The 288358-nt window shown below is 37.9% G+C and overlaps 2 protein-coding genes and 1 long non-coding RNA gene across 3 annotated transcripts; 1 reads left to right on the top strand and 2 right to left on the bottom strand.

Moving 5' to 3' along the window:
* Positions 1-1847: 1847 nt before the first annotated feature.
* On the bottom strand, positions 1848-9642 carry CFAP90 (cilia and flagella associated protein 90). Its single transcript, XM_079301185.1, has 3 exons — positions 9456-9642; positions 5734-5850; positions 1848-2170 (listed from the first exon to the last, which is right to left on the bottom strand). The coding sequence occupies exons 1-3, from the start codon at positions 9621-9623 to the stop codon at positions 2024-2026; spliced, it is 432 nt and encodes a 143-aa protein (XP_079157311.1). The 5' UTR covers positions 9624-9642; the 3' UTR covers positions 1848-2023.
* Positions 9643-15418: 5776 nt separating this feature from the next.
* ADCY2 (adenylate cyclase 2) lies at positions 15419-212898 on the bottom strand. Its single transcript, XM_079301150.1, has 25 exons — positions 212447-212898; positions 193072-193269; positions 149800-149961; positions 115971-116120; positions 84052-84200; positions 82793-82904; positions 81642-81769; positions 76881-77039; positions 76364-76496; positions 75858-76034; positions 74570-74613; positions 72192-72272; positions 68022-68091; positions 65627-65724; positions 59896-59980; positions 49575-49712; positions 41440-41559; positions 37557-37741; positions 35974-36058; positions 30251-30409; positions 25835-25981; positions 24643-24750; positions 22522-22636; positions 18354-18478; positions 15419-17841 (listed from the first exon to the last, which is right to left on the bottom strand). Exons 1-25 carry the CDS (start codon positions 212672-212674, stop codon positions 17689-17691), a joined length of 3309 nt encoding a protein of 1102 aa, XP_079157276.1. The 5' UTR covers positions 212675-212898; the 3' UTR covers positions 15419-17688.
* LOC306799742 lies at positions 18487-21737 on the top strand. Its single transcript, XR_013773674.1, has 3 exons — positions 18487-19019; positions 19123-19209; positions 21517-21737. It is a non-coding gene; the product is annotated as an uncharacterized lncRNA (long non-coding RNA).
* Positions 212899-288358: the final 75460 nt, after the last annotated feature.

Genomic DNA, 288358 nt, shown 5'->3' on the forward strand with positions numbered 1-288358 from the left:
ACACTGACAGGTGAGGGAACACCAAAAGGTAATGGGATGCTTTCCAACAGTGTGGCAGTAAGCTCAGAACATCAATAATTTAAGAATTTTTTATTCTAGCAAGCGAGAAATTGAAGGAGAGCAGCTGAAATGGCTTTGCAAACAATTATGAGGAACTTATCACTAATACAGAAGAAATTGTCAGGGTTTTTTCTTTACACTGAGCACTGAAGGAAAAAGTGAATTATTAAGAACCAAATGAGAAAAAATTCAAGTGGGAGGAACATACCTGTGAAAGACCTTCAAAAGTGAGTAGGGATGAGAAGGGTATGACATAAGCAAAGAAATGTGATAGGAAAACTCCAACTGGTTTTGACATTTGACTTTCTCTGTGGTGGAAACGATGCATATTTCTCATACAGGCCAGAAGGTGGTGGTAATCTCAAACAAATTTGATTTCCAATAGTTTTTCAAACACAGATGGTTTATAAATATAGTAAGGCTACTTAAAAAAGGCAATTTGTACTGACTGTCCCAAAGTAAAAATAGCCTGCTAAGAATATGGCTGTATTCCATCTCTTTACTGGTACAACTTTGATACTGACTTTTTGGAAAAGAATTGTATTAGAAAACATTTCCTTCTCCCTTTGTTCTTACATTCCTTTCATTTAATGCTGCTGAATTTGTTTAGTGAAGTGTTTATTTTTGAAAAGGAATGTTGCCATTAATGTCCTTTTGTCTATAGCCAATTTTAGTGTAGAACTTCAGGTCATGAATAATGAAAGTAACAAACACCTCTCAGAATGGGCTGCTTTATGTGCTCTGCTTCTCACATCATGCCAAACAAGTGCTATTGATTGCCTAATTTACTACTTTTTCAGGTCCCAGATTGACGTTTTTTGTTACTTTTTTTTTTTTTTTTTTTTTCACTAGGTGTCTCACTGTATTTAAAAATGACGCAGATTTCCTGTGTCTAAATACCTGACAAAACCAGTGTCAGTCACAGCTGTGGACTTCCAGTTCTTTTTCTGGTATGATCACTCTAGCTGTTCCTTTCTGAATGTACTGCCACAGCTGTAAACAACAACAGGATCAACAGCTCTTGAGAACCAAACTGATGCACACTCTGCCAGAGAAACTCCTCTTGAAATTGCCTTAAAATTTTAGTACTGGATTCTGTGAAAGTACGAGGCATTAGATGTTTAATCAGATTTAGACATTTGTGCTAAACATGTTTTTTAAATGACTACTGCTCAAACCCTTGTGTTTTTTCACCCTTTCTACCAAATGATTTAGTGCTTATTCTGCTAGTATTACTCAGGTTTTTTTCCCATTATTTTAAGATTGGATACAGAACCAATGATGATTTTTCTTGTTAAATCTGTCAGACACCATTCCTATAGTGGAAGTCAATGAAATGAATGTCTGAATTCAGCTAAACCCAGATTTTGTCTCTTCAAATGCTAAGTGCTCAGAAGTTCCTTTTAACTCTAGTTCCACTTGAAGTCTACTGAAACTGCTAAGCGCATAAGCCCATACACTTTTGAAAATTCTGAGCTGAATATCCATTTCAGCTGTTGTGCACATAAAACAATGTCTCACGATTCTCTAGCAACTCTGTAAGGATTGAAAAATCTGTGACCACTGATACCTTGAGGTGCAAGTTTCCTTAAATGTCAGGTCTGTGAATGGTTATGTAGAAGCACTGCCTAAAATTGCAGACACAGCTTTTGATCCAACAGGTCTCATTCTCAGTGTTGCTTCCTAAAATGTTCTAAAAAGCCCTTGTTGTTGCTGCTCTTCATGTGATTTTTATGAGAATGTAAGGAGAACATACGCATTTTAATTAGCACAAAAAAAAGTGCAGCTGCTATTTCACCCTATTTTTAATCCAGATCATTCTCATTAACTAAACTGTAGAAGAAAAGGCAAAAGCACCATATTGCTTTTCAAAGTGGGTTGTTTTTCTTGTCCCAGATAAATGTTGTTGGCAATGACAGATACAAGAGATTTCCCATGGATCCAGGCCTGGAGAAGGCTTTTTTCAATGAGCAGGGCGGCTGCCTTCCCCGTAGATTGCTGCATGCAGGCTACAAACCTTTACATGCTCCCTGGTTGCTGGGTCCAAGGGCTTGTGTGCACGCTTCCCATACTCTGCAGATGTCCGCACAGGAACAGCTCTTGCCATTTCCTGGGCAAACACAACAGTTGCCTTAGAAGAAAGTCACAGGGTGAACAGAAAACACAGTATTCTATTGCTAAATGTGCTGTGATCAGGGTAAAATAACTGACAGAACTGTACAGCATCTGTTATATAGATGTGTATTTGTTTAGTGTCCTTAATCTTCAATCCCCACCCTAGTTTTTTATGTTATTTTTATCTTAATAAACCATGAATATGTCACTAAATGACAAGATGATAAGATATGGAGCTGGGCTGTGGACTGATAATTTTTTACACAAATACAAGCACACGTGATTACCCTGAGATTACTGGTAAGCTAAATGCCAGAAAAGCACAGATTTGATTTTTTTTTTCTTTTTTTTGGTGCACTGAGTCGCATGATTCATTTGAAAAAGAGGAGATTTGTGCCCTCTTACAGGAACACCTACCCTGCTTGCACAATTCAGTGAAAGCACAGCATGAAAAAAATCAAAGCCTAAAGAAAGACCCTGAGCAGCCACTAGTCCATGCAGGCTTTCCCTGAAGAAAATAAAGGATATACGACTTTATTTCTGCACAATGAAAGGTTTTACTAAAAATACTTGTAGCTGTAAAATTACAGATATAACTGTTTTGCAATGATGGAAAGTGGACTTGATGAAAAATAACCTGACTGAGAAAAGATTTTAAGCTTGTTCTTAGTAAGCTGCACTTTGGGTGGCTGTGCAATCACTATCTGCAATCTGCAGTTCCTTCCTGTGTTCCAGCAACAGGGAGCTACGGAGTCAAAAGGGAGAGACAGGATTTGTTTGTTTTTCTTTCCCTAGCCAAAGGTCTCAGATTTATCAGGCTGCATGCATGTTTCCACACTAACACAGTAAGCCTTGGTCTGCAATGTGTTTTTCTAGTCTTATAATATAAATACTATCTAAAAGGAGTATCAAAATGCAGATGCCACACCACAGTTTAAGTGTAAGCAAATTACTTCTTTGCTACAACAAACACAAGTCTGAGTAAATCAGCACTCATGTCCTGCAAGGATGCAGGTGGGAGCACATATTGAAAGGATCTCACAGCAGAGCAGTCAGCTAAAAGATTTCCAGCCCCAAGGACAGAACCTGAGGTTCTTGGAAAGATGCTGTAAACTCTTTTTAAAAACTCACTCACTCACTCACTCACTCACTCACTCACTCACTCACTCACTCAAATAGAAAAGCTAATTTCAAAGCAATTTATCCCCCAGTTCTTCTGCCTACCTTACTCCATCTTATTTTAAAAGCTATTCATTATACACCAACTTTTAACCTCAGCAGAATGAAAACCAAGTCAAGAAGACTGGCAGGCAAAATTAATACCACTTTCTCCCCTGCCCTAGTTGTGGATAAATGTTGAAAAATGAGAAACTAAAACATCTTTGTACCGTCAAGAACGACTTTTCTAGAAATTCAGGGTTTACAGTGCTAATGACAGGCAGCAGTATGTAATTCCTATAGTTTGTGTTCCTTTTAAATAAATAAGTTTCAGTTTTCAGCATCCTTGGTAGCACAATGCTGACTGTGCACACTGGTATTTCATCTCTGTGGGTTTGGCATTCAGTGGGTTTCAGATTTTCCAACAGTTGGCTGGGAAGCATCCTGCTACCCACCCTCGCAGCGTGTAATTCTAGCACTTGGAATCAGCAATGGCAGCCCTTGCACGGACTCCACTGCAGTTACTCAGCTGCATGTACTTAAACTGAATACTGTCACTGTACTCTTGAATTCTCTGAGTGCACCCAGGCTATCTGCAGGAAATGAGAGGCTTACTTGCAGTGGTTTGCTTTTTTCCACTTCAAGTGGCATACTGTGGTGGGTTCAGTCTATCTGCTTTCAGTGTTGTACTAGAAAGATGTGAATTGTGGTATTTTACTTATTATATTTTATAATTTAGTTATTATTATATAAAGCCTGAGAGGCCCACTGTGATAATTAAAGGGAGATTGAGTATGTGACCTGCACTGGTTACATCCAGTGTTGGATGTCATCACGTGCAGGAGGATCACATTGTTATTAAACAGCTGTTTAAGGGTTTGATGTGTCTCCATGCTAATTAAAGGGCTGGATTAAGGGACACCTGTTTGCACAGTCCCTTGTATGCACTGCCCAGCAGAGCTGGTATGAAATCTGGCACATATAAATTTGCTCTAGGAAGGAAGAAAACCAAGAAGAAAGGGAGTTTTTTTGATACGAAACTCAGTAAAAAGCCATAACTTTATATTGATGAACTTTCTACACAGATTTCCCTCTTCGAGGATGGGCTTGGTACTAGGGTAGGGAGGTTGTCTTTGTTTGGTTTAAATAAAAATTTTAATGTCTAATTGGAGTAGCCATTTACATACATACACAGATTTGCAATTGAGTTATTAGGCATGAGCAGGTGATGCTAATGGACACTCCTGGGACTCCTTTGGGAGCATCTAATACTTCCTGCACTGTCTGATAGAGCTGAAGGGCATGATGGCTACACACTTCCATTGAAATGTCTGGCATATGTAACTGCTATGAGACAATTCCCAAACAGTGAGCTTTGTGAGAAAAAAAAAAAACATTTTTAGTGCATGGAAATTAGAGCAATTTGAACTCTTGTGTCACTCTTCCTTCCTCCTTCACTATAATATATAACCAAAGTGGACAGCCATCCCTTGCCTACTCATCACTTTTACATTCTATGAACCCACTGGGATTTTGAGGTCATTAGTACACAGAGATTACATTTTATTTGGTTTTTGACAGCCTCTGCCTCTATGTGCAGTTTAGTGTGTGTATGTATAAATATTATATACACAGACACTTGTATATATGCATATGTATATATGTATATACGTGTATTATTTTGATGCTGCATGCAAAAATATATACATATATATTTATGCATATGTATTATAGTATTTCTGTTTGCAAGGGAGTATTTACCTATGGGTGTGCACATCAAACCCAGATTCTGCTGGCCTCAAATACTTGCCTATCCTTTCTCAAGCATACCCATGTGCTCTAAATAACCACACTTTTGCACTAGCTCCCTATGAATTTCCTTCTTGGAGGGCAATCTGGTGCAGGTTTTCCTGAGGAACTCACCAGCTTCAGAGACTAGGGCTTTCAAACAAATGCTGGCATAGAGAAGGCGGGTGTCAGAGGACAGCAGTGAAGTCATGGCCTCTGAATCCAGTCCTCTCAGGGAGAAAAGTTTTTAAGCATCACAGAAATAAATGCAGAACCACCTGAAGTACAACTCTTGAGGGGCACAGATGGTTCAGAGTATACCTTGTACCCTGCAAGACAAGATTTGCCTCTTCCCCGTTGCTTTAACTTGCATATGTCTTGTCACCTGGAAATCTTCAGGATAGGAAAGAGCAAGAGGTAATTAGGGTGTCTCCATGGGATAATGCTTTCTCCTAAACCTGCAGGCTGAGCATAATGATGTTCTCCTTCCAATTCTTTTCTTACCATATGGGCTACATCATAAAGGGTAAAACAATGCCTACAGTCTCCAGTCATGTCAAAAAGTACAAAACACCTTAAAAAAAGATAATTATGAATTTATCCAAGGGTTACCTCCTCATGAATTTTAAGGCCACGACCCTTTGCGTGTTTTCTGTCACACCGCTGAAGATATTGGTCATAACCTTCTGGTGTATTAAAAACAGCATCATAGGTGAAAGAATCTCCTGTCTTGAGAAAAGGAAGAAAAAATGGCTAATTCACAGAATTGCTCTACTTTACAGATTACAGAATACATGTAGTAAAATCAATACCTAAATAGTGCATATACTGTATTAGATTATGACAACTGTAATATTACTGACCTCATTGGGAAGTTTGGGCCAGTCCTTTTGAATAGTTTGCAAAATTACCTAATGACATGTGGTATCCTTTATTAAGTTTGTTCAGCTCTGAAATTTCCCTGGTGGCAATTTACTTCATTTTCCCCCACTGTAATCTGTTGTAATTTTTGGAAATTTATCTCATCTATTTTAATTTTCTGCACTTAATACTCTCCTTCCTAAACTTGTGTATTTGTCAAATGATCTAGCACAATTATTTAAAAGCAAAACAGGAACTTTCAAAAAGACAAAGGTACCCTGCACTGTAAACATAATTTAATTTCTGACTAGAACAGAATTGAGAAACATGCCACAGTAGTAATCCTGTGATCCAGTGGTATGCATGACACATATATGTCAGGCATGAAAATAAAGCACACCCCAAGCTATAATATTATTGTTCAACTGTTGACATAGTTTGTATCCAAATAAGCAACATAAAAGATCTGCTCTTCTAACAAAGGCGTTTGTCAAATCCAGTCAAGAAGTTCTCATGAATGGAATCAAATCAATTTCAAAACTAAAAGAAACTTTTCAAAGAAAAAAACCAAAACCAAAATCCCCTACTGAAATATGCTGCCAGTTGTTATTAAACTTCATTAAAAGGTCCATATTCTGATAAACATGTCAATTGTCATTGGCTTCGTGCATGGCAGACTAAAAGAATGGTGCATTTTGTTGAGATGTTTTTCTCCTCTAATTTTACAGTGTGTCCAATTTAACCATTGAAAATCTCATGTACTTTGAGTTTTTCAAATTACAGTGGTATTCTCCAAATATAGTCAAGTCATGGCAGGTCAAAAAGCTTATAATGGTTCCATTAAAAGGAAACCATAGTTAAGAGCACTAGAGAGACATTGCTGTAATTCCAGGCTTTATTTGTAAAGGTATCTCCAATACTTGGTTCTGCCAAGAGGAGAGATTATTTTGTATTTAATCTATCTAACCCTTCACCTCTCAGAAACCAATGAGCTTTAGAGGGTTTCAGGCACGTTCAAGAGCACCCTGCACATGATTTTCATCTCCATGATTATTTCTGTGCTTCCTTGCTTCTTTTTTCCTCTCCAAGATACCAGTTTCATTCAGCGGCCATTTAATTTGTACTCACCACCAGAAATGTTATTTGCTCTTTGGTGTTATTCATGTGGCATTATCTGTCCCTTGTTTCAGAGTAAGAGTGTCATTTCTTGCTCATGTCAGAGCAGATAAATCATCCTTTCCGGAACTTGCGGAGAGTCAGCCAGCCTGTTACATCAAAAACTAGCTCTGTCCCAGATTCCTGTTTAAGATTTTCTGCCAGATTTGTACTGCTCAATACACTGATGACTTTCTGCTGCTGTTTCTCTTTGTTGTAAATGATAACTTGGTTAGCTTGGGTGGTGGTGGTGGCGAGCTGCTTCTTAAGCCCATTGGAACAAGTGAGTCATACAGAGCTGATGATAAAGGTGCACTCAGGGTAGGCATCCTCTGTGTACTGCTAAAGCTAAATGCTTTGCAAGCATTCATCAGTATTCCCTACACACATAAAATAGGTAATAGCTTTCTCCACATCTCAGAAGAGGAAACACCAGGCACACTGGCTACAGTAACTTATGTAAAGCAATCCAGGAAGAAACTGTCAACCAAGGGATTAAAAGGCAGAAATTTCTGGCTTCTGGCCATGTGATGAGCCCATCTTCTTCCTGCTTCTCTCTGCTTCAGTCCTGATACATGATTGGTTTTAGGTACTTAAGGTGCAAAAAGGAATGAGATTCCTTTTGCTCTAAAAATAAAAATATTCAAATTATCTAATTTCTAAATTGTTTAGAAGAATGGTTTCAATCTGCTTCCTCCCCTGTGGCCAAGACCTGGGCTGTGAAGAAACCTATTAAACAGCTATTATCACTTTTTGTTTCCATGCCATTGGAGCAGCATTTTTCACAAACTAGGCCTCTGTGAGTGTGAAAGCAGACTGTATTTTAAGGAAAAGCTCTACCATATGGCTGCCAATTGTGTGCAGACTGGTGAGATCCACCAGCCCGAAGAGCACCATGCCAGCCCTTTGACATGCCCTTGCCTTACTCTTGTTGTGAAACACGGCACCAACTGTGACCTTTGGGTCAGACCACCTTGCCAAGGTAATCAAGACAAAAGAGTCTGATATTAAAAATCTATTAGTCTTTTAGCAGGGCTACGTGGTCAATGCAGAAAATTTGCTGCTCCTTTAATGTCCAGCACAGTGCTCTGGTCTGTACCCTGCCCACATCCCAGAGACACAGGACCTGCAAACTCTCATAAACCACCAGTCAGTGCCACCCAGTGCTTGGCACATTCAGCAGCTTGTCACTTGGGTGAGGAGAGGATTCATGGGTTGTATTTATTGTTATGAATTGTCACAGAATTGGTATGTCACACTGACATAACAGGCATTTCAAAACTTTCTTATACTATTTTTTTTGAGAAAAAAGACAGTTAACTTCAATGTCTCATATGACAGTTCATAAAAAAGTTCACCACCCAGGAACTATAGCTGAGTGAAGCAGAAGGTGTAAGATTGTTTTCATTTCTGATTTTAAATAAGAGGACAGAATGAGATGGTGACATAACACAGCAGAGTGAGGAGTGAGGCTCCCTGCCAGCCCACTTGAGTCACTACATGTTGAGTGGCAGTGTAACACCTCCAGAAGCATTCAGTTACAGAGGCATATACTGATGTTATTGTTTTGAGTAGCTCTATTGATTTTATTAAAGCTGACCATGTGGAAAATTTATGCAATGCACATGGAAAATCTTTTCTCTCAAATGAAAATGGAGAAGTTTCTTATTAAAGGGTTCCCAAAAGTGTGTGTTACAACATAATCCACTGGTGCTGCATCAAACCCTAGTGACAGATGATGCCTTTCCTAGTGTTCCTCCTAAAAATGCCTCACATTTCACTGATACCAAGCAGCCTGTTAATCCTCCACCCTTGGCAAACAATGTCTGTGCCCTCTCTTGTTATCCACTGAAAGGCCACACCCTCATTTGCCATCCACAAGTAGCAAATACACTTTGCAAAGGGCTCTGTTATTTTGCCATTAGATAGCCTAGTGATAGAGATTTAGGTGCCACGTTTCTGTATCAGAAAATGATCCTTCGCTGTGAGTGTGGTGAGGCCTAGAACAGGCTGCCCCGAGAAGCTGTGGGTACCCCATCCCCGGCAGTGTTCCAGCCCAGGCTGGATGGCGCTGGGATCAACCTGCTCCAGTGGAAGGTATCCCTGCCCGTGGCAGGGGCTGGAACGGAAGATCTTAAAGGCCCCTTCCAACCCAAACAATTCTATGATGCTGTGACGATTTTTAGCACCTGCCTGACCAGTTCCCTCATAATGAAGCTGCGCCTTTGCACCGGGTCCGAGCAGAGGTTCTGCAGTGCGCACATACCCACGGGGCAAGCCTGTCCCTTCGCCCTGCGCCGCTCCCCTCCCTCCCTCACCTTGGGGGTCCGGCTGAAATAGCTGAGCTCCGGCGGCCCTTCCCGTCTGGGCGGGACGAAGCTGAAGGCGGAGAAGGAGGCGAGGGCAGGCCGCCTCCTGCCCGGCGGGTTGTCGAGCGCCTGCTGTGCCAAGTGCGTCCCGGTTCCGCCCGGGCCGGGGCCGGCCATGCTGCCCCGCCGTTACCGGCGCTCGGCTCCTCCGCGCACCGCGCCCCCGGCCTGGGCGGCCGCAGGAACCGGCCCGGGCGCGGGGCGTTCCGCAGCGCTCTGACGGGCCAGAGGGAGAGCTCGGGGCACCCGAGAGCGCAGTTGTGGTCTCAGTCTTGTGCCGCGGCTCCAGCTCCCTGGTCCTTTGTGCCCTTGGCAGTTTCCAAGGGGAAGAAGGTTAGAGCAAAGCCTAGCCGAAGCGGACTGACTTTCTGACTTTTTTTTTTTGCTGTGGCAGCTCCACTAGGACCCAAATCCCTCTCTAAGTACGTAAATTGAATAAAACCACACCATAGCGTGGAATTTTCACCAGGATAAGGACAGTAATTTCTCTCTTTGGACAGTAGCTCATGTCCCCGGGGCACAGGCTTTCGCACGCTTCTTGAACTCTGTCAGGCTGGTGCTGTGACCATTTTCCTGTTCAGCCTGTTCCAGTGCCCTAACCCTCTCTGGGTGACAAACCTTATTTTAATATCCAACCTAAGCCTCCCCTGACTCAGCTTCAGGCCCTTCCCTCGGGTCCTGTCACTGTCACCACGGAGCAGAGAGCAGTGCCTGCCCCTCCTCTCCTCTCACAGGGAGTTGGGATGGCAATGGGATCTCCCCTCAGTCTCATCCAAGCTGAGCAGACCGAGTGATCTCAGCTGCTCCTCTCACAGCTTCCCCTCCAGGTCCTTCACCATCTTTGTTGACATCCTCTGGATGCTCTCTAACACCTTAAAATCCTTCTGAAATTATGGCCCCAGCACTCGAGATGAGGCTGCCCCAGCTCAGAGCAGAGCAGGACAATCCCCTCCCTTGCCTGGCTGTGATGCTGTGCCTGATGCCCCCAGGACAGGGCTGGCTCTCCTGGCTGCCAGGACACTGCTGGGTCATGGTCAACTTGCCATGGACCAGCACCCCCATGTCCTTTTCCATGGCACTGCTTCCCAGCATCTCATTCCCCAGGTTGTACATACATCCAGGGTTGACACATCTCAGGTGCAGAATCCAGCATAGGATGCTCAGCCATTTCAGGCAATGCAGTTGGAAAATTCTCTCACATACTTATTTGTGTTGGGAACACAGAAAATACGTGTCTCCTGGTTGTAAATCTCAGAGTAACTGTAAAACAGCTCTGCTCTAGTAGCACCTGGCTCCTAGTTTAGACATTCACCCCATGGTTATCCTCATTTAGTACATGTATCTAACTATGCCCATACTGCTTCTTACTGTGGTCCTTGGGGGTCTGTGAGTGGCTTGCTTTAGTTTACCTTTGTTTAGTGGAACAACAGCTGTAGAGCTGCTGTCCTGTAGGCACAGCATTACTATTATTATTGCTACCAGAATCTTTTGGTAACACTTTCACAATAGCACTCTCCCAGGCATCTTGAATTTTACCAAACATCCAACATTTATTTTAAATCCACCAACTTTCAGAGTACTAGAAATCTTCAACTGATTGTTTCAGGCATCATGGAGCCAGGCAATAATTCAGGTCTACAAAAGTGTCATCCTTGTTATGTAGCTGCCACTCTCCCTTCAGAAATCCACTGAATAACACAGACTTCTGCTTCTTTGTGAGCATAGCATGGAGGCTTTACAATCTGAAGACTGGTGTGGGTGTTTTTTTTAATCATTTGTGACAATTTCCATCTGCTTATCTAATAATGTCCCTCTGCCAATTAAGATCCTCTTCTTTCTGTAACATGGTCCAAATTAGTACAATGTAAGTGAGCAGTGGAATTGAAAATCCAACAGCTGCCTCACACCAGCTTCCTAAGCAGAGACCTGCTTGCCACTGTGCAAGTGCTTTTCTGTACTTTAGTCCAAGCACAGAGAGATAGCAAACCCATTTATAAAAAGCAGCTCAGCTGAAACTGCAGCTATAAATAGAGCCACAAGAAACTGTTCACCAGAGATACCAACTAAGCTAGGCAAGAGCTCTGAAGTCTGATCTGAAAGATTTCTCCCCAGTTTTCTTTCTGCTGTTCCAATGTAGCTCATTTTTATTAACATTAAATTGATGGAATTAAATTAAATCACAGTATCTGGATGCAATACAGATTGTCACAAATCCTGCTGAGTGCTTGTTACAGATTTGCCATACCACCACCTCCCCATTTGAAACAATTAAAAACTATGTTTTTCGCTTTATTTTTCCTTCCCATTATAGGTATAAATCCTTTTAGAATTATTTGAAACTTACAAAGGCTTTTCTTCCTGGTCATCTTTTGCAGATTCCCTAGAAGCAGGATATAAATGCCCAGGGGGGTTTGTCCCAGTTGCAACCGGACTTTATTAATATGCTACTGTTAAATGTATATATTCGTGTTATAAAATAGCATGGAAAGTCAGACTGTTTACTTTGTAACTTCAGCATGAACATGTACATGTAAACAGTGGAGCAATTTTAGTCTATATGGTGAAAACTATGCATTCAAATACAGCTGAGCTAAGAGACCAAAGTGTTAAAAGCTGCTTTGAATTTGGTGCCTTAAGGATGAGAAGTTCAATTGCCTTCCCTGTTGGAGAGTAGTAATAGCCCCTCAGGTTCCACTGCCAAGGTGTCTGAGTTTAGAACACGTTGGTAGTACTTTTATAGGCATAGCATGTCTTAAAGGCAGGGTCACTGTTCTTAAATGTCAGACTGGTTTGCAGAATAACTCTGAAAAGATTTCCTAAAAGGAATATGAAGCAACAAATAATGGAGGCAGGGAGAGGGGACACTAAGAAGAGACAATGATAATGGGAAGGCAGACAGGATGGACACAAGAGGACAGGTGACATATAACTAGACAGGGAATTTATACATAGAAACAACAGTAGCTGTTTTCTTACTATAACCTTATGTCATTTAAAGATAAGATGACAGCCTGCTGTCAAATTAAGGCTTGGCAAGCCCTCTCCTGTCCTAGCTCTTTGACCTCAACATATATCAGTTTTCCATGTGGTCCTGAAGGAGAGACAGTCTTTGCCAAAAATGTTCCAATGTTCCATTTGATGGCCCTTGAAAGAGGCTGAAACAAAAATGACTCAAAACTTGTCCCCTTTCTACTGCTGTAGCTTTGGGTCCAGCCAGTTGTTTCACAGAAGTGCGTGTTTCTTCTAGACCCTGAATACTTGACTGAATGCCCAGCTCAAATGGGAAGGCTCTTTGGAAGCATTGCATCCCTCCCACAGGAGACAGTTCTCCAAGAACTTTTCTCATGTGAATCCTTGTCACAGTCTGCAATCCCTCAGGAATGGTTCATCAAATTGTGGGTCCCTTTCACGGGTTGCAGTCCTTTTGGAACAGGCTGCACCACTGTGGGTTCCCCATGAGGTCACAAGTCAGCAAACCTGCTACAGCACTAGCTCCTCTCTCCATGGGCCCACAGGAGCCTCCTCCAGCACGTTTCCCAGGGGTCACAGCCTCTTGGGGATCCACCTGGTCCAGTGTGGGGTTGTCTGTGGGCAGCAGGTGGATCTCTGCTCCCCCATGGACCTCCAAGGCTGCACCACAGGCTGCAGGGGAATCTCTGCTCTGCCTGGAACATCTCCTCCTTGTCTTTTCTCACTGCCCTGGTATTTCAGAGATGTTTCCTCTCTTCAGCTGCTGTTTCTGCCGCATTTTTCTCTCTTCTTAAATATGTTATTCCAGAGCTGTTGTTGATAGGCTCAATTTGGCCAGTGGTGGGTTGATCTTGGTGCTATCTGGCATCAGCTCTGTTGGATGTGGGGGAAGTTTCTGGCAGCTTCTCAAAGAGACCACCCCTGTAGCCCTGTCTCCCTCTCCTTGCTACCAAAACCTTGCCACACAACCCAATGATATCTGCTCCAATTCAGATCAATATTCTGTTCAATAACTCTCCTGGTAAGTAAAGTAATATACATTTTTATACATGAGGTGACATAACTTTCATAAAAATTGCTATTTGTAATGCTTTTTTGGAATCAAACATGAAAAATTTTAGTTCAGGAATGTCAACCTTTCAAAATACTTCACATGCATTTTTTTTTGTCAAAACTAAGATGTTTATGAAGAGCATCTCAATGGCTACAAATAGATTTGAAAAATACTGCATAAAAAAAATTTCAAACAATTCTTGACAGAATCTTTGTTTCAAACAGGGCATCCTATAACATAAAAGGGTTGATATCTTCATAGTTACAAACATTAATAAAATGCCCTTGTCTTGCATTTTGACATATCAAAAATTATATTGACCTGAATAATTCCTGCCTCCAAATTTCAAAATGCTTAAAATTAATATGTAGCAAACTTTAGGGTGAACTAGTTATAGTTGATTTATGTACCACTTTTGACAAATCCACACAAATCAGAATTACTTCAAAGAACAAAAAATTATCTCCTAGTTACATATTTTATTTAAGGCTCATACCTCTCATTCTACATTTTCTCCTCAGAATCACTCTGCTTATTTAGACAAAAAATGGAGAATAAACCAAAAAATCCCTAGACTTAAAACTGTTTGGGGTTCACCTGTAAAAAGTCTTGAAGGGTACTACCTACACCTAGAATTTGCACTCTGAAAATTAAAAATTAGTGTATGTTCATACACAATCACAACAAGAAAGAAAATTATGTATTAAAGTACAAGATAATAATACCTTTTAATAGTAAATCTTCTGCTATATAAACCATCTTGACAACATAGCTTATTATTTATCCCAATATGAGGTTCTAAAAACAAAACAGGAAAGATTTGCAACAGCTCTTTCCTCACATCATTTTAGAAACAAGCAGACTGAACTACCTGTGTCTCTGTGGAAAAAGGGAGGATTTGTAGATATTTTACAAAATGGAGGAAGCATATATGAATATAAGAAAATGAAAAATGTTTTTCACATAGTATAAATAAGACACTAATGTCTCTCTTTAGAAACAGCAGCTAAATAACATGAATTTACAGGTAATCCAAACGATTTCCATAGTTTATAAAAACATCTGCAAGTCTTATCTTTCTTCCTGTCCTTTAGTAGCCCTCCATAAATTAGAGCAAAGCACTGACTTTGAGAAAGAATTCCAGCAGGCTTACCAGGTGTTCCCATTTGATTCCCTTTTTCCCAGACCACAGTGAATCACACTTACATTGATCTTTTGGCTGCTGCCTCACAGTGTGAAATGCATTTGCATTGTACTTTTGGAAGTCCCACTCTGTGGTTCACTAACAAGCTGTGAACGATGTCACCAACATGAAAGTTGTAGAACTTGATGACTCTTACTGTGATGTGGAATATATGGAATGTCATCACTATCATAAAGTTTTTCAGGTTAGGGGCTGATACTTCTTGAGTAGTGTTATATTCAGTAACTGAGGCTGAAATTGCTGAAGGAGGAAATAAAGTTCTTTTCATAAGTGAATCGAGACAGAGAGAAAAATAAGCCAGTATAAACAGTAGATGAAAAATGGATTGGAAGACAAGATGTATTTATTAAATACAAATAGCTTCTCAGCAGTAGAAAGTAATAGTCAGCAACTGAAGGCTAGAGGAGGTGGTATGCACCTTTCTTTGTCTGGGCAAAGATATGTGTATCTTTTGTCCACTTTCTTGTTCTTTAGCAGAATTTGGCTGCAAGAATCTAAATGCAATTACAAAATGAGAGAAGAACTCCAGTGAAATATGACTGCTTTGAACATGGGCATTTTCAACATGCTCTTGGAGGGCACATAAACACCTTTCTTTATATTTCATTGGACTAGTCAGCTCCCCACCATTCATATGTTTTAACATTTCATAGCTTACAGAAAGAATATAATTTAACTTTTATAAAAAAATCACAGAAACAAGGCTGTGGAGTTAGATACAAGGTTTGTTAATGATGTGCAAGAATACAAATGAAAGCACAGGTTATACTTGAAAGCTGCACATACATATGACAAAATAATATAATCAACTTTACATAAGGGTTTTCATCTGCAGTAAGAAATTATTGCATTGACCTGTGGTAATACCACAGTGATTCTAAAGGCCCAGAGTACATTCAAAGTCTAAGGAGATCAATAACTTATTTCAGGGTTCCGAGGACAAATTTATAGTAAGTGGTGAAGAGGGATTTAAGAGAAGTCTTAAGTGAAATAACTAACTGACAGCTAGCCAATGACTGGGACATTGGTTTTGGAGCCATGGGAGCTACTTGGAAAGTCTATAATTCCACTGGAAAACATTTATCTTAACTTATCAATTAAAAGGAAGAAATCATAAAGACACCAAAAATATTTTTCATGAGATTTTATTAGACTGAGCACCTGTCTTGAAAATTATGGTTTAAAAGTCTCCAGGACTGGATGAAAAATTGTGTTATGTTAAAGTGAAAGTGAAATAACTTGCATTTTGCTTTTAGACTTACTTAAGGGGATTGAAATTCAGATTGTCTGTTTTACAGCAAATTAGGCACTTTGAAATCTACTGTCATTGCAATTCACTGGTGGGCAGATGGCTGCTGTGAGTAAACTGTGCCACATTCAGTGAGACTGGACTGATGCCATGTATTTGTGACCCACCATTTTAAGAACTTCAGAAAGGATACCAGTGGTATACAAATGTATATGTATGTTTCATGAATGAGCAGTCTGAATACTTTCTACATTTCAATAACATGTCAGAGGTAACAGTGTATAAGTTGACGTCCATATTCATATGGTATCACTTAGAAAAAAATCTTTTAATTGTATGCTATTTTGTAAATAGTATTATTTTCTTGTTAGGATGCTATGACTAAAAGAATTGATTACAACACAAAACTTAATTGTCACTATCTGTGCTTCAGAGGAGCATAGATAGTAAAGTTACCTACTTTTACTTTCACCTGGCTCATCTATGAAACTCTGTAAGTGTAATACTTTTTAATTCAAACGGATTTAAATTAATCTCAAATATCTACAAAATAACATTTTACTCATACTCATGTCCTAGTGAGTATAAATGAGATTATTACTTTAAACATCCCACAAAATCCAGCATTGTAAAGTGAGAGGCATGCCAGGGCAAAAGAAGTTGTCAAAGTTTGAAACAGAATTTTTTCTTCTCTTGTGCAGCTTCTCCTTGTTACTGTTAAAGCACTGTGGGCCAGTTGCTAAGTAGCAGCACTGCTACTGTTTTCAGTATACCCCACTTTGCTTGTGTTTATGGATTTGAGGTCAGTTCTGTATCACCTAGGTAGTAAGTGACTGCAAAGTGCCTAGGATGCCACCCATGACTGAAGACAGTAGAGGTGATTTAGTTTCTGAAAGGCAATAGCAAGTCTAGCAGATATTACTGACCAAGCCTGTTGAGACAGCTGGCCATAGCCTGCCTCAGCATCTAAATACTGCATAAAAAGCAGTGGCAGCAGCAGAAAACACGCAGCTTTAGAGTGACAGAAGCCAAGGAAGGAGGCAAAACTAAGAGACAGCAACAGTAAGGCAAAGTACATATAAACTTTTAATGAATTAACCTTACAAAAGACAATAGCTTCAAAACATTTTGACACGTTTGTACAAAACTATTCCAGCATTGTTAGTTCTCTCTTCAGAAAGAATGCCAGCAAGCCACCCAACGTGTCCCTGGCTATGAGATGTAACTGGTGATCACATCCAAATCATGTGTGGACAGAGTAAACTTATTTACAATACTGTATACTTTAATACCAGATTAGTGGATGCTATTGGGGAGCGACTGTATTTTCCAGAAAACACCATGCATCAGAAAATAGTATGCACCCCTAGCTTTATTGCCTTTTTTCCCCACATTTGTCACTAACACTTCTCTTCAGTCCTTTCAGGATGCGTTACCTCCTTTTGATTCCTATTCCTTCTTTTCTTGTCTTTGAATAGCAGTGCAAGTAGCAGTACAATCTTCCAGTCCTATAGCGTACATCACAACTGTCCTTGAACATAGAAATATCAAGGTGCAAAATGATGGCTGATGGGACTATTCTGCAGCCATATTAAAATAAGTGCCACATACCAGAAAATAGCACGCATGTTAAGGGCCAAAATGTAGTTAAAAAGTGCGTGATACTTTCCTGAAAATATGGTATTGATGACACATACAAGTATCTTCAAGATGCCACATTCCCTTGTGAAAGGGATCTTGTCATTTCTGTATGTACAAAGTATGTCTTCAATTCTCCTTTTCCTTTTACATTTATTATTCCTCTGCAGGTGCTCATGTACCCCAATGTTTGCAGGACATTGTTCGTCTCCTCTGTAACCTGCAACAATACAGTGTTGATAAAAAAAGCAGAGCAGAATCATCTTCCAGAGTGTGAAGATAACATAATGTTGTGTTCATTTATAAGAGGTTTGCTGTAAGGCTCATAAGGCCTTTAAGGATCTTGGGTGAGGTTTGAACACCTAAGCTCTCAAGCAGTCTGTTGCTGGATGCCCATTCTAAACACTTACATCAAGTATTAGATTTGGTGTAATCACATCTGTACCCAGGGTTGCCAGCAGAGAGCTTGTGGATAGATAAATGGAACTAGGGATAATACTCTTCCTCACATAGCACTTCCCTCAACTTCAGGAGCTTATTTTCACTTGAGTGAATGAGACCCAAGCTTCCCCATCTTTCTGTAACTACTAAGGCTGTGTAAACGAAGCGATGGTAAGGTGATGGTTAGCATCACCTTTCAGAGCTGCTGTTGCCAGTTTCTGGCAGTGAGCCAAACTTTAGGCCATTCTGCCATTTTAGGTGAAAGCCCCCTAGCACAAAATCAAGGCTTACCTGTATTTTATCTAAGACACCAGTGCTGTCCATCCTGCTGGCCACATTTACTGTATTGCCCCATATATCATATTGTGGTTTTTGAGCTCCAATTACTCCAGCTATTACAGGTCCATGGTTTATTCCTGGAAAGCATTAGAACTTAAAGTCAGCAATGAAGAGAAAGGCAACAAAGCTGGTGAAGGCCCTGGAGCACAAGTCCTATGAGGGACCTCTGAGGTAGCTGGGGCTGTTTAGCCTTGAGAAAATGAGGCTCAGGGGAAACCTTATCGTTCCCTACAGGTATCTGAAAGGAGGCTCTAGTCAGGTGGGGGTTGGTCTCTTCTCCCAAGCTAGCAGTGACAGGATAAGATGACAGTCTCAAGCTGTGCCAAGGGAGATTTAGGTGATCATTAAGAGGAATTGCTTCACATTCAGGTGTAGCTAGACATTGGAATGGGCTGCCCAGGGAGGTGGTGGAGTTACTGTCTCTGTAAGAAAAGACCGAACATGGCATTTGGTGCCATGGTCTAGTTGACATGGGGATGTTCAGTCATAGGTCAGACTTGATGATCTGACAGGTCTTTTCCAACTTAACTGATTCTGTGAAGATCCACCAAACAAGGACACACAGTGCATCTGGGATATGGTATGTCAATGAACACAGCATTTGGCCCTTGATGAATAGTGAGTATGGCAGCAAACAGTCATTCACCATTGTTTTATCAACCATTTATGACAGGAGAGTAGTTAGTATAAAAATGCCAAAAGTTAGTTCATCTAATTTTAGTTTTAGAGCTCCCTCCCATCTTGCTATTTTCCACCACTGGCATCCCAATAACCTGCTGCTGCCTTCATATAGCATGAGAACCACACTGTGAGTGACCAGTAGTTTCTGAGAAAACAGATACACAAGAATTTATTTTAATTTCTACTTGTAGTGAAAAGGGCCTTTCCTCTGCAATAGTTGATGGCTCAATCAAGTTACTGTTTTAGTATTCTTTGCTTTTTAAATGTAGAACAAACTAAAGTGAATGAGCTAAAAGGGTTTGTTCTGAAGTCTGGATTGACCATAGAATGGTCCTAAAAATCTGCAGTATAAATATATGTATTCAAATAATTTGATTAAGCATGGAGTAGAACAATAAGGTAGAACAACACAGTCCCTCATTAGACTTGGGCATTTTTTATCTTGCAGTCAGTTTGTAGCCAATGTTATGTCTGTAAAGGGAATGAGTTGTACTCTGCTGGTAGGGAAAGAATCCAGGAGGTAAAATCCAAAGTACTGTTGTTAACCAGCATCAAATGTACTATAATTTTAACTGTACATACCAAAGGACAGGAAAGGCAAGTTAGACCCAGTGAGAAATAAACCCTGAACAAGTGAGTTATTTGGATTTATAAAATTATCTCAATGGATCATAACTGATTTCTGTTAAATTCTCAACAGAAACCATCATTAGGGATATATCCACGCAGTAAAATGAAAGTGTGATTGTGGCATGGAGAGGGATCTCAGAGCTGGCTCATTTGTTATGTAACATGGCAGCGCAGGCTAGCAACCACACTGTCAGCCCACTTGGAAATCCTGGAAAACGTGACTGTAGAAGTTAAATTGGGGAAATATGCAAACACCACATGATAACAAATGGAACCTGATACATATATTTGTCAAAGTGTTTGGAGTTCAATGACAAAGCCTTGCAATACTTTGCATTAACAACTAAGTCACGGATGGGTTTTTCTACTTCATGACATACAACTTGTAGGAAACACTAGGGAACTAAGACTGGAATCCACAAAAGCCATCTGCTGGGTAGCCCAGTCTGAAAGCAAGTAATACTGAAGAGGTGTGTGCAGCCATAGTCCAGGAACTGGGACAGTGCAATAGGACTTCCCTACAAAATACAACAGGCAAGAAGGGACTTGTATTTTTCACCTCCTTCCTGAACCACTACTGCTGATGGTTTGAGAAATACCTTGGGGGCTCAGAAGTCACCTTCAGATCCCTCCTCCTTTGAGGGAACTTCTACCAGTGCATCTTAGGAATGTGTTCTTCCCCACAAGCATTGTGGGATATGCTGCTCTATGTCATTCCTGTTGGCATGAGTCTTTTTTGCACGACACACATGAATGTTTGTTGGGGCAAGGCTGGAAGAATAGTACTCTCACTGCAGGTGAATGCTCTTACAGAGGGTTATATCATAATTCCACTTTCTCCCATATTCAAAGCAATATTTAATCATGCCGTGAAATGCAACACTGTCCAGCAGGGATGACAGAGAATATCTCATTCTGAAGTATCCTACAGTCTGAGCTCATGGCCTAGCCACACCCTAAACCAGGAACCAAATTAAGTCACCTACAACACGGACAAATGTTCCAATTATGAAGTTATATGAAAAACAACACTCCAGCCTCTCTTCTGAAAGAAAGCAATACCTCTGCAAAACCTGCTGGAAAAGCACATCTGAGCTTGTCTCATAAATCAAGCACCTCAACTTGCAAAAGGGGAGGCATGCCTAAAATGTCATTTAGATGCTCCCCTCCCTTGCCTGACAAGATCAGAGCAGTATGTACCTCCTAAATCACACTAGCATTTCAGGCACTCACAGAAGATTATGAGCTGAGACCTCTAATGGGTTGCAAAAATTTCAGATTTCTATGCTGGCCAAGGGGGGCTTTTACAAAAGGCAGTTTGGGTACAAGTCCTTACAGAGAGGACTAAGTCAGAAGTAGTTGTTAAAATGTTTCTGTAGCTATAATTAATATGGATATCAGAGACTTTCATTGTCAGGTGTTGGGAAGTGGAGAAGAGGTGATGTGAAAATGAAGATCTCAGTCGTGCCTATGTTGGATTATGGTGGCCTGTGTTTCTTTTTAGAGTTAAAACATTTTTTCATTCCATAAAGCAAAGGAGCCGGAGTTCTCTGTAATCTTTAGCAAGATTAGTAAAAATCCAAAGTGAGTGTTTTGTTTTACTTCATGGTCCTCACTTGAAAGGACTCAGTATTGCTTTAAGCAGTTTGCAGATGTAGCCCCACACCCTGCAGCTCTCTGTCTTCACTGAAGCTGCTGATGTAAATGTGTTTGCAAGTACGTGCAATGTCAGCTATGGCAAGAACCATCAAGTTCTCTAACACTGAGAAGGAAGCATACTTCTGATTTGCTTTGTCATTTTTAGCTCTAGCAAGGAATACAAAATGTACTGGCACAGGAGAGCCCTAAGAAGCTCGTTTCAAGTCGGAGACAGCAAGTTCTGCCAGTGGGTGGCACTGTGAAATAGACTTGAGAGGAGCAGCCGAAAGAAAAAGCAAACGGTACAACAACAAAAAGACAAGACAGGGGAATAACTGTTGGAAATCAAATACTTCTGACACATTTACAGAATTTATGGGTTTTCAATATTTGTTTACTGTTTCCATTTCACACTTTCCACATTACATATTGCATTGTGAAACTGCTGTGTACTGCTATCAGGAAATAAGCATTTTGGAACATATGGTTCTTGACCAGCTCTGAATTCATTTATTTCATCATTCTTTCTACTGCTTACTGCAGCTGTCTATTTCTTTTTAAAAGTAACAGGATGCACAAGAAGAAGAATCAGGCACTGAAATATAAGCAATACCTCTTTCCAAGATAAATAATTAGTCATCTTTGCTCTTATCTGAATAACAAATACAAATACTCTCCCTTGTCTAACACTGCAAAGGAAAGAGTGCATTTTTGTGTGCTTGCTTGAATTTAGTACATGTAAAATATCTCAAACTCCAGCCTCACTGGCCCCTTGTAGCTCTTGTCCTCTGAAAAGCCATTTATATAGTTTTGCAAAGCTCAGTCTAGAGTTTTCTTGTGTATTCTTTTGGTATTTGTGAACTTCAAAAAATGTATGGCTTATAACCTTTGTGGTAATTTTTACAGTTACCATAAAGACATTCAAAGCCACATGAATACATTTCTGTCAACTATTTTTTAAATAGAGATCCTGCCCTTTTCCAAGTCAAGCCTTGAAATTTTCTAGGGGTTGATGGGCAATAGCACGTAGGCTGCTTTTAAGCAGGGTAAAGATGGTGCTATTTCCTATCAGGGCCCTTTTGGTCAGTTCTAGTACTATTTCAGTCAGCTGGTTTGCACTGAATTGTCCCCCTTGTCCATGATATTCTCCTAAGAATCCTGTGATACTCACCTACTCGTAACTTGAAGTCATTGAATGAATGCTTGTTTATGACATCCAGTTTTGCCACCAAGGCAAATGCAAACTCCACCATGGTTCCTATGTGCATATACTGTCGTTCAGGTTCCTGGTTTCAAAAGACAAACAAGCAGTGAAAAATCATTCTTGTGAGTCTTGGCTGATGTGAAAATACAAAATATGCTGAACGCTTGAAGACACTTAAGTGCTTAGGGATGTCCTAGGGTCAGCAGGCAGATGCAGAGAAGTAATGCAGAAGGTGATATCCTGTCCAGCATCAGTTAGATCAAACAATGGCCAAGACACAGGATGCATTTCACTTGTGTACAACCAGGCAGTGGTAGATCCAAACCATGCCTAATCTAAAATTTTGATTGTCAAGTGACTGATTAGCTGCTATCTAATCCCGCAGGCACTCAATATCTATGTGCACCTAGAATTTGTTAATTCATTTTCTCTGTGTGTGCTACTATTGTATTCCCTTTCATTATAAATAATGCTTGTGGTCAGCCTCACAGAGATTCTTTCCTCTCACTGTTGCACAGCTCAGCACCCTTATAAAATGCTTAAGATCCAGTGAAATTCACAATTTTAAGTATTCGTCCACTGGTCTCATCTTGCAGATAAGCAAGTACCTCTGAGAACATTTAACAGACCTGAAAATGACTAAAACACAAGGGGAAGAGGGCAACCCCACTCTGCCCTTTTATTTACAAAGCCTATACCACTTACCAAGGCTATAGACTTAATCTCTCCTCATACTTAACAAAGTAACCTGATTTTAAGAGCTGTTTTTGAGTCCTTTCAGGCTGAGGAGAAAATTAATTTTGGTGTCCCATAGCCCAAGATAGGATCCTGACAAGTGAATGATTTCATAAGACATGGACTCATCAATCTCTATGAGAAATTACTGAATCTTCCCTATTTCTTGAGATAAAGGGATAGAAGAGATGGACAGCTGACAACTTCAGAGATGATTCATGGAGTGCGTGCATCAGCCTGGTGTGGGACAGTAGTGGTGCTTGCCGGAGCAGCTGTTTAGATAAATGAAGCCTGTTTCCTTTGGAGTTCACTCCTAGCTAAAACAGATGGTTTCCTGTTCAGCTGATATATTCAGACCCCTTCCTCAGGCATTTAGTCTTCCTTGGATGCTTGTTTTAAGCTGGGGGTGGTTCCCAGCAGTATGTCTAGCAGTCAGTCACTGCCACACTAGGTACTGCAGGATCTGTGCATCTTTGGGAATTTGGAATGAAGGCTGCTGAGTCCTGGTGGATTTCTTTTGAGAATGTGAATTAAATCACCAACAGAATGCTAAACTGTGGATCTCCTGATTGTGGAAATAACTCAAATGATAAATTTCTTCCATTTGTGATTGAGAGCTCTCTATGTCTTCACATCTTCAGGCTGCCGTTCTGCATTTTCTTCGTCCCCTTCACCTCCCTGTATTAAATGTCAAAGCTAATTTAAAATAATTATTTGTCCTCAGGATCCTTAGGGTATACAGTTCATGTGGTAATTGCTTGTGTTTAGAAGGAACATGAGTTTGGCAAGAGCACATTAATCCTTAGCAGACTGTTGATTCTTAATTGCTGTCTCTCTGTCGCTAACCTGTAGTACTCTAAAGATCATGGCAAAAGCAAGGTTTTTGAATAAGCTATGAATTGCTTCTCTGAACTGGATTTCCACTGACTGCAGTTTCTATTCCTACCATATTAAGTAAACTAGAAGCAAAGGAACATATTCTCAATACTGAGTCTAAAGGTTCTATAAGTGTATAGCTAGTTAGTAAGGCAAATCATCCCTCCCATTAATTCTTGCAATCTGTGGTGTGCTCTGTAAATCCAGTCCTGATACAGCACATAGGAATAAAATGCTGTACTGTGTTTAGAGTAGAAGGCCTGTTTTAGCAAACACAGAGGTGGCATTTTCAAACTGCAACATGAAGAAAAATTCACAGAGACTACTAAAGTATATACTTGTCCAGTACAATACAATCTATGCTAATAAGAAAAAACTAGGCCACATTATTATACATAACCTGCAGCTTAATGAAAAAAAAAAAAATTAGCCTTTATTTGAATATGCTTTTTATCAAGCAGAAACATTTTCCTGTACCTGACACTGTTCTTGGTTGGGTGTAGCACTCAGTCCTGTAGCTGCCATGTAAGTGCTTCCAATGGTTTTTATTTTTTCAACTCCACTGAATTTTGGCTTTGATAATAACTGTAAAACAAGGACATTCATTATTCAGATCAGCAGCCCTGTTACTCAAACATCAATCAGAAAATCAAGTCTTAGAACAGTTTCTGTATGGACCTTAAATGGCTTCATAAATATATACTGGATGAAGGACTTAAGGGTGGACAAAACAGTGGTTAAAGAACTCCAATGAAAGAGAATTTGTCATCTAAAGTACCTTTTTACTATGAAAGGGATGAAATTTATAGTAGTGAGAATAAATTCCATTTTATTTTACATACAGCTTTTAAAAGTCAGTAGACTTTGCACTCATGTGATATTGGAATTGGATCACCAATGATCCATCACTGGATCATGCCAGCCAACAGTTAAGCTTTAGGCAGCTTTCTGAAAGTAAGCATCTTTTCCATGCCAGTGGAATAGTCCATTTCCATGGGACTAAAATCCAAGGATTTTACTTCATATATCCCAGTTTGTTTTGAACATTGGACACCCAGTGCTCTCCAAATGGGTTTGTTGCTAAAATACCCTTTATAGCTGCAGGTCCACAAATCCAGACTATGCTCTCTGAGTCATGACACGATTTTAATACCTTTTACTAGTATCTTCATCACTAATAACTTCCTTATAGAGAAATACTGTTCCCAGTGAGGCTATTATAGATGTCCTTTCCCAATCCCTCTGTAGTCATGCTCTCTACTTGCTTCTGACTTCAGAGAATGGAACATTAAAACTTTTACAATCCTTTGATTTGCTTGTGTATCAAATGATCAGTGCAGATCAGGTATAACACAAAGTTATACCTGACTTTAGACATTCGTATTTAGAATCTGTGGGTAATATTAATACTTTGCATCTAATGTAACTGCCTGAAGAGCTGCAGTTGAAGGGCAAAAAAAAAATACACATAGGATTCTCATTATAGCAAATCAAAAGTGATTGACTATGATGTCAGATGATTTATCCCACATAAATCTCCTTCTCCTTTAATAATCCCTGTAAGTATTTTCTGGCAGCTCTTCCACTCTCCCCTTCAAGTATGTTTTCTGACTGTTGCATATAAGTCAGTAAGATTGAAACCATGCCAATCACTGCTGTAGGTACATACATCATCGAAGTCCGCAATGATCTCATTTAGCAGCCTGAGACATTCCAACCCTTCCTTATTTACATCAGATTCTGTGTAAAATTCCTTGAAATCCGGAACAGAGGCAAACATGACACAGACACAGTCATATGACTGGTGATACAGATCCTGTCCAAAAGAAAACAGAATTAAAAAAAAATTGATTATACCCAGCTGTAAATAAGTTTCCTTCTTAACATGCCGTGTCCAGGAGCCAAAAAGAGAGGTGCTGCAATAGTTGGAATGCCTTAGTATGGATGTTGGATTTTATTTGCATTTAGTTGCACTCAATAATTTAAAACAATGCATAAACCTATTCATAAAAGAGACTTAGCATTTAAAGCTGAAAATGTTGCAATGTTTTTTTTTTTTTCTCCTGATCATTAACTCAGTGAAAAGAAATGCTCACTATTTTTTTTAGATAGGGCCCATCTGACACTTCTTTTGAAGATAATTTAATCTGGCTTGCATGTCTGAAAATATATTTTGCAAAACAATATCTAATTTATTATTAGATGTTTGTTATTGTACTAACTAAAGAACTGAACCAAAATCACAAACTCAATGTACTACAAATGCACAATATGACCCTGATTGATAGTTCCTAACCTAAAATGACAGTATGCCTAAGAGGACAAAATAATTATCATTTCTTTTGCAAGACAAGGAGCTGGGGCAAAAAGGAAGAAGTCACCTGAACTGAAAATTACTTGTGGCACAGTCTGCACTGCCTTCTGTGACACTGAAATGAGAGCATCTCTACTCCACAGAAAGATTCTGGTGCTAAAATGGACCACCTCCCACTACCCCTTTCAGTTTCCTCTCCATTGCCCTTGAACGTTAGACTATTCTTCTTTCAGGACAAATTCACATCCCCCAAAAAAGACAGAAAGAAAGTTTATTAAACTAACATTTTAAAAAGAAATAGTATCTATACACAAAAGTAGACACAGCAATAAAAAAGGCTGTTATCTACTTTAATGTAAAACTACCTTCAAGCAATTATTTGAGTAAAAAGGGATTTCAATACTCACATGGAAAGGATTTATTCTGTGAGTTCAAGAAGCATAAGATATCATTTCCCTTCTTACTTAGCAAAGCTTGGGTTTTACAATTTGACAGTCAATGTGTCCTTTTGGAAGAACGTGGTGTGCCTGTACACAGATGTGCACAGACATAGTGGATCTTTACTGCTGATATATAACTAAAAAATAAGAGAACTGTGGGAAAACTGCTGACTGCTTCATCCCATCACAGGTGTGAGGGAAGTTTCTGGGCAAACATGAAAATGATGATAGACAGGGAGGAACACGAGCAGCTGGAGGAGATAAATTATTTATTACTACATTTTTGTGCCTCCTGTATTTTCTAAGGATTCTATACTCATAGCATGGCAGAAGCTCCGCCACCACTGTGTGCTGTATGGATGGAATATATTGTTGTGATTCACAGCTCAAGTTGTTATTTTCTTATAGCGCCATGATTAAATTCAGATTTCTGACTGGAGACTCTGCTGTGGGAAACCCAAGGGTCAGCCAGTAAGGAAATCTGACTGTGAGTGTGTGGTATGTGGGGTACCTGTTGGCTCACTGGAGATGCCCACTGTGAAGGGCATTTGGTCCCAGCTCTGATGGTGTAGATGTGACTGCCAGAGTGGCGCCAGCATGGTCAGATGGGAGTATTTCCTTAACCAGGTACAGAGACCACATTCTGTGGTTAACTCAGCTTTACTTCTATTTCCTCAGATCACCTTCCCTGTAACTTCATTTCAATTATAGCAACTCATTGCCCTCCTTCCTGTCTAACATTGGGGCAATATCCATCCCCACTAATGCTCAATAACATAGCACCATCATGGAAACAACAACAAGTAGTACTATTTAAAACCAGATGAGTAGTAATTGTGACTATCACAATAAATTTCGGAGAATTTTAAGGAGCCCTCCCCATCTAGTTTATTTTGATCATAATAGTAATGGATGTTACAATCGAGTGCTTTAATTTTCCTGAGAGTTCTCTTGGAACCGTACTCTCCAAAATGTGTAGTTGGAAAATTAAATGCAATACTATTCTAGGAAGGAACAGCTTTTCTTATTTTAACAAAAATAAAATCATCCTGTCTTTTGCATTCAGTCTTGTTTTTTTTCCTCTTTAATAACATCTGAAATTCTCGAAGTAGGTTCCTTTTACTATCCCCTCATCTCCAGTGCCTGAAGATCTTCCTAGGATAGAGAAGGCAAACCAGTCCAATTCTATCCCTTGGAAGGGTATGGTGGTCAGCTTCTCTGGGGCAGAATTTTTGCTCTCAGTAAGGTTCTAGCTCCATCCTGTAGCTAATAAAGCAAATTCCTCTTGCTCAGTGATGGGCTTGCCAGTTAGCTTGCAGCACAAAAGCTCCTAAGCACTTTTTACAAATAGAGAATCTAAAGGATAAAAGCATTAAGGAGAAAACAGCAAAAGCCAGGTGCAGATATATTTAATCCTGGCCCTGTTTCCTGCTTCATTTTAGATTTGACCCTGTCTTTCAATTGGAAAAATAATCTGTCTTGTATCCAGAATGCAGACTACAAGCAGAAATCCAGCTCCAGAGGTTCTGGTAAAGCAAGCAAACCTTTATTATTTGCACTGAAGGAACTTTGCTTTTGATGTATCAGCATTAGTCAATGTATATCCTGTTATAAAAAGACCTTTGTTGGTCATTTGAAACTACAGTCCCACTGCTCCCAGTTAGCATTCATGCACTCACTTTTTCCCTTTTCATTTCTTCTGCCTGCTTTTTAGCAGCACATTTTGTTTTCCCTTTTCTCCATATAGCTGCATGCGTAAAATACTAAGGGGAAGTCATATTTTGAAACAGAATATTTATCCATTTTCTTAATCTCAGAATCTGTTTCAAACAGAAAAGAACACATGTAAAACTACACTAACTTGAATGTTTCCAGCTAAGGAAAATGTGGACAACTTTCAATATTGTATCTGTTGCCATAGGTATCTGCACAGATAACATATAACTTCTTTAGGCGTCTCTACATACACAACCTTGCTGACATTGAAACAAATCTAAAGACTTAACAGATACTTATATTCCTGAATACTTTCAAAGATTTGAAAGGACCTTCCTTTGAAAACTGTTGAAAGGAACAAGACAAGGAACAATTTGAGTTTGTTGGGTTTTTTTTTTTTTTTTTGGTTTTTTTTTTGTTTTTGTTTTTTTTTTTAATGGATGTCATTAAAATCACATCAAATCATTTTTACTTCACCTGACATGATGAATCAAGGAGCTCAGCACATTACAATTTCTGTGCTTCATTAAATGAAATAAACTCATTCCAACCAATCTTGAAGGGTGACAAGACAAATCCAGTAGCCAATATAAAGGTAAGCAGATGGTGTTGCTCTGCTGGGGAGCTGAGGTGGAGTAGCACATAATCAAGAAAGCAATCTCCTGATGGTTTGCTGTGTTTAATGCCTTAACTGAGAACTGGAGCTGAGTCAACTTGGTTTTCAGCCAAAATCTTCACTGCATTCAATGGAACCCCACAGCAATTTTTGTTTGATGTTAGCTACCAAATGAGTATTTGCAGGGAATACTTAAGTATTGAAATGCAGTCTAGATTTGGACTGCTTAATGCAAACTACAGTGAAAGGGAAGACGTTGTCTTTTTCGGCTCAGGAGATCAAAAATGAATCCCTAAATCTGCCCTCTGCCCTCTTTTGTCAGTTTTGAAACAATTATTCAAACTCTTACATTTAAGATCTTTATAGCTGTTACTCTCTCTAAATGATTTTTTAAATCTATATATATTTTAATTAATTTTTGCTTTATTATTACTGTAAAGGAACATTAGGAGCAGATCCAATTTCCAGCAAAGATGGATCTTTTGGGTGACTTTGCTGGTGCTTGGATTAGGTCCATTAAGGAGTGAGTAAACAGGTAATTCAGTGTTCAGAACATCTTTCCAGAATTAACACAGCCCCTGTTTCAGGGAAAAGGCTGATTTTCACTCCAATAAACAAGCTCTCCAGTGAACAGAAGAAAATTCAGAACCCAGTTGCAACTCCACTCTGATCATGGAGGAAAAAGTATCTGAATGCAGATGATTTAAAATTAAAACTCATGTTGATTCAACCATTCTGTTCCTCCTCCTCCTCACCTATTTTTACCATCCTTCAATAGGCAAAGTACTTTGCCACTTATGAAAATTTCACCTTTTTATTTCAGGGTATTATGGTGCATTCAGTACAGTAAAGCAAACCTTACAGGAAGGAAAGGGGAAATGAAAAGGACTGTCAATTTATATTTTCACTATAAGGACCTACTGTTCATAACAGCATTAAGTGATATTTCAAGAGTGCACTGCATTCTTACAGAGTAGAGGATATACAGAGACAGCTGACCTCATTCTTCAGGTTTCTTGCCAAGAAGTGTTCAGCTACGTGGGCTGGAAGCACATTCTCCAGAAGCACCCGATTTAGATTCTCCATGGTTTCAATCTCCTCCCGCTCTTTTTTGAACTTGTTCTTCCACAGGAAGTCTAACCTACAGTAATATTCATTCTGTTACAAGAGGACACAGAAGTAAAGAAACAATAGGCATCTTGTCCTGCTGGAGTACAGGTTTAAGAGACAAAATAAGCACAGTACACACCCCCTACAAAGCTATTACTTGGCTACTCAAATATAATTCCAGGTCCCACATAAGTCACACCCCAAGCATACAGTTTGTGATATACATTTTATCAAATCCAACAAAAAGGCCCAGGAGAAAATAAGTTGCAAGGTGCCTTGAACAATGGAAGGTTTATTAATCTACTCTCAGACTTGAGTAGAAATTAATTCCATAAATCAAACACTGTACTGGAAAAAATTATAATTTTGCAATTTGATATTATTTTGTAAGTGCAGAATTTCACCTGAAATAATGGGCATTTCAGGAAGACACTAACTTTGACTAACTTGAATTTATGCCATGCAACCAGCCTGGCAAGAAGAAAACAGCCTATTGATATATAAGCAGTATATAAAATCATGATCAGATTATCAAAAAACAGTCAGTTGGGCCAACTCAGTTGAGTTTTGGTTTTGTTAGTTGCTTTTTTTTTTTGGTTGGTTGGTTGCTTGTATATTCCTATCTGTAATACTTTATCCTGTTTTTCTTTTTGTCCCAGAGTTTTTATAGTAGCATTCTACTATTAAACAACAATACCTGGAACTATATGAAAATATGTAACATCCTTGGAGTATCAGTATGTTTTGAAATCCAATTTCACTAGAAAGGTAGTGAAAAATTAATAAAACTGCACTTTTGTGGAGCTCACTGCACTTCCTTTCAATATTGTGAATGTATTGTCATAAATCCTGTGGCATTATTTCCACAGTAAAGACTCCACTGGCCTGTCTCATTTAACCTGATAAAAATCAAGAGCTATTTCAACATAGTCCTAATGGTATAACGTTGTCAGGCAATCTCAGTGAAGACTATGTTATTAACCAGGAGAATATTATTATGATGGCAATCTTATTATAGAAAAATTTAAAAGTGCTAGCTATTATTAGCAGTCAGTAAGCAATGACATAAAAAATGAGTAGTCCTTCTGACTGGACACTGGCTGTCACAGCTCAAAATGATTCATAGGTAGTTTACTGAGATCACAGCCAAAGATAAGAGTAGAAAGTTGAAATTAGATGGTAGTAAAATGATTTGGCAAGCTTTTAAAAGGCAATGAAAGACAAAACTGATGAAGCAAAAACTGTATCTGCCAAATACTTGCAGGATGAAAAAACAGTAAGAGGAAAATTCCTCCACTTAAATGCACAGAGAGAAATATACTCAGGCTTCCTTTGAATTGGTTGATAAGGAGCAGGTACTATTTAAATATTTAATTACAAAACTGAGAGGGAACATCTATTAAATCATTGTTAATATACTCTCTTTATGCTGATACCTGTACTACTAAGGACAGAATGCAGACCTCAAATGCACTGCAAAGGTAACATTCTGGCTATTCTGACTCAAAGGTGACATTCTTCTGAAAGTAAAAGGGGTCTCAACATCTTAGAATGGATCATGCTGCATCCCAGAAATCTGGACTTTGAATATCAAATAAACAAACAAGCTAAACATTTTAAATTAATATATGTAACTAAATTATATTTGCAAACTATAAGCAGAATAAGAGTGGGCAGAGACTTAAATACTTGTACAGACAATCATAAAGGTCCAGAGTACCTGAGAAGAGATTTCTGCAGGAATTCAGAAATAGGATTGTATTGTTACCCTGTCATTGTGCCTGTATGAAATGGCAGTTATCAGTCCTATAAAGCTTGAAGGTCATGAAAAGGGATTTTTTCAGAACTGTCCACATGACACAAAATATGTGCAGCCACTTTTTTAGAGTGTCTTTTATATATATATGTTAGATATTTATACATCCAAGAACTTAGATTAGTATAAATATAAATGCACATAGATTGTAAATTCAAATGCCACCAACTGTATTCATGCAGAAAAAAATCCAATAAAACCTTGGGATGTCAAAATTCTTGGCATAAATTGACAAAAATAACATGGATGCCTGCTGAAATTAGATATCCATACATTGTACCAACTTTGTATTGAAAAGAAAAGGTGGTAGCTAAGTAAAGTTTTCAAAAATATGTTTCTTCTTTAAAAATTAGTATCAAACAGATAATTTATTTACTATCTTGTTATTTACTGAATTAAATTTAGGCTGCTCCAAAAAAGGGCAAAGAGAACTCGGAGATCAGGAAAGAAAAACTGGAATGTATTCTACAATTTGCTTTGAAATTAGAAAAGTCAGCATATCATATTTCGAAAAGAGAAAAGCACTGCTTATTAACTTACTTTGAGAAACTTTTGGTGGATATCCTGACTAGTCAAAACAGACAGCATTAGAGAACTGACAAGTGATATGGATATAAGGCAAGTCTTTGGAAAAGAAGGAGGAACAATAGAGAAAGGTACTTTGTAAAAAAACAGTGAATGCTAAGGAAAAGAGCTATTTAGACATACTGGCTAAAGCTGATACAATTGGAAGAATTGACATACTTTCTGTAAACATGCCTCCATCTACTACAAAGAAGTAAGTGATCATGTGACTAGCAGTGAAATTTGAAATAAATTTTCATTGAATTCTCTCAGAAGAAGCTCTTGAAGAGACTACTTTGTTTAAAAAGAGAATAGTTCCCTCACAAAATAAAATCTCACTAAAAACCAGAACAGAGACAACAAATAAACAGTTTTTACAGCTCAGAGAAGCTGCCACAAACACCTCAGCAGTAAAACCACCAATGAAATTGTGTGGATAACTATGATATAATCAATCATGGAAAAAATATACAGCCAGCCTACAGAGTAAGGGGACACATAACATTTTAGGTACTCTTGAAAAAGGAATTCACAGGCTATGTCAATACTGGATTCAAACCAGATCATAAGAGAGATTTAGTGCTCAACAGTGTTTAGATGTGAGCACACTCCTTACACAGCCCATTTGGATTCTCCTGGGAAGGGTGGAAGTCGCCATTCTCCACACATTGTCTGCCCGTCACCAGCCCATTATCAAGTGACTCTCGGGACCTGTTTGCAGGGTGCATGAGTCACTTCACACTCAGTGTCAGGAAATGGTTGTCGCCTATGCTGGCAGGGCCAGCAAAAAAAAAAAACAGTTTTTTTTCTCCACCTCACTTTTGTCTGTTCACTCCCATTCTTCTGGCACAATCATTGCTGGGCCACACCATAAATTTTGAAAATAGATCTGGCTCAAAACCAACCATGTCTGCAGGGTTAATTATTAATCCTGACCATTTCCCTATTTTGATCCACTATACATCTTCACAGTGAGCTGTGCCAGTACAAATGAGGAAACAAAAGGATAAGAATAAGCAGCTGAGGGAAGGTCTGCTTTTTCCAGCAGTGATGCTATCTGTGCAGCTAGAAGAATTAAGTAAGCCATTTCATAAACCATGAAATGATAGTAATACTAACTCTCCCTCTCCTCATCCCCACTGAACCAGAGGCACTTATCCCTTGACTCTGCTTTTGATTCAGGAGCATCATCTCTATGACTGGTGATGTGCATGTTCACAGAGCTAGGCTTGCAGGAAAGCATCTACTTTTTGTTGGATGAACTTTTTGTTTACTCGTTCTGGGGACAGAGGAGCACCAATGGCGGCTGAAGAGGAGTGGAAAGACCATCCTTTTCATCAGTGGCTATTATCTTTAGCATTTTTAAAATAATCAGATATCAAAAGAAGAAAAATATGGATTAGCTGCAAAAATTGCAATAACTAACAGAGAAGTTACTTGTATTTTACCCTCTGTGGAAGAAGGGCAAGGAAGAACTTCACTTTATTGACACTGCCAAGACTCAATAGCACCCTGCAGGTACCACTCAATGAAAGTAGAAAAGAGGAAGTTTAAAAACAGAAAGACAGACACCGTTGCATGAATTTTTATCAAACTGTGAAATTCATTATCGGTGCTGGGAACACCAGGAAGATAAAATGGGTTAAAAAGGCATCAGACAGTGAAACAGAAAGGAGAACAGCCAGTAGCTATTAAACACAGCCACAGAAATACCAAGTTGCAGAAGGTGGGAAGTATATGTTCCTGGAAAGGTCACTCTATGCAGGTTGATTTCCTCTCCTTTTTCCAAGCATTTGCTACCATCAATATTACCAACCCTAACTTAAAATGGCAGGTCTTATGCCAGGTATTATTACAATTAGTTCACAATATTTTCCAGTAATATTTAGACTTTGTTTGAGAGCGTTTGAAAATGCAAAGTATTTTCTCCTTCTTTATGGGAGAATAAGTTACAAAAATCAAATACAAATGACTGAAAAGTTACAAGTAAGTGCTATCATGACAAGGATCTTGGACCTACAGCTTTGAAAAAGACTTTTTTCCATTATACGATCATTTCTTAGTTGGTATGACAGAGAACGCCTCTAGTTGTGTGCAAAACAAACTTTATTTTTGATGTGACTGAACCCACAAAGAAATATTCCCTTTCCCAGTGAATATTATATTCCTTGTCTCCTTTATTCAGGGTATTGCACCCTCTGCCTCTACCTGAAACTTGGGTTGACAGGAACTAAAAACTCTACACTGATGTGATGAAGAAGTCATTCCTCTATCTGAGGGAAAGTAGCTGTGCTCTAGACCCACTCTGTCACCACCATTAAATGAACAAACTCTAATGTGCTGCTGGTGAGAAGGCAGATGAAGAGTGTTATCTCTAAATCAAGAAGGATGTTCCACTACAATAAATACTGCAGAAACTGCCAGACAATAATTTTTTTGTGTAGTAACCTGTAGGGACTGCATGGCAATTTAAATGACAGTCATTGCCTTTTGAGGAATTGTAATGTAAATGAATGATTTAAGGACAGTGTGGAATGAAGTCCTTCCCAGGGCTGCAGTCTGTGAAAGCTCAGGCTGTTCATGAGATCTCACATGGATTGCCTCTTCCATTTCAGAGACCTGTCTTGTGCACTGCATTGTTCTGGCACAATGGGCTGGAATTGCAGCTTTTAGCAATGAATCCTGTACAGGCCTGAGGATTTAGAGAAAGAACTACCCTTGCATCTTCCCTCAGCTCAGTAAAGGGTAAGACCATCGAGATCACATTTGTTCTGGAAAAGCACAACTGGGTAATAAGAAGAGTAGCTTCCTGTTGGGTCACAGTTTTAGTGCAACCATGGCCTCAGCATGTGGTACACTTCTGTGTGCATGCTATATTGTTTCTGTGTCTGCACCAAATTGTAATAACTGTGAAGAAAATAGCTTGCAATTAAGCAGCCAGGGAGACAGCAGATGGATGCAGACAGATGGGAGCAAACCGGGAAGCTACGAGCCAGTATTGGTCAGGATGACAAGCAACAGCCACAGTGCACTGGCAGCATCATGCCAGTGATAGTTACTGGTGAGTTTTAAGGGCCCATTGGGAGGCAAGAAATAGTTCTATAGATGCTCCTGACTGTCCTTTGCAAGGGGACAGAATAGGACAAAGGTGTTTCTTTGAGAAGGTGACAGGCTGCATCTGGCAGCTGGCATTGTGTCCTCTGGTGCAGGTGCAGAGAAGTGTGAGTCTTACCTGTCTACCCAAAACCAGTAACGTGATGAAGAATATGAACAAGGAAATTGAGCCCATTGTCTTCAGGTCCTTCAGTATTCCTGGCCTATAAAATAAACACATAAGTAAAGCAAGCTGCTCATAATATTGAGCGGGCTGCTCAATATTATTTCAAGCACAAAAATAAGACCACCATTTATATATACTACTTTATAGTATGTAAACTGAGAACATTTAAATATCATATGGTATATTACTTGATGAAATACTAGTATATATATTATGTAGCTTTAATTACCTCTACTACATTCTTTGTAAATGTGCCTACATTTTGAATTCCAACAATAAGATGAGGATTTAGGAAAAATAATATCTTTTTTTACTTGTAAGTGGAGAGCATTTGTGGCTTATTCTATACAAGTATGATAAAAATAGATTTTTAATGCAATAACACTATTTACATTGTGGAGAGCTCGACCATCTCCAATGAATATGAAGAAACAGAAACTAAAGCACCTAACTCCCAAGATACCTTTTCACCTGAGGAAGCACAACTAGATCTTGTATAGAGTTTATTAAAAACCCTGCTTTGGCAAAAGTCACTAAAGGTAATGGGAAACAGTTCACACCAGAAGTCTCCTACTCATACCACTGAAATGAGAAACTTGGTGAGAGAATTAGGAAGGAATACACCAACAGACACAGAGCTTGGCTGACAAAATCAAAGCTGCCAGAAGCACAAGCTCAGTCTACTGTCCCCTGATTCTCCATAGCATCCCACACATATTCTTTCTACTAATAAAATGGAAACAAAATTTGGGTTTGTTAATTTAATCTTTAGATTTAAGTGCAAAGAAAACCTACTTTTTTTTCTTCCTCAATTTTTCATCTGAGATCCTTTTCTATGATTGTTACAGCACAGGAATAATTATATCGGAACTACACTCTGAATATCCAAATTTCCTGGCATGGCATATGCCCTATACTTGACCTACACAGAAGAGAATCACCTCCTTGTTTTGAAAATGAGGTAGAAATTACATCTCTTCAAAAATTATTTTACACAGCAATAATAGGAACTGGATTCATAATTTTGGTCTTATATATTATCACCAGCAGTCTCACTAAAAACGTAAGGTACAAATACACAAGCACAGCAACATAAAATGAAAAATATCCAAACTGTTGGTCTACTAATTTTTTCAATCATTAAGACTTCTTTGTAAACATTTCAGACTATGTACTAGTTCTGGGGAAGCTGATTTCCTTCAGCTTGTAGCAAATATGCCCTAAAAGCCTCAGTGATGTGCAGCCTGAGGCCTTAACAAACTTGATGATGACTTCTTTGTAACGTCCTTTATGCCAAAAATGCTAATTAAACCATACACTATTTCCCATAGTATGTGATTTAAATGCTTTGTCAAGACTTATTTTATTCTAAAATAAATAAATGCTCTGAGGTGTGATTAAATCAAATATTAACTACAGCATGATAGTGATTTTACATTGTGACTCAGATTACACAGCCAAGCATGTATGTTCCATGATGTAAGAACCACCATGGATAGTATTTAACTTCAGAAAGACTGGAGTTAGCCACCTACCTTCTAAGAGGTGCCATTGCATACATAAATTTGCTGTAGTCATCCAGCATGGGCCCATGAGTGTGCAGAAGGATAACATTGTAGCCCACCAATGCAATCAACATTATTACCATTTTCAACTCATAATTTATCCTCAGGAAAACAGAACAGGAAATGAGCCCTAATATGCAGCTGTATATAAAATACTGGCAAAGAGAAATCAAATGGAAAATATTTAGAATCTGGCTCGTGAGTAGGAAATCATGCATAATAAAATGCTCAGGCTACTTTAAAAAACAAATTATTGACTGACCACTGAAGTGTGCAATCTACCACAGTCTGGGACACTATGGTTTATAGACAGTCAATAAAAAAAAAATTATGCTCCCTAATTTTTACCCTTTGACACTTTTGATTTATTAATTTACATTTGTGGGATACCACTGCTGGTGTTAAAATCTATTGTAGGAGTCTGCTGCCAGCAGACTGACATAAGATTTACTCCTGTTCCACTGTAAAATTTTAATTCATGATTGAGTCCCAGGATTACCCTCTATGTCTTGCTAGCATTTGGGTCAAGGTAAAATGTCTAAGGGCCTGAAAACAATAATTTCATTGTCTATATTTGCAGCTAAAAACTGATGCAGTACACAATTATGAATCTCATAGATACGCAGTTTTATAAATTCTAGAAATACAGCTAGGATAGGCAAAATACAAAATATTAGCAGGGCCTATGTATAATATAAATATAAAAATCCTTTTCTCAAATTCTGTGGAGTAATAACCATGTAAGAATACATTCAATTGCTAAAAAAAAAAGCCTTTTATTTCCTATGTCATATATATCAACAAAAATAAGTGTAGTTGAAGTTAAATTTCTGGAAAAATGTTTTTTCCTGATACTTTCTGTAAATTGATTACAACATCAAAATTAATGCTAAAACAGGAATCGTCCCTAGAATCATTATCTTAGTCTTCAGTATGCAAGCCTCTTGCCAAAAATGCTTCCTGAAAATTACAGTCCTGCACCTTGCAAGGAAGTTTCTTTTCTGAAACTACAAAGCATTCTATTTCTAGTCATGCTATTTTCAGACTACTGTTGACTTGTTGATGGCAGCACTTTTGACAGAACCTGAATCACTGTATACTAATTTTGGAGGATCAGTAAGAAGGATAATTTTCACAGCACCCATCAGACAGAATTTCTCTGCCATCTCAATCTTTGCTGCTACTGTAATTTACTCAAAGATCTGGTTGAAATAAAAAACTAGATAGAACTATTGTTCAGAATCACCAAAAAATAAAACCTCTCTGATAGCTGCATTTCAGAGGAGGTCACACTCCAAATTCAGTGTTACATGAAAATAGCAGCATCTTTTTTTGAGTCAGTAAGGCATTCTACTGTTGAAATCAATTTTCCAAAAAGAAACAAGCAGAGACAGTCTTGAATCCCCAATTGGACACTGTTTGACAAAGACCCAGAAATTTTCAAGTGGAGCAGTCTCTGACAGTGTTCCATAGGAATACATAGAATAGATTGAAAATTTCAGACAAATGTGGAGAAGAGTGGCACAGCCACACATTTAAGAATGCTGACCTAGCATTGCAGTGCAGTGTTTTAGTAAGCAACAAGCAAAGACCTGGACAGTCTGGTGACCCAGGGGGCAGTGCAGTTGAGCAGGTGCACTCCCCTGGGCTGTTTAGAGCATCCCCTGGCCAGGATAACCTCAGCCAGCTCAGCCAGCTCCATCAACCCAGGAGCCTGCAGGCAGCTCCCACTTGGTACCAGTGTGAAGCCACCTCTGCAGCCTTGGCTTTATCCACCGGTGCAACAGTGAGTTCTCATGGATGTCCCTTTTGCTGACAGCTGAAGCAGTGAACAACAATGTTTCCTCTTAAGAAAATCCTCTAACAGCTCAAAAAAAGGAAAATGCTGGGCAACCTCTCCACAGACAGAATCTGCACCTCATGCTGTATGAATCAAGATTCTCAGCATCTGGAGGGGTGTAACTCCATCTGTTCTTTTTCTTTCTTGTGCTAGCTAATAAAGGTATTTTAACCAATACCTTACAGAGTCTGGGTGTCTTTCTTATTGGGATAATAGGTATGATGTCTTGCACCAGGGTAGTACACACTTAGCATCCAGCCCAGTGCATTTGATCTCTTCTCTTAAAATTTAAGACCTACAGTTCTGTGGCTATAAAGATCTTTACTGAAGAAGGAATTCTACTCCCATATGTCTATAGAGAAAAACTTGAGGACAAAGTAAATTTGTAAAAAAAATTCCTAGTCAAATAAAATACATTCCAAAACCACATCTTTTAGATGTCAGTATTATAACTTTTATTTATTTAACATGTGGAGGTGGCAACAATGACACCAGATTGTATTTTTTCCCAGGAGCAAATCATCAACTTCTATTACATGGAAACTACAGAAGCATCATAGCAAAACAAAACTAAACTAAACACAAAAATGTCACTATAATTCACTGAGGAATCTTTGCTAAGTCTTTTTTAAAAGTAAGCTATACTAATCAAAAAAGTTATTTTGAGGGATTGAGAAGAAGGCAAATCAATTGCTTTGCTTCTAAATGAACTTAATTCAATTGGGGCTAAAGTAATTCTCGAAGCTCTTAGGTACTCTTTATAGATGACATAGTCAATAGATGTCAGGTTTACTATCATAAATCACATAAAGTTTGTTGGCATGAATAAAGCTTAAAACTAACACACAGATTCAAAATAACAATTTTTTAATTAAGGAAACAAACATTTTTCAGTCTAAATATTCAATATCTTATAGACTGAAGACAGAAATTTTAATCCTAGATTAAAGAAAAAAACAATAAAAGTGGTAACTCAAAAGGAATTTATAGCTTTTTGAACCTTTTTTTTTTTTTTCAGTATTTGGGGATGAAAACCATGCATATTTGAGAGAGGTTTTAAAGTTTTAAAAATCTTTAGCTAACTTTTTCATTTATTAATGTCAGAAGTGAAATTTTAACACAATTTTTTATGCCTATCTATCAAATACAAAATTTTGTAGATAAAAGAATTTGTTTTAATACTTTAAAAGCTATAAATCCTGAAATCAGGACACACCATTTTGGTAATGGTCTCATTATTTCATCATAGAGATGAAATAACTCCCTTCTCCTCTTACTGCCACCAGCTTATTCATCCAGACCCAAACTGACCTATTTTGACACAATATATGGCTTGTTATTTTCAACTGCAGGTTTTTTGTAATCCTTTTTAAGGATCATTGCTCTCCAGGACACAGTTCCCACTTTTTTGCAGCATTGTCCTTCCCACTCCTCCTGCATGTGCCATTGTGCTTTTGTTCACATTATGACATCTTCTTCAGATCAGTTCAGATCTCTTAAGCAGTTTATTTAGTGCTACATGAGAGTTCTATTTCCACCCCCCTCACACCACCTCTTACCAAACATACAATGACAGAAGTGTGATGATTTCACACTTGATGAAAATGGTGAATATTTTCAGGCCAGTCACTTGAAAATATTCTCACCATGGGACACCTGCCTTCAGACTAAGCTGGCTTCCACTGCCCAGTCTGCTTTGCAGATGCTGTGTGTTATCTTGATATCTTGTAATGTGTCAGCAAGGCTGAGTTAAGCTTCCTTGTTATTATGCTGTTTCCTGTTTTTTTAATCTGACATTCATTAAAACCTCTATTTTCAGAAGTACTAATCTCATTTAACTTCCCAGTTACTTCAAATGCAGTTGCAGTTGACAAAAAAAAACAAAACAAAACAAAACAACAAGCTTTTACTGTAGTCTCAAAAATAGGTGGGTGTTTAACTTCAAGCAGATTTGATAACAGTCAATTCAGTGTAATTGTTGTAAACAAACAAAGAAATGTGAAATGAACTTACCGGTAGGAAAAAGCAGTTATTTTGTATACACCACCGTGTCTGATTACTTGAATTAGGAAAACTTGCATTTGATGAATTAATAACTGAGGGAAAAGCTATCACAGCATTATCCAGGAAAAACTAGAAAAAAAAAATCAACATATAATCCATTACCATGACAGCTGTTTAAGGTCAAAATAGAGAATAGAAGTGGAGAAGCAGGGAAAGCCTTGCATATAACCATTTAACTTTGGTATTCCACTATTTTTTGTATTTAATTTGAAATAGGAAGATGACATACCATGATTACTTGTTCCTGCATTATAAAACAAAAATAACTTTGCTAGCCTTCATCAGACACTTTGAATAAAAGACAAAAGACTCTTTGTTATATTACTTTTGTATATCAGAAGTTCACACATCCAAGAGACAATGAAGAAATAAACTCATTATGAATAATTCCTGGATTTACCACAAGTGAATGTCCTATTTAAACACAGGAAGAATTAAAGAAAGAATAAGAAGTCTTTACTGAACTTGGTTTACACAGATGCAATAACATAATAATGCTAACATTAATACTGGGACTAATGTAATTGAAACTGAAAAATGGATCCAGTTATCTCTTGGGTCATCAAACTCAGCCAGTAATCACACAGGAAACCATCATCATACAGACCCTCTGATGCAGTGATCCAGTGCTTTCTTAACAAATTAGATTTTGGTGACTACATTTATTCCAGTAGTTTGAATCTCAACATTTAAGCTGTTTCTACATTTAACCACTATTCATGGCCAGCTCTCTTGTTTTCCTTCTTGTCATAATCTTGTCCTTTAGCTTTCACTTAGCTTCTTCCTCTCCCTAGTATTTAAAGTCCTAATATTTAGTGTCATCTCAGGCTTCATTGTGCTCATCCATCTATGTTTTTTCTTGTTCCTTCCCTGAAAACAAGCTCTTCATTCCCCTAATTAGTCTAGTAGTCATCCTCTGTACATATTTCTTTCAATTCAACCTTCTGGGTGACCAAAACTGCCAACACACTTCCCAGATTTTATCAGTGAGTCATGCAATAGCACTAGTACTAATTCTGCAGAAAACATCCTAGAATCACAGAATTTTTAGGGTTGGAAGGGCCCTCTTGAGACCATCCAGTCCAACCCACCTGCAATGACACAATCACCTACACCAGGTTACACAGGAACGTGTCCAGGTGGGTTTTGAATGGCTCTAGACAGGAAGTGATCACAACCTCCCTGGGAAGCCTTTTCTACCCTCAGTGTAAAGAAGGTTCTTCCTCATGTTGAGGTAGAACTTGTGTTTTAGTTTATGGCCATTGCTCCTCATCCTGTTGCTGGACACCACTGAAAAGAGCCTGGCACCATCCTCTTGATACCTGCCTTTGAGGTATTTATATATATATTGAATAAGTTGAATATAAAAAATGAATTTTTATATCTAGAATGATGCTCCTTTGCTCACAGCTACAAAACCTTAATAGCTCACTGTACCTCATGTCTGAACTGGGGTTCAGAGAGATCTTGATGTTACAGGAGCTTAACACATTCTGCACATGGACATCACCATGGACAGCTATTAACATGCTCAGCAAATGTGAGGTAGCTTTCCTTCATTGGGACTCACCTAGGTAAATGCATTTTATACTTACTATGAGTTAAAAGCAGTCACATGCATAGTTATTGTGATTCAGCTGAGTTGACATTAAACCCACATAATTATTTAAAATCCTGAACTCATTGCCTATCCATCTGATGAGATTCCAACATGTATCAGAATTTCTTGTCACTGATCTGTCAGACCAACTACAACCTTGAGCTTTTTACTGCTAAATTTCATCCTAGTTCTTTTACTCCACATCTGACTTCTTCCTTTCTAAAATCCCAAGCCGGTGAGGTAACTCACAGACACTGTCACCTTAATTTATTAAGGAATTTGACAGCCCCTTTTATACATTGAATATGAAAATCCACTGTAGTTGACCAGAATAGAGCTCCACAGATCACCTCCCTCTCACACACTGTTCTCTGCAGGTAGTCACTGGGTAATCCAGCCCTAAATTCTTTCTCCATTTCTGTCTTTAACTACTGTTACAGAAAAAACCTGAACTGCTTCACTTAGAGCAACTAAATTATTGATTTATAGATCTGGTCAGTCATAGTTCTGCACAGTCAGCTCTTGGAAACTTGGACAGACAGCCCTGTGAGTTGTGTGCAGGGGTCCCTGCTTGTCCCAGCCCTGCTGTTCCCTGCCTATTCCCAGCTCTCAGCATCCAGGCAGGCTGCTCTTGCTGGCTAAGGCAGAGGTGTGATTCCAGAGAGGTGACTTATGACAGTGTCAAAATAGTGTTTTGACAGTCATCTCTTTCCACTTGTAGCTCTCTGTCTCCTGTTACAGGTTTCCACATGGCCCAGGGAGTCTCCCTCACTGGAGATGTTCAAGAACCATCTGGACACAATCCTGTGCCATGTGCTCTAGGATGGCCCTGCTTGAGCAGGGAGGCTGGACCAGATGACCACTGTGGTCCCTTCCAATCTGACCCATTCTGTGATTCTGTTTCTTTTATACTTCCTTTCACACTATTTCCTTCTTTACTTAAGGATTTTCTGAAGTCACTTGGTTACTTTTTAAGACAGCTGATGCTCACCTGCCTCTTTTAACAATTTTGGGCAAAAGCCCTTCTGACAGTTTTGAGGACTTACTCCCCCTCCCTGCCTCCAGTTATTTAGTAGCTTTTGTTAACAAGAGCATTTGCTAAGGGAACCCACATCCCACTAACAATGCATATACTTTTTCTGCAAACATGAAATATTTAGTTTCAGAATCCCACTTTATGCATGTCCCCAGAGCAAAGATTATATAACATGAAGAACTCAAACACAATTATATTATAGAAACACATATGGCATGCATATTTATATATGTTAATTTCTGTTAAAGCATTTTAATTTGGGTTTTGAACTTTGCACAAAGCATTTCTGACCTATCAATGTTACCTATATACACAGAACATTATGAAATATGGCATATCTATGCATATATTAATACATTAGAAAAGTGGAAAAAAGGATATGGAAGTGTTGTCACCTGCCATGAGCCAAACAACACTTATTTCTGAATGATGTGTTTGCACTTGTCTTTCTTGTCTTTCATCAGTTATCTACATCTGCTATCATGCTTTGAAGATACATATTGTTCTTCAACATAGTATTTTTTGTAACAGTAAGTTCAGTCCTACTAAGCAGTCACACCTACTCAAATGACTCAAATGAAAGCAGTATTTTTATGAATACCAATGTTTGCCAGGGAACGTCTGAGCATGCTACCATTACATTCTTATTTTAACTTGATATATTCTAACACTTTTTTCTTTTCTTGTGTTCACATGATCTGCAATCCTCACTTGTGAGTTTTCTGCCTCACATAATGAAAATACCTGCTTTCTGTGGGAGCCAGGTGGTGACAGACCCTCCCCCCAAAACTTGTGATAGGTAAATTGGTGCATCTCTTTTGTTATCTGAAAACAACAACATAACACACTAGTTTAGATCTCATTAAAAAAGAAGCCATCTTTCTCACTCAGGTATGGAAGAACTTGGATGCACATCACAGCTTCCTTTGAAAAATGGCAGTTGGTCTGGCAGTTGAGTCAGGACTTTCATTCCCAGATCCTCACAAGAATGCCCCAAGAATAGTGTGAAGAATCACAAATTCCAGCATCATTCCCTCTCTTCCCAAGCTCCAAAGGAGAGGTTTAAGAACAGCCTGGAATGCTGAGTTCATATGAAGACTATTTTGCATTTTTTATCAAATAAAGATGATGCTGAGATATTGGTAAATTGTAAAAAGATAATAAAAATCCAGAGAGTACTGAAGTGCATTTAGCAGAAATTTTAGAGCATTTTGCCTCGGGGTTTGTACAAGGCTTCTTAACATCACAGTGCTCATGCATCTGTGTTATTTGGCACATCTCTTGTTAATGGTCAAATGGACCAATTTAAAGTTGCTCAGTAATTTCTTTTTTTATGAAAGTTTATATTCCAAGTGAAAATGCATAACTATATTTGTGCCACCATGTATTCAATTCCCAGCCCCCTGCAGAGGGAATATGTAGTGGCAAGTCACTGCCTTGTTCAAAGCTCTCACCAACAGGAAAGATGAGGAGCCTGCTGGCCTTTTACAGACTCAGACAGCATGATTTTTGTATTTGACAGACATGGAGAGATGCTCACTTATAAAGGCAGTGACAGCAGGACTCTCTCTCTTCCCACACCCTTGAAAGAAACCAGAACTGCTGTAAACATGATTTCAGAGCAGTGTCTCACCTGCTGGTGCATCTCTGCTAATCTAACCTAGATTGATACTCATTTTTTAAAGTTCCTTAAATCCTGGAATAGGTTTGTGACTGGGCCCTGCAAGCACCACTTAAATGACATTACTTCAGCTGTGCTTTCTCCTTCCAACCCCCTGGGCAGGTCAACCTCCAGAAAGTGTCTGTTACTCTTCTTGAAAGACATGCACCCTCCAAAACAGGGTCTTTGATGTGCACTGTGGGGTGTGTAATTAGAGTGCATCTGCCAAACAGCTTGACAATTAAAAAAACAAGTTTTGTCTTCAGCACCAGAGTCAGCTACACTGAAAGGAAGGTATATTAAAGCAAGCAACTTTCCACTATGAGAATGAAAATGTGTTTGATTAATTATTTGACATTATTTGAACACAGGATGTAATTCCTGACTTAGAGGGTGCCAATACTTGCATCATTTAAGGCACTTGGACTCACAGACATACATTACCCAATGGAGAAAAAATACTCAAACCTCTCTCAGCCTTCTACTTCCTAAACATGTGTTCTTTAAGAGTCCAGTTGCTAAAAATCACTGGATGAAAAGGCAAGTAATATCTAGAGAAGGGCCACAAAGATTATCAGAGGGCAGGAGCACCTTTCCTATGAAGATAGGCTGGGAGAGTTGGGGCTCTTCAGCCTGGAGAAGTCTCCAGGGAGCTTAGAGCACCTTCCAGTACCTGAAGGGCCAAAGAAAGACTGGGAGAAACTTTTAACAGGATCTGTTGTGATAGGACAAGGGGTATTGGCTTTAAATTAAAACAGGGTAGATTCAGACTAGATACAAAGAAACATATGATGAAGGTGGTAAGGTACTAGAACAGGTTTTCCAGGGAAGTGGGGGATGTCCTGTTCCTGGAGACACTCAAAGTCAGGTTAGACAGCGCTCTGAGCAATCTGATTCAGCTGAAGATGTCCCTGCCTGTGGCAAGTGGAGTGGGGAGTGTGACACTGACTACTACATGACTTTTTGAAGTTCTTTTCAACCTAAACTATTCTATGATTCTATGATCTGGAATCTTAAAGCTGGCAGAGTAATTAAGAGTTAGTGGGACAATACAACCCTGAGATCTTGTTGCTTGTGCCAAGAACCACTCATGCATTTGAAGCAGAAGTCACTGAAACCAAGAGCTGTTTCAGGACTCTTTTATCATGCCCTGTTCCTTGAGATCAAATTAATCCCAGAGGATGGTGAAGCACAGTCATTTGATGTACTGCATGCAGTCATTAATTCAGTTTTCAAGTGTTAACTATTCACAATCATGCAGTCCTACTGTCTCTCTGGGCTGCCTGGAATGCTCCATGCAGGATACTTTCTCCTGATCAGTTTAAAGCCGGTCATTTTGACAAAAACAGCTCAGCCACTGATAGATGTCCTGCTGTCTATATAGCACCAGATCTAATGTTTACCTTCTCCCTTCAGCTCAGAACTATTTGTTACTTATGTGACATTAGCTGATTTTTAACCTCCTTTTGCTGATCTGGACTACATATGTCTCAAACCTGAACAAGAGATTTAGATGTCTGCTGAAACAGCTAATTTCAAATAAAATTGCTCCCCCACTCTTCTCCAGTCTCCCTTGACTGAGTTTTATTTCACATCTTGGTCTTAATGATGATTTACTGGTGTGGCATGGTTAGACACTTTTTATCTCTGTTAAATCTTACTGGCTACATTTTGCCTTTTCTACTGAAATGTCTCATGGAAGTAAATGCAGTTAACGGACTCTGCTATTAAGTACATGTTGCTTGGAGATATAATAATGAGACTTCAGAGTCTCTCCCATTTGTTAATGCAAATTTCATAATCACATTTAAAGTAATTTTTGCTAGTCAAACTATTAAGGTTTAGTTTCAAGGTGGGAATTGTACTTACAATTATCATCTCATGAATATCATAGAACATGATTATTTGCAACATTGCTGATAAGACACTAAGACTTTAAAATACAGGCTATTGGGTTTTACTATAACATTCAGTCCACATAAAGTTGGACAGGAGCCAATAAAATTAAAACCTTTTTCAAAAAATTATGCGCTGAACAACTCCTTTTATTTACTAGAATGTCTTTCACTACTTGAGGGCCACATTTGAATTGGGTGTACACACAGTTGCTGACCATATCTCCCCTTACATTTTTAAACTTAATAAATAACCATATTAATGAAGTCTTAGTCAAATTATACTTTCAACCTAAGTAGGTTCTTTTCTTCTGATATATTTACAGAGCTGTAAATAGAGAAAATCTAGCCTGATCTTCATATTGCAAGTTACTAAATCTCTGAGCTTTATGCTGCTGTATAACTTTTGCATGGCTAAAGGTTATAATTCAAAAGGCGTAAAGTCTTCAGCTAATGGAGAATCAACATCTTTTCAGAATAAATGTTTCCATTGCTAACTGCTTTCACTGATGAAAAGTCAGTTTATATTCTCATTTTCAGCCACTGCTTCTTTGGGTTTCTCCTCTCCCAGCCTTACACACTAAATTCACTTAGGTGAATTTTAGATTTTGGAAATGGAATTGGTTTTGTGTTTCTCTCCTCTCCTTCAAAACAATCAGGAAAAAGAAAGAACAAAAAACCAACATTAATAAGACTAGGAAAATTTAACACTAAAAATGGAGAGAACACTCTACCAGAAATTTTAAATTTAAAAGCCCACATTACATCATTTGGACAAGTTTAATACTTAGTGTAACAAATGATTGACTAAGAGTCCCCTGAAATGTGGGAAAGCAAAATAGAACAGTGTAGGTATTATCCATCTCTAAGTCCTTTATGAATCTTAAATAACAGCAATCAGCAGCTCAAGGAAGCATTGGAGTTGCAATTTCAAAAGCACTGAAATGTGAATCTCACTCACTTGAAGCATGAATAATATCTGTGCATTGATGTCGTGATGAAAGCATTGCCTAAATAAATGTTAAAGCTCCCACTATTCAGATACAGAACTGAACTGGAACACTTTCACAGGTTTACAAAAATCCACCTTAGCCAACAGGACAAAACTAAGGAAGACTTTTGATCCCACATACTGCTTATCCCATTAGACAACAGACCCTTCAATCTAAGTGATACATTAAAATTCATGCTTTAGCCAAACTAATGATAGATTTACTCTGTAATTACTGTAGTTGCAAAAGAATAATAAAATTACATAGATTTTGCCTGTAAGAAGAGAAAATCCAGGGTTGGAATCACTTAAGTAGACATAAGCCCTTGTGAATATGTGGGTCAGTACTTTTGAAGTTTTGACATAACTTTGAATTGTTTTCTTATTTAAAAACGACAAGCATGTGAAATCAATAATATATACATTATGATCATATTGGACTCAGCAGAGCAGCGTCACAAAAATGAATAAAGCTTAGATTGTTTCCCACAAAGTCTTCCACAAATCCCATGAGGAGATACTTCACTCTTTCAGCAATGCTGTTTTTCTAAGCAATGCATAGATGACTAAGGGACTTGTGTAATTCAAACCTGGGGTTTAATTGTTTGCTGTTAATTATAAATAATACTTTTCTTTAAAAATTTAGCCAGGGTCTGAGCTCTTGTTGAGCATCCTGTTTGCAGAGGTCTTGATTACACAGCATGTTTTCTTTCATTCTGCATTACATTTCTGTCTCTGGCAAATATTATCACATATGTTCCTGGCACAGCCACAGGCCATAAATTTACATCTAAACAAATCCTGAATAACAACAATAACAAATCTTAAGTGGCCAAAAAAAAAAAAAAAAAAAAAAAAAAAAAAACAAAACCACCAGGAAAAATTATCCCTTTTTCCCTTACCATGTTGAATACAGCCATGGTTAATATTATAGCAGTGGTTGTCAATGTAAGAGTGATCCTTGGCCATGGACGGTTTGCAATTATTCCAGATGATTTCAGGATCCACAACAACGAAGCTGATGCTTTCTTGCTACATTGCTAAGTGCAAGCAGTTTGGAAAAGAGGAAAAAAAAAAGATCTTTAGTATATTAATTAGAATTAAGATATCTAAAGACTGAGAGCAGCATTAATCTTACAACATTGTACAGAACTATTTAGCTATTATAGTCTCATGAGAATTAAAGATAATGATTAAACACGAAAATAAAGAAAAATTTATTTAAAATATCTGCCATAATAACACTTCCATTAAATAATTATAATTTGCAAGTACCTTGCTAAACATTTAATACATATTACTAATAATAGCAAAATACAGAGTTGACAGCAGTGTCATTACCTTTAACATCAGGAAAACCCTTGGAAATTATCTGACCTGCCTTGACTGAATTGAATGGGTCATGCTTAGTAGCCTCTGGAAACTTCAAAATGTAAATAATGACTCTGCAAAGTCTTTGACATAGAATAAAGGCTAGATGTATCTCTGGCAGCCCACAAAAGAGGAGAGTTTCCAGGCTTTTCTTTCATTTTTTGGAGTCTTGTTTGATAATTAATTTTAAATGGAAAATAACTCAACAAAGCAAATCAACCTTCCCTAAAACTTTCTAGAAGGCAAATAAGCATTTCATAGAAAACTGGACATAAAATTTGACAGAAAAAGTATTAAGTGAATAGAAAAATTTTCTACTATTGTAGCAAAAGTTAACAATAAAAAACTCTGACTCATTTAATCTGCTTCTAAGAAGACACTACAAAGTCTCCATTCATACATGCATAGTGCCTCGGGGCACAAGAGGCTCACAGAGAATAAACAAAGATTTGTGACACATCCAATAAACATTAATTTTCCCAAAACTTTAGCAATGAGAAGATAAGGTTGCCTAGAAGCATTTTGTGCCCTTTCTAAATGTCAAATTCAGTTTTATGAAATCCCTGTAAAAAAGGCAAAGAAAATTTAAGGAACATGACAATCCCACAAAAAATAATTGATTTTTTTCAACATGTTTTCTCTATTTACTTAATATTATCTGAGATGGCTTTGCATATTGTTTACACCCCTGCCCCAGCCATCAGCTGAGATACAAGCTCAGAAAGTCTCAAAAATGAGAACTCAAGCATGAAAAACTACCAAACATAGGACTTAATTTACAGCACTGATGTATTTCTTCAAGTTCAATAGCTATGGCACATCATGCTAAATTACACCACTACCCTACACATGGGATGCATTTTGCATGAAGGTCTTTATCATACTGCACTTAAGTATTTTGCTCCTAATTAGACATTATTTGGACAAATCCACTGTGTATGCAGAGCTTTTTTTACATATTGTTTCCTTTTATGACAGGGAGTTTTGCATACTGAATTGGACAGACTCTGAATTCAATTCCAGAAAGGTCAGAAAAATCACTGGAATCTTACGGACAGACCAAGAAAAGGAAAGAAACAGACAGCTTTTATATACACATTTTACTCCTCTCCCTTATTAAAAATCCACCCAAAAACATAAACTCAAAGGACCTGCATTTTTGAACAAAAAATTCCTGCTCAAAAGCCTTTTTGAACTCCCCAGCCTTGTTCTTCAGCCCTACATACACAGCAAATTTCAAGGCAATTTGAATCCACACATAGATTTTACGAAAGTTTTGTCATCCGTCCCACTTCAATATAGTAAGAAGCACAGAGCATTGATTGCTGCTGCTGCTACAGAAGAGAAATACTTGGATGGATGCAGGGAATGGATCTGTGTGAAAATGAATCATTCAGTTATCTGTCTAGTCTGCCTAAACCCCAGTGAGTCAGGGAGCATGGATTTATGGCAAATTAAAACAGTCATAAAATCGTGCCCTAATTACTCTTTACCTTTATTATGGCTCACCTGGAGCTTTACTACAACTTAACCTACATTGTTCTGTGATTTTCTTGGAAATTTAAAAGCAGCTGAATAAGTTTGAGTTGCATTAGACACAAAAAACTGGACAGGTTCACTGAAAAAGTACTAGGAATATAAAATAGCTAAAAAGTTATATATATATTTATATATATATATATATAAAGCTGTACACTGTGTTCTTTCTGGTACAGGGAGGTATACTGTTCAAGGAAAGTCTTTAGGATTAGAAATTCCAAGAAAATAAGCTAATATGGAAATAAATTATCCAGTCTAAACAAGATATATTTTATTATGAATTCTACAGGGTTTATGTTAACTGATGAGAGACAAAGCAAACATGAAGACCTGTTGATGATCAAAAGGGCAATGACAGCTGATGAGTAACTTCATCAACAGAAGCCACTAAATTTGCTGCTTCTAAGACCACTGAAACTTGCTGCAGTCATGATTTCTGATGCAAAATCTACCAAGAAACCTCAATGAAAAAAATCTTCCTTTCCAGGATGCCCTGCAGACAAAGGCTGATCCCTGCCAGAAGGGTAGCAGGCTGACACAGGACAGTTAATTTTGCAAGTGGAGAGAAAGAAACTTGGAATTGTGTAAAACACTACGGTGTATCTTAAGGGTGTATTTGGAAAATATAGGAAATATTACACAGCATTGAGGGGACAGGACACAGGAGATCCACAAGTGAAAGTGTTAGTGATGACATGACATGTATATTCCATCAGCCCTGCTCCTCCAGAAAGGAACTAGACCATCAGTGTTGATCATGTTTTCATGACTGCTGCCTATTGTTATGTGGTGCTGTAAGAGAGCTGTTCTGTCCATGGTTCCATGCCATTGGTCCTCATGCCCATTTTCCTACTGGGAATACAAGCCCAACTTCACTGCAGGTTGCACTTCAATGGGACTACAATGGGAGTGGGACAGGAGGATCCCCTCCCTGGCCCCTTTAAATTCCATCAGATTTTGCTCCAGTGGGTCAGGAAGGAGCAATTCCCAGCTCCTGAACTCACTGGACCCAACAAGCTTTAGCAGCCCTCACTTTCAGTTTCAAAACATCAAAAACCATGGCTCAGTAAAAAATGCAAAACAATGTTGCAAAAAAGATGCCTTCGTGTTTAGCAGTGTTACACGATGTAAATTAAGTTTTCTCTATTCATATGAGTAATTTGTGTTATCTTAATTCTCAGGATAAGATTAACTTTCACACAGAAAAATCCCTGCTGAATCCCAATATCTAAATACAAGAACATTGGCACCAAATGATGGTGACTTTTCAAACTTTTCTACTTTAACATCAATGCTTCCAATTGTTAAATCAGAACTTTCTTCACATTTGAAAGTAATCATTGGAAAAAAATACAGTATAGAATTGCTGAGACTACTTAGCAATGTCCATCTGAGAACAGCATGTATTGCTGAGAACTCCCTTTGGTTTAAAGTACCTGGAAAGCAGGTACAGACTTATATAACTTCTGTACTAAAATTCCTTGCAATAATTCCAATTTTTCTTTGCTTTTTGAACAATATCGCCTGACCTTGCTAATATATTTTAACAAAGAAAACCTTATTGAACTGATTTGCGACATTTCTTTAAAAAAAATATTTTCCTGCTACCATTAAGGGGTGGCGGGGGAAAGAGACACTTTATCACTTAGAAAATGTCTGGAGAACAACATAAACTTCAGGAAACAATATAACATCCAGCCAATGTGATTAATCAATAAAGAGATTCTATTATTTCCATGGTTCTTGCTAAAATTACAAGACACTGCTGGCTCTAACCAGAAGAACCACGTGAGTGATGCTAAGAGTGCAACTTTTAAAATTAAATTCTAGACACTTGTCAAGCAGAAGCATAATAGTGATGCATTTCTTACCAGGCTGTTCAATCACAATTCTGAGTTCTGGAGGGGAAAGACCCCTGTTCATTTGGTACCTCTGCCCTGCCACCTTATTTGTTAAGCCAGTGAGGGTCTTGAATGGAAAACTTGTGACAAAACCCTTAAAATCTTTAAGCCATTGAGTAGACATTCCTTGGAAAACATGAAAGAATACTGCTGAAAAATAATTCTCTGTGCGAATAACAGATTTGCTGAACTTCATTTCACTTTTGAGCAGTCCAGATCTAGTCCATATGTACTATAACTGCAGCAGTTTAGTACAGCTGAAAATTTGGGGAATCCCTGGAAACAGAACTGGAGGGGTTGGGGTTAACATTAAAACCACTCTTAAAAGCAGATTTATGCAGGTTTATTTCACTGATTCCATCATCCATTTCTGTTGTAAATGTTACGTCTCCTTCTCTATTTTCTGAATAAAATGGAGAATGAGATTAAAGAAAGAATCAGTTCTTGAAAGCTTGCAAGTTGGATAAGACATCAGATCTCAGTAGCATTAGAGAGTATCAGTGTTTATTCTAAGTGGAGCTTACAGACTATGGTTCAGTGTTTATCATTTACTGACTAGAAATAATAGGTATTTGTAGTATGAGAGGTGACTAATGTATTACCTTTTCATCTGAACATGTTAAATCTGATATGACAGCACAGCATGATAATGAGTAATAACTTATTTTGAATATTCAGGACATTAAAATGTATCCTGTGTTGTCTTTCCACACACAAAAACCTACTTCAGCATTTAATAAGATGAATGCTGACTTTCTGAGTGAGATCAAGGAACTGGTGTGAGAACTAATTGTGACAGCTATGTTGGAGATGAAAGACAGTGTTTCAAGAGCTGTCACACTTCTCTTTCACATGCTAGTTGAGGTTGGAACATCTTTACTGAAAACTTCTTATTTACAGAAAGCCAGTGAATCACATTTTCTATAGTTCTATTGTTCTTTTCATTTTGCATTCAAATACAACTTGATATTTTACCAATACTGATGCTTCAAAGAATGCAATCAAGAGAAACAAAATTCAGATTTTTTTACATGCTTATTTTCACTCAGAGTTGAAGAAGACACCAAAGGTAAAACCCAAAGAGCTTGCTGACAGCAATTACACTGATCTAAGCTTGGAGAAGGGGGATTTTGCTATACACACACAAGCTTTTACTTTACATACTTATGCTCCTAATGTTGACAAAAAGGACCAAAATACTTCTAAAATGAGTACTGTAACATCAAGCTTTTGAATTCCATGGTGGGACCTGTAAATCTAAGCCAGGAATTTTGTATCATACAAAATATATCCAGGTGAAAAGTGTACTCAATTTCTACTTCATGCAACTGGCTGGACAAAATCTAGAATCCCAAAAAAAGAAATAACAGCAAAAACTAAAGTCAGTTTACATTTTTAATGTCACCATACTTTGCAGTAATTATTCTTTACAAGAGGTCATGCTAAAATGGCTATGTGGTTCACTTCAGCTGTGTCATTCAAAGGAAAGAACATGTCAGTGACCTGCACAAATTCACCTTTGGGCAGTCGGAGTCCAGTCTGGTGCTTCCTGTGCTGCTTTCCTCACTCAAGAAAACAGACAATCACTGTGTTGTTATGTGCTGTTTTAACTGAAGATGTTCTCAGTCCCTCCCATCAAGGTTTTTCTTTTTCTCAGAAAATATTTAAAGAGTCACTAGTTTTGAGAAGAATCAAACCTGAATGACATTTTAAGGACAATGCTCAGGGCACTGAGCTAGAGGAAGGATTTTTGAATGCTATGTTCTACATTGGCCAAATCTAGATCTCCAAGTGAGATTCTACCATCCAAAAACTTCCTCACACAACAAGAGCTCTGATCTCTGCCATATTCTGGTACTAGCACATCATGGGTATCAGCTCTCAGGTAATTAATGTACAGACCATTGAAAACAATCTGGATGCTCTCTCATTTTTAATAACTGCAGGAAAAATTGTTTGCACACTAGGAAGCACACTTGGGCATCTCTTTATTTGAAATTAACTTACAATTTCATCACTGAGCAAAGAGACTAAAGGACAGCATTGCTAGATTTAAAAAGATGTTAGAAGAGAATTTTTGGCAAAGCAGACGTAAAGAACAACTTTTCACCAAGTAAGGAAATTCTTCATATGGCGTCAATCATGCAACTAATGTCATAAACATGTAACTCAAGAAGCTCAGTAACAAGAAGGACTTTTGTAACAACAATTCCTGAAGTCTGAATGTGGTACTTAACTAAGTGGTGATGGATTTGCTGTTGTAGTGCCTCTACTAGAGATTCATCAGAATGACTTTTAGGATTGATGAGCCTCTTTCATGGACCCAGTTGTAGGTGCCAAAGTGCCTCTTTAGGTTCTCCTTGCCTAAACATCCATGTTTTAATTTTCATTTCCAGGCAAAGCCTTGCTATTGAAGAAACTAAAGGGCCTACATCTTTCATCTGTATCTGTATTAAATGACACTTATATCAAAGACAAATTTCCAGATTGAAAATAATTTCCAAGTAGTGTTGATGCTGATATTTCTTTCCTTACAAAGCTTTCAAATATCTTATGGATACACAGTCATTCTGACTGTACCTAAATACCAACGCCAATTGCTTTAGAGTAAAATGCAAACCCCTGCAAAAAAGGCAGAGATTGTGTATCACTCTTTACACAGTGTTGTGGTGCAAATAACGTGCTCTCTTCTAGCAGGGACAGTGTCATGTACTGGCTACCTTTTGTCAGAGACTTCTCAACTGTGAAGCCAGTTATTTCTGTTTGTTTTGTTGGCATTGTGTTCTGCTAATTCCATGATTCAACTGGGTATTTAAGAGAGACTATAAACACATTCAGAGGAGATGACATTTTTATTTCTATCTTCTCTGTTAGCTTAAGTAGTCAAAGAGATTTGCAAGGTATAAACAAAAAAACCCCCATTTCATATTAAAGGAAAGATACTGGCACAAAGAGTATATCACATCAGTTAAGTGCATGTATCTCCCAGGTAATGCAAATAGATTTTTGAGACTTTTGAGTACTTACATCAATGCATAAAGAACATCTTATTGAGATTAATACTTCTTTGGCCAGCCACCTCAGCTACCTCAGCTACTCCAAAGATCTTTTCTTTACATGCTTACTGTGGTTTTTCCCTACTGAATGCATTACATTTTCCAGTGTATTATCTAGGTACCAGGTGTCTGCTTCCTTGCATTCACAGCAGGAGGTAAAACACATCTAACTCTTACCAGAGTTGAGGCATTTCACATGCATTCTATGAACTCAATTGTACTTCAAGAAGATAAAGAGAAGAGACACAGAAAATACATGAGCTGAAGGACAATTACTGTGCTCTATTCCTGTATCTGGGAAAGAAATTACTCAAGGAAAATTCAAAGACAATATTCAAAATTAATTAAAAATAAGAGCTTATATTTAAAATATGAAAATATAAAACAAAAAGGATCTTTATGACCAAAAATACTCGTAATCTTTAAGACTATGTGTATCTCTGAACACTGTGACTATCCAAAAAACAGAAAACATATAAAAAAAAATTAATAGGGACAAAAAAGTAATTAGAACATAGAAGATACCAATTCCTTTCAAGTTTCAGGACATATGACATTTTAGGGTTGAGCAAGGTTTAATGTCTATGGGCAAATGACTGTTTCTGTGAGAAGTGTCAGCTCTCCCTGCCCTTGGCCTGTTTGCCACAGAGCAGCAGGGATGCCACAAAGACAGGATCTGGAAGTCTGTAACCTCCTTGTTTGTGCTACCACGGTGCTGCATCGTTTGATGGAAAAATTCCTGTTCTTCTCTAATGGCTGAATTATCATTTCACCCCAGACTGAGCTGGGCCACACTGCAGTGCTGCTGAACAGCAGAATCAATTAATAAACCCAGAGTGAAACAGTGAGCATAAATCTCTTCTTACAATATTGCAATTAAATTCCATAAGAGCTAGTAATTTTAGCATTACAGTCTGGATTGGGGTTTTTTGTTTTGCCAGTGAAATCATACAGAGTAATTTGTTCAATGTTGGTTTTTGTGGGACTTCCTCTGTGGTGGCTACAGCCATTTGTAATAGGTGAAGGAGCAGCAGATAGAAATCTCTATGTACCAACTACTCTCCACCCCTATTTGTACTGCCTGATGGGAGGTAGAGGTCTCTGGAACAGAGGAGTGAAGATAAATTTGGGATAGGGAGGGGTAATGGTGTGGTTTTAATGTTTGTTTTTAAATTAAATACATAAAGTAAAGAAAATAAATCAATTATCCCCAAGTTCAGGCTGCATTTTCTATGAAAGTAATAGGTCAGTGATCACCCTGCCTTATCTCAAGCCATGAGCTTCTCATCCTGTTTTCCTACCCCGTCCTTCTGAGTGAGGCAGGGTGAGTGAGCAGCAGGGTGAGTGGCTGGCCTGTAGCCAACTCACCACATTTCATCTGTCAGGGTCAGACAGGCACAAAAAAATTCTTGGGTTTTTTCGTGCATTTTAGAAGAGAGATATTTGGGCATTTTCAAGTCTGTAATTGTGTGCAAGCACATGTAAACACAAGCAAATCCACATTTACTATGACTTCTATAAGGGAAGCCTAAATATACCTTTCTAGAAAAAGAGGTGTGAAAAAACCCCAAACAAACCCAAACCAATTCAGCCTTAGGATGACAAAGCCTGATTTCTGTTAACAGTGTCACTGTTGTGTGAAAACTCAGATACCAATTTTAGTTTTTTTGAGATATTTTTTTTCTAAAAAGAAAACATTTACAGTGATGGGTCAGATAGTGCAATAAATATGCTAACAAAATATAACATAGGGTGTCACTGTGGTTAAAGCTGCAAAACAGTACTTGGATTTTGACACAAAGGAAGAAATCTTAGGGAGAGAACAAGGGAAAGGAAAACCTACTGCTTCTTGTGTTAGCTGCTTCTCACCTGTCACCTTAAGAACTACATCCATGCACATGAAGGAAAGACAACACTGCATCAGCTGTGGTCATAACTTACTGAAATCTTTTTAGCAGCATAGTTTCTGTATTAGAGCAGCTGAACTCACAAAGACATGGACATAAATAACTTCTTCAAGTCTGTTAGGTTAGAACATGACAATTGGCAAGTCATCAAAAATGCGGTGATAGGTCTCCATTTCTATTAGCAGTATTTACAATACTTGTGTGACATGAGCAAAAAAGGCAAAGAAAAAAGGTTTTAGATAATATTCAGGTGGCAGAACTCTACAACTCTGACTTGGGATATTGCTTAGCCATCCCTTTAAATGCAGAAAAATGTATTTGCATTCCTCCTAAGTAACCCTATAAATAAAAGCCCCAGAAGAATGTATGTGCCACCACTTCTTGATACAATTTCATTAGCACCTCTTTTTCCTACAGGAAAAGGCTGGCTTTTCTTTGAAGGATTTTTTTTTTAAGCTTGCTTATTCAAGAGTAGTACTCTGAATCAACTTACTGTCAGCAACAAGCAGCAATCAAGTATACCTTACATGAGAACTGATTTTTGCTGTTAAGTAATAGCAATACCTCTAAGACCTCACTCTAATGATTAAAAATATTTGGCAATATCATTGCATTATATTTCAGATTAATTCCTGAGCAGTGGCAGCATCCCTAACTTATTGGAAAGCCAACTGAAATGTATATTAATTATATTTTCTTAAAAACATTTACAAGCCTCACAAGAGAAGAGAAAGAAATTATAAAAACCTACTTCCCCTGTTTTTTTCTTTAACTACCTTGTCATACTGCATACTGAAGTAATTGTCTTTCCCATGTGCTTTTTTTATAAAATGCTTTTCAGTTTTCTTTATTGAGCTTATGCAAAGACAGAGAAGAAGTAGTGGGGATGCCACATTCAGATTGCATTCACTTACTTACAAACCCTGAAACATCTTATCCTTGTTATAGATGGAGTTGTATGTTGGATCTATTTGAGAACTGAAAGGGGGACATGCCAAAAGGTTTGCCCAAATATTTAAGTAAATTCCCAAATTGTTATGGTGAAATATTCTTTAAACTCAGAAAATGGTCTTATACAATACTTAAACAAATGCACAGTCCTGCAAATTAAAGCACTTACAAGATGAGCCACCTCCTGTAAGCACAATAGCAAAAAAAAGGCAACCTATCAAACAATAATAAAAAACTTTCAGATGATCCAGCTTCATATGAGAAACAATATAATTGTCATTACAGACAACCACTGCATTGGCATTTTCTGCTTTTCAGATAAATCAGGGCATTTTACAGAAAACCAACCAGGACAAAACAACATCCACACAAGCCTGAGCATGCAGATCCTTTTTTCTTTAACTGGTACTCTGCAAAGCCAGAGTGACTTGGCAAAATCAGAATATGCTATTTCAAAGAAACCACCAACTAATGGATGAATTTCCCTTGAATACGTACCAAAAGCTGTCCAGCAAAACAGATAAACAAAATGAAGGAAAGCAAGAGAAATGCAGCCCCAAATGAAATTCCAAGAATAGATGTTCTAGAAGAAAATGAAAACAGGTATTAATTTCTTTGTTGAACATTTGTAACATGACATTTCTTTGTCTATAATATTGATGATATGAAAAATTACTATGTGCAAGTGTCAACTTCCAAACATCAATACCATGGAAAACCAATTCCAACCTGCTGAGTGACAGGCATTCCCCTACCATTTTGTCAATATAAGAATGCTTGAATTAAATTACCTCTGACTTGCAAAGTTATTACCATGAGAAGCTAATAATTTCCACACATATAAAGACAGAGTACATCAACAAAAGCAATGCTTTGTTTTGTTTTAACTTTAGGAAGCTTGTATTAAAGAAGATCCTTATTGCTTCACTTTTTGTTATTGATTTTATAATAATATAAGAGCCTAACAGACACACAGAATAAACTTGCTGATGGTGTGCATTCAGGCCTAAAAGGCAGAAAACTGCACAGGTCAGTGATGTCCATTTTCAGTGTCTCGCAGCAGAAGCTGTGATACCTGTGATGTTGATCACCCTTACTCAGTGTTATTATTCATCCTTTTCTTGTGTGTTAGAAATAGGAAGGTCTGGCCAAAGCAGCATCCCTGGTATTCAGTAAACAGGGATTCAGTAACAATCAGTGCATTCCTTCATTTATTCCTTCATTCATTCGTTCTGCAAACATGGAAATCTCTTTAGAGGAATACCACAGTAGAGCACAATTGCTCCATCAGGCAACATGTGAGAGCTTCTCAGCACATCTGCCTAGGGAAAGATGCAGTGGAACCTAATTATGTTTAATGAATGTCAAGAGAAGTCCAGAAGCTCTGGATCATCTGAGTTCTTTAAGCATGGGAGCTAGATGCAGTCATAAAGTCCCTCCCTGAGTACCTGCTTTCAGGTTTAACCCCAGATTTGACCCTTTTACAGAATCAAAAATATTTCTCAACTCCTTTGAGCCTCATCAAACTCTTATTTTATCACACATTATATGCCAGACATATTAAGAAACATTTTGATCTGTTTTAACAGTAGTGTTATATAAAATATTTTCAAGAAAGAACAAAAAAGCATTAACATCACCAACCACTCTGATGCCATTAAAAGCATTTTGGAGAGTAATTGATGAGCTTCCCTGCCAATCATTCAGAGAACTTGTTATACAGTATGTATGAATCATCAGATTTTTGGCTGATGCACACAGCTGATAAAAAACAAACAAATGGCAATTCACAGCATATATTATAATGAAATCATATTTATTTAAAAAGTCATTTGAAGATCATTATTGTTTATGAATACATGTTCTCCAAGACTTTCTCATTGTGACTGAGACAGTAAGCTGTACATCACAGTATTAAAACTAGTCCCTACTCTTATGAAATTGAAAATTCATAAGCAAAAGAAGAGATGAAAAAAAAGGAAAAAAACAACTAGGAAACTAAAACCAAATCCAGTTAATAAAGAAACAGGTTTATTTTTTATTTTTATGCATGAACACTTCCAATCATACATGTCCTTTATTAACATTCAAGGAACCTTTCCTACATTTCAAAATATAACTGTTCTTTCTCTGACATGAAAAACACCAAAAAGGGGCCTCCACACAAGAATAGCCTCATCAGTAAAATTTGAAGTGCATCCTTTTAGAAGAAGAAATGAAGATGTTAGGAGAGAATCTGGAGAGCAAGGGAAATAAAATTAACACGGCCTAAAGAGAGCTTATGCAAAGAGTACTTAATCTCCTGGGCAACAGGCAAGAACAAAAGGTCTTTGAAGCTGTTTCACATAATCAATGATGTTATTGAGGGAGCCCAAGAATTACACAGCAAGGTGAACAGGACAAAGATAAAAAGATTGAGGGTAACAAAAAGTGGTATCTTAAAATCCAGATTTGAGCAGTGAAAATGGAAGAAAAAATCTGTAGTATTTTTGCTCCCCATACCCCATTCTTTTCTGGGAACAGCAGGACATCTGTTTCACTTAAACTAAGACAAAATAGTTTCATGCTGCTCCTAGAAGGAAAGAAGTGGGCTGAAAATTTTATGAGGGAAGCAAAATGTTAAAAATTAAGTTCCACCATAAACAAGTCTCATTTGAGGCAATGACCATAGGAAAGCCATAATATGATTTAATTTTGGACACTGAAACATTACAAAACCAGTACAGGTCTTTACAGTAAACTAACCTTTCTTTTGTTGTGTAGAGTTATCAAATGCATTGCATTGACAGATTTGGGCAAAATATTTAGTCAGAGGAGCACCTGAAATTCCACAAGCCAGGTAAGTTTTTACCTGCCTCTTATATGCTTCAAGGAATGACCTTATTCTGCTCCCTGCTACAGTCCCCCACCACAAACCCAAAATGCACAACTCTTGACCATAACCTACAGAGGGACAGTTTAAAAGTGAGGAAAAAACATGAAAACTTCTCAAGCTTCAGGTAGTTCCCTATCTAAATAATTTATGATCTTAGCTAAACTTGCATTTTTCTGGTTTCATTAGGAAATATGTGCTTTGAACAATTCATTTATATCAGTGGTGCAAGATTGGAAAAAAAATTATATTTATGTGTATCTCATTGGTAACTATTTAACTGAAAAAAAATTTATTGATGAAGATAAAGATACTTAAAAATGCAGAAAATAATGTAGGTTTTTTCTACAATTTTGTAACTTCTAGGAAAATATGTGACTTTTGGTACATGTCCTTCAATGCAAAGAATTTCCTTAGCTTTTAGATAATTGTTATCTGCGTTCTGAATGATAGGTCTGCAAATTCTCTTGAGTTGATAAAATTACAATGAAGCCAGTGAAACTGACAATTATACAAGCCAATACCGAATTCAGACTTTTTTGGTATCTAATACCAGCTATTGATTTCTTTAAGGAATTGATACTTTCACTAAGCCATCAAAAGATTCAATAGCTATGGAGACTGTATGGCAGTTTCAATGTTAAACCAGTTCAATTTTGTAACTCCACTTGAATTTTTGGTGTTTTAATACAGCAGAAAAATAGGCAGTAATGATGGTTTCCTTTCACTTATACCATTTTATATCTTACATGCCTGCTTTTGGACAAACTTTTAAGTACTACCTTTCCTATGAAGAAATTCAGTTGTACCTGATCAAAAATATTATGTGAAGGCCTCCTTACCATGACTGTTAGTTTGGCATGACTCAGGACAAAAGGACAGAGTTCCTTGAACACAACAGCTTCAGAGAGTGAAGACTTGGAAGAATCTTAACCATAGCCTAAATGCAATCCCTTACTTGAATGCTACAAGAAGTATCTCCTGTTCCATAGAAATACACTTTCATCAATTCACCAGTCTACATTTCAAAAAAATAACACTAACAATTCCATGGTAGCACCAATTCTGTTTGCTTAAGTAAAGAGTGTAGGTTTGCTGTGAATTATTATACTTCTCTCACTTGGTAAACTAAGAATTCTAGAGAGCCACTGCAGGCCTGTTCCAAGGAAATGTAATGATAAAGATTTGCTTCCATTTTAATGCCAATGAAGACCTACTCCTCATCATACATTTCACCCCAAGATATTGTTTTCTTGATTAAATTTATAATTACCACTTTATGTAAAGCTTATTATTAAAACATCAATACCACTTTACTGACCCCAAGAAAATTAAAACATTAATAAATTATTTCAGCCTTGAAAAAAATGTCTTGTGATCTTGAAGATATTGCTTAGTACTTGCAACTTGCTGTACGTTATCCATCAACAAATATCTCCAAATATCTCCTGCTTTTAAGTAGCAGGCTATGTGCCTGCACAGAAATCAATGATATTACACTACTGCAAAACCAAATTAATGGAATAGTGAATCAATAAAACCCAGTGACAGATTTAGTTCATCTCCCTGTCTTCATTAGGCCACCATTTAAAAATCCTAGAGAACTTTTGGAAGAAAATAAAAAAGGTAGCTAGAATTTTAGTAGGAAATAGCATTTGCAGCATCAGAGTATATTCGATTTAAGCTGCATTTGTGATGACTACATACACTGGTGATTTTTTCAGCTTTTGTTGTTGTTGTTGTTGTTTTAACTTGCAATGCTCACAGTTTTCCAGAAAATATGCAGGTGCCTGTATAATACTTTGCCTTTCTGTCTTTCATTTTTGTGTCTGTTAAAATAATCCACAGACCACCTGAAGCTGAATACCATTCATGTTGGTAATACTTGATTTTACACTTTTGCTTTTACAATTTAATATGCAGCCCTACAAAAGGATCATAAGACACTTAACATTTCAGTAATGAAAATGACAAAGCAATTATGACAAATGACAAAGTCTTTAGCTCTGATGTTGGAAATACCAGAAATACCAAGTTGGAGAACATTTTCCTTAGCTGAGTATAGCTCCCTAGAGTTCATTGATATTCTGATATATTTCAATGAACTAAACAATTGGTTTAAGCAACACAGAAGGGATAGAGCAAAATGAATACCTGACTATATGGAAGATAGATGATAAATCTAGATTAATTTTCATGACTGAAATTAAAACCAAAAAACAGACTCAAAAATCATTCTGCTTGCTGGGAGTAGTTAGATCCATCTTTGGCTTGTGATATGTGGCAAAACATGAATTTCCCTAAATTAATTCCTTTAGTTATCAAAATACTGTGTAAGCTTGTAAAAAAGAATTTGCCATGTGTCGTAATTTCGTCTTTTTAATAATGCCTAAAGTCACACTCAACCATGTACAGGATACTTCTGAATTCTTGGAAAAGTGTCCCTTGGTTTGTGCCTCCATTTTAGAAATTTGCTGGGAAACTGCTGCTGTAACATCTGAAGAGAAGTCCCTGAAACTTAACATGTTATAAATCTGCAGTATGGAAAGTCAATTTATAAAGTCCTACAGTTCCTTCTGGTTTTGAATTAAAATATGAGTAAATACTACAGAACAAGATCAATCACTCAACTGTGAGACCAATTACTCAACTTTGATTATAAACAATAATCCTGAGAATTACAGGAGAAAGGACTACGAGTTAAGAATTACTCTATGACAGGGAATATGAAGTGCTTGCTTTAGAAACAACAAATATCAACTTTCCACTGTCTAAATAATCAACTGTAAAATTTAATTTTATGAAGTCTAATAAACCATCCTATATTGGAATTGTCTTCCAGTTTTCAGCTTTTCTAGAATAAGCACAAATATAAATAATATCATAATATATAAATTTTGATAAAAAGATTTATTCCAGAAATGGATTTTAATATTCTAAAATTATTTTTTTAAATATAAACTTTATTATTATTAATGCCGTTTTCGTGCTTAGTAAACCAGTATTTTCATAGTGATACATTAAATACATTTCTTTATCTGCAATCCATTTTATCTCACTCCAATGTCTAACTTTCACACTTGTTTTTAAATGCAAAGAGAAAAACTAAAAGGAATAAAGAATTTTTACTAATGCTTGGCATAACACTATTGACAGTGCTTAAAATTAGAAACAAGCCTAACTTTGAAAATGGGCTGAAATCCCCAGTCTTTTCTGTTCAATTTAATTTCCATGAATTAACATCTGCAAACTAATAATTCCAAATATTTTTACTTATATATATATTTTTTTTTTTTTTTTAACTTACACTAATGAGCAAATATACATAGGAATGAGTACACATTAAATATCACTTACTTTGGCAATACCAGAATCTGTACAACAAAAATGCAGAAGAATATGAGACAGGCACAAGTCACATAATACTTGAATGCAGGCAGAGTAGTTGCTCGATACTAGAAGGAAGTAAAAGCAAATGTTAAAAACACGGTTGCCAAAGCAGATGAAATAGCACTCAGCTGAATTTTCAGCTTAAAGATGCACATATGTATAGACAGCTTTTAGCAACAGCAAATTTCCTGTTCTTCAGTGACTTCACATCCACTCACAGAGGGTTAGGGATTATCACAGTAATAATACTTCTGCTTACTGAAGAACAGCCATGTCAAATGGTTTTGCCTTGTTCCTCCACTGAACAGACTATCCCAAACTAAAAGTTTAATTAACAAAAAATTCCCCTCCTAAAAGAAATGAAACCCCACCAAAAAGAAAAAGTAAAAGCATGTGTTAAAATAGTTTTAGGAATGGCCAAGCATTCTTCACAAATTCAAAAATTCTTTGTGATTAACTCCTCAAAGTGTTTTTCAATTATTGATAAATACTGAATGAGCTGAAACAGTTATAAAAAATGCAATATTAATTTAGACAGAAAACTTCTGAGCACAAAAAGTAGCAAAGTGTAAGCTATGCTACAGAGCATAGCTACCAACCACATTGATATTTACTGAACTTATATTATTACTCCAATTAAAATATTTTATGTCTTTGTTAAAAGGCCTCATATGTCCACTGTTACTACTAAACACTTGATATTCTTAGGAGAGAGTCAATTTGATCTGTTTTGTCATGAGAAAAATCTATTTATCTCTAATTAGTCTGTCTAGAGACACAAGAATTAAGCAATGAAATATTTATCAGAGTTGCTCTGTTATTTGAGATAGATATATCAAGGTTGAAACCAATTAAGTACTCAAAGGGAAATTATCTAAGTAGCTATTACAGTTACTTACCCTACCCTAGCCTTTTCTTTCAAAAGGATAAAAGTTCAATATTTATTTACTATTAAAAAAAACCCCAAAGATTATTTTCACACAGTGTTGGAGATGCAAACTTCAGAAATGGGAAGTGCATGAGCTGTGCCTTCCAACTACTTCCAACTACACAGCTGTGTCTCTGTGCTTAATGCCAGCTTCTGCCTATGAAACCAGTGCACCAAACTTTACATGAATACATAGAAATATTCAGCAGCACAACAGCTTTTTTTCACTTTTGAATTGTATAACAAATTAAAAGCAATTCTTATCACTTATCAAACTGAATTACAAGGCATAAATATGTCTTTGCTTGATAGCTACCTTTGCAGAAATTTCTGCTCTTTCACCTGTCAAATATGTTTGTAGTGGTCCTGTTCAACATTTTGAACCTTGAGCTGCTATTAAAATTTCACAGAATTCCAATCTACTTTTAAATTCGTTTCAGTGTTTCACACTTCTCCAGGCATTTTCTAATGAAGGCAGGCAGCTCACTCCTTAGGTTAAACAATTATTTTACTTTATTACCTTTCTGTACCTTCAGTCCCATACGGCCAGAGAAGCTTCTGCTCAAATCAAAAACAGACTTCTTATTAAGTTCTTTAAAGCCAAGACTGGACTGGTGAGTCATTAAAAGGTGGCAAAAAAAAGATATTAAAAAGCTGGATCCAAAAGTAACAATTAGCTCTTTGCTGTTCCACAGCATTGTACGTCAGGATATTAAGACTTCTACTGGCATTGACTCAGACAAATAACTTAGCTCCCAGATTTTCTCCCAAGTCAATGTCCAAAGTACAAGTATGACGTTTTTCTCAAGTTCTCTTTCAGAATTCATAGGTTAGTAACACTCACATTAAAATCTCATATGCTGCCAGGCACAGCTTTGATCCAGTCAGTGAACCCCAAAAATGAGCATGAGACCACACCAGGTCTTGCTGCTTCTCTCTTAGGTAGCCTTCAAAACATGCTCAAGGAGCCTTGAAACCTTTTCCACCCTAATGCATTGACAAGCAACACATGCCTTTTTCAGCTGGCCAGAACAACTATTCTGCTGATCTCTGGAAGAATCTGAAAATCATTTTAGATGCTTTAAACTGAAAGGAATCTAGAAAAATAACTACATATGTATACAGCCACCACATGGGACACAGAGGATACTTGCTGGACAGTATGAGCACAGCATGGTAATAATTCCTCTAGCCCCTTCTCATCAAATTCACCCATTTATACAGCCAGTTGTGGTCCAACCTACCTCTTACTTCCCCAAAGGACAGCATAGCTGCTCAGCCATCAGCTGCCCTATGCTCATGAGAAAGCAGAAAGAGGCAACTCCCCAGTCTTCCTGCTGAAGCTGTGTCAGTGTGTAGAAATACACTCAAGGTCCACAGGGCCATACAACAGTGAAAAGGCCTGACTTATTGAACTTGTTGAAAATAACTTACTTCTTTTTCCAGAGTCTTATTATAGAAAAGAAGTGATATCCTTTGAATGTCTTCAGATTTAAGCCACTGCCTAGAAGAGAGAAGGAACATTATCACTGGCATAGGAAGAAAGTAGAACTGTCCTTTTTTATTACTGAAATTCAGCAAAATAAGAAAATAAGATTGGAATTAAGCAAGTTCACATGTATTGCAGCATGCATGGTGAATTTCACTGAGTGAAAAGAAGGAAAAGTGGAGACTGAAATTCCTCTCTCCTTTTTGGCTTCTATTGCTAAAGTAAATATGAAAAAAAAGCTCAGACAAACAATTGTTTTCATGGTGATGATGCCTAAGGAGAATCAATGGAGAGATTTATATGATGGAATTCTAACAGTGATATTCCACTCATGTCCAAAATACTGGAGTGTATCCAGTGGACAGAAGAGGACCTGAGACAAAACAAGCCTTGACAAGGTACCTTTAGGAAAGGCACTGTTACAATATGCAGGAGTGGTGGGTAGGTAAGTTACATTGCACAAACTCCTATAGCAAACAAAAATGCAACAAACATTATTAAAATAGGTGAAGGGATTTTGTCTTTGAACCATTTTAGTATCTTGACCATGGACCTGTACTACAGAGGTAGATTTTTATCTTTTTGCTGATTATAAAACCTTCCCTTGCATTGAAACAAAAAATCTATTTTAAACTATGTGAACCTTGACAAAAGCTTGACGTAACTTACAGAATGAGATGTTCCAATATGAAAGTCTACATTTATTTTAATAGACACTCGAAAAGATATAAAATGTTTAAATGTCAAGAGGGTTTGGCTGCTTGTACCTCAAGGGCATGACACAAATTTGAAAACAAAAAATTAATTATACAGATTAGTTCAGTGGACGTGCATTACTTGAGCTTGAACAATAGTAGCAGGGACTGAGATTTTTTTCCCAACATTTCCAGCAATAACTTTAAATTAGGTTTTTAACTAGTAGTGTAGCTAATGCCTTCTAAATAAAAGAGAATGTCTCAACTGACAGTCTGTAATGCAAATAAGTAGCAGCAGTGAACCACAGTGGAACATATCCTAAATTAAAGGCCTGGAGAACAGGAGTGGACAGAGTGGAGTGCAAGCTATTAGCTTTAATTTGTGAAATGGAAAATATTTGTTTCCATGCCTAGGAGACTGTCCCTGTTCCTGTGCAATCAGTTGCATTACATAAGGGGTCTGTAAACATATTCAATTCCCGGAATGCTTAATTCAAAAATGTATTTCCCTTTTTGCTCTGCAATGGTGCCCATCTATGACTGATCATAGTTAGGATTCTGAGAAGAAAGGGAACTGGAAGGTTGGTGTACATATAGCATGATTTTGTTTGGGTTCAGCTGTAATCTACTGGAGAAAACATTCAGTTTGACAAACTTTTTTGATGAACTGTGAAATTGAAAAGGAAAGGTTTTTTTCCATTTAGTTACAAAAACTGAACAAGAAGTAACTCTTTTTCCCAAACAGTTAAATAATTTCCTGTTTTTTCTTATGGTATCTGACAGGTGAATTGATTTAATTACCATCAGCGCACTGCTAAAAAGTTCTCTCTGCAGATCTGCTCCCAAGGGCCCAATTTGGTTACACACTTGATTTCATGTGAAGTCAGGAGTGCCATTTAGAGCACGTGCTGCCTCATACTCCACACTACAAGCTCACGTTTCCAGAAGCTTTTAGTTCTTCTTAAAAGTTCAGAAAAAAACTATACTGGTTTTACACAGCAGAGTCTAAGAGGTCTGAGATGAGGGAAACAGTACCACACAAATGGAGGTGGAGACTGAGTAGAGAAGAGGGAGCACAAAGTCACATACCTTTGGCTCAGACATAAGGGCTAAAAAATTCTGCCTTCAGCCTGACACCCTGATGAGTCTGAAAATTGCCAAAGTAAGAATCTGAAGACATGTCTCTTGGGAAACTAGGCACCAATGTTTGGCTTAAATTCTTTGGCTGTTCCAGGAACAACACAGACAGACACCTGAACTCTGCCTGTATCCACAGAGGTGTGTGGTTTCCTAGGGCTTGTACTGCTTGACAATGCACAGCACAAAATTATGCACAGAACACAGCAGCACTGTGCCTTAAAGGAAAAAAAGAGCAGAGTGTTTCCCTTTAACACAGCAACCTACTCACCAAAGACCAACTGGCTGTATTTTAGCCCCCTCTGTAGGGACATATTTAGCTAGCAGATGGCCACCCTCCACCTCATGTCCTACAGCAGCTCCCGAGCACCAAGGCTTGGGATGGCTCAGCTAGGGCTGCTCATCCCCAGCCTCTGCAGGACAGGCACTTTGAGCCAGCAGAGCTGTGTCCAAAACACAAGGAAAAGAAACCCGTGGGGAAAAGTGTGATGTGACACCCTAATGGCTAAGGCACAGAGCTCTTTGTTCTTGATTCACTCTTGCAATAATATTTTTTAAATTTTCTTCATTCAGTCATAGACCTATTTGCCATGCAATCCAAGCCTTACACTGAAAACATCTACAAATGCCAGTTTTCTCACAGACTTTCTTAAAAGTTTTCTCCTTGATTCACAAAACCTTTTGTTTAGTTGCACAACCACTCATTCACTGTAGCTGATAACATTATTTTCATTTCACAGATGAAAAATTGAGGCACAAAATATGCACAATAATAAAGAAAACAAAAATGTGATTGGTTTTGTGTCCTAAATGTAGGAAATACTTTATTTACCTTTTTTTTTTCTGAGTGGTTAGCCTTCACAGAGTTAAAATATTATTGAATTACCTTGAGGTTTGAGGAATCAGCACTTTTTATAACTTATTCCTGAGTAATAATCAACTGAATAATAGCTTTTAAGAGATGAATTCAGTAAATCAATACAAAGCTAGGCAGAGAAACTAGTTTTGGAAAGTGACATTCAGACTTTCTGATACATAAGTTAATCTTTCTGCAATTTCTCATGAAATTCACAAAATGTAATGAAAATTTTTCAGCAATCTTTTTTTATCCCAAAGTTTCTCTGAATTTTTATCTACTAGATAAGACAGAGATTGTCTAAGATAAAACAACATACTGTAGGGTCACACCAATATTTTAATGCATTTATACAGATGCTTTACTTTTGACATCAAAACATCATTTTTGAAATCCTTTTATCAGAGCAAGTGTACCTAAAGACACAAAAAACCTGCCAAAATTTATATAGCTGTTTTAGACTGGTCTAGTATAACCAAAAGGCTTTACCTATCACATGACCTACCTTATTTCACTGTGTTCTCTCTGTGACCTCTAAGTATCAACACTGTTCTAAAAGTACTGAAAAAAAATCCAAAATTCAAGTACCATTCAATAGGACTAAAATATGATAAAAAAAAAAAATGTGACATATGAACATTTAATAATTAAGTGTAATACTCAGCTGATTAATATTCTGAGTAACAGAAGTAGAGGGGGAAACATGTAATTCATCACAATTATTGTCCACATTTTTGAATGGCAATTCCTTTATTTCATCAGAGAAATATAAGAAGCTTGAACACCTATTTTGGACTGGAATTGATTTCTTTCTAGCCTTATCTATTCACCAGGAAACAGAAAACATCATACTGCCTCCAGCTCTTCCTAGGACACAGTAAAAAATACATGGCAGGCTGTCTCACCCAGCAATTCCAACATGACATCAAGATTAGCCTTTTCTAAGAAACCAACCAACTAATTGAGAGGCATTAAACTATGGTTTTAGGAAAAGTTTCTAACCCTGAGGAATTGTTTGTGTGACAATTAGGAGGCATCAGTTTTCACATCATTCTGATTCCTGAGCCAGTCACTTCTTGTGTCTTACTTCTCTGCCCCCAGGTAGGATAAATCTGTAGTGTTACAGCCATGAGTCTACAAACAGTTACAGAGCAAACTCCCTCTGCCAGGAAGATCAAGACAAGTCAATACCTCTGTCACACCATGATTCACAGGCACTGTCTTATCTCATATAGTAGAAAATGTTACTTTACAGCCTATCTTCAAAATGTGCAGGGCTTCCTACACCAGTATTAGTGACATCTCTACTGGTTTCAGACTTTGTGTGCATGTGGGGATAAAAAAATATTAAACATTGCCCTCTGTTGTAAATTTATGTCAAAGTTGGAATGGACAAAGGCAACAAAGGATAGAGGATAAAGCCATACTTTTGGGCATTGATTCCATCAATGGCTTGGATCATCCTCTCATTCAGCTCTTCCTCAAATCTTCTTTTCTGTGATTTTGTTCTGAAATGAAAAATGTGGGAAGTTACATCAAAAACAACAGCTATCATAAACTTTTCAGTTTATCACAAATTTTTAACATTTATACTGCAATAGCAACTATGGGCATCCAGCACAATGACCCTGAAAATAAGCTTTTAAAAAAACATCATAAACCACAGTCTCATGCAGAAACACACAAACACTCACAAATCTAGAGCTTAGCTATTAGGGAGCACTTAAATACCAACACAAGAAAATATTTCATAAAAAAGCTAGAGAGCTCAAGAAATTCTGGTCTAAGCAAAGTCTTCTACAGTGTTATGAATTAATGGAAAAAAATGGGACTATGCCCAGATTCATAAAGCATTCCTGTGTCTTGCATTTTTTAAAACACATTGTCAGAACTGTGTGACGAGCACAATGTATTATTGCACTGAGGCATAACAGGTATGCCCTACCAAAATTCTACTAACTCTTCTTTTCTTAGAAATACTTCATATTTTTTTTTTTAAGAAAACAGAGCACTGTCTGAAGTTAGTTTCAAGCACGTCATATTTCTCTATGAGCCTTAAAACTCATTTGCAGTAAAAAAAAAAGCTTCTTTACTTTTGACTGGATTCAGCATGAACCCAACAGAGGATCATGAGAATGGGTTGACCTTTGCTAACATAAATTACTGCAAACATCATCAATCCTTTCAGTAGTTGTGCTTTCCTTGAAAATGACATATCTAAAATATTGACAAATTATGTCAATATTTCTGTATTTGAAAACTTAAATCCACTGCTAACTTAACACCAGTGTTTTCTAAGAAGTCATTGGTCAGATCTGAAATTTGACTCTTTCCTCACCAAAATATTCTTAACCTACAAACTGAACCCAGCCAAAGGTAACATGGATTTTCCTCAACATCAAGTTTTTATCTCTAAAACTGATCACCTGTTGCAGATTTCAAATTAATACAGCAATTGTATTAGTGTATACCTACAGGAGCTTAAAAAACCACAAGTGATTTCATGCCTATTTAATGTTAGTGAATTTGGCAAACAAGTGCTTAAAACTCGTTTTTCACAGAAATCAATCACTGAAACAATCTAGGAGAAATACACAGACAGATGAGGAGACATTGTCCAACCACAGTTAACACTCTTAGCAGAACCTTAACAACATAAGACTACTGTGTAATACATAAGAGATAAGACTATAATTAAAAAAACCCTACAGTCACGTTTCAAACCCTACATTTTCATATTCTAATAAAATACTGATTTTCAAAGTGCTTGTGATCACTGCAGCTGTATCCTGTGAGAATGATTAACTAGCTTATCTAGAATCCTAGTTACATGCCTGTCTCACTATGGACATTAGACATCAGTAATGGAAGAAAGTCCTTCCATAATATGGTATCAAGATGCACTTTTTGTGCCTTCTGAATCTCTTCTGGAGTGGTGTTTAGAAACAGAAAAGCAAGAACACTTCTGATTCTTGAAAAAATCCAAATGTCACAGTCCAATGGTCTTTCATGGACTGACAGAAATTCCTTGGACCTATTGTCCAAATATAAATGTGCAGTTTAAGAATGACACTCTTTTTATTAATATCATGCATTGTCTGCCAAAACTTGTTCATCTTCTGGAACTTAGCAATTTTAGGTAATCACATAGCAGCCACAGACAATAACAATTCAGATCTTTAGAAGGTTCCTTTAAATGACTTTATGGTACTTATGATATCACCATCATGCCCTAGTCATCAAGGCACCAAGCAGCAGCATGAAAACTTAAATCTATTGTGATCTTGCAAACACATTGTGCAGCAGGAGCACCATAAAGGACTACAAAATACCTTTTGAATATCTACTACTGCAAACACACTAAAGACTTTAAAATAGCAAACCACAATACAAATACAAGGAAATTGAACAAATATACAAAATGTCTCTTTTAGTACATATTATTAGCTGTTTTAAGAAAAATTATGAACAGCCCTTTCCATCCTCTCTTTTCTAACCCCTCTCTGGGCTTCCTCCCAATTTTCCTGTATATAATTTTCTTCCCACTGGTAGAGTGCCTGGTTTGTAGTAGGTCACCAACATATCAATTCAGAATAAAGCTATTTCTTATCAGGGAGTGAATTTGCAATTCATAAGTAACATGTCTGCAAATCTGTTTCTATAGCCCTTCTTTATTTAAGAGGTATCAGCACTTACATGAAAAAACAGTCTGCGTGAGCAATGGCCCCCAATATTTGAAAGCATACCAATGTACATTTATTTATAAGGACTTCCTATGAATAAGTCATCTTTAAGATTGATTTACCTCTCTCTGCAACGCTGAAAATGATATTGCCCCATAGGGACATCCTAAAAAACAAAGAAACAAACAAAAAGACCCTTATTAATTACTATAGACTTAAATAACTTTTTAAAATAGTGTTGAAAACAGGGTGAGAAGGAGAAAATTTTCCAGTGTAAATACTTTTAGCATTCAATTAGAACTGTCTAAAAGAAAAATCCAGCTAGAAGTGGAGTGACCTGCAATAAAACTCATCATCAGTATAAACACAGATAAACCAATACAACAATCTGGATCCAAGAGTGTTTTGCTTTATCACAATGACTTCAATAGCACCACTGTTTGGATGTAGCCCAGCTTCAGCAAAAAACAATTTTAAGTGGTTTTGAAAAAAACAGACCTGAGTGGCCAAATACAGATAATGGTCATTATTTTTTAATTAATAGCAACAGCAGCCATCATAGCCACATTTGTTTAGTGATTAATAGTGATGGCTGGGTACTTCCTGTAATGAACCTGTCACAATAAACACCCTGAAGCACTATATTTATTAAACAAGAATATGTCTCATCAGTACAGGAACGAAACTGAATGCCAATGTTGAAAACTATCAGAATTTACCTTTACATATACTCTTTTAAGAAACAGAAGACAATGCAATGTAAAAGCTGCAGATTGACAGTATCTTACTGACAGAAGTGCAACAGTGTTAGTAAAATTAAAAAGAAATCTGTTCAGTGTAAAAGATGCAAAATTGAACTATAGTACTCTAAAATTCAGGCCTTCAACCACAGCTTGTAGGTCCACCTTCAAAAGGCAGATGTTACAGTATGGATTTGGTTCTTGGGGTACTCTGAGTAAAGTCCACTCAAAGTACCACATGGATTACTCTTAACTTCACAGCCTTTGCTCCAGGTTTGGCCATGTTCCATATGGAGAAGGTATCTAAATAGTCAATAAACCTCTAGGAATTTCTCCATATTAAAGGATTTCCCTCCTAAAAGTGTCGCATCTGGCTTTATGTTCAAAATATCTTTCCACAAGACGAAGAGCAACCACTGTACATGCTGTGACATGGAGGGTCAGCTCCCTGAGCTCTGAGGGTCAAATTTTGTACCAGACTCATAATTCAGAGATGCACTTGTAGGATGCATTATGGCTTGTCAGAATGCAATCCTTCCAGCAGCTTCACTGGGTTTATGCCCTGTACAACTACATGTATCTTGTACCAGAAATAACCAGGTATTTAGCAGTGAGCTTTTTGTTCTCAGATATTGCTCTATGGTACGAAATGACATAAGGAGGCCCCTACTGTTGTGCTTATCTTGCCGTTTTCAGTGGTCATGCTGTCCCTGTGGTGCAGGTGTGCAAACGGCTTGGCTGCTCCCCAGGACTCCAGGTACCGGGTCATGCGGACAGAAGCTCTCATTTTGGCTCCGTCGAGGGTGTGCCGAGGCCGAATGTGGTGCTGGGGGCTTCTCTTCTCTCCCTGGTTGGCAGAGGACAAAAGGTGAGATCAGTCCTCATGTTCACGACCCTCTGAAGCAGCAGTGCGTCATCTGGCACCACAGATCTCCATGATTAGGGACTTACAAATGGAGAGATGCTAAGAACCTGCAATTCTTAATGATATTGCTGGGAAGTATCAGACACTTATTTCTGGAGAGCGGGAAACATTTGCACAGCAAACATTACATATTTGTAGGCATCAGTAACAGCTCTGATCAATATCTTATTGTACTGAATTATTCAATAAAGAGATTAGTGGTCCTGCTCAAAACCAACCATGACAGGCCACAAAATAAAAGTACTACTAACCTTAGGATTGATTACAAAGTAAGTCTTAACATTATGCTCTTTCAGATATGGGTCCCTCACATCTCCGTCCCCATCTTCCACTTTGTAAGCTCCATTCAAATGTGCCAAGGTGACTGATGTGATGTGAACACGGCTGAAATTACATTTTAAAAGAGGAACAAAGTCACAAATACCAATCAAAAGCATAATTTAAACGTGATCAATCTTTTTTACTTGCTTTTGGATACACCTTTTATTTGCTGCTCACTTCTTTTTCAGCCCCTCTAATCTAAATTTTAGAAGTTCTAATGGGTATAAATCTAAAGGTTTCCATCCAGAAAAAATTGCTCCTTAAATCACAGGAAATACTGAGTGCCCCAGTTTTGTTTTGTTTTGTTTTGTTTTGTTCATCTCAGGACAGCACCTAAGATTTGGTTCATCACCTCCATGAAGGCTGATAGCTTAAGACATGGTGCCTATGCAGTTTTCCATGACTGAAAAATCCACGTATCCAAAGGATAGCAGAGAAGGCTCTTACCCTGGGACTCCCCCAGCTTCCATGTGGTTGGCAAGGGTCACATCATGGGACCAGACGTCGTACTGCCACTTCTGCAGCCCAATAACGCCGCACAACACGTTCCCCGAGTGCACTCCCACGCGCATGTTAATGTCCACGCCAGTCGCATCTCGCACCTTCCTGGGTGACAGCAAACCTCTGTTAATATACACAGCAGGCCCTTCCTTTTCTTTTAATGTGTCACTCAAATTGTGTAGATGGCACACCCCTGGAAGTGCTCAAAGCTGGACTGGGTGGGGCTTAGTGCAACCTGCTCTAGTGGGAGGTGTCCCCAACCATGGCAGAGGAATTGGAACTAGATGGTCTTTAAGGCCCATTCCAATCCAAAACATTCTATCATTCTATGATTCTATCAAAGTAGTAGGAACAACAGTAATAACATTTTCCTCTTCTTAGCTTGCTTCCATTCTTTCAATGCTATGATGATACCTTTCCTATTATGTATATTGGCAACAATTGTAGAAATTCTCAATTCTATGTCTGAAATTCCTTCTTTTATATTCATCTGAAATTATTTGGGAGGGCTGCTATGAATAGTGGAAATGTTTAATCTCATGGTACAACTTAAGGACTGTTTTTGTTCTACAGGCTGATTTTGGAGGTATGGAACTACTGTTACACCCTTCTATCTACAGACACTAAAGTTTACATCAGATCTAGTATCTGCCATATCTGAGAGAAAAGATGAAAAACACAACACCTCAGGACATTCCACAGCCTGGGGCTTGTACTCTTTTTGGGAACATGGGCTCAGTGCCATTCAGGCTGTGGAGAACACAGCCTCAACAACCTTCCACGTGCTTAGTGCATGCTGCACCCACTAACATTACAGAGCAAATAAAAAGGCTACCCTCACTGTTCAGACCACATCTAAACCTTTGACCTTTCTAGTGACAGAGTTGAGTATCTGTTCAACACATCCCAAATCTCAGAAGAGCCCTACACATAAGACAGGCATTTATCTTTGCAGAAGCAGCTCTTCTGAATCCCTGATGGAGGTCAAACAACCTGAACATTTCCAGACATATGACATATGGGTACCTAACCACATATGTAAAGAGTAATAAAACTAATTCAGATATCTACAGGCATAGACAGCTCTAAGAAATGGGAAGATCACAAGTTAGCTGGATTTACATACCCTAATTGATGTGGACCCATAAGGAACATGCACATACACTTGGAGAAATTCAGGAAGAAACAGCTAAAGGAAGAAACAACTACAGAATAAGGAACCCAAATGGCTCCTGTTGGGTGTATAGTTCTAGCAACATCTTCGATTTCAGTGATGAGAATCATCAGCTGTGTACCTTCTGAATTATTGAATTAATGTGCCAGGTTTTTTTTGTTTCTTTTTTTTTTTTTTTTTTTTTCTTTGAGGGAACATAGAATGCAACAGGCTTAAATTGATATGGTAAATCCTGCATTTAAGGAGTCATTCTCAAGTGGGGTTTTTTTCTGGGAAATGAAAGTAACAGGAGCATGACTGACAGTATTTTAATTCTGTCTGTGTCTCTCAAGTGTTTATTGGCATTTCTTTCCACATTGCCATTTTACACTGCTGTTGTGTAGCTGACACACTTGAAAATGAACTGCCTGTAAATGATCTTTGTAAGCAGTTTGCAAAACACAAACACCACTTTGCTCTGCACAAAGGCATATGACACAAGCCTAGCACTTTGGAAAAAAGGGTTTTGAAAAACTGGGCAAAATGGAAGTGGCACATTTACCCTCTAGGAGTGCTTGTCAAAAGACTGCCCTTCCATTTTCTGCAGAGCAAGTGGAATAAAGTGTGCTTTATAATAAGCTCTCAGGAGTTAAGCAGAGGAGCAAGAGAATTGTGCCAGAACTGGATCTCTTCTGTCTCATAAATTAAAGAAACCACAGAAGACATTAAATTAGCAGTGTAACTCTAAACAGAAGTAGTTTACCACTTCTCTCCTGAACTCCTTGTACAATTGCTATGACAATGAAGGCACTGAATGCATTCAAGAATGCAGGCCATCACATCCCCAGAGAATGTTTGCATTCCCCACAGAAAGCATATCTGAAACTTCCCACATTTATTTCATTTTCTGCTCACCCTGTCCTCTGGTTTCCTTTAGCACAGTACAGTCTGTGTGCCCAGCCTGGTTGGGCAGGCAAAATACTCATCAAGACTGTAATTTTTTTATTGCAATGTGAAATTTGAGTTTGCAAGCATTCTGCATTTTTTAGAGGCATGGTTATCTTGCAGGTAATTGTCACAATTTTACTCCATACAAGCAAGAGTTCAGCTCACTAGGAAAGAATCTACATGCTTTACTTGAACTTTATTCATGGACCAAGGTATCTAAGACTCACCTAGCCCTTTCTTACACACTTCACACATTGAGTGAGCCTTAGGCATTTAATTCCCTGCAAATTGCCAGCTTTAACAGCATAGTTTCCTTTTGGATCAGACCTGCAGGAATGAAATCATATCTAACAGGAAAATAAGGAAGTCACCAGACTGACAAGGGGCTAGAGGCTGAGCTGATTGGAAACAACACATATATTCACACACAAACATATTTTGCCTTAACAGATAAGCTCTGTCCTTAAAGTACCCAGTTAAGGTAGCCAGCTCTCAGCATCACAGGCATCACTGGCATTTATGGCTTGATAAAGAGAACATCCCATTCCTGGGCAAGCAGGCTGCAAACTATAAGAAACACTGGATTTGTTCCAACATAGAGCAGAGGAGCAAAGCAATTAATCAATGGAACTACAATCCATGTTTAAATGGGAACAGTCCATAGCATAGAGAAGCTGAATTGCTCAAAATGAAGCTACACAACAGGAGGTAAGAACCCCGAAGAAGACTTTGCAGTACAGTTCACCTGGCAATTTGGCAGAATTCCTCCTTTTTTGCTTCAAAGAGAACTGGAACTGAAACCATATTCAGGTGGTAAAATCTATATAGAGCTACTAATATAAACAGAAAACTAGTTTATTTCAGTATCTTACACACCAAGGGAGCAGTTTGCACCTCAGTGACCGAATACAACAATAATTTCTGACAAAAAAGATAGATAGAGCAAGTCAAACATATTGAGTGACACACTGCCCATAGCAAGAGTATTACAACTTCTCCTTTTACAGGGCACAGAAGTATACCAGGAGATGCTTCCATACAAATATGCAGCAATTACACAACAAAATATGGAGTTGATTAATAATCAGCAATTTTCATTCACCTGCAGGCTGCGACACTTGACATAATACTGTGAAAGGATGTGAAAACACAGGGTGCAGATTCCTTACTCCTTCTGTAAACAGGCTGTGGTAATCAGGCATCTGTCTATGGGAGCATTGGGGTTTCTGACTACAGTAATAAAGTCAGATCAGGATATGCTTTACAACTAACATATAATTTTCTAGTCTATAAGGCTGCTCTTACCAAGAACCTGATCGTACTGCATTAACAATGAACATACTTGATAGCAGCCTGAGGAGAAAGTTATTTCAGAGGAAATTGGAAGTTCTGAAGTGTGAGGAACTGACAGATTGCTCTCTGAGCTCAAGTGAAACATTGCATTATGATGTGTGATATATTTCAGTTCTTTGTGAAGGGCACTTTATGGCTCAAGCTTCGTGTTGTTTTTCCACCATCCTGTGACCTCCTATACTTTTTCCTCTTAAGTAACAAAGCAACAGGTTGATCATAAACTTTATGCAAATGCTCTTAACTCACATTTCTCACACAGCACACAGATTTTGAAATGCAAACCAGAAAGCTCTCATTTTCACTCAAAGGCTAGGGAAAAAAATCCCAACATTTTTAAGCCAACCAACAAGGGAGGGGCAGAATTTTGGGATGGACACCCTTTTACCAACTGCTCTACAGAAGGGATAGTAGCTTTACACTCTAGTATGCTAAAAAAGTAAATGGCTTAATTGCAGTACTGTTCTAGTATATCTAAGTGAAAAGAGAAAGTATCTAATGAAAGAAGCTGAAATGCTACCAAATCTGTAGACTTTAATCTGGCTTGGCAAGGAGAAATACTCACAAGTACTAATTTTAAAATAGATTTCTTTGGACACTATGTAAGATACAACAATTTTTGGATGAAGAAACAACATTTTAGAGAATGCAGCAACCTGATTCTCCTACTGAGGTTGGTTTTACAAAGGATTGTTAAAGCAAGGAGATCAAAATACTGGTTTCCAAAAATACTACACCTTTTCCATGAACACATAAAAGGGAAAAGCCAAATTTGCTTTAGTCAACCTACCCATAGAGTAATTACCCTGGATTGAATCAGAAGACCAGATAACAAAAAGCCAAGACCCTCTTGTGACTACAATTACACACATATGAGGGCAGCACTTAAGGATTAGAGGAATAATATTGTACGGCTACTTTCTTAATCATTAAGACCAACACAGTTCAACATAATTATCCATTTCATGAAGAGGTGCACACCACAGATACACCTCACAAGGATGGGCCAATTTCTTACTTTGTTAATCAGATGGTGGTTAATGTGATCTAGACAAAAACATAAAAATTTACAGAAGAGTATACCAAGTAAAATCAAAGTCCAGTTGATTTGAAAAAATAAATCACACACAGAATTCCCAAATATCCAGATCTCCACATGATACACATTTTTGCCAAGTGTAGCTCACCTAGATATAGTATAACTTTAGTGGAAGGAAACTGGTTTTAAAGGCTTTCCTAAAAAGTTCAGTACTTACTTAATGGCTTCACACATGTCCAGCCCCATTTTCACACAATTCTTGGCATGATTTTGAAGAGATATAGGTAGTCCAGAAACACAGTAATAGCAGTCACCTAAGATCTTAATCCTCATACATTCATTTTCCTGGAGGAAAAAAAAAAGCAAGGTGAGACAGTCACTTTGAATTTTAAATACATAATGAAGGGTTACTGCTGCAAAGATTGACTGACATGACATTAGCAAAGTTATTCTACTGCAGCTTGTTTCAGTAGAGAAGGGCTTGCTACAACAGAAATGCTGTGAGAGTTTAGTTGATCCTTCCACCAGTTATGGTCCTCAATGGGCAAAAGCAGGAAGTAATTTCACTTTAAAACATGTTCACACCTGAGAATAAAGAACTATCATGTCATCAATCTAAATAAAGCCTTTTTGTTTGAAATATGAAATCAAAAGACATACCCCTTTACATCTATGAAGATGTACTATGAAATACTTCCAGGAGCTAGCAATCACAATAGTGTTTCCATATTTTATACTCAAAGGCCATGTAAAGATTTTAATTTTTAGAAAACTGAAATTTAATTCTGGACAATAGTTTCTCAACAAATAAAAAACACAGGAAAAGTTTATCTGTTCTGAGCTTTCTGATTTTACCTTCACACATGAAATCTGATTTAATTTTTATAAAAATTACACCTAAATGAGCAGAAGAAAAATTTCTGATTCTTATTGATTTTTTCGTCGAGGCTGTGGTCAGTGATTAAAATTGAGTTGATCAATATTGTCTCTCTTCTCCTTCAGTCTCTTAAATGCTTTTTCTGAGACCAGAAAACTGAAAACTGACTAACACTTTTCTATCTCGAGTTTCTTAATCCTTGTTACTGCAAAAAATCTATTTAAAGAACTCTTCATCTGCAATTAAGCTTTATTTGGCTTCATGATCGGTCTCTATTGAAGAGACAGATATCTATTAGGGAGCTGTCTTGGGTTTCACAGACTCTGTCACTCTGGCAGAGATGTACTGTTGCACTCAGACCACAGCCAGACCAAATCCAGTCTTCCTGCCTAAGTCTCAGAAATGCTGCACGAACACCCCAAGAGGAAAGAAAAAACATGTTAAGGGTGAGTTTCTCATTCAAATGGGAGCAGCAGCCCACAGGAACCCACCTTTGCAATCTGATCAAACTTGCCAAACAGCTCGTTTAACATGTGCACCAGCTCTCCTGGCGAGCAGTCACTGGCCAGACGAGTGAATCCCACGATATCGGCGTACAGGATGCTGCAACAGAAATGAACAGGATCTTGGTCACAGCCTCCTTCTGCAGGACCACATCCCTCAGCCAGCAGCAAAACCTGAGAGCAAGGGCTCTGCACTTCACTGGGATATGCCCACACCCAAAACAGACACTACTAAATGCAGAGCAATAAATACAGCTACATTTGTAGTGCATATTTAGTTATATATTTATGTATATATAGGTAGATTTCCCTTTATGGGTGTTGTGTTTATAGGCAATATACACCTATAATTATCTTTATAGGGATTACCTTCTCAGGTATAACTTTTATAGGCATACCTGTATTTATAGGTATTAATAAACATTCTATACCTCTGCTACAGTATTGAAAAAATAGAAATATTTTTCCAACTCACAAATCAGCAGTACAATAATAGCGATGTAATTGTTTCAAAAAGTATTTGTGCTCACAAGAGAACATGAGCTTCCTCAAAAGTCCTGCAATATTTTTAATAAATCAGTTTCTAAGAATATCATTCAAACTTACTTGTCCAATAAAAAAAAAAAAAAAACCAAAAAAACAAAACACAAAACAAAACAAAGAATGAAAGAAAAAAAAAATCCAACCCCAAAACCAAACAAACAGACACAGGAAAAATATAAAGAAGAAAGAATGTTTGAAATTAAAGTTATTTATTTTTCAAGCTGCTAGAAATTTTTAATGAATAAATAGATCTGTCAGCAGAATATTTTATCTCAGTACTGTGCAAAATACATATGTGATACAGCTGCCTCTGTTTACGTGATACAGATCCTGAGAAGTTGTTCCAATTATGAAAATTGGATTGCAAAATTCTGATTGCAAAATCAGAATCATATCACTGACACAAATTACAATTTTGACTAGTATACATGGAAGCAGGATTTGGTACTTCAACCTGAAAAATGAAGACATTAGGAAAAAAAACCTATTATTGTGTGGCTTTTTCTCAACAAATCCTTTGTATTAACACACCTCTGTGGCTCTTCTGGAATAGAGCATTGTCAGCATTTGATCAAATTAAGGGATGCTACATATTAAGTTGCTGAAAAACATATTTTAAAAAATATTTTCTTAATTCCTCCCTTAACTCTTTCTTTCATTTTTTTTTTCTGAATTTTTTGATAAATTTTATTACAGTACCATACCTTACATTGGTGTGCCTTTTGACATACAAATTGTGGAAGTTGTTGGTGTTTTCCAGCTGGCCTGCCTTTGGACCTTGCAGCCTCTGAATGATCTCTGCTTTCATTTCCATGGCAATGTGAGCAGGCAGTAAAGAAAGAAGAAGACGCTCCTAAAATTAAAAAGGAAATTTCCACAGTTTCTTTAAGGACAATAAGATAGTATGGCATCAACACTGTGCAGGGCACACCCTGCTGTCAATACTGCAGAACATTTTGATGAGGCTTGCACTCAGGGCTGGTACAAGCTCCAAAGTTAATCAGTTCCTTGAAGAATGTGACAGAGATATACACACATTTCCAAGCAATACCTGCCTTCTTTAAGGTTTTGTGTACATTAGAAAAAGCTTAAGCTAAGCTCAATATATGATGAATTTATCTACAGGAATCTTTTCAATATCTGATTAGTATGAATCAAATAAAACAAGAGTCACAAGGCCAGTCCAGAGGACTTTCAGGAAAATGAAGTCTGATTCAAGCAGGAATAAGTTATTATTCTTTTTTAAATTTTAAATGTTCTGGCATAATTTCAGCAGTTAGATGAAACTAAAATAAAAACACAAAACATTCTGAAAATGTCGAACTTTTGCAAAACATTTTGATAGGTATTCTCTCCTTTAACATGGAATTTGACTTTTTTTTTTTAAATTAACCTAAAAGCATACTGAATATTTAAAAAACCCAAACTACATATTTTTCCTCATCATTTGGTATTAGGGTCTTCTTGTTCATTTGATATTACTTCTTTTAAAGCTCTCTGACACATTCATTTTGCTCATTTTACCTGTGACAGCTTTAGACTGATTTCCTACTTTGGAAAACAGATAAACAAGAACTCTGGAAAAAAAAAATCCTTCTTGCTTTATCATATTCCATATTGAAACTGAACAAGAATTCCCCATTTTCCCATAGTTGGACAGGAAAGACTCCTTCTGGCTAAGGATAAAAACTAGAAGTCTGAACCAGTGAAGAGGGGGAAGACATCTGAAAAAGCCCCTGACACAGTCAGAGAAACAGCTACACCAGAAAAGATGATGACCTCGAAATGTGCATGATCCTCAGGTGTTACTCAGAATGATTCATTCTCTTTGGTTCACAAGTATTTTTGGAGACTTTGCAGTTCTGTTCATGAAGGTACCAGAAGAAGTGTAGCCATTAATCCAATCCTCTGCCTGGGATAATTACTCCTGTTCAGGTCTATGACCTTGAGTAGAGCACAGCAATGACAGGGCTATAGACTCTCCTAATATTTGCAGCAACCTTGGCTATCTATCTCTGTCAAGTATAATGAAAAATTCACATTCCTCATAGCATTTGTGCACTTGTAAGCAAAACATTCAATTACTTGAGGCCCTGTGAAACTGCTCCTGCACATATTTGGCAAAACCTTCTATTTCAGTGAATCAAGACAGAATCTTGCTTTACTGCTAATTAATATTGAACTAATAATTTATTTCTTAAATGCAAGATTAATTTAGAATGTTTAGGCATTTTAGCAAGTTCACATCCATGAGACTAGTGTATTTTCATTGCTTATTTTTATTGGCAATGTTTCACTTCCACTGTTCCTTCGTAGAGGTATTTTGCTAACTTCTAAATAATACCTATACAACCAATCAATTTTTTTAATAATGAAAACTTGCTCTTCCAGGTTTCTCTTTATCTAACAGTACAGGGTTGTTCAGACTTGTTAGCAACTATAATTACACAGTTAATGAGAGGTGAGTACTTTTGGGTACAATTTTGTATCACTATACTCTTTTTATATCATGGATAGTAAATGCAAGCTGGTTCACTGTCTTCCTATGACTGTTATGATTCCAGACACAAAGTGATGCAGACACCTAATGTCCAAGCTACTGCTTACATTTTTGAAACTCAGAAAGGTTGGCAAAAGGTCATAAAGCAACAAATGTTTCCAAGGAAGCAAGCAAAAAAAAGTAAAATAAAAAGTTTTCATAGGAAGCACATAAAATCAACTACAAGCTAAAGAATCATATGATGAAAAGGTAAACAGAATGCCCTCCTTTTGTAGGGGACATCAGGAGAGATGCAATATTCACTCTTCTTTGTCTCTTCAGGGGAGCCCACTACTCCATTCAGTTTAAACAGCCTGATGAAGCTGTTCACCACACCAGAATTCCCTCCAAACAATGTTCACCTTCCTCCATTTTCACTGTACAAAAGAGAGGTTTGAACCAGAGGTTGCTTTAGAGAGCTGCAATTGATGAAGCACGCTGTAGAGCACTTTGCCATATTCAGCTGCACACACAGCCTTCAGCCACCCTCTCCACCCTGCAGGCTGCAATTGCAAGCATTCACACTTCAGTCTTGACATTATCTCTTGTGTGATTGTTAATTTTAATTTCTTTCACTAAAAGACAGCTGCGAAAGAAGGTGGATCTCAACTACCCATGAACACTGTGGCTGGGCTGGTCAGCTAAAGATCCTAAGAAATGCACAGCACATAAGTAGACCTCCTCCTTCCTGCTTTGTCAGCTGTTGACTCAAAGGAGCATAGTGGAAGGATCAAAACCCTTACTGATCACCACTTACCATGTGCTCACAGTGCACAATGTTCTGCACTGAAATTCCTGCAGGAACAATTCAAGGCACACCACAAATCAAGACTGCTGCTTATGCTGGCTTTATATTTGGTAATACATTCCATTCTGTACTATTCTCCCCAAAAGGCAGAAAATCTACACATCAAAAACTAGTTGAACCGAGATACAAGACACTGACAATAATCTTCCTTATTTGTAGTAGACAGAGAAGCCACTCTCAGAGCTCTAATCTGTAAAAAAAAGCTGAAAGAATTCTGAATGCAGGTCAAGAGGTACCATTTAAAAGTCTTCAGAAAGAAAACAAGAATACCTGCTTCTGGTGAAAGAGAAACTGGTGTGCTATGAAAATAATGAAAATATCCTCACAAATGTCCTTCCCTAGAATATTAACAACATGACCTTAAGAGCTCATACAGGGGATTGATGCACACAAGACTGTTTCCTGACTGTTCACGTTCCCTGGGACTGTGCTATCCTCTCAACCATTCCAGTCATTTCCAGTTGATACCTTTAAAGTCCTGGGCTAAAGATGGAGCCCACTGAATACAACATTAAAGTGCCTTTCAGTACTATAGGGCAAAGTACTTCTCTCTTCTCCACCTTGACCCCACTAGAAGGATAGCAAGTAGGTATCCTCCATGGGCTCTCCAGCGGAAGATTTTCTGTGGAATATGTCAAACTGCTATTTGAGCTCCTATTCTCTCCATCTCTCACATCCGAGTTCAACTCTTTGTCAGAATTTTCCCTGAATCATACAGATGACTTTAGTGATCCTTAGTTGCACATCACTCCTCTAAGGCTTGACAAACTCTGGTTGCTTTCTTAGCTAGAATAAGTTGGCATATCTCAGAAGAACATAGCACTGTTGTTTTCTGCAAAGTGGCAATTGTGCCTGAGTATCTCTCAAAATGCCATACTGCTGTTCTGCAACTAACAAGCAAAATATCCTCAAATAACAGGTACAGGTTATTTTTAGGTTATTTATATGCTTCACAAATCGACCTATTCTTGGCCTGAGGCAATAATGTTTCATTTATTTGCCCATTCCTGTTTTGTTATGCCAATTATCAATACTGATTCACTCATTTGTGAAAGATTGCACCCCTATCAATTCTTTACTGAGCATAAACATATGAATTTATAGATTTAAAGGCCAAATATTCTTCCATCTAGTCTGATCTCTTGAATAATATAGGTAACAGGATGTCATTAAGGAGAAACAAAGGTGGTCTGATGGGACTCACTGTATAAAAATCAACTTTGTGCCTTGCTGTCAATGGAGAGAAACTGTCCTTCAAGGCAATTCACAGAATCTAATACTAAAATTCTGAGGTAGCAATACTCTTGCTCTCTCTCTGTCAAAGGAGGGAACTGCAGGTCCAAATTTTGGTCTTACTGGAAGAAATGTCCATCTTTGTTGTTAATCTTTTTCTGATACTCAAGAAGTCTCCAGAAAAACTATATACTTGTAGATCAGTAAAGGACTATAGGAATATTTTTGTCTCTATAATCCCATATAGGGATATTTTTGTCCCTTCCAATGTCATTTAAGGCACTGAATATTGAATTCTGCTTTTCTGTGTGTTGGATTTTGTTCTCAGATTCCTGTGGCATATATCTAATCATCTATTTAGCAAGTCTGACAAACCAGGTCAGTAAGGCAGCAGTAAGAGCTTGAGAAGCAATTAACCTATGCGTGCATCCTGCTTCACTACAAAATTTAGAAATAAACACAAATAATCAAATTTTCAGCTGCCCTTGAAATGTATAAATAAATAACCCACAAGAAATGAATTTTGCTGATTCCTGATCACAAACTGATGGAACAGTCAAGAAGCTGATAGAGATGGTGACCCAGAGGGTATTTGTCAAATTACCGTACTGTTAACCCAGACCTCATGATCATTCTCTAAAATATACCTACAAGAATAAAGAGTTGTAAATTGTTTTTCTTAAAGTTAACTTGGACTCCTAACTGAGAGGTGAGAATATTCCTAAAAATTACATGCTATTATCTCCTCAAATTTAGCCTATGTTAATAACCTCCATCACATTTATTTGAGCAGAAGCCAATAAATTGATTTAATTTATACACAACAAGAGAAGTGTTCAGTCTTGACTAGAGAGACATCAAGATAGAGAATTCACCAACCTCTAGTGGTTAATCAGATAAACTGCTAAAAACTGTTAAAAATGTGTTCCGTAATTCTTACTTTTAAGCCTTGGCCCCATTATATCTTCCTCAGCTAAAGATTAATGTTCCTACTCTTATTCCTGTAAACACAGGTAACTGTCTTTTTGATCAGGTAAACAGAGTTAGGTGTAAAAATCTCCTCCTAAGTATTTTCTACAGTCTCTTCTCAAAACTCTCAACAACCTTCAAGCATTTTTAAGATTTTTTTGACACAAATCCTAACATTTTGTTCCAGTAAACAAAGACATATGTACATTTATTTCCCTCAGTATGTCCATGACTGACTCTGTGCAACCTTCTGTTGTAACATCCCTGGAGTTCCCTGTCTGCTATTCCATGTCTCCCATTTTCTCCAAAATATTGCACAAAGTTGCAGCCTTACAATATCCTAGCTATGGCCCATACTCTTTTAGAATGATGTCAAAAAGTTATTAAAAACTCTCTTGACTAATGTTGTTTCTAAAGTATTCAATATGAATATATTTATTATCAGAACAGTATTTACATATTCTGCAAAAGTTATTGTCTGTGAATGTCTTCACATGCCTCCTATATCATCAGTAAAAAAAATAAAATAGCATAAAAATGAGATGTGATTCTTGCAGAACACGACACATGCACCAGTTCATTGAACATCTCCACTGATAACTTCCAGTTACTCCACTCAAAATCCATTAGACTGTGCTCTTTTGATGGGAAGTGTCAGTACTTTTATGCTGAGCATCACTGCATCAAATATCTTACTGAAATCTTTTGATTATGGAAAGTTACTTAACCCAAACCTGTACCCATTAAATACTATAAAACATTTTCATATTACTTGATTTTCTACCAAATTGTTGAGTACATCACTCTGTTTCTTTCCAAATACAAATCCATCACAACAGCACCTTCTCTTTCATACTGATTATTTATAATTTTTCTATTTAGTGACAGCCCCTTACTTGGTTATGATGGCTTTTTTTCCTGGAATACTTCCAAAACACTTTTATTGACTTCGACAAAACCAGACAAGGTGCGAGGATTTTTTGTGACATCTAGAAATCTCCTACATATCACATCTTTTGTCATTTTAAATTGCTGCTTTTGCTTTTACTTGGTGCTAGTACAGGCTTTATGACACAGATAACATCCTTCCTGATGAGAATTATGAACTCTCCTCTGTTCTCATCTGTTCTTCTAAATGCCGCCTCCCTGGTTAACAACATTAATTTCTGATTTTTTTTTTGTTTCCCCCTTAGAAAATGAGTTTTCCCCCAAGCATAGCACCATAAGGCTTTTTGTTTTCATGACCCTTTTGGTGAAATTTCAAGTTTGGCAATGCCAGGAGCTACACTATCAATATCAGAAAATCAACACACACACACGCAAAAGCACCGCCAGTGTTTCAGTGTGGGGGACTGAAAGCTCATTTAAATTCATAGGCTTACCACGTACTGGGCAAAGACAAATTCCTGCATGGAACCTAGGGGATGTTTAATGTTTATGCATAGATTCCAGTTTGCATATGCAGCCTGTTTATGACTAACTTTGCAGAGATGCTCACTACACCTTCAGAGAGCGTGTCTATCCTGCGGCTGTTCAAGCGACGAGTCACCAAACAGCACAGTAACAGTAAAAGGGAACACACCAACACACACAGCCAGAGCTGCTTAATTAACTCACAGAATTACAAGGCTTCTTTCTGTCTCATCCTCTTAATTCTTCCTTTAAGTTTTGCACATTTCAAGAACCAATGAACAGACAGAAGCAGCATTTTGCAAAGAATCAGTTTGAAGAGTATAACATGTTTATTACTATACCAGTCTTTAATCATGGTGAAGTATTATAGTGCTGGCAATTGCTCAATACCATTCTTTCAAACAATAAACTATTTAACTCTGGTACAACTCACTTCACATTTTGATCAGAAGAATTTTGTTATTTTTTCAATAGAAATGAAGAAAACCAAACTCATCTCTCTTTTTACATGTTTTACTTCTTCCAAACCATCTATGAGACATGTCAGGAAAGATTTTCAACATTACTCCTTGAAAGGTATCTATGCAGCCCTTTTTCAAAGACCAAAGTTTCCTGTTCATGTGCCCTGCAGTTAAAAGCACCAAATCCAAAGCAAAACCAAAAGTATTTCTAAGGCACAGCACTGCATTTTAGATCACATCTGAAGCACATTGACAGCATCACTCTTCCATGGCCTTCTATATAGCATGTAACTGATAGTTTTTACCTTTGACATTGCCTCCAGTGTTTGAGCATCTGCTTACAGATTACTAAGTAAATCAAGAATGGATTTCTTTCTGTATTTTACTGGTGATTTGCTAATATTTTATTGGATAGTCTACAGATAGCATACATTTGAGTGATCAAATGTTACTACACAGAATAAAGATCAAAATCAAGAATCAGGCACCCAGCTGCACTTATCAGGAGCTCATAAACACTTAAAAGTGGGTCAGAAAGAGCAGTGAGAAGCAGGGCCACACAGCAACAGAAATTAATCAAAAGAGTTAATCTCTGTATTAGATTAGTCAAGAGTAGTAGCTAAACATAGTTTTGGCCCATACAACAGCCAGTTTAAACAGAGATAAAAGTTTATTCAAGTAGAAGTAAGAGTTCATTTCACCCATAAATTAATGAAAAGCGAACCTACAGTAAGGAGCTGTCCTACTTCTTTTGAAACAGTGATGATAAATTTTAATGTTGCAAGCTGTATATTTTAACACTTCTTTTCTGAGCACCACTATTTATTCAACAGCTCACTTCCTAGCCTTGAAGACAGAGGAGGCTGACTCACACTAGGTGGAAATCAAAGAACAGGCAGATGTCTGGAGGGTAAATGCTGTTTCTGCATTCATAAAGCAGACCTTTTGTTTCCTTACCATGGTCAAATAAAAGGGAACAAGAATGGTTTGCAGTATATTTCCATCACAGGAATAACAGGTTCTTGTAGAAATCTCCCAATTGCTCTTTAATTATTATATTCAGCAGCTACTAAAGATAGAAAGTTTACAATGAAAAACTTTCCTCTTCCTGGAAAAAAAACTCTAATATAAACACAATTTTGAAAATTAGTTCTCTGAGAAATCTGATCAGGGGAAAAAAGCAACTTACTGTAGGGCAGATATATGCTAAACTAGTATTTAACACTCATTACTAGGCCTAACCAGAAAGCAAAATTTAGCATAAATCATAGCAAGTGTTAAAGCTTTCAGAATCAGCCTGGTTTTATTTTCTAAACACTTTCTGAATTTTCTTCTATGCATTTTATTTTCTGAACATTTTCCACATTACCGTGTGTACAATTTTGGAAGTGTTTTCTATGGTATGTTCCAGAGATACTCACACATGTAACTTTGCACACAGGAACTCAGACTTAATCACAGGAAGACAGGAATGATAACTACCAACCTTCCAGTGCCTTGTCCCCTAGGAAAAGCCTGTCCTCTTGGGACACTAAGTCTGTGTGTACAACACATTGAGAAAATTGGAATCCTAGAAATGCAACTGAGAAGAATTAGATCTTCAGGAGGAGGTCACAGAAGTAGGAAATGCCCAGGAGAGGGTGCTGTCTATGATTCTGTACAGAGCCACCAGGTCCTCAGCTCCTGGCTGAAAGGAGGCACCTTAATGTGCTCGGAACTCTGTTGTGGGCAAAACAGTCTGCAGTCAGCTACTTTTAATAGAATTAATTTACTGTAAACAAAAACAGACCTCTCACTGCTGATTGCAGCTAAAAAAAAAATTAAAAAAAAGACAAAAACTGAAGATAAACACAGAGACAGACACTTACACAACCACCCATCCTCCACACTCCCTGGTCTCAGTTTTCCTTATTTTTGCAGAGTATTATGCTCTGTCCATCAGAATTCCTGTGCTGAGGTGGCAGGCAGGGTAGGAAGCTGAGATGTGTGATAGTGTCTTTCTGCCCCTGTGCTGAAGCACTTCTGCTGCTCTGTGATTAAAGATCCCTGCTGCCCTTTTCCTCCAGTCTCTGGTCCAGCCTGCAGCACTGATGGCCTGCAGTGCCCTCTGGTGTGTCCCTGCTCCAGCATGGATTGTCCATGTGCCACAGCCCCTCAGGGGTCAGGGTACCTTATGTGGGTGGACTGAGTCCCCTACACAGAGCAGCTTGTTCCAGCCTCCAGGAGCTGCCTGTGTCCTTCTGAACTCTGTTTGGGCAGGGGCACTTTTGTCCCTGGTTAGGTAACATTTTAAATCCCAATGGCTAGGATTTTGTACACAAAGCAGGCTTTTTCCATGACTGTTTCATGTGCCCAGTGTAGGCTGGAGGCAGCTTTGGCAGACAAGAAGTGACTCTCAGTGACCTCTCCTCAGCTCAACACCTCAGTCCCTGCAACCTGTGGCCACCAACACAGGCTCCCTACAAGCCACAGTGGCCAGTGGCAGAAACAGGGGGTCAGCTCCAGGGGTTTTCAAGCTTTAACAGGAGATCCACAGGTCAAACTGTGTTCTCCACGTTCAGCCCTTCATCAAAACAGCCCTTTGCCAAAACAAGATCTCAACTCTCTTCTCATCCCCACAGAGAAATGCTTATGAGGTTATTTTGGAGGTAGAGCCCTAGCAGCCTTTTCAGGTGAAAATAATTTGCTCCAAAATGAAACCATTTAAAAATCAGTGAAGCAAGTACAGTATTTCCTGTTTCTGCAGTGCTCCAGATGAACTCCCAGGTCGCCAGGCTCCTGCACAAAGGCTGCTCTGCTTCCTCTTTCTCTCTCATGGGATGTGCAATCCAGTGGAGACATTTGGCAAATGTCCTTCAGCACAGCAAAAGATGGGGGTCCTGTTTGTATCCTTGAGGGATTAGGTCTTAATTCTTGGTCTTGAAGGGTTTAAAATAGGTCGAATTCTTACCAATTCCATGTTCTATGTCTATTATTTTACAATAGACATGGTTTACACACTGATACCTGCCTATCTGTACATGTGAAGAGGCATACTATAAAAAGCAATAGCATAGCTGCAGCTGATTGATTTTGGCAGTGTTATTTGGAGTGGCAGATATGCTATGGATTAATGAAATCTATTCTATGATTACTTAAATAGCTTCCAAAATTTATAGAAATTTGGGAGTAGTTTGTGTCTTCTTTACCCAACACTGGTTTTGGTTATTTCCAGCATACATCATCAATATGCTCCATGCCTTTATGTAATTTGATTAATTTTGAAACGCTGCATTTTTAAACACGGATTGACAGATATATCAATCAGAAAAAAAAATATGTTGACAATTAGTATCATATTGCTGTTCAAACAGAAAAAATTAAAAGAAACTAGAGGGTAATATATACTAACTGATAAAACTTTACCATGTAATTCACAGCATCAGAATTTATTATTCAACACTGAAACCTCAGCATACAGGCACATAATACCAACTGTTTAATCTACAGAAACCATAATTCCTAGAAAGGAAGAAAGAACACAAAATGTACATCTATAGAGTTACAAGACATTTGTTTTCACATTTAGTTCCTGCTCCAGTCCTCTTGTTGAATTATTTACTGCTTAGAAGCTCCTTCTGTATGATATTAGCAAGGGTTACAGATTATGTACTTTCGTTTTAGACTGCCATTGCTGTTCCCACCATTTACATTATGTATTTTTGAAGAAAGCAGTAAAATATGAGACTACTATATATTTTCTGCCACATATTTTAAGAAACACTATAAAACATTCTTTTTGATTTTTGTTAGCAGACTATTGTTATTAATAAGCAAGAGGAAGCTAATTTCTTTTTCAATCCTAAATCCAAGGTGCACTTCAAAATAGATTCCTCCCTACAGTGCCTCATAGCTGTCTGTAGCAGCACTGCCACTGCCACATCCAGCACAACTAAGCAACATTCAAATACCTGAGTCCTGCCAAGAAACCATAAAACACGTGCTCAATACACAGATGTGCTCTGGTGAATCAGGGCCATCCTACATATTCTGTTTGGGTCATTGCAGAACTTGCTGGTTTTGCAGTATCAGTAGTAAAAAAAAAAACAAAACAACAACAAAAAAAAAAACCAACCTGGGGTTTTTTGTTATTGTTGTTTTTTTGTTTGTTTGTTTTTGTTCCCAAGGAGTGTGACTGGAAGGGAGTACATCCCTGTAAGTCAGGTGGATCCATCTAAAAGGGAGTCACTTAGAACTGCAGCAGAAAGAACCTTTCAGAAGACTGGATAGAGCAATCACAGAAAAAAACATGAAGAAGTGAGATATTACTCTACTGCAGTACACTCAACTTCAGCATTTCCCACTTTCTTGACAGAAAAATTTTCTAGAGACCCTGATGGAACTTGCTGAGGCTGTTTCAATGATGGAAGCCACTGCAAGCTAGAAGAAGGCCATAGGAAAGTCTGCCCTGGAAGGACTCAGTATGAGATTTATTTTAAAGTTTGATATTTTCTCTGTTTCATCAGCAATTTTGAGCTTTCCTTGGCTGAAGAGAAAAGCTATTCTAACTTGTTGTAAGTAACTTTGCTGTAAATGAAACTTTTCTTTTTCTTTTTTTTTTTTTTTTTGAGACTGGCAGCTGTTTCCATCCAAGGACCTATGAGTCATGCTTTGTCATACCAAGAGTGGCTTAAAGTTTGAACAATTTCAGTGCTCCAGCAGGTGAAGCCTTTGCAGCTGTGCCTACTCCTGTATGGACTGCAGCCCATTCAGTGAGAAAATTCTATAAACTATTTGGGAGCAAAATGTTGTTGTGTATTTGGCTGACTGAAGAGAAACTTCCATCGCAGAAGCTCATCCCTTAACTTGTAACCGCTATTTCAAAGAAGAACACCACACAATGAGACAATCATTATTGCATTTTTTTAACAAATTAAGGTCTGCATCTTATGTGTCTGTGAAATACAAGTTCCTCTGCTATTGTCCCATATTGTTTTCCTTTTGCAGTTTCCAAGGAAGCCCAGTTCTTTGGTCTGAGGCTGTATGCTGAAATATCGGCAGCTGTTTCAGAGCAGGAGCTCAATCTGTCTCGGAAAAACCAACAGCTCTCCCAGCAGGGCAAAATTCACTGAATTCAGGGCAGAAATAGCTACCTAGAGTAGTTACCTTGTATTTTCCAGCACAACTTATTCAGAGTTTGTTTTTCTCTCAACACTAAAGGGAAGGTGACATTTTGCTAACAAGTTCTGCTGGTTTCAACTAACTTTCCTCATCTATAGGTTCACACTTGCATTATTCAGGTGCTTGTTTCTAGTATCTAGCAGAAACACATTGCAAAGACAACTCCCCAGATGTACAGTGGTATGTGGTACAGAAATCCAACAGTATATGCTTTGCAGCATTTTCATGTCTCTGCTCCCAGTATAGAAGGAAGCAAACAGAAAGGAACAAAATATGGCCCAGGAAGAACTGAAAGACCAGCAATAAATCATATTTCTTCAGTGTGACAAAGGAAACATAAAAATAGCTGTGCCAGATGCCCAGATTTAAAATGCCTTCAATTACCTAAATCTGATGGGTTGTTTTTTGTTGTTTTTTTTTTTTTGTAAATCCTCAACAAGAATATGTTGAGCTACACCAGAAGATCTGGAGCCCAGTCTACACTACAAGATGGAACAGTGAAAGAGAGGCTACTTGCAAATACTAGACAGAAAGACTTTTATGAAGAAGCAAGGAAGATGCCTGCTGTTTATTTCATACTAACAATTGGACCTACCCTCAATATCCATGTTATTTCATAAATAAATCTATCTGGTTACATTAAAGTGAGAGAAGAAAGCCCTGTAAATCTGCCCGTTATGAATTCCAGTAAGATTACTCCTTGAGTATTCTTTTCATCTCCTAGAATTGTACATAAACTACTGTCTGTATACCTGCACACTCAGGCTTTATTTTATACAAGAACAGGATCTAAAAATACCTTATAAAACAAAGCAAATTTATTTACAGATTTCCTTTGGGTAGCATAAAGCTCACTGTAAAAGCTGACAGATCTTCACACTGTGCTGAACTATGTGATACTATAGCACTTCTGTGAATAACAGTCTGCAGACTGGTGGGACATGCTCCAACAACAAATTATTGTTTCTGGGACTTGTAGATATTTTATGGTTGATAAGCAAATTTGACTGAAACACTTAGGTTTCAGAGCAATGCAGAAATACTTAAAAATAATCTGATCATGAATAAAACTGAAAAGACATGGGTGACTTGTAAAAAAAACAGACATTTAAAAAAAAATTCTCAATGGGCATAATTAATAAAATTTTTAATCTTTCATCATGTAAAGATAATCTGGCCTGAACCATGCCTGCTTAGTTTCTCCAAGACCATTTTGTGAGGGAACTTGTCTTCCAGAAATCAAGGCAGCCTGTTAAAGTGGATTATTCTCACCTATAAAATTTGAGAAGTTCAGAGATTTTTTTTTTCTTTTCCTCTACAAAAGCTGTCTTGACTTTTATTTCATCTATCACCCTCACACAAATCCTACATTCTACTTCCACACTAATATGCCCAAATAGACACAGTTTCTGAGTCAATAGTCCTCTGGTGTCCCTCGGGGCTCAGCAAAAATTGGTGTCACAGTTGCCTCCCTCTTGCCCTGAGCACAACTTTGGGTGACAGACTCCATGTGAGAGGTGACAGCAGCATTTCAGTTATTTTATCCCTGAGCTTCTTTAGGTCTCTCTGCTGAATACATAGACATGAGAATTCATTACCACTTATTTTATATATTCCTTGACCTCTCCTCCTCATGCTTCACCTTGAGATAACTGTTGCAATTAGTCTTCCATAAGTGTAGAAAATCCCTTTCCTTCACAATGAGCATGGAAGCATTAAAAAAAGTATTCAGTAGATTTGCTATGGGGAATCACATGGCATAATTCTGAATATTAACTGACTCTGAAAAAGACAAATCAGGTAATTTCTGCATAGTTAAAAAAATACCAAGTGTTTCTTTCTAGTAATTGCTAAACTTACAGTAACATTTGTCTTCTCAATGCCAATTTAATTTTCCAAAAAGATAATATTTTAAAAAAGTTTTAGTATTCCTTTTCAAATTTCAGATGCTTTTGTACTTATTTAAAATTACACATTACCAATTTTCACATATGTTAATGAAGTATTAAACATTAGGAATTGATTAAATTGAATCAATGCCTTTCTGTTACTTTTTAGATTTTTGGGTTTTTTAAAACTGGCCTAGAACATACTTAATGAACACTTTGCTTTCAGTGGTGGAGAGAAAGTAGCTTTCGTATGACTGATTTTTAACATTTTAATGAATTTCCAAGGAAACAAAGCGGGAAAGCTACACAACACAGTCATCCTTTAGAACATTTACTATTTCTTTTTTTTATGTATTCCTTATTAATGGGTACTTGAATGCACCCAAGATGACTCACAAAACTTACCTACAAAAGTAGGTAACTTTAGTGTGTTTAAGGCATGACTACAGATAGCTTTCTAAGTGAGTGCCTAATTATTGCTCCTATTTGTACTATATGCAATTAAGTATTGTATACCAACTTACAAGTTCAAAGAGCACAGGTATGACAGAATGTCTCACATTTGTATTTTTCCAAATTCTTAAAGCTCACCTGCATAATAAAACTAAAATTAAATCAAAACACAAAATAACAAAATCCTGCCATGTCATCTTCTCGTTCTGATGTAATTAATTATAAAAATACTCTCTTTTATATCTATGTATCTATGCATGAAAAAAACCCCTGTTCATTTCAATAATGCAGTGTATTTCAACAATGGATGTTACATAAATAGAAGTTAAATAGAAGTTATCCTCCATCATTTAAGGGCAGATTGGATGGGGCTCTGAGCAATCATGTCTAATGGAAAGCGTCCCTGCCTGTGACAGGGGGCTTGGAAATATAAGATCTTTAAAGTCCCTTCAACTCAAATCATTCTATGGTTTTAAGTCTAGTCCCTTTGCAAAAAGGAATTAACACCACAGCTCAATAGCTGAAAGGCTCAAATCTTCCTTTTTTTAATAAAGAAAAATTGTGAGCAAATTCTCCTGCACAGATATTGCCCTGCATAGGGATATCAGGCACAAGACAAGATAGGAACATGTGGCAATAGGGATAAAATGGCAACACTGCACCAGTTATTATTACCACAAAGTGCTGTGTACAGAGGGGTTACAGCTGTCCCTGCAGGGCTGTTTGTTAATCTGCTCAAGAGCACATCTTTCACTGAAGGGTAAACAGCCCTGCATCGCTGTTAACACAGTTAGTGGCTCACAAGAAGCTCTCACTGCACCTACCCTGCAGCTGATGCCAGAATGTTCCCAAAACCAAACCTATCTCACAAAATAAAAACCTCTTTAGAGTGTATTTAATTATTTTTTTAATATGTAGCTTTCCAGACTAAGAAACCAATTCATGCCATACAGTTGGGCTAATTAATCACATGACCAACTCAAGCATACATTTCCATGAAATTAAAAACTTGCATCATATTATATATCATATCATATCTTATCATATCATATCATATCATATCATATCATATCATATCATATCATATCTATATAAGCATATAATATCTCAATCTTATATCAGTCTTGTTTCCTTCCCTGCTTCTTAAAAATATTTCTTATTACCTACCCATGTAAACAGGTTGAAATTCCAGCATTCTTTTAGAAAACCACCCTAGTGCAGTACTGCAAGTGAGTTTGTGCATTTCTTGTCAACTAAAGTTAAACTTTTCAGTTACATTGCCCTCTGTTTTTTCCTCCCAGTGAAAATGTGTTTCATTGCAGATAATTTCCTAGTTGTTGTGATATCTTTAGGGTGAAGAGTTTTAGAGTTTTAATTTATGAAAGAAAGTTTCAGATATTATACCCAGAAAGGGAGAAAGTGAGTCACTGAACTGGCAATAATGGTGTGTATGCTTATGATCAAGAAAAGCCAGAGGAGTTTTGCAATGCTTCTTTCTTTGAATCCAGCAGCAGTGCCGCTCTTCTCTAAAAAATGTAAAATACTAGACAAAGTCAGTGACTGAACCATATGCTGATCTTGTGCTGAATTTTTCATGAGTATTAAAAACCCCCAAATTGCTTGAGAACTCCACAGTAAATCTCTTTCCCAGAAAAGGCAGTGCAAGAATGCCCTTTGAAGCAGGCACATGAGAACAAAGATGCTGCAAAAATGAGTATCAGTGGGTAACTGGGGGAGCTCTGGTCATGTCCTTTCACAGACTAAATGTTTGGCCCATCCTTTACAGAGCAAAGGTGCTCAGTAACAGCCTTTCCAGATCTGAAACCACAGACTAAAAAGGGTTTGAAGTCTGCTGTGCATAAACATTATGTTCTTTTCCTCTTTGCCCCTGAACCACAGCTTTTAGTTAGGATTTAAATAGGGTTTTCTAAAAGTCTCAATCATTATCAATGTGGATTGCCTATCTTCATGTTTTTAAATCTGAGAAGTATCATTGAATTGGATCAATTAATGATCAACCTGAAGCTTTCTGGAAAAAGGCTGGAGACATCCAGTATAATGCTCTGTCAGGATCAGTCATCTTCAGGAGCTTTGGGGACACCTTTGGAGGATAAAAATCTTTTGGTATATGCTGAATGCCATTAGGGCTTTTTTTAATTTTAACAGTAATGTCAGTGAGCAGGACCACATTTTAATGTAATTTTGGGGGTTAAAAGGATATTGAATCTCCTCTGAAAACTTGCAATGTACATTCAGTAGTGGTGTACATTGTGGCCAGTCCTTCAGCTCCTTCCATCCCAAGTTCAAGGCAGGTTCACTATATTTCTCATGGCTCTCTACAGTCCACAGTTTAACTATTTAGCTGTCCTGCCTCATGGATTACCTAAGATTCCAAAAGGGCTGAAGTCCTTATGTACAGCATGTAATTTATTTACCTTGTCACTGCAATTCTGAATACTTAGTTTACTCCTACTGGCATAGAAAATAATGGAATGCCTTTTCTGGAAATCACCATAAATTCTCACTATGACTAACAGACATTTATCATGTGGCTTCTACATTTTCATCATAATGTAGAAAACTCTCTCTCTTTCTCAAAATGGATAGTTGTTTTCTTACACATATTCGTACAACATGCAATTTTTTTACCAAAGTCTCCACAAGCATCAGGCTGTCTTGATTCTTTTTTTAATAGTATGTCCCAGACAGTATAGCAGACATTTTGCAGATTTTACAACTGCCTGCATTTTACAGCATCCCAAACATGCGTGGTTCTATTTAACTGTCATCAGAGTTTCCTGAGAATCACCTACTGCATTACAGGCATATTATACCACAGTTCTGCCACTCCCTTTTCAGTGCATCATCATCACACTTGTCAACCAATTCACCTTCAGACAGTCAGATCTTTAAAATGCTAATGTATTCCATGCTGTGCAACAACGTGCTTCTGTCTTTTACTGGCTAGATGAAAATTTTAACTGAATGGAAAAAATTAGGAAGAAACTGTGGTGCAGTGATTTATGTGAGTAAGTTATAGTACATCTATTTATAGCATTACACAGCTTTTTAATGATAGTCTGTTGGCATAATTAAGAATCCTTGCACAGAGCTGGAACAAAAACATAACAACAACAATAATATTTAATTGCATTTTATATGCAAAAATCAGTGGGGCTTCAGCTAAGAGCAATATGTTATCATATGCTACTGACTCTAAATTGGGTTGTGACATACTGTTTGTTCCTCAAACTCATTGAAGATGCACACATTAATTTACAAGAAATACAGAAAATGCATATGGGAAAAATGAGGCCTACAGTTTACACAAAATGAGGAAAACAGAGAGAAACTTTATCATAGGACACACACAAGATAAGCAATCAACTCTCATTAGGAAGGCATATAACAAAAAAGTAACAATTACATATAAAAGAAAGGTTTGACTGAAAAAGCTGGTATAAAAACAAAAACCAAAATCTAGTGATTTTGGTTATATTATCTTGCTAGAAAATGAAAACCTCAGCAATCTTTGGACAGATTTGCAAAGTATTTGCATGTCACAATAACAGCATCAGGCACACTAACTTACCTTCTATTTTTATAACTCCTCTAACAAGCTGAACATATTTTTTCCCCTATGGTACCAGAAAACAAATGTTCCTTCTTACTGTGTGGTGTCTGTGGAAGAATACATTTTAAAATAACCTGGAAGAATAACTTAAAATGCAGAAAGACTAAAGACTACTGGTGCTTTTTTTTTTTTTTTTTTTTTTTTTTTTTTGGTAAAATTTGGAGAGAAAATATCAATTTAAAATTCCATTTTTCAGAGACAGGTTTTGCCCAGCAATCCCTACACTACACAATCAGTGATGAAGAGTTACTCCCCTGGAGTAAACCTCTTTACTGTAGGTGTGCTTTTAAAGAGTTTTTCTCCAATGTGGAGAGTGTTACAGCTGCACATAATCTCTGTGAGCACAAGGCCTTTTTCTTAATTACATAAAAAAGACGTGCAGCCACAGTTGTTGCAGCATTATCAGCCCTGGGCTGCCTGAGGGTTCCCTTCAATGCTGTAAAGGGCATTATTAAAGGTATCTGTGACAGACTGACTCACAAACAAAACCAGATGTGACCTATAAAGCAAAGGGAATTTAACAAGACCTATTTATAACATTATTTTCCCTCTGTCCTCTCACATTGGAAAGACCAGAGTAGCCAATATAGCTCAGAATTGGGAAGGAAGGCAGGTGTCAGGATCTACTCTGGCTAGAGCATTTCTAGGGTCAAATACATGTAAATGGAAAAAGACATCCTTCCAAACATGACGTTCCTTTCAAATATTAGGAATAGAGAAGAGCATTAAATTATTATAAAACATGAAAAATAAAGTTCTGGAGAAACAACTTTCTCTGAGCAACAGAAAGAAAGGATTTTTGTTCTCAAGGAGTTTAACACCGAGTTGGCAGGGCCAAAGGAAGACTGAAATATACTGCAGAAGGACTCATAAAACAACTATGTAACTTTATGTTGCTACCAAAAAGAGGCGATTGGGAAGGGAGTGAAGGAGTGGAGTTGAGCCTGGGAAAGGTGGGAGGAAAGATGTGGCTTTATTATCTGCCTCTTTTGCTTCAACCAGCCAAAACTATGTTATTGACAGGAGATTAAGTATTTTTTTCCCACAGTGGTAATAGGTAAACAATTTCCCTGTCTGTGTCTATGGGCCTTCCCATTCTTGGTTTTTTCCCCCTATTTTCTCCCCTTTTCCTGCCTGGGCTGGGGGACAGTGAGTGAGTAGCTCAGTAAATGCTTGGCTGTGGGCCATGGCTAAACCACCTCAGTATTACACTTTTCCCTAAATACTACAGGAAACTTCCTGTTCAGTGTTGAAAAAAAGGTTGGGATTGTTAGGCACCATTAGAGCCTGAAAATTTATTATCCTGTGTAGAGTCATCAGTAGAGTAATTTTCCATTATCTGCTAAAAGCAGAAAATTAAAAAAGGCTACACAAATTTAGTACTGTGTTACTGCTTGAGCAGTCATATTTGATGACCTAAAATGAGAAATCTGGTTACTACTGAACTTGAAAAATCCAATGAAAGTAGCAAGGAAGAAGAAACTTGAAAACAGGCATGCAGTAACCTGAGCTCTAGACTATGTGAGTCTAACTGAAGCAATAATGAAATAAAAATATGCAGTCCATAACTAAAACAACCAAAAGGAATGATTTTTCACACCTTATGCAGTTGAGTTGAAAAAGTGTACCATGGGATTTGTGGATATCAAAATTGGTTAAGTGCAACATCAGCTCTGGTTCATTAGGTAACTGGGTCACACATTTTCTTGCACTCAGATACGTCACTGGGGAAGCATATGCCTAAGATTTTCTATTCCACTTCTTCATAGGCATATACATTTGTTTTGGTTTTCTTCTCCCTATTTTAACCATGCAGAGATACTCACAAACAATGTTCAGCAATAAATCAAGGCTTACTTTCAGGACTTCTATGATTAGCTTAAAGAACTGAGAAGAAACTTACCTTAAAAATTTTCCCCTATTAAGTTTATGCCTGCTGTAGCATGACCCACAACACACCATGGTTCATAATAACCTTTACCCAGCCCATACATGTGTGAATGGAACCTCCTGCTGCTGTTAAATCTGCCATAGATAAAGATACTCTCATGTCTCCTCTCTCTCACATTTCATGAGCAGTGCCTCATACTCAGTGTGAATATTCAGTAGTTGTTTGGGACCTAATCTTTTGCATTTTAGTGTTTCCAAAATAGATTATCCTTTATGCAGAATATCTAGGGAGGAGTAGCAGGCAGGTTGTTGTATATTTTTGAGGTCTTTATTGAGTGACCATCTAAAAAAATGACACGTGGGGATAAGGATGCTGAATACATCCTGAACAGGAGATGCATATCAGATATTCACTAATATTTAAAAGCACTATTCTGGTTAAACAAACAAAATATATACAGGAGTAGGAGCCAAACTTCTAGTTCTTCAAAGAGTAAATCAGTCAAAGTTTTCATAGAGCAAAAGGTCTCTGTGAAAGATTGTACAAGAAATAAAATGTACTTTGAAAGAAGAGATATACATGAGGAATGTAAGATCTGTCCCAAGAGATGAAAGGAAGCATGGAAGAAGACACCTCCTTACTGGCAGAGAGAGACATGATAGAAGGAAATTGAATGATATTTAAGAGTATAAAATTCCTTTTGAGATACTTTCAAAAAGAACATCTGAGAAACACTAAGAATGTACAAATGCATATGACAGGAAAAGGAATGCTCCTTAATGAAGTTATTTACAGGATGGTTTGGGGTACTCAAAGTGATGAATTTGGAAAAAGTCAGCTGCAATTCTCTGCTCCAACAGATTTCATTACTTAGTGTAAAATAGAAAATCCATTACACTGGATATAAATAAAAGTACAGGAGAAAGGTAACAGTACCTTTATGAAAATACAAATGCACGATACCTGGAAGCAGAAGACTCTTATGTAGGCAACTGAATAAGACTATGAAAGAGCCTTCAAACACAACCACTTGCAAAAAGAAAACACAACAAGGTGTTAAGGAGAAACCTAAAGTCACAAAAAGGCTGGGAGAATGTATTTTCTTGCAATTCCAGGGTAAGAGATTTGAGGGATCTTGCAGACTTCCCAGTAATTGACTAAAGGGCATCAGTGTTGCAGCTATTTTGATTTTTTCTTAGGTCAGTTTAATATCATACACAGACAGCTGAATTATATTAATAATATTTAAAATATGAAACAATTTTAAATTGCAGTTGTTCAAAGTACCAGGGGCAATTTTCTTGTTCTCACTTTAGAGGGAAAAAGATGGATACTACAGATTTATATTAGATTTTGGTTACAGCAAATAAGCAAAAATCACTTCTCTATTTCAATTAAGTGCATGGTGGCTTATGCAACTGTGCTATAAAAGCGGGAAAACTGCTAGAATGGAGTGGTCAAAGAGAAATGAAATGGTGGAGACAGCACTGGTAGACAATGGAACTGATTTAATTAGGGATTCTATCCAGTAATTTGATTTTTAAACAAACTTTTGGAAATGCAAAGGTAAAAGGGCAACAGCACATTATATTGCAAAGTCCTCTGAAATGTCAAATTGTAGTTTAAAAACCCCATAATGCTGTCAAAGCGTTTAGCGTTACAGAAAATCACCCAGACCAGCTGAAGAAAGTTAGACAATACAAAATATTAGAGGCCAAGAAAACATGTCCTACAAGCCATAGTGGAGGAAACTGGGCTTGTTTGCCTTACTTTGGCACCTACTTTATCACTTCAGCAATAACTGAGAGGGGGCAATAGCCTTCAGGTGCACATAAGGTTCTAACAAAGAGGAAAGGAATGAACTTGATTTCTGTCCAGTGCAATTCACAGGCCTCGATCACATTGTGGCTTCTTAAGTTGGGCAAAAGGAAAAATATTCCCTAAAGATAAAAGCAGAATGGAACATGTTATCTAGGAAAGGTACAGAAGCTCCAGATTTTGTAGAGACAGTTAAGACAGACACCTGCTGATGATGCTTCAAACACTCTGGGTCCCACCCAGTATACTGGGTGTCCAAGCAAGGAGAAGCAAGTCACCTCTTCATATCTGAGAACTTACTTTCCTATATTGTACTTTTTGCACAATACTTTCTGAAGTAGGAATAAAGCCTTCTATAAATTGTATTTTGAAAACAGAGCTAGTAGGGTCTACCCTACACTTCCAATTCTGCTTATGAAAATTCTTTGCACATTTCGGTTAGACGCAAATTTTAAAAGGGACCAATTAAGTTCACAAAATATGTTTCAGTAGATGCAAAAGGGGTGAATGCAAAAGTTGCAAATAGTTAAGCCTGTAGACTTTTACATTCTCTCTCACTTCCCTTTTTCCTTTTTTTTTTTTTTTTTTTTTATTTATTTTTGAATCTCTGCCATTTGAAAACACATTAAAACCAGAGGAGGAGGTCGGAAAGAATTCATTAGTGGCTCTGGTAAGGATTTAGAAAGCAAGTGTCAGGTTTCAGTGAAATAAGGAAATACAGGGAGAGGAAGTTCAGAGAAGGTGTTTACTGTCACCACTACTGCAGTTTAAAAAAGTTAAATTTACATCACGCTGTCAAATTTACTTTCACTTATAATAATGCACAAAGATTATTTCAAACAGAACTACCTCAAGAACCAATGCAGCTGTAATTCTTGGGTTTGTTCCCTTAATGAGGCAGACTTTTTTTTTTTTAACAAGGGGACATTTGTCAACGATAATGAATGTTCATGTGATAATTTAGATTTATACAAACATATGATTTAGTGTTATACAACATTCTGGTTTAAAAATTAGCACAGTAGCACAGATTGAATGGCTTGCAATTGAACTTCCTGGCAGATTTCTAAATGCAATTTACTGAGAAACATATTTTTATGTCGAGTATTTGTGTAGCAAGCTTGAGACATCACAAGTTTCCAGAAAGCTACTTGATAATCTGGAAGAACAAGTAAATTTAAAGCTTTTAACAAAAAAGCTATTTCCCTCAGCATCCCTACATGCTGAGAGCTGTTGTGCACAGCCAAGCTGTAGGTGTGTGTATGCCCACACATCTGAGTTGGACATGCACCTTTTAGCTCAGAGACTAATAGTATCACCATGCCCATAGCACCTCCCCTCCCACCCCCTATAAATTCACATTCCTCTCAATTTGAGAGACCTTTTATTTAAAAGAAAGCTAAAATATAATAAAACATGAAACATGGCTCTAAGAGTCAGCAAGGCACACAGGCTGTGAGCACCTTTGAGGGCTACAAAGTTCAAGAAACCCTGCTTATTATTAAGTAGATTTTATTTCTCATTTCTTAAAGCATTCCCAGGTACAATTATTACCAAAGCTTCAAAGAGAAATGAAGAGAAGCCTGGTGACCTACGGGAAAAGTTTAATTTTCCTAACATAATCTTGGAGCACAAACAGGTTAATCCAACGACCACTCCAAATGGAAGGAACAGGTTTTTCTTCAAAATGTCAAAGCTGTGGGTTGTGGTCCAGACTGATAAGTTAGAAGGCACTGACATGACTGCAGTGCAGCTGCAATACATCTCAGGGGCAGAATAAGGGTAAGAGCCCCAGCAGCTCCTAAGGGAAGGAGTGAGGAAACTGTGCTCTAAGTTCTTACAGCTTTCATAGCAGGTCTTAGAAAGAAGTTGGTCTTGAACAGAACCAGCTGAGCTCCTAGAAGGTAGCTGAGGGGGCTTCTACACATGACATCTACCACTTGGTACATGCTTCTGGTTGAAAGCACCTAGGAATAGTATATTTTGCAGAGCTGTATTTTCTCCTAATGGTTTGTCCTACAGTGTGAAGCCTTTCAGATTCAGGAAATTGCTAAAGGGAGGTAAGGGTTTGGAGTGAAGAGGAAAGAAAGAGAATATTACAAAAGGAGAAAGGTAACTGATTTACAATCTGAAAAGAGATGGAAGTCATATCTAACTAGGCCATGGACAAGGACATGAATTTCTAGAAAAGTTCAAATTAAGCCAGATTCCCAAGAAGATTTTAAAGACAGTGACCACATCTTTCCATTATAACCTGAGCACAGCAAAGCAAGGGGGAAGAACAAAGTTACATGCAGGATTCAAATGTTTCCAACTTAAGATGTTTAGTGTATGTACACTGCCAGTGTGAATGTCCATGTGAACAATCATTTAAAGAACCAAAAGGATGAGGAGTGACATAAAGAAGATATTTAGAAGTTATACTATTGTTAACAAGGTTAGAAAAATACATAACTTTTTGAGAGCAGTGCCACACAATGTATTTAAAACACCCAAAGAAAATGAATTCAGAAACTTCTATTTACAATATGGAGACATTTATGTTAGAAAGCAGTAGTTCTGGAAAGAATAGAGAGTTCATGGTACTTAACCCAATGAGCAGGATCTCCCAGCAATGGCCAATGTGTCCCAGAGACATACAAGAAGAATTTTACAGATCTTTATCTCCTTAGGTGAACATAACTGACAACAGTGAGCTCAGATACGCTTTCTATAAAAATGATACAAGAAATCACAAATGATTAAAAAATCTCACAAATGAACAAATGCCTGGAAAATCCTCATTAAAGAGAAACCTTTCAGATGTTTAAGTCATTTACAGTATTATAAAAATAATTATGACATGCCTGAGCAATTCTGTATGTAAAAACAAACAAATAAACAAAAAAGAAACAAAAAGAAACCAGGCCTCTAGATGATCAAAGTCTGTATGATCTATGTGTAGTTTCTGTAGGTACAATACCCTGTAGTCCATATCTGTAGAGAATAATATTTAATGTGAAGAACTGAAAAAGACATAGCAAGGTTAGTAAGGACAAAGGGATCTAGTTGGACTTAAATAACTTTTATCTGGAAATAAAATGGCAATTTAAAAATGAGGCAATTAATTATAAGAATAATGAACAATTGAAAACTTTGGACTCGCTGTCAAAAGACATTCTCTTTCTAAAAAGAATGACTTTTCAGCTATTAATTTTAGCTTTTGTAATGTGTCTGACAAAACTGCAGGTGCCATGACAAAAGTTAACATCTGCCTGCCAGCTATGTCTTTCTTCCAAATTATCAGGATATCTATGAAAATGTGGTACTTAGTATCTGCTTAAACTGCACATTTTCCTCATAAAACAAAGCAGCATGACTCATCAGTTTATCTGAGTATGTTAGATGTAATAAATTGCTGCAGATCAACACACAGAGAAGCAGCTGAAATCTCATCTAGTTCACTGCAAAATGGTAAATGACCTTATCTCACAATGAAGTCCTGAGGTAGGAAAAAAGATTACATGCAAGAACTGGAGTGTCTCTATTGATCTGTAAAGTAGATACTGGCACAAGGCATTTGCTGAGCCATTAATTTCAGAATTGTGAAAAATATGAGTGTCTTCATGTAGGTAACTAGACTCCCAATATTGGCATCTCTTCCCCTTACAGTGAAATACACATTCCCTGGGGTGAAAGGCACATTTCGTAACATTTCAAAACATGACAAAGCCTTATTTCTACATAAGGAGCCTTTCACTCCTCCTACAAGCAATTAAGCAGAGAAAAACTGGGAAAGTAATGGTTAGGAAAAGTGGTCATCTGTCAATAGTGTTTTGCTATAAATTTCAAGATCATTTCCAGATCCCTGAAAAAGCACTGAAAGGGAAGTACACCGCACTCACCGGACCTCTGGGCTTTTCCACAGTAGTAAACTGCAAAGCCTCCTCACTGCTCCCTCTCCATAGGGAAGAAGCTCCTAAGCACCTTTTTAAGTAGTGAAGTGTTATGAATGAACAACTCCAGAGATATAAACAAGATGCGGGTTACTAATGATCCTGCTGCAGGCCAGGGACTGAATATCTTTTCTGCCTTTCAAAAGCCAGGCATATGTGAAGCCTCTGCACCTTTCAACCCTTCTTGATCTACAGGTTTTGGTTGTGACATAAAACTTGAAATCAAATTTTCAGATTAATACAAAATATTGAGCCTTGGGGGGAAATTATTTGACTCTTGTTATTGTAGTATCATCATGGCTATTTAGTCTATTTCAAATTCCTCAGTGACTGGAACAACCTGATGAAGTAACAACAGGTATCTATTTGTTTTTCAAATCACTCAACTTTTCTTAACGAACACATATTCCTCTTGCAAAATTACTACTATTCTCATCAACAATTAGGAGTAAAAATAGCTACATTATTCCTGGCATTACATTTCTGTAAGCAGAGTCAGTATGAGAAACTTGGAAAAAATTTCAGTAACACCTGATAGGAATTTTGTTGATTCAAAAAACATCCATTTGCAATTATAGGACATGATTCAAAGTGACATTTGCCTTTTCATTTCTTTCTATCTAAAACCATAGTATTCCTGTATATCATAGCACTTTGTTATAGGAAAGACATCAAAGAAAACCCGAAACTCACTGAAAAATTCTCTAAGCTTGCCTTGCCTGATTTTTTAGCTGTGGTAGCAGTTGTCTAGTGGACACATGCCTGTGGCCTCTCTACTTTGGATTAGTTCTGGGAGTACCTAAACCCAGACACTGTGGGACAAAAAAATCCCTCTGGGGTAACAGGACTGGGGGACAGCAGTGTACAGCCTTAACTGGAATAAAATTGAAGAGGAAGGGGGTTCAAACCACCAGTATTTACATCTTCCTAATGAACTCAAGACATTTTGCTGTGAAACCCCTGCTTGATGCTTTAGTAACACTGATATCACTAATTTCAGGATCCAGAGGGACACATGAAGCACAATACCCTAAATCTTATTTATGGACTAAAAGTAAACAAACCCGATAATGTACACACACAGGTACATACATCTAAAGCTAAGAATTTATTGTTAGTTTTCGCTTTAGCATAACTGAAATCTTAACAGTCTAATTCAAGAATCAGTATTACTCCTGCTCTAATTATTAGGAAAAAAAAAAGAAAAACCTTCTAGATTAACAAAGCAAAGTCCTAGTAGTAACAATATGGTTTAAATTGTTATGCATACACTTCTTAGTTTACAATCCTTTTTCTGGTAAAAAAGGCTCATGCACTATCTGTTCCTCTGGGTCTTAATGTGGATGGATTTCAGCCTGGCAGTGGTGGTGAAAGACTTTGAGTGAGTCATCAGCATCTGAAGCCCTTTATGAGAAGGAAAATGATGCTAAAGTTCATGCTGATGGTTACTTCTTCCTCAATCTAGTACTTTGCAATACTTTTTAGATATCTCATAATACATATTTATAGCTTGCTCTTTCTTTGCTGGTCTGCAAGTCTGTGCTCTTTGTTCCCCCTAAAAACACTTGTGTCCAGGTCCAGGTCTGTATTTCTTCAAGTGGCCAGTGGTGACTGGTCACTTACAGATCTCTGTAGCTATAGATCTGGAGTCTCCAGTGCCAAGCCTGTGTACCATCTCCAGTCATCACATGCATGTATTGCTCCCCACTGCATTCTGTGTCATTTCTCAAGGCTTCTGCTATCATGTCAGGTCTGCAATTTTCCACCTTATGTTACAGTTGTAAATACTTCATTCTCCACAGAGTAGTTGTTCATTACTATTATTATATATATATATATAAAATAGTGCTGTGCCATAAGAAAAGTAAAATTAAGTGCCTATAACCACCTCGTCATTAGAAATGCTGCTGTTACAGTTAAGTAAAAACAAAGCTCCAGGAAGGTAAAAAATTCAGAGAACCTTAACCCTAAGGCCTTGCAAACTCAGTACTAAGCCCATGGCAATGTCAGTACTGCACTGTGGGGCTATGTGGTTACAGTAGCCTGAGTGTAATACCAGGAAAAAAGGGGGATATACTTGAATATTTTTTGCATAACATTTTTAGCTACATTTTAGCTATATGCTTTTTTGTGTTAATTAGTGTGGACTGTGACTGTTATTATTATTGTAACTAATTTTTTTTTTTGTATTTTCATTAGATTGCTAAGACTTTAGTCTAAAGAGATTCTGAGTTCTGTATTTATCATATGTTCTCTTTTGCCCACAACAAGAATTGAAGCATAGGATCTGATACAGCTAGGACTTCAAAATCTCCCTGCTCAAAGATTCCAGCACCTCTCCAAGTAGCCTTTTCCAGTGTTTAACCCTTATCTCCATCCAACCAGGATTTATCTTGTCACAGCTCAAGCTTATTGCCCTCATCCTTTCACTATGTGCCTTTCAGAAAAATCTGACCACACCTTTTGTGTCAGCTCCTTTGGCACTAGACAAGTGCTGATTTTCTCCTCCAAGCCTTTTCTTCTCCAGGATAAACACCCAAGTTCCCAAGTCTCATCATCTGTCATGGCAAGCAGCCCACTAAGTACCCCTGCAACCCTCTCCAGCTTCTATTTGCATCTTCTCTCTATCTTTCCCATGGTCCACCATGCAACATTCAACAGTTTCTCAGAACAGGCTTTATTTCTAGTACTGATATGTAAATTAACAGAAAGTACCACAAGTGTATGCATGCAAACACTGCTGAAGTAAAAAATGTAGTTTAAAATCTAAAAGAACAACACTAGCTTATGTTTTTCCTGTTTATTAGTCTTGAAGCTACGAGGAAAAGGAAAATGAGGAAGCTCTTAGAAAAACTATTGTATATTCATGAAAATATTAGCAGCTTGCCTTTTAAAATGCATTAATTAAGCTTGCAGGAATCCACATTTCATATATTAGTTCCGAATAATGTATTTCAATGTTTCTGTTCTTTACTAACAGCTGCAAGCCTCACAAATGTATGAGGCTTCTCTGTTTAGATTAATTTGAAAACAATTTTGAAATATTTTGGTTCCTTTAATGAATGGCATTGCTTCACCATGTTTCAGTGAAAAAAAATCTAAATCCTACTCAATGATTTGAAACCTCATTCATTTTCATCTGCTACCTGAGTGTTGTTTCTAAAACCATCATTAAACTGCCTCCTTCTCAAAGACAGCATTTCAGAGAGCTCACTGAACACCAACACTTATGAACACCTCCTGCAATGTTATAAGAACCTCTCAGTGTATATTCCTGTGTCTCACGATGCAAAGCCCCAGAAGAGAGAGAGAAGAGCAATTATTCTGCTGTCAGTGCTAAGATCTTGCACTCAGTGCTAGTGAGTCATTACCCCTACAAACTGTCAGCCAGACTTTTATCAGGGAGACAAACAACATTAGGAGAGGCTATTTTAAATATGTATCTTGGAATAAGGCTGCACATTAAAAGGAGGTCAGAACAGTTCCACATTTCTCCTTTATAAACACTGAAAAGACATAAAAGGTGTGTGAGAAACACCAAATTGGGCTTTGAAAATACTCAAATGTGGCCCCTGCCCTGCTGGGAGGTGTCACCACCTGCAGCTTCCCATCCCTTTGGGAGCAGACAGCATTTGCTGTGCCCCAACAACAGAAATACACAGTGGTGTGAGTACAGTATGTCCAACCAGAACCCCAGTATACACACAACCCCTACTTCAGATTCTAATGTACATTGGTCTCACTTGAAAACAATGGATCTGTGGTTTCTCTTGAGCTCTTTGGCATAATTGTTCAGTGGTATTTTAATATACTTATCTACGGATCTATCAAAATGGTGTTCTCAAAAAGGCTATTCAAAGACACACAAAAGAAATCCCAATAAATGAAAAACAATAGCTGTCTACATTTGTATGAGCCTACTCTCAAATAATACAAAAGGAAATTCACAGAATAATTTGAAACATAAATTGTACATCTTTCAAAAACAATTACAAAATACATGATGCCCATGATCCGGAAAAATGTGCAAATTCGACCTGGAGCCCTAATTATTTTGAAGCACATACTATGCTCTGCACTTGTACAAAAGTACCTTATGTAAAGTAAATTAAACTAAATTAATTTTTTTTTCTTTTCTGTTACAGGGATGTAGAATAAAGGGTCATGGTACAACCTTTCACAGGCAAATAAAGCCCTTGATGAAAACCAATGCTTTTTAAAATGCAGGGTGCTCCTACTGTTCCATTGTATCCCAGTTCTCTAAAAATAGTCAGGAATATGATTGGCTTGCTTCCTGGATACTAACAATGTGGATGATCTTTGGTATCTTCTTGGCAAAACAAGCAGTGTTAAAAGACAGACTAAAGTATATCCACTTCTGAACTAATGTCTGCAAACAAAGATGTGTGTTATTCCTGGGGGGAAAAAATCCAACTTATGAAAGGTATCCTCATTTTACCTTTACACATTTCAATATCTAATATTCCTAAGTGTGAGGTACACGTCTTCATTTTTTGGTTGGAAAAAACCTTGATGAGAGGTAAGGGACATATATTAAGGGGTTGAGGGGATAAAGGCCAAAGAAATCTATAGAAGAAGATCTGAAGGTCTAATGAGCTCTTTTTGAGCTCACTGGAGTTCAAAAAGATCACTAACTTCCACAGAATACTTGACTTTTGTTCAATAAAACATTGACCCATCTGTTACTAATCCAGCCCTGCAATACACTACTTAGGGCTGTGTAGATGTCTTAACTAATTTGATAGATTTATTCCTATCAAAACACAAACATGACAATGCAGAAAAAAAAAATATATAAAATTATGTACAGTTTCCTTGATTATTCTAAAAGAACAACAACATTTATCAGTGAAATGTGGTTTTTGCTTCTTTCCATCTTGCTAGGCTACAACAAGTACTACAAACCCCAAAGAGGGAAGTATCTGCCACAGAATCCCTGGTAGTTTTGCTTCCCTTCACTGTCAGATTCTCAATCATTTCTTCAAGACCTTCAGAAATGACAGTACAACAAAGCTACTTATTTATGTCTTTCCACAGAAACTAGTAACATTTAGCAAAATAATACACATTTGCAGAAAACATCAGCTAGAACCATGTCAGCTGTAAGTACTGTCTTCTTACAAATATCATCCTAACTCCTTTGAATTCAGTGTCCAGTAACACAACCCACCTGCTGCTTGCAGATAAACCAGTGTGTTTCCTTGCTTGGAGGGAAAAGAAACCAGTGGTAGAAACCCAGGCCCTTACAACTGAGCTCAAAGTCCACACATTCCCTGCACACAGCTATGGAAGCAGAGGTGCAAACATAAATGACTGCTCTTACAAACCTCTCCTGCAATAGCACTTTATGCAACTTCTGCATTTAATAATCAAAACTTGCTTTTACTGTAAACCGTTCTCCTTAAGATTACTTGAAACGTTTTGTAGAAACTTCATCCTGTATGCAACCCAAGTGCCTAGCAGAATGAGGAGAGCCCTCTGAACACACAACTTGTTCAAGTCCTGGTGTGGACTTTCCATTTGCTTTTTTTAAGAAAAATGTGTTGGTGATGGAACTTGAAAACCATAATTTAAAAAGCTACGGACATTTGTGAGATAGACATGACAACTAAGGTCAGATGGGATACACAAGGTGCACTCCAGCACTTTTTGTGACCACAGACACCTGTCATTGATGATTATTCTCTGATCCTTTACAGTTCATAGAAGTTCAAGTCTTGGTGACCTTCAAAGAAAAATGCACCTATCTTCTTCACTATTTGATGAACTGATTTGTATTTCAAATTCTCTTAAATGAAGCACCTATCTGTCAGGATGATAGGCACCGCACAGAGCTTGCAAAGAGAGAAAGAACTATATAAAGCAATCAGAGAATTCTTTTATTCAACTACTGTAATAAATGACAGTATCATTATGCAATTTCCCTAGCCCTCTTAACAAACCTGACCTCTAGAACTACATCACATGATTCATCAGAATTGTGGATTCAAATATTTTTCAAGAACAGTGCAGTAATATCTTCCTGCAGTGATTTGCAGCACTGGTCTTGGGCATGAAGATCTGAAGATTCCCAAAAGCACATATGTACACCTCACAGCTCATTCCACGAGGACAACAAAAGAGATGGTGTGCAAACAGGATCTATACAGCATTTTTAACTTTCTCTAAAATAAAATATTTTCATAGAACAAGTGAGAAGAAAATGTACTTTGAAAAGATTAACACTTTCCTATAGTCAGATGGAAATTGTGCACAACCATGTTCAAAAGACCTTGCGTATTTCATGTAATTTAAGTAACTCAGTAACTGTTTTGCCATTAACAAGCTGGATTACTTAGCAACAAATATGGGGACAGTGTGAAAACAGAAAAGCAGGGCCAGACAGGGGTGTTACCTTACCTGCTGCCTCTTCTCAAACTCCAGCTTGATGCGGGATTTGATGCAGTTGCACGTGTCCTGATAGGTCTGCTGCAGCGCCAGCTCCATCAGGTGCTTGTGGTAAGCTCCCGCCAAGTTCCCGCAGATAAAAATTATTACATTTGCCAGTATCTGGGGGGATTTAAAAAAAAAGTGTCAGGGAATTTATATGAATGCATTAACAGAAATTAATCCTAGCTCGCAATGGAAGATTGCTGCAGTTATGTATTTGGCTTTTGTTTGTTTCCAGCCAAGGTCAACCTTTCAAAAAGCCTTTAAAATTAGTGGCAACATCCCAAGCAATAATAGAATCACAGAATCATTTAGGCTGGGTACTGTTTTAATTTAGGATTAAACAGGAATGAAAACGAACAACGTTTGCCTGCTCAACGAGGTACATGTTTTCTGAAAAAAGAATTTCAGCTCATGTTAGAGCTCACTGTAGAGTATTAATTAGGTGGGATCATCACCTACTCATGTAAAACAATGACTATGGCTCCTAATAGCAGCACTGGAAGCCATGTTATTGCTCTTCTCTTTCAGTAATGTTTTCTTTAGCAGTGCCATATGATCAAGGGGTGAAAAGTTTCACCTACACACATGAAAAGCCTGACCTTCATTTTACCTTGGCCTGATCCACAGCTATCCATCAGTCAGCTATAAATAGTAACCTCAGTGATCATAAGCAGTGTTTAAGGAGCAAGATCTGACAGCTATCTATTAGAATATACTTTTTCTTATTACCAAAAAACTACATTTGCCTAAAACACACAGTACTTAAATATTTATGATTTAGGGGGTCACACTTGCAGCATCAGATGCCTTCTGCAATCAACAACCCACAAACACGAGAAATAAGTTTGTTTAAAAAATCAAGACTTTTTCTGCACTTGACCTTTGAAAAGGACACAATATTGTGTGGTGATGTTAATACTTTTAACTGTACCCAGCTTATTGCTGCAAATAAAAGAAACACATTTATCCATTCTAGCTCACTCAGAGCAAAAGAAACACAGTAAAGTAATGAAGCCAATTCCTAATTCAATAATAAAAGTAATAATAAAGATAATATTAAATTGAAGTTGAGATACAGCTGCAGTCTGCTCAGAGCAGGTTTCTGTTGTCTCTACTTGTAAGGCCCTAGAGTGTCATACACCCTGGATTATAAGCACTACTTGATGTCGTAGTACTCATGGTCTGGAAGAAAAGGAGGAAGAAAGGAGGCAAAAATTTTGTTAACTCTCATGGCTAATCTAATAATGAAGTTTATGACAGATTTCCCTGGTGATCATTCATGGGTTGGTTTTGGTGTACCTATATACCAGGCAATCTTTTGTGAATTGCTAGTAGTGAAAGAGACAGATTAGAAAAAAAGTCCAGCAGTGTGCTACAGTGGTTCAGAGAAAAAAAAAATATTGTCTTATTAACAGAAATCCATCTCCTTGTGCAATACATTTTATTCACAAAAACCTGCCATGGAGTTTTAATGTTTCTTTCATAAATGGAAACCTTAAAATGCAAGATATAAATATATGCTTTTATTTTCCTCACAAATTTTAACATCATTACATGCAATACTTGTTCCTCCATCTGTGACATTTCTGACATCTCACCTTTCATGGCTCCACAAAGCTAAAAGCAGTAACTATTCACCTTTACTGAAAAAATGATTGATGTTTTCCATTTGGTAGAACTTTTCTTTCTTTCCCTAAAACTTTAACATCACGGCATTATAGTGTTTCTAAAAGCAACATCTGAGCTCCTAAATTTTTCTAAAATTGCTAAATCTAAGAACAACAAGAAAAATCAACATATTTCACTTTCTCTGAAGAACTTCTGTTACGAAGTAGAGGAATAAGGAACAGTTTAAATCGAGCATTTCACAACAGCCAATAATATATAAAAAACCCCATGAACATATGAGATTGTAGTGCACAGTAAAACTCTTGACCTTAAAAGATTTTATATTTCTTTGTAAATCACAATTGCTCGACTCTGCTTTGATGTCAGCAGACATGCATTAGGGAAAAAAGCTCTTGGGTGACAGATCACAGTACAGGGGTAAAGGTCTTCCAACTGGCAATCGTTGCTGGGTTTTAAAATGAAATTATGAAGTAGGAAGCAATGCCTGAAAATAAAGACTGCTGGGCATAGAAAATGCTGAGATACATAGCAGGAAGGTTTAGTAACGAAATGATCACTAAATTGAGCTGAAATCAACAGAGTGCTGCCATAATCTCTAGGTAGATGCCACTGTTCAAAGTCTGCACACACACTTGTTAAATGAATTGTCCAGCTTCATAAAGTTACAGACCATTTAAAGCAAAACTTCAGGAATATAATCAATCAAAAATTTTTAAAAATACACTGTAACGGGTAGATGGAGGAGTAAATTATGAGTATCATCTTCACAGCCATAGAAAAACAAATTACAGTTTTATGACTGAACTAGTTGAAGTGAGAAAATAGATGGAAACAAGTGATTGACAGGCAAGGAAGCTAATTAACCAGGCTTTTCAGATATTCAGTGGGGTAATTCAGCCCACATGAAGCTCTGCAATGGCTTCCAGTACCTGAATTAAGCTGTTCAAAGACAGCACAAGGTATCTCATACTTAGTATAGATCTAAGAAATAAATGTATAAGTGAATATACAGGTAGAAACTGTGTTTAAAACACCCTTAGTTCTTTAGGCTAACATGGAGTTCATTCAAAAGTGTATCACTAAGGGATTTTTTTTTTTTTTAATCAAGAAATGGATGAAGTGGTTTCTAAACAGATTTTTTTGCCTGTATTTATTCTGGCTTGAGTGAATATTTCTGCTCTTGAGCAAAATGCATCCTGCCAATAGAGTGTTCAGTAGGAAGTGCAATTAACATTACTAAACAAAATAAGCGACATTATATACTTCTTGCTGAATATCTCTCTCCTCCCAGGTCTGCATTTTCCTCTGAATTGCAGCCCAGTTTCAACATATGAGCTGGACATGAGCTCCACTCCAGGTTTATTCTAAAGTCTAATAGGCTTTCTTTTAGAAGAGACAGGTTCAAAGTCTTCCTTAGTTCAAAAAATTGACTGATCTTCCCACTTCTTAAGCAAGCACTCTAATCAATATGCAATCATACAAAAGGTTTCTTCTGTTCAGACACTTGAGAAGATGCCATGCTGTGAACACTACCTGTGCCAAAGCACTTGGAAAGAAATCCTGAGTCAGACCAATCTTCTACATTGTTATTACTCTAGGGTAGACCTCTGCAGTGTCTTTTCACCCATTATTTTTGTTTCCCTCCTCATCCCTGTCTCCCCCCAACCCTATATATGTATTAGATAATAAGAAAAGCTGTAGTGGATCTTCTGGTAAAAAAATTCTCCATTTTTCTGTGATAGCTCTGATAACTATGCAGATAAAACTGTAGCTGAGAACCTCCATAGAGAATTCAGGAATCAATGACACAACATGGTTAGGGATTTCTCCCAGGAGGACAAGGCTGAGCTGTGGAAAAGAGTGTAAATAATGATGGTAACTCAACAGCAGAAAAAGACAGTACTGCATGAACCTGGTTCATGTCCTTTACAAACAGGCACTGTATGAAGAAAACCCCAAAAGCCCACAATATACATAAATTCTACCAAGCTCCCACTCAATTCACCATATGGAAACACTGAGCAGCACAGTAGAAGTTCCCATCCCTCTGTACAGTCAGAGTGGAGAGAGAGGCAAATCCATCTCATGGGCCATCTGCACCCCTTCAGATATAGCCATTAACAGTACACTGTGATGAAGTTTCTGTTTCATCAATGAATAAATTCCAAGTCTACAGAAAGTGATCTAAATATGAGTCAAAAAAGGAACACCAAGATACCACTAGGAAGTATCTCTAATCACTTAAAGAACATAATCATGGCTGATGTCTCCTCAGTCTCTTCTGACCTACAGAAAACTCTGTGTGCTTCCAGGCAATGGGGCAAATTTACATTCAAGCACAGGTATTTTTCAGTATCAGTGAATATCAAGCAATCAGATGTGTAGTGCTTCACTATCAAAAGAGACTGTATTTAAAAGCAAATGAAGGCAAAGTTAAGCAGCTATGACTAATTTCTCAAGAGAGTACTACAGTTCACTGAGTTGCTCAAAATAATGTTGTGCATCATATAGAAGCTCAGCTGATGAAAGGTGCCCACAAAGGTAAATGCATACAAAGAAGTAATATAGTATATAAAAATAGAATTATAATAGAGACTGCTGATTCTGATTAATAAATAATTTGTTAAATATCTTAGAAGCTGCTGTTCAAATGCTGTGTATAAAAATTAGAATTTTTCACAGATTTTCACTGCATTGAAAGCTTCCAGTTTATGAGTTACTTTTCCACTTGGATATTTTACATATCCTGCTCAAACACTTGCATGAACAGAATTTTTTAACAACAAAACCAACACAAACTATTAACAATTTTTTCAATAGTTAAATTTCAGTTTTCTTCCGGAAAAAAACAACTGAGGACATGAAAGCTGAGGTGTGGGCAAAACTTGCTATCATTTATGATGTCTGCATGGAAATTATTGTGAGGAAAAAAGAATTCTTATGTCACTGCCAAAGTTCAATTCTTTAGCTCTGCAAAGATGAATCGTCTCTCTGTTTGATCTTTCATGTGATGGTTTGTGGTGTGACTAGCCAAGTTATGGAACAAGTCTGTGCTGCTTTGGAACCTGTAAGGCTTTAGACTCAGACATAACTCAGCTAAAAACAACGGGGTAAATGCTGGGTGGAACTGAAAAGCAGCATTTTGAAGCAAAATGCTTAGCCACCATGTAAATCAGCTATTCACTTGGCCACCATGCACTATGTCCAAAATATTATTTAAGGAGATGTATTCAGAAGGTGCTCCATCTGTTCCATGCAAATCTCTTCCACATGGAGCTCTGGCCAGTAATACAATGTTGTCTTTTTTTTCTTTCAGATTTCCAGACCTATAGAAGTCCAACATTTGAACACATTTCAGTGCCAACAGTTTTTAGCTATGTCACAGCCCACAAATAGGATGGCAAGTTTGAAAATGGGAGATGTATTGCCATATGTCAACCTAGGTTTCAAAAACAAGGAGGGCAAAATTACAGGGCAAAAAATTTTGTAGCTGGTTTAAAACATGTCTGTGCCTGGTGCCTGGTCAACCAGCTGCTGTTACAGCAAGTAACAGCTGGCCTCTACCTCTACTTACTGAGACCACCAAGCTGAGATCTTTATTATGAAAGCTCCTGTGTTTCATGAAGAAATGCAGCACTCTCTTAGATTTCCATTTCTGTTTTAGAGGTGATGGTAAAAGTTTATGAATTCAAGTAATTCAGGTACAGGACATGACTGGCTGAAGGACAGAGAGATTATGGGCAACTGCATACTTACTTCCTTATAAATTCGAAGTAAAAAATCAATTTCTTTAATCACTACACAATTATTTTAATAGTTGAAAAGGTCAAAAATATTTAAATCATTAAATACTTCTGAAGGCCACAAAAAGAACACACTACAGATGAAGAGAAGAAACAGAAAGAGCCAGTATCCTCAGACCCTTTGTCTATATCAAGAATGTCAAATGCTTCACAGCAAGGTAAGTAGAAAAAAAAGCTGCAATTTTGCAAAACCAACTCAATTAAAAGAAAAAGCACAAGCCAACCAAAAAACCCCTTCAATCTAAGACTTCCCAAAATAACAGAGAAGCAACAAAAAAGTAAAATTTGGATTACTCAGTGATTACTCCAAGATGGTTCCATATTTTTAGTGCTAAAATAAATTTGATGAAGAGTCCCTTTGTGGAAGGGGAATTGATGTCATTTTACAAGCCAGGAAGTTGTGATGTCTTCTAATTGGTATGTGTAATTCTCTTTGCAGCTTTTGCAATCAAAACATTAAGGACAGCAGCAGGATATTCCATTTTTGTAATATCTATGTTATTTGATGTGATTTTCTTTTTATCATTATTACAGATTGAACTTTCTCATAGCTCTAAGCTGTTCTGTAGAATGACTGGATTTATTTCCTTCAGCTCTGGGCATACACAGACCCTATCTATATGCCACTGTAGATAAAAACAGACCATAAACTCTAAGCTCTTAAATCAAACCCAGGAAAAATAAACTGGAAACAAGAATGAAAGTTATGGTCCCTTTAGATCACTTCTGTGTAATACATATAATCAATACCATTGACTCTAATTAATGACTCTTCATATTTTGAATCTAATTTTTTTTTTTTTTTTTGCCAGAAGGAAACTAATGCTTTCTTCAGTGAGAAGGAATCAAGCAGCCACTGCACTCTCCTGCTTGCCTGCAGAGAGATCTTTTGTGCTTACATGGACCTCTGGGATAATTTCTTTTCTTTACTAGTAAAACTGATCTTCAAATGTTCTCTCAAAAAGACTGAGATTAAATTTCAGCTTTTGGATCTCATGTAGGGGTAAGTATTAGTGTGCTATAGGGGAAAAAAAAAGACCATAAAATTAAAACAAAATAAAGAAACCCAAAACTAAAATCTATGGAGTACATCAATCTTTGGCATGCTACAGAAATAATCCTATGTCTGATCTTAAAATACCTTCAGATTTTCCAATAAATCCAGTTTCTTCTTAAAAAAAAAAAAACAACAAACAAACAAAAAACAAACAACAAACAAAAACACCAAAACTAAAATCTCTGATATAAGTACATTTACAGGGCCAGCAAAATGCTGCCAAGTTTAATGTGTACCAGTAGATTTCTCCCTACTTGGCCCTGATCAGAAGTACTAGGCTATCTCTCCTGCACTGTCTAGCAGCCTTCATGAAGTTTATTTCTTATTATTATCTAGCAGACTTACTATATTTCTCATATATCTCTAAATATTTCCCCTTCTGGCAAGTTTTAGAGAAGTTAATCAATAGGTCCAAAAGCTACCAGGAGAAGGAAAGACAAACAGATTAATGAACTTATAATCATTCACATATGTGCACAATATTCATGTACTGATATGCCTAACCATCAAAAACTCAAATTTGATTTCATATTTCTCCCCTAAACGCTATTGTTTATACTGTATGTAACTGCACTGAATATTAATATTCTACATACTCTTAGTTATCAATATGTTCAGAAATTAAAATCAATGGAGACAGTTTAGAATTACACAGATAAATTACAGTAGGAACATATACTCAGTGTAATTTTACTACTGCATTTCAAAAAGTTTGCAATAAATATGTGCTTTAATCTATTTGAGAAACATTTTGAAATGGTATTTTTTATGATCTCTAGATGAAATTCTGAAATTCTGATTTATATAAGCATAAGTTTTTCACAGGTAATATTTTTGTCTATCAGTGTTCATAGTGATCTGATAAGATTTTTAATTAGATATACTTAAGAATTTTTTCTGCTTTTCTGATGACTATGACAAATTTTACACAAGCTCATTTTTCATAATTTGGCAGTCTGTGCTAGGAATCAGTGTCTTTGGCTATATAGTTCACAGAGAATGCTGTGGAGCAGAAGGGAGGATAATAATAATGGTGTGTAAGTGATGATCTACAGAGTTGGATTAAATGAATTCCAGAACGTCCTCAGAGTTGGAGTTATGAATTATGACAATCTTATAAGTGTTTGCAATGTTTTTTAAAGAGCTTAGTTACCATTTTGAAATATGATAAGATCTCTATCCAGTATTTGCATAATTATTAATTGGAAGTCATCTAACAGGAAAATATGCTCTAAGGAAACCTGAAAGTTCTATTTTCTGGCATCAGGCAAATGCTGCCAAGAGTAAGCAAGGTGGGACAAAGAAAGTACTAAATTTGGGTTACATTCAGGAAGGAATGAAGAAAATTTTAAAACCTCTTCGTGTTGTTGGTGCCAATTAATTCCATCTGTACATAAAACACATCATTTTTCTCTCCTTCATGCCTCAAAACTGTCAAGGTGTCATTTGTCAGGCCAGGCTTTCTATTCTAAAGCCCTAGTGTGAAGCATCTTGGAACACCATAAAACAGTTTTTTTTCTAAATTACATGGTTTGTGGGAATATATTCTGAGTAACACCTTAAAAGTTAGAACAGTACCTCCAATTCATAGAACAGAATCAGTCATAGAATCCTTATGGTTGGGAAAGACCTCTAAGATCATCAAGTCCAAACATTCACCCAGCACCACCATGTTCACCACTAAACTCTGTCCCTAAGTGCCACACAATTTTTGAACACTTCCATGGATGATGGTTCCCTGGGCAGCCTGTTCCAGGGCCTGACCACCCTTACAGCAAAGCTGATTTGCCCAATTTTAAATCACCTCCTGGCACAACTTGGTGCCATTCCCTGTTGTCCTTTTGGTTGTTATTTGGGAGAAGAGACCCACACCCATCTGTTTAAAACCTCCTTTCAGGTAACTGTTTAAAGTGGTCTCCCCTGAGCCTCCTTTTCTCCCCCATTTTCTATTTATGTCAGCATTAGTGACAACCCCTGCAGAGCAGCATACACATAGGCACCTAAAATACTACACAGCATTGTTAGGAATAGGCTAAACTAGCTGAGAGCAATGATTAAACAAATGGAGGTACTTGGCCAGGGAAATTTTCCACCCCTCTAGACTTGTTCTTTTTACTCCTACCTTCTGTTCCTTGTCTTTAAAAGAACTACTTATCCACACACAGATCTTCCCTCTCAGTTCACCGAAAAGGTTTGGGCAAAGGACTCCTTCAATGGCATAGAGCTATCAATGAGATCAGCTTCATGTTTGTTGATGTTGATGTCAGATGCAAGGCACTTTTAAGGAAAGCCTACCTATTGAACCTTTCAAAACAGAATGTGTTTATCTCATTCTCTATTCTTACAGCTTCATTTTTCACCTCATGAGGACACTGAATTAGAGACCTAAAGTCTCCCTGACCCTTTCTAGAACCTTTTTAAAGTTTCTTTTCACATTTCCAATCTTACCATTGACAGGAACAAGGACGTATTTCAGACAAACCTATACATGCTCACCTTCGTCCAGCCCTCCAAGAGGAATTTCATATGAGATTTTCTTCAGTTTCTTCTTCACTATACAGGCATACAGAAATTATTTCTCTGTGGTAGCCTTGTCGTCCCTGAGTATTTTTGCAACCTGGATGCCAAATGTCCTTACAGACTCTCTGAAAGTCCTTTTGTTACTCAAGTGCTGACACAAGGAACCAAGAAGGAAGGAAAGGACAGATTGGTTTGGTTAAGTGCCATAGCTCTAGCTGCTCTCTAAAACAAATTACATACTTTTAGGTGTAGATTCTTCAAACTCCTATCTGACCAGTGAAACTGCATACAAAGGCATTTTGCAGCACTTTAGAAAAACACTTGCACAGATGAAATGTTTTCACTTTGGCTAATTAACTTTAGTGGTGCAAATAGATTCCAAAATTGCTGATAAAGCATGCTAATTAGCAGAATGAATAGTAGGAAAAAATTGCAACTACAACAGACACAATTACAAGGTGGAATGAGATAGCTCCATAAGGTATTTTATAGCTAGACTACTGTGCATCTAAGGCAAATGTTATTTTAACTGAATTACAATTAAAACTGCTTATGATTATGTAATACTCAAAGTAAAAAAAAAAAAAAATTCCTTACTATCATTTTATTGCTCATATTTTAATTAACACTTTCCTGTGTTCAAAATATTCTCTAGAGGTTTTTGCTTTGCAAATGAATCTACAAACTTTGTGCACCATACAAGAAGCAGCTTTTAGATTATGATTGCATGGAGGGAAGATTAAATGCTAAATGACAAATTTTTCCCTTCCAAACATTGCATTTCAAAAATCAAATGGATTTGATACAGTGAACATGAAGACAAATAGAAATCACTAAATTGGCAATAATGCCATTTCCATGACAGCCTTGCCTAATACCTTCACCTCTGCCCAACTACCAGATTTTGCATTTAACACACTTCATACAAATTCCTTTAAAGTTTGTATACTACATTTCTGCATATTTTAAAAACAAAAAGCTGTGAAATATATAATGATGCTTTGCAAAAACTGAAAGGCTTTCCTATGTACCAGGAGAAGTTACTAATAATATGAAGGAAGAATAAAATTTCCAGATGATTGCAGTTATATTGTATTTATTAATTTCTGACTTCGTTCCCAAATGTGACTGGAATATTATTGGAACACTGTGGATAAATGAGGAATAGTCAGATGAAAATACAATCTTTTTTTGTAAATTCTGATTCACATGTAGCAACAAAAATAAAAAAACAATTTCCCTTCTATAATGCTTTTAGTCTCCTGCATGTCTTTATAAAAATGCTTGTTTTGAACTTGGCATTTTCTAAGATAATAAAAAATTACATTCTAATTGCTCCTAAGCAGCAATATGAACAATGCAGAAAGTGCATATGACTTGTAGGATTTTTTTTCTGCATGAAATGACTATTTCTTTATTCTGCACAAGAAAAATAATCCTGTACGAAAAGAAAATTCCTACTTAAACCTCATTAGTTTTGATTGCTAATACAACTTATCTTCTACAGCAAAGTAAGTTTCACCCTGCAACCAACCTACTTTTTAATAGTACAGTTATGAAGTAATGAAGTCATTGAAGTTATGAAATAATACTACATGAAAGAAGACTTGGGAGCAGTATTTCTCACATACCAACCCTCCTTTACCAGAGAAAGCTGCTGGAGCATCAGCATGTTGCAAAGTCATGTGCTATCTAAGGAAAGCATGTCTCAGCACCACATAGAATAGCAGATTTACTTTGCTCTTCAATTATGTTATATTTAAAACACAATTTACCAAATCTGTAAATCCACATATATAGTAAATTAATTTTTCTTCACTTAGCATTTCAAATTCAGGTTAGTGAATGGACATTACCTTGTTCAGCTCTGGGACTGTATAACACCTCTTTCTCTGTTTTACTAACCAAACATGTTCATGTAAGTGTTCCTCAGTTCTCTGCAATAGGCATTCATTATCTCTGCTTTGAATATCCCAGTCCAATCAACTGCTGCTACCTTGTTATTCACCACCTTCTGCAGAGCAAGGTTTTCAATACACCTTTCTCTTTGAAGAAAAGACAAAAACACAGCTAGGAGCCCACAGTTATCCAATGGCTCTAAGACAGCCCACAAACTGACTCCTTTCCTTCCCCACTCCCACTGCTCATTAGATAATTCTATGAACCGTGGGATGCTGAAGAACAATGCTGGCAAATCTAAGCTGTTCCAACTCTCCCAGTTCATTTCAGCACAAGTTTATCACTCTGCATAGAACTCTCCAAGCAGTTTTCTGAGACGGTCTGCAAACAAGAGGCTTCATGGAAAATAGCTGACTGTTAGAGAAGTCCAAAACTGACAGCAGGTCAGTTGCTGAATGGCCAGTTCCATGGGCAACACAAGCAGGTCTGGCTTTTGCAAGAGCAAAATGGGTTTGGCTCCTGCCATCAGGAATTCTTGAAGCAGAAGCATGAGAGAGAATATGAACAGCAACTCACAGGAGAACTCTTTAAATGCTGGTCCCAAACCAAAATGATGGGAGCTGCATGCAATGGCCACAGGACAGATAAAAAACACCCAAACACTTCATTGCTTAAAATGCCAAATAAGGTACAAAATGAGTAATTGCCTAAAGAACAGGATTGCAATGAGTAAGGAACTTTGCTTCCTCTAGCCAAGGCTTAAAATTCCTGTGTTGTATTAGTGTTCCTTTTAGTTACTTTGCTTATATTTTTCAGTAGCTTGTTCTGAAGATTCTTTGATTTGCTGTCACATACACATTCAAAATTGTAACTTTCTTTAGTCTTCCTACAGATTTCTTCATCTTCATCCACCTCCATTTCTTTGCACTGAATAGGTGGTGTAGATAGTGTCCGTGGAGGTAACAGAAATGGACAGTGAATTGCTTCAAAGGGGTGCTCTGCAAGGCACTCTTCAGTAGAAGAAATGAGCAGCAATATTATGGCTATTAGAGACAGCTAGCCGGGGAGCACTGCAAGGAAAAGTACAGAGGTACAAGTTGTGCAAGTGGCCACCATTTCATCAAGGCAAATGCAGACCCAGTTGCAGAATAAACCAGCAATGAATATAAAAGAAATCCATGCTTTTCAGAAAATAAATATTTTTTACTCTTGATCTGTTCCTGCTCTGAAACAATATTCATCAGAAGTACTTCACACGTTGACAAAGAAAACAGTTGTAAGACTTTTCATTGGTGTTTTGTGGAGCTGCTAACATTTGGCTGTATGGCTAAGGGCAGGTGTATCCCCACTGCAGTTAACAGCATGTACAGACCTTTCTTAATTAGCACTGTGAGGAACAGGCTTATTGCCTGTCAAGTGACAAAAAAAGGTTGTACACAACACACCAAGACAGTGCAGTGCTACAGAGTCCCAGAGATTATTTCCTGGACATGTATTTTTTTCATTCCAGCACAATCGTAACACTCCTCCTTTCATCCCATCCTGCATTGGGAAGTTTCAGAGTCACAGATGACAGAAACTGTCATTTAGTGTCTGAATTCATCCTAAGACAGAAGACAATTATTAAAAATTAGGTGAACTCTATGTTAGCAAAAGTTTATCACATTAAGGAAGTTTTATTAGCTCTGAAACTGGAGAAGCATGTTGGGCTACTGTCTTACATACAACACTACGACCAAAAATCAGAAATTATCTATAAGGAATTAAGTGGCCCTCTCTTGTTAAGAAAAACTGATTTTTTTTCCCCCAAAGCTGTCTGTCATTTCTACATAAAAAACTCTCTTTTGGTTTGTATTCTTTCCACGTTTGCATATCACATAATCCAGATAATCCTTTGTAAATCAGCATGCCTGGAGATGGCCTCAGATGCAAAAGATTGAGTACACTATTTTTCTCATTAGTTTGTTAAGGGACCTCAGCAGAGGTCCAGCTGACAGTCCAATCCAAGGACATGATGGGATGCACCACAAGAGATGAGAGTGTTGATATCTGCTATCCTTGTAGTGATACCTGTTGATATCATTACAAGGCCACTCTTGGGTGTCTTTAAAAGCTCATGGGGACCAGGGTAGGTTCTTGAGTTCTGCAAGAATGCAAATATCACTCCTGTCTTCAAGGGAGGTAATATCACCTTGATCCCTGGGAAGGTGCAAACCCTCCTGGAAACCATTTCCAGCCCTATAAAGGACAAGAAGGTGACTGGGATCAGCTAGTCCTGAGTCATGAAGGAGAAATCTCACCTGCACAACCTTTATGTGGTGAAATGACTGGCTGTGTGGTTGATGTGACAGGGCTTTGAGCACACTCATAAAGCCTGGCCTGGCAGCCCTCACCTGGGGCTTGTAGTGACATCCCCAGGTCTGGAGCTGTGTGCAGGCACAGCCCAGCCTGTGCTGTGCTGGAGGAATGCTATTCTCCAGGAAACCTGTGCCTGAGCACAGAGCCCTCAAGCTCTGCACTGCACTGACCTCAGCCCTGCCCTGTCACTGTGAATCTGCCCAAAAATTGCTGCATGTGACCCTGAACCTCTGCATTGGCCTTGCACCCGTCCCTTTGCCATGTTTTTTTATAGGTCTTGTCTCTTGGTAGAACCTGGTTAAGGTCTCTGGGCTTGCCCTGCTCAAGTGCTGTGGGGCCAGGATCAGAGCAGTGACACCCTGTTGCTCTGTCCCTTATTTGCTTCTTTGCAAAGAGCACTGAAAAGAAATGACATTCCATTCAGTCAATTTTCACTAAAATAATGATTCAGCCAAGAACTTTAGTTCACTGCCTTCAATATTTTCAAGCAATTTCACAGGATTCAGGTACTGAAAACATAAAAAGAGCTTTATAAACAAGCAATGACAGGTAAGATTGAATTCATGAGATATATTTCTATTTGCTACACATTAGAATAGCACATTAAGGCAGGAAGAGGACATAATGCCAATGTTATCTTGTCTCTTTCCATAGTGGAGATCCATCAATAGGAACATTCTGTTTAATTAAAACATCAAGTTTCATCCATCTTTCATCAAAGTATGTCTTATTTACAGAATAAATGTGCATTGAAGCATTTATAATTTTTAAAAACTTAATTTCCAGATACTGTAATTACACACCAGGAATGTTTCACGTAGATTAACACTGAAGAGTTACATCTACAAAATCATTTCTAGAACTCGCCAGTGTCTCCAAACTTGTGCTTCAATCATTGCTTTCACATATGCTTTTATGAACAACAAGATATATCTCTGCATCAGCTTGCAGAATAAATTATTTTACTATACTAAAAGATACTCATAAGTATCAGCTTTAGCATATATGTGCAGAACAATTTTCATTCTATACCCATATACTGGTGAAAATCCAAAAATTCATGAACTGTCACATGAAGTACTAATAAGTTTATCTATTAAACTGCACAGATGATATAACATTGGGAACTTAAGCAAAATGCAGTTTTGACTACTATCAGTGCTAACTCCTAGGAAAGTTGATGTTTTTTTCACTTTCAGACTTAGTTCCCTAAGAAGGAAAAATTAAAAAATATGTTGAAACTTTTTTTTTAAAGCGACATAAAATGAATGATACAGTCATCAAATCTTTCACCAATTTCCATATAACTTATGGTATTTTTGCTAACAGTGGAGATGATGCTACTATATATAAAGATATATTTAGACTTTAAAATGCTACATTTATTTTGGGAAAATAATGTAATATCAGAAAAGATAAAATTCTAAAACAACCTATCTAATATATCAATGCCTATCTAATCCTTTATATTTTTAATGATCAAACAGTTAACACTGCTGTGAACAAAACCCTACAATACCAAGAAGCAACTCACATATAAAATGGTAATTGATGAATAATGGTTGTTTCATTTTAATCAAAACACATCCTGCTTAAAAGGCATTATTTTATTAGTTTGGTAAAAGCTTAAACAAAACATCATTTTAGCAAATAACAATCTGCACTGCCATATACTAAAAGGCAAGCACTACAAATCAGCTACACAGCCTGCAACTAATGAGCACGACTGAGAGACTCTGGTGTATCACAAACTGTACTACACATCCTTTCAAGGTGGATCTGTGTGGCAGACAGCTAACCACAAAACTGCAAGACCAAACTCCAAAGCCCCAAAGTTTAAAGCCTCAGGGAATAAATTTCTTTGACCAAGGACACCAAACTCAACAGCAAAGCAGTGGTCGTTTATCACTGCCAGCCCACTACAGCATTAAGTGTCCCAGCAACCCTTCCCAAATTAAATCACATGCTCCAGTACAGATAACTCTCAATCCTATTACCACTTGCCTACCCTTAATTCTGTCAGATGTTCTTTGTGATGTCACAAAAAGCATGCTGTGATGCTGTTATCCTCTCTGGGACAGAGCTGTAGCTGCACGCCACAGTCAGACAATTCTGTTTTGAGGTAAACTTCTGAGATGTACAAAACACTCTTAGAGAAGAATTAGTTCTGGATCTGTAGTTCACCCTGAATCCCTCTTCTGCCATACTGGAAAATATCCAGGCTTGGAACCACTTAATGTAGCCCAGAGCAATGAACCAAAAGCATTGCTTTTACAAAGTGCAACATGACCATACCTCAAGTATTACTCACAGCAGTGGCCTCCTCCTTTCAAAAAGGGTGGAACAAGATACAAAATGTGCGGGGAGAAGAGCCTGGAAAAGGGACAGTGCTGTCCTTAACATTCTTCCAGTCAGTGTGGCTGGTGTGCAGGCTGTCCCAGCAGTGGGCAGAGAGGGTGTCTCACCCAGCTGCCTACAGCTCTGGCAGCTGCAGCACCTGTGACCAAGACCTGCGGGTGCAGCCTCAAAGCACAGGCAGCTGCAGCAGCCAGGACACAACAATGTACCAGCCCAGCCTAATGAAAATGTACACATCTGACTGATCCACAATTTCCACTCAAGCACAGCTGCACATCTGGCTTTCTATCAGGCTTGTGCCACATGCTGCCAAAACTGTGCCAATCAGTGAGAGAAATTCAAACCAGCCTCTGTACTTTCATTTCTCTCACCCACCAAAAGATGCAGTGCTTCTGCACTTTGTAAGCTAGGAATGTAACTAACTCAAATGCTACACAGGAAAATACTTTTCCTCTGGGATTTCCTGTACTTAAAGGTCAAAAACATCTTTGGAAAGTACTACAAAATCTACTTTTGCCTTGTTTTTAATACCTGAAAGCTCATAATCTTTTAAGTGTTTATATGCAGAACTTTTGTTTTCAGGCAAAAAGAGCAATGGTCTGCTTAATGGATGTAAAACTGTGTCAGTAAAACCATACTTGAAGTACACACAGACATCATGTAGTCACTTCTTCCATGAAGATTGCTTCAATTTTGTGTCACCTTCCCACTCTAAAGAAATAATAATTAGACTTCAAAAAGTAAGTCTGGAGTAAAATTATGTTTGTTTACAGAGAGTATCAAAGTTGTACTGCTATTAAATGAAATATCTTTATGTTCTGCTGTTTTTACAGATAATCCAGGGAACCAATAGGTAAAAATAAGGGATGTGCAGCAGGTTTTACAGGGAGCTATTAGACCAGCTGGGTTCCAAGAGCAGTTTTAGCAGATTATGGGCATGGAAATGACACTATCTGGTGTTTGTGACTGGCTCACACTTACTAAATATCAGAGAAGAAGGAGCCAAAATCCATCCAGATTTTAAAAATTAATACTCAAACTTAGCTGAAATGACAGCAAGTGCTTCCCTGCTTTTAAATACTGCAGGTTTTACCAGGACTTTTCAACACTTCTTGCTTGTTGAACAATATATGTGTTTAATAAATGATTAAATTAATGACACTTAAAATAAGATTTTTTAAAACAAATATCACGAGGATGAAAGAATAATCAAAGAGTTATCAGGAATTAAACTAGTAAGATACAAAAACAAGAACTAGAACAGTTCATTAATATATTTAATGACTACGCACTAAAAGCAAATTAAAAGTAACTCTAAAAGCTTCTCAAGAAAGATCTAGCTGGATTTAATGAACTTTTATTCAGCAGTCTATTCTTTCATAAATTCTTTAGAGGCTTGCCTGCTATTATATATTGTAGGCAATATTAATCTGATATTTAAATTATTCTCTACCAGTCTTTCAACACTAATTTAGTATTTAATGCAGAACTCATCACAAGCAACATGCTTAGAGTCAGTTTGAAAATGATCAAAAGGATAAACCTAAACAACCACCAGCAGTCAATTCCAAAAAAATTAATAATAATAAACCACCTCACTACTTAAGAAATTATAATTTCATATCCTAAAAAACATAAAAATAACCAAACTATAGCACAATAGTTGGAAATACACTGAAAATTTCTATTATGGATGAAGGACAAAATTAATCTCCTACCCTAACTAGAGACTAGTGTCAGATGGATAATAAAGGACTGAAGTACAAAGGGAATAAAAAGATTACTGCCAAGTAACGTAAGACAGTAAAACAAAAAAAATTGTTGGAATTATTGATAAATTATCTCACAGTAGAAGAAAATGTATAAAATTTTAAAATACAGGAATTTTTATATTCATTCTATTAACTCCTATATTACTCATACTTGGGAGGAATCTTCAAAGCAAATCAACTGCCTTAAGGACTCAGATTAAAAATTATGGTGCTGACCAAGGTAGTTGTAAAAACACCAAGATTGTCATGGACATGTCTAAGAAAATCCCTTACAGTTATAGAGGAGGCTGAAAGTTGAAACCTGGATTCTAAATATCTCCCAAAATTAATACGTTGTGGCGCATGAATTATTTTTATGTTCCCTACATTTAGTAATTTCTGCTTGTTTTAATAGCTTGATATTTGAAATATCAAAAATATTATATCCCACCCTTCATTAAACAACCTCTCTTCTTCACAATCCTTGTTTTTCAAAGAAAACTAATGATACATCCATGACAGGAAAAGTAGAACAAAATTAGATTACAGAGCTGCCAACCACCTTGCTCTGAAGCCTGTGATGGGTGCAGTGATGCCTGCTGGCTGGCACCCCCTTCCCTGGGGAAGGGAGCAGGAGAAGGTCCTGCCCCACAAGGACACTGCCCTTGCCTTTGCTACATTGCCCTCTCTGCTGTGAGGCTTCTGTGGTCCCCAGAGTGGGTGCCCAGGCAAGGGAGAAATTTAAAGGCTGCACAAAAGGGCATGCAATACAGGAGCTGCAGGGGAAAAAAAAAAAAAAAAAAAAAAAAAAATAGGAATAATAAAAAAGGGAGAGTAGGTGGAAAATGACTAACTTTAATGTGCTGCATTTTGGATGAGACATGCATGTTACTGCTGTTAAAAATAAACAAACAAATTAAATACTCCAGATTTGCCTCCCATCTAGCATGTTTATGGTAGTTACAGGAACTTCTATCACATCACGGGAAATGTTTCCATAACTGAGGACATCTAAATCACATTTGAATAAAGATGTTTTGGAAACAAGTTGACTGCATGTCTTCTACTTGCCTGTGCTGAGCTGAGTTGCTAGCTTTCTGAGGAGCTGCTGCAGCAATGGGCCATGAAAACAGGGAGTGAAATTAGCTGGGACAGGGTGCCTTGCTCTGCAACCAAGGTCAGCGTGCCCCAGGTCATGGCAAACATCCCCAGCCAGAATGATGACAGGAAAGCCCATTCACAAGTTAGAATAGAATGTCTCCACGTTAAAACACAAATCACTGGGTTTAGAGCAGGTACAGCAGCAGCAGAGTGGATACAGAAAGGCTCTTTAGAAGCTCTGTGATAGACAAGCAGAAACAGATTTTGCTTTTCTTCTTTCTGAGCTGCTTTCAGAGGTTGTCAAAGGCAATCACCATCAACACTAACTGCATGGGGAGGGAGCAAAAAACCTTGATGAGAATTGTCAGGTGAGGAACATAATATTGATCTCAGAAACACTGTGGCACCAGATGATCCTTGCAGCTCCTTCTGACTTTGTAATCTACACCTTAGTCTTTACTTCTGCTTGAACAGCACACTTTACACCCTAAGGTACTTTCTGGCCCTGGACAAGTAAAGGTTACAATGATTTCCAAGCTCAGGCCGAAGATACCACACATTTCATGTTTCAGGTGCAAAGTAATTCAATTCCCCACAGCACAGGGGGAGACAACAAACAAAATTACAATAAGGAAACAAACAAAATTACAATAAGGAAACACATTAAGTTATACTGAATTTTTTAAAACTTTAAGAAAGCAAGACAATTTTTTACGTACCATATGAAAGATCCTAAAATACATAATGATATTCATCAGATCTATTCAGAATAGACAAAAATATGGCCAAATACAAGATGTTATTTTCCACTCCAGATCTGAGCTTTTCCTTTGCATTCATTGTCCTCGTGCTACAGATATTACAAAGGATGTTTGAGGTCAAACTGTATGACCCACATAAAAAAATCAGCATTTAACCAATAAAGAAATGGAAGCAATGGAGGAATACAGAATGGAGGAATAAAGATGACACTTGAGAAGACTTCAAATAAATCAACAGGATTTCAAGAGATGAAGCCAGAGACACAGGTCAGCTCTTCTGAACCCCAAAGCAATGTACCATGGCACTTTGGCACTGATGAAATGTTATCACTGCTCTACCTTTGGAAAACATAGAATTTTAAAGTAGTTATGTAACTGAATATAGCTTTGGATTTATTTTCTTTTTTTATCCAGCTCAACAAACTTCATAGCAGTAGAGGAGAATTAACTTCTGTTAAATGTCTTTGAATTTGATTCTTTAGAACACTTAGGGAAAGGGGAAAACAAAACCACCCAAGTATTAATCATATTTGCTGTTCTATTTCCAAGAGCTTGCTTATATAAGTGTAACAGTGTAGGAGACTTACCAACTTTTAAAAAATAAATTATTAGTTTTCCATGTACACTGTGTTTTAGCACTGTCCCTCACCACAGCTTTCTCCACCACCCTAAAACACTGTAAATGGCAGCAAAAGAAAACTGAACCTCGACAGTCTCAATCTGTCCAGGAGGTATTCACACAACTTCCTTGCCCAAGCCTATTTTGCCCTCTCAGAGGCAGCACAGTGTTCACATGGTCTGTGATTAAAGCTATGAGCAGCCCAACTTGATGGCCCATTGCTGGCATCATGGTAAAGTGCAAGAACTTGATGAAGAAACACAATTTGTGGAAAGAAGGTTTATATACTTGGGTTCAGACTTATAAAAATGCCCTGTGGTATTCAGATGTGTTTAATTCCAGCTGGACTCACTGAACTAAAATGAAAGGTACTTGGACACAAATGTAATCAAAAAACCTCACAGATGAACAGGTAACAGATAACCACAGATGAAACACAACAGTATAGTCCAGAGACTTACATTTGCTATTAAAAAACTGTGTAGAAAAGGAGAAAAACTATATATTTATCTATATTATGTATATTAGATATATATATATGATTTTACATATTATATATACATATATACAGGCACTAATATTGTCAAGACATCACATAATGCAAAGGATTTTATCACTGCTAAAATGCTGAATACCACAGAACATACTGTGAACTTTTCTTGAAAAATACTGGAAATAACTCATTTCCAAAATAGGAACAGATCTGCAACCCTGAGTTCAAGAAAATATTTATGAGCTTCAAGCCCATGCACACTGTAGTTCTACTTTGATCTATGCCTTAGATGCTTGTTAAGGGAAGATTTTAACACCTGAAACATAACAGTCCTTTGAGGCAGCACTTACTGCTCTTTTGTGAACTGACTTTGTCAGAATGAGGCACAACATCCATAATACATTCTGAAAATTTTATTAACTGCAGCTATACAATTACCACTGCCTTCTTTTGGAATCCAGTTAATGAGACAGTAACTGCACTATCATTCAGATACATTGCAATTTTATTTTTTTAATTAATTTCTATTTATATGTTCTTTTGGAGAACACATGTTTCCTTAAAGAGGACTAGAGTTACATATTAAAAAAAAGAAATTTCAAATTTTTCTTCCTGGTCTAGGAAGGATTCTTTGCTTCAAAGTACAGATTTTCATTTCCCACATGCCTAGTAATATGGGTATAGAAGCATATTTTTATTTTTTCATATTCAGCTTCACAACTCTTAAATTGGAATTGTTAAAATAATAATAATAATCCAATAGGCAAGAGACCTAGAGAAACAAACCTAGTTGCTTAGGTTTTAGCATAATACAATATAATCAGAACACTATTTGCTTCTTTAGAATTATTTTTAGTACAAGCAGACCTCAACATTTTAGCTTCTGACATGAAAAGCGAACATATTTCTCTTACTTCACCCTAATTAATGCATAACAGTTCTTCTGAACCTCCTTCACAAATTACAGAATCATGTGCATTTTGTTAAGCAAAATGTTCTGAGTCTTCCCCTCAAGATTGCATGGGTCAGGTCACAGATTTTTCATTTCCTTCACTAGTAACATTTCAGCTAATTTGTGCTTGCCTTGAGCATCAGGCTAGTCATTTTTCTATTTTATTTGGGGTCATCAGAATTTACAATGACCTACTTCCTTACTAAACAAGCATGTTATGAAGTATTAATGGGTCTTCTGTCTTACAGACTGTGCTTTCACACTGGGTAAGAGAAAACTTTCAGATCAGAGAAAAGCAATAAGGAAGATCAAACGTATGGAATGGCTTCTAAACAAGGAAAGATAAACAATTTTCAATTCTGCAGCCTAGGAAAGAAATTATAGAGGAGGTGTGACAGAGGTTTATAAGTTCATAAATGATGTGGAAAGGGTGAACTGAGCTCAACTGTTCAATCTTTTTCAGTGTAAGAACTTGGGGGATGCAGACAGATGACAGGTTAGAAACAAGCAAGAGATGTTTTTTTCTTACAACACAGGTAGGCTGATAAACTCTCTGTCACAGGAAGCTGTTAAGCAGGATGAATTCTACTGAAAGATTGAAAGAAACATAAAGTTTTTAAAAGGCCCAGCTAGGTCAGAAAAAGAAGCAAACAATAGGTTTGTAAGAAAAGATAAGTAAAAAATAAGCAAAAATATATTTTAAACCAAGGAATGAGGGAACCAAAAAGAAGACATAAATTTTGGAAGAAAACTTCCAGCAATTTACAAGGAGAAATTTGAATTTGGAAAGCTACAATAAAATGGCAGACTTCACAGAATCACTGAAGGGTATAGTTGAAAGGGACCACAGATGGCTCTTGAATTATCTTCAGACTTCTGACTTTTGCTAGTTTATAGTCAATGATAATCTGAGGGTGCCACTTTCAGAGCTATCAACATGATGGCAAATAGTCCTAGTTTTCAGGAAGGGAAGATTTATTTTTCTTTCCATAGTGCAAAAGAAGCAAATTTAGTGCACACACCTCAACTGCAATAGAACACTGCAGACACATAGGAGCATCATCTTGAAGCACTCAAGGCCATCTTTTGCCCTACCTCTTAGCTCCTCAGTTCTCTGAGATACCCCATTATGCTTCATATCAAAGAATCCAAACTGAGCCCAGCATGACTGAGAATCTCAGCACCACTACCTTCCTCAAGCTGTTTTCACACAGCGAATAACAGCTAAATTTCTACTAAGAACATAAGGAACTGTGTCATATTTCAAGGATGGAAAGAGCATTCATTACTGTAAATCCCTTTTCACAAGCTATATTCAATCTTTCTCAAAAAATTATAACAACCTTTCTGGCTTGACTCTAACACCCTGAGCTCACCTCTGCTCTGCACCCTTATATTTGTTTCAGTGACATTGAAGAGGAATAAAAATATGCTCCACTACCTGAATGCTCAATGTCTCTCTAGGGACATCGTTGTCTGCTTAGGCAGTTTGCATCAGAAAATCTTTCCCTTCTCTCTGCACACCCAGAGCAACTGCCTGCAGCAATCCTTCACTGCCAGGTATCATATCAGTTCAGTAATTATGGAGCAGCATTTCCACACTTACTCTTCTTTAACTCTGATATTATTGTGGTTGTGGGGAACCCTTATGCTGACCAGCAAATGTATAATGAAAAATCAACTACCTTGTCATGCAGTAATGGCTGCAACTCCCAGGGGATAGGGAAGTTTAATGTTTTCTAATGATGACCACGGCCAGATAACAGTGCTGACCACAGCCTGGTTATCTGCTTTTATTGTCTTGTTCATCTATTCTCCCATAACTGTTCATTTTCCAAACCACTATGATCCCTCCTTTTCCCCACTTTGCTTCCTCCCCTAAACATCCCATCCTAAGTCAGTTGATTGTCCAGTTTGCTCTGATTAGGTTATTGGGGTTCCTCTGTCACTGTTTCCCTCTTCTTTCATATTTTTTGCAAATAGCTTTTAATTAAAGGGGCAGAAATTTGCCATTCAAGACCCACCAGTATCAGTCTCTTACTCAAGAATTGCACCATGCAATTCAAATGCAGAGCTGGGTTTAACACTGAGTCTTTTGAGGAAAAGAGGGTTGCAAAGGAAGATCTTCATTTGTACTCTGTTCTAAACCTGCAGGAGCTTAAAGGTTGCTGACAAAGCCCAGGACTGATGGCACAGGTAGGTCCAGGGAGGATACAGAGGAATATATGTGTTTTAAAAGGTTCCTGCTCGATCCCCCACTGTCCCAGGCAGGCCAGCTCTGCTTGTGTGCAACCCCTGGATTTGACTCAGGAATATTTTTAGCGAATGCAGCCCAATGGAAGGTGAAACAATGTAGTTCAGAGAAAATAACTAGATAATGATTTCAGGGACTACATGTGCACTATGTGAAAGAGATTCTGAAGTGACACAGTCAATACCAATAAGAGTAAAATGGGAATCATCTCTGCATTCAGAGTTCATTGGTGCAGCATCAATAAACTGAACTAAGAAAGTTCCAAATTCCCAAGGAAAACATTTACTAAATAACTGGATAGAAGAAAAAAAATGGTGTCATTATTGATCACTGAACAGCAAATAAAGCAACATCTTAGAACAAATAATAGAGAACATTATTAAAGGTGCCTCATTACCCATCTTTCAACTTTTCAGTATTCTCCTTCTCCTATTTATTAGCATTTATGCTTTTGTCTCCATTTTCACACAGATAATGTAATGTTTATTCTCTGTCCTCTCCTTTTTGCTGTAGTTTCTTTTTTATTGTGCCCATTTCTCCACTTTCAAGACTTTGAAATTGCTATCCTATGCTTATTTAGTAAAAAACAAGGAGGGGAGAGGAAGGGGGGTGAGCAAGACAAGCCCGAAGGATCTTAACCAACCTGACTGTATTTGATGCTGTGAAATAAATTGAACATGATAAATGAGTGGATCTAAATAGCCTGTTAGGGCAGAAGAGCTGGGGTTGGCATGGCAGTACCTGGCTGCCCTGCCAGACCCTGCGGACACTGTCTCTGCAGCAGCAGCCTCTCCGGGTGTCACACAGGGAGAGACAGCTCTCTGTCCCTGCACACTGGCTGTGAGAGCAGGCTGGAGCAGGCAGGCCACCTGGGAGCACTGCTCCTTGTCACCCTGGGCTGTTCTTTCCACAGGCCACATTTTAATGGCTCACTCCACAGGCCAAGCAGCGTGTGTGTCTGTGTGTATGCAGGGGTCAGCACGAGTCAGCATTCAGAGACCATCAGCCAAATCCCAGCTGACTTCCATCAGAAGCTAAAACTCCATCTCATCACCTACTAGAGGAAACAGGATAACTGCACACCTCATATTTGCATTCACAGTGTGAAGCTCTCTCACACAAGCTGTTGCAAGCATCCTTGAATAATCCCAACAGTTTTACTAGAAGCACATATGTGAGTAAATGCTCATCAGGACACATTCTTTTCCTGTTTTAAAATAACTTGAGCAGGATCTCATCTCCACATGTCTGGGAGAAAAGTGTAGCAAATAAACTAGTAAATAGGACAGACACAGCTGCAGTGGTTAACCTGAACAAATATTACTGTGACAGAGAGACCATAGAGAGGGAGAGAGAGAGAGAGAGAAAGAGTATTCAAGATAAAGAAGATTGTTCAAGTGGCCACTAGAAATCTTTTAAATTAACAAATTTATTCACAGCAAAACTTGATTTATCCCTTTGGAGCAAAACTCAGTTTTGGCTTCTAAAACACAAAAGTGTGCCTGTGTTGAAGAACACAGAATCTGATTCTTCAGAATCTGACCTACTCACTTGCATTCATTAATGTTGCAATAATTTTCCCCAGTTTTAAACTGACACAATGAACTTTAAAGTCCTTCTTTTCATACTCTTCTGCAGCAGCATATAGTGGCAACAACTGTTTGAAAGACAGGCACTGGGATCTTGAATAATTAGTACTTTGCATGCATGGAAGTCTTCCTGCTTACATGATCAATGAAACCAACTACTTGTGCTTAGGAAAGAGAAAAAATTCTCTGGGTCCAATTAATAAGAATTGATAAAGCTGTGGAGGGCACCAGCTTCCTTCTTCAGCATTGAGAACAAAACATCTGCTGGAATCCTTTAGGGTGATTTTGCTCAGGGTGATTTTCCTGTCCTGCTGAGGCTTCAGTCAACGCTGGCCTATCAGCCTTAGTTCTGGGCACCCAAAAGTATTTGAATTTTCTGCAGATCTGTGCTATTTCAACATTGGCAAATCTTAATTTTTTGGTTAAAAGACTAAAGGCCTTAGGATTAACTGTGCTATTGTATATCCAAAGACACAGAAGCTGGCATAAGGTTCAGATGCAGACAGGTCTCTGCACAGCTTTGTATTTCCAGAGCAGCTTAAGTTCTGTCACACAGCCTCAACTCCCAAAGCCTGTGGACCTAAGCTAGCCCGGGGCAGAGACAGCTTGATTACTTCAGACCTGTGTTCTTGGGGTTTCTGAGCTGACAGATTGCCACACATCTGTGAGAAAATACATCCCCAAAGCAGCAAAGAAAATAAAACTGCAAATAGAACATAACTATGTCTGATATACTGCAGCCTTTGCTGTTTGCAGACTGCTGCAATCAAAGTTGTAACTAATAATGCCCCACTCAGAAACAGGCAAGATCTAGCAGAGTCCAGGCAGGTGACCTTTGCAGCAAATATGCATCATACCATCTTTAGTATACCCATAACCAGTTCTAAACTGATGGCAGATAAACATAATTTATTACACATAACTAGAGGGAGGTACAGGAGAGATGTGATTTCTTCTCAGGCCCACAGATAACAAACAATGATGCCACTCACTGGGTATGTAGGAACACCTTGAGAGACAAAAGAATATGCAGTGCAATTTCCAAAGATGCAATCCCTGTGAAGAATTTGGAATTTGTGGATACACAGAATCATAGATTTTTCAGGGCTGGAAGAGATCATGATCCTCCAATCCAACCATCCACCCAGCACTACCTCTGTAACCCCTAATCCACTGAATCACATCATCCAGCACCAGATCCAGGTTTACTTCAAGGTTTGCAGATCTCCTCCAGCTTTGTCTCTGTTGCTAAACCAGAGTGGAAGGCAGTTTTGAGTTCCATGATCATGGCTTCTGTACAGCTGTTCCCTTGCTCACTAGCACCATTTTCATCTGTACTGCAAAGCATATTTTCCCAGAGCCTCGACATGTCTTAGAGGACAGAATATGTCAGGAATGTTTTGGAAGAAGTCGACACCCGACCGCCGTGTTTGGGGAAGGGAAAAGGAGCAGGAGGGAGGTTAGGCAGGTAAACAAAAGCTGTGCTGTGCTACCAGCTCCAGGGCCAGAGAACAGCTCTCTTTTACAAGCAGCATAGCTTGTAAAAAAGCCAAAAAAAATTGTGGCAGAAGTTTACTTATTTTGCTCCTGGCCTCCACATGCTTATTTGGAGGCATTAACTGATTCCATCCCAGGACCTGCAGGATGGGCCCTTGGAGGCTGCAGTCCAGGCAGTTCTGCAGCCTGCATTTCACTGAAAGACATGGCAGAAGTGTGCTGAGGGAAACAAGGGCTATCCAGGGACTTGCATGAGCACACACTGACATGAGTGCACAGGAGTGCAAATTTTGGAAGATGACTGCAAGTGGAATGACTTCTACTTGATCAGTAGTGGTGTAGTACTGGTGGGTGGAGGGGCTTAAACAACAAATAGATCACATCCTATTGCAGGAATCTACAAAGAGGTGAGGTCTTGAACCACTGACTCACCAAAGTCTTCTCCACACAACAACAGATGTTTGTGCTCCTGGTCCTTATTTTATGCTGCAGTGGCTGACTGAAATGAAAGTGGCTGACAGGGAAATGTATTCAGATATGGATAGGGAAAACATTTTTCTTCCACAGAATTCTTACAAATAACATGTAGAGAAAGACAGTAATTCTTTGAGTACATGAAATGACAAAGCATCATGCCTAGAGTGAGTATCATCCACAGAATTTAATGTTCCAGCTGCAATAGGAAATGAACTAATTCACAATAAATTTGACAAAAAGTGCCAAGCTGTAAAAATACTATGTAACTGAAAAGGCTGGCCAACATCTGTGAAAATGGAAGGAAATCAGCAAAACTAGCTCAGAGGAAGTAACTAAGATTCTTTACCCAAAAAAAATTATCTGGACAGACAGTATTATAAAATTCTGAATTAATGGGTTTAACCTTTTCCTGGTAAGCTATGTATGTTACAGTCATCCTTAAAAGGATCTGGAATACAATTCCCTTGCAAAAGGCATGCTGTATAGGTGACAGTTTTGGAAGTATGGTAGCCTCAAGAAAAAGCTTCTGACATAGACATTTTATAATTTCATGGACATACTGAGGACTGGGGGCTTTTTCAACAAATTAATTTATATTCTGAAAATTAAAATTGCTAAAAGAAATTGACATCTGCAGAATAAGAAATGTGAGGTAAAGTAGTATGAAAGTGATAAATATTTGTTGCTGATAAAAATATTAACTCTAATAAAGTTAACACAAATGTCAATCTAATCCTTTCAGGAAAGCTTAAGAATCAATGTTAACTGGAGTTACTTGATAACTCATGGAGATGTTTCCATGACTTAAAAAAAGGGAGGCATTTATTATTTACCTTCTGTACTTTGATGGTTTCCTGCACATCTTACCAGGACTATTTCTATGCATTTCTTAGATGCTGATTTTGGGCTGCAGGTAAATGGTGCTTTTGAAAACCCACATGGCCATTTCATTTCACAATATAATTCTAGGACTTTGCTGAATCTGCCATCACACAAAGTATTACTCGTCTTCCATTTACAGCCTCAGGGACTTTTTGGATCACATTCATATTCTCTATGTTTTTGTTTAAATACTCTGAAATGGAATTATACATTCTCCTACATATCTATACCCTTGTAGGCAAGTGGCCTCTTTGTAAGCACATCCAAACTGTACAGATTGCCTTAAAGAATGAGTGAAACACAAAGTACATCTGCTGATTGTGAAAATTAGTTAAAAACCCACAGCAGATGGCATTTCAATGTCTGCCTACATAAAGCATAAAATCAAGAGTAAAGAAAATGTGCAATAATAAAAAAAAATGCCTGCTGCATTGTGCAATGCAGGACAGAGTCTTCCTCCCTCAAAGTGGCTCCCAGCTGCTGCACAATGTGCTGAGCCAGACTGGGGTGGAGAGAGAAAAGGGAAAAGGCACGAGGTGCAGAACAGTGGCAGCTGCTGCTACAAGGAGTACAAGGAACAGAGCCTCCCTCCTTCCACAGCAGTCACTGCCCTCCACACCTGCAGCAGGAACAACAGCGTGAAGCTGAGCAGCAGGAAGCAGAGTTGTTTGACTGCACTACCTTCACAAATAACCCTTCTCCTTCTCCTTAAAAAAAAAAAAAAAAAAAAAAAAAAAAAAAAGGTAATATTCAAGGAAAAAGGATAAATCCAGCACCCAGTAACAGCTTTTTGACATTCAGGCTGAATGAAGTTCCTGTGTGCTTTAAACTTTCACTGTGCAGCTTTACTGCCTCAGGGGTTGTACAGCACGGGATGTACTTAAAGACATAGGCTTTTTTTCCCAGACTTTTTTAATAAACATATGATTTTTTCTTCCACTGTGTGATAACAGCTAAACCAATTTCTACTCTATTTCTGAACCCTAGAGCGGTACATTTTCTTCTTTTATAAGCCAATGAATACTGGTGCTTTTTATTTTTATTTTTCTGCTGTGCCACTCTATTACACAAAATAGTTTTTGCAACTATCATCACCTCTTAAAGTTACTAAGTTAACAGATAAGTTTAAATCAGTGTTCTAAACAAAAGCCTTTTGCATGATATGTTGCTGCATGTGGATTAGCATGTCTAAATATATATTATAGATGAAAAACAAAGTTGTCCATCTTAGAAAATCCTGCTACACTTCTGATTGTAAGCTTTAGGTATAATTTTTTTCAAGATGTGTAGTAATGAAGAAGTTGTTGTGTTTTTTTAAATAAAGCCAATTCCCTTTCTTAATTCACTGTTATTTGGTTAATTTATTTCTTTTCCCTGAATAGGCCACAGTTATTGATTTTTAATTTTGTAAGAAGAGACCTCAGCTAGCTGATGGCAAATTCACAAGATCTTGTGGATGAAGCCTTGGAATTTCCCAATTCAAACATTCCTGAAAATAAATTTTTCATTTAGTATGTGTTTTTCTCCCACCACAACAGAATTATCTATTATCTTAAGAATTATCCAGGCTATAAGATCACACACACAAAAGATTTTAGCAGAAGTTGCTACTAACTATTTCCTTTTGGTGTATGCATTCCTGAACAGAGTCCAAAGCCAACATAAAGTTGTGTGTATGCACACATGCATTCTGCCTAACTACAATTTTGTGCCTTTAGAAACGACCCTTTTTACAGACCCTTTTACCAAAAAAATCCTCCAAGGTAAAGAACACTACTTTAAAAAAAAAATTAAAAGGGGAGTTTGTAGTGATTTAGCAAAGGTTTGGAAAACACACAGCTCATGAAAAATTATTGCAAGGGCAACAATATTGCCTGCTGATAAAGTAAAACTAAAAGACTACAATAAAAAAAATCAGACTCCTCATATAAATCATAAGAGGAAAGAAAAATGGAAGCTTATAAGATGTTTAATTATTTTGCTTACCTCTTTTTTTAACAGATTAAGAACAAAATTACCTCTAATGATACTATCAAGCCATTATGAGATCAGACTGGTTAACTAGTTGATAATAGAATAAAAAAACCAGAGTTATTTGATTAGAATCTGTTCTGGTTTGGGGAAAAACAGGTTGTGTGTTTATAGCAAAAGATGGCAGTTAAATACTTTCCATTCCAGGAATAACTGAAAGGGATGTTAAAGTTGTGAGAGTCTTCTGAGCCAAATGCCTTTACATCAGAATCAGTCTTCAAGCAGTCCTGGAGCAGACAGAACAACTTCCTCTGCCTGGCAGTGGGATTCTCACCTGAAAGAGGGGACAGAGTCCCAGATTCCAGACTGTGCACCTCGTAAAGGTTAGGATTAAAATTTTCAACAGAAAAAAGCCCCAAAACATACATACACAGTTACTTTTTTCATAAACTGGGGCTGGAACACAGGACCCTTTTTCCCCCTTCCCACCAGAGATGCCACAGCTGGGCATCACGTTGCCCACAGGAGCGCACGGGGAGGCTGAGCTGGGTGTTCCACTGCAGAGGCTGTGTCTGTGCTGGGCTGAGCTGGGTGTTCCACTGCAGAGGCTGTGTCTGTGCTGGGCTGAGCTGGGTGTTCCACTGCAGAGGCTGTGTCTGTGCTGGGCTGAGCTGGGTTTTTCAATGTAGAGGCTGTGTCTGTGTTGGGCACAGCAGCACACTGACCCCTTTGTAAACCTGGCCCCTATTAGCATTTGGCACGGGTGCAGCTGCTCCTGGCATGCTCCCCTAAGGCAAATGCCCACGCTGCAGGAAAGATGTTGATGAAGCACAAGTGAGGAGTCAAAGAAAAACTGTGAGAGTGATGAAAGGCTTAGCTAGTGCAAAAGCAGGCAACTCGTTTGTTTTACTGACAAAAAGGTTATGAGGCAAATTCATGATAGTCTAGAAGCACTCTCACAGGAGGAACAGAAATTGGATCCTGTTGGGTCTGTCAGCCTACCGGCCAAAAAAATGGGATCCAGAAGCTGGATGACAAGACTGGACAAATTTCTAATAAGAAAGATGAACAGAATTCTAACACTGATACTCAACAGCCATGGCAAAAATATGAAGGCTTGTGGAATCTCCATCATTCCTAATTTTTAAACCATGCTGTATTCCCTCTCCCTGAAAAACATGTAGGTCAAACAGAGACTGCTTCATGTAATCAGCAGAGAGTCTGTTGAAGGATTCTTTATCCCAGCAGGAGAATTTATCTCAGTATCTCTAATTGCAACAGACCCTGGATCAAGAGCACCCCACGCTTTGCAGCTTTAAAAAAGCCACTTTTTTGATGTAAAATCTTACATCAAAAAAAGGAGGATAACTAAGGAATGACAAAACCAATCAGATAGGCTCTGCCAAATTTCAAAATGAGTGGATGCTTTGGAACATTGATTTTTCTCTTCTCACAGACTGAAGGTATGATTAACTTTTAAAATGCTATGGGATGCCAATCAGTCACTGAAAGATGCTGAAAAATTGAAGAAGGTCCAGCAAAGGCCTATCAAACACATTATAAGGCAGGAGAACCTGACATAAGAAGAAAGACTGAAGAAAGGCTGTTCAGCCAAGAGAAAGCTCAGAGAAGATATAATGGAAGTCTCAAATATAGGGAGTAATTATAAAGGAGATGCAGGTATTCTCTACAGAAGGATTCTTGCTGCATATACAAGATATATATATATATATGTACACACACACATATATATATACTATAATACCCTATATGAACTTAAGGTATATCATTGTCAAGTGTTATTTCTCTTTTTCAGGCACTCAACATCTCTAGTCTAAGCCCTTATTTGTGGTCATGATTTTCAAAAGCAAAGAGCACAAAATAAACATTTTTTTGCTTACACTCCGAAGTATAAACAATAGTAATCTAAAAATGTACAGAGGGCAAATGAAATGTAGTCAGGGAGCTTCATTTAGTCCTTCCCACAAAATCACAAGAATGCCGTGCATTCGAGTAACTGCCAAGCTATTCATAACACTTAACACATTTTACAAATACAAAATAGAAAACTAGTAACAATGCAGAAACTAAACATTCTTAACAAGTTTACAAACTGTGGAAAGACTGCTACTCTTTCTGAATGAAACAGGAAGTTACAGAAGAGAGGAAAGACAATAATTCTACCTCACACAATATGATTTATCTTTTTAATTCTGTAGACTTGATGGGTCTTAAAATACAACATCTTCTGAAAATATTGTTTTAGATATACCAAATGTTAATGGTCTAGAAAGATAGGCAAGAAAAAGAAATAATTTATTTGGGAACTTGAACCCAAAACAATTTTAGAGGAGTGGCAAATATTAATACTGCTTTAGCAATGTATCGATGCCCAGAATAAAAGCCATAGGTTAACAAAAAAGCTGAAGTGTAATATTCTCCCTGATTTTTCCACTACAAATATGAATAACTGTATTACTGAATTGTTCAAATACTATATTAACTGCAGATGACCACAGTTCTTGCTTAACATATAGCACAACTTCACAACTTCCACAGAAAACCACTCAACTAATCCAAATCAGCAAGAGCAAAGCAAAACTACCTTGCTCATAATTTAAAACTTCTACAGAGAATTACATCTTAGAACATATTTTGTTTACCAGACTTCAATTTCAATATTCCATAGAACATATTTCTGCAGCAATAAGTGGAAATAAAATTTATTTTTCTGAACAGCAAGTTACAAGGCAGGGCATTTTTAAAATTACTTTTAGGCACAGTATTTTTCAAAGTAAACCGTTAAGTATATTAAAAGGTGAGTAGAAACTATTATTTGCTTTCTTCTTATTAACAATAAATAGTATGATATCTGTCTTGTTCTTTCAGTATGTTTATAAAAATATTTTCACTTTAAAGCTTCAGTAATATTTTGATGCAAAAGTTAAAATAATTACATTTCTTTAACATGGCATAACTGTACTAAAAAACCAAACCCATGTCTTTGTTTTTCAAAATGAAATCTTATGGGTTTTTTTTTTTAAATACAGATTTTTATAAATGTCAGCTGGGATTGTCACATTACTACAACTAAAACATAATAATTCATCATTTAAAATATCTTTAAATGAGTAAGGAAAAACAAATCCTAATATTTGAATTTTTACAAATTATTAATCTGCAGTATGTCATGGTAGATTATCAGAGTTTAGTTACAATTCAAGACACAACTGCAAACACACACAGATTCCCAAAATGTCATGGAGTCTGGAGCCAACCAGTCTTGTTCAATTACTGGGACCAGTCAGGGTGATGCTATAAAATTCCTATAAATGGCTGAGAATTACAGAAGGAGGACAAGACTACAGCAGACTTGTAGAGGGCAATATCTTCACAGCAGAACTTTAACCCAGCTGACAAGCATATTCAAAGGAACAATGTCAAAGATGACATTTTGCTACCTGTAAAAAATCCTTGGTCTTGGAAGCAAGGCCTTAATGAGGTGAGGAGAGGAACAACATGCATTACAAACCAGAGGGGTAGGGCACCTACTACAGTACATCTGCATCACTTATTTTTTCAAGTAATTGAAGTTTTTACACTATTAAGTACTAATGGCTTTAGACCCACCACTTCCATGTGTCATTTAGGAAGACATAACTTTACTGACACCCTCATTATCAGAAAGAGAATTACCTGTGAATTAGCAAATCAGAAATCAACTCAGAAATAAGCTGATACTCCCAAGCACCCAGTGAGGCACTCCTGGCTCACCTGCCAGGCTATTCCATGCACAGTTAATGATCAGCTGCAGAAAGCACCTACCTGCCACACCAGGTGCTCCTTCACATCAGCTGTGCCTGACAGGCAGACGCTCAACACGATGGTGTGAGAGGCAGAGGTCAGGACACTGGCCACTATAGCATCCCTCATGTTGAAGGGCAGCATGGTGTACACCACAAAAATGATGAACAAGAAAAACGATACCTGTGCGAGACACCAAGACCAAAAAGAAGCATGTCAAATTCACTTTGGAGTAAGATTTTTAAAACAGCATTTAATTTTGAACTGTCTTCAGTGTAAAGTTACACACCAGTTTTTCACAGGAAAGTCATTGCTAACCACTGAAGAAAATTGATCTAGGAACAATTAATTTTAATGTGTTGAAAAATTTAGATTATATTAGACTTAAGAAGTGTGGCTTCAATATGCAAAATCACAGTTTAATATCTACAGAATACTCCAAACTTCAAATTTTACTTCAAATTCATAGTTTCAAATTTTTATTTTTATTAATACTCTAGGTACAAGTAAAGAGTTATCCCCAGGAGTGGCCAATTCTGATTGTGACCTCCATTGCAAAACAATCTGCCAAACTTCTCACAGAGCTTTCATTTCAATACAGAGAGATTTTGTACATCCTAATAAAATTAAGAATTCACAATATAATATATATGATATTATGAAAAAAAGAAAGCTCAAGTTCAGCCAAGAAATTTGATTTAAGATTGTATTTCATATGTATCTATATGACCTATGTCAAATTTCATAAAATCACTATATTTTAAGGTAATACATTTATTTAGTCAAGAAAAACGGCTTCAGAAAGTCACAGTCCACATGCAGAATCTCCTGTCAGCTTCTTTTTAAAGGGTACTAGTGTACAAACTAACCTTATGGAACAAATGCATAGCCCAACCCGTAACAGCAAAAGGGATTCCTTCTCTATACATAGAAAATATGTATTTGATGGTATGCTTATGTTCCAAACCCCACCACACATTTGAGAAAATGTAACTAGATTTGGGACACAGGTTTTGCACACATAAGTAAGTAGGCAATTCTGAAAACATGCCAGCTTGTATATAATTATATTCTCCATGTAAAGCTTTCCATCAGTTTGAGTTGACATGCAATCCTGTTCACTGTTGCATGCACACAGTAGAGAACACAGAAAGCTCCCAGGCAGGTATGAGCAAGAGTAATTAGTGTCAGTCTATATTCTTCACATCTGCATGTGACAACTACATAGTCACAACTGAAGCCTAAGGTATGTGCAGCTGCAGGACAGTGGAGCCATTCTTGTCCATCACGGGGACAGACCAGATGGAGAAGTATGTCCACTTCTGTTATCCATTCCTTTCTCTCCAATCTCTCTATTAAGATAAATCCAGCTCCTTCCTGATCTGTCATACTCTTTTCAATGCTGCCAGCTCTCCCATATACTCGAGTCAAATAGTTCAAAGGCATGAAATGAAAGAAAACTACAAAGGAAATGAGGGATAATAAGAAAATACAGGAAGAAAAAGGCAAAGCTTTTGCTTTGCATCTCTACACTTCCAATCTACCAACAGACAGCACAAGAAAACAAGTGTTTGATATCTGGTTGTTTTCCGCTCTCCCTAAAAGTTTTTACAGTGATCAGATGTCAGCAAAACCAACAGCAAAGAAAAGGATGTACAAACTTGGTCTAGGTAAGAGAAGGGTTATGCCAGTATGATGTTTTAAAACTCCTGGCTGAGGAAAAATCAACTCTGATACTGACAGAAGCAGCTGATAGTTTCAAAACTTGAGAAAGATGTAGAAAGCTCTGGTAGGCTAGAAACGAGAGATATAGCATGTGCCTTTGAAAGGCTGGGGGAAAGGGTGAAACTCATCAGCTTCACTTTAATTCCTGTAGCAGTAACAGACAATAGTAATGCATTTACAACAATTCATAATCAAGAGTTCAGAAAGTTAAGAAAAATGTAGGTAACAGGCAACATGATTTTGCTGAGAAATCATGTTAAAGCAATTACATCCTCTGTCATGAAAACAGGCATCAGTAGAGGGGAAAACCCAAATAATGAGTTAGGCAGTAACAAGGGATGTGAAAGGTCCTCCAAAACAGGCTTAAGATGAATGGATGTCAAAGGCAAAATACCCTACTAACATGAAAAACAAGCTGCCTAAAACATGTTTCCATTTAAAAGCCAGGCTGGATTGGACCCTGAGCATCCTGGTCTGGTGGAAGGTGATCCCACCCAGGTCACAGGGGTTGGAAGTAGATGACCTTTGTTTCCTCCAACCCAAACCATTCTCTGATTTTATTATTGAAAAATAGTTTGAAGAAGAATCCCAGATCCAAGTCCTGGAAGAAGGATTTCAAAGGCTCCCATTATCAGTGATTTTTCATGTAAACAACATTTTGTTGTTTCCAGGTTAAGCTTTCTAGCTGCCTATGTGGCAATCAAATATTTGTGAAAATTTTATTATTAAAAAATAAAAGAAGCATTATTTAACTAGTTTGTCTCAAAAACTATAACTTGCATATTTTTTTGATATCTGACTTTATAGCCGGACTAAAGGGTCCACTCCATTTGTTTGGTAGTGCTAAATACATTTCTAAACTTATTAGTGGATGTAAGACAGAATGCTTTGCTTTTCAACTTTGACATAAAACAGGATACTAAGCATGTGGACAAGATTTTGTCATTTTGCAATGCTTCTAGTGGCATCAACTGTATCAGCTCCAAATTCCTTGCATATCTGTAAAAAACTATCTGCTCTATAAGTTACCTCACTGCTTTCCTTGGCCAAAATGAATGGATGATTTCAACATTCAACAGCTACAGAGAATACTTTTAGAAGGTTCAGCCCCTACTGACATAACATATGCAAATAGGCTGGGTTGCAGAGGAACTGTGTTAAAGAACACTTGATTTAAAAAAACGGACCCATCAGTTCTTAGATTTCCATATATTTGCAGTCTTGAAATTTGGTGTGAATGCTGTTGAAAAGCAGGACATCTATCAGTCATACTAAGGAAGAAACTCCCCTCCAAAATACATGTAGAAAATGGCACCTATCAATAGCTCTTTAATTCTTTGCCACACTGCTTTTCCCCTATTTCTAGTAGTCGTCTAATGACTCAAGAGAGCTCCTTTTATCACAGAGGTTGCTTTTTTATTTCACAGTGGCTCAAGACAGTTTTTCCCATGTAGCCTGAAACAGCACACTTCTACCCTTCATCTTGACTGTAAACATACATAGTACATAAGACATGGGACCTTTCAACATATTTCAAAATGCCAGTGCATTTAAGTTTAATATTGTAGAAGTTAACACACAAAGACTTTTCAGCAAGTAGAAAGAGGAACAAGCTTCTTGGTCTGAATCAAAGTCTGCAGAATGGACAATGTCCCTTGACACTGATCTTCTTCACAAATGGCCCTTTTCCATTATCACTTTGTAAGAAGTGGCAGAATTTTGCTGATACCAACATTAAAAATCAGTGATGGCAAGCTCTGAAAGACCCCACTATCTCCCTGCAAGACTTGCTAATGCTAATGATCACAGCATGGCTGCACTTGGTGTGTCTTCAGGTCAGTAAACACAGTGTTAATTTACAGTGAACTATTTTTGACACTATTAAAAGTAGCATGTTCCACCAAATTGTGCCACAATCACAAGGCTTGTCATTGTTATGTTGGAAGCAGTCTTTTGTGTGGGTCATCACTACGACTGCCTAGTTGAAACATGCTTTTTGTCCAGATCTGAACCTACCTTGCTTTAGGAATTTGATTCTCAGATGCTTTATCCATGAGTTTATGTCATCCATACCTTGGACATGGGAGTGCTTGGGCATTGATGGTGTGCATCACTGCATGTAGCATTCACTTTTGATTAATGTTGGTGTAACATCTCACACACAAGTATGTGGCTTTCCTGCTTTGATTGAGGGGTATCCACAACTCTTGACTGTCACAGCTTGGCAGCACTGGTTCTCTGTTCTCTTGCTGCTCTCTGTATTTCTTCTCTGCCATCTACTATGTAAGCAGCTCCTTTCCCCAGCCATTTAAAGGACAGTGCACTGCCCTAGTGTGGCTGCCTGGATGGGTACATAACACGATTTCTCTGCAGATTTTGTGCAGCTGCTTTCAGAAGGGCAGCAAAAGTTCACATACAGATTGCTGCAGTGATGCCACTGGAGCAAGCTGGACACCCAAATGGTAAAATGACACCGTGGTGTGGGATATGATGATCACAAACCCTTACAAAAACTCATTCTTGTCACAGAACACAACATAAAACTATGAGCAAACATCTTCATCATAGAAAATTGAAAGATTCAGGCTGTACAAGATAGAGAAGTAGATCCTTCTTTAAATTAAACCCATTAAAGAGCATTTTTCATGTTGGCAGTTTTGTTCCATCACCTCTAGATGTACATTGTCTACTACAGCCTTTAATCTGTTCTGTTGACTGTGAGCTGGGAGAACTGGCATGAAGTTGATATTTGGTACTTCACAGACATTGCTATTGGAAATGCCACGAGTTTGGACTGTGATGGCACAAACTACAGTGGACCCAAGCCATGAATCCATGCTGCATTTTGTGAATACAACCTGTTCTGAGACACTTTGCCTCCCTTGTGTCACCAGTTTCTGCTCCTCAGAGGGGTTGCCTTAACTATAAAGAGTATGTGAAGAAAAAATTTTAACATATTTTGCACATTAAAATCATCTTTCCTAGCACACAGGGTATCACAGGGGATGTTGCTTTGGCACCGAGAACAACTGTAAAAAAGATACTAATCATTCATTTTTTACAAATTATATTCCAACAATGACTCACAATTTCCCACCTAGACAGCCTTTTTTAACACTGTGTTAATACGGTTAATCAAAACAGGCTTGGCATGTGTGAAATTCACTCAAGCTAATGTTACTCTGACCAGAATTTCCCCCTGAGGAGCATGATACCTTGGCACTGAAGCTGGCCTGCAAATTTAAATGTACCATTTCAGTATGAATTAGGGAAAAGCACTTCTTTGGACACAGCCAGCAGTAGTAAGACTATAGCTAATAAAATATCTGTAGTTCTTCGGGAAAATTGCAACAGTGTTGGCTTTTCACTGTGTAACAATAATTAAACTGTTACTGTGTTTGAGTTTACAAAAACTCAAACTAAGTGGCCAGCCCACTACACACTCACTTTCAGAGGTTTTCCAACATCAGCTTCTTCCTCACTGTGTAAAAGGAGCAAAAATCATCAGCTGATTGAATAATTTTCCCTTGGAAAGACACTTGCATTCCAGCCACTGATTTCAAAAGCTGTCTGTACACTTAAGATCACAGAAGATGCTCTAGCTTTTCTAAAGAAATAACTAGGCTTCATCACATTTGGTATGACCTACTAATCTTAAAAAAATAGTTACAAATACTATCTTTATGGTTTAGTGCAATGGGTATTTTAAGACATTAGAAGGGTATTTATACAAGCTATAAGCTGTATACTAAAAACTTTGTGTTGGAAGTATAAAGGCTTCAAATATGTAAAGCTCTTTGCTTTTGTGATTCTGAAGTCCAGCCCCCCAACTTCTACCTGGGAAATGTTCAAAGAATAAAACAAACAACCTACACAAAACGAAAAAATTCAGAGTATGAAAATCATCTTCTGTTCTGAATCATCTATAAAAAGGCTAAAATCATGAAAGTATTGGATAGGTAAAGGTGGAAATGTTGTTCACCAAACCCTGAAACACCAGAAGAAAGGGTTCTCAATGGAACTAGAAGGTTAGTTTAAAAATGGTGAAAAGGAAGCCATTATCCTTTACCTGGTGGATAGCAATCTCATTGAACTTACACTATCAGGATCAAAAAGATATTAACTTAATTCATGGACACCTTATCCATAAACTAACAATAAATAAAGAGGGCAGGGAAATGTACTCTCTGATGTCACTAACACATGTATGGAGGCTGGGCAAGGTATGAAGGAAACTGACCCCACACAGTGATCAATTTGGCATGCTGCCTTTCAGTAGCAGCTCCTCTTGCAATTCTTGGAGACACATCACTGTGCTAGATGGACCATGGCCTTACTCTGCAGGATGCTCATGTGTTATAGTGCTAAGAGCCAAAAGTGCTTCAGAGGAAAAGAAAAAGATAAAGCAGTTATGACACAGTACCCTCCCTGACTTTAAAATAAAACAAGGCAATTCAGAAAAAAAGAACAGAAAGCACAGCAAGACTATGAATAGAAAGCATTGTAGAACCATTCCCTAGTTAGAATGAAACTGGGAGAGGAAATTTGAACTTTGAGCAACAGGAGAAAACACATAAGAAGCTAAATATTAATTTTGTATAAAAACAATTTTTCCCAAGTGCCTAGCATGCCATAAACCTCAAGAAACAAGTCAACAAGGAAGATTTGCTTTATATAAGATTTCATTATATACTCCACAAAATCATGCCCAAAATAAATTATTACTTCACTGTTTTTACCAAATATAAAGTTTTATTGTCTACTGATTGTCACAGAAGTAGTAAACAACTCTGTAAATCGTGCCTTGTTCTTTATCATAGAGAACTCTCAAAGTAATAATCCCTTTCTTTTGTGCACAGGTCTGTGTTTAATTGTCATCAGGAAACAGTCATTACAGCCTCTGCCAAAAAATTAACAACCATTAGCAAAACGGGAGAGAATAAAGGCAAGTTGATTGCACTAAAATGGATATTTAAAATAATTTTACAATAAGAGACATTCAAATGTGTTCCTAAAGTCACATATTAATGTGGCAGTAAGATGAAAGATTCCTAGAAAGGAAGGAAAATTCATATTTGAAATAATCAAGATATAAACTGATTGTAAGGTGTCTACTGTGTGATTGCATTCTGTGTCACAGAACCTCTTCTTTCACTGCATGGGATCAGTAGGAGACAAGAGATTTTGAAGGAGTGATCCAAGGAACATCAGCAGTGACCCACCAATTCGTAACAGCTTTTGGTCCTTTCTGCTACAGAAAGAGGAGACTGAGCTACCATCATCTCTAGTAGATTTGAGATTATTCCTGAACACTCTCAGAAAATAAAAAATTTCATTTACCTCCTCCTGTTTTTACCATCATTCCTTTCCTCACTTTCTCATCTTTCTGCTGTATCCTTCCACCCTTGTTTCAGCCACTATATTCTATGCACTCAAGAACACAGAATTTATTCTGCTGCACTGCTGCTAAATCCCTGTGAGCAGAAAGACAACTTCATAAAGCACAATATAGCCCGACAATGGCATCTGTTTGCAGTGACTTCACTCTTAACTGGACCAGATAACAATAAGCCATGTCTTTGTTTTTTCAGTGATGAGACAAGTGAAAACCATCAGAGATAATGAACTGATTGCTCATCCTTGTTATCTTTCCCTTCTGTGTTTTACTGTGTTAAATATCAAGATCAGAAATCTAGAATTGCAGCAATGATTCCAGATCATCACAGCAAACATTTTCTCTAGAAGGGACAGTTGATACCCTCTTTCATGCCATCTTAATAATTTATTTTATTTAATCTAATGACTATGAAAAAGGTATTATAGCATGTTATTAAAATTAAAACCTTGTCTTTCTATGCCATCATAAAACTAAAAGCAAATGTATTTACTTCTGGCTTAGAGGATGCTGCATGCTATTCAGAAGTCTAAACTGCAATTAAATTAACACATCTTAAAAGTAGAAAGATCCAAATAATTATATAGTATATGTAAACAGACTCAAGTCCTAAGCAATGAACTCCAATTTCACATGGACTGTTAAGGAGGAAATTTTGCAACACCCAAGCGCCATATCTCAAATTTGAAGGGAGTTGAATAATAACATACATTGAAAACATTTTCCAAGTTTCTATGAAGAGACAACTGTCAAAGAAACATAAAATACCTAAAAACCTAATCTGGTTAGAAAGGATGTGAAAATCAATGTTAAGATATGCATGCACATACACAGAAAATATGTGCAATAACAACAATTAATTTAAATTAAAAAATCAAACAAGCTAGTACAACAGAAGAATATACCACATTTCAGGAGAACCAAGGAGTTTTTTCTACATGTTGACATAAAAGAAGCCTAACAGTGAATTTTATCAACTACTATAAGAGAAAGTAAAACTGTTAATTCCAGCAAAAGAAAAGCAGAACAATGAAATTAAAATGCCAGTTTCTATCAAGGGGAAAACTAAAGGATATGTTTACATAATGCTAAACAATAACTGTGGTACAGTTATATGTTCCAAAATATTAGCTCACAAGTTTATAAACCCACAGATCTTAATGCTGAGACATTTTGGAACAGCAGGTTCAATAAAACATGCTCCAGCATCTTATAAGAGTACATGATTATGTATGTTTATTTTCCATGCTTCCTATACAACAGGTCAGCTCCAGAGAATTGAGGTAAAATTAGATTGGTAAAAGGAAAAATTAGGAAGTGAGAGCAGAAAACAAATGGTCAACTTTTACACTGAGAAGACTGATTCAGAGAACTCAAAGAATTTATTCAATGTCTTCCTAAATGTTTAATCAAAAGGAATGGAACAGTGAAGTGGCAATGATTGATGGAGTTTTAATAATGTTCAGGGTATTCAAAATCAGCAAAACATGGGAAAAGTTGCAGAAGTAATTCACACTGCTGTGACTGGGCCATAGCAGGTGAAATCCAACATGATAAATGTAAAATAGGAATGAAGAAAAGAATTTTAACCAAACACTTTCAAAAGTGGGCTTTACCTTAGCTATTACATCCTCTGAAAAAGATACAAGACTCACTGCGAGTAGCTCTTTGAAAAAATGAATGATAGCAGGGGCTGAAAGGGCAAATGAAAGGACAGCCATTGTTAGGAAAAGAACAGAGAATCAAGCATCATGATGACATTGTATGCATCCATGATGCACACATTTCTAGAATAATTCATGGACTTCTCTCCCCATCTTAAAAAAAATTCACAGGAAAAAGAAACCACGTTGGCAACAACCCCCTCAGCATCTTCTCTTCTCTTCTCTTCTCTTCTCTTCTCTTCTCTTCTCTTCTCTTCTCTTCTCTTCTCTTCTCTTCTCTTCTCTTCTCTTCTCTTCTCTTCCTCTTTTCTCTTCTCTTCCTCTCTCTTCTCTTCTCTTCTCCTTCTCTTCTCTTCTCTTCTCTTCTCTTCTCTTCTCTTCTCTTCTCTTCTCTTCTCTTCTCTTCTCTTCTCTCTCTTCTCTGCTTCTCTTCCTCTTCTCTTCCCCTCATCTTCTCTTCTCTCTCTTCTCTTCTCTTCACAGCCTCAGCTCCCCCATCCTGTCTTCAAATGAAAGGTGCTCTCAGTCACCTTTGTAGCCTTCACTGGACTCCCTCCTTCAAACTGTAGTGCATGTGCACTGAGGAGCCCAGGACTGGACCCAGCACTTCAGACTGGATGTCACCAGTGCCAAGCAGTGAAAAAGGATCACCTCTTTCAACCATTAGGAACTGCATAGCTCCTAATGGAGTCTGGGGCATGATCACACAACCATGGCCAGTACCACCCAAAACCCTGAGGAAGAATAAGCCCTGACAGCCCTCTGCCTCTGACACACTGATCCACAGGAACACTGCAGCCATCAGAGTAGCCTTACAACACAGTGAGAAGCCCTGCAAATCTGAGGTCATTATTGTCAGAGGACCCACCAAGAGCCATGCTTGAAAATAAAAGAAGCAGGAGCACACAATTGGCAACACTGAGAAGCCTTTTCCTTTACAAAACAGAAGCCCTCCTTTCCTTGAGATATTCAAGTGTCAGCAAAGGGCAACACTCCCTGGTGAGCTGACATTTCCTGTGGCAGGTGTCAGAAAAAAGGGAAAACAACCAGACAGTGATAAAGGGTCATGGTTGTGGTATATGTGGTAGAAAAATTTAGATGAGTGAAGTGCCTGAACAAAAGGGACTTGGAGTTCCTCTGCACAAATCAATAGTCTCATGTAGCAGCTCAAGTCAGAAACTGCTGCAAAAGAAAAACACGGTAAATTTATATGACTCTGCTTACAGAAACCTGGTAACCTGAATAGATGGGGTTTTGGCAAATTATGGTTTATTCTAATCATGTATTTTTAGGCAAAAGAGAAAAGAAAAACAAGACATTGCCAAGAAAAGGAGCCTCTTGATGAGTGTCATGAAATCCTGTGACTGTGTACAGAGTGGTTGTAGCGTAATGTTAATGCAAAAGGAAGGAAACTAATTTCTTCTCTAGGAGAACTGCCAAAATAGGACATAACACCTCCTTGGAAAAATTCATTAATCATAGAAACAACATGCCTAGAAGTGTATGACATGAAAAAAGTGGACAAAAACATGTTCAAAGAAAACAAATTGTGAGAGGGGGAAAAAGAATCACAGCATTTCATTGTCATGAAGCTAAAACAGGTTTTGTAGCACTTACTCAAAAACTTGTGTTGTTTTCCTGTGACATCTGCCTTTCCCAAAGACTTTCAAATCATGTGCTAAAACAACTTTAACACAGGATGAAATTGTCACTCTGGTTCATGCACAGTGCCTTTAGGACTCAGCCTATTGCCCAGAGGTTCCTACTTGCAACCTTGGCTGTTATGCCCATGGGCCATCTCATGGGCCATGCCAGCCAGTGCTGCTGTGCTGGATTGCATGGAAGAGGATTGTCACTGGTGTGGGTATCAGCTCTTTCCCCACCTGCCCTTCTCCCCCTCTTCAGCTGTGGTCTTGATTTGTATTAGGGGACCCAAACACATGTAGCATGCAGGGATCTCAGCTCACATCAGGTTGTTCCAGTCAGCACATCCCATGCAGTAACCATCATCTGGGAGTCTAAACAGCTCCTGGAGAGAACCATACAGTCACAACAGGGTTAAGAGTCACAGGGACCTGCTGAACTAGAGGGGACATGCAGGAAAGGATGCTGGGTGCCCTGGTGCTTCTCCTCTCAGAAGATGCTTTTCCTCCACTGGGAAGTTTGTCTCATCTCTTTTCTCACTATTTTGTTTCTTTTTCTTCACCATTACAGTCCACACATGCTATCAGTTACAAACTCTGTCAATACATCTTTGTGCATGAGAACTTGTCCCAACATCTTTTACTCAGCGTTGTCTAATCCCTCAACTTTTGAAGTCTACAAAGTGATTTTTAACATCAGAAATCACGTTTTTCTACGTCAGAAAGTAGTCAGATTTCATGGCCACCAAGGTGCCAGCCTCTACATGAACATTGGGGACCAACAATGCTAGCAGCCTGGAGGCTGCTTCCTCAGGAAGGAAGTAGGGAAAAAGGCAGTCCAGGTTCTGCTCTGCTCCACACAAACCTTTCCATAGGGCAAAAGGCACAGGAGGGGTGAGATGCAAAAGTTGAACATCAATGTAGGAACAGACACATGCAGCAACTCTAATAATGACAATGACAATAAAAATTATCATCACTTCTCCAGCTCTGATATGTAAAAATATCATATATTTTACACATAACACTCTCCCAAGCTAAACACAATGAAGGAGAAGGTATTCATACATTTATTTTCCACTGCCACATTTTTCAAACTGCCTTTTTTGGGAACGCTAATCCCTACTAGATGGGAGAGATCAAAGCTGTTAATTCTCTTACAGGGATTTAATTTCAATTGAAATTAAAGGAAAAAAAAAAGTGGATAAAATAATTTCATGGTAATTTGTAGAAATTTGACCTGTTTTAATGACACAGATAAACCTTCACTTGAGATCTGTCAGAGGTTCCCTGTAAAGACTGAAAGGCGAAAGGATTAAACTGGAAAAGGGTTACACAGAAATTATATGAAGGCTTGAATTTAACCTGACAGGCAGATTCACCATTAACATAAGTCATCTCAAACTTCTCTCATTGTCTGCCTCTGTCATGTTCAAGGTCAAATGCTTTCCTCAGCCCAGGTTTTCCACAATGAGCTTCTTTTCCTTCTGAATCCAAATCTTGTTGTCATACTGGGTCTTATTCTCCAGTTATTTTGGTGGGGTTTTTTTTAATTGTGAATATAGGAATGTGGAAATAAATCAAAATGATAACAAAGATAATGTCCTTAAAAGAAAGAAATTCTCAGATTAATTCCAAACACACACATTCTTTATTAAGGAAATGAAAAATGAAATACTAGTCATTTCAATATATAAGTATATAGACTGATATTACTTTAATGTAACATCTACATTTAAAACAATGTTACATAAAAATTAAAGTAATTTTGCAATAAAGAGCAACAGTGAAGCATTGCCTTAAACTAGGTGATCTTAATCTTTACAATCCTGATTTAAAATTCAGAGTTCTTCTTATTGGAAATACTGCAATTATATTTATAAAGTGTTTGTTGATTTAATGAGTAAGGTACTCCCAGCTACTCATGAACTAGTGATGTGATTCCATCTGTAACTCTTAAATGTTGCTGTCTTCTAATTACAAAAGAATTCATTATAGAGCTGTAGGATTAGTTAAATTAATCCCAGTAGGATGACTACAGAGAAAAAGTTATTCCAATCTGTTTTAACAAGCATAGAATTTCATGTCTCACTGCATTGCAAGTATTAAAATTAGTCAACAATTAATTTATATGTTATTTTGCAGAAAATTCTGCCATTGCTTTCTGAAAAGACTTCCTTGTTTCATACCTTCCATTTCATACCTTTCACAGTACAAAGCTTTTTCTCCTCAAAAGTTTTCAGTGGAACAATTTGTATGGAAGTCTGGATCCCCAAAGTAAAAAAACAGCTTACTCAAAATCCCAGAAGGCATTTCACAGCTTCCAAAAGAATCAGAATAGCACCTTTTGTACAGTAAAATCTCTCTAGGTAGCTTATACTACACACATCCAGAAAAATTATCTGAATTAAATAAGAAAATATTTGGTATATTTCTTCACTTAATAGAATTAGAGCGATTTTAGGTTGAAAGGAGGCTCTGGAGGCCATCCTGTCCAACCTTCTGACTGGTTTCAAAGACAGATAATGGTCAAATTGCTTCATATTATGGGCACAAATTTCAATTAACTTATTTTTGTCTAGCCAAAACTGTGTGTGTTTTTATGGAATGCGGAATTAATTAAAAGAGACACTAAACAGAGAAATATGACATACAAACCTAAGCTGTTCTTTAATTCCTTTATAACAGGAAAGAGCATTTGTGTTATCAATAATGACAATCAATCAGATGAACAGGACAATGCAATTCCTCTAAAATGAGCAGAATACTTTTAATCTCTTTATTGAAATACCCAATCTCCAAACACTGTTGAAGTCAAATCCCCAAATCCAGTCAAGTTTCTAATCTCAGTGTACATGAAGAACCTGCCAAGAAGAACCTGCCAAAACTAGCTGGGTCACAAAATAGCAAAAAAAACATGGTCACATTCTGCCTAAGTTATCATACAGTCTCACTTAATGCAACCACACAACTTTGCCCATGAGCAAAAACTGCAGGAAAATAAAGGCAAGAATTCGCAGATACTGTTGGGAATGCAAGGACAGAGACACTGCAACAGAATTGTGAAAGACAAATGTGCTCCTTGCAGTTATTGCAACAATACAGTAGAAATCTTCTCTCCTATTTTGCTGTCTGATTGCTCACAACCACAGAAATAGATGCAAACACAGGGGCAGTGACAGTAACAGAAATGGCTAAACCCTACTTTCCAGTCAATGCTTGTGGATCATAATATATAAACCAATGCAAACCATGCATGGCATGTATAAGAATACAGTCATAAAATGATATTGTCATATATTTCTGAGGAGACTGGCCAATGTCAAGTAAGTCTTCTATATCAAACCTAAACTTACTGCTAACCTTATTTAATGCTAACAAAGTAAATTATAAAATAAAAAAAAGCCCCAACAAACCAAAAAAACCCTGAGAAGCTGCTGGACTTGACACCACTTTCTCAACACTTGAAGTGAATAAAGCTATTTTTTGCAGTTAGTTCAAAGCCCTAAGCATTTAAATAAGCCAAAGAAATAAATAAAAATTTAAACTAAACATCAGTTCTCCATCCTGCCTTTCTTCCCCAGGCAGCCTCTCCATAGGGTTAACACATCACCATCACCAACAAACATATCAAACATATACCAACATACATTCTTATTTAGCTTCCTTCTCTCTCACTGAACACACAGCTGTCTGCTCAGTGGTAGAGAGGAATCTGACCAGAACAAACAAAACTTCAAAAAGGTCAGAGGGAAATGTTCCCTCTGTTATACTTTGTGCTTTTTTCAGATAGAAAAAAAAGGGAGGAGCTATTTGAAAGCAACAGGATATATTTTTTCTTCTACTCATTATCATGCCAGCTGTTGGGGAAGGTTAAAAGTCAGCAAAGAGACTAGCAATCACTCTGGCTAATCCACACCAGTGAGCCACAGCTGTTAATTTCACATAAATGAGAGGATGCAGAAAGATTCACAAGCCACAACTTTCAATGTAAGATTCAGAGTCTGAAAAGACTGCACATGGAGCATGAACACTGCCATGGCCACTGAAGGAGAGTGCTGCACCTCACACCAGGCTGGCAATTTGTAGGTTAATAATTGAACACAGCACTGTGTCTTTGCACGGTCCAGTGAGAGGGGACTTAATAATTCTCTGCCCTCAGGTAGGAACAGCTTTATCCAGGCAAGAAAGGACAAAAGGATGATGATGTGGATCTTAACAGCACCGTAGGCCTGATTGGACGCAAAGAAAACACAGACATCCAGATCAAATTTCTGTTCCATGAATAAAAATGCAGAGCTTGCGTAAGAACAGGTTTCCTCTGCAAAAGAACATGATGCCCAGCCACACAATCAGAGGGATGCTGCAAACAACCAGACAGAAGGAGAGAAGCTTCAGGGCTAATCTAAGGATAACTCAATCTAGGTGTGATCTTCCTTCACTTGTTGCATCCCATCTCAAAAACATTTGCAACTGTGCATAGCTTTCTGTATTGCTATTTTGTAAGCAAATTGCTTATTTTATGATTATTTTATAGGCAATTGGTAGATGACTGGCAAATACTATCCCTGCCAAAGTGGTAGTCCTTAAAAATGGGATACTGAATCACACAGTGCTCAGTACAACTCCAGAGACTGTAAAAAGAAGTGTCACGCTCAATAAAATGTTTGGAAACTAGGCCAGCTGGAGTTTGTGTGGCAGAGATATCTTCTGATGATAAGCACAGAAACACGTGAGCAATGACCTTACCTCCAAGAGTCTTCCAGCAAGTTTGGACTACCTATAATTCAGTTTATTTAATCTATTCCCTTGCATCAAGAATCATAATTCACATCTGGTTTTTTCACACTAAGGAAGTCAATGAAAGCAACACAGGTGTCCCAAAATGCCATGCAGGAAACAGAGAATAATTATTTGTAATACACTGGATGCTCAAACCCATTGATAGTTAAGTATCTCCCGTTTTAACAGATGCTACTATTTTAAGGTGCAGCATAACTGTGTCAGGAACGTGACTTAGCAATTGTAAGCTCCAAGGAGTCGCAGGCAGGTTAGATAAATATCATTATCCTTTAAATAAAACAGCCTGTGCCAGTACACCCTAACAGCAACAGAAAGAGCTATGACAGTCCTTAGCAAGAAAGAGAAACAGAGAACATCAGGTATCACAAGACTCCAGCATCCCCATACTCATACTTCTAAACCATCATAAAAGCACTTCTGAACTCCCATTAAAACATCTAATTATACACATCTTACAGACACTGTAATTACTTTGCCAATATGACAGGAGAGATCTGAAGCAGAACTCCACAGCTCAGAGATGCAATTTTCTACACTTTGAAGTACAAATGGACAAATCTCATTCTGCAGCCAGTATATCTCTGCAAGTTTGGTTTTTTTTAAGGAATAGTTTACTTGAGATAAAAATGAAAAGAAGCATGAATTAAAGATGACAGCAATAAAATGTGAAAACAGACCACTATAAAAAGTGGGGCTTTCAGTGGCCCCTTTCACAATCACTGCTTATCTAAAAAGAAACAGCTAGCTACATTTACAAGACAGGCAGTATTTGTCATCACCATGCAGAATTTGAATAAAAAAGATAATTTACGTACCTCCCTCACCTATTTTTAAGTGGAATTATTGTTATTGCAATTACAATTTTCTTTTTTACCATAGATATTGTAATTTTCATTCCTAAAACATTTTTAGTGTATATAAAAGTCATGCCAAAATTTCTTTTCCAGATCAGGGCATTTTAATTTACATCTTTACATGAGACACTATATTCTCTTCTATACCCCAACTGACAAATTCTTCAAGTTGGAAGCCCCTCCCAATCCCTGGCATCAAAGTCCAGCAGTACAATGTCCAGTGATACAGATGTGTGCATGGATTTTCCCTCAAACTGCATCCTGGAGATTCATGGCCTAAAGAATTAAATTTTATGGTTCTCTTCACTCCTGACAATGATACTGGAATGCACCAGTTTTCCATTGTTACCAAATAAAATTAGAACAATGTACTTCTTTCTCAGTAATTTCCTTCCTCTTCTTAAGTGTTATCAACTGTTATCAAGTGTTATCAAATGAGAGTTTGGGTTTGTTTGTCAAAAACTGTGCTCTTCAGAGTCAATTTATCTCTATCAAAGTTTATAAAAGAGTACAGCAACTTGACTCTTCTCACAACACACATCCCACACATAGGGAAAAAAAGGCACCATTCCTCTGTTGCTTCCAGACTCTGACAGATGTTCCCATACTAGATAACGCAGGAAGAAAAGACAGAATTTAATCCAGATGGGTTTGACTAGGATTAGGAAATGTTGAGAATGCAAGACTTCAAAGACTCCTTCCATCCTCATGCATGAAAAGCCAAATCTGTCATGCCCTTTGAAACTTTATATAAACAAGTTCTTTTACAAGCTTGACTTATCTTAAAAAGATAGTCACTTTGCACACTGTATTTGCCACTCTTCATTAAATAATAAGGCTTTTTATTCCACATTTTACTTTTATGCAGAATACAGAATAGTAAATTTTTTTGGGGAAGGAAGAAGTACAAGCTTACTTCTCACTTAACTGGTTATACTAATTGATAGCAGGAGAGTAATTTTGATATACAAGAGTATGAGAGCAGAATCAAGTTTGGAAAGTTAGAAACTGATCTGAATTCCGGAACTAAAGCAAATTCCTAAAATTTTACAATATTTTAATTCACTGACTGACTACTTCAGTATTCTCATTTAACTAATTTCAGAAGCTGGCCAATAGCTAAAAAACTCAAAACTCAGAGAAATCATAAATTGGTGAAATTGCAGCTAGAAGAACCATAACCACCAGATCTTGTGAATGCAAATAAATAGAGAAATAGATATCAAGAATTTTAAGTTAAAATATTACGAGTTGGGAGAAAATGAAGTTATATGTCTAAAATGAATGAGAGATCACAGCATGTATTAGCCATGTATTAGTAATTTTATCAACAAAGCTTTTCTTTTGCAATATTGCAATATAGTATTTTTTTCCTTAAATGCACTTGTATTTCTCATGCTTTTACCTTAAGCCCACTGATCTATTCATTTAGGCACCAGAATAAATGAACTGTACATTGATTTCTGCAGAACTGAACATTTTCAGTGTGCTTTATTTTCTATCTCCTCACACTTTCCATTTCAGTTTGGAAACCATTACTGAGCCAAACATGCAAGCTGCACCTAACCAAAAGAATTACTGATGATCTAACAAAAGACTGAAGAGCATCAGTACCATTTCTAACATGAAGTCTGACAGGTAGTCCACAGAGATGTGTATCTTCTAGTGAAACACCCCAAATCAAGGCAATATCTACATTATTGCAGTAGCTTATACTGTTAAATGGTCTCATCTGTACTGTAGTATTTCACATGCTGTGCAGAAAAATATCTTTAAAATACACATCTTATTCTGCATATGGTACCAGAAGTCGAAGTTTTATATGGCAAAGGACTGATAGGTTTTATAGCTCTTATTGAGCTGCCTAAGATGCTTTATCAGCATCTACAGTCACAGTTCAAAGTTCAATACATTCAGTCCTGCTATGGACAGACAGAGGTTCTGATCAGTAGTAAGAAAACAGGACTCTCACTTTTCAAAGGGAACTAAATAACTATTTTTAGTCTGGGTATCTTATTCTACATAAAAAAAAAATGTCTCTACATTTTCAGGGTAAGAGTATGAAGGACAATGATGTTCATTGTAAAAGAATCCTGCTCTGTAATCCTAAATGCTCTATCCTCTATTCCCAAATGCCTGCTAATATCATAAAAATAATTACAGAGCCAGACAAGATCCTAAGCCTCCAAAGCAGAGACATCCCTCTTCCCAAATGCTGTCTGTCCTTCATGACTACATCACGCCTTTGCCTTTTCCACTCACTGGTTGATTTGGGGCTTGGGGGAGAAATTGGGGATTTTGATTGCCTGGCACCAGCACAGATGGGTATTAGAAACAGTTAGTTCTACTTTAAAAACTAAGGCAAAACCCACAGATCCAGGCAAAGAATGTGAAATATTTTGCAGAAAATGAAAGAAAGTAGATAACTGGGAAATAGCTATAATGTTAATGGACTATTACACAGCCAATGCAAAAAGAATGTGCATGCTTTTAATGGCAGCAGCATATTGGACCTAAGCTACCTAGTTCCTAAGCTCTTCTCTTTTAAATTCTGTTGCAGGGAAAATTATCTCCACTTGTGAGCTTTTTACTTAATTCAGTGCCAGCTAATGCCAGCTTGTGGTCACTGCTTTGGTTATCAGAGAAACAAAAGCCAAGACAGCTGAATGCCAAGCCAGCACTGCCCTGGCACAGGCCACCCATGGCCACTGTGCCCCAGCAGGGGTCACCCACAGCCAGCCCCTTCTTAGACTGACAGAGAGTAGATTTAGAATAGATATTAGGAAGAAATTCTTTACTGTGAGGGTGGTGAGACACTGGAACAGGATGCCCAGAGGAGCTGTGGGTGTCCCATCCCTGAAAGTGCTTAAGGACAGGTTAGGTGGAGCTCTGAGCAGCCTGGTGGAGTGGAAGGTGTCCCTGCCAATGGCAGAGGACCTGGAACTAAATGTTCTTTAAGGTCCCTCCCAATCCAACCATTCTGTCTTGATTCTATGATTCAGAAGGATGTCCTGTTTGATGGAGTGTCTTTCCAGGTGGACTCCTCCAGCTATACATGCTGTCAGCAGCCTCTCACTCCCCAAATCTCCCCAAGATCATCTCTCTGCCTGCCTCTCCCCCAGCACCTGCACAATTCAGTGTCTGGCATGCAGCAGGATGCTCACCCTGGTTTTAGAGCTATTTGGACCCCACTGTGACCAGGACAAAGAATCCCACAGCCTCTGCTACAAGTCCATGCCACATATCCTCACATGCTTCCCTAAAAAGCTCTCTCTGAGGCTGTGGTTATTGTTAGCCTGCTGCTTGTGGGGGGGAAAAAAAATTCTTCTGACAGCATTTATATGTAACTGATTTGTCAATCATCAAATGTGCAAATACATATTTACAGGACTCTATACCTCTGCTAGTGTTTGAACTTACTTCTAAGGAAGCTTACTAAAAGTTCTTGAGAGCTTCCTTGCACAAGCCTATTAGAATTACACAGCTGTCAGCACTAGGCAGGACTGCTTATCACAAAAAATGCCTTCTCTTCTCAATATGCTGCAACACAGATACCTCTGCATGCACTATCAGAGAGCAGTGAAATGAAATCTAAACACAACACAAAGCCTCCCTTTAAGGCCAGAAATGGAAAACAAAGAGTGATAATAATTCAATTACAAGACTAAACAAAGCTAACAAATACTGCTACATATCCATAACACAACTTAATTAAACAAAAATTATTAAACCTTAGTATTTTGGAATATTTCCCTTCACCACTTTTTTATGATTCACCCTGGCTATGCTCCACTGAGGCTCCTGGCCTCTGGTTCTATTTGTTTCTCAGTCATAACAAAAAACTCCTTCTGCTGGATCATGTTGAGCTAGTCTCACTGCCACATGAGCAATTCCATATCAGAAAACCCTTATTACAGAGTTACAAAGCAGAAATACGAGCAACAAGAGCATCAATGGTAAGAAAAGACTAAGCAAAGCTAAGCACAGGTCAAATCCACAGGTGGAAAGTCAATTGCAAAGCCACAGGCTCATCCATGTAGCTCAGTAATTATGACAAGTACCCACTAATGCAGTAGAAAGAAAGTAAAAAAATGTTTTAACTTTTCAAGGTGAAATACTCTATCAGTGTGACCTTCTTTGTCCAGAAACTGAAATGAGCCATTAAAACAAGCAAAAGCCAAACTGATTTTCAAATTTTCCTTTTGAACTTAGTAAATAAGGAAATGAAATTCCAAATAAAAATTCCACTGTTTACAAAACTAAGTCCGTCTGATTACATCAGTAATAAACTAAGAAAATTATTTAAAACATTTTTTTAAATGGTATTAATATTTTTAATGCTTTCCTTGGAAAACCTAGTATGTGCTGCTTTAAGCACTTCCCTTAGACAAACAAGTAGACCCACTGACCTTAGAAATAAAACAGTTCACACCTCCTGATGTGTCATTAATTCCATCCTCTGAGGAGGTTATGGAAAAATAATAATTAATGTACTGCCAGAAAACTGTCTCAGGTTTCAGCCCATTTCCTTAGCTACCAACTGATGTCTTAGTTACTTTTCTTTTATTAAGTGTGTAAATCAACGGTCCCTATTTTTTAATGGGAATAGTTAATAGCTTTTTGATTTAAAGTGTCCACTTTAAATCTGGACCCACGTCTCCACTCAATAAAAATATACTCTAGAAATGCTAGCACACATGTCAAACAAAGACCTGGAACAGATTCAGCTTTTATTGAAAGGATTCTTCTTTTCATTTTCCACCATAAAACCTAACTTTTTTAACAAGAATTTTCAAATTACTTAGGATATGCCCTTTGAGTCATGAATTTTCACTCTACAACCCTTGAAATCTTAAAGAAAGTTGGTTTGTCTCTGAAAAATTAATGTAAGGAAGCAATTCTAGGAATGTAGCTGAAATTCCCCAGGAACAGCAAATTCAGATCTGCAACATTCTCTGTTATCCCTTTCTCAAGACTTTTCTTATTTATTTATTTATGGATTTGTGAAGCAAGGATAAACAAAGGCACTGTTCTAAGAACACCAGGTCATTTGAAACAATTTACATTTCAGCAGTAAACCTCACCTCCCTGAGCCCTCAGTCCTCCTTTTCCATAGCATATCCCCAAGCTAACATATGCAAGGAAAACTAGTGGACAACTCTCAAACTGCCCTTTCAGGGAAGTCCTCTTGTGAGGGCTGCAAGAATATTTTAGTGCATCTGTATTGCTGAAAGAATGCACTACTCACTGGAGTGAAAAGGATCCCCAGGACAATCCAATTGTTCTCCTTATTTATGCTGACTTTGTGAATGCTGGCCTTACTTGCACCAGCACAGCTGCCTGCTAGTACTGATATGCAAGAAGAATCCAGTTGTACAAGTCTGGTAAGAGAAGTATCAAGGTAATTCAGTAGTCCTACAGGTTAGTGAAATGTCGCTGTAATTTGCCTCAAAATAAGATTACTAAGGTAAAATTCTACTGCTCCTCCATTTTCAGATTATCTATCTTCCAGGTATAATGCAGCATTCAGAAATGCTCATTCAGCCAGCAAATTCTCTATTCATTCATCTCTGCCAAGAACAAATTCATTCCAGTGCAAATAATCTCCTTTCTCCTTATTCCATTCCTGAGACAAGGTCTTACCTACAACTTAAGGCAATAAAAAAAAAAAAGAAAAAAAAAAAGACAAATCTCTAACTACAGTGGAGTTTGGTTTAACGTGCTCCATATTCTCTTTTTGATGCATTTCTCTATGCTTGGTACTGTTTTGTCAAAGGTGGAAAATAGATAAACAATGCTATGGCATAGTAGGGTTGCTATTTGGCAGAGTATGGAATTCAACAGGGCCTCTCATGCATCCAACGAAAACTAACAGTTTTCCTTGTGCGTGGCAGTACAGCTGCACTAGTATGCTTAGTAAGGCTGTCCTCTGAAAAAAAAGACTTCCTGAAGAGGATGAAACTTGATTTAGAAGGGAAAATGGTCCCAGCTGGGTTTTGGAAGGTGTTTTTCCTCAAGAAAAGATGAGTCTCGTTTTGTACATCCTGATTGCTTCTCAAATTTTCTGTTCCCAAGCACATTATTGAAGTCCTTGGATCTTGAGGCTCATCTTTGTTTTGCTCTTATTGCTGTACTGTTTGCCAAAACCAACCAAAAAAAAAAAAAAAAAGAACAAACAAAAAACAAAGACCAACCAACCAACCAAAATTGTCAGATTTGCTTTGCTTCAGAAAGAGACTACCTCCTCCTCAATTTCTCCTTTATTACTCACATAAAGATTATATTCTGTATTGTTGTAGCTCTTCTGTCTGCACTCATTAAGGCCAGAAATTTAATTCTCTTAGGTGATAGCTAGGATTGTCTGATCCTAGAGTCTTTTACCGAGAACCAATCCTAAGACACAAAAATTCAAACTACTTACATTCTCTCTCCTCTTTCTAAAATTGCTTTTTACTTCACTGATTTACCAGTAAAGAGACATGCACTTCCTTTGCACTTGTCTTTCATCCTTCTTCCCAACACTGTGAATGTTCCAAATCATGGGTGACTTTTTCCCTTTCTGGTGGTATCTTCTACTGAAGGAAAGCAGTATCTACCTACTTCTGAAAGTGACTTTTCAGTTTACAGTGTGAACTGTGAAGACAGAGCTTGAGCAGCCCATCTGGAACAACAGCTAGTGGGCATGCACGACATAGAGCTGGGTGAAAATTGCTGTTCTGGGTTGAAAAGATGGGCCCCTGGAGCTGTCACATCCCAGCTAGGCAGATAAACCCATTCCTCCTGGTAGAACACACTGCAGTTCCCCCCTTCCCCATGTGTCTGAGTTTCATTCCACAGGAAATGTCAAGGTGGAAAGGACAATATGCACCCAGGTCTCATCAAAACATACCATATGGCCAGGGTTCAGTCATGGGTATCAGACCTACATGACATACCACAGAGTAAATTAAGATGCAGTTTCTCAGACCTAAGCAATACAAAGGTGGGTTTGCTTTCACTGTCTGTCTCTCTTTCTCTGAGTCTTTCTTCTAGCTCAAGAAGAGAAACAGCAAAGAACATTTAAGAAATTGTTAGGCAACATCACAATTTTTCAGAAACAGGGAAAATAGCCTCAAAAGAGCCTTTAACAATCTGAACTATGTAACACTGCTAACCTGCTGATAGACTCAACCTGTTGCCAAAATGAATCTCTGACCTCCCAAAGCCAAAACTAAAGAACTCATGAAATGTTTCATACATGGGAGGGTGCAGGAGGGGAAAGGTTTGAGGAAACACAGAGGGACAAAGTTGAGAGCTCATCTCTGAGGCAGATGATCCAGCAGCTAACACACCTGCAGTCAGCCATACCAGCCAGCCAGGATCATCCATGTGGAGTAATATTACTTTTAAGTACCCTGCAGACCAAACAGAATATGGGTGTTCAACTCATCCAGGCTTAATCACATGAAACCTCCTCCCTAAGTGCTTGTCAGCAGTAAAAACACCAGTTACAAACCAGTTCTTCCCTTACCTATGAAAGACAGCTGCCCACCAAGACTACCAATATTCCACTAAAAAGTGGAAAAAAAAAACCAACTCCACATCCACTGAAAATATTAAAATTATATTTTGAACACAATTAAAATTACATCCTTAAGATCAATATGGTACTGATACCTGCTACTCTTCTGCTTCCCTTCCATTATTGATGTCAATTGTGATCACATTTCTCAGAAAGACTGATGCCACAAAGCACTTACTTTTCAACACTGACAAAAAGTAAGTAACAAAAATCTGTAACACATAAATCAGTCTTCTTCTAAGTAAAAGACAAGCAAAGCTCACATTTATGCAATCAAGTGAAAGGACTGCTTTCTGTTAAGTAGTCCATCTTGAAATTATTCTATGAACAGCAGGGAACACCAGGATTTCTCTTATTCCTGATTCTAGCTCGCAAATGAATGAAAAAACCTATAAATTTATACATAAAATTTCATGGGAATATTCTCTTTAGAAGCCATATTTTGAAAGATAATTCTTTTGAAATGAGAAGCCTCTTTTATAGGCTTTCCTAGAAGAACAGGAAGATCTAGTGCTTTGCTGAATGCTCCCAGACATCTCTAGTCTACAGGCAATACATTTATAGGGATGGTTTATCTCACAAAGCCATTACTCACCTATTGGCAATTGCAGACACCAAATTCATTCCCAACTGTGCAACATCCCCTAGCAACTTCGAGACCAGATTACATATGGGAAAATAACATTGAGATCATATTTCAAAATTTTTAACTCTGCTCAGTCTATTTTTTGGGTTTTGGAAAGGCATATGTACAGCCCTTTTCTACACTTTATATAGGAATTAAAAGCCATGCTGATTTTACATAAACTTGAAGATGATAAGGCATGGCAGTATTTGTCCAGAAGAAAACCATATGCACAACACTTGTGCATACTGACAATATGAGAGTTTTGGGGAAAAATTAGCAATTATCAATCACTCAGATGGAAATAAATTATGTTACTGAATTATTCATAAAGAGCTCTAAAATAGTTTCCTCTTCACTCCTGGTTGTGTTTTTCTTCCCTCAGTGTCCTCTAGATTTAAATCAATATACACCAGCAACAGAGTCAGTCTTATCCAGGCAAATACTGAGCACTAACACAGTTCTCTCTGTTTATTTTGCTGTCTGGACTGCTGCTGCCCATGGTGAATGAAAAGATGCCTGTCTCCCATAAATGTTTGCTGTTGGCACAACTTCTTTCACTGACCCTGTTTTCAAGACTAATGACTTTCATTTCTAGTTCAGTACTTTACAGTATGGGATTCACTTAACAAAGCTACAGCAATATATCAGTCTAAATACATTTGGTGTCTGGCCTTCAGTGCTCATGCAACATTAATTTAAATATAAGGTAAAATATTTACTTCCAAGTCAGTCGTATTTTACACAGTGGTCTTTTGCTACAGAGGAATTCAGTGCTCAGAGGGTTGGGGTTTGCAAGACAGGGTACACTATCATCTTAGGAGAGATTTAGTCACTCAGTTTTTGAAAGAACATACATAAATTCAGGTAAATCAATGACCCATATGATTTCTCTAAACAATTCAAGTCTCTGAATGCACAAAACCCTCACAGAAGTGCCTAGGAACAACTCTATTTTAAGTCTGGCATTCTAAAATCAGCTTCAAATGGTATCTGTGCAGTCCTGTTTTCCTCTAAAAGCTGCTATTTAAAATCAGTCAGAAATGTTAGACAGAATAATAGTTTAACCTTCAGACTTACTGGCAGGTTTTGGTTGCTTTCTCTCGCATTTTTTAAGATAAAATTCATATATCAAATAAATAATTTCTTGTCAGTCCTGATTTTCACTACTGACCAACTTATCAGCAAGAAAATGTCACCTGTCCTGCGAAAATAGGAAACTCAATACATCACATAATACAAATAATATTTTTTTAATGGTTTGGTTTAGTACTTCTTATCATTAGCTAAAATAACTAAGTGGATGCACAGATAAGAGTTATACCTATAAAAGATGTTACATTACAGTAAAGTGTATGTGCTGCTCACACAGACCCAACTGGTCTGTGCAAGGGAGCAGCTACAGAGAACAAACCCAGAAACAGCAAAAGAAGAAACCCACCTGGCTCTCATTTAGTGTCGTAATTTCTGGATTGTTTGAGGATTGGTGTTCATTTTTTCCTAAAATAAACACTGCTGAATTCATTTGTGATGAACTTTAGAACCTAGGTTTGATTTAATTCTGATGAATTCTGTGATGTGGCTTTTGCTTAAAAACTGCAAAACAGAAAGCTCTCTCTGGCACAAGGCTTCCAATAGCATTGAGTAGCTGAAGGGTAATTGTAAATCCTCAACTTTTGATACCATCTCAAGCAACAGTTATTATGATAATGGGAACCAGGAATTCTTCCAACCTTCTAAGATAAAAATGCAGAATGGAATATCCCTAGGCAAAGAAAATAGGCTAGGAATATTAAAGAGACCTGGCATTAGACAAAGGATATATTTGACTCTTTCAACAACTTTCCAGATATCTAGAAACTATCTGGACATTATACATCTATATAGATAGTTAGATATTTTGAATCTGACAACATGCAGTTGCACCTGAAAGAAGGTGTAAGGGATTGGGACAAAACAATGGGAAGATGTGATGCTAATCCATCATGCTTGTAGTGACAGAGGGAGCAGCAAACACAACTGGGAAATACAGGAAAAGCAATATCCTTCACTATATGAGACACAGCTTATGGAGAGAAGAAAATTCTGTGTCACACAGAGTACTCCCTGTGTTTCAGGTTGATAGCTATTTTAGAATTACTGAAAGCTCTGATACATTTATTTTCCTTATACTGTTTTCTTTTAATGGACACGATATACTTTAAAGTTGCACAGAACAAGGTCAGGTGTGTGCACATCAATAAGAACATAACTATGAAACCAAAGCATGAGTGTTCACTCCTAATTTTTCATCAGGTGAACTCCTGAAAAATCCAGAAAAAGGGCTTCCAAACAGTAAATGGCACATAAACATTCCAGAATCCTAGAGTTGCTGTTGCTGTTGTCAGATGAAGCATTCAAGCAGAAATTCTTTATAAACCCTGATCCAGAGCTTTTTGAACTCCTTTCTATAAGCTACAAATAGCCACTCAGATTGGTATCTGAAACATTAACTGCTTTCCTCCTTCACCTTCTGACCCTGTCACTTCTGTAGCAATTCAGCCAAGGTTACATAAGGCAGCACAACAGAAAGATTCCCTCCTAGACATTAATTCTTCACATGGGTAAATCAGCTAACGGGACATAACTGAAAACCATGTGAAATTAATTATTCTATATTACATTACATTGATTTCAGAGTAGAACAACTATTAGGATGTTTCCAGATTGATTTCTGATGTGCTATCTTGATAGTAGTTCCTGGATTTAGATTGGTTCAGTGATGAAAATGAGAATTCAGAAGTACTCAAACAAACATTTAGAAACAGTAAAGCAGGGGACAGTGGGTGGAGGAAGATCTGAATATGTGCCTGCTTCATTCCATTTATCCTGCAGTGCTGGTGTAGCTCTTTGAAGTGTCAGTATGGGGGAAGAAACTGCATTACCCAAATACCATTTACATAATAATTTTCTTCATATCTAAAGAAGACATTTCTCTCTGTTGTTACTTTAATTTGTTCCTTGTAATCATACACCTCTAACAATAAACGCAAAATATATGCTAATTTCCTCCATCCTTCCTACTTCAAAAAAAGAGATCACCTCTAGCAGAGCAAGTATTATCTTTATAAGGCACTGACAGGAAAACTGTACATTAACTGGCAATTCATTATTTTGCTTCCATCTGAATCCCCTCCCTGCCCTTGAGAAATCTCTAACTAGTATTTACAGCTCTGAAGCTTCAGAGAGAGAGATGCTCAGAGGCATCTGACAGGAGAGTGGGTTTGCCTTCTGCTCCAAACCTGTATGTATTATTCCATGGTTTCTTCTGTGTTTTTTTATCGTATTTATCCACTGCCACATGATGGCAGATAAACAAACTGAGTGCTTCCATACTGAGCAGGGATTTGACATTATCCTTACATTCACCAACACTATAATATAGGTTTCATGCCTTTTTTTAGGTGCCAATGTCTTAGCCTGAGTTCTTTGAGGGAAACCTTCAACACAACCACAACTAGGTAGAATTACCTTCTGTGGGTTGCTACACGTCAGTGCCCACAATCTGAGCATTTCACCAACTCTCCACTAGCAGTGAGAACTGATCAGTGCTCGTGAGAGACGCAGAAAAAACAGTCCTAGAAACGTGTACTTTTCTCCCACTGCAATATCTTTAGATGGAACAGCTGCTGCTATTTTAAGATTTCCTCTGCTAGGAAGTACAAACACCAGGATCCCCATCTCTGGTCTCTACCAGAGACCAGAGTCTCTACCTTGCCCAAAGAGCCCCCAGGTCACCGTGCAGAGCAGCTGGCAGCCCTCAGCACCCCTCAGGAGCCAGCACTGAGTAAACCAAACATTCCACAGTCACTCAGGGCTGGTGCAGCCTGGACAAAGGGGTAAAGCAGAGAACAGGTCTGTCTGCAGTGACTGCAGCCAAACTCCACTTCCACACATCCTCATTCAACAAAGGTACCCCATTTCTTAGACCAGATAATTAGAATATTGCTGGTCTTCCTTTTCTTATTGCAGTGATGACACAGAAGTTCATTATCACAGAGTTGTTTTGGTTGGAAAAGACTCAGAGATCATCAAGCCAAACCATTACTAAAGTCCACCACTAAACCATGTTCCTGAGTGGTCCCAGAGTGCCACATCTATATGTCTTTCAAATGCCTCCAGGGATGGTGATTCCATCACATCCCTCAAAAGCCTGTTCCAGTGCTTGACAATCCTATTGCTTAGAGATGTTTCCTAATATCCACTCTAACTCCCCCTGATGAAACTCGAGGCCACTTCCTCTCTTGTCCCATCACTTGTTACTCGGAAGAGACTGACCCCCACCTTGTTTCAACCTCCTTTGACTTAAAACTCGCTGTGTTCCTCTCATCCACTTTGTCTCACACACCTATGGACCACAGCTGTCCTCCAGCCAACCATCTGCATAGGTGTGCATCACACAAGTCACTGTGTCACCCAGTGTGTCAACTGCCATGTCCTGCTGCTGGCAGAACTATGCTGTAGGTGAGCAATCACAACTGTGATAACCGGATCCAAATGCAAACGCTCAAATTTCCTTCTTGTCTCTTCTCCTAGATTATTTAATTACTTCAGACAGCACCAGGAGCAGCTGCAAAGGCCTGTCCAGCTGGAGGAGCTGCCCGTGGACTGGCAGCCAAACAGAGGCACTATCAGTTGTATCACCATTGCCAGTTTGTCAGCACTGCCCAAACACTTCCAGCACCACAGGGATCCTTCCTCAGCCTGTTTCACACTCTTCCAGGAGATGAACACCTGGCAGGAACTCTCTCCACAGCATTATCTTGATCCATTTTGAAGTGCTGCTTGAAGGTTTGATATTTCCATCAAACTGCAATGAAGCAGGATGTTGCCAAAACACCACTGTGACAAGCAATCAATTCTGCTGTGCAAAGGCTCCCTGCAAAATCTGAGATGCAAACATTTCTGATGGACCCTAGTCCACAAACACGATCCATCGAGGAATTTTCAGTATTTCCATTAAAATTATAGCTGTTGTTACAAGTACCCGAATTTGTTAAAACTTCACTTTTGACTATCAATATAGACAAAACAATACTTTTTAGACATAAAACTCCTTATTTTATACAAACACATAAAAGATGCCAGATAATGTAAATCCCTATTCCATATTACATGGAAAAGGGCACTATTCCAGAGAAGAAAGAATACTTTCTTCATCTTCTTAGTCTGCAAATGGTAAATTGATTCTCACATCAAAACATCTCAAGCGGGAAGCTGAAATACTAAGCACAGAATTCAAGAGTTCTTGGCTTCTGAAACCAAGGGGGTTTTGTGCCCTCTTACTGTTTTTAAAGGGCAAAACCAAAAATATGAATAAATATAACATTTTTTCAAAAAGCTTCAATACAGCATGTAATTTTCCAACATATATTATCTCTTGGATATCCAGTGTAATCAAAGGTGAACAAATATTACCGTTTATAGATTTAATAACCAGTCATTTTTTTTATTCATGCAAAAGCAATCTGTTGAAGGCTTCATCAGAAATCTGAATGAAGATGGTAACAGACGGTATCTGTATCTCATTTGAAATGTAAATGAGTCATTCCTGTCTTTTGGGGAACTAGGATAGAAGAGACTCCTCTTCAGTCTTGTGATTAAAATAGCTTTCCACTCGTCCCACACAATATCCCCTTTAATGATCCCTGCTTTGCATTACTTTCATGATGACCTATTAAATAAATGGGTATGTAATGCAGCCTCCCAAATTCAACCAAAGTCAAATATCTGAAAAAAATAATAAGCACATGGAATACAAAACCAGATGCTGCATTACATAAAAAATTACATACTAAGATTCAAAAAATCAAAAAAAGGACAAAGCAAGAGTGTGAGATACTGCACAGAAGGGCTTTGAAATCTTGCCAGTCTTGAATGTTTGGAAGAGGGACCTGACGCTCCAGGGAAAATTCCTTATTTGACTTCAGGACTTGACAAATATTGGAATAGTTCCAGCTGGTACCTCGGCTGCTCTCCCTTCCCTTAGAGCAAGCTGGAAAGCCATTACCCCAAGTGTGAAGAGACAGTGTAACCTCTGCCTATATTCATCCAAATACCTTCTGACAATCATGACAGAATGCTTGCCCAAGCACAATGGATCAATGACTGCAAAATACTCTCAACTGAGCTCTTCTGTGGTAATTTGTCAATATTAAAACTACTAAACGTCAGAGTGGACAATGGCAATACATTGTCTGGGAATTTCTAGCTATTGTATTCTAATTACAACCTTACAACATTGTTTCCTCAGTGCAAGGGGTTTAAACTGCAATGAAGACCTCAAGAACAATCCTACAGGAGGCTCATTTGTAGCTTTTAAGCCCATTTTTTGGACTGGGGATAGAACAAAGACTTTTTCTAGGAGACTGGATAGGCAGATTGGATCAGAGATGCTGGTCTAGAAGAGATTCCATCCTGGATACATTGGTGGAGAGAATTACAGCTCCACATCACACTTGGCCCATTTTGGGGGATCCTGCACACTGTGAGGCACATTGAAACTGTCAGATGATTCAGCTGCATCTAAATTACCTCAAGTATCAGAGACCTGTACTAACTATGATATTATAAGCTGGTTCATTCAGTGTCAACAACAGTCCACTCTCAGTGATTCCCAAACCTCTGGAACCAGACAGAACTTCCCACCACCATATCACTAGGCAAGAGGTCAGGAAGAAGCTCTTGCAAATCAGTGGTGATTATGTCTTAACATTGCATAATTGGAGTACAGGAGCTGGGGTGTGTTGGAGGAGTGAGAGATTTGTGCTTTCAAGGAAAGGAGGTGGGAGCTCAGGAGCACAGACATTTTTGGATAACAAGGACCTGGGCTTCTGTGGGATTGCTCAGGCACCAGTGTTACTGTGGCTTCTCAACCCACAGCTGCCACGTGCAGCCTCCTCCCTAACTCAGGCCTAAATATTAAAGTTTTGTAGAAGTAATTCAATCTTAAAAATTCTCCAATACCTCCAGTCAAAAAAACCCAAAAAAACAATGACATAAGCAAAATATCACTAAGCTGGGCACTGAGAAATGGGATTTGAAAGTAGCAATTTATTTAATTGTAAGAAGAAACCTAACTAGAGAAATATTTTAATTGCATAGACATAGCTGTGAGTATTTTACTATGCAGTTACAGTTTAGGTGGTGGCTTCTTTTCAAGGATTTCAAGGCTAAAATTGCTCAGGATGAATGAAGGGTTAGAGCACTGCAGTTTTAAACAATAAATGTTGGAGTTCATTTTGCTACTCTGTAGTTCAACAATGATTATTATACTTTGCCACCTAAGGCTATACTGAAAAACTAACTAAATCCAATTATGCTAGATTTGTAAACTTCTTTTCTCCCTTTCTTTTGTTTTTCTGAAATCTGAGTATTACAAACTGCAGAAAAGTAAACTGGAAGAATAGAAAAAAACTTCACTTTTATTACCCGTAAAAGAGTGAAGCCATAACATTCTCAGCTACACATTTCATAAGAAGAACATTTTTAGACAAATTCTTTTGGCCCAGAAATCTCTTTGCTTTAAAATATATTCCAAAAGTGTGACAAGTTTAATGTATTACTTCATATTGCATGACTTCAACAACAGACCATGCCTAAGAATGTAAAAGAATTACATCCTTATGCATATTCTGCATTAAAATGAATCTATTCAAAACACACCTCCTCTTGCTAGTGTTATTTTTTTCAATCACCTGGGGAGCTGTATTAATATTAGTATGTCAAGTGTTGAATTGCATTTAAATGTGTATAAGATCAATTTTCTTATGCAAAGTTCTTGATGGTGTGGTGTATTCAAGAAGCAATTTCCATAAAAGCAAGAAAGCTTACTAGAGTTGTATGATCTTGTAAGATACAGCAGCCTGAACTACATAGTCCTGTTGACCTTCAATACCTCAAAATCATTCCAGTTTTTATAGCTCCTGTTGTTTGCCATCCCGTTTCTATCCAGTGCCACTGAGTATACAAATGACAAGAGTTGAAAGTCTATTTTCTGTACAAACAGAATGCATGCTGCTCCATGCCTACTCAGCCGGGGATTTTATTTACCATCTGCTTACTAACCTACCCTGCCTAAGGACTCCACTTCCTTCAGTTTTAACACAACCTTTCCTCACCTTTCCATCCTTGCTGCTGCCCAGGAACCATCTGTTTTCCAGGGTTGTGTGACCAACTTTCACAGCTTCCAGAGAGAAGGAAAATGCCAGAGTATTGTGAAAAAATATAAGAAACCAATAGGCACCACTTACCACACCTTTGTCTGCATGCCCAGCTCTCCACACTGCACAAGCAGAGGTGCTCAGCTTTCAATACATTTCACATGGCTTGAGAAAAGTAGTACTTACTGAAATGTGATTAAAACTAAACAAGGAAAGATGAGGAGAAAAGAAATTTAGGGGTTCTAAAGTACAGATTCTCTTGCTAGCCTCTCTGGAGAAATATGTCCTGTCTGCCCATATCATCAATGAGCATGGAACTCTTGGGCTAATCTAGAGGAAATCATGGTACAGAAAGAAGTATGACTGACACATTTTAATGTGCATTTTTACTCCACTCTTCTGCATTTGAGGCTTTGTCATCAATCAAGATTTCTTTCCAGTCTTCATCTGACCAAGGAATCATGACTTTTCTCAATTTTTTTTTTTGCACACCAAGTCAATATTTTAATGCAATTTAATATACAAATTAATGTCATTCAGACATACTTCCCTTCTCTTGTCAATACCCTGGGTCATCCAGTAGACCTGGCAGTTTATCAACATCAGAATTAACAAAGACCCAAAATTGTAACTGATATTCTTAAACAAGTTTCTAACTGCTGATAAAATTCAGGTTAATGCAAAGAAAATAAAAGGCATCTATATCTAACAAACAAAGACCACAGTCTCCTCTATCTGAAAGCCATTTAAGGCACCAATTTATATTTGTTTGTACAGGTGTGTGATATGTGCACTTCATTAGGAACTGGAATATGTTATTAGGTAACATATGCAGTCATAATGGATAATCAGTGTGACATGGGAAAAAAAGACTTACTCAAATCTCTACCTCATTTAATGACAATAAAATACCTTTTTGGTTTAGTTCTTTCTGGAAAGTAGTATTCAGACGTGTGTTTAATATTTTTTATTTAGAGGTTCACCTGCTTTACATGACAGGCTTTTTAATACATTTCCTTCATAACTGTACTTTATTTAAAAAAATAAATGATTAAGCCTAACCACAGCATAATAAATAAAAATGCATATAGTAGTTACTATCACATTCACTTAAGATCAATTCAATCCAAAATTACAAAAATATAAAAATTACAGAATCTGGAAGATAAAGCTATAATACTTTGCTTGCTTATATTAAAAAAAAAAATAATAAAAAAAAAACAAAAACAAAAACAAAAAAATCTTTGCCACAAAGGTTTTTTTCTTTCCTTTTTTTGGGAGGGTGGCAGGGAGGCAAAACTACAAGTGTGGTCAAGGGGAATATAACCGAACTCAAATTGAGCCCTGAGATATCTGAACTTGCAACACTATCACTGTCATAATGACAGATAAAACTTGTTACCTATGAAAACTCATCCTTACTGAATGAGGCAAGAACCATTTTTATGAAGACTACAGCTGGTTGTAAGGCAAAAAATACAGAGTGGTAACAAATAATAGATTTAGGAAAAACTGTCTTCATTACATTAGCAAGTGGGAGAGGAAGCAACTATTGTGGGAAATATGAAAATGTGCTGCAAACAAAAAAGAAATCTAGAAAGCACTAATGTGTAAAGAGATTGTGCAGAGTAAAAAATGCAAATCACTGTGCAAAAACACATGAGGCAGAGTGACTGCAGCAACTGAGTCATCACTTCACCTGCCATTTTGGTTCTTGGGAAATGAAGATATTCACAAATATAAGTGTTACAGAAATAACAATATTTAAGAAGAGATTCAGGTTTGTCAATTTAAGTAAAGATAATGCCCTCAAAATTAACATTTAGAATTTATATACATATATAACTTAGCTAAAATGCTATGTACAAGAAGCAAATATGAAAAATGCAATCTAGAATTCAATATAATTAATACACAGTCAGGTTCTAAACTGTTCAAAGTAAATCTGCCAGAACAAAATAATCCAAGAACTTCAGATATTAAATAAAATTGACACTACTGATAAATGTGTTATTTTACAGGAAGATAATTTTAAGCTATAAAATCAATATGAAGCTTGGAGCAGTAACAGGAAAGTACTTTTTCCCAAACTGGCACAACAGCAGATGCTGCACTGCATGAAAACACAATTTATTTTTTGAAGCCTTGTGATGCATTTATGTGGAGAGACAGAGGGTGGCGTTTTTTGGGTTTTTTTTTTTTATTTATCATAAAAGATAAATACCTCTGGGATTATCTTTCATTAACACTGAAATGTTGTCTGAGAACTGACCATTATCTCAGTCCATTTTTTTTCTCCTTCCAGTATTTTTTGACCATTTATTGCTGAATTAAACCAACATAAACATCAAAGCTATCTACCAATAAACGAGCAAATGACACTACTTCTGTACAAAAAAAAAATCACATAGTAAAATAAACCAAAAAAGTCACTAAATGAATATGAACAATCTCTTGAAAGGACATATACTTTCTAGTTCTCAATCAACTTATAATTTATGATGTATAATTATTTCTATAACTTACATTCAATTATACATTTTTCCTAAAAAATCTGAGCTTCACCATACTTAAAATCATGCAATAACACCATCCTATGACCTGTGACCATTTGTATATTTAAGATATCTTTAAAAATTATTTAATGAAGAATTTACTAATTATATTTTTCTGTTAATAAATAAAACTTAAACATACATCTTTTGCAACTTGAATTGAGTGAGCCTTACTACATCAAATATATTTTTTACCTCTATCTCTTACTGTTGCAAAACTCTATAAACATAGCACCCTGCTTGTCAGCAAACTAGTGTATCCTTTTCTTTCAAATATTAGTTAATTTAAGGTAAGCAATGTTTCCTACTACCTGCATAACTGTAGATTTGAATCCTAGCAGGGGAAACAGAAAGGATTTTGCAGCCAGCATACTACATACTGCAGGAATATGGGGAAAAATCCTGTTATCTGATCTGCTTCCTGGACTAAAAGAAAAGTGATCCTCTGGTAATCCAAATACTCAGATTCATTTATTTAGCAACACAGTTGTGCCTAACCCTTCATAAGATCTACAGAAACAGGGAACATCCCTCAACAACTAAACTGAGGTCTTTTTATGCAGCTTCTAGGAAACATTTTGACCATCTCTTTTATTATTTCTTATATAGCTTATATAGTTCAACAGCTTGCCAGCTAATTTTTTTACAGCAGTGAAAACCTGCAAACTGAATCAGATTTGAGACCAAAGGCACAAAACTGACCAAAGATCAGGGTCTATGATGATAGACCCTTTCAGCACTCAATTCACACAAATAAAAACATACAGTATTACATGCAATGGCCATGTGAAGCTACAAGCTTTTCCATGGCAGGCAAGTATACAAGGTCTAACAGCTTAAACCAACAGACTAATGCAGTATCCTGCCAAAACCTTTCCTCCTGGAAGTCAGGCAAACTGTTACATTTCTGAGTAAAAGGCAATTCCAATTAATGATATTTGCATGTCTCCCTTAAATTAAACCTGTTAGCAAGAAGTACTGGATAGCTGCTTTATTGCTTCTCTGGTAGTGCCATCAAATGAGTAATTTTTAACTATATGTGTACTATGAAATGATTAAATGTGTATTTCCTAATGTCAAATCAATTATTAAGCACATAAGAAGCCATATGAAGGGCTTAAATTATTCACTTCCATTTAACATTTGGTCTCAACTGCAGCAACATTAGAAGAGTATGATATTTAAAATGAGCATTTCTTATTTTCAGTACTCTCTGAAACATTCATGTTCTTATTGATAAATGTTATTTCCCATTAGAGAGAAAAATCTTGGCATATTCAGTTTGTGCATATATATATGAGTCTTACATTTCTATTGCACCTCAATATGTACATTTACCTTTGCAAAGTTCATTCACATGACTGGCACTGCAATTATCACACTGCATGCAAACTATGCAATAATCTTGATAAAAGCTACAATCAGCTCAGCCTTTGTACTTAATTTCCCCCTCCAAGATGAAAAACACACTTCAATAAATGAAGTCAAGGAAAATAAACTAGCAGGGAAAAGAAGAACTTCATAAAGTTCTTTCAGTAAGTTCCAGGCCACATTCAGTGCCTTCTACTTTTTATTACATCAGACCTCTCTCATAAATGTTATAATGAATGCCTAAAGAGATCAGAAATAGACCAAAATTATTATCCCATATGTTTTCAATTCTGAGACTACTTCTCCAGAACACTGGAAGGATAAAAGATATTCAGATAGCAAAAAGCTTTTAGATGAACTTCAGGCACAGGTCAAAGCAAACTGTCATTTAAAACATCTTAGTAGTTTCCAGATGTTCAGTGGTCCATAGAAATAAAGAACTAAAAGGATGCTCCTGAACCACTGAAGTCCATTCTCTTTGAATGAAGACACTGACTCTCAGCTAAGGGCAGCATCCCACTGTAAAACCAATTCATTATTTTAATCTTTATTATCCTGAAGATATTAAACTCCACAAAACAAGTGTCCCAATGCCACTTGGGATACATTCTAATTTTCAGTTTAATTTTCCTTAGTGGCCAGATGGTTTTTATTTTTGTGTGAGTAGGTGTATGTGTCACTAATTCTTTGTCTTCTGTAGCTTCTCCTCAAATCTGATGACAGCAACCATGGACTATCTGTAGATGGCAGTCATACCACTCTCAGCATTCTTCTCCTCTGCAGATCTATACCCATGTCAAGCTCTTCTCACCTCCTCTCAAAAGCTCTCCTTTCTCCTGGTGATCTTTTGAATAAAGATCAAAGTTTACATAGTCATCCAGGCAAGGATTCATCTTTAGCTGGATACTCTGCCATCATAAATGAGTCTTTTCTGGACACATACCCAAATGACCCAGGGATCAACTACTGCTTCCTCTCTTCATTCTGCTTGTCCTTGCTTCTTTTTCTACTAATGAATTCAGTCTATAGCTGCAACTTCTGCTGTTAGTCCCCAAATGCAGACACCTCATATTTGGTATTATTAAATTTCATCTAGCTGCTATTACTGCAGTCCTCAAGGTCAAGCTTTTCTCCCCATAACATTGTGATCTTTTGCTGTATTAGGAATCCTTGAACTGGGTCATCAACAAATTTCATTATAGCAGTGACATTCAGTCACCCCATCACTAGTAAAAAGCACTAATGAAGGGAAACATTCTCCAGAGAGCTCTCTGAGAAATCCAGCCAGAAATCTTCCACCTGCCTGATGCCCTCTGAAGTCACACTACCTGCCATCTCCCCTCACCTACATGTGCAGTTATCTTAATAATGGTCATCTCCTTTAGCAGGGCTTCTAGCCTCCCATTTGGCACAAAAACGTATTTTTTTTTTCTTTCAAAAATACTTTTCCTATTTAAAACAGCAATCAGTTCAATTAGTTAATCTTACATGAACTGCTCTCAAAATGCACTGCCATGATAGCAAAGGTTAACAATGGCACATTGGTTATGCCAACCACTCTTTCAGGGGATCACACATTATTGTATTATATTAATGTACTGTACTACTGATTTTAATAGCTGGCTGGTGTGTCTAATAGTTCATCTTTTTCCTGTCTTCTATACAGATATAACCATACCAGACTTGATAAAACCACTTAAATGTCTTGCTATTAAGCCTGCAACTTTACATATCTATAAAATTATTAAGATAAAAATCACCTGGTCCCTTTCCAAGATTACCACTGAAAATATGGCATATACTGGTGGATTGGGGGTTCTTGTTTTTCTATCACACTTACTCCTAAAGCAGAGTATCATCTGCTTGGCAGTATCTCTCCCTTTTATACAACACTTCTGCTTTTCTTCAGGTTCCTTTTCAGGTGAGTATTTACCTACATACTCCTGAACCATGCTCTGACAACATTTGGTTCCTTGTTCAGGATACTCATGCCTGAGAGTCTGATTAATCTTGAACTTTAAAAAAGTCAACTCCTCCACACTCCAGATTCTGAACAAGTGGTATAGCATCAATTCATCCTCACTTTCCTGTGCTTCTCTGACACCTGCCTTACTTTCCTCAACTATTTAGCATTATTTTTTTTTAATACTGCTTAACCACAAAACATGTTATTGATAGTTTAGAGCAGGGATGACTTTAGATAAGGCAAGGTGTGGAAATCAGATCCAATGTAATTCACACAAAGACAAGTCTTCCCTTTCTGCAGACCCGTTGTTTCACCAAACTGCCTAATGCAGGAGCTGATTAACACAACCACAGAAAGTTCATGCAGGCCCTCACCCCTCAACACCCAACAAATATCCACAGGTGCTAAGACAGTGTCAAAGAAAAAGAGAATTATAGATACTAGGACATAAAATTTTGCCCATACTTCTTAAGCCAGGACTGCTCCAAGGCCAAATCGAGCATTCTACATCAACAGATTAAAAAAAAACAAAGAAGCACTTTAAATTCAACTCAAAAAGTAGAATTTAGGCTAAAATAATCAAATATACATTCTAAGCACATCATTCTAGATTTTTTTTTAAAACCATAAGTGTCAAATTCCGCTTGAAGTAATTTCTGTGCTGTAACTGAATATAGAGAAGGAGGAACACATCTGGTGCCTGCACTGTGCAAACATATTTATGATTAAATAGAATTGAATACCAAAATCCTGCAATGATAGAATTCATTAGACTAGTATAATGCTGCATAATTACTCTTTTTTTATATCATCCACTGCATGCTCTAAGAGCTCTTTTTACCCACTGGTATGAATGTGCTATGTCATATTTACATATACACCTGTATAAAAGGCTGAGGAAGTATTAGACATCTCAGGGGGTGACACAGAAAGGCAACTGTTGTACAATAACTACACTGTCAGCGAAACAAGAGAAAATTAATTTAAATTCATTCCCCAGCATGAAACTCTATAGATGGGTACTGGATTTACATTTCGAAAGGAAAAGTGCTTCACACTGTAGTAAGGAAGAGTTTTAACACAACAAAATCAATCCAGCACTCCTTTCTACCAACACTCCTTACTCAGCTTTCCTGCCCTGCATAACTGGCCCTCCACCAAGACCCACAGAATTTCCCACAGACCTTGCTAAGCAAGCATTACCTTTGTGTCCTTCCTCACCAAAAACATCATCACACATTACTGCTCACACCTTAGACTTGGAAGAAAGTTGCCAGCAGGCAGTGGAACTCTCTGAGCCTTGGCATGACTACCTTTTCCCTACTTCTTTCCTACCAACCCCGGCATCTCATGATTCCTGGCAGGCAGCCCAGTCTCCCTCCTGGATCATGCCAAGTGTAGCACATGAAGGTCCTAACAAAGGATCCAAGCTCCCCAAGCCACCAAGGTAAACCAGGGGCTCCAATGCCACAAAAATTTGGGCTGACACCAATAAAGGATGGCTGACACACTTCTTAAAAAAAATTGTCAAGTACCAAAGACTTTTGCCATCACTTTCAATTTTTTTCATGTTAAGCCGCCCACTGTCTTCCTTAGACACGCTCCATCTCCCTCTCAGTGTACTCATTGTTCTTCACTGTTGACACAGAGGAGTAAGGGAGTCTGGACTAACTAAAAGGGTAAGTTAGCTACTAAGGCTGATGGTGTAAACATGCTGGCTGCTCTCCTAGATGGGTTAGGGATGATGCCCAGGCAGTCCAGTGACAATACAGGACAGCCTTTGGACCAGGCTCAGCAGGCAATTACTGAGCCAGCATGGAGCTGGCAGACTGTAACAAGGGACAAAGTGACTGTCCACAGCCACATTGTCCTCCTCCCCCTTCAAACAGAGGCCACATACTCCCCTGATAAGAGCTTTTCTCCAAAGCTGTACCTGCAACCAAAGAAGAGCCAAGGAAATGCAGGGACAGAAAAAAAAAAATACTTAAAGCCATTATTATTTGCACTTATTTCACATCAGCCTACAGGTTTCTAATTAAAAAAAAAAACCAAACAAAACAATGGCCCTGACCAGCCACTTCATTTCCAGCCCTCTACTAATTGTGGGTTATTTGAGCTACGAGCCTGCAGGCTAAGGAAGAACTGCTCTGCATTAAATATATATTGAGCTCCTAACCAAAATAATCTCTCTCAAATGGTATTTTTATTGTAAACAAAACCCACAAAAGTTCACACCTCAGGTTCCTTAAGACAGCAGAGAAAAACTACATTAAGCAGTTACAAACAGCCAAAAGGCCCAAGAAAATCATTCAGTCAAAACTTAAAAGATGCAGGGTTGTCACTCAAAGGGCTGTCCACAAATGGCACAATAACATGCTCTTTCTAGTAACTGTGGTATGCAGAAAATCTACCTTCCAATAGTTACTAGTATGATTAAGAATCCCATATTCTTAACAAGCTTAAGATTTAGGGGACATGGAAGTTATGACATTTTTAAACTCTCCTGGACCAGAACAGAAGTTAGGCTGTAATTTGAAGTAAATTAAAAGTAAATTAAAGTAAATATATATAAACATGAAGTAAATTAAAATAAAGCACTTGTTTACTAAGTAACTGTGCATCAACTGACTCTTTCATTTTCATCATTTTCTAATTAGTTAATGTTGACAGAGATATATTTGAAACCTAACTAATTTAAATTTTACATCATGTGTCCTTTCTTTCATGAAAAACATGAAGGAATCAAGAAACCACTTTAATATCCCAAGCAAAATAGTTAAAGATTCACAAAATGTAAAATTTCAATAAAGAACCTGTCAATGATCACTGAGGAAGGATTTTTCCAAATTGGCTTCACACATAAGAAATAACACCAATTATTGACGTACATATTCTCGATGCAGAGCAAACAATACACCAGCATCACAGGAATACAAGGCAGTACTCTGCTGCTCACAGCTCTTTTTCAAATATTTGAAAAGATCAAACCTGCAATTAGTCTCTTGTGTGAGGTGTCAAATTCCCAGAAAGATTCCTATATTTCCACAGTTTACTCTTAACTGGTACTAGGCAAAAAGTACTCCTACAAAAAAAGTCCACAAAACTGCAGTGCTGTTCAAAGGAGAAGAATAAAAGCAGGTTTGGGGAAGTGAAGGATCCTAATAGAAGGAGCCACACAACCTTGGACTCTCAGCAGTGGCCAGGGCTGCTCTGGCACAGCCCCTCTCCAGACAAAGACATCTGCCACCAGGTCTAAGCATTCTGGAAAAGCCCTGCCTGCTCTCAGCTGGAGCCCAAAAACCGGAGCCAGCTGCTGCTGGCAGAGCAGGACAGGCAGCTCCATCCCAAACATCCTTCTCTCCAAGCAGCTCCTGCACGCAAAGCAAAGAGAAGACTGAATATCACAGGAGTTGTGTCCTGGCAACCTACAGGAAGACAATGTTATTTCCCAGAGCTCTACAGTCATTCGTCACAGGGCCAGATGCATCCCTTGCATGCTGTGGGAATGCCTACATTTTTCCTAAGAGGAAAGCAAGGCAGAGACAATTCATCACAGGCCACACGCAACTCCAGGACTGAGACATCAGTATCCCTCTTGGATCTCTCTCAGTCCATGTGCTTTTGAAAATCATTATCCTACCTTTCAAACAGCAAAACTAAATTTAGTATCATTTACAATGAATAAGTAATACGGCTAACTGAATATTTGCATCTAAGCTTGAAAGTCTGAAATATTCTAGCATAACATGATACAAATGCCAATGAAATAAAAAACTAAGACCTTGTGAATTACCTAGAAGTGACATCACAAAGACACAAGAACTCCCAGAGTGAAATCCATATCTAAAGAAAAGTATTTCATGCTCTGATTGGTTTTTATTACATGCAAGTATAACCTGATTTGGTAGTTTAAACTATTGAAAAGATATAAAACCTAAAAAATACCCAAACCAGGTAGGAGGATTCTTAGATAATTAATCCCAGAACCTTCCAAGAAAATGAAAAGATAAGAGTTGCAAAACTATTACCAACATGCACCAGTAATTTAAATAATTTACATTAAAGAGTTTAAAGGAACTACTTAAAGTACAGTATTTGCCCAAGTCTTTGCAAGATCTGAATAAAAAGTCAGAGAATTTATTTCAAGTCTGTCTCAAGGACCTAGAGGGCATTCTGGAGAGAGTAATACAATTTAAAGGTTATACTCATAGCATCAGTATGAAATCTTCAGAAGACATATTTATATATTTAAAAGTCTTTTTTCTATCCTTTGAAGCATTATAAAAATATTATATTAGCCATATTCCCATGTAGAGTGGTTCAGAAAAAAGAAAATAATGTGAAAGAACTCGATCAGCCACAGTGTTGGATATTGCACATCATTTATTGATGTTTCAAAAGTGCTGCTATTAGGTTGCAATTATATTTTGCTTTTCCTTCATTACAAAATTTTTAAAACTTCATTTCTTCTCTACTCATCCATTTTTCTAGACATGTAAGGAGACTCACAGTCCTTTTTCTCATGAGTTGCTAGAGAACACCTTGTAGACCACAAAAAGAATACACTGAGAGCTCAAACTGGAAAGATAATATAAGCAGTGTTGAACAAAACTAACAATTCTGCCATGTTAACAGATCACTAGAATCAGTTATTAACTCTAGAAAGAAGCTGGTTATTGGAATCAAGTATTCATGATTAAAGGAGCTTAAAAATAGAAAAGCAAAATCCTTCTAATATTTCCAAATGTATTTTAAGTATGCATATCTCTGATATTTATAAAACAGATAGAGGGAGTCTCAGCAGGCAACCACTTAGTCACAAAAACATTTTGTGAGATGTCCCACAGAAATGAACGTGAATGCTTTTGTATAGAATGGTTCTTGGAAAAGTACCCAATGGATGGAAAATTAGTAATAAGGACAGTCTTACCTGGTCCCAGGGACAGATGATTCCTCCAAAACACATAAAGAGATATCCCATGGCAACAAGACATACCCAGACCACCAGAGAAAATATACGAAGCAGCTTCTTAAATACAGGTTCTACGCAGACGAGGATAAATATAGCAAAAAAAATTGCTAGGGCTGTTGGAACAGTTATTAAAAATGCCACGTGGTCTTCAACTTCCTGAAAACAGAGGAAAATGAAAAGGCAGTTAAAAACAAATGTACTTATAGGTCAGACATCAATAACATACTCTAAACTTATTGTACGTGGAGATGGCAGAAAGACATGACTGGATATCCAAAGTGAGTTAAATCAAAATAGGGTTTCTTTCATGGAAAGAAGCTGCTATGTGGAGCATCACTCTTGTAACCACTACTGTAAGAATTAACCACAATAGCACAACACTTCTTTTACTACTCTGAGTTGCAGCAGGGTGTGAGAAGAGTGTTCAGGATCAGGGGGCTGAGTTGGAATGCTGGTTCCAAGCTCAGTCTGCAGTGGACCCACAACCCATGGCCAACCATCCAACAACTCCACACACAGAACAGAGAGGGGAAAATGCAGAACAACAGAAGCTTGCAAGAACATGAATCTGCAGAGCAGAAAGAAACTTCCTCTGAAGCCTGGCATGCCCCTGCAGAACCTGTTCTCTGCTCTGCAGACTGAAAAGACCCATGGCATCAGGAGAGGTGCTGGAGCTGAGCCAGGCAGCCCCATCTGCTCTGTAACAGCCAAGGCAGCCACGAGAGTGACGGGTGACAGCAGCAGGGACTCTTGTGAGAGGCACAGAGGTGTGCCTCTGACACACTCCTGAGAGCTGTGCTGCCTTCTGGGGCAGCAGGGATGTCACCAAGACACTCCCAAGGCTCACAGAGCCTACTATTTCCTGCTGTAGGGCACCAGTGACACAGCCAGGAATAGTCTGAGCAATACCAAGATGGATTCAAGTGGGTGATGGTGAGGCACTCTGGAATGCAAGTAGTTTTTTCACCAATCCTCAAAAAATTCAAGTTTCCAGTGGAACAGAACCTCAATCCATTCCACTCCTACAAGTTTGATGCCAACACCAGAAAGATGTTCTGAGTCTGAAGGGGGATTACAAGTCAGCAAGAAAAGGAACTCTAGCCACTCCAGCCAGAATGTTGGCTTTGAGGGCATGAGCAGTAAATAAGAGATGTGCACATAAGATCTTGTCACACAGATGTGGTGGGATAGAAGGATGCTGACTCTGCAGGAAGGAGGGGAGGGGGGACACAAGGAGGGGGTGTTTCCCTCTGTGTCAATGACCAGGAAGAATGTATGGAAGAATGCATCACACCTGCTGGGTGATGGATGAGGAGCTGAGGGCTTGTAGGTTGGGTTAAAGGGAGAACAGAGATAGGCAACATTACAGTGAGGGTCTGCTACAGGTAATCCAATCAGGAAGACTGAGAAGATGAAGCTCTCTATAGACAGAGAGGGACAGCCTTGTGCTCACACATCCTGGTCATCATGGGGAACCTCAGCCACCCCAACACCTGTTGAAGGGGCACAGAGCAGGGCACAAGGATCCAGGTGGTTCCTGGAATGTACTGATGATAACTCCCTTCTCCAAGTGATACAGGACAGGTTGGGTCAGGCTTTGAGCAGCCTGTTTTAGTGGAAGGTGTGCCTGCCCATGGCAGGAGGGTTGGCACTAGGTGATCTTTAAGGTGCCTTCTAACCCAAAGCCCTCTATAATTTAATATTACTTGAAGCAGATTGAGAAAACTGTAAATCACCTTAAGCAATGCAGCTGTTAAAATGCCTCACAAATCAACTACGTCCACAGCTCTACAAAAGCCTTTTTTACAGTGATAGTTGAAAGGTACTACATGTTTTGATTCTGCTTAAAGTATTTATCTGGAAGTACAGATCCTAGATTACATATATACATTTTCTCCTAGTAACTGCTTACTTTGAAATGTACAAACAATGCCCAGGGCAAGGACTAGAATATAACTTGAAGTAAGATTCAGAATATTTAAAATTATATACAGAACTTACTTGGAAGCCACTACACTAATATCTTCAAATGAGCTAATGATGGGTGCATTAAAAAAAGATAAGTATTTGATTTTCTATGGCTGTACATGCTCAAAAGTATGCCTGGTTGAAATACAACAGCAGTATATCAAAGTACAGTCACAGGATCTTTAGTCATTCCCCAGCTGTTATGAATTCCAACAGCCTCATTTGCAGCAACCAGGATTCCCAAAAGCAGGCCTCAAATGCTACTGCTGCAACAGTAACCACAGACTTCATGCAGAAAAGCCTCAGATCCATTTTTCATGGTGAAATCTTCAAGAGAATCTGAAAGCACTTATTTGATGATTTGTAAGACATCTAAGCACAATGAAACATTTCTTTTCCCCTTATTTGTAGTTGCTTCCTTAGTGCCCTGTTAAATATTGTTTATTCATGGGTTTTCAACTTAAATATGCAAGATTTTACTTAAAAGTATCTTAATACGACTTTTTTTCCTGTCTTATGTATAAAAGATTTGCTTCAATTAAATTAAAACTAAAAATGTACAAATAAATTTGTCAATTTACAAACATTTACAGAAGCCATCATCAGGGTTGCTTTTTTAAATTTTGTTTGGGTTTTTTCCCTAATCTATTAAGTTTTACAGCTTGATGTCTAAAGACATTTGCTGTAAAAATCTGGCCCCCTTTGCTGTTTCCATTTCTTCATTTTCCTTGCAGCCCTGCCTGCATGTGCACCACAGGCTGTGACTCCCAGCTGCTCCCAGCTCCAGCTCAGCAGCCACCAACCTGGCAGGTTCAAACCAAAGGGAACACCACAATACACCCTGCCCTGCCTGGCAGAAACCAGCTCATCTTTCAACTCTTCTTATTTTCAATTCTCTTTTAAATTTCTGAAGTCACACATTTAAGCAATTGTTATTGCAACACTGACAATCACGCTGTAAGCAAAGGAAGTGTCAGGAAATTTTACGTGGTGATGCTAACCCTGAAATGAAAACACTAAGTTTCCAAATACACACATCAAGGCTTTCAAGCACTTGGGTAATCACACTGAAAACAAAATTATGGCCTTAAATTTAGGCATAGGGGTGTCTGCAAGAGTACAGAGCTGCATAGAGTAAGCTGCATGCTATCTTGTATACTAAGAGTAAAAATATAAAACCTACCTACTAGTAGGAAGAACTACTGATTTATATATCTGAATGTTGTGATTCTTGATTAATCCCATCTCTGAAACTCATTTTAGTTAATTGATTTAAAAAGTGACACAACCAAGGTCAGCTCAGTTAGCTCCAAAAGCATTTAACTTCACCCAGGTGGGACTGCCAAATTCGTGTTGCAAGAGACAGGTGTCACAGGAAAACATCAACTTCCTTGCCCCATCTGTCACACAGCCCAAGTCACAAAGGAAACCAGAAACTCCTGGAGTAGGTTAAGACTTATATGTGGAAAACCACATATTTAAATGATGGAAAATTGGCATTTCAGTGATAAGGATCATGCTACAAATAGACTAGCAAGAAAATCCAGATGCACTTCAACTGCATGCTTCTCCACATCAGTAAAAAAGTAATAAAACTAGTGCACTTTCTTTGAGGATTTGGCTTCATAGCAGATCATTTAGATATCTATTTAGATGCACATGCATGCTCATGCAGCTACATGTATTTATATGTATTCTATAATTAGATCAATGTTTGTTCCAAATTAACAGCTACTCAATTTCCTTTTTTATGCATACACTTAGCTGAACTATTTTGATCACTAAATCTAAAATTTTACTTCTGCTTTCTCTCCTTCTGCAGTTGCCTACTACACAATTTTACATTTGGATTTAAATATATGCAAAGGAATAAAAAAAATAGACCACATAGTATCAGCTCCTGAGGACAGGTGATGTCCCTGAGCTGACACAGGACAACATCCTTCTGCTGTCACAAGCTGCTCATATCCCACCATACTCTGTACAAATTCTGAAGATTGAAAGTTAAAGCCAGAATAGTGTACACATCATATAATTTATAAAATATATGAGAAAATAAAATTTTATTATAATTTGTATTCTTTACAGAAAGCCTTAATGTGTACAGGGGGGGTTTCACAATCCTGCCTTTAAAATATATGCTAATGTCAGCTCAAGAAAAGCAGGCCCTGTAAGGAAGAGGTTTATTTTGGAAACTACTTTGAACAGTATTCTCCTATTACTTCAGAGGAACTAAATCTTTATAGAACTGTAACTTTAAGAGCAGGACATTTAGAACTTGCCTCTTCCTGATCAATATTTGCAATTATCAGTGTGTTTAGCAAGTTGGGTGTTGCAAAATCCTGAAGGTTAGCTGTTCTGTTATCTTAACCACTTCCCAAAGAAGTGAAGGAAGAAGAAAAAAAACAAACCCAAACACTTTGCACTTTTTTTTTCCCGCTAGTCTCGGAAATTAAAACACACCAGAGGTAATGGAATTAAAATATCAGCATGACACTTTTGAATATAATGGCTAAGCCTGCAAGAGATGGATCTTACCTGACAGCTCTGTCTCCCTGAGTGTTTTCTATCTTGCTGTCTTTTAATTACTGAAGAAATTAAAAAGTCTACTGTTAGAAATTTTTCCAACCCCCACAAATTCTTCCAAAGTGTGATAATCTTATCACCAGTAAAATCTAAAGAGTTACTTTCAATCATCTTTCTAAAACCCACAACCTTCTCTCAATCTATATTCTGTTCTTTCCCAGATAATGCCATGCCCTCAGTTTAATTTTAAACAGAAAAGCTGCTGTAGAGCACTTCATTGTTATATATAAAAAAAAAAAAAAGGATTAAATAATCCATAAAATAAACAAACAAGCAGTTTAAATGCCAGTTTTAGAATAAAATCTTTTAACACGGTCCCTCGTTCTTTTGGCACTTTATTCTTTTTATTTAATGGAATTCAGCAGTAGTCTATATACAGAAGACTCCTGCTGGGATCTGAAATATCACGTGCTTTGAATTAAGTCAAACAATTTACTACATGAAACTCCTACTAAAATCCCTTTTTGCTGAGATCAATGAAACATGCTCTAAATGTAAATATAAAACCAAGTGATTAATGTTCTTTAGACATTGATTTACTTTTTCATTTCATACATCTATTAAATTTCAGCATCTTCAAATTCATGCAGCTATTTTCAGAAATGTTGAGTGTTAGAAGAAATGTTACAGGGCTCAAGGATTACTAGTTTGCTGTCCTCTCAGTCAACATCTTCCTTTAACAAGATAGACTGAAAGAATCTGTTGAGTTCTCTACAGCAAAAGGTGCACATTTTTCCTGTAAAACTTTTTCCAGGACTTGAGACAATGATTTTCAGAAGACATAATCACCCTTCTCTTTGCAAAACAGAACAGCATTTAAATTCTCTAATATCTCAAAAAATATTTCTTTATAAAACCTGGAAAAGTCTTCTGGGTTCTTGTGACCCCTCTCCTATGGTTTCATATTTTAGTGAATTTGCTTATGGCTGACTGCACTGTGTGTGCCATCTGCTAGATAGCTGGAAAAATCTCCATTTTATTAAGAGGTGCCATGCCCTGCTTCTGGCCAAGCAGCTGTACAGTTTCATCTAGGATTCCATCCTTTAGGACAAAAACTGAAAAGTTTTTGCCACCAGTCTCAGGTCTCTTTTCCATCAATTCCATTAGCATTAGTCCATCTCCACTTCAGAAATTGTACAATGTCTTTAAGGCCAGATGCTATTTCTAACACCACATGATGTTTTCTGGATCCACAACTCAGAAAGACTCCTTTGTCTTTTGTGCCCACCATTTATCTTTCATAACATAAAACTTTGCTTGTTATTCTTGCTTAGCTGCTTGGTTAGAAGATTTCTTATGTGCTCTTTTTTTTTTTTTTATCTTCCATTGAGCTTTGTGCAGGGTATTCAAGAACATTAGCAGAAAATTAACCTACCTGTATCTTTAATCAAACTGTCCTGAAGTTTGTGTCAATGAAGCTTTTCATTTTCACTAAGGCCCTATGTAACTGCATGCCTGATTTTTTTTCTCTTTGATTCAGCATTCCCTGTCTGGCTTAGCAGATCAATGATAAAAGCATCAGACCCAAATCCAATTGTTTCATGATGTCTGTTGTCTTGAGAAATTCAGTTCTGTCTATTACTGAGTCTGATGTGCAGCCTACGCTTGCTGTTAGTGCACAGAGATCTTTGACTCCACACTAGATGCAGGTCAGTCCAGACATTTGAGCATCACATGGATCATGTGGCACTACAGCTGATGTTGTGTGCAACCACAAGAAGCAGCTCTGCATCCATGGCCACATTCTACATTTGTATTTTTGTAAATTTGTATTTGTTAGTGCATGGGAACATAATTGGAGCAGCAAAATTTCATCCAAACCCTTCAGATGACATTCTGTCCACCTGAAGCCCTTCCCCAGGCTCGAAAGCCATGAACCACATGTGCTGTAAATGTGTTTTCTCTGTTATGAGAAGTGTGCAGTTTTGCAACAGCGCAGCACTTCTGCTGCCATCCAACAAAATCTGTTCTTTGGCATTACAGGCAATGTCCTTGAGAGCACACAGGACTAACAGTGACAATAGTGACCAACCCTGCAGGTCTTGTGAACACCCCTCTGACCACACACATGCCTAATTACCAAGTCAAGCACTTTTGGCCAGCGGGTTGCTTTTTTCAAAAGAAAGTTACATATAAATATTATTTATCTTCTCAATTAGACAGTAGAAAACTCTTGTATTCAGATTTTTCCAAATTTGCCTGATAGCAGTAAGCGAACCTCACATGCTTCAGTGTTGCAGCAACAATTACCAGGAACACAAAGTCTTGACATATCAGAGGTCAAAGACTTCTCTGTTTAATGCAAAAAACATCAGACCTCACAGAGGATTTGGAAAGGCTCTTTGGATGAGCCACGGTTGCTGTGCAAACAGTAACATAAGAAATTAGAAGAAAACTTCTGGAGGTAAAATATCTGTTGCTAGTGAAGGAAACAGAGAATAATTGTAGCATTCCCAGAAATTCAAAAAAAAAAAACCAAAAAAACAACAACAACAAAAAAAAAAAACCCCAAAACTGGTAGGCAAGGAAGACTTCAGTGAGCAGCTAGGAAAATGTGTTCAAAAGGGAAATCAGAGAAACCGGGTTATTTAGGGAATAGGGATTTTGCCACTAGAAGGCCACTGAGCTTAACAAAGATGAGTTTTCCAGCACTTCCAACATAATAGGAAAATATTCAATTTGAATGTTATAGATGGATTGTTAGAGAAAAAGGGTGCATGGTTTAAGAGAAGCAGTAATGTCAAGGAGACCGGTGATTCTCAGCGAAGTGAAAGGACAGAAATTGATTAAACTCAGCTAGAAGGTTTCAGCAAAGGAAAGGCAGAACAGACTCCCTTTTTAAAATCTGGCAGAGAAATAAGACACCATATGAAAGGATACACTCTTCTCTACAAGCCTAGGAAGCTAGATGAAAAAACTAAAATGCCTGTTGTTGAAGCATTATTTCCACAATAGTCTTACTGAAAACTTGGTGTAAAAAAGACCATCAGCAGAAAAATGAAAAAGTAAAAAGACTGAAAGCCATACTGTACACCAGGGACTGAAGAAAGGCCTGTGTTAACAGTCTAAGAGAATTAACATAGTGTAAAGTAGCTATGAGCCAAAAAAAGAGACTGAACAGTAAAGCTTCATAAAAATAAATTACTTAGAGGACTAATATAAGGAAAGCTGTCAAAAAAGAAAATACAGAAGGTCAAGGGATACTTTAGTGACTCCCAGATGGACTTGCTAAGCATCACAATAGCAGATGGAAGCTGAGACCACAGTCTGTGTCTCATGCACTCCTGAAAAACAAAACAAACAGGTACACAGATGAAACCACCCACCCAAACAAAGAAAGAGAAAACAATCTTGAGATCTGTCTGATCTCAAGAAATGGAAAGAAAGTCCACAAAATATTGCTATTGAGGAGCTTCTTTATAACAATGACAAATCTTGTTAAGCAAGCAAATGAAAAACAAACCCTAAACTTTAAAATTGAAAGGGGGAGCTATAAACTTGCAGATTAAAATCTTTGTAGGTAGCCTGAAGACAGTATAAAACTCAGAGGCAAAAGCTAATCAAATTCCCTAAACAGCTTGAGAAAGACCAAAATACACAACCAGAATGTCTCAACATCCAAGTAAGGAAGCTTCTAAAAATTATCTTTTGTAGAGAAAAAAAAAAAAAAAAAAAACCAAAAAAAACCAAAAAAAAAAAAACCAACAAAAAACAAAAACTGCAAGGGAATAATAAAAAAGGATTTAATATAAAGACTCAATTAATATAAAGACTGAATAATGCAAGCCAAGAAAAGAACTTGCTTGGGAAATTATTTTTAAGAGTATACAAAGAAGTAGTAAATTATTTTTGAAACATAATGAGGAATTGGCAGCCTGCTAAAGGACTTCCACAGAAATAGATGATGCAGGTATTAAAAAGAACAACTAGAAAAGAGATTGTAGCACAAAGGGTTTTTGTTATTTTGTTTTATTTGTGTTTTGTTTTTTTTTTTTAATCTGTGTTCATTGTGGGATAATTCTCACTCCAAAATAATCTATGCATGGGGAATAAATCAGAAATTCTATCTCAAATTGGAGCATTAGTGTAAGGCATTACAGACAAAAGCAGAAAAATGAAATGTTAAAAAAAAAAAAAAAATATCACCACAAGCAATCAGGGTTCACCAGAAAGGGCAAATAAAACTTAAAGAAGAAAGAGTTAAAAGAGTATTAGCATGCAACCTGCACCCAAAATTTCCACAGTATCCAAAGACTGTGATGTAATGCCAGTCTCTCCTGGGATCCTTCTCAAAGACTAAGAGAAGTACCAGCACATCTGGAAAAATTGTTAAAAACAAAGGTATCAAAGTTCTCAGGAATCCTGGGGTTTATGTTCAAAATATTCATAAACTGTTTGGAAGAGGGCTGAACAGCAATCCAGCAAAGATGAGGATTAGCTATGAAGAAACACAAAAGGATCTCATAAGAGTCACTGAGGAGCAAGAAAATGGCAGATGAACTTCAGCAGAGGTGTGTGCGGAGATGCATCTCAGAGCAATCCTAACTTTATACACAAGACAATCTCTTAGCTGGATGCTAATACTTAGAGATATTAGGTGTTTATCATAGCTGGACCCATGAAAATATCACTTAGGTGCTCACCAGCAGTCAAAAATCAACCCAAAATGAAGAGCATAGAAAAACAGAATAAAGGAGAACATCACAATGTTTCTCAATGCATGAGGAACACTGTAATTCTGGTTCAATCACCACTTCCAAAGGAATGCAGAGTTCTCATAGTTTTCATGAATAGTCAAAGCTGCAACAGAGTGGCTAGATTCTGAAGGAGTAACACTTGGTTTTCAGATTCCTCTTCTCTGCATGGAGTGAACACAACTGTCCTTTAATCCAGCTCTTTTGATGTTTAACAGGAACAACCTCCACTGGAGCCCGCTGCAAGTATAGGTGTAGCCAGAACCCCATGAGCTCCTGACCACTCCTACTGTATCATATGCCATGGAATAGAGAACAAATCTGAAACATGGAATAGAGAACAACCCCTGGCATAAACATAATTACTAAAACTGGGATGTGTGGGCCTGTATATTTTATATTCAAAAATATGCCCTGTGCAAACACCATGTTCTCAACCTGAACAGGGAGTGATTTTTTTAATACATCCTCATTTGCCAAATCAGCAATTTTCTCTCTCGGTTTATTTTTCATCGATTTGTGTCCTCTCCTTGTTAACCACATGTCAGATAAAATCTGTCAGTGCATACAAATATGTATTTAATAAGCTGGGGTTCAGAGGGCCCAGGAACAGGGTCTGGGAATATTAACAGGATTGCCATGCCTCCAGGTCATCCGGCAGCATCTCAACCTTCTCTTAGGCTGGCAATTATCAAATGCTTTACTTTGAAACATGTAACAGGTCAATAAAGACAAGATGGACAAACCCAAGTACTGGGGGCTACAACACCCAGCTGGGTGCTCTTCTAAAATTGTCCTGCTGGCAATATCTGGCAGCCACAGAGGATGAAGCATGTCCCAGAGAGCAAGGACAGTTAATTACATTCTGCTCCCTGAAGTGTCCCCTTCAGAAGAGGGGGGATACAACAAGCAGAAAAGTGAGCAAAAATCTCTACTTTGATTAAACTCATTATTTCAGGCTCCAGAGGTAATTAGAACCTACTCACATTATTTATTAATTTTTAATGTAAATATAGTGATCTAAATATCGTTCTTGTGTACTTTATTTTATAAGTCATGGTTCTGACTTCGTCTCAAAAAAAAGCTGGCTTAATAACTCAGTTTAGTTTATTTTTCAGATATTCTCAAAATCCTTCCTTATATTATAAAAACACTTTCAAAGAAATTCTCCAATAAATGCAACTACTATTTATACCAATCACAATACATGGAAGATAAACCGAGTAAAACACTTAGTAAGAATGCATATTTTGTAGTTAAATATATTAAAAACATGTCACTGGCAGAGCTCCACCAGTTAAACGTTATGGATAATACAATACTTCACAAGACTCAAAGACATGTTTTTCAGATTAACTGCACTGTAACATGTATTAAAAACGAAATTATGGCCTTTCTTGTATCCATATACATTCATGGAAGTCTGAAATAGTCATTTAGATGTGTAGAAGTCAGAAGTTCTCATTTGACTCTGTGCTATTTAATACTGACAGTTACATATTTTGGCTGTCACTTTTAAATTGAAGCTAAAAGGTGACTTTCCCTCACCATTTTCCTCCTGACATAATAACTTGAGAATCTGGCTGTAATCAAGAAAAAGTGTCAAGATGCAACGCACTTAAAAGTAAGAATGCCAAAATTTGAACCAGGGAGCACATGAGCTTCAGCACAGAAGGAAACTGCTCATTTTAAGGGTCTGTTTAATGAAGAAAAAGGCACACTTAGGCTCCTCTCTCTAATGGGTCTTTTAAAAATACATTTTGCAAGAATATTCCAGAGATTTACCTAACAGGCATAATAGGGTAGTATGAAAAATAGATTTAATATTGAAAGGCACTACTGTCATTTCGTAATTACTTTTCAAGTGTTTCCTAAGGTTGTGCAATTACATACTAAACACCTTTATTATTATCACAACAATGTTCTTAAAGTTTATTCCCCTAAGGATACTTTCCACACTCTCACATGTCGCTGAGTTCAACTGACTTCAAACCTAAGAGATTTCATTTTTCACTCCATGATCAGGACCACACTCTGCAACGGCTATTATTTTTATTATGATAAAATTTCAAGTGAAGGTTATGAACATGTTAACTTACATTTAAAATATCACTGCCAAATAACATCTTGGGAGTAAAACTTCAAACTTAATCATAGGAAATAGAGCAAAAGAGATTCTGCAAATATAGGCAGGCACTTTTGTGCTAGTTCTGGGCTTTTTCCTAAGTAATATTACCCTATTCCACTAAAGCACAGGTAAGAAAATAATAAAAATCAAAGAAAGCAAAACCAATCTGGTAAATTGTTTTAATGTTAAACAGATGTCACATCACTTGAAGCAATTTTATAAAATCCCACCAGCTACCAAGTCAGGTTTAAAAACTCACAGAGCTCACTGGTACAGAAAACAAGCCCCACTGAGAGTCTATGGCCATTTTCTGACATGAGTTAGCAGGGTAGGGATCTGCAGTGGGGTTTACAGGACAAATCCCTGGTCTGGACAACCTCCCCTACCACATCCCAGGTCTTGATCAGACCAGATAGCTCACTCCACTGTGCTGCTGCAAAGGACCATCACAATACCTGCATCAAGGAAAGAGAATCCACCCATCTGCCAAGGTACATGAAGAAACTGAAGTGACTTATGAGGAGCAGCTGAAGGAACTAAGGTTGTCAAGCCTGGAGAAAAAGTTGTTCAGTGGGGACCTTAACACTTGCTACAATTAGGAAAGGCATAGCAAGGTGGGTCTTGGTCTCTTTCACCCAATAACAGATTTCACCTGGAATTGAAGGACAGCAATCCCAGTGAGCAGATCCACTATGCCAGCCATAGCAATTAGGCTCTTTAAAAGGTCTAAAGTAAACAGCTCAGCTGTGAGAATATAAGTTGAAAAAAGTAAGTTCTAAGTACTTTTGCAAACCTTACTGAGCAGCTCTGAGAAGCTATTTGAGGAACAGACAGGTGGGCCAGAGCACTTCTCATCCCAGCTGCTCTCTGATGTATGCAACCAGAAACCATTGCTCCTGAAGCACACCATCCAGGTAAGAAAACCTTCAAAACTAGAATCATGGATGGTGAAAGAAGGGAATGCTCAGACTAATATGTCATCATCATAATTTGTGGTCATTACCTCTCCCAGACACAAGCCTGGAACAGGGTGACACCAGAAACAGCAAGGGGCTTTTGTATTACATATGTACCACTAAGAACAAGAGTTCTGTTTAGAGATAAAGTTTCTATACAGGTTTGTGAAACAGACAACTGGGAGAGTTAGTGCAGACACACTCCTCCATACAGATGGTGCTCTAGTCCCTTCAATTTTCAGCACCACCTGAATAAGGTTCAGTGTCTGAAGGCTGTTTATTCATGAAAATGCATGGAGCTGTTTCGGGTTTTAGGTTTTTTCATCAGGTTTGATGCTCAAAGAAAAAAAGTCAGGGAAAAAAGGGCATAACTGTGCCAATTCACTTTTTTTTTGGATCCAGATCCTCCAAAACAGAAGTTTAACCTATTGGCATTTTCTCATTATGACAGATCAATATGGCTTGATCTGAATCAATTCTTTTTGAAATATGCAGAAGCTACTATGGCAGCACATAATTATTTGGGATCACAGCTCAGCTGTGACTGGGGAGGTAGTCACAGAATCAAAAACTTGTTCATCTGCACTTTGTTCCCATGTTCAAGAGATTTACAGACACATCTATCTGTGTGAAGTGTCCATCAGTTTGGAGTCATGCATGGAGCAGCCTGGAAGATTCCAGTGACTACTACTGTTACAACAAGAAGTTTTCTTAGTCACAGTGTAAATATAGGTACGGTGATCTCTGGCTAAAATCCATCTAGAAGATTCTAGAAGAGCTCTTCAAGGATCAAAGAACCATATTCAATATTTTGTATGAGTTTTAAGATCTCCACAAATGGCATGGATATATCTGTCCAAAACAAGGAACTTGAAACCAATTTATAAAAATTTGAGGAAGATAAGCAAGCAGGTATTCACAGGTCCATGGCAGATCCACTATGAAGTTGCCAGTACAGGATTTGTGAATCCATACACCTGGCTTGAGGCTGATAAAGACAGCAGACAATGGGAGCCCAATCCATCATCTGTCTTATTCCCATTGCACATCAATAAACAACAGCTCTAGTCAGTGTTATTTATCATTTCTGTCAGCTGCAGTAATGATTAGAAGTTGTGGATCTGCCATTCTGAGTCACAATTTGTGGCATTTAATAAGTTTTCTATTGCCAAGGTATTCATAAAACTTTAATTTATTAATATTACAATTAAAGGCTAAGCATTTTTCCAATACTGCCATACTCATAATTTTATCCAATTCTTATTCAGGATTTAGGTTCAATATGAAAGATGAAACAGAGGCATGCAAAGTGAGGTTGCCACCAGCACCTCATTAACTTGATGGCTTTGCTTCCAGGCTTGTTAGGGACTGGCAAATGAGACAAGCTCTTAGCAGCAATAAAAGTAACCACAGATGTACTGTGAGTGTCATTAGTGAATGAAAGAAGTAGCAGCCTGGACTGATGTAGAACTGAGGACTGAAACCAGACAGAAATTCAGGCAATTCCTGCTTCAGACAGGAAGATACAGCAACCTTTCTTGCCTGACTAAAGAGGTAATATCACCTTTAAAAAGTCACTCTCAGAGAACATCAGTAGGAACATCTGGCAGGGACAGCAACATCCTAAGACCATATCAAGTAACCAGTAACTACAGCTAAAAGAATATATTGCTAAATGGTGAAACAGGGGACTTCCTCATGGAACATTTTAATAGGGGCCTTGAGAGCAGAACTGGGCAGTCAATTATAACTGTAATTGTGGAAAGAAAAATCATTGTAAATACACTGATGTTTATTTTGTATTCCTTCTCATGTTGGTAGTAGAGTTTAAGGAGAGGTAGGATACGTCCTGATCACAACAACTATAGCATCAAACATGTAAAAAAAAACTCCCTGCTTGTCCTTCAACTAGTGAGGATTTTCTTACTTCATTACCTTTGCTGTGATTTAGCTGTCTTCTTGGAGGAATGAATATATTGGAGTTTGAAAACACTATAACAGATGCTTTGGCTTACTTTCAGTCTGCAAGGATTCCAAGGAACGTTTTCAGACCTTGGGTATTCTTGGACTTTGGGAAAACAGTTGGTGATCTTAAACTAAAAAAAGCTGCAAATTACACAGGGTTGATCTCAGAAGATATCCTAAAATGGAGAGTACAAATGGTCTTATAGTATGGCTGTTTTATTCCATGCAATTAGGTTGTAGCAGAGCATCCCAAGAATAGAGATACAAAATAAAGTCACCAGTATGGTGACCTTTTGGTGTGGATGGATGAATTTTGCAGAGGCAGATTGATGAGATGAGAACATTACCACAGGTACACATCAGATACTTTTAAGGAAATGATGAAACATGGCTGTTAAAACGACTTTTTCCACATGGACTCAGAAGACTTTTCCCACTTTATTTCAGGATGAGATTCTGATCATGGAAATCTGGAAGGGCTTGGCTGATGTCCAGCTTACACTAGAAACAGCAAGAATTTATTTCAGGAATAACACCAATTAGAGGGAAGAAATGGCACACCTCAATTCAAGCCCCAAGAGGCTTATAGGATTCTCCTGATCTTCTCCTTGCACAAGAACAGTTCTCTGCCAACCAGGTTGGCAGCCAGAAAGTTTCCACATACTTCTTCAGAATGAGGCAGCTACTTTTTCTTCCATGGAGGATCAGCTGACGGTAAATTCAGTCTGTCTGATGCCAGAAAACTATCTCCAGAATGTACATCTGCCATGTTGCAGGTACAGCTACCTAGTTAATTGCATTCCTTCTTTAAGGACAATTGACTACTCCCCTTTTTTGCTACATAAGGTATTTGGATATGTCAGCAAAACAGACAACCAAGGCTACCAGCACGATCCTGAGCTTTTCAGGAACTTTAAAGAAGCGGTAGAGGGGGCAACTAATACCTCTGCTCCACAGACAGTCCTTGGGTGGCTGAGCCAGCACAATCTTAGAGTGCTTTGGAAGAAGGAAGGCAACACCAGGCCACGTTGCAGAAGCACTCTTTGCTCAACACATGCTGCAGCTGGACAAGGACACCCTCAAGAAACATGCACCAGCACAGCAGAGCCTGCACAGAAGCAACCATATCTTAAAAGCTTTACAAGGTCACACGTGGCAGCAAGAATTTGGGAGATAAGGGCTGCATCTAATGTTAACACCAAATACCAGGCTTACAGGGGAGCAAGGGGAACAGGCCAGACTAAAAGAAAATGTGTATCTGGTAGCAGACTAGTGAACCATAAGTTTTCAGAAAAGGAACAGAAAGAAGATCCCAAATAAGGTTTAGATCTTCTCCCACTTACAACACAAGTGCTTAAAGATGTTGATATCCCTCAAGTGTAGGTCCTTGTTGAAGCCTCTGTCTATGGACTAGGCACTCTTTAAATCTAGAAAAATGCATGGATAAAGGAAATTTATGGCTTTTCAATAAATTGTACAATTTGGGCAACACCCCGTCTTCAGAGTTTTTTTAAAATCACATAAAAAAATTAACCACAATTTCAGATATTTCAGGTACACTCATATTTTACACTATGAATTTAAAAATGGCTTTTTTTTCAAACTCCTGCAAATTTTAGTTATAAGAGATATGCTCCTGCCAGAGACAAAACTGTTCTAGATACCACTAAAAATGGCCATAAGCTTTTAGTACTAAAAAGGGAGAGATGGGTGAATAATGAGTTTTTCATACATATTATATTGAAAGAACAAAACAACAGAGAGAAAATGAAGCTGACCTCTGGCATTTTTAAGTCCTGAAAGGCTTTCGCAGGTTTGGGAAAATAATTTACTCTCTATCGATTAAAGAAGAAGCTAAACATGGATGACTGATCTCATTTTGCCAGTTTGCAGTTCACACCAGGTAAAGAAATACAGAGCCTACTCCAACACAGGAAATTCAAAGGTTGATACTATCACTACATTATTTAAAACTACAAGCTGTGAATGGTCATCATTCAAACCGACTCTAGAATTTTTATATCTAGTGTTTGAGGAGATAGAGTGCTTAATTCCAAAGGTCAAAATCACAATAGTTCTCTGAAACAAAAGCAAAGTCTCCCAAGAAACCTCTCCCAGTAATAATAGCAGTACGTTGTCTGACAGAAAAGTAATCAGATTTCCAGGCACACTTTGTAAGTAATCTCGTTTACTGTAATTTTGCAACAGCTTTCATAAATTTTTCATCTGAAATCAGGAAGGCTACAGCTTGTATTCTGACAGGTTGAAAGAGCTGAGTAAGTGAAATACATCCCTGTGTGGCTGGCTGTGTTTGGGAACACTTAAGAATACTTTGCCACACAAAAAAAAACCACAAAAAGGGCAACTCAGACATCACAGTGATACATTTTAACAACCAAATGAAACATTAATATAGAAGGAAAACCTCCTCTCACTTTCACTGGTTTCCAAGTATAAGGTAACCTAGAACATAAAAATGGCTCATACTTCATCCTTACAATGTCCAATCCCACATTCCATGTTCTAAGCTATTCTATGAAGCACAAGCAAGAAATCCAGATTTAGTGTTACAGTGAGTAATTTTGGAGTTTTGTCTCCACAACAGGCTTAAGTAATTTTCAGTGAAATCTTAACTGCTTTGTACAAATCTAAAGGAAACAACTGTTAAGAAATACCTCCCTTAACTTCATATGCATAGCACAGATCTGCACAGAACTATCCCACTTCACTTCCACTGAGTATTCTCTAGAAAAAAAGGTCTTCTGTCAAAACAATCACACATGTACAAGTTGTGCAAAATATATGATAATGATATTGATACCAGTTTTTGTGGCTCAGATACTCCTAACCATATATCCCTTTTATATCATCAGGCACAAAAAAAAAAAAAAAAAACAAACAAAAAAAAAAACCACCAAAACAAAACAAAAAAAAACCCTAAAAATTCCACAATTCCACAGCTCTATAAAATTTATATATGTTTTTTATTATTTTTATTATTATTATCTCCCTTTATTCAGATGTGGGAGAAATTGATCTAAACCTTCAGGAATATTTTAATCATAAATGCAACCGGAAACTAAACTATAATAAAGCACTTTTAGGTGAAATTCTGGGCAGGGCTCCAAAGGATTTTGTCCAGCATCCTGTGGCTGGAAGTCCATATAGACAAGCTTTCTCTCTGCCTGAAGTTACTTTTAGCTGTCGACTGGAAACTTGGATGAACCCCACCTCTTTCTCCACTCACCCATCCAGTTGTTAGTTACAGGAAGATAAAGGCTCAGGAAAAAGGTTTTTAAAGCCTTTTTTTTCCTTTTCCGGTATGTCTGGAATTCCAAATGCAGACAGAACTATTAACTTCACTCTTTCTGATGAACTAATGCCTGGCAAGATTCAGCCAGCTCACAGTTTTGTTCCCGTAACTTTCATCAGTCCTTCTATGGGTCCAGTTTTTTGCCACCTTCATTACCACAAATTACTTATCTCAAGAGATGAAATTAACAAATAACCACACACTAAACAAGCTATAGACCATACCACAACTGAAATGTACAAAATTTAGTGCTAAACAGTGTCAAGCCCAAATTCTGCCACCTTGACTGTGAGCAAGTACAGTTACATCTCCACAGTTAACTCTGCCCGACAAGACTTCCAATTCCACCTTCCAACAGTCCCTTCAGCCCTGATGGACAAGCACCCACATTAACACACTAGAATGAGACAAGCAGTCAAACCTGTATTTTGCACACAGAGCTCCAAAATTTAAACCCTTGGGCATTAAGCAACTGAAGTATGAAGCATCACCATTACTGGCTTCACTTTTACAACTGTTTTCTATTTAGTGGGAGTGGCTGAACAAAAAGCTTAAAATACAACTAATACAAACACCAAAAGGAAATAAACCGCCAATTGACTCAAAGCTTAGCTAATCCTGCAGGCAGTTCCTGCAGGTTTTAAGACAAAAGTTTGGTCAAGCAAGAAAGCAGGATTCTCTGTACAAGCAAACATTAGCTGCAGTGCCTCTAGGAGAATCCATTAGATTATACCGACCTGCTCATCCTTGCCTTTAGAGATAACTAGCTCTATTCAATAAACATTCAGCTTTCCAGAAAACCATAAAAAGATTCTTTCTTTAAAAAAAAAAAAAAAAAAAAATAAAGGGGAGGGGGGAGGAGAGAGAGTACTGAAATACCCAGTCACTTCAGAAGTATACAGTAATGCCAACAACCTGCCTCTAATCATCAACAGCAGGAAAACTCTGTAAAGGACCAAGAATTTTACTGCCCTCTGCAGCTTTTCCTTCGCAAGGGCAAAACGCCACCCATTTCAGGGGAGATAAACTGATACCGACAGTCACCTGCTGCTGTGACACATCTTTCTTCCCAATGCCTGGAAACCCCACACTGAGCACGCAGAAAAGACACCCAATCAACCCAACTCCACCTTCCTTAAAAACGAAGGCTGTGCTGTTCCAAAAGCTTTCTTGAGAAAATGGGTCAAATGCTAGAAAATGATGTCATGGGGGAGAGAGGGGGCTAGCACAAGGAGGGGCACGGCTTACTTGCCGTGCTCGCTTACTTGCACTAAAAATACTACTTCAGATACAGGTACCGACTGCATTTCTGTGCGGCGATTCAAACCCTGTCACTATAAAGGCCAGCACGGCCAAGCCGCCAGTTGGAAGAGAGCGGAGCCAAGGAATTAAGTGAATTAAACTCGATGCGCTTGTTGACTCAGTTTTCGCTCCATCAGCCGCGCGGCCGCTGCTCCCGTGTCGCCTCCAAACACCGGGCAGCAAAGTTCGGGCGGGGGTTCCCCGGCCCCCGCCGCCACCTCGGCGCCTCTCGCCACCAACTTTCCGCCGCAGGAGCCGCAGCACCGGCTCTCGGCCGCCCCGTCCCGTCCGTCCCGTCCCGCCCCGTCCGCTCGCCTCGGCTGAGAGTGCCGGGCACGGCGATGCCAGCGGGGCGAAGGCAGCGGGGATGCCCGGGAGCCCCGGGATAGCGCGGGTCCCGGACAGGGAGGGTGTCTCTTACCAGCCCGGAGGCGAAGAAGACGGCGAGCAGAGCTAGGCAGGCGCCCATCACGATGAGCAGCAGGAAGACGATGAGCGGGTGCTGCTGGCTCATGCAGTAGTAGGACTCGTAGAGCCAGTCCCGGGAGCGGGACTGTTCTCCGCTCGCCCCGCAGCCGCCGCCCGCCTGCTCTGCCCGCTCCAGCAGGTAGCGGCGTCTCCTCCTCATCATCATCGCTTCTTGCCACATCGGGCAGAGCCCGCGCAACTCGCTCAGAGGCGCGGCGGCCGCTGCCGCAGGAGGCGGCCGGGGAGTGGAGCGGGGCGCGCTCCCGCGCGGGAGGCGGAGAGGAGGAGCCGCGGCGGCGGCATGGGCACGGAGCGCCGGGATGCCGCGGCCGCGCAGCCCGCCCGGGGCTCGCTGCGCCTCCGGAAGGCGCCACCCCGCACGCACATGCCTTGCCCGGCTCCCCCGGAGGCGGGGGCGGCAGCCGCGCTCCTCCTCGCCGGGGAGGGCAGCGGGCGCCCGCCCAGAGCAAGCGCCTCTGGGCGGCGGCGGCGGCGGCAGCGGGAGGTGCCTTCGCGGGCCGCCGTGAAAGCAGCCCCTGCCTGTCGCCCCAGCGTCGGGAGCAGCCCCCGGGGTCGGGCCGGCTGCCCCGGGCTCCGCCTGGAGCGACCGGGAGCGCTGCCGGCCGAGGGCGCGGTGCGGCCGCAGGTGCCGCTCCCCGGCGGCCGTGAGGCGCGGAGCGAGGCGTGCGCCGCTCCCGGCCCTGCCCTGCTCCTGCCCGGCTCCTGCCCGGCTCCTGCCCGGCTCCCGGTCCTGCCCTGCCCTGCTCCTGCCCGGTTCCCGCCGGGAGCGCTGCCTTCCCCAGGGCGTGTGGCAGCACCTCCCGGCGCCGCGGGCACAGACATTCGGAGATTGCTTTGGGATTACTCCCACGGGCGGAGGGCTCTTGCGGGACTGTGTCACTGGGTACCTTTCCCGGGGGCGGAATCCCCTCTTTAGAAATCATACCTCGATTTTTGTCAAAACGAGCATTCTGCTTAGAAAGAAGAATAACATACATTTTCCCCAATTTACCATGTTCCGAAGGATTTGGTTAATTTCTGTCAAAGCAGGGACTGGAAAGATTCTGGAGGTCTAACCCAATAAAGTTGCATATCTGTCATGCACAACATTTACAGGCAGTACTGCATCTCAGCCCATTGCTTCCCTGAATGGCCCTCCCCACAGGTTAAGTTTGTCTCTGCCCTCTCTGATCTAACTCTCCAGCCTCTGTAGTTGCTTTGTCACATCCTTAAACGCACAGAGGCTGCCAAAATACTCCCTGGAGAGGAAGAGAACCAGAGAAACGCAGATGCTAATGGGCCTGAATGTCCCAAGGGTGTCTCCTGGTAATTTGAGTAATGTTGGATGCAAGAGAGACTTGGGACTACTGTGCTACTACAAAAGGTAAAAAAACTGGAGCTAAAGCAAGTGGTCATAAATTGTCATAAATGAGAGACATGGAATAGACAGCTAACCATTTATCAGGTGGAAGTGAAAGCAGGTAACTAGGATGATATAGACCAAACTAGATGGACTGTGAACTAATTTATATTTAACACCTAAATTCTGTACCCATAATTTTTCTCTCCAGAAAAAGATGGGTCTTCCATGAAACCAATAGCACGTACAGCTCCAAAGCCCTCTCCATATATTTGTACCTCTTAGATTCCTCAGGTTTTTAAAAGGGATGAGACTTGAGCTTTCCTGCCCCCTGTTCCTCTCAGCTGGCTGGATGGAAGAAAAACTGCTTGTTTTTCACTCTTTCTTCCTCTGTAGCACTTTCTGGGGCAGGATGAACACATGAGGGAGAAGTGGAAAGTTACTACCACACCTCCTGTTTTGGGAGAGAGAGGGTGAAAAACTCAAAAGCAGCAGTGATAAGATTGAAGGATGAACACAAATCTATGTGGGGAGAACATTCTGGCAGAATTAATTGCTGGGAAGGAGTTAGTAGAGGTGGGTGTGAGAATTTTTGCAACGTGAAAAGGCTTTACTTGCAGTCACTTCAAAAATTATGGAGTTGGCCACCCTCACTGTCACACACATATATAGTGAGATAAGCATAGGGAGTTTAAAAAAAATCAAGAGCCAAACCAGAATTACAACATGAAACCTCTTTGAAAAGCAGATCTCAGAATGTGGTATTTGAAGGCATCCGTGCTTTGATCTCTCAAAGGTGGAAAGACCAGTATCACATATACACTTCTTTAAAATTCTAGAATAATTCCATGATCCTGTAAGCACTCAAAAAAATGTAAAAGATCCAAACAGGACAAATGAAGAATGTTCTCTGTTCCGTGTGTACAACAACCATCGTCTTAAAACATTTGAAACTTAGTATATTAATATAGATGGTGGAAGTGATTGTCTTCTTCCCGCAGCTGTTTCTTCTTTAATAGCTTTCCATTGCTTTCCACCTCCCTGAACCTGAACAGGAAAGGCCATTTCAAGGAGTTTGCCATGATGATCATGTCATTTGTTTGTTATTTCAGTAAGATCTTATGCCTGTAACAGCTAATTCCTCATTATATTACTCTCATGCAATTTCTCAGGAAATAAAATTATAATTGCACAGCAAAAACTTAATTAACCCAAAGGTTGCTCAGTGGTATCTCATGTCTTTCCAAAACAATGGGATAAGCATAACTCTCTTCTGAAAGACCAGACACAAGGTGTTTCAACAGCAGAGCAAGAGAAAGCAAAATGATCATTTATAAACAGGAGGAAGCAAATGATCATTTTTAAAGATCACCTCCCAAGGGCACAGGAGCAGGCAATTCCTAGATGTTGCAAGTCAAACAGGAAAGGCAGAAGACCAGCTTGGCTGAACAAGGATCTTTTTTTCAGAAGTAAGATGAAAAAGGAGTGTGTATGGCAGGTGGAAGCAAGGTCAGGTGGCATGGGAAGAATGCCGAGATGCTGCTTGCCACTGTAGGGAGAAAATTGGTGTGGCCAAAGCTCAGCCAGAATAGAAGTTAGCCAAACCTGTAGGGGAAAATAAAAAAAAAATTTAAAAAATTTTTAAAAAAAAAGTTTTTTTAAAATATATTAGTGGCAATATGCAGATTAGAAATAACATCAGCCCGTTAGAGGATGAGGATGGTCACCTCCCAAACAGGGACATGGTGAAGGCAGAAGTGTTTAATTCATTCTTTGCCTTGGTCTTCAGCATGGATGATGGAACAAGCTCAGTTCCCTGAGCTGGGGGACAGTGACAGAGAATGATCAATTCCCAGTCAGCCCTGAAATTGTGTAGGATCTGCTGCTCCAGCTGGATCCCTAAAAATCTACAGGGTCTGATGGGATTCATCCAGAAATCCTCAAGGAGCCAGCTGATGTAATCCCAAAACTTATCTTGATGATTTTTGAGCAGTCTTGGGAATCCAGAGACATCCCATCTGAGTGAAAGCTGGTAAACATTGTCCTGATTTTCAAGAAGGGCAAGAAGAGGACCCCAGAAACTACAGGTCTGTCAGTCTCACTTCAGTGCCCAGGAAAATCATGAAATGTATTATTCTGGGAAGTACTGAAAAGCACCTACAGGACAATGCACAGTTTAAATCCTGCTTGTGAAACCTGATTTCCTTTTATGATAGGGTAATGCACCCCATTGATCTAGAAACACCATTACATGTCATTTTTTTGGACTTCAGCAAAGTTTTTGGTATCTCATGAAGGAGATGAGCAAATATCACAGCAAAGCTGTGATGTGTCTTGTCTCACATATTATTCTGGACAAAATATCCAGCATGCAGCTGGATCCCCATGTGATGGGTGGGCAACTGGCTCAGAGATCAGGCACAAAGAGTTACAGTCAATGGGGCAACATCAGCCTGGTGTCCAACTCAGCATATTCTACCATTCTGATTCTACAATTCTGTGATATGTTTCCTTTGGACTCTTGCCTTTTCTTGTCCAGTTGGTGGACTCCCCCAGTCTGCTTTCTCCTCTCCAAACTAGAAACCTGCATCTTTCAATTCATCCTTCAAACTTCAGCTAGAAACATCCCACAGTTTAATGTCTAAAACCCTCATCATTTCTTAGAGAAGATCTCTAGAAAGAGGCAGTGGTCCAGTGAAAAAAAACCCCACACTATCATGTAAATAATGACTGCAACATTCTATATACAGACAAGGTAATTGAAACTGTGCAGTACCCAAATCTGAATTTAAACTTCTAATTTCAATGCTCTACTTTTTATTAAACATATTAACACCTTTTTTTCTCCCCACAGGATGCATTTAATTAAGCGAACATTATTGCAGTTGAATGACAATTATGTCATTGCCAAAGTTGAAATGCCATATGTTTTTAGAGACCAATTACTCTAGGTAGCTGAAAATAAGCATCCTTACTTGGCTTAACCTGAAGTTTGCTATGCCTCAGGGAAAAGGAAGGTACAGTTAATTCTGTAATTTGTGATTGAAAAGCAAGGGACTTTCAGAAAAAAACCTCTTCATGTATTCTACCTTATTTCTCTAAATGAGAAACAAAAGCAAAGCTAGCAGTTAAGATTGTCAGAAACTATCTCCTGTGTACCCTTGGGACTCCAACAATCTGAAAGAATTTGTTCCTTAGCCAGCTGGTGTCTAAGTATCTATTGTACCCCTCTGGAGAAGCAAAACAGCACAGAACAAAAGGTTGAGGTCCACAGCTGCTTGTCAAAGCAACTGTGAGCCAGAAGCATTACACATTGCAGCAGCAGATTAACTTAGAGAACTTGGTCCTTCCAAGTCTGAGCTGTTCTGTGATTCTGTGTTATCACAGCTTATTTCCAGTATCAAGGGATCTGAGAGAAAGAGATAGTTAGGAACAGGACATACAGGAGTACCTCTTGTTCCCTACATTGCTCTCTTTGCCACTCTGGCTCAATCTCCATCACCTCTTTCCTTCACTTTCCCTTCTCTTTTGTCTTCTGCATGAGTGTTCTGTTCAGGGATACAGACTAGCCCTCAGCAAAGACAAATCCTTTGCTCTCAGCTACTCTGTTCAGCTGTAGGACAACCCAAGCCACAGGAAATAAACTGCAAGGAGAGATGCTGAATCCCACATCCTGTAAGTCAGCAAGCCCACAAAAGAACCATAGGAATTGGCCTGTGCGAAACATTGCCCCCAAGCCCACTGGGGTCAGGTTGCCCCCTTGGCAGCTGCCCACCAAAGCTGCCCATTGCTGCAGCCTTGGCACTGCACTGCCACAGCCCAGCTCCAGGGCACTCACACTGAGACTGCAGCTCAAGGTGTTCTGCCAGTAAGATTACACATAGCCAGTGCCTCAGGGGCACTTCCAGAGCTTGGATGTGGCAGCATGGCCAAACCCTGGTCAGCCAGACCTGCTTAGGGCTTCTCCAGAGAGCCATCCCTGCCATAGGACCAATGTGTGAATGCATCTGACATGACCAGAGCCTTAACAACATTATCTTGTCTGCTAAGGATGCATAACTTTTGTTGGTTTCGTTGTTGTTGTTTAAGACTGAAGACTGCTATTTCTTACTGAATTTTTCTGGATTCATTTTACTGAGTTCGGTTAACAGGACTTGCTCTTTCAAATCTTATAACTGCAGCTATGTGTTACTGTTACTCTTAAAAAAATGGGGACACAATTTCCTACAGAAATATATTGGATTTCACACACGTGAAACCAGGTGAAATTCACTTTTGTTTTAGATACAAACTTGCCTGAGGTGTTTAACATTGTTACTTAAGGTGCTAAATAACAGTCTGACTCTTCTATAATTCCTTGTGTAACTTTTCTCACTCCCCCTTTTTGAAGACAGTATCTAACTTTGGGCCTCTCTCAGCCTCCATAAACTTTTAAGAGTGTTTACTAAAAAGTTCTGAGGTTATTGAAGGAACTACTTGAGATTCAGATGATCTGGAAGTACCTCAGTAACCTCTCTTCTTGCACCGTTTTTCCTCACAGATGGTGACTACTTTGGTCATCTAATCATAGAAAACCTTTCTATTAAAGATTGAAGCAATATATATATCAGATTTTTAAAGGGTTTGGACCATCTGTTATTAGCTGGATGGTGGGCCAACTATTCCAAAGACTCCTTCTTTCAAAAAGCGTGTGACAAACAAAAAATGATACAGAAGTGAATCAGTTTTCTCTCTGCTTATACCTTAGCCTTTCTTATTTTGATCATGCTGTTCTTTACACTCATTGTTATAATATGACTTAATTGCCACATTCTATATAATATTATACTTCTTCTGTTTCAAGGCATTAGCCTTCAATTATACACTTCCTCACCTTTCATACTGGGGCAGTTTGCACTTATTAGCATTATTTAGGAAACAACCTACTCCTGCAGATAACCTGCTTTCATGTGGGAGATCTAGGGAAGGTGGGAGCAAAGCAATAGAACTTTGAAAATTTAGAACTGCTCAGGTAGTTTTATACAATTGTAAATTGACTGGACAAGCTAGAGACAAATACCATAGGCAGCTCAGGAAATATATAACTACTGTCAGAACACTTTTACAGCTTTAGAATGCATAAAGAATAAGATAACAAATAATTTATAACATACAATAATACCTCTATACTGATCAACTATACACCTTCATCTTAAGTTGTATTATCCTACTTACTCTACCTCAAAAAAACAATGCAGAATTGGAAACAGATTCTTCAGAAAACAGTTATTAAAAACAAGAAAGTTTCTTCCATTCAGCAAATATATAACACTGTTATCTACACAAAAAAAAACATAGGAGGAACCATACTAATGCACATAACATTACTTTAGGAAAGCCTGAATGGAATTTTTTTTATTTCTTTTGTTTTTGAGAAAAAGCTTAGACTGAAAATTAAAGGAATGAAATTCAAATTAATAAGTGGCATGTGTTATTTCACTGTGGTAGTTACTCTGTCAGAACAGAACTCTGCAACAAGAGGCTTCTAAACCAAGAATTTCAGGGTAACAAAACTGATTTGGTTTTATATGTTTGTCAAAGTAAGTTTGATGATTATCAATAATAACATAAATTACAAGGAATATTGATGCTGCTGTTTCACTATTACCATGAGGGCAAGGCAATAAATGCAGAGATAAAAAAAATACAAAAGGCAGATTATGTCAAATTTGGTTTCTTACACCTTCTACTGAATAATGATGCAGGTTTGTTTCATTGTCAAAGACTGGTTATTAGCATGGATTACTTTTTGTTGTCATTCAGTTGGGGTCAGTGGTGTTCCAATTGCTTTAATTGATTGAAAGAAATGTTGATTTCCTGAATAAAGTGTGAGACCATTGATTCAAAGCCCAATGAATCACACAACACAGTCTACATATTCTTGCTTCAATAAGGAAAGCATACAGTAAAATTATTTTGGTTCTAGACATTTTATTATGATCTTTCCTCCATCTGCACAATCCACTGACATTAAAAAAAAAATGCACCTAATTCAAACTTATAAGTGTGCAATGCTTCAAAATTATGCCATGATTAAACCAGACACAAGGCACCTACTGATCGGTACAGGTTAATCAGGTTAACTCATACTACAGAACAGAAACTCATAAACCTGAATATAAAATGAGCAGCTGAAATAGAGAAATGCACAGAGGTAAATTAATATTCAAGAAAACCATATTCATATGGTGTATGCAAAAAAGCATTTTTGCAAAATCTCTGTGTTGCTTCAGTTTTTCCCACAGTAGCTGTCATGTTAAAGGAAGCTTCCTCCCCACAGAAGCTGCAAATGGCAGTGCAAATAAATGACACAATCCTGCAAAATTCAGGATATGAACCATGTTCTGAACATACTGAAAAGCAAACAAAAGCCTATACATGTTAATTCTGGGATTTCTGTGAGACTTTTTGAAAGCTTGGAATTAATTAGTGAAATAGGTTTTTGCAAGATGGAATGAACACTATTTTCCCTAGATGAAAAATTTCCTGCTTTTAATTTTATAACCTCCTTGGCTCCAAGAAAGACAATCTCAGCTCATGTTTTTATAATTATTGTGGTGTTATTTATTCAATGGCTAAAGTTTTGCTTAGACTGTTAATATTTACAAATTAATATTTAAATTGGACTGGACTTAAGCACAAAACTACAGGAGAGTTGAACATCACTCCAGATTTGGACCACAGGTAAATGTTATCCATAAGCTTTCCACTTGCCCTGGCTATACTCTCTTTCACTCCTGCAGAGGTCCTGCATATCTTCCTCTCCTTCACAGCTTCAGCATGTTCTGATAGATAAATGCTGCATGCTCCCTTTGGAGATGGAGTTGGCACTGCTTGCTTTCAGACCTCTGTTCTGCCACTTAGTGACCTTAGTAAAAACATCTTAACCACAGATGGCTCCCAGAATCGTGTGAAGCTGTGTGAGGTAATGGTTTCAGCTGCATGCTTGATAAGAGCACCCAGCTGACAGCAGAAAGCTGTAAGAATTGGTAACATTCCAGGACCCAAATCTGCAGAGTTCTGCCAAGAGTAATAGATCCCAAGATTTTGGAGAAAGTGTTATTTCTGGAGTGAGGAAGGAGAGACTGAGCTGCTGCTGAGGGTCAGAGGTCACTCTGGCCATGAAATCCCCTGGTACTGAATGAGTGTCAGACTGGGTGCTGGAGTCTGGGAGGTTGGGGACATTTTCTGAAGGGAGGCTTTGGGTGTGTGGACTGAGTCAGGTCCTGGCACAGAAACACCTCAAATAGAGATTGTGGGTTGGCAGCACAGCCTCACCCTACCTAGCACTAAGGAGTGGGGAGCTGTAGGGTAAATGTCATTGGCAAACCCAGTCCAGCCCTTTGCCTTGCTGGTGAAACCTGCCTCATGTTGGGAACGCTTCTCTTCTAGCTTTGGAGAAAAGGTATTTGTATTACTCAACAAAATATTCCAGCTTTAGAATTTTTCTTCAAACCAGCTGATGGATAACAGCTGCATATCCACAATGATGTGTGTTTGGAGGGGAATCTTATAAATAAGTACCAAAGCACTGTCTCAGATATTTGAGCACCATCTTATCACTAAGAGTCTGTAAATGTTTCCATTTTTTGAGATCAAGATCTCAAAAATCAAAGTACTGGAGACCTATCCATTTCAGAGGAGCTTTCTCACTCCTTAATGCTGAAATAAAATTCACAATTGAGGCAGCAAGGGACCTTCAAAGATTGTCTAGTCTGACCCCCCTGCTCTAAAGAGGGTCACCTAGAGCAGGTTTCTCTGGAGTGTGTCCAGTTGAGTTTTGGGTACCTCCAAGAATGCAGACAGGTTGAGCAACCTGCTCCAGTGTTTGATCATCCTTACACTAAAAAAGCTTTTTCTAAACAGTATTTTTTTTTTCATGTTGTGCCCATTGCCTCTTGTCCTTTCACTGAGCAGCACTAGGAGTCTCCATCTTTTCTGTTCTCTGCCCCCTGTCAGAGAATAATAACAATGTAATTATACCCTTTTATATCCCCCTGAACCTTCTCTAATCTAAACAGTCCTGAGCTTTCCTCTGAAGACAAATCCTTCAATTGCTTAATTGACTTTGTGACCTTAGGTTGGACACATGGCTTGGAACATTTGTCCAAAGTCCAGCATCAGTTTCCTGTGGCGTGGGAAAGTCAAAAGAGGGCAACAAACTGATAAAGAAATACAAGAGAATGCTTAAACAACTCAGGAGAAAACAACCAAAGGCAACAGTGACAATGGTGTAGTAGTATTTAGCATATAAAGAAAAGGTTATTAATTAGAAGGCAATCTAATAATGAATAAAATTAGGATAAATCATACAGTTACAGAAACTATCCAGTCCTTCATACTGAAGCAAATTTATTAAAAAACAAAAACAAAAACAAAACCCAACTCCAAAACAAAAGTTGGCCATTACCTATGCAACTGAGACATTTAGAAAAAAGTGGAATTTGTAAGAGTAAGTTTATGTGCAAGAAGAAATCATAAAAGACAATCAGAATTCCCAGGAGCAAAGCATGAAATGTCATAGTTACCATGCTGATATACTTGGACCAAGAAGAAAAAAATTCATGTAGGCTTTTCTAATTCATAAATTGATTACATTGGTCTGAAAATTTGAAAATACCCAAAGGAATAGAGAATGATAAATTGCTCAATTTAAAAAAATATGGAAAAACAAAAAGTCTTTTGCTATGATTACTATCTCATTGGCTAAGAAGTCCTGAGTTTTGCTATTACAGTGTAGTTTTATGTTTTAAGCAAAAGAGAAATACAGGAATCTTCTGGATCTATGCAAATCTCATCTTTTAAAATAAAATATATTCTAGTCATTGACTGGAAAAGATATAAATTATAAAAGCTGAAGAAATATTTTGGTTACAAAAAATCACACTAATACATTATGAGGTTTGGGAAGATCAAGACTAGTTTTGTCTGCTATTGATGCCTAATTTAACTTGGGAGCTGCTTTCCTACCATTCTCCCTGAAGCATGTGCGCCTTTTATTACCAAATTCACACCTCTGGTTGGAAAAAATTACTTGCACCTGATTTTTTCCAATAAGACTAATGATCTCATTTATAGAGAAAGACAGGGAATACAGTATAACAGAAATCAAGACCTAAACATATTATTCTTCCACAGGCTCTATTTGATCTTAAACTCAATTTATTTTATACTAACGGGGTTTAGTAGGGAGAAGAGGAAGACCATTCAGGGCCATGTGTTTTATCTACATCAGTTTTCATGCCTGAATCAACTGCTATAAAACTGATATTAAATATAGATTGGAGGAATTTTCCTGATGTAAATGAGATATTTCCTTATATTGTGCATAAGCAAAGTGTAGGCTCTGTTGTGGGAAGCTGTGAATGCTAAATATTTGCAAGGGTTCAAGTAGCAACTTGAGGAAGATGTGTGCTTGATGGAGGAAATCTGATGCTGGCCATTAGGCTCAGGAACAACTTCCACTACATAAAGTTCCTGAGCAATTAGTTTTTCACAGCCACAAATTACCAAAGTCTGAAAGAGGAATCGAAGGAGACACTACTACACATTTTGTCCAATTTTTCATACACCTTCCTATTGCAGTCTTATAGTCTGCCTGGTTTGGTGCTTTAAATTGGTTTTAAGCATAGCTACAAAAAAAAGAATGCAAAAGTTTCTCTTGCTCTCTGATCAGAGGACTGGCATCCAGACTGTTGTAGCTGCAGCAGCCAAACTAGACAGCTTCCAGGTGTCTGCTGCTTGTCCTGTAGTTCTAATCCTGTTGTTATATGGTGTTGTCCAGCTAGTTTTGGCTTAATTATTGCTTAGCTTTGTTCAGCTATGTAGTTCTTCTGCTTCTAAAGGTATCAAGACAATACAATGTACCAAACCTAAGTAACCATGGTATAACTAACCCCAGTGAAATTGGGGAACCTGAAAAAATAGGAATGAAACCTTTGACACAGTTTTCCTCTTACCAAAAACTCAGATCACTGACAACAATCCATGGGAAGGGTGAAAGCCTAAAGGACAAATACTTTGATTTTATTATATTACTAATGATCTTTAGTAGAATTATGAAACAAGGAATATAAATGCTTGTAACTGACTAAGTGGTCCCTATATTTGATTAGATTGTGACAGCATTAGACCAGCATTAAAGCCCAGTCATGGATCTTCATATAAGTTGTGGTCTCAGTGCACAGTACTAAGCATGTGCCACTGGCCACTGTTGGAGACAGATTTCTGGGATGGATGGACCTGGGATCTCACTCCAAGGAATAGGACCTTTATTGAGAAGAGGCTTTGCAAAAAAATTTATCTTAATGAAGTACCCAAACTATTCTCCTAGAATCATTCTGAAGTTTTCTCATCTTGGAAAACAGCACTCTGCATGCATTGTAATGCTCCTGCTATTATAATTGGAGTTTCTGGAGTGTTTCAGAAATCGTAGAGGATAATCATTAAGACTGGTAATAGAAAACAGATATCTTTTCAACAAACAGATCGAGGGATGCAATTTAAGTTCTCACCCATGCTCTAGTCTCATCCAAGGCTCCAGCTGTACAAAAAATAGAGTTAAATTCAGTACTACATAAACATCACACAAAAGTGAACAGCAAAGCCTTATCCTTTCCCTTTTTTACTTTCCTTAGAGAAGTACCTGTTAATTAACTGATGAACCAAAACAACACAGACCTTATTTAGGGAAGCAAAACACATCCAGAAGGTAAAAAATATGTGCCTTTGCAGACGGCTTCTGGCCAGTAAAGACAGGAATACATTGTCCAAGAAAATTTTAGGTCAGATATTCCTCTCCTCCTTCTCCCCCCAGATTCCTGTATAGAAATAGCACAAGCACAGTTACATCACAACAGGAACAGTCTTTCTTCTCTAAAAAAGACAGACATCCATAACAATGATAAAAAAGCACAAAAAATATTAGTCTTAGCATTGTGCCAGCAGTTTTTAAATATTAAAAGCTAGTTAGAGGTGAAACCATTTAAATTACACAATTACTGCAAGAAACCATAATTTAAAGATAAGTTCATTCTTCTATTATTGTTGGGCCAATTCCTGAGTCTGTGTAAATACTGATAAATCCCTTTGAAATAGTCTCAGTCCTCAAAGGCACCAAACACCTTAATACAAATAATTTCTAGGATATGAATTTTTTCAGGGATGCTCAGCATTCCTAGGAGTGTGATTTATAGAACTTCTCTGATCAAAAGAAAAGTCATGTCCCTGTGGCTTTGTTTTCTTTCAGCCATACTGATTTCCAAAAAATAAATAAGTAGAAAGCCTTCTGCAGGAGCACTACAAGTGGACTTATGTCACATCTATATTAAGTAACACTCAATTTATAAACTCCTAGAGTGTTCCTTGGCAAACACTTTGTTCATTTGAATTACTGCAAAATATTGAATATCTGAGAATATATTCTAGGTGATCACAGCCATTCATTACAGAATGAAAAGCTGAATTTCCAATGTCAAGGACATAGTTTGAGAAGTTTTTGACTGGTGGCATAACAGGTAGAAAAATAATTGCAGAAAAACTACATTTGTGAGATGCAAATACCATATAAAGTAGAGAATCTCAGAAATTAAAGTGGAAGAGGGAATTAAATATTTTCTTCTGTTTATATCAAAAGTCATTAAACAGATAAAATTAAAATGGATGAAATTTCTGGGTGAAAAAACTTCACCATTTTATGAATCAGAAACACAGTGAGTGGTATAAACAGTCCTCGATAACACTCCAACACTCCTCACTCTCCCTCTTTGATAAGGACATATTTTGAGATAAAAACATGTTTTGAGAAAAGCATCTTCGTCTTAAGAAAATTAGCTATGACAGATCATAGAGGATTTGCACCAGCTCACCACCCCCTCCCCAGAGCATCCTGATGATATTAATTACACTTCATCCTTTAGCTATCATTGTAACAGAAAATGTGCTAAATACCTATTAGCTTAAGGAGCAGCTAAGTGAGCCTGGAAACATGTTTTCATTAACACTGCATGCTTTGTGATGTTGCAAACTTGGGTGAAGCATCAGTAGCAGAGGAGCTGTGAGAAAGACTAAATGAATGAACATTCATTGGTACAGTGCCAAAGGAAAGGGACCAAGTGTCTTCCTGTAACACAGCAAGCCTCCTCACTGTCAGAGGAAATCAGACATGGGAAGGGAGCATCCATGTCCTGTATGGTCGAGTCTGGAGTTCTGCAGACCCTTTGAATTTTGACACCAAATCCTGGCTTTGCATGGACATAAAAATGAAGTATATTAAGCCTTCAGCATGAGAATAAAACTTATTTTGATTTTCCAGGTGATGTGAGGATTGAAACCAGAAAGTTTAACTCAGAAAAATATTTATCCTGACTGAAGTCCCATTTGGTTAAATATATATTCCTGGTAAGACAAGAATTACTAATATAATATATTCCATACCATATTTGCCAGAGATAGCCTTTTCTTCATCCCTTGTCTATAAATAACTGCTTCACTTTTTTTTTTTATTACTTAAAATATTGTTTCACTTTGCTTAAACAGGGGGATATGATTATCATAACATTGTTATTGTTATTATAAGCAAGACAATAGCATTAATGCAATCACAAAGATGAAAAATCAAGTGCAGAAGATGCCAGAGCAAAGGCTGAAAGCTTTAACCACCCTCCAGGTATTTATTTGTATCCCCAAGAAACCATAACATACTATAAAAAAATGTGGAATATCTTATCTAATATAACATATCTATATATGGAACATATATTCTTTCTTAGTGTGTATTCCTTATGCATTTGATATGTATGTGATCTATAAAACATGCCATGTGTAAGGAAAATTGTAGATTAGTGTAATATGGGAAGAATAGTTTAAATTTTAGGAGAGAAACATCTTACACTTGAAGCTTTTATTCTGGGGGGGAAAAAAGTCAGCAAGTATAATTATGTGAATGGGTTTCTAACTTGGAATGGCAAAAATGAAATTGTAAGCTGGTGCTGAATAGCTGCATAAGAAGGAGACGTACAATGAAAGTGAATAAAGTATGAAGAAAATAATATAGTTGATATAAAAATCCACAGCAGTGTGAATTACAGATTAAGTGTTATGCAGTCTGCTGGGCTGTGGAAGAATAAACCCTGCAACTTCAATGCTTTGTTGTGAAATTGTTAGCAGAAAGCACAAATTCATTGTGGAACAATGGTAGACCCAGAAGTGTTGAGAATTGCATATTACATGTAGGTAATGTAAATATTTATCTTCCATGTGTCTGGGAAGGTACTTATAGGAAAAAGCAGCAAATTTAATTATTCTTGGGATCAGTACAGTTCATTTCACTGGGGAAAAAAAAAAAAACAACAACAAAAGAAAAACAGTATTTTTTGTAAGGATCGACCATGATGAATTAATAAAAAATGTACTTTCCCTCTAGGGGAAAAAAAAAAAAACACAGAAGAAAAATCTGGACAAGTTTAAAAAGATGAGTAGAAGAATGAAGAGCAAAAAAATAAGGCATGAAATTTTGTATAGGAAATGTAACAGTAAAACCTCTAGTAAAAAATTATTCTTTTAATTACTTGAGTTGTAAAATCAAAGCCAAGACCTACTGAATATGGAGGGCCCTATGGAGAGGCCCGATGATTAGGCATAATTTTTTCAGTCTACTGCAATCAGATAGCCATCAAAGTAAAGATAATTGAGAAAAAATTAGGAGTCCGTTTTGTAATAGAGAGGGAATATCTTGGTAGAAAAGATGCTTTCAATTCACCTAGACCTGGTGTAATTTCATCTAGGCACCGGTCGATGATATCTGATTTCTGTCCATGACCGCGTAACAGACTCCAGAGAAAAAAATAGTTGAGTAAGGTTTTAAAATCCATCTCAGATGGTATTCTCATATGCAAACCAGGGAAAGAAATCCGCAGATTGAATTATTATGGAGTGGTTACATGATTGTTAATGTTCAGGAAGTCTCCACTGAGAGAGCAGCTATTTCTGACTCAGCATCTGAATGATTGGAGCAATCTAGAAAGATCCTGTGCAAGTCTGTCCTAAGTCTGGTTCATATTTTCATATGTAGCCTGGGGATAAGAGAAGAGAATGGTTTATTAAATCTGCAACTGACATCAAGCAGAAAGAGGACTCAAGTTATATCTGAAGATGAAACTTATGCTGCTGGGGATATGATACAAAAAGGTAGAATTCTGCTGTGCAGAGTGAAATAGGTGGGAGAAATCCACTTCACACAGAAAACCACAAACTTCTGGTCTGGTACAGACATGCAAAAAGGAATCTGAAGGTTGTTGGTGCCCCAATCAGCACTGGGAAGGCAAGAACTAGAGTACTGTTCAGAGCCTGGCACTGCTGTTACAGGAGGAGCTAGACCAGAGAAAAGATAATCTATAGCAGAAAGTAGATTGAATAAAAGACTGGAAAACACTGAAGGCAGCTGGAAGAAAAAGATCAAAAAACCTTTCAAAATGAGGCAATGGTTGGTTCATGGGATGAACAGGAAGAGAAGAAATGGATTATAGATTTAATGGGGTGGGTTTTAGCAACTCTGTAGGATTTTTTTTGTTTGTTTAGAAAGACTCTTAGCATCACTAGAACAAGTTAGAGAGCAGCTGACAGGATGTGAACAATGGTAAATGATCCTGTTCTGGACCATGGGATAGGCTAAATGACCTTTTAAGTCCTTTTCAGTCCTATGATGACTGCTGCAATGCTGTGACCATGTGTTCTGGTTTAGGGCAAGTTTGGGAGGAAACTTCCAAAGGTGTCTCTCTAGAAACCAGATTCAAGTGGCCCCTTTCTCAACTGCTTGGGAAAAGATTTTCTTGGAGAAAAGTGGAAAAAACTGTTTATTTAACAAGGAAAGTATTCACAAGCATCAAAAATGAATAATATTGAACAATAAAACCTCTTGCTGTTCTGAAGAGGTGGCAAATTCAGAAAATCCCTGTTGTGTGGTGCAGCTCGGCTCGCTCAGCCTCTCTCAGTCCCTCCTTTACTGGGAAATGCCCCATCCCAGCCCTGCTGGGACACAGGTGTGAGCTCCTGGTGCTCTTCTGGGTTTTCAGTCTAGAGCAGGGCTGATCAGTGCCAAGGAAAAGAAAAACCACAGTCCAGGGAACTTTCTTGCCTAAGCTAGTTAAGAAAACTAATCAGAAGCAAAGGAGAGCTCTCTCCTGCTGTCCATGCTGCAGACAGCACAATCCATGAGAAGGAATACAAGGGAGCAAGTGAAGTTTTTGAAAAAAAGGCACACTTCTTCTCTCTCCCTTTGCTCACAGAAGCAGTCTTAAAGGTGCAGAACTTAATAGCCAGCATAAACACAACAGATGACTGGGGATACAGGCTTCATAAAGTCACACTAGGACACCATGAAGTTCAGGTAATTGCAAGTTATGTACTACATGGTTGGTTCTAATACTGGAATCTTTAAAGCATCTCTGAGATATGTGATAAGTAGAAACACTGTTTTGGTAAAAGCTTGGGTCAACACAGTCTTGGTTTGCACAGACTATTGGCCTGTCTCCTTATATATTCTGCATTATGTAGACTTTAAAAATATTTCACCAGATGGTGCTGTTACACATAACCTTCCAAGCCTTACCCTCCTCCCTGTGCACATGGCAGTTTTGGGAAAGTATCTCTGGGTTGAGCAAAGGTGTCCCTAGAGGCAGCATTACATTTAGTCTTTGATATAGCTGAATGAGTTGTGGGGTTGTCTGAAAGACTGCTTGGCAGGCTTAATTTTGGACTGTGTAAAGGATATGGCGAATTCTGTATATGTATATAAATGTCTTTGTGTGCATGTATATTGTATAGATATATTTCCTTTGCTGACCTCTCAAAGTCTTGGATATGATAACAGAAGGATCATACAGCCTCTGAGCAGAGCACTGCCATCCATGAGTGGTGCACATGCAGCTGTAATACCTAAACACATGCTCTGCAAATGTACTATGAAAAGCACAATTGAAATTAATTCACTTAGGGACTATTTTTATTATACAGCAGAACAATACTAGCATGCTGTGTTATATGGATAACAAAGATAAGCCTTATATTTATTTAAATTAAACCAAACAAGCTTAGGGAGACTGTATAAAGCTGCTTTCTAAATACAGAAAATTTTTATATTGTCCTCCTATGTTCTCTTTTATAAAATGAGGACATTATGATACATTAATAAAAACATGGGATACATACAAACTTCCACTAAAACTATGAAAAAAATAAATCATAGAATCTATAAACCTAATCTAGAAGCAACTTCAATTGTCATCTATTCCAAACAGGTTCCTCATCAAAGGAACCACACCCAGCTAGGTCAAGTTGCCCAGGGCCTTGTGCAAGTGAATGGATGGAGATTCCACAATCTCTCTGGGCAGCTTCTTCAAGGGCTTAACAGATTTCATATGAAATTGCTTTCCTTGAATCTAATCAGACTCTTTTGTGTTATAACTCAGACCCATTACCCTTATGCAATGCATTCTGCATTTCTGAGAGGAGCCTGGCTCCTTTTTCTCCATGCCATTTTATTAAGAACTTCAAAAAAGAAGTAAGAAACTCTTGAATCATCATCCTAAGGCTAAAAAAACCCTGCTGTCTCATTCTCTCCTGCATGCATGACAGCCCTAATCAGCTCCACTGGACTCTTTCTGGTATGCCAACATTTTAAGATGAAATGTGTGCTCTTGTGGTTGCTGTTTGTCCCATCCTCATCTAGCTCTGAAAATAATATATCACAGCTTTTTCTACATGTGCTTATTGGGCAGTTCAAAACAATAAGATGCCTCCTCAGCCTTCTCTTCCCTTGAGAGTCAAAGTAATCTGTTCTCCTCATTTTCCCCTCAGACTCCATGTGCTGCTGTCCCATAAGCATTTTTGATGACTCTCCACTGAACTCACACCAGGGTAGCAATGTCCTTGTATTGGGAAGCCCACAAGCAGTACAGCTGCAAATAGCCCACAAAGGAAGTATCACCATCCTGACTACACTCCTTTGTTATTGCCCACCCTTGCTGTAGGGACCCCTAAAATAAACATTGCTGCCTCATATTTTGCATCATTCTTGTACACCAGGATTTCTCATCCCATTCCTACAAATCTGCTTTCTAGCCAGTTGGTGCCCAGCCTGATTTGCTGTACAGTTACTCCACATAAGATTGTAGAACCATAAATCTGTATTTGTTGAACTTCATGAGCTCAACTTACCTGTCCAGCTCATTGAACACCTCTTAATGGCAGTCCTGTCCAATGTATTGATGCCCATCTTTTCTAGTCCTTATCTTACCAAATGGACTATAAGAATACTGTTTGATATTATATAAAAAGTCAAGGTAAATGTCCTGTACTTGCTATTCCCTTCTCACAGAGTCTGGCATAGTATTATTATAGGTGGGCAGGATTTCCTCTTACTGAATCTATTCTGGCTTTTCCCTACCACCTTCCTGTCATACATTTGCCTGTCTCGGGCTTCCAGGAGGGTTTTTTGCAGTTCTGTGGACTGACATTAGACTGAAGGTCTGTTACTATTTGGCTTTGCCTTTCCAATGTTCCTAAAGTTGGGTGTAATATTTGATTTATTTATTTGCCATTCCTTCCAAGGACGATAAAGCATGGCTTTACAATGACTGTGTTCAGCTCCCTTAGCAGTCTCAAGTAAAGTACATCTAATGCTGTGGATTTGCATGTGCAAAACTGACTTGATTGCTTCCTAATTATTTCTGCACAGAGGATAATGCTGTATTCCCAGAGACTCTGCCAGTAGGCTCAGTGACCCAGGAAGTCTGATAGCAGATATTGTTGGTGAAAGCTGACAGTTAAAAGGCGTTGGGTACCTTGGCCCTCTGTGTTCCCTTGTATGTTGATGGGCATAAAGAAGTTATCATTTCTATTCTTTCCATCTGTTTTTAATCTCAGCTACAGCTGAGCTTTGGCTTTCCTAACTCCAACTCTTCTGTTTCAGGTATATGTATATTCCTGCTGAGTAGACCCTGTGCATCTCTGCCTGTCGTGGAGCTCCTTCTGATGACTGAGCAGGATCAGGGGGTTCTTGTTCCTGGTCACCTTCTGCATTTGCAGAGAATGATCTGTTGCTTTTGAGGAGAACACTCTTGAGGAACTACCAGGTGTCCTGGATTCCTTCGCCCTTCAATCAATTTTCTACAGAATTTTTGCTAAACAGTTCTCTGAACAAACTGCATTCTGACACTTGGAAGTCCATGGTTCTGATCTTCCTTGTGTTTTGCTCAGTTATGAGGATTTTAAAAGCCAAGCTCTCATGATTAATGTAGACAAAGCTTAAACTCAGCCTTCCCAACATTATAACCTCTATATAGGGTGGAAACTGGGGTTTTTTCCTTTCCTTAATTGCTTGTTCAAAACATATTAACCTTTAAATTACAGACAGCAAATATACAGATCAATAAGTATTCAATCTGTTTCTCTGTACAAGCTTGAAATAAAAATGACCACAGGATAATAGGATAATTCAGGTTGGAGAAGACCTGAGGAGGTCACCCCCTGCAGGGTTGAAGCTGTTGACCACAGAATAGGATGAGCTGTGAGGTCAGACCCTGTTACTGGGGTTTTGTCCAGTCTGGTCCTGAAAGTTTCTAAAGCTGGAAACAGCACACAACTTTTTTATGTAATGAGATCCACTGCTCAATTGTCCTCATATTGGACATGTGGCCTGAATATGTCTTGGTTCAACTTATGCCTGCTGTTTTGCGATTATCTCATCCCTATGACATCTTGGTTCCATCTTCCTAATATTTTCTTCATGGAAACCATCGGGTTCCCCCAAACCTCTCTCTTCCTCAGGCTGAATGAGCCCCATTCCCTCAACCTGTCCTCATTTTATGCCTGCAAGTTTACCATTTCCAAGCCAGTTTGCACCATTCTGTGACATCAGCACCAAGCTCTCAAATGTCATTCAGGAAACTTTCAGAACCTGCTTGGAGGCTGGAAATCCCACTTTGATAGCAGACACCCTGGGACCCTGGCATTGCACTGATGAATATGGCAATGGCTAAAACCCCTACAGGAAAACAAACTGATGTATTTGATCTCTGAAATGGAGAGATGGAAAAAAATAAAAAAAAAGACAAAGAAGCACAGTACTCTACCAAAATTTTCAGAGACTAAAAGCTAAAAATACTAGGGAAGGTGTCATTATAAAATAGTAAATACAGTAAAAATTGTAAAGACTTTGTGTCTTTTGTCAAGTGAAACAGTGTAGACAAGCTTCTGGATTTCTTAAAGGTGAAAAGTAAGCCATTAAATGTATTAATAATACAGAGATATAATTTCACTGCAAAGAAAATGCCAGCTGAGAGGTAACTATATCCTTCCACCACCTAATATATTTGTTAATTTCTGAATTGCTCTAGTAAGTCCAAGTTTACAATTTGGCCATAGGACAAATTTAATATTTCTTTCATATAAGTTAATATGTGCTTGTTGATTAACCCCTCCTCACACAGGGTAGGTTTTTTCCCTACTTATGTCTATGTTCAGAGTATTATATATGATGGCATTATACCTTCCTGGCAGTGTATTTTATCACAATAAGCAAATGTAATCTTAGTCCTTTGGATACAGAGGAATTAAAATAAAATATGTCATATTTAGGTGATCACAACTGGTTCATGATTGTAGTGATTGAAGACTATCCAATGGCTTAAAACTAATTTCTCGTACTATTGCTTAAATCAGACATAAATAATACAGATTTCTGAGTAATCCTTTAGCTGAGGGATGAGTTTCACATATTTTTTTTTAATATATATGAGCTGTATGACTAAGGACTTCTAAATGGGTGGAACTCTATCTGCAAGGGTTAAGGTATGGGGTTTTTTCCTAATTGGTAAATTAGGAAATTCTGTGAATTATTTGACTCTTTTGACTGAACATGATTCATGTATTGCAATCTCCCTTTTGTTTGAACTCTTGTATGCTTACTTCTAGAAGATATAGGTAGATAGATAGATAGATAGATAGATAGATAGATAGATAGATAGATAGATAGATAGATAGATAGATATAGATAGATATAGATTAGATATAGATATAGATTATAGATAGATATATGCAACAAGCCAAGATTGTTCTCGCATACAACTGGACCAGGTACTGCAAGTTGTCAGAAAGGTTTCAAGAATTACACATTGAGTGGGTTAAGGATCAACTGAGGGACAAAAGAGAGAGCGAGAGCATGTCCTCATAGAAGAAAAATATCTTAAATTTCAAGGTTGAAATGAAATAGTAAATGTTTTTATGTAGATTGAAAGAGGCAAGAAATTTGTACATCAAGAAAATACTGAAAATCCTAACCCAAATGTACCTGAAATGCTGTTTCTGAGAAGTCTTCTGTTATTCTAAATAGGAATTTATTTCTTTCTATTCAATTTCACCATAAGAGCTTAGAACTTTGGAGGTATAGGAGTGTTAATTGGTTTATTTTGACTGATTATTTGTCAGATGTTTTTCTCAAGTGTTAAGACAACCTACAGTGCTGCAAATCCAGTGCCACACAGTCTTTGACACATGATTTACCAAACCCCTAAGAAAGTGTCACAAAAAATTTGCTACACTTAGACTTTCTTGTGTTTTATTGTTGACCAGAATAAGAGAAGAATTAATAATCCTGCCTTGATATTAAACATGCTATAGAATAGAAGTACTATATATGAATATCTATTATATTTCAAGCATTGTGGTAAGGGAAATGTCTTACTGACAACTGAAAGCATTCTAAAATATATGTATAGCTTTTTACATGCACTTGTGTTAATGATAGCTCAAATGTAGAGCTATTAGATGAAAGAATAACATCAAAGCAATCCATAATGGCAATTCTCACTTGGTTTGGAGCTGACTTTGCCATAAGAGCTAGATCCAGCAATAAACATGAGAATAATTATCCAGCTGAGCAGTATTTGAAAATTTCCAGGCAGATAAATTTTGCCCTAAAAAATGCTCTGCTAATAATTTGTTTGCAAATTTGTTGTCTTAATGCTTGCTATTTAAATGCACAAAGCCATTATTTGTAACTGGTTTGGGGTTTTTTTTCTATTGTCATTTTTGTTGATTAACATGTGTAACTTCTGGCTTTTAAATAGTTGCCCAGTTCAGAATTCCTTAAGTCAGCAATGTAACCTACTTAAGAAAAATTTAAAATTGCAGTTTAGTAATTCAAACTGTGTTCTCAGACTTATAGATATATATCCTTTTATTTACTCAGGTGAGCTCCTCCACTTAATTTCTCAGAATTACTCACAGTAATGATATCAAACATGAATATGGGGATGAATAGTATGAGCTCTTTGAAACCCTTCCAGTTCTATTATCAAAGGTTTCTTTCAAACCTCTGGCCCTTTTAGTATCCTCATTCAGCAGCTTGCTCATCGTGGAATAATATAAAGGAATCAAATCTTGCTTGATGAGAATTATATCATTGCTTTAAAATGAGGGAAGACCAACATGGACGTTTTGTTGTTACAATATTTATCACCAGTTAGCAAGCCATCATTAGTTATGGTAATAGTTAGCTATCATTAATTATGGTAATAGTATGAAAATTAATTGCTGAAATTAATCCCTAATGCCTCCTTATGATGTTTCTTATACCAAAGTAAAGATTATTTTTCCTTATTTCTGTGGTGACTGCTCTAGATACAGTGTAATAATGTAAAGAACAAGCTAAGTAAAAATTGCATTTCTTACTGTTATAAAGGCCATTTTTCCCCTATAACATGAGTCCTGGTTCCAGTCAGGGCAGGGTTAAATTTTGTATTATCTGGGAGGGGCATGGCCAGGACCCTGAGGTTATTCTATATTACCTCAAGCCTTTCCTAAGACAAACCATCCATAAAGAAAGAGTGAAAGAATATCCTATCCCTGGTCCTACATATAAATCATTTTAGTGAGAGAACACAATGCAGATGATATAAATCTCATGACAATTTGACATTGTAGAAAGTCCCAAAGAATTTATCAATATTAATTTCAAACAAATTGATTTTAACTTATCTTTGTATTATTTTTTAGTAGCTTCTGGTGTTGCAATGGTCAGCTCGTATGCTGGACTTTGATTTTCATAGCAGGAAATGCCTGAGGGCAGGAGGGGGCTAAACTTGGGTGTGTCCTAGTGGAGATGGATGCAGGGAAGTGAAGATGGACTCACCCAAGTCTTGACAACTCTGAGGACACCCTCAAAGCAGCTCAGTGTACCTGTCCAGGATGGGTGAGTCAACCTCAAACTCTGTCCTGACACTCCTGACTCCCACAAAACACTTTTATGATTGCAGCCTGATGCAAAATATGTTAGAAAAAGATGAGAGAACAACTGCAACCTCTTCAGATGATCATATATTTTTCTACTTCTGTTTAATCTCTAGGATGAAGGCTGTCATCTTCCTCTTAAGCTCTCTTTTCTTTAAGCTAGGAAGTCCCAGTTTGTTTAACCCTTCCAGATGACATATACAACACTTTAGCTGCTTTCCATTTTTATCATCAAAGTTCCATTAATTGCTTTACATCTTTCTGGAAAATAAAGCTCTCCTAGTAGAATAAGCTAGTCTAGGCATTATGTTTATACTTTCCTTTTTATAGCCTGTCTGTTTATACTTTCCAGAGTGATGTTTGTCTCTTTTCACACTCTCCTGACACTGTTGTGTCACAGTCTTCTCATCATCCTCCGTAGTCTCTTGTATGCTTTTCTGCATAATTGCTAGGGACACACTTCAACTCATCCCATCCAATCTTCATGATGTTTATCATTCCTGCATAGGATTACTTGTCACCAACTTCTGCTGAATTAAATTTATTTCATAACTTCCTTTCAGTCATTTTGTAAATTTTTTTCTTCTTCAAAAGCTTCTTGTCCTTTGAGCAAGAAGTAGTGGACATTTGCAGAGGATATTCTGATTAGATATTCAGGAAAGAATTTAACTGCCAAGAACAGCAGAAGTGTGGGATAGAGTGGGTGTAAAATCTTCATTGCTAAAGTCCTTTCAGATCAGGATCGACAGGCATCTGTCAGGAGTGGCATAAGTACAAGTACAAAAGTACTTTTATTTATATGGAATAGATGAGGTTGCTTCCAACAATTCTCTGCACAGAGGAAACCAATAATTGTTTGCAGTTTCAGAGGCTGCAGAGCAAATTAATCATAGGCCAGTGAAAGAAGTCTCAATAAAAGAGCAAAAGCTGTATTTTAATCACATTTGTCGCATGTGGTCATCAAAAGTAATTCATAGGGATTTCCAAAGAATATGAGGCATCAAGTGCTTGGAAATACAGCATGTATGTGACAGAATCAATTGTTTGAAATTATTTTAAGCATATTCATACAAAGAGAAGGCATCAAAAATTATCTTTCATTAAAGGTGATTTTTTTCCCCACAGGTAATGCTATTGAATATTTTTAATTTATTGTATAAAATCTTTTACGCTATGCTCAAAAGTTTGCTTCCACTTCTGCAGAAAGACATTGCACAACTCTTTGTGGGTTTTTTTTTCCCTTTCAAATTTAGAATCTCAGTTTGCAGTTGAGCAGAAGTGGCAGAAAGTCTCAAGACTTGGTGATACAATAATAAGTTTTCATAGTGATATTCTCTGGGGAACTAGAACAAAATAAACTTCATGCTTCACATGGTAAGTACCATGCAGCAACTATCAGCAGTTTGGGTGGAAGGGGAGAGCAGCCTGTCTTTCTATTATTATTCCAGCAAAAAGATCCCTTTACAGAATTGGTTGTTCCAATAATATTAAATGTACGATGGCAAGAAAGAAATATCATAAGAGTAACTGTAAGTAAAAAAATAGTTTCAACTAGTTTTCTCATTATATAATACCTACTAAAAAAATACTGAAATTATTGTAAATACCTGTCTTGTTTTAGGGCATACAAGCATCCCCCTAACTGGGGATGCATACATGCATACATACATACATACATACATATATATAAGTATCATAAAGTCACCCCAGGACAATACCTATGCAAAAATTAACTGCACTCTGCTTCTCCTTGTGCAGAGATTCTTCCCTTCAAGCTCTGCAGCAAAGAAAGTATACCATTAACCAAAGGAATACTGGGTGCAAATTCATAAAGCTTTGAGGGAGAATTTTTTTTAAATTGTAGATTTTTCTAGCAACTACTGTAAGTTAAGTCAAATACAATATGGAAACCTGAAACAGTAGGTGCAAAATGGAATTTTACATCGTAAAAATTCTCTCTAAAGATAGCTTTGTTTTCCTTTAAAATAATTTATTCCCAAACATATGATTGAGATCAGCCAGAAGAATTTAATGCAGTGTTGCTGTAGAGAAGACAAGCTGCAAAAACCTGTAAAACTGTACAGGGAATAGACTAACACACAGAGGGATACATGCTTCTAAAATGAACCTAACAGTGTTGTAATTACTTTTTCTGCAGATTATGGGAGATCTCCATGCAACTACTCTGCCTGTATTGAAATCCTTAGGTCATTTTCCTAATAGTGGTATAACGTTGCATAACACACATTTCAGATACAGCAATTTAGTGTAAAAACCAATAACACTTATTTTAATTCCAAAGGTAAACTCTGAATGAGTTTGAATGCTGTTTTTTCCAATTGCCAATACTGTTTGTGAACGGTGCCTGAAAGCCACTCTTCCCACTCAAACAGGGTGCTGCCATGCGTGTGATCCAATGTGGCAAGTGCCAGGGACTGTCAGTAATAGACTGCTGAACTGAACAAATGGTTTTATATACTGGCAACAGCAAAAAAGAGCTATACTCCTCTTTCCCTTCTCCTACCACACTGACGTTCTGCTTATGAAACAGCTGCAGGACCAGAACGACCTCACAGAAGTAGTCACAGCTCAGCTCTTACCCTGCATGTGAGAAGTTAACCTAAACCTGAGAAGACAAAACTATCAATCACAAGGAGCTCTAACAGGAGAGCAATGGTGTAAAATAAATGACATTTTAAACACCATCAAGGAAATGCAAATAAGCAAAATGACTTTGCAGCACAAGGGAATCTGCTGAGCAAAAAATGCACAAGAAATACAATAAAGCAGACATAAGAAATACCTTGAAATTGTGAATTGAATAAGTAGAAAACATTAAAAAAATTTCTTACAGCTTTAACTTCTAAATCTTCCAAATAACTGTGCCACTACACAACATCAAGAAGTTAATGGCTGGTGTGTGACAGCTGTCGGTCAAAGTATCATAAAAGAGCATGAATCAAAAAAATAAAGCTCAGTTATCTTGAAATAATCAGGTTTCTGTTTTTATAAGACAGTGTTAATCCAAAAATAGAAAGAATTAAAACTCTAGCAAATGAATAGGTTTGGCTTGAAAAACAGTAGCATCATACCACCTTTAAATTCTTCTTGTCATTCATGCCCACTGTAGAAATTTCATAAGGTAAAAGATGAGTAATAATTAGAAAATGGTATGTAATTTGATTTATTTTATTAGACTAAATGACCAAACATATGAGTACATTGTTATAATTCAACACCACCATGAAGGACAAATGAGAACTAGGATTTGTGTTTCAGAGGCGTTTTACCACTTAAACTTCTTTAATGCATATTCCCTACTTTGAGTCTATCAAGATAGCTTATGTTTCCCTTTTAATTAATAGTTCTTTGCATCTGGCTCAGTCATGTAGAGTGAGTTATCTAACTTTTACTGAATTTTCAGAAGTGTGGTGCGTGTGTAACATTGTGTTTGCTCTTATGAGTCTCTTTTTCATTCCAGTATGTTCACGGGCTTCTTGCTACATGTTTCTTATTTTGATTAGCAGCAAAAAGAGGGGCCATATGCTCCTTTTCCCTCCCTTTTTTTTTAATAATTAGAGATAAGCATGTGTTAGGAATCACAATTTAGTGTTATGAACTGAGAGGTGGAAAAAGCCCAAATAACTCACCAAGTTGCTCTTGCTGCCAGTTTGAAAACATCACAATTGGATTTCTGAGTGCAAGTCTAGGTTGACCAGATCATCAAGTGCAAAGAGTGTTTTATGGAGTACTTAGAAAAGTGGTGTTGAGCCAGCAACCAGCAATAAAAATCAACATAGGTTCACAATAGGAAAATAATATTTAACTAATTTTATATCCTTCTTTGATAAGCCTTAGTGGGTGAAGAGAATGCAGTGGATGTAGTTTTTCTGATTGTAATAAGATTTTTTGTCCCTGACAGCATCCTTCTGGGCAAGTTATCCAGCTGTGGGATGAGCAGGATCACAGTGCATGGATGAAGAATGGTTGAAGGGCAAGTTTGCCAGAGGTGCAGGGCATGGGGCTGCATCTGTGACTTGGTCACCAGCAGTGCTCCTCTGGGTTCCACTCCTGGGCCAGTTCTGCCCAGAGTGCTTATGGCCAACATGGGAGCAGGACTTGACACAACATTAGCAGGTTTGCAAATGAGGTGCCTTTGACTGTCTTAAGGGACAAGATGCCCTGCAGAGGGATCTAGGTAGATGGAAACACTGGGCTGTCTATGATAAATGGGATGAAGTTTAACAAGTCAGAGTTACAGTCCTACACCTAGGATGGAGTAAGGCCAGACACAGCTACAAACAGGGAGAGGAGAGGCTGAAGAGCAGCCCTGTAGGAAGGGGGATCTGAGGGTGCTGGTCAGCAGCAGCAGCAGCTCAGTGTGGGTCAGCAAAGCATCCTCTGGCAGCCCAGAGACCAAACCCCTCCTGGGGAGCATCACACACAGCATCACCAGAGAAGAGGAGAGGAGAGGAGAGGACAAGAGAAACTATTATCTTGGTGCAGTCAGTGCTGGTGCAGCCTCAGCCCAAGCACTGCACACAGTGCTGGGCCCCACCATGAAAGAAGGCTGTAAGGATCTCTGAATGTTCCCATAGGAGGGTAATAAAGCTGATGATAGGGCTGGAATGAATGTCCTGGAGGAGCAGCTGAGTTCTTTGGGCTTGTGTAGTTTGGAGAAAAGGAGTCTGAGTGGTGATTTCATTGCTCTCTACAGCTCCCTGCAGAGGGAAGGGGAGAGGGAGGTGCTGAGCTCTTCTGCCAGGGATTCAGTGATAGGACTCCTGGCAATGATTCAGAGCTGCCCAAGAAGATGGCTTTGGGAAGCATTTCTTCACTGAGAGACTGGTCAAACACTGGAACAGACTTCCTGCTGAGCTGGTTGAAACCCAAAGCCTGTCAGTGTTTAAGAGGACTGTGCTCTTAAAAACCTGCTTTAAAACTTCAGCCAGCACTGATGTGGTCAGGAAGTTGGACTGGATGATTGCTGCAGGTCCCTCCAACTGAAATAGCCTGTTCTGTTCTGTTTTAATCACACCACAATTTTAAGACAGATAATTGATTATGATTTTAACTGCAGCATGTTTTAACCCAGAAAGATATTTAATGAGCTGCAGTATGGCAGCATAGACATTTATCTTGCTCCAGATTAATCCTTTCTCTTTTGATTGTCAGTTCCTGCCCCACAGCACTTGTATAAAACATAGAAGTCATATCAGAAAAATCTTAACAGGGCTAAGCCATGTCATGGGCAAGGAAGAACAGCTATTTTCATAAAGAAAGATTACATGTCTGTGTGCTATAGCAAAGCTGACATTGGCTATAAAAAGCTTGTATGGTTCTCCTTATCAGTGAGAATTTCTTCCTAGCATATCACAGGGCAGACTGGAAATCTCTAAGGTGTGAAAGGTAGACATGACAGAAGAAGAAAAAGTCTCATATATAATCTCACTTTAAGTAGCTTCTTTTTCTTTTTGTCTCTCTTTACTTCACCAATAACATGAGATGTTACAATGTTTACTTTGATGGATACAGAGCACTCTGGAGATCACAAATTACTTTTCTTTGTTTTTCTTACTGTAATTTGTCTGAAGAATAATTTAGGTGTTTGATAGTTGGGTATTCCTCAGATAGGTGTTTGGTATTGGGTATAGGGATTATATATATATGAGCACTGCCAAGTCCTTCTTTCTGAAATTCAGCAGACCAGCAGAAGCTGTGCTTGCCCAGTGGGGAGCTTGAGTTACAGATGTCCTTCAGGCAGAACACCCATCCTTAGGATCACCAAGATCTCCATCCCAGCCGAAAAAACTTTTTTTTCCAAAAGGCTGTTTGCATAACCCATATTTCAGTAAATTGAGTTTTAAATTAAGCTGTGCAGGAAAAAAAAAATGGCAGTCATCAATGCACAGTTAAGAAACACTGAACACTGAATAATGGATATAGAATTTCAAAGTTCTTTTGGAAGAGAAGCTAAATGGGACTGTCACATGCAGAATGAGCAGCATATATTAAAAAACAAATATTAGTTTAGTATTTAGAGTTTCCTCTAGTCTGTATCCTTCTTCTTTTGTTTCAGATTTTGCTGACTGATATGTTTTGCTATAAAGCACTTTCTTCTTTATATTGGTTCTGAACATGGGCTCACTCCCAAACCAATTTTCAAATTCCATTGAAAACTCTTAGCGGCAAGTGTTGTTGAAATCATTTTTATTATATTCATTTTACTGATTTTTAGTGGAAAACTATATCTATACTGGTGGTATGAATGTTCATTAACTAGCTGGAATGAATTAAACTACTGTGAAAGACTGCTAAATTAAATGTATTCAAGTAAAAGGAAGCATTACTCACAGGCTCTAAGCATCTGCCTCAGATGAAACAGGCATCAAACTCTGGAAGCAGCAGAGCCTTGCTTCACTGTGAAAAGAAATTACCTTAAGCCTTTACACTCAAGAAGTTAAATCAATGTACTGGACTGGTTACAGTTAAAAATAATTGACAACCTATAGGACAAACAAATGAGATAATGCTGAACAAATAAGGACAGCCTAATAAATTACTGAAATGTATGCAGCAGTGTGCAGGGGTTGTTTTCATGGATTTGCAAAGGGCAGATTTGTTTAGGGCGGTGAGTGACAAAGATCTGAGAACAGGGAAGGAAAAACAAAATGTAGGGCGTATATTTTCCTCATTTTTAGAAAAAATATTGCTTTATTCTCTAAGAAATAAATGAGAAAACAATTGCCTCTTTAAAACATGTAATGAGTTGTAACATGCATATGAGCAAAAATAAAGTAAAAATTTCAGAAAAGCTACAAATATTTGATACCAAAATGCTGCACAGAGCAATTCCACATATTTTCTCAAATATAAGAAAGAAAGAGACATAAAGAAAATACAGAGAAAAATCTTTAATTTAGAAGATCTTTTTACTGGCCAACTAAAGATCTTTTTACTGGCAAAGTAAAGTTGTCTTCTTTCTGGGCACAGACCTGTGACTGCAGTGCTTTATGGAGTGGTGTATCACAGACTCTTAATCAAAGATCCTTGTTCTGCATCTAAATTTTTCCTATCGTACTAGTTTTGTGATGCAGTATCACATTTGCACTTATTTTTATTTAGATATTGCCTGAAAATAGAAAAAAAATTACAATATTAGACACCATCAGTTCTTGTTTCAGCCACCTGAATAGTAATTTCTGACTATTAATAATGATTTGAGTAGGTGATCTGTATAAGACTCAGACCAAAATGAACTTTCTTTTCTCTTAAAAGTTTCTAAAAGGACATATTTTTTGCCACAACTTCATCAGGTGTAGTTCCATATTCTCAGACATGATAAACAATTTTTTTTTTGTAGAGTTGTATGCTTCAGGAGACAAAAAAAGGTCAAAACTATAAGTCATGATTTCAGAACATCTTGGAGGAGAGAGAATGAAACCCACAATTTTAGTACTTTCCTCTTATTCTAGCAGTATTTTAAATTTTGATAAAAGAAATTCTGTACTTTGGTCCCTTCCTCCCTTCCCAGTTTTTTTTTTTCTCTCTGCAACTCACATATAAAAAATAAAGATGCTCATTATGCACTGCATTTGTCTATTTAATCTCTGAAACACGATAAAGTATGGGGAGGAAAGTCATATTTATCTTTCTATATAAATTACAGAAGTTTAGTTCTTTGATTCATTATCTATTACATAGAGGTTGAATTAACACAGGAATGTTTTCAAAGGGAAAATAAGGACTTTTCCCAACTATTTGAGGGTAGAATAACGATTTTTATGTACAGTTTTTGAGTTTTTTGTTTCATTGGTGGGAGTGTTTTGAAGGAAGATCACATATTTATTTTCTGAAAAGATTAGGAAAATTCTCCAAAAACATTTCAAAGACTGCTAGAATGGCTGAAAAATTAGACTAATTTTTCTTTTGCACTTGCCTGTTCTTGAAAACATAGGGGGAAACATTTTTCCTACGTCACATGGCAAAATAGCTGTCAAATTCACTACTTCTGGTAATTTACAGAACATCATATAATATTTGGATCAGAATATTAAATCTTCCAGAAATGTAATTTTATACTACTTCTTTTTTACTTGTAAATGAATGCAATTTGAAGAAAGGTCTTAATGCAATTTAAGAATGAAGCATGAAGCAGTGGAGGAAATAATATGAGAAGTGCCATCTCCTCTTTCTCAAAGTTTCAGTTCTTGTATTATTTTCTGTCTCATCTAGAACCAATTTCTAATGAGCAGAACTCTAGTAAATAAGGAGAAGCAAACATGTTTCCTTTTCTACAGCAACACTCTGGCAGGGAGAAGTGTTATAATTATTGGTGAATCAGAACAGCAAAAGCATGTTGTCTGCAAGTCACAAGGAAGGATATGTCTGCTTCGGGACTTCCTTGGGATTTCACTTCCACTGTTATTTTCATACATTTCCTTCTGCTGTTTTGTCCAGAATCACACCCTTCCCTAAGCTTTCCACAGTTATATCCAAGGCACGTTGGAGACTAAGAAAGAATCAATAATCAAATGGACTCAGATGTTCTCATGCAATAGAGCTATTCAGACTCCCTTTGTTTCACAGAAAGCTCTGGAAACACGTGCTGTCCATTTTCCAGCTGATGCTAACATTTTGCAGAAAAGTGGTAGAACCATGGGAAGCTCTTGTAGATGGCACTGACTCCCACAGACACAGTTCATGTGCTGCATGGCCAGCTGCAAAAACCATGGGTGTTCAGGCTCACCACCTACCCCAAAGGAGAGCTGTGAAGTGAGCATGAATAAAAATGGAAGGCAGTGCAGGCTGGTGGGAAGCGTGCAGCCTTCAGCTCTGAATAAACCTGCCACACACCTGTAAGGCTCTGCCAGCGTGCAGCTTGTGTGGGTTACAAACTCCCAGCTGCCTCTTGCCTCTCTCCCAGCCCCGGCAGCTCTGGCATCCCTGGGAAGCAGACCGAGGCACTCCCAGCTCCAGACAGCCTCCAGCAGTCTCCTCAGCCAGGGCCTCTTGTTAAGCATGCACACATCAAGTGCCAGCAAATGAAATGAAGCTGTTGTCAGAACCTAAAACTTACATGTCCCATAGGAGATGAATTTTCTTTGCAAAATCTGCAATGGTAACTGATAGTGGGCACAAGATCATTACTGACTTCATTTTTCTATTTTATGTTTCAAATGCTGAGACTACTCTGAGAGAAATATATCTTGCTTTTGTTCCTCGTATTCTGAGACATGGTAAAATATTTCCATACTTTTAATTGCCTTTTCTTATCTTTTGCTGTCTTTCCAATGCTGGTGTCCCTTCATTCATGCAGAAGCAGACATGATTTTACATTAGTCTTTTCACATCTGACTTTCACTCTGAAATGTTCAGATCTCTGTGGAAAATGTACCAAAAAAAGTTTGCAGTAAGTTGTCAATGTCTCCCTACAACTTTTATTTTTCCAGAAGACTTTTAAACCACTTTGCTATCTAATTCACTAATTCTGCCTCAGTGCCCCCTTTGCTGGGACTGTTTAGAATAACTGTAGGCAGCTAAAGTTGGTACTTTATAATATGACTCTGGATCATTTTAAAAATGCTCTGAGTGTTTCTCATGCCACTGTGGCTTAGACTGCTTTGAGTCATGTTCTGCCAGCAGTGCTTCAGTCTTCATCCTAGCCATCTCTGTCTCCCAGTCTGTCATTTCAGACCATTAATAAAAACATTTGAAAGCGTAACTGAAATATTATTAGCATAGATACAAGTAAACCACCGCTAGCAATCTTATCACTTTTAAATATATGAACATTGGAGCTGCAACATAACAATAATAATAAAAGTCATGGCAATTATATTACAGTTTAAAAAATAGTAGAGATCACATTCATTCACTGCACAAGCAATTAAACTGTGATGCATTGAACTAATGCTTATGACAACAATATTACTTATATTTCCTGGGTTTTCTGGAGCAATACTCCAATATTACTTATTGTTTGATTCCAAGTTTTATTTCTTAGAAAACATGCTGCTAAAGCTCCTGCAACCATGAAGCATATGCATTTTGACTCCTCCCTTCTGTTTATGCCATCCTATTCTGAAATGCTCAAAACAATGTTGCAGCAATTTTTGCCCAAGGCTATGGCAGACAGTAATTGCCCATAACCTGTGAAACAGATTTATTCAAATCATCTCTTCCACTCAAGGTGGTGTGACATGTAATTCCAGAACATTCAGAACACCAAGCATTGTATCTTCGTTTTTTGGGGTTTTTTTTGTACCTTCTTCCTGTGAATTACAAGTATCAAGACAAATTTTGTCTTTCTCTAAAAAATGTATGGCTTCATGTCACTCTTATGTAGTTATTACAGTATTTAAATACTGCAGTGAACCAATATGGAATTCTGTGATCCGCTCAGCAGCCTATCTCAATGTTTTAAATACAGGTTGCCCATAAAATAGTGTACTCAAATCCTCATCTTGGTGTTTGCCTTTTTTGGGTTTTCATGGTGTTTTTGTTTATCTCTATCTCCACATACTTAAAGACACAGAAATTCTGGGTTCTAGATATTCTCATGATCAGGTCTTATTCAAAATGTCTCACAGACAGAATCACAGAATGGTGAAGACTGAAAGGGACCAGCAGTGGACTCATCTGGTCCACCCTCCGTGCTCCAGCAGGGTGATCCTAGAGCACATGGCACAGGATTGCATCCAGACAATTCTTAAATAGCTCCACAGCCAAATGGAGCCAACATATCCATTTTGATAACAAATTTCAAAGTCACTTGTAGTGCTAACTTATGTTCCTTGTTGTGCTATGTTTCATTTTTAATTGCTGAAATGTCTGGCTAATTTACATGAAAAAGGATTCTACACACCAATACCAGTTGTTTTGCCATTGGTTGGTGAGAAAACTCCAGAAATATTTGAATTGTTGTTGATGGGGGAATAGCATGAGACCTTATGTGAAGTTAGTCTACTATAACATAATAGATAAGAAAGAAATGTTACCTGCATAAGTGTTCTCCATTCTCCAAATTAATTCCTTTCTTCTTCCACTGTTTTAAAGAAACTTGTGCTGAATTATGAGTTTTATCAAGAAAACTTTGATAGCATAATCAAACATACAGGGATATAACTCCACCTATAGCCAATCCAACAGATATATAACATATAACATACATATAACATATAACATATAACACCCATCGATGAATTGAATTCAAAATATATGGGCTGGAATCTACAGGAGGTGAATAACTAAAGTATAAAACATTAGAAAATTTAAATTAAATTTCCAAAGAAAAAGCCAAACTACAATTACCATAAGAGTCAGTACAAGCATAACAAAAAGCATGGAGTACACCTCTAATTAATAGGAGGAAAATTAGTATCATCACAAAGATCTACCTGTCTCTTTTTCAGACTCTGGTTTCCACTAGTGTTTTATTGATTAAATATTCATAATCTACCCTTTTTGCAAGTGAAATAGTAATCATGTCTATCATAAGTTGAAAGGTCATTTATCTAAAGAATCTCCCTCCTGATTCACTTCTTTTATCTTGTGTCTTTTATTTAAAACAGCTCTTCTTTCCCTGACAGCAAGTATTGAATGACAAAATTGACTGAAATGTCAATTTTTCAATCTATTCAAGAGAATACAGAAAATATACTATAAAGTGGAATGTGTTTTATGACTTAAAGAAGCTTGGGGAAATGTTTCCACATCTGATATGTGTTTAAACTTTACAACAATCCTGTTCCTAAAGGAAACAAAATTGGATCTTTTTCTATTATTTGTGAAGATTTTCTACAACTTTTATAATGTTTGTGTATTTGATGGCAAATCCTACACTATTACCATGCAAAAATACAAGTTCCCTTTCCCTTCTTTCCCTCCTTTCCATTTCCCTTTCCCTTTCCTTTTTTTTTTTTTTTTACCCTGAATTTCAAAAGAGGTGCATTTTTCCAAGTCCCTCAGACAGATATTTGAGAATGATCTTTATGAGCAGGCCCTAAAACACATTTTATCTTGAAGCGGTTCAGATGTGGAACAGCTCATCTCTGGATGACACACAATCCTACACAGGATTGCCTGTGCCTGATTTAGTACATTAACCCAGAGCTCTACCAACACAGGGCACTTTTTGATAGCCCACAGGGCAAGCTCAGGACTGCTTGCAGTGATTCTTGCAAAGACATTTCTGTGCGTGCAAGTGGGACCTTAGCAGGATGCTGCTGATGCTTTTGCCCAAAAGATGTGGATTCCTGGTCAGGAGAAGGAATCAGTGCTGAAAACAGAACCTGATGCCCATAGAAATACTGGTTTTATTAATTATTTAATTATGTAATTATTTAATTATGTATTAATTATTTAAATGTTGTTTTTTAATTATTTTAAACTGCCTTAAAATAAAATAAACCACTGCCAGACTCAGAAATGTTCCCTTGTGAAGCAAGTAATGTCATTCCTGCAAGAGACCACTCACCAGAAACTTACCATTGCTATCAATTTCATTGAGGGAAGTAGAGGTGCTGGGTTTAAAAGCCTCAGGCCTTTTCTCATCATCTGATTGTTTCCTGAGCAGAAATAATTTCTCTGTCATCTCTGGCAAATTAAACTTACAAAAATATCAGCTAAGCTACTCCCTAAGATTTATTTCCTCTGTATCAGCCATCAGCCCGTTCTCTTGCATGTCAGACCAGTGCCCATGAGCAATCTGACTTCATGCAGTATAGTTAAGACTGATTTTGAACTAACTTGAGAAAAAGGGACAAGCAATGTATCGTTCCCTTTGCAAATGTGTGAGATGTAGAAGAGGAAATGCCAAAGCATTTTGACATTAACTCTTGATTCTAACTGGCTGTCATGACTCATTCAGTTGGTGAGTGAGCAATGAGGTTGTAACAGAAAAGGAAATATGAACAGCCTGTTTAAATTAATATATGTTTCCTCAGTAAGCTATTTCCTGTTCTGATTGCAGGTAGAGCTGTGCTAACTTTACCCTGCCATGAGCAAGCTTGGAAGCAAAGAAAGTGAAAACGTGGCTGAAGCATTATGATCCTACTAAGGTTAAAGGTTAAATTCTGTGAGAAAGCAGCTCCCACTAACTCTATGAAACTCTTAACTAATGGTCTTCTAAACATTGTTCTGTTACCTCTTAGGTGACAGTACAATGAGAAAGAGTCCAATGAAAAATAAGCTTCCTCGTGCTTGCTTTCAACAAATTCTGAGTTATGCTCCAAAGCTGAAACACGTGATAAAGCCAGACATTCTAAACAGGTGTTTAATTTACTATTGCTGGTGTGAGTTGACCTTGGCTGACTGCCAGACCCCACCCAGTCACTCTCTCAATCCACCTCTTAAACAGGGGAGAAAATGAGATGGAAAAGCTCATGGAATGAGATAAAGACCAGTCTCAAGTCACTGGCAAAACCGACTAGACTTGGGACAAAACTAAATGTACTTTGTTGACAATTAAAAATAGATCAGGATGGTAAGAAGCAAAGACAAAAACACCTTCCCCCTACCCTTTGCCTTCTTCCCAGGGTCAGCTTCAGCCCTTCACTCTCAACTCCTCTACTTTCTCTTCTCTCCAAGTGGCACAGGGATGGGAAATGGGGCACTGTGGTCAGCCCATAACAACTCCCTCTACTGCTCCTTTCTCCTCACACTGGGATTCAGCCTCCAAACCAACACATAAGCCTGGGCTTTCTGAATCCCACTTTTCTCCCCATGCCCCTGTTTAGTGTCTTCCAAAACAACAATTTCCTGCCTAGTCTTCCTCTGAGGACTGAGATGCAGCATTTGGATGAGGCAGCTGTACTGAACTGACTCATGCTCAGTTTATACTTAATTTTCAGGTATTAAACTGGTGCTCTCAAACATGGTAGAATTGCCATGCTGTGCCCCACTGGGTTTCAAGATTGATGCTTCCATACATGTTTTCTCAGTATTTGGCTGTTTAGGGCTTCTTTTCTCTCTTCCTCATATTTTTCATCATCGCAAGTTCTTTTACTTGCATCTTTTCCTTACTTAGAGTTTTTCCTACTGTTTACTCAATGAAGATTCATGCAGCTCTTAAAAAGTCTCCTTCCCACAGTATCTAGTAAGTTTTTTATACTTCTCTGCTTGTAAAGTGCTTTTATTGTCCATTTCTTTTTAATCAGGAAGACTAATGTGACATCACTACATAGCATGGAGATGGCAGACACTCTGGCTGATGAAATTTCCAGCTGCAAATACACCCAGTGGAACTGGAATACAGAAATTTTATCAGGTTGAGGTTTTTTATTTAAACAGTGTGTGGGGTGTGTGTATGTGTGTATACTATCTAAGGATAGATGTTATCTTTTTTTTTTTTGTCTTTATAGAAAGGAGTACAAGTCTCTGAGTACAATGGCAAGTTCAGGTTACCTGCTGCTTACATGTTCAGGTAGGCAATCTCCACTTATGAATGAGAAGTACAGCTAATCAAGCTCTTACACTTTGAATTCACATAAACCGATGTATTTAAACCACTCTGAGCTGGTCACTCTGCTAGTCTGAAGCACTACAGCTGGGTTTTTATCAATAATCATCTCCTAAGCATGTCCTAACATCATGATAACGACCTTTCTTTTGGATTCTCCTCAGTTTTTTGGAGGAGTGATGTATTTTCATATAACTTATCAATGCAACTTAAAGTTCTCCTTTTAGAGGTAGTTTTTGCTCTTTATCAGCAACGATGTAAAGGCAAAAGGCAGAATATGGAAGCTTCAGGGTGATTATAAAACTTTGTAATAGGAAAACCTGACCTTGTAGGGCTACAGAACACCAATAGAGAAAATTTACAGAAAAGTTGTATGTTAAATATGGAAATGTTATTCGGGATTTGAGTACCATTGTAGGTACCATCTTGTTGATGTCATGCTGCAAGAGCTGGTCTAAATGCTTTAAAAAACTCAGTTAAATTAACACACTCTGCTCTTTTGCCTTCTTCCTCTGCCTCTTTCTGTACATTTTATTTGTCACAGTGACCTGGATAGCTTGCTCTATTTTTATAACTCCCCACTCCCTCCCCCCTCAAAATACTTTTCTGGCATCTGGTCTCTAATAATCTCTTCAAATGAGCTTCTCCCATCTCACCTCCCACAGGGATGGATGGCTCACCTGAAAAACAAGGAAGTAGGGAGTTTGCATTCCACTCCACTCAAAGAAAAGAAAATGGAGTGATGATGACACAGTTGATTGTTCTCATTCTCACCTCTCTACAGGCACTCTATCTTTTATTTCCTGTGTGGGCAGGGACACATTGAAAGAATCAAGTGACAAATATGCTGGACTAGCTGTGCCCTCATCCTGTGTCCAGTCTGCCCAGTGAAGCACTGGAACTCCAGGGAAAGGGCCAAGAGCAAGTGCTACCTCTAAGTACAAAATCTATGCTCCTCTTCCAGACCTCAGATACTCCAAATAGTGTGAACCCTGGATAGATTTGAGGACATTGATGGGAAACTTTGTAAATGACTATGTATAAATGACTCTAAAATACAAGTCATTTTCCAAGATTGAAGTGTTGAACATATCCATCTTAAAACATGTATTAACCCTCCCCAAGCTTATAGGTAAGAGTTTAAAAAAGACCGCAGGTACTGCAGAACCGAAAGAAGCTGGGCAGAATCCTTCATGGGAAATGACACTTCCTATTTTCCCCCCAGAGATTCAAAACAGTGAGTGCTTTTTTCACAGGCACAGCCTGAACAGCCCAGATGTCTCCTCGGTGTCAGGGAGTGCTGGGGGCAGCAGAACAATGGTATCGGGCGGGAGCAGACATCCGCCCAGCCCTGCATCCTGTCTGGCCCTGCCGCAGCGGATGCCCAGCAGCGCCTACCGCAACACAGGCTTATAATGATGCTCCAGACATCTGGTCATTTGTAGCATAGAGATTTTTATCATTGAAAAAACTGTCTTGGAAGTGAGTAAGTAAGTGAGTGTCGGTAGAGTTTTTTTTTTTTTCCAGCTCTTTTATTTTCATACTTTGTTTACTTTGGAATAAGCTTTCAGACTCCACAACCTATTGTCAAGTCTTTCCACAACCCGGTGACACGATGTGTCATGAACCATGTCCTTCTATGTCTTTTAAATCCATCGACACTACATTTATTTGAAGGTCTCTAGGTCATTCACTACTTGAAGTTTCATATCAGTCATTTCCTTTCCAGGATAAAGGATCCTTTCCAGGATTTTCAATTGTTCCTTGTACAGAAACTACAAACACATTTGATCACCTGTATAGCCTTTTACAATTTCTACTTTACTATTTTGAGATGTGGAGCAGCATTGATTTCACAGAATCACAGAATCATGGCATAATTTGGAAGAAATCCACAAGGATCATGAAGTCTAACTCCTGGCCCTGCCCAGCACCATCTCCAAGAGCCACACCATGTGTGCCCAAGAGTATTTTCCAAATGATTCTTGAGCTCTGTCAGGCTGGTGCTGTGACCACTTTCCTAGGGAGTCTTTTCCAGTGTCTAACCATCCTCTGGATGAAGAATCTTTCTCTAATGTCCAACCTAAATCTCCCCTGACACAACTTCAGCCCATTCCTTCAGGTCCTGTCACTGGTCACCAGAGAGAAGAGATCAGTGCCTGTCCCTCCTCTTCCCCTCACAAGGAAGTGGTAGACTGGCTTTCACTTTCACTGACTTTCATCTTCCAACACCAAGAAATGTAGGCTAATCCCAATGTAAACAGATAAATCTAATTTTGAGAAGCAGCAGGAGTGGGCTGCTCCACAGAGGAAGGCAAGCTGTGAGCTGAAGGTGACAGGCAGCAGGGCAGACAAATGCAGTCCCCTCACTCACAGGAGTGTGTCCCACACCATCCAGCACTGAAGAGCACAGGCAAAAGCAGTGACAAGGTTCAGCTGACAGACCTGTGACTGCAGTACAGAGTTCTAACAATCAGACAGGCCAAGTCAAGCCAAGAAGGCATGCCACCAAGGCAGGAATAGAAAGGTACACAAGTGCATCTGCATCATAGCTTGGAGCCTGAGCCTAACTGCAGCTCCCAAACTAATGGGTGGAAACCCCCAGAAAATCTTACATATCCTTCCTATGTGCCCCTTGTACAGCACTGAGGTCTGGGGTGCCACACAAGCACTTTATCAGAGCCAATCATCAGCTCCTGCAGCTGAAACCCAGCCAGAGCAGAAATGGCAGAATTTCTGTGTCAGGTGCAGGATGTGGACAGTCACTACATAGAAATGATAAACTGGAAGTGATAAATAACTTGTTTCAGGTGGAGAAGTGGAGAAAGCCTCATGCTGCTGTTGACAGCATGTTGCACTTCTTTTAAATTCTAAATGCAGCTTTATAATTTCATTTCGACAAATGTAGTAATTACTGTTTGTCAGTATTGGTTTTTTTAAATGTATGAAATTGTTTGTATGTTCTCCAAACGAAGTGAAAAAAAAAATTGACTACATTTATTTAATGGTTTTCCTTGTTGAACTGTTTTGTATTTTCTTTCTTGTCTGTTGTTTCCCAAATCAAAATATACATCCACTCCACGCTGTGATTCACACTATTCTGGTTTAAACATGTACAGGAAAACATATTATAATACCTGGAATAGCAGAATGTAACTGACCATCTAACAGCTTCAAAATTGCTAAAACCTGTTAGAATTAGATCACAGGGAAAGCATGTAAGATTTCTTAAAAATAAACAAGTGAAGAAATGTGAATAATCTTTGCAGATATTTAGATTGTTTTTCCTTTAAAGTGAGTGGTAAAATCCTGTTAGCTTCATTAAGAGTTGGAATTTAACTCAGAAGAATGCCCCAGTTAGCCAAGCCAAGCAGGACAGCAGTTCTGAAGCCCCTTGTTAGCTTCTGCACATTGTGTGAGGTGACCGAGACATTGGCTGTCTCTACTTCTGTGTGTTTGTATAAATACTCACAGGCTTTGTGAACTCAGTTTGGATCTTTTGCTTTGATCTATCAGTTCATCTTAAAAAGGGAACTTTGAGGCTTGCCCTCAAATCATGTATTATACAATAGTGCTGCTGCAGGTCAGATCCCTCAATTACCTGCCCTGCTTCAGGCTCTTCAGCTGAGCCCCTGAGTCACAGCTAATGTCACTTAGCACATTAGTAACCAAAACAAGACCTGTTTGAAAAGTTGTCCTCAGGTCATGAGAGAGGCTTTGTCATAGAAATAGCTACAGAGAGCAATTTTTCCATTTGCAACACTTGTGAGGTAGCAGTAGCTGGAATGAATGGAAAAGGTTGCCACAGGATCCTGGACTGAAGGAACATGAAACGTGACCTATCAGCCACACTCAGGTCTTCAGGAAATGACTCACCACTGGTGCAACAAAAATTCCAAGGAATGGCCAGGGTCAGGGAGAACAGCTAGATATGTTTTGTTCTCTTTATATAATTTCTTCCTTCATAAGAATTGAATGCATCACAAATAAATTCAACTGAAAGACTGTGCCATCCCTGTGGTAAACAAATAAACCTTTAAGCTGATTGAATATGACTGTTACTACCAATTTCCATAGAACATCTTTCACAGAATGATAAAATGTTTCTTACCTGGTGTTGCAAAGTCACCACTTCTATTTATACTACAGAGAGAAGATAAAAAAATTTAAACAGTCAAGTTTTCCATTTTCTCTTAGTCACCTTTGAACAAATCTTACTCTGGGAGTGACGTGAGAGAACTTGGCTCAGAATAAATTTTAGCTTGCTCTTTTATCTCAGTCTGGAGTGCCCATGCCCACAGTATTTCCAGAAATGTAAGAAAATTAATTTATTTTTTAAAAAATACAATTAAAACTCTGTAACAACAACAAGATCTTTTTTGTTTACCTGATTTTTTTAGAGATTTAATATACAAGCTCATCTTCCAAACCCATAGAATTCCAATTTAAAGGTTCACCCCCAAAAGCTGATATTCTCAGGCAACCATATAACCCAGGCATTAAGACAAATACCAAATGTTCTAAAGTTGGAAATTAACATATGAAAAAGTTTTAAATCCTCATCACAGTGAAGAAGCAAGGAGGTGTCAATGCACAAATTTTTAATGAAAAATTAATTATAATATTTGCATTTTTCAAGCTAACACCGTATGGACCAGAATACCCAAGGGCCAACAATCCTTGTGTATTATTTTCTTTGAAATGTCTCTTTTTTTTCCCAGAAAAAGGAAAATTCTGTCTGAAAACTATCATGGCAGTTCTGATTATAAGGTGTGATTTTTTATACATTAGTAAAACTACATCTGAAGTGTAAACCAATATTTACAGACCAGGTGTTACCTTGACATTAATATAAATGAATTTTTTGTTTTATTGTGAAATACACATTATTGATAGTGAAGGAAAAAAAAAAGAAACTTAGAATGAAATATTAATATGTATTTGTTTTGGTGGCATAAATACACATATGCTGTAATAAAGAAGCTTATGACTGCCAGCGTCATAAGCTACCAGTCTGGCTAGTCCATGATGCATTCACTGTATCAACAGTGTGTATTTGCTCAGGAAACATTAGTTCCCGTCAGCATCTGAGTATTTTACTGGCAGCACAAGTGATGTAGTAAACAGACATGTCTTGGAAAGCTCTGGTCTGCTGAAATGCCAGTGTCTCCTCTTTCCTAGCCAGTTTTCTAACATTCAAACCAGCTGCAACTGAAGCCCTCATTCCTGCTCAATAAAAGCTCAGCTTATTCTCTCTTCTGCTTTTTATTTCTATTTCTGTCATTGTATGGCCCTGTTTTAGAAGCTAATGCATTGTGATTTTTACAGTGCAGGAGATGAGAGGTACTTCTGCACAGCTCTCCCCCCCTTTCTCCCATCATATCCCTCCCAGATCACTGCTCCTTTGGCTCGAGAAGAACTGCACATTACTTTAGCTAAATTAAACTCTCCATAGCCTTTAATTAAACTTTCAGTGCTTTTGTTAATAGCCGTTCCTATTTGGGTGTAATTTAATGATAATAGCTACCCTGTAAAAATATTCTGCTTTCAAGGATGAAATGTCACCATCTAATCTTTTCTCCTTCATTTATTTTTGTCTTTCCTTTACTGGAATGTTTCTTATCAGCTTGTCTTGTCAGAAGAAACAAACTCTTTCTAAAGACTAATTCTCTTCTTGTGAATATTAATGACCTGGCCCTGGAGGGAGGCTCTGCACAGAACCACATCTGTGCTTTGCTTCTCTTAGAGCTGAATAAGAAAAAATACAGTTCAAATCTGATGTATTTTTCACTTGAGAAAGAGCAGACATGATATATATAGGCTCAGTTAGGCATGAAAGAAGGCCTGTGAGAGTCTTAAATTCTACATTTAGTTATTATTTCTGAAGCTGTTATATCTCAGTCCATTTACATTGAAGTAAACTGGATACAATTTCTTTTGCTTATTGAGAATACTTCTCTTAAATAACCCCTACAAAACGTGGCAAATTTACAAAGTGTTTCTTTGTGTCTAGTTTTCATGCTATCAAATGTTAACTGTACTAAAAAAATCCATTTTCTTCATCAAAATTATACATATTTTGAACACCAGCGATTTAGTAAAAATTTATTTAATTTATATTCAATTTTCAGAAATAGTTGAGGCAATTAAGCAAGTAGCACTTCTATTGTGCTTAATAAATTTTATATTGTGTTATGACAAATTATTTTATCAATTATGGAAATGTAATTTCATTGGGAATGGATTGCAATAAACAGTTGTTCACAGCTATAAGAAATACAAAGTGTTTTTCAAGCAGAGATTCTTTCTAAGCTACCAAAAAGAAAAAATTTTAAAACAACATTTCAGTGGTACCCACGCCAGGGGCCTGAGTAAAATCAACTTAATGTTCATCCAGCATGTACAAAAAGTTGGATTCTGTACTAACATGCCTAAATACAGACCAAACAAAAACCTAAACAGAGACTAAAAGTCTCAATGCTTGATCTCTATTTTTTGAACAATTTTAGCCATTACTAATGCAGAAATGTCTTTCAGTTGCCCTCCAAAATTTCTATGCATGCTTAGCAGTCCCTATCCTTATAAACACTTTAATTTGTGTTTGAGCAAAGCAAAGAAAATGTATATAGCAGATGCAATCAGAGCCAGCTCAGATGTTCTGATGAAATGTTTTACTGATGCAACAAGCTGTTTCTACCCAATATGGTTCATCCTAGTAAATTTTTGAAGTCCTGATTTTCCATCAGAAAGCTCACAGCAAAATACTTCATTTCAGCTTGATTTGGTTCTAACCAGAATGGGTTCTGTGTTGCCTTGTGAGTCCTGCACTTCTGCCTTCTGGTCTTTTCTTGGGCTTAGGCTACAACATTTTTAGAGCATCACAGGACTGATGGGATTCTTGGTGCATAGTGAGCACTGTTGTCTGGCCACAATATCTGACACTTTGGGAATCTTTATTTTCATCCAGTAATGCTCTTTCTTCTCAAGGGTAACATTCCACCAGGGAAGATACAGATGAATATTAAAATTAAATTAACACTAACATTAAAATAGCTTGAAATTAAGAACTTCAGGTCACTTTACCAAGTCAGGAAGAGTAGTTTAATTTCAAGAATTTTTTAAATGCTTTGAAGTGAAATTCCTGACATTTTTTGCCTTAAATTTTCCAGAAATTTCCATTGAGTTCTTTAGATTCCCCCACAGAAATGTCTTGTATTTACAGAAGGTGAATCCAATCTGAAAGGTTGTCTTCCAAACTTTCTTTTCTTCCTAGAGCACTTTACTGCAGAGAGCAGTACATGTCATCCTTTCAAGAATACAGAAATATGTGAGCAGTGGAGGTGAAGGCAGAGCTGACCATCCTCTGTGAATGACACTTATCCAGTCCACCTCTGTAGCATCAGGTCTGCGAGGGGAAAGAGGGAGAAAACTCTTGGCAAATGCTGGGAAGGCATATATGAACACCTGTGAAGGGTTTTAACCCTTTTAATTCTTGGACTGCAGAAGGTGAGGCAACAGGGAATTATTCACACAGAATTTGGGAAATGGAAAATGCAGTTACTGCCTGCATTATCAGAACTTTTCCAATGGAATTAAAATTCCTTCTTGCTTGAGTAACTTAGACCTTCCAAATACGAAGCATTTCTTCACCATAAAAAGATTACAAATCCATAAGGTATTTGATTTTTGTTGAATTTTTTTCCTTATTCCAGGCAAATCTCAACATTTCTGAAGAACTGGGTGAGAATTTTTTTTTTTGTTTGTTTGTTTTAGCGTATGTTTTTACATTTTACACCTGATCTGTAGGACTGAGCCATCCCATCTGGACATAACACCTACAGATAAATCATTGCTAAATTGGCCCAACAGAAAACGTAATGGAAAATTATGCAATATAGCCACCTATTCTGCCAGAAAAGCAGATTTAAACAAGCGCTTCCTAAAGTGAGTAGAGTAATAGATTGATCTAAAATCAGAATATCAAGCCAATTGAGACCTAAATAACAGACCTTAACACACATGCTAACTTTTACACTGTGAAGTACCAAGAAAAAAACACAATTGCAGAACAGTCATTCACAATGAGCCACACTGTCTGCATTAAGCTTTTAAAGTTCTAGAAAATACTTTTCTATAAGAACATTTCTACCCACTAGGAGAGATATGAGATATGAGAGAAATCAAGACTGTATTATTATAGTCAGTGCTCACTTGCAGCAGTACTGACTACAGTCTCATTTTGCTCAAATATCAGTGACTAGTTTAAATTGAAAATTTGAAAAATTGTTTGATCATTAAATTGTCTCAAGTATATAAATTAAAAATAATCTTTCTTTTCCCCTTGTTTAATAGAGCCATTTCTTCTGGGAGAGGGGAGGATAAAATAAGAGACTTACTGACGTTAATTTGCTTATCTTTCCAAAATGCACAGAAACTTCCATATTAGCCTATCCAAAAGACAAATGCATATAAACAAAATATCACCGGTACTTTAAAGATAGTATATCTGTTGATCCACCAGTGCTATTGTGGATCATATTTCAGGGCTCTGGAATAGTTTTCTAAAAGTCCCTCCAGCACTGCATAGGGGTCTTGGTGGAGGAAAGCTTCTGGCTGGAAAGCCCCTGCAGCACTGGAGGGACTCTGGAGAGATTTGCACTGGTAGGAGCTCTTTCTGTGCCAGGGATCTAATTTAGGGCTAAAGACACATAGTGTCCATGCCATTCAATTCTACTTGCCACTTTATTCCAGTTAAAAATTCAAAGGCTGGACTTAAACTTGCAAACTGCACAGGTTAGGAAGACTTTTGATGGAGTTAAGTGAGTGCAAAGACTTGTCTATCAAGTTTTTGACTCTGGTTTGAAGCCCTCAAAGATGGGGGGAAAAAAATTGTGTAATATATCAAATTATGTTCCTGATTTATCCGGGAACAAACACTGGCACAAAATAGGGAAATTGTGTACTGGTTTCAAAATGAGAAATGACTACACTTTTTCTGAAGCAAAATAAAACCCAACATTCAGATATGTTTCATAAATATTCAGGAAAAGGGCCAAAAATTTTGATCTGGCACTGCATGCATTTGTCTCTGTGCAGCAAGAGAAGCAACCTCCTATGACTGTGGAGAGGAACTGATGCCAACAAGGCTCTCAATCTCTCTGCTTTTTGCAGCTCAGGAACTGGCAGCAATGCTCTGCTCCTGCTGTGATGTTCAAGTGACAGACACGGCCTGCCATACATCTTAACTCATGTGCTGGGCTGCAGAATTGCTTTCTAACTGCTACCTTTTTCAAAAGTGATGCTTTTCCTGTGGTTCCCAGCGGTGGAGGGGCAGCTTGAAGCAGAAGCAGTCTTTGTGGCAGTGGTTGCACTGTTACCTGAGCTGCAAAACTAACACTTCTGTCACCACCTCCAAGTTCTCCAGAAGCCAAATGCAGCACCCAGTCCCTCCAGGAGATTTCTCCCATTCCCAGAGCATCCAGTTACTCCAAGTTATCTTCATCCTACAGCTACCAAGCAAGCCTAGCAAAGATTGCCTCCCACAGCCAGATACATCCCACACCTGCAGCAGCTCATGCTACCAACCACCTACTGGTCTACTCCCCATATGTCTGCCCATTTCTGCAAGGAAGGCAGCTTCCAGCTCTCCTGTTCCACAGGCATGGGCGTGCTCTGAATCCTGCCCTAACACTGCACTTGCAGGTTGAGTTAATTAAAGGCTAACTCTTGGCACGTATCAATCTGCAACATGCCTCAATGAGTTTGAGAAGCTGTCCCGTGTAGAGCCACACAGGACTTGGTGGATCTGTTAACAACAGAAAACAGATGGTGGTAGTGCATTCCAAAGGAGCTTAAAGGAAAGCTCCTGACATAGGAACAGGATTTCTGTTGCTACAAATGCTGTAGGCTAGGATTTCAAACAAATTGTTGAAAAGCATCCTCGAGTCTTCAGCCATAAAAAAAAACCCTTGCCAGATGAGGCATCTGAAGTTCTGCTCACAGCTCTTCCTGGGACTATCAGGGAGCATTTCTCTCTGTTTTCCTTGGCCAGGTTGGTCTGCTGAGAGAACTTTATACTTTTGCTTCTCCTTTCCCTTTGGCTTTTCTTCAGCTTCCACTAACAGCTTGGATAGAAAGAAGCTGAATGCTTTCTTACGTTGTGTCTGCTTCCAGCTCTGATGTTTAGAGACACGCTGTGACTTTGCAAACTGTAGACTGGGCTTAGAGGATGACCTTTCCAAGTGTTATCCAGAGGTGACTAGACCTCAGAGGGGCCTCTTGGGGCTGCTGCTGCTGCTTCTGAAGTTACCCCACTACTCTGGCTTGCATATGAATTGCTGCAAGAGAGGAGAAAGGGAATGAGCTATTAACTGAGAAAGGAGATGGATTATTCATGGCTCTGACTGATTTTGGAGCGGGCTCAAAGTGCTGTCAATCGCTGGTGGTAAATAGCCAAAAATGAAAAATGAGCCTTTTTTAGGCTGTGTCAGCAGTATCAATCACAGCAGCATCCAAAAATCATGAAATAGATACAGTACATTTCTTACTGCTGATGTTCAAGCAGAATATATTTTAAATGGATGCAAAAATCAGGACATATCACCTTAAGCTCATTTGGCTAATCAAACTTTTTTCACACATTATACAAAAATTGAGGGTTTGTTTTTTGAGTTTTTTTGGGGTTTTTTTTGTTTTTTTCTTTGCATGCTTAGGTTTAATTTTCAGGGAAAAAAAAGATTTGTTATGATATGAAACCTAGATCTTTTATGCTGGAGGGTACTATGGAGAGGCAGGACTGGGGGTATTAACTGGTTTTAACTTTGCTACAGAACAATGCCAAATGCAGACTCTTTGCCTTCAGTATTTCAGTTCATAAACCAAACCAAACCAAACAAAAGTAAGTACAGGAAAACCTCAGCATTTCTCAGGCATTTAAAAAATGTCTCTTAAGCTGTCTGTTTCTGAAAAACAGAAAAAGAACCCTTAGAAACTAATGTGGAGGTCCACGTAAGAGACATTAAGTAGGCAGAACAGGGAGGAGAGATGTGGCTTTTTGGGCAGTAAGTTTTCTTCAAAGGCAATCAGGCCTAGACTTTTATACCTCATGCAAAACCAGTACATTGGTGAAAGTCTCAATTTGGATTTCTTGGGCGTACTGTTGTGTAAAAGAAGCCATTAACAGTGATAATCATGAACATTTAAAGAAATGTTATTCCTCAATTCTTTGTGCAGGTCTTGGGGAAGAATAGCAAATTCAGTACAGATAAAATGGGGGCTGTTCTAATACAGAGTACATGCTAAAAATCTCCTTTAGTAACAGGATTAGAAATATTCCATTAATATGTTTTGGAGAAATTTTAACAAATTTTAAGTTGAAATCATTGAATTTCTTTAATTTTTCTTTTTGTTTTTTTGTTTTAATTTTTATTTTTGCTTAGCAACCCACAGTATCAATGCTATTACTGTACCTATTTTCATGCCTTTAAATTTTAGCCCTAGCTTTTAAGGTGAATACATTATTCAAATATCTAATTAATTTCTTACAGCAACTGCTGAAACTATTCTCTTAACTGAACTTCAGAAAAGTTTAGTTGCATTTTCTTTAATGCTTCTCTCTCTCCTTCTAATAATCTTAGATGTTTTTTTCCTTAAATTCTATATTATTCAGTTAGCAGCTTCTTTTTATGCTTTAATCAGGCAAAGTCCTATGGTCATTAATGGAAGACGTGATGCTCCAATGTTATTTTTATGTCTGTTATTTATACAGTGAACAAGTTTCTTGCTCCTCTGTACACGAGATAATATACTAATATACTAATTTTTAAAGCATTTATTAAATATGTACCAACATACAGTATAAAAGTCTGTAATTAAAGTGCTGCCTCTTTTTACCTAGAGATGTATTAATAAGCATAATATTAAATTGTTACACTAAAAAATTAGGTGCTTGCAAGAATTTTCAATCCTGTGTGGGAATTCATATCTAAGTGGATGCAAATAATTAGCTTCATATTCTAGCTTCAGTTTAGCATTAAAATCCAATGAGTTTTTGGTGAACTCTTGCTCTTCCCTTTGCTCTTGCCCTCCATGCCAGGGAAGTTTGGGCTGCTCCCATTCTTGTCCTGATCCATCCAGTGTCTTCCCTATGCCAAGGGTGTGTTTTTATCTCTTTTCCTTTCCTTTCCTAAATCTCCCTGCCCTCCTGAGGAGCAGACATACTGAGCTAACAGGGCATGCAGCTGAGGATGCAGCTGAGCTAGAAAGTGTCACAGGCTTCCTGGAAACACAAATTGATCTACACATGTTTGTGAAGAGTCCTGAATCTCTGGCTGTGCTAAACCTAACGGGTTATTCATCATGTCCAGACACACATTTAACAAAGGAACCTTGTCAAATTAACAAGAAAGGGCCTTGTGCTCGTTTGAAAATGAATTACGTATATAAAATATGCACTTGATAGAATTTAACATGTATAATTATACATGTATCATTATTCTTTGCATGTTTTATTATTTATACATGTATTATTATTTTTTATAATTATACATGCATTATTATAACCATAATAATATTTCTACAGCCTGTTTTTTCAAATTACTTTAAAAGTCTTTTGCAATCAGTAGTTGTTGGTAATACCTTCAATTAGTGGCTGAGGAAATCTAAAGCACTTAGAAGAAAACATTTTTTTATTCACTTAATTATAAAATTGAATAAAAATAGTATTTTCCCTTCAATTAATTGCACCAAGACATGTGCCAGGAATGGATACTCCAAAAATTAAGAGCAATATTTTGTATCTGAGATTATACATTTTATATATAAGTTAATATTTGGATGACAAACATAAAGAAGTTTAATAAAATGCTAGATAGTTGTATATATATTATTACATGCATAAACAATTAATTACATGTATTTATTATTAGACTATGGCATTGCAGTGTAGTGTGTGGCAAAGAATTAAACAATGTAAAAAGATTTGAACTGCATGTGCCACATCATCCCAAGATAAAAATCAAAGTTCTGTCTCTTCCAAAGCAAATTACTGCAGAAAAGCATTACAGGGACTATCTTGGTCAGAGCAGTAACATGCAGTGACATTCTTCACTGCTACAGAAAATCAGTACAATCTCATTACCCTGCATCCCTGCAGGGCAGCTTGATGCACTTACATTAAAGCCTCCATCTCTTACCTGTTTCTTAAAATGCTTTCGGTTTATGTCTTGAGGGTTCTATCCTAATTTTAGCTACAAAGATCCCTATAGCTTTATAAAACAACTCATTTCAGTATTGTCTTACTGTATTTTTTATGTGTTTAAGAAACAAGATCACCTTGAAATAAAATGGAATTTAGTTTAAGAACTTATGCAGTGTCATGCTAATCTCACAATACTTTTGCTTACCAATTACTTTTTTGCCTGAGTTTGTTGCAATTTTAGATAAGAACCCTGGTTAGTTCTGCTGCTTGTTTTACTGTTTTGTTAAGGCCATAATGCAATGAACATTTCATGAAGGACGATAATGAAAACACACCACTGGCCCTGAGCTGCAGCAACATAAACTGAGATAGAAAGCAAAAGTGAGAAGCAATGTTGAAGGACAGAGGAAGGACAACAGCCCCTAAAATGGTTTTACAGATGAGAAAAACAATCTTCTGAATAATTAACATTGCAATAGTTCATACCACACAAGACTAATGATTATACTTTACAGTAGTGGAAAAGGCTAAAAAAAATTATACTTTTTTTCATATAAAACCAATGTAACTCAGTAATCCACTTTTACAGCATCTTCATATTGGCTTTGCTCTCAAAGTATTTTACCTAGATATCAATCTGTTTAAAAATAATGGTATCATTTTCTAAGTTCTGTTGGTGTGTGTCAGTTTCATTGTTCACATCAATGGCAACTTGAAAAAGTTAGGGACTAGCTTTCTCCATAGAAAAAACATTTAATGCAAACCAATACCACAAAGTGTTGTTTTGCATTATGATTCAGTACTTAGCAGGAAAGGACACTTAACAAAGTGAAATGTAGTTCAGTTCATTGGGCTGTTTTCCCTCCCTGGCTGCTGAATACATCACCAGTTATGGGAACTAAAAGCATGCATTTTTGTAAAAGTGGCCCAAGGGCTCAAATTCCTTCATCTTTCACAAAATAAAATGGTATCAATGATACCCACCCAGGCTGTGATCAGGTGAGTTTCCTGACCATATTTTAGACATTATAAAACTTGTGGTGTTTTGAAAAGGAAACATGGGGACTGTAACTAAAAAGTTTTTAAATGTGCACTCACATCTTGGGGTTTGAGTCTGTTTTTCAGCTAAGTAATAAACTCATGTAGAAGTCAGCAAATCTAATGTTTCATGGAGGAGAAACTAGAAATATGAAGTCTAATCATTTTCTAAGCATAACTTGTTCTGTTTACATACATAAGCCTCAGTAAACATTTTTCCATCTGTTCTCTATATCCCTGAGAAAAGCTGTATCCCATATACTGCAGAGTAGTATACATGGAGATCTAATTATCTGACATTTTAAGTAACCAACAGTAGCTGTATAAAAGTTGCATATCATGTAAGCAGGTTAAGGCTTGTGGCCAACATTTGCTGTGTACAGATTTTGCTTGAGATGAAGGGAATAGGAAATATTTTTCTTTATATCTGTGTTTTTCTAGTCCAACCAGAACAACTGTGGTGGCCACAGCAGACAGGAGGGTAACTATTAAAAGCATGCTGAATGCAAAAGCACAACTCCTGTTTGTTTCAGACTTACTGAGGGTGCTGTGAAGGAGCATAGCAGGTTCCTGCTCCATAGCTGGGTTTGCCTAGAGACATAATCAGCCTAATTGTAGTTTTGGCTGCATGTAAACCAGCAGCTGTGCTTTGGCTGACCAGAACCACTGCACACTGCAAAAATAATGCCACTGAAATACAATGTGCACAGTGTGGTATCAACAGGCCAGATAATCAACATCACTGAATACTGATGAGAACCTGCTCTGATACCTCCAGGTCTCTTGATAGGAATATTCTTGCCAGCAGAGTTAAAGACCAGTTTGACATAGTTGCAATTTTTCTCATGACAGCTCATGCTACTGGTCCACATACTCGAACACATCCAGAAACTGGAAGTTACACACATACATTTCTCCTGTTGTCCCCAAAGGTATTAATTTGGATGACATTGTTATTTTTCTTCTTGCCTGCTTTGTCTCTTTTGGATTCAGTGTGCTCCAAGAACTTGTGAACATTGTTTTACTTCAGGCTATACGTCTGGTAAAAGTCCCTTACCTTTAACTCAAATAATTTATTTTATTTCTCTTGTATAACATGATTTATGTCACCCTTGTATTAAAACTGAGATGAAAGCAGACACTGAAATAGCCACAAGCATTTTGGTTAAAGAGGATCCTCTTGTTAAAACCAGAAGAGAAGTGCTTTTAATTCTGCCCTTGATGTGTGACACCACACATATTCCTTACTTCCTTACATAATCAAAGCAGGAAGAAATGAGTGAAAAAGCTAGGAAATAATGAAATGCATGACCTAGAAAAGGAAGAAGTGCAATGAAATTAAAAACAAATAAAAATTCTGTGCACCACAGTTTAAGAAACCTGGAATGGCAAGATTTTTGAACTAGCAAAACCCCATGAAGGAGTCTAATTTTCATTTTACATCTGATGTGTCAATTTTGATTTGCCAGTTTCCTGGATTATCCTGAAGCCTCTACCCAAGGAGGGAAATCTTTGCTTGTTTATGTGAACATCAGCTTCAGGACAATCCATAGGAAGACAGTGCCCCTCATGCTGTTCAAAAATAATTGAAAAGTTAGCTTTAAAGAAAGAAAAAGGGAGAGGAAAATATTATACTATGTTGCTTTATATCAAAAGCCAATGTTAAATGCATTATATACTTTATTCACAATGTTTTTACTGAGTCTATACTGCGGCTTGTCCATGGAAAAAAAATGAAAAACGACTTCAGATGATCCCAATTACCTGGAGCAGAATATTTTAGATTAATGGGCAATACAACCTACTTTTTCTGAAATTAATTTTAATGGACAATGTATAGATAAGTAAAAGGGACAGTTCAACTTCATTTGGGATTGATAAATTTTCAGGAATTATTAATCTGATTAAGTGCATAAAATAGTAATTCCAAACTGTGATTCATCTGAAGTAAACCAAGCAGGATGGGATTCTAGGTAAAGACTCTGTGTTAAGATAATGACTTCATTTGCTACCCTCTTGGCTTGTGCTGGGGAGAAAAGCAGCATGTTGTACCTACTGTCCTCAGCAGACTCCTCTTTAGTAAAGGAAAGTTTTGAACCTTCTGTTCCAGGAGTCCTTTTCTCACTGGGGTTTTGCTTAATTCATCACCTTCTCCTCATAGCAAGTGTGGGGGGTTTTTTAGATCATTACCAGTGACAGCTACAGATGCACAAAAGGGGTTTGGTGAGTTTACTGTGGATGTGGTGACCTCTCTATGCCTTGTAGGAAATCAGTGGGCTTAATCACTCTCTCAATTGGCCCAGAAGAATTTAAAGCCTCCTATGGTGTGAATAAGGGGGGAAGATATCTGTCCCAGAGGAGATGAATTGCAGCTACACACAGGCTTCTCCTCTGAGGAATGTGGAGGATGACTCCCAGAAGAATTACTGCTTGTGTAAGCATCATGTGCATGCATGGTGTGACACAGAACCTCTTCTTCTCTGTTTACACTTTTGTTTTATGATAATGAGCTGCATCTCCTTTTATTCCTCCTTCTTCCATGGGTTCAGAGGTTGGGAGTATTTCTTTTGTATGTAGAGAAAAATTTCCACCAATAAATGAAGTTATGTAAATATAGAGGTATCTAATTGATATCAAATGCAATATACTAACTGCCTTGTAAAAAAATTTTTAGCATTTCTGTGCAGCCCTTCAAGCTCTCACTGATGTAAATGAAGACTATTAGCTGGTTCTACCAGGGTTTTAGACTTGGTCCAGGAGCCATGATAAAGCCTCAAGCTTTGCACTAAAATGTATTTACCACCTCTCCAAAAAAGTATATGAGATGGATTCTGAGCTCAGCATGGTTGACTGACAACGCAGTCAGGAGGAGGGAGAGTGAGCTCCTGGGCTGATTTTGTCATTTGTGTTGTGTCATTCTGCTGTGAGGAGGGTGACCCTGTGGTGTGCAGTGCTTGTACAACTGTGCTGCATGTAGTGGAGGGTGCATGGCTTCAGCCACTCAATTCTTTGGGCAAACTGTGGTTTCCAAAGGCAAACGTGCTTACAATTGCCCTGGTGTTTGTTGCTCTGATCATCAGATACTGTGGAGCATATTTACACAAAAAATCAAACTGTGTAACAATTCAGGCAAAATTTTATTATTTTCTTTATTTCTACACATAATACTTAGGGTAATATTGTGACCTGGGCAGATGTCTATTTTGGTTTGTAACAAATTGAATAAAAAGGTTCTGATTGCTCAGTTCCTTAACCAAATCTGCCTTTTATTCTTCCTGTGCCAAAACAACTTTTTGTAGGCTGGAACTAGAGTTTTCTTGCACAGTAAAAACTCTATCAAGGACACATCCAGTAATACAATGGTCTGCTTTCACTACCAGCACAAGGACTAACTTTGTTTCATGTCCTAAGAAGGAAAATATTCACTGTATCATGTTATATGTTCTTAATTGTGTCAGCTGGACTGACAAACCAGAGTGTCTACAGCTCATCTTTGTGCAAGTTTTGCATGTCTCTTGGATGCTCCAATTCTGTCAGAAAAAAAAATTCTCTTTGGATTTCAGACTTGAGATCGGTTGGATGGAATGGATCTAGAATAAATTTCCTACTATGATGATTATTCCTACCATTTAAATGGTGACAAAGTTCCTGAAAAAGTTTGAAATGAATGAAAATTTGAAAGAGAGTGAAAAAAAATTCACAAAACGAAAAGAAAAGAAAATAAAGAACTTTTAACTGGTACTGAAATCCCTCCAATAGCCTTCTATTTACCCTATAAAAGGCAGGATGAGTATTAAAACCTTTTAAAATTTAGGTCTAAATCCACAGAATTGCAGAAAGTTCACCACTTAAATTTTCAACTAGATGCTTTAAGTTGAATTATCAGAAATAATAAATAACACTTGGAGAAAAACAGATGTTTCAGATGACAAAACTGCCCCTTTATTTTTTCAGAGAATGATGTAGGTTATTCTAGTCCACTAAGATGGCGTTTCCATGTATCATTTACCTTCACAGACATCAATGAGTTTTAAAGACAAACAGCTGAAACATAGCAGAAAAGAGGTATTTTCCACTTCCAACTACATTTAAAAATGTTTCAGCTACATTTTCCCTTTGTTCAACTGCTGCTCAGGATAAAATACCATTCCTCTACTGTACCAGCCAAACAGTCTCAATGCTTGTTATTTTCACAAACATAAATTTGGCACATTCACTCTCTCTTCCAAGGTTTTTTCACAAGGCACCACCAAATCTAATCTGCTCTGAGCCTTTGAAGGTTTTCAGTGGAAGGTCATGATATCAAGTCTGGAAAACATGAGAGGCAAAGTTTTGCTTATGGCTTTAACAGTATTCTGATGTCATTTCTTGTACACAAGGCATTTCTTTGATTACTTACAATGCTTTGGGGTTCTGGTTGGAGCAGCTTGGTGAAGGGTTAGAGTCATTTCTGTAGGTGCTGGTTCCAGTGCTTGCTTGACTCAAAAAATGATTAGCTTTGAATGTGTCGTTGATTAAATTAGTCATGATGTCATAATTGTGCCACAATCATTATACTGTATATGCACAACACATAAAATAGCAGGATTTTAATTGCTATTATTCTTACAGTCTGCAGCCATCTTTCATTTCCAAGATGTGAATGAGCAGTAAAGTTGTGGAGCCTCTCATCTCGAACTACAATGCAACTCAAGTTTGTGGGAAAAAAACACAGGAACAAAAACAAAAAGTTGGAAAGTAGACCTACAAAGCAGTAAGAATGAAAGTAATAACATCACTCTTCAAAAAAAGTCTTCATCTTTTGCTTGTTTAGGCTCATGTCCCAATCCAATAAGGTCTGATTTGGCCTGATTTAGATAAACTTACCCATTCTTTTTTGCATTTCCTTCCTGTCTCCCATGCCACACCTCAGTGTCCTGTCCTCTGGAAGCTCAAGTGTCTATGTACATGCCTGGGATTTTTGGATCACTACAGAATTCATTTTAAAACAGGAACCAGATTGAAAACATAATATAAATAAGGAGTGATAGCACCTTAAAAAGAGTAAGTAGTTTGGGTTAGCCCAAGGCTAGCCACTGAGCTGGTGAAATTATCCTTGAGCAAGAGCTGGGAGGGTGTCTAAGTGCAGCTCTGGGTGTGAAACCTGCAGGAAAGCAATTGAAACCAGCACTAATCCTTGTCTGGACCCACAGACCACACCTTATCTAAGGTGATGCCAAGATTCCTCCTGTATTTTAGTGATTAAAATTCTGAAAGGTTATAAAATGTTAGAAGACAAGATACATGGTGAAAAAAGGGTTATACAAAAGTTGTAATAGCTTGAATAAATTAAAGCTGAAAAATGGTGTTGAAGTACACACTCTGCTATTACAGAGATATATTACAGATAGAGCCAGTTCCCACAAGAAAAAAGTTGCAGGAACCTGATTTTCCTTTTAACAACTTTTTCCCCCAACTTAAGAAACATCTAGGAGAGATATGGCAAAATTCTGGGTTTTTACTGCTACCTGACTTGTATAACTCTGTTCTGTCACTTTGAATCCCACGCTCATCAGGAAATGACAGATATTTTCACAGGCCAAGAAAAACAACAACCACTAAAAACAAGAGAGGGGGGAGATAAGATCACTCCAAAAGTATTATTTAAAAGACTCTTTTCCTCTCAAGAAATACATTTTTCAGGGACAGTATGAACCCAGGAACAATCTCAAAATTGAACAACTGTTCACATATATAAGTGAAGTGTCTCTGAATTGGATGGTCATTTAATAACTTCATTGTACAATTATGAAACAAAAATAGCCATCTAGTTTAAGCATTCTTTTTATTTTTCCCCCAGTTGTAGAATTGCTAATAAGGACATCTGTTTATGCAATGCTGGATAAAACATGGTGGATTACTTAGACTTTAAATAAATGGTGTGAAAAACTTTAAGGATTTTGCTAGAAAAAAGGCAAGGACAAAAAATTAGTTAATTCAGATATTTTTGAAGGAAAAAATACGTTTTAATGCTAAAAATGTTCACTGCAATGTTTAGATCTACTTGATCTTTGTGATAAAGAGTCACAGTATATATCCACAACTGTTAATGAAAGACACTCTTCCTTTTTAATAATTTTAACTGCTTGTTATGAGGGCAACTCAAACTAAACAAAGTAGATCTTATAAGGAGTAAACACAACCTATTTCAGCAGATAAGGCTTTTAAGGATATTGCTAATAACTCCTTCACAAAGACATCATGCCCTGTAGAATCCAGGGGGAAGAATGAAAGATCCTCAATAACTTCTCTTTCCCACCTGCACCCTTGGTCCCATTTACATTGCCTGGGGCTTGCAGCACCTCAACATATTTTTCAGCTCATGGTTTAAGCAAATGGTATCAACTAAACCTACTTTTCCTCTCTTTTCCCATAGAATCTGAAAAATGCTCTTTGATTACCTCATGTCTAACAACCTTATGCAGTATGCTTGCCTATATATCCTGAGGTCTTCTGTCAGATTTGGATGGACAAAAAACAGAATCTGAAACTATGAAAGAATGCCTACATCTGTCTGAAACCTTTGTGTGGTGGTCAATGGATGACTATAGTTGAAATAAAAGCATCAACCACATTTTCAGGATCAGTCTTCATTTTTGTGTCTTTCTTTGATCTTTTGCAGATAAAAAGAGCAGTCTGAACTTTTCATCCTGATAATGATTTTCTAGCCTCTGCCTCTAAAGCTGTAAAATTTCACAAATTTTAGTTTCTGCTAGCTTGACATGTATCTGGTTCTTAAGCACAATTAGTATGCATCAGAGAATAACCTTAATTCAGAGAATAACCCTAACACAAGAAGTAAACAGTTTTATAACCTTTAGGGTTTTCAAATAAAAGGATTTTGACAGTGACAGGTATTTTTCAAAAGCTGTGATCTCATGTTAAATTTCACAAGCTATATGATGATTTTGAAGTGCTGAATCACATACATCACTAATATACAGAAACAGACCACAAGCAAATCTTACTTCATTTTAAGTAATTATGTACAGAATAAGTATGCAGGAAGTATCACAGAAACCCTTGATTTTTAAAAATGCATCTGTCACTGCCGTGCATCTAGTAAGGATGTACAGAACATTCTGAGATAGAAATGCAAAAATCCCAAGATGATGGAATTCATCCCTCTGGAAGTACAGCATATGTTATACTAACACTTGAGTCAACAAATTGGCATTTCTGGAAAGATAGATGAAACTATGATTCCTAACATGTATCAACAAGGTTTGATATAGCTTCAGAGCATGGAAGTAATTTTTCAATCTGATTTTAAATGCTCAAGTAGAACCAGCAAAATTAAAACAGCATGGCAAAGATGATTTTCAGCAGCAGTAAATCTGTGTTTGTGTGCAATTAATATGTACAGCACATCTGATTTATTCTTGACTGTATCCTATTTATGTGGAAAGGTTTTGGTAGTGCAGAGGCTGAGAGGTGGTTTAGATTGGAGAAGAGGAGGCTCAGGGGACACCTTGTTGTTATCAACAGCTACCTGAAGGAGGTAGGCAGGGGTCTCTTCTCTCAAGTAACAAGCAACAGGACAAGAGAAAATGACCTCAAGTTGCACCAGGGCAGTTTTAGATTGGATATTAGAATAAGATCCTTCACTGAAATGGGTGTCAAGCATCGGAACAGGCTGCCCAAGGGAATGCCTGAGTCACCATCCCTGGAGGTTATTAAAAGGTGTCCAAATGTGGCATCTGGGCATGTAGTTTAGAGCTTGACAATGCTGGACTAAAGGCTGGACTCTATTATCTTTAGGGCGTTTTTCCTTCCAAATGACTGCAATACTATGTCAGAAGCTGCCAGAAGCTTCCTCCATGTCAAACAGAGCCAATGACAGATGACTCCAAGGTGGACCCACTGCTGGCCAGGGCTGAGCCCACCAGTGACAGAGGCAGCACCTCTGAGAAAATGTGTTTTAGAAAGTAGGGAAAGCAAGCTGCACAGCTTCAACCAGAGGAAGGAGTGAGAATATGTGTGAGAAGCAGCCCTGCAGACCCCAAGGTCAGGGGAGAAGGAGCATCCTGTTCCTGAAAGAGCACAATCTGTGAGATGGACCCCAGGCAGGAATGGGGAGAGCATGAAGAGGAAGCACCAGAAGGGACAATGTATGATGAACTGAGCACAACCCCATTCTATTCCCCTGTGCCACTCAGGTGGAGGAGGTAAAGAAATCAGAAGTGAAGTTAGGCCTGGATTACTTGTTTATGCAGTATTGCAATTTCTGTGTAAAAGTCCTTCTATTGATGAGAAATGCTGCTTTGACTAGATAGCCCTATTCACACTAAAGCTTTTCTTCTGGGAAACACAGGTTGAGGTTTAGTGACAGGGCAACAGTGTGTGGGAACAGCACTATCATCTGAGCCAGTTTGATTTGGAGTGAACACATTTCCTGGTACAGTAACTTCACTTAAGCCAGTGGATCTACCCTGACAAGAAAATCACTGCTGCATGCAAGAGTTAGACATAGACCTCACTTGATTTTCAGAAGTGCTGAATCTTTAACAAATTTCACTGCGACTGCTAAAATAAGAGTCTGCAACTGGATTCAGGAGCTTCATTAGTTATGAAGTTTCACTGCCATTGACTGATGAAATTTGTGCAAATGAAATTATCTGAATATAGTAGGGAGAGATGACCAAATTTGTGCTATGAGATCTCTTTTTAATTAAAATAGGTATTACTGAAGTCCAGAAAACTGTGAGCATTTAGTGTCTTGAAAAATAAGATCACTTGATTTTTAAATACTTGGCCTTTGTCATTAAAGCTTGAATTTTGTAGCTTTACACAGTGTATATATTAGTGCATATATATCATATATATATTCATATATATATATGTGAGTATATATATATATATGTATATAAACTTTTTATAGTTTTATATGAGTAAAATAAACATTATGGTTTCTTGCTGCATCTCTGAAAACTATTACAAAGCCAAGGTGGGAAATCATAAAAAGAAATTGTGAAACTCTTCAGAAATTCTATTTCCTGACTTTCAAAGAATTCTTTCTAAAATAAAAGCCATTTGTCAAAGATGAAGTGAGCAATGCTCAAGCAACTTATGCACGATGAAACAAAATAAACAAAAAGGAAATGAGATGAGGCAAAAAAAGCATTTCAAGGGCACTCCAATGAAAACACTTGGCCAAATATAATTTACTGACTAATTCTTTTAAAAGGTTTTGCTTTTGAACATCATAATGTGGCCTTTAATATCAAGGATATGTGCAAGGCAAAGATACGTCAGCAAGAGCAACATAATAGCTTATTTATTAATTGGCAAGGTGAAATGTTCGTTAAAAGATGGTTATTGCACACATATTTTAGAGTTATCTATTTAACAATTACTCACCTCCTATCTCCCTGAGCCCAGCCTAGCCCATCTATGATAGTGAGAACTGTAACTCTTATATAATGGAACCTTCAGAACACATACAAATATTTGGGAATGTTTTAGATCTTAATTTTTGTGAGTCAGAAAGATTTTCTGAACTCAGGTGCAAGCATAGGTTTATAATTCTTGCAGTAACATTGAATATCAAGAATCTCAGAGCTTTTTGCCAGAAATATTGTTTCTGTTAAAAGAGTGCTGGTACATGTGTAAAAACCTGTGTTTTCTTTAATCCAGGATCCATAGCTTGTGAGCTCTAATGAGCATGTATGGTGATCAGATCCCTTCCAGAGGGCTCTGTCTTCTCTGGAACTTGTCTCTGTTGGCCTGTCTGCTGTCCCACGGCATTGCAACACTGGTAGTAACAAAGCAAAGGCAGTGCTGCAGCCCACCAGAACTGTTATTTTCTAATGTGAACTTGAAGACACATCCTGCAACTGAGACACAAACTCCTCTTAGATAAGGCTGATGTATTGCTTGTGACAGATAAGGCTGAGGTGTTGCATGTGGCTGCAGGAGTGGACACTGCTCATCCTTCCAGGACCATTGCTGGGTTTTGTTCTGCATGCAAAAATTGATACACTCCAAAATAGCACCTGAGGCTGCATCAAAATATGTGAGTAAGATGAGAAGCAGAACCACAGAGGGAATGGTGAACTGAAATTGTCTGGCAGCATAGACTTATGACTTGAGACAATAAGCTTCCCTGATCTGAAGAAGAAAAGCCTTGGAAATCTGAAGTGTCCCAGCTTCCAACAGCATCTTTAGGAACCTAGAGAATATCCTCAGCTTGAGCAGAGATTCACAGGCAGCTGTCTACTACTCACAGGCATCTATCTATCTCCAAGTAAAGACCTGGAAATGCATAATATGAATTTTGGCTAGCAGAAGGCCTCACACACTTTCATGACTGTCAAAATTAAAATTTAATATGGACATCTTCCTTTAGAAATGCAGAGCTCTGTTTCCTTAAAAATCAGCTGGGGAACTACACTGTGTAGGAAATCCAAGGAAATAATCTCATAATTTAATGGGTTCAAAGTTCAAAGAGGGGTGACCTGAATGTAAATTTGGCATAAATAGGCATTTCATATACCATATACAACTATAGGAGCAAAGGAAAATACAAAGTCAGAAAGTAGTAATTAGTGGAGCATTATTTATTTTCAAAGTAATGCCAAATTTGCCAGGTGATATTTACACTGTGTGTAATTTTCACTATCTTCATTGTTTTGTCCTGAAAGGAGCATATGTGGGCGCTTTTGAACAAATTTTTGAAGGTATGTTCGAAAAAATTAATAGCTTCTCCATAATGGTAGAGGTGGGACTTATATTCTTACACTAGAATTGCAGATGCCAGTATATTTTCACTTTGAAGTTCTGAACGTCTTAAAAATGATCAAACTGAATCTTTATTAGTGGAAGCATACAGAATTTTTTTGTTTCTCAATTCACCTGCTTATTGATTTTGCGACTACCACTGGTTTGTTATTTCTTAAAACATAGGTAAAACATAAAAGATTAGAGTCTAGTAGAGATTCCAGAGACAGATGGTAGCAAATATATGCTACATATTTAGTATTTCCACATAAAAATATCTTCCTTTTGCTGCTTAAAACACAATATTAATTTTAATAGTAAAATAAGAACTGCACAGGGGGTTTTATGGTGACCCACATAGCTCCCAAAATACTCCTCTTGCTCTTTCAATTTGATTCGTATGACTTAAATTCTTCAGTGCTGCACAAAAAAGGGTTTCTTGCAACAAGAGGAAGGGAAGATGCCCTGAGAGAGGTGGCAAGTTCTCCAAATATCCAACAAACTGTAACCTAAACAACAAATGGCTCATTCCATATGAAAAATCCCTTAATCTCAGTTGAATATTTAGACATCTGTGCTACAGTTTGAGGCCATGCATGATTCATTACATCATGACACTCTCTATTCTGGCATTCTCTTTCATGTTTTGTAGTTTCCAAAAGATGTTGCAAGCATTCCCACTCCCTACTTGTGAAGATGTCACGTACCATGAACCCCATCAAACAGCAAATGCAGCCAGTTCTGATATTAGGGGGTTCCCCTTATCCAACACTGCTGAAAGCTTCCTATCCCACTGAAGGCCCAGCCAAGCCCCTGATACCTGGAGGATAACCTTTTCAGAGCTGGAATTACAGGAGACAAGTCAGCACCACCACTCTCCAGCACTAGGCAAGAACAGCATGCCCTGCTGAACAGCGTGTTATGGAACATCACTGGAAGGATGCACAGCTACACTCAGGGAAGGCACAGGCTGGGTACAGGACAGAAGGTGCTGGTAGAAAAGCCCATAGTGCTGGCAGTCAGTGTCATTGTACTCCTGAGCACACACCTAGATGTCATGAGCTGGCCATGCAGCCAACATCCCAACACTCCATAGGCCACTGCACATCCAGTGAGACCCAGGCAAGGAGGAAGCAGCCTGTTTTCTAGGGCAGAGGACCATATTGCCCACCTGGTCAGTCAGTCTGCTTAAGGAGGGGCTTTTTGGGAGATAGCTGGCATCCTAGCTGCACTCTGGAAGAGCTTAAAGAATTTCTACACTAATATAAAAACGAGGTAAAACCTGTGTCTGATGTAGGCAACAGCCTTCAATTGAATTCTTCTAGCTGGATAGTATTACAGTCATTGCCCCACTCTAGGCACACCATATACAGATACAGATAGAACTTTGTCTCTCATGCTTCATAGCCCGACTTGGCACCCTCTTGTTCCTCTCAGTGTATATTTTTGGAATATAGACATGTTTATATTGCTCTGAATTACTGATATCAACCCTTGGGTAAGATGTGGCTCTCTCCCACCGCTTGAAGAAGAGGAAGTCCTTCATCTGGTAAGATGTCTCCAAGTATTCAGAATCCCAAGCCTGAAAATAAATTCTGTACTCAGTAAGGAACTTACCACATGAGAGTCATCACTTGGCTCTGACCACAGCTTCTGAGATTTCTTGCCCTGCACTTATAAATGTTTTTTTCTCCATCTCTGGAATATACTGATAAAGGAATTACAGTAATGACATGGCCGTGGTCATCCCTTCTTCACATTAGCTCATGAAGGAGCACATACAGAGAAGCTGAAGTGGGCAAAGGAACTCAGACTACTGATGACCCTCCTGTGGCCACCTGCAGTGTAAAGCTCATTGGCTGGATTTTTCCTCCTGCTGGATGTGGTAATGAATGAATGTCATTTTTAGTAAGCACAAAACACAATTATTTTTTGCAACACATTTCACAAAAATGGTCAAAAAAATCAGTGTGAGATGACTTTTTTGATTCCCCCAAAAAGTAGCCATTCCATCTGGCTTTGTGAAGGAGGAGAAACCGCCTGTTCCTCAGGGAAGCTTCCTGCAATACCAAGAATTCTATTTGGGTTTTCAGTAGGAACAGTTTTATCCTCTATGCTCAGCTCTACTACCAGGCTTCTTCCCTGTTCATGAACATGTAAAAGACTTACTAACACAGGCTTCTAAAACACAGCAGGAAAAGCACTATCCATTTTCCTTTTTTCTCCTCCAAGCTCTGAAGTGTTGTTTGTTAACAGAAAAAGGAAGGCACTGCAGGCTTAGCACACAATTGCTGATATATTGTAAGATCTAACCAATTTCTAAAGTTCTACCTGCTGCAGCAGCTCAGGGTTTCTTAGAACAAAAATCTTACTCTCTGTTTTTTTGGTATCTGACTTACACAGCCAAACTATTGCAGCTGAGATCAACATGAGACAAAATGAGAAGACAAAAACAGTGGGCAGGAGTACAAGAAAATTAAACAGGTATACTTCACTACCTGTTAAATTAATGTTTTATTTTCTATTGGCATGCAATTGCAAGAAAATTAACTGCCTCCTTTTTTTTCTTTCTTTGTTAAGAAACAGCTTCCTGTACCTTTTTCTATATGTCTAAGATAAATTTGTATGTGCTCTCCTTATATAATTAACTGAATCTCAAGTATAGCAGTGGTGAGCTAAGGAAAGAAAAAAAAAATATAGATACATACCATGTTAAAAATTTTGGTTGAAAGCATCTCTTTAAATGATACCAAAGAATTGTGTCACACTTTCTGAAATGGTGACTAATGTGCTCCCCAGTGTGGCACAGAACCAAAATCAATGACAATAGATTAACTTTAGTGTGCTGGATGTAATGGTTGCATTTTGGAAGGAACATTATCTCAAATTGCTTTAGCCATGCTACTAGAACAAATAAGGCCAATACTTAGAAGTTAAATGCATTCCAATCCATTTAAATGAAATGTATTTAGTCAATACTATCAAATATGCATTTTTCTTTGGCAGGCAGGACCCTGGGACATCTCTCTGATGACTTTGGGCATGAACATCTGTCAATCACAAAAAGAGTTTTTACTAATCCAACTACTATTGAGAGTATGTAAAATAACTTCTGTAGAAGATTAAGTTGTCTAGTGCCTTGGCTGTATACTAAAAAAATTGTACCTACTGAAACCAGTTAGAAAGCATTTCCAAGTCCATTTGCATAACGTGATAATCTTTTCTGAGCTCCCCCTATTCCCTAAGGCAAACTGGATATGCTACAATTCTGAGATGGTGGTACAGTGAGCTGCCTCATGACATGTTAAGGAATATATGCCTATTTCTCTGTGCACACGTTTTTCCCAAACATTTTTACAAATCCTGAAATGATTTTGAGATGTTCTATCTTTTGTGTGTGATGTTAATTGCTTTAGAAGTAGACTACCCACTAGAGAAAGAAGAGTGAGATAGCTGACAATCCAAATCCCTGCTTCATTCATTGTTTAAGAGGCAATTTTAAAATTTAAAGCCTCTAACAAGTCTGTCAGAGAGAGCTGGGAGATAGAGAGGGCAGTCATAAAAACCCTTAGGGGATATTTCTATTTAGCTGAGCAACTCAGATTGCTGTCAAACATTAGTGTAGTAAGAACTTTTGACTTCATGAAGTGACAATTAGAGGGGGACACATGAATTCACAGGTATGTTCCAGCCTTGAATTCAACAAAGCTCTTCATCTCAGTAAAGGATTTATTTTATTTTTAGCAGTAGGTTGCACAGGTTTATTATGTACTATGTTTTGACATATTTTCTTCCATCAATTGACATGCACATTAAGATCAGAATTCTGAAAAATCAAAAAACAAATTACAGACTATATTTTGAAAAAACATTGATAATAGTGGCTGTTAGCGCCTCTCTTTTCTGTATGTCCCTTATTCGTGAAACACTCCTAGAATTATCTATGATTCTCTGAACTGAAAATTTTGCAAAAGTGGATGTCAGTTTATATGGGACATAAACAATCTGCTTTATGAATGATGATGTAGATAAAAGTGCTCATGATATACTGAATATAAAATTTTACATTAAAAATAGCGCAGTTAACATTAAAAAGGATTTGTATCTTTAAATGCAACATAGAATCGAAGCTATGGAATTAATCCATTGTCAGAAAAATAAAAGTAATTTAGACAAAACTTAAGAGGATTTCAAAGATTATTCATTCATACAACTGATTTCAACTTACTGTTTGGCAGATGTCTATCTATCTTCTGTGTGCATTGGCATGCTTCCATCCCTCTTTTTCCCAGAAGTACCAAATACAAGATGGATGTGTGTCTCACTCTGTTTCGAAAATATCTGAATGAGTAACAGAATTAGAGAGCTCATACAGCAGCTGCAGGGCAGGTAAGGTGCTTGCCAGAGGGGTGACCACAACAGATACTGCTGAAAGAATAAATACCATGCCAGCAGATGGTGATTGGTGGAGTTTTTTAAGTATTTCCTCTGAAACTAATATTTTCCAATATTTTTGCTAATGATGTTGTCATAAAGCAAAAGTGCATGCCCCATAAAGCATATGGAATGTGCTAGGCTGGGATGCACAAAAGAGGACTTCATGAGAGCATCCTCATAAAAGAGGACTGCAATAACTGAATGACCAGGACTGAAATAATGAAAATGAGAATAAAATCAGTATTGCTATATGCAAGGCAATGCACTTGAAAAAATACTGTAGATCTCAGTGGAAATTGGGAGTTGCTGCTTGGAAATAACTGATAAGCCATAGGACCTGTAATCTCAACTAATTAGCTACAGGTTTATTACAAACTATCAAGATTAAGCACCAAGGAAGGCAAATGCAATTCTATTATGTATGAGGGAAATATTTCAAAGAAAGAGAGGGAAATATTAATGTCATTATAACTAATAGCAGTGAACTGCATCAGAAAGACAAGATAAACTCTTGACTACCTGTGCTGAAAAATATGAATGCAAGACACATACAGAGAACTACAAAACCATGTCTAAGCTGTGGATATGGGCACCCCACAGTATTTTCTCCCTACATCTCACTGAATGAGTAATTAGCTGGAGGCTATTGATTCTCTATTTCTCTTTCGTGCCTTGATTTTCTTCACCTAATGTCCTGGTTTCAGCTGGGGTAGAGTTAATTTTCTTCCCAATAGCTGGTGCACTGCTGTGTTTTGGGCTGAGGATGAGAATAATGTAGATAACACAATGATGTTTCATTTGTGGCTGAGTAGTGCTTACCCTAAGTCCAGAACTTTTTAGTTTCAGGAAATGAGAGAAAACAGATCTGTGTACATACAGATTTCACCCCAACACAGAATAAAATCCTACTGAGTAACACAAGTTCACCTGGAAAAAGACCCCTTTAAAGGAAACAAAAAGGGGTTGTTCTTTAACTAATGTTGCAAATTTAAGACTTAGCTGAAACAATTTCCTTCTGTAAATAGAGGAGAGTATTTAATACCGGAAGGAGAGAAAAACAAAAGGATGAAACTATCATGAAAGCAAATGGATAAAAGCAGTCTCTATGCAAGTGTACCTGGATGAAAAAGAAGGTCTGTAGCAAGTATCAGAACTGAATTCCTGAGCCACCTTTCCAAAAGAAGATCTGTTCATTCTCAGGATTTGTTTCTTTTGCAAATACAATTTCAAGTGCTTGGGAGGAGAATTATCATATTTTGTGCTTATGCAAGGCAAGGCTAGGACTCAAGAAGCCCTGCTAAACATAACTCTGCAAGATTTTACTAGAACCATTGTTGTCAAGTGGCTGTTTCTAATTTACATTTATTTTTGCAGAGCATTATTTAACTACATATATGCTGACTGTGCACAACATACTCAATACAATAAGTGACCTCTATGTCACTGTTATGAGGTATGGAACTAACTTTTCCAACTATAGAGAGAAATCAGAAAGTTGAAAGATATTGGACAGCTGACTGCCTTGCTAGGAAAAAGCTTTTTATGCTAAGGCTTTTTAAGAATTCCCATTATTTGTTCCCACTACTTGCAAATTCAAGTCCACCAATAACTAAACTGTCACCAGGAAAATCCTCCAGTGTTTAACAGAACCCAAGGACTATCGACTACTGAGCAGCTCAATCACTGCATATCATTTATTCTCTGTCATAACCTATAAATTTATTTTTTCTTTCATCTTGTTTTCACTCTTACAGAAGAAATTTGAAGAAACAGCCTGTGCCTAAACCAGAGAACGTGACTGATTCCCTGACATGCTATATTTGTGGATCTCCTATTTATGGCCTCTGACTTGGTCTCAGACAACTGACTTGGGACTGTAGGTCCCACTGCAAGAACAAGACAGGTAAAAGTAACACCCAGCTGTGTGACATTGGAGTAATCCTGTGTCTCCAGGACCATGTGATGATGCCAAGATCTGCAGCCATTGACCCAAGCACGACCAGCAACCCCACAGCACATCCTGCCTTATGCAGTTTTTCAGCAGAAGAACAATAGAATGGAAGGCAATTGATACAAACAGTGGTATGATTTCCCAAAAAGAGGACAGGTGCATACTTCCATTATTTCAGAGCCACACAGCTCAGCACTGCCAGGTAGGAGGGCATCACCACAGGAATGGTGACTTGTCATTGTACTTATAGCAGTGATTACAGCAGTGATGGGCACAGAGCCCTTTCCCAGCAGTAAAATTTTGCCTGATTAATATGGCCAAATGTGTACCAAATATCCCCAAATCTCCTTTTTTTTCCCCCTGAAAACTTGAAGCAAAGCCATGGAAAATGCAGTCAGTTTCTGAGAAATGCTGAACTTACTGGCAAGGTATTGCACTTTGCTGGAGGCAGTCAGAGGGCTGATATACAAATTTCCAGAACAACTTTCTGGCAGCTACTGCTCATCACAAAGTTTGCCTTCTGCTCAACTCACAGTTACCCTCCATTCTGACTTGGTTTCTTAAAAAAACATTCTCCAGCTCCTTGATATTTTGTATTGCATGTAGATGTTGAGGTGTTGGTGTGGCAGAAATGAGAAAGGGAAGCTCTAGAGTGGAACAGAAATCCACATGTCAGCCTGTGGAGGACTGCAACATGGAGCAGGGAAAAGAGTGAAGAAAGAGAGGGTAGACCTATTGCTATTTGCTGACTGTAAATAGCATCCCCCTGTGCATCCTTCACATCCCCCTGTGCATCCTTCACATCCCCCTGTGCCTCTGGATGGGGTAGATGAGTGCAAAGGAATCAAGGGGCCTAAAGGAATTAAGATCTTTCTGGGAAAGAGGAGAGGAAAGGTTGTTTCAGTGTTTGGGGTTTGGATTCTTACCACCCCAATCTGTAAAACAGATTGGCAATAAATTAATTCTTGGCGACTCAGGTCTGTTTTGCTGTGCCAATAATTGGAAAGCAATGTCCCTGTGTTTATCACCACCCATGAGATTTCTTATTCCTGTTTTTTTTATTTTTTCTTATTTTGTCTTTCTGTCCCACTGGGAGCATAGTGCTGGAATAAGTGAGCAGCTGGGTGAAAGTTTGATTACTAACTAAGTCTAGCCCACCACATATTTACATCTGCATGATATATAGACATAAAAAACATAGCTGCTCCCAAGGCTAGAAGAAAATAAAATCCTAAGAGAGAATGAGAATATCTCAACTCAATTTGCTTTCAGTTTCAGCTGATTCCTGCTCAATAATCTTTCTTTTCTGTATCAGTAAACCAATTGAGATAAGAAGCATTGGTATTCACTCTTTAAAACATTGTTCTCTTTAGGATTTTTTTTTCTACGATATCAAGCCACAAACTCATCAGCTTTTTGTAACTCTTTTGCTGTAGCACATCTACACAGAAAAGATTATTTTCTTAAAATAATTCCAGTGAGGCCCCACCTGCAATGCACAGACCTGTTGGGAGAGACACCAAGATGATCTGTTGCTCTGTATTCCAAACTCAAATTGTTTCTGAGAGGATGAAGTCCTTGAATAGCTCATATATTAGTGAGGTCCTTTGGAGGTTTATCCTGCTTTTGAGGAACAAGGGAGGAGAGAAACTTTGGGTTTAATGATGTGCCTTTCCAATGGAACTCTGATCCAATCTAATTCTTTGTTCTTTCCACTTAGTTGCATGGAGAAATGTATTATTTATCAAGTAATAATTCAAACACAATTAATTTCACTAGCATGCATATCAGAGGCAGATTCAAAGGTAAAGTTTACTGCATCAGAAAAGGTGATAAAATCTCTCCTGCAGGCTGAGTTGCACAAGCTTCTCAGAGGACGTGGGCAAGGTCACACAAATACTGCATTCCTGCTCATGCATTTTGTTACCTCTTGCTTGTCACAAAAACAACATGTTAAAATATTCCCATGGATCTGGTGGAGTGCAGTACAAGTGGGATTTCCCTGCTAGTAAAGCACTACCCAGATCTCCAGAGATATCCAGTGGAACACAGTTATGTTAGGGGTTGACAATGTTTCTCGTCTATGTGTGAACTGGCCAGATTTCTGACCTTCACCATTTTCTTCCTCTGAACACCTACAGTACTTATAGATGCTAGGCTAGTACATGGGCAACTAGAGCAAAATAACCTTTAAACAAAAAGTTTTACAAAGCTACCTCCCCTCTAGGTACTGTCTCCTTTCACCGACCTTTCCAGTCCTGCTCAGACAGATTTCATTAGATTTTCAGTTAGAGACAACCCTGTTAACCTTCTGGGCATATAAGAAACAGCCCAATGTTTTCCAGCAGTTTCTTAGTGTACACTGTGCTGCACATTCCCAGCTCCCTCCCTCCTCCACAAAAATCCAAAGAAGGAAACCACTCCTCTCCCTGCTGTCCTCCCAGCATCCTTTTTCAGGGAAAATAATGTAGAGCACTAATAAACTCCAGGTAAAGAGTTACTGCTCAATAAGTGCTCTGCAATTAGCTTTCAAGTATCAAAAAGATTGCCTATTAATTATTAGTGACACTAATAATAATACTAATAATTAGTGACACTAAGGTTGAACCTGTCTTAGTTGTTCTTATGTATATATGAAAGAAAAACAAAGGGTTCTAACCACATTTACAATGAATTGTACAAGATCACAATGTTAAAACAATATTGCTCTATTTGTAAGGTTAATTTTTGTCTCAAATACACAATTCTAGTGCTCTCCTATTGCTCATCTGAGAATATTTTTATTCTTTTTTTTCCCATAGCATCTGTTTTAGAGAAGCAATATGTTTCTTTGCATTAAACAAGTGCTGTACATAGAGGTTGTCTGACTTCAAAGCTTCAGCTCTTTTCTTTTGCTTATGCGCTTTTCATTGTTGCTGAAAATATTTGAAAAAAAGCATATTGCTTACTTTGGAAATTGTAAACCAGTAAATTATTCTGAATGCTGTAGCTGAAAAGATTTGCATTAGTCTCTTGCAGTTTCCTAACTACAAGCCTTAATATAGTTATGTCTACATCAGGAGCACAATAACAGTAGCAAAATTAACTGAATTGTCTCTAAACACACTTTAAAAGGGAGGCCTGCACAGTTGGTACCATTCCTATGCAGTTGTCAAAGCCCTTTAACAGTCCTCCCACCCCACACTGCTGTTCTGCATGGTGCTGTTAGTGTCACATATGCAGACAGTGTCTGTCTTCCATGTTGAGGTTGTATGGAAGGAATTACAGAAAAATTCATGCAGACAATGACCTCTGAAGGACTTCTAGTTTAAATTTACTCTAAACTGGAGCAGCTTCATACATATGCATGGTTGCTCAGGACTGGGGGGCATCAGGACATCACAGCCAGGCAAGGGAGGGGATTGTCCTGCTCTGCTCTGAGCTGGGGCAGCCTCACCTCCAGTGCTGGGGCAGCTTTGGGTGCTCAATGTAAAAAACACATTAAGTTATTACAGAGCGTCCAAAGGAGAGTTATGAAGATGGTGAAGGGCCTGGAGGGGAAGCTGTGTGAGGAGCAGCTGAGGTCACTCGGTCTGCTCAGCCTGGAGGAAACTGAGGGGAGATCCCATTGCCATCACAACTCCCTGTGAGGGGAAGAGGAGGGGCAGGCACTGCTCTCTGCTCTGTGCTGACCAGTGCTAGGATCTGAGAGAATGACCTGGAGTTGTGTCAGGAGAATTTTAGGCTGGACATCAGGAAGAACTTTATCACCTGGAAGCTGAACATGGCACAGGGTCCCCAGAGGAGTGGTCACAGCACCAAGGCTGACCGGGTTCAAGATGCATTTGGACAGCACTCTCAGGGACATGGTGGGATTCTTGAGGCTGTCCTGTGCAGGGCCAGGAACTGGCCTTTGATGATCTTTTTTTTAAGTTTCCCTTCCAGCTAAGGATATTCTATGATTCCTGGTAAGGGAATGAAGGTAATTTCCTCTTGAAGGAAGATAACTGCATGATTTTCTAGGTAGTGTGAAGTCATTCAGCTGTCTGATATTAATAACAGTAACAATAATATTTATGTCATCTATACTGCAGATCTTTCTCCAAACTTAAGACAGTTAGGTCTATAGCAATTTAGACATATGTTGGAAGAGCTGAGAAATCTTATTTGGGAAGATTCCATTTATGGAGAGCCATGAGAAAAGGGGCTGACATGCTGTATAGCACTGCACTGGATACTACAGCAGAAACAAGGAGAGGGCAGAGGGGGGAATGGGCAATACAAAAGTCAGGGAATTAAGGGTTTGTATTTGGCTGTTTCCTTACTGGAGGAACAGCTTTGTTATTTTTACCATCCTTCAGCTTGTGCTAGTAAAACTCTTTTTATGGAATATATTTTCTCAAGGCCTGCTTTGTAGATGTATTGTGTAATGCAAAGCATGAACCTTTCAAATAGTTATATTAATCACCACCCATCAGCCTGGCTCTGTTCTTCCTGAGTTGTACCTTGTATGCTCAACAGCATATAAAAAATTGAAATTGTCCTGAAGAGTCAAGGCTGGACTCCTCTATAGAAGCAATACCTCCAGGTGCTGTGTATAAGGAGGTTGTTGGCTCTGTATCATCTGCTTTTGACCTCATTTTGCTCAATGAACTCTTCAGATAAGGTGGAATGGGAATAATTTATGACTGATATGCACTGTGTTTCAGTGGTCCTGTCAGCCAGAGCAGTCCCTGTGAACCACTATTGCCCCTGGAAAACAGAAGAGCTCAAAGACTGGGTTTTTTAGCACTTATTTATTGTGTCAGACTGAGCCTGACTCTCCCAATAAGAAAGACAAAAGGGTGTCCAAATAAAATCTAGCTGCTTGTGTCTCATAACTGGCCATTTTTCCAGATTGTGAAGACCCTTCTCTGAAAGGGAAGGTTTTCATAGGTGATTAAAACAAGAACATTCAAACAACAGAACTTGATATATCAATTCATCTCAAGAAAGATATCCAGTCACTGGACCTGTGAGTTCCACAGCTCTGTACAAAGAAACACATGCATACATTTTTGGCTTTGCACCATCCAAGGAAATTGATTTTAAACATGTGCCTAAAGATCCATTTTATCATTCACAGCTTGCTTGATATTATCATGAAATGAATTTTTTTTCCAAAGAAAAAGAACTCTACCTAATGGCATTTCTAGCTTATGCATCTTTATTTCCTATTGAAGGATTAGGATGTTAGAAGCAGTATAATAAAGCATGAATTCAAAATGAAAATTGTCATTAAAATTCTGTGAAGTAGAGTATTGCATAACAATTTCAGCCAGTTTTTTATTTGGTTCTCTTAATCTAGTTGAAAACTGATGTTAATTATTACACTGTATATCTGTAAAATATGTCATGGAAAATGTGATCTCAACAGATCTGATCAATGGTTTTTCACAGTCTTTCTACTAACTTACAGGAAAAAAAAAGAATACTCTGATTTTTAAATGCTGAATATTTTAAATAGCATTAAAAAGAGGAAAGAAAAAAGGAGACTAAGTTAATAACAAACAATAGAACTAAAATAATTATGTATATTTTCCCCCTTAAAATTTTAATTAGGTATTTGTTTCAGCACTGAATCAGTATTGCAAGATATACAGGAACTATCAAATTACTACAAAGTGAAATTATTTGAATTTTCTCCATATGGCACAAAGCAAACACCAATCTTGACACAAATCAGAGTGCCTGTTTGACATCAGGATTTCTGCCAAAATGTAGGTGGTTGGGACAGCACTCACATCTTCTTCTAAAATTATACAACTTGATTGTTCTGTCAAAATAAAGTTTTCTAACCTGATGCACTAGCAGAACCTGCATATTCTCAATCTAAATGTTGACAAGGTCTGAGGAAGGAAACTCATTTCTCACAAGAATGGAGAGCAGTGATAAATGTATGAGACAGAGACACCACATGAAGATCAATTGTCTGAAGAGAAAGAATATGCATCAGTAGCAATTCCTTACTCAAGGAGGAGCAAACAAGCGTAAACAGAATAATTTATTCTTAAAAGAGAACATAGTGACCTTCATGAGCAAATATGTCTTTACATGACATATAGATAGCAGATCATAAACTCCTACAATCTTCAATGATTTAGCAACCTGCTTTGGAGTCAGATTAGCACAGAAAAAAACATTAACTTCAACAACATGCATTTTCACAAAGCCTTTTTCATTTGTAGCCTTATTGTTATAGGAATAAAACATTGTCAGCTTTATTGACGTCATTTTCCCAGTTACCTGAGGTGCCTGCAGCTGCCAGCTCTCAGGCCCTTTTAACGCCTCTCAACAGATCATCTGCAGGCTGAGCAC

The sequence above is a fragment of the Erithacus rubecula genome (assembly GCF_903797595.1).
Source record: "Erithacus rubecula genome assembly, chromosome: 3".
NCBI lineage: Eukaryota > Metazoa > Chordata > Aves > Passeriformes > Muscicapidae > Erithacus > Erithacus rubecula.

Excerpts from the sequence above, each read along its gene's own strand:
- ADCY2 (XM_079301150.1), bottom strand. The coding sequence starts at position 212,674 with ATGTGGCAAGAAGCGATGATGATGAGGAGGAGACGCCGCTACCTGCTG. Across the intron at positions 193,270-212,446 it reads TCTTCTTCGCCTCCGGGCTG|GAAGTTGAAGACCACGTGGC; the intron begins GTAAGAGACACC and ends CTCTGTTTTCAG. Across the intron at positions 25,982-30,250 it reads CAAGAAACCTGAAGAATGAG|GATCTGTATCACCAGTCATA; the intron begins GTCAGCTGTCTC and ends TCTTTTGGACAG.
- CFAP90 (XM_079301185.1), bottom strand. The coding sequence starts at position 9,623 with ATGGCCGGCCCCGGCCCGGGCGGAACCGGGACGCACTTGGCACAGCAG. Across the intron at positions 5,851-9,455 it reads ATTTCAGCCGGACCCCCAAG|ACAGGAGATTCTTTCACCTA; the intron begins GTGAGGGAGGGA and ends CCTTTTCTCAAG. Across the intron at positions 2,171-5,733 it reads GCCTTAAAATTCATGAGGAG|GAAATGGCAAGAGCTGTTCC; the intron begins GTAACCCTTGGA and ends GTGTTTGCCCAG.